The following is a 280,882-nucleotide window of genomic DNA, read 5'->3' as shown; positions in this document are numbered from 1 at the left end:
CATTAAAGTTTTATCATGAGATTGCAGCAATTCAATCACATCTTCAGCCTCTACTTCTAATTCTAGTTCTCTTGCTGTTTCTACCGCATCTGCAGTTACTTCCTCCACTCAAGTCTTGAACCCCCTCCAAGTCATCCATGAGCATTGGAATCAACTTCTTCCAAACTCCTGTTAATGTTGATATGTTGACCTCTTCCCATGAATCATGAATGTTCTTAATGGGCATGTAGAATGTTTTTTTCTTTCCAGAAGGTTTTTCAATTTGCTTTGTCCAGATCCATCAGAGGAACACTATCTATGGCATCTATAGCCTTACAAAATGTATTTCTGAAATAATAAGACCAGAAAGTAAAGTTACTCCTTGATCCATGATCAAAATGATGGCCCAGATCCTGCAGAATGGATGTTGTGTTAGCAGGCATGAGAGCCTTGTAATGTCTCCAAGAAGTCTTATTTAGACGATCCCCAATTCCTAAGGCTGAAGGAAAACTTTAAATCACAATTACCCTGAAACTCCTAAGAAAAAACTTGCATTTTTTTCTCTCTGTCCTTTGAAGTTTTAGAATTTTCCATATCTTTAGAATGTACACACCCCAGGAGATAACAGCCCACAGTTACCTGAGACTAAACTTGGCTAGCTCAATCAGTAAAGCCTAAGGTTAAAGAAAAAAAAGGGAAAAATGTTTCCTTTTACATACAAGCTGCTAGAGAAGCTCTCTCACCCCAAATCTAATTCATAGCCTCCTTATCTACAGCAAAGATAAATCTTAAAGTCTTCTCCACAAATATTAACAACAACAACAAGAACTTTTAAGTGGGTAACCTTAACTGTTCCATCTGCTAGAGGCACAATTATTAATAAACTAGTGAGTGTTGTATTCTACCTGATTCATGGCTGAAAATTTTAAAATGAAAGCTATAAGATCTCTGTGTCAGTCTCTATATATGTATGTACATTATATGTTTGATATTTTTCTATCTCCAGAGGGTATTAACAAAATTATTTTCTAAAAAGAGTTCTCTTTAGTGAACTTAAAGTAAGAGCGTATATAAATTATTTCTAAATATAATAGAAACTAATCCAAATGTTTTTCAAGTTAACATGCTATAAAATAATCTTTGGTATAAAAGCTTGTTTAAGTTTGTTGGTTTAATTAAAATAGGCATGTCTTCAGAGTTATCAGCACTGGATATAATGGAAACATACAACTTTTATTCTACCTGGGTTATTAATCAAATAAGCTCATGTTATCACTGTTATAAAATTTGTCAGCAAGAAAAGATTAACTTAAAATGACAGCCAACTGCTTTAATGTCTCATGAAATTTTCGTGAATAATCTAAATATGACTGTTAAGAACAAATGAATTATATAGGTGCTAATGAAATAAGGAATTTTAAGTGCAATAATTATGTTTTATGGTATGTGGACTTTAAAAGAGCTTCCCCAAATCTTTTGGTAACTTGAAACCTTAGAGTTTTGCTAAATGAAATTAAATGATGGAAAATTCATTGAATATCTAGATAAGATAAAACAGATATACAGATAAGACTAACCAGTTTTGTAATAGAGATAACATCAGCTTATTTGACCTATAAATGTAGAACAAGTCTGCGTGTCTGCATCCTATCCAGTGCTGACAACTCTGAGGACTTGTCCCTTTTAATCAAACCAACAATCTTAAATAAGCTTTCATTTACCAAAGACTAATTTTATCAGATTAACGTGAAAGACATTTGAGTAAGTTGCATTTAGAAATAATTTATGTAAGTGCTTACTTTAAGCCAATTAAATAGAGCTCTTAATTTTGGCCACACCATCCAGAGGTAAAATATCACACATATGTAACATACATGTAGACACACATACACAGAGACTCCACAGCTGTTGTTTTAAAATTACGCCATGAATCAGGTACAGAAATACAAAGCTCCCTAGTTATGAATCCCAATTGTGTTTTAAGCCTCTTTTACTAATATTTGTGGAGAAGACACTCAAGATGCTAAATTTTAGGCAAGGGTGCTCTTATGGCCGTTTTTCTGGCCTTTTTCCTTTTTTTTCTCTTCAGTCTTAGGAATCGGTGATGGGCTAGATAACAGTTCCCGGAGAGGTGAGGCAATAACCCTTTCTGAGATAAAGGAATGGGTGGAATCTGAACTGCCTTGAGAGCTGCTTTTCCAGTCTTACAAGGGTTTGTAAGTTGAGGACAGTTGTTCTACCTGTCCAACTGCAATCACCCTAGTTTGCTTTTTTCCCTCTGGGTGCTTAGTTTTATTTTAATTTAGGGAAGAAGGCCTAAAAAAATTCCTATCAGGCTCTGAATATCAGCTTCCAGTTTGGCCAAATTTCTGATCATAAGTTGCTAAATCATTTCAAATACTTTGTCAGGTTTCAGCTGGGGCAAACAGTAACTACCTGGCAGTTTTGAACAGTTCCAGTAATCTTTAACATAGCAGTCTCCCAGAAAATCTCACAGAGTCTCATTAACTCTAGGAGTAGATTATGGGGGTGTCTATAAAGTGTGGGAGATCAAAATTTGGCCACCCTGAAATATGTCTCTTTACCTTGATTATTTTCGCTGATGGACATTTGACCTCCCCCACTAACTGCCTAAAGGAATTTAACTCTAGGTATGGACAGATTGGCGGGGTCCTCGCTAAGCCCATTCTTAACAAAGTTCTGTTTACCAAATATTTACATTTGTAAAGATATCTCCCTCTGTGTAGTGGAAAGACAGGGGGATGACCTTATCTGTGAAAACTCTTATCAGGATGGAAGAAGAAGACTTAAATCTACATACTCTTTTCTTGATTACTATAATTCTGTCTCTTCACGGCCACATTCTCTAGGTGGCCCTGCTAGGAGTTGCCAGACAAACATTTACATTTATAAGGGAAATCTCCATTTGTAAAGGTATCTCCCTCTCTGTACTGGGAAGAGGGGGGATGACCTCATTTTTAGAAACTTATCAATGTGGAAAGGACGCCTTACATCTGCATAATAACCTTACTCTTGTTTACTGTGCTTACTGATAATATCCCGTAACTGACTCCCCCCACCCCCAACATCCTCCTTTCTCTTTAGCTGAAGATAGTATTTCAGATGAGAATCACTGCTATTGTGTTGAGAAACTCAGTTTCCGTGCTTTCTCCCATGTATACATGTTATTAAACTTGGTATTATTTTCTCCTGCTAACCTGTCTTGTTGATTATTTGGCCAGCCAGAAGAACCTTAAGGGAAAGGGCAGAGGGAGATTCTCCCTCTTTCCCCGACACTACCTAAACATCTCCATTTCCCATGAGCTCCTGTCAGTCTGCGAGAACAGAATAGATTGCGGAATAGCTGGTACAGGAGGCCTGCAGTCTGATTTGGCAGCTATAAAGCCTGGTCTTGTCACCTGACCAGGTGAGTCCAGATTTTTGATCCACCCATATATAGTCTGTGGCATTGGGCAGCCTAACCATGCGGATAGCTGCGATACCCCAAGTTGCACACGGGTGGCTCGTAGGCCATCCAGAGCACTTGGTGATTTGGCAAATGTTTATGCCAGAGGGAGTAGTGATAGAGTCACTTACAGTTCCCTTGAGAGTTCTGAAGATGCCACCTGCGGAATCAAACCACAGAGTTTGACTGCAATATTGTCTCGGTATGTCACCCAGGAAAGGTCCAGCACCATGTTTACTTTCAATGCAGAGGGAAAAACTTTCACCTATTGCTTGTACTTGGGCAAGGGACAGTCCTTGACCTTCCAAGTAGTCTTTCTGGGGCCCAAGTGACTCACCAGGAGAAGAAGCAGAGTGAAGTTTCCCTTGTTGCGGATACCATACTCTGTTATTCATCCATTTTCCGTACTTAGTCCACCAGGTGTTCATATCAGCAGGAACAAAGACTAGTTCAGGTTCTTTTGCACTATCTAGCTGTTGACATAACCAACAGTCAGATTGATTAGTTAGCGTGGCTAGGGCTTGGTAAACTGGCATAAGGGGGTGTTTGGTCTGTGCCCAACCTGTTGAAAAGGAGAGGGTTAGTAAAAGCAAGACACAGATCAGAAAAGAGCCCATAGCGGAGACTTAGAGAGGGGAAGAGGGACAGATAGAGACCAGCACTCTCCAGTCAGCTTTCTAATAAATGATTAAAAAATATATATATATATCCACTAATAGTTTGTGTGTGTGAGTGTGTATATATATAGGGAGTTTTGAAGCAAGGGGGAGGAAATGGGTCAAAGTAGGTTTTCTCGATCCGTGATCTTGGGAAAAGTTGTCTACTTCGTGATGTCGGCTGCTTCTGGGGCCTGGGTTTTGGCCCTCGAAATCCTTAGTTTAAGGTCACCTGTGGGGATTATCTCCCAGTTGTCTTGAGAGTGATGTTCTGGGTCTATTTTGGCGTAGCTCGCATGGATCCAGGAAGATTTTTCCTTTATTTTGATGGCAGTGCAGGTCATCAGTAAGACTTCATAAGGTCCTTCCCAGCGAGGTGATAGTGCGTGCTTTCTTCTAAAGACCTTGATGTACACCCAGTCTCCTGGTCGAGAGGGATGGCAAGGCTTGTCAGAAGGTGGGGGCCACGCCTCTTTCACCTGTTGACGATATGCTTCAAGTATACTAGTTAATTTTTGTATATAACAAGTCATAGCATCAAATTGTTCACTTAAGTTCCCATAATATTCATTTAATCCAGGAATTGAAGGTTTAGAGACGCCAGTAGGCATCGGACGTCCAAAAACTATTTCAAAAGGAGTCAGTCCATGCCTTCTATTTGGAGTATTTTGAATCTTCATAAGGGCCAAGGGCAGAGCTTCTGGCCATTTAAGTCCAGTTTCTTGACAGACTTTTCTTAGAGTTCTTTTTATATCTAGATTTTTATGTTCCACTTGCCCTGATGACTGTGGGTGATATGGGGTATGAAATTTTAATGAATACCCCAGAGTTTTTGCAAGCAAGTGGTTTATCTCTGCTGTAAAATGAGTTCCTTGGTCTGATTCAATCCATAAAGGAATGCCAAAGTGAGGAATAACTTCAGTTATTAATTTCTTTACCACTGTTGTGGCATCTGCATGTCTGGTCGGATAGCATTCAGTCCATCCACTAAACATGCAGACAATAACCAAACAGTGAGAGTAACCTAAAGCTGAAGGCAAGTCTATAAAATCCATTTGGAGTGCCGCAAAAGGCAGCGTGGGCCTGGGAGGACTTCCTGGATCACACTGATTTCTCCCAGAGACTTGGTAAGATTTGCAAGTTGTGCACTGGGAGGTGATTTGGTCAGAAATTTTATGGATGCCAGGGCAAAACCAATTGTCTTTTAGTTCCTTAACTATCCCCCCTTTGCACATATGTCCCATCTGGTGGGAGATAAGTGCAAGCCAAAAAGTCAAAAGAAAAGGAGCTACTGGAAGTCCATTTGGTCCAATGTATAATCCATCTGATAATTGTTTGGCACCCTTTTGTATCCAATTGTCTTTTTCAGATTGTGGGGCATTTGCCTGATAGTTAATAACATCAGTCAGGGATAAAGGCAGGTTTAAGAATTGGGTGGAAAACGGATAAGGGGGTCCATAGTGAGCTGCATGTTTAGCAGCTCTGTCAGCCCTGTCATTCCCTAAAGATGTGGCATCAGTCTCCTTAGTATGGGCTGAACAATGAACAATGGCAATTTTTGAAGGAAGGTGAATAGCTTGTAATAAGGCTGCAATTAAGTGTCCATTAGCAATAGGAGATCCTGCAGAAGTTAAGAATCCACGGGATTTCCAAATTGTGCCAACAGCATGGCAGACTCCAAAAGCATATTTGTGTAAACGAAAGAAAAACAAGGTTAATGGTTGGAGCAAATTGTAAACCAGTTTTTGAGTTCAGAGGACAGCCAGTGAAGAAGAATTTTAGATGTCAGCGTCAAAGTATCTTTTGCAGTTTAAAATGTCTCTGATGGTGTCGTCAGGTCATCTCTTACGTTTATATCAAGTTCATCAGCTTCAGTTTGTAAGGCTTCAGGAAAAAGGGCATGTTCAGTTCTCAGTGATTTCAAATGAAAATGATGGAAAAAATCAAAAACGTTAGTTTGGACATCTGTAGCCAGATATTTCAGGAGACTAGAAGAAATCAGGATCCAGTCCCGTCAACAGATATAAAACAAAAACCTCAAAAGACAACAAAACTAGGATCTAATATCCGCAAATTTATACTGAAATAGTTTTTACTGAAATATAATTTTTCTCTCTAAAATCACCCTCATTTTTATTAAGATAGCAAAATTAAAACTAGTTTGCAAAATAAGTCTAGTTCCAATAGAGTTGGCCCAATTATTTACATAAGTACAGCAAGAATAGCAATTCATCACATAGGCTCTTTTAAATCTGCTTTGCTGGAACTTTTTATAAGGAATCTCACATTGAACTTTAAAGGTCTCTCGAGGCCAGGAAAGCCAAGCCAAGGATTTTGTCATCAGACTTTGCCTGCAATACCTATAGATTTGGGTGAATTCCTCTATTCTGAGGTTTCCCCAAAATATTTCAAGGTTCCTTGTACCTGCCAGATAAGTGACATTCTTTACTTATCCTGGTAAGTGCTGCTTGGAACATAAGGTACCAGGCCAATATTTCCACGTGGCTTTATTCCATAAAGTCCAATCTTCATTCCTCAAAGGCTGTATGGTTATATTGCAAATATGATGTTCCAGTCACAACCTTGGTAATAGAACCAGTGTTTCCAATTGTGTCCTGTTATAAGGAGAACAGATTCTTATTGAACTTATGCAAATAACCATATTGCCATGAAAACAACAATACTCACTTACTAAGAGTTTCTAAATTCGAGGGATCAGGTAGAGAGAAAAAGGTAAATATTTCAATTTTGCTTACAAAAGTATCATTTATCAAATTGTTATGTCATAGCTAGCTCAGGAGAAAAGAGAAAAAGTTTTCCTTAAATCTGAAAAAACAAAACATTGAAAATTCAGCAATACTTCAAATGAAAAATCATAAAAATTATAATCATCCTTATCAGTTCATTCAGTCCTCTGTAATCCATTCTTGATCCCAATCTTTTTGTTAGCAGCTTCATGAAGTTATCAGTCTCTCCATCAGATTTCTGTAATTTCTTACCAAGTTCAGTTTTATGATCAGAAAGTTTGTCAGAAACCTGTATTCCAGTGTAAATATCAGAGTCCTTTCTATGAATTTTTCTGAAGTTGAAACATTTTGCAAAAGCATTAGAGCAAAGAAATAAGTCTGTAAACAACAAGACCTCAAAATGGCAATTGACAGAGAAATTTGGTTAATTTTGTGACATACGACACTTTAAAATAATAATAACCAGAATTATGACTGATAACCAGGACAGATCAGAATTTCAGTAATGTTATACAATTTTAAAACACCTATATCAATAACATTTGCCCACATAATAGCACCTAAGCAGGCTTATCATCACTGGTCTGACAATGCTTTCCATGTAATTGAACATATTGAATAAGCCTAATAAGTTTAGTATCTTTCCCCTTATAGGAAGAGAGCAAATTTCTTTGAGAAGTTCCAGGGCCCTTTGAAAATTCTCAAAGAAATAAAAGTTAAAAAAAAGACTTTAAGATATGAATTTTGGGGAGCTTGTCAAAAATATAAACAATCAAAGCAAACAGAGCATTAACAGTCCAAAAGCCTTAATAGAGAGACCTCAGTCTTTTGAACGTAGGAAATTATTTTAACAGTTTTTTTTTTTCTGTCTTTTAGGTAGACTTACTCAAAGGTAAAGAAAAATCTTTTGTAACCTCTTTATCAAGTTTAAGCAAATTATCCTTTTAAGAGACAGAAGACCAAATTTTAATTTTGCACCAGCTTATTTCTGCTGTTAAAACTCATTTACTTAATTAAATTCATTTCAATCTTAGCCAACTTGACTATGCATAAAACTCCTTTTCCAGAATTCCTCTTCCACAAACCTTCTATAACTTTCTTTTTACATTCAGAATTTGTCCCATGTCTTTCTTTTCCCTCCTAGTACTTGAGGACAAATTTATCTTTCTTAACCAAACAAAATATTTCCATTCTTTGTACCTTTATACATCTTACTTTCCCTGTACACAGACATGTTTTTCTTAATTTTTTTAGTAGCTTCAATCACATATATTAATTAGAAATTTTAACCCTTATAAACCTTAATTTGTAAGTAAAAACTAAGTAAACAATTATAAACTTTCTTTTACATTAGTATCTTGTGGCTTGGAAAATTTATAAACACTTCATAACTTCTAGAAACACATTACTTTATAGTACAATCTTTTAATAAAACACATGTTTACCAATAGACCCAAAATATCTTTTAGTTTTCCTGTAATGAAAAGCCAAAAGTAGACAAATGTACATTTAGCAATCAATGTCTAATATCTTATCTTATTTGGAAATGATGATACTCAGAGAATTTTTATCATAAAATTTAGCAAAACTCTCAAGTTTTAAGTCACCAAAAAGAGTTTGGAAGTTGTAACCACCATAACACATAATTATTGTTTAAAGTTCATCTAACATTCATCTTTTTCACAACTATTTAGTTACTTATTCCCAATAATTATTTAGATTGCCTACAAGACTTCATAAGACTTCAGATAAAATTAGCCATCATTTAAATTACTATTTTTATTAACCAGTTCTGTAATAGAAATAACATCAGTTTTTTTCTTACAAAATTTCATGTAAATTTCATCACCTCTTATACCTTTAAACATAATTATCATTAAGATTTTTATCAATAGGTCTTGGTCTTCTAATTTTGGACAAGGGAAGCACTCCCAGTCAGACATTTTAAAACATACTCAGGCAAAGTTAATGTAACCTCTTTATATAAAATTAGTTCAAACATTCCAACCTTTATAATCTTATCAACACTTACACTTTTACATGTTCTCAATTCAATTGTAACCTGAGTCAAGGTCTTAAAGCTAGTCAAATTTTTCCCTTCCTTTTTTTTGGCCTTTTTTCTTAGGTACCAATTAAACAATTATGTGAGAACTCTCAAAACATTTTTTTTCCCCCAATTTAGAAGTTTTTCCAATTCAAAGTATCCGTCGTCTGGCCATTGACGAGTAGGGTCTTCATTTGTATATTTATTCCAATAGTGACTCAATCCAATAAGCCTTTTTAAGGAAAGACCCGGAGGTAACTTTCCACGCTTAGAATAAATCTTCACCATGGACGCAAGAGGCGTCCCTGGTGGGGGCGCAGATGATGTAGCCCCCATGATCCACAGAATTCACTCCCAAAGATATTCAGAGAAAGTCAAGACCTTCGTTACACAGGCGGTAAGGATGGTGTAGTGAAAATGGTGTCTCCGGTCTCCCACAATAGTGTGGGACGCCTCCAGTCACAGACCCGCTAATCTGTGACACCGGGCAGGCAATACTGGAATGGGATTTTTCCAGCACTAACAAGCAACGAAGGTAAAGACGACAAAAGCCCTTATGGACTGGGCCTTTTATGACAAACTCCTCTGAGAGCTTGGCACAGCCGGACAAAGAGACAGTTCGGAACCCCAGTCTTCTTGACTGGCCACCAACGTGCACCCCGGCAAATGCACCTTCCGTATGGTGGAGACCAAGGAGAATATTTTCACTGGTCACAAAGCTAAGTTTTCTCAGGACACAGAATAAGACAGAAGGAAAAACCTCATCCGGTTTTTTTCTTATGTGCAAAATGACAGCTTTAGCCACGCCTTAGGTCTCTTGGAGCCAGAATAACACCTGGGGGGGAGGTGCCGCGGGGTTGGGGACTGTGTGCTTTACAGAGTACCTCGTCGTTGCACGGACATTTTCTTGCAGTTGGCGGGGGACCTGTGTCATCTACCCCGTTCCGTGATCCAACTTATCCTGTCACGGGAGTCTTCTGAAAGTGGCGAGCGCCCTAATGGCTCTTAACTGCTCGACCCGTGCCCACTTAAATTTGCGGCCTTTTTGGCTTCCAAGATGCCCTTGGCAATGACCTTCACTTCATGTGCATAATAACCCACAGCAAAGTTTGTAGACGCCGGTCTGGTGAGACCCGCAAACTCACCAGTCTGTGGGGCCGGCCCAGACAGCAGACTTATAGGGCCTATGCCTGCGTCCTACCCTATGGTATTTCCTTCTTATGACAAAAGACACAGACAAAAGAGAAAAACAGAGACTACCTCTGGGAGGAAAAAGGATCAAGATCAAAAACCAAGAGTACTCTACCAAATTTAAACCAAGAGTCACTAAAAGCCCAAGAAACTAGTTTCCCAAATATTTTCTCCTGCCAATCTAAATTTAGAAAGAGAAAAAATTCTCACCACTTCCTTCCACTGGACCCTGCAGATAGAGATTCCGGGAGGCTGACGTGGTAAGAAGTCTTACCTTTTGCCGGCTTTCATCAGGCGTTCCCGTATCTCATCATCTGCAGTAGTCCAGGGAGAAGGCAGGTCTTCCAGCCAGAGAAGGCAACTTGCCAGCCAGTGTGGATCCTGCCGACTACGCCAAAACTGTCGGGGAAAGAGGGAGAATCTCCCTCTGCCCTTTCCCTTAAGGTTCTTCTGGCTGGCCAAATAATCAACAAGACAGGTTAGCAGGAGAAAATAATACCAAGTTTAATAACATGTATACATGGGAGAAACTCAGAAATGAGCAACTCGTCCCTCTGTCTAAGCTGCTTGCTTAAGTATTGCAGCTAAAGGCGAAGGAACGTGTTGGGGGTGGGTAGTGCCCTGGGACTTCAGAGGGCAGAAGGACAATTCTTTTCAGGGTCATCTATTGATAATTTGGTCAGGGAGAGATAGAGTTTTTTGATAAAAGGTGCTTGGTGCCCCTCCCATTGTAACATCTATTTTACATTATCTTTATAGCCATCATGATAGAAGATCTGTTCCAGGAATGAGCCACCATGTCAGATTTTTTAGGCAGTTAGTGGGGGAGGTCAAATGTCCTTATTGTCTTCAGCTTGAAATAACCCGCATACCAGAGTGGTGCTTCCTGGGGCAGCTTGCCCTGAGCACCATCAAGGGAAAGGGCGGAGGGGGAGTCTCCCTCTTCCCTGACAAAAGTCATGGGTTTATTCCTTTAAGTACCTTTTATAACTTCATTTTTTATTAGCTTTTTGCAACAAAACTTTCAATAAGGTTATTTCGGAATTTTGAAGTCTTTGCTTTTTAAGTGCACTTTTTAAATGATCTTATCTAATCAGAATGTTCCTTCTAATGGCCAAAGTAATTCCCCTGAGGCTGGCAGGAGTTTAGTAGGACCCTTAGCCATGGATGGAGTGCAACTCACATTTCTGTCTGACTATCTCTGACTGCAAAATAGGGTACAACTGCATTTTGCCTGACCATATTTTGGGACCTCAACCTGAAGGTTATTAAGCCAAGCTCTCAGGACATGAAACAAGCTTGGTAAGATTTTAAATTATCCTGGGTTACCATGCCAGCCTTTCCAGCTATCTGCATTTCATTAAGTACTTGCAAGTTTCAGCAGGAAGCCAGCTGGTGTTCGGAGGGGAGGCTGCCCGTTCAGGAACTGGTCAGCTTTTAGAAGCTCAATTTCCTGTTTTTCTTTTAGTTTCATTTTACTATAAAGTCTGGACAATTTCTAGGGGCAGTGCTGTGGGTCAGAAGTGTGCTGCTTGTGAGTGTCACTCCCCAAAAAGGTTGTGTCTTGGCCCCTCCCACCAGCAGTCTAAAACTACTATGGGGGCTCAGAGCACTGCAAGAACAATTTGTTCAGACTTTGTGGACACAATTCTTTCCAGTTTAAAGTCAAATTAAAAAGGTCAGCCTGCCCCATTGACTCCAAATCCCCCCTAGGCTCCCCTGGCCTAGGAAATTCCCCCTAGGTTTTCCTTACCTAGGAATTCCTGCCCTAGGTTCCTCTTACTGAGGCTATGTCTTAAGGTTTGAAACAACTCATATAAACTCTGGACCATCAACTTAAAATAAGGAGGTCCAGGTTTCAGGAGAACTCATCAGCATTACCTGAAGAATGCAGTGGTCTGGGGAGGGGTGCTCAATGGGCCCCTATTGGTACTGAATGTCAGTTCAGTGTAGATTCCAGGTGGTCGCTGGTGGGTTTCTCTGAAATCCTGCTGACTACTCCAAAGAATGTTGACACAAATAATCTATAAACAATCTATAAATCAAAATTTGGGTGAGCTTATTATGAGCCAACCCTGAGGATGATATAGTCTGTGAGTGCCCCATTCCTTTGTGAAAGGACTCTTCCCAATTTATAGATTTAGAGATTGTTTATAGATTATTTGTATCGGCAGATTTCTCTACTTTTGGCTTCTTATTACAGAAAAACTAAAAGACGTTTGGGTCTATTAGTAAACACATCTTGTGCCACATTAAACAATTTATGCTATGAGAAAATGCATGTTTTCAGTAAAAGAAGGTATATGGAATGGAGATATTTTTGTTAAGAAAGTAAATTTGTCCTAAAGTAAAACTGGTTATGGGAAAGAAGAAAGGACAAATTCTCAATGTACGTAAGAAAGTTTGTGGAAGAGGAACCCTGAGAAAAGAGTCTTGTGCATGGTTAAGCTGGCTAAGATTGGAATGAATTTCATTAAGTAAATGAGTCTTAATAGCAAAAATAAGCTGGTGCGTAATGAGAATTTGGTTTTCTCTCTGCTTTTGTTATAAGGACAAGGTTTCTTGGGCTTTTAATCCATTCTTGATAAACAGATTATGAAAAGTTTTTCGTTACCTTTGAGTAATCTGCTCGAAAGGCACGGATTTTATGTTTTATCAAAATAATTTCGTGTGTTTTATGTTAAAAGCTGAATCTCTCCTATTACAGAGAGCTAAGGTTTTGCAGCTATGTAACCTTATATATGTCTTTGAAATCTTTTTGTCACTATAATTAAATAGGTAATTAAATATTGTTTCATAATGATCTGCGATCCTATTTAGGCAAGTATTTTAAGATCCTCTTTGATATTTTTGACAAACTTCCCCAAATCAGATTCTACATTAAATATTTTTTGACATCTAGCTAACATTGGGATTTTTCAGAGGATCCCTGAAACATTTCAAAAGATTGGTTTTCTCTCCTTATAAAAAGAGAGATTAATTGGGCTTATCTGATATTTTAAATTACATGGGAAGCATTGTCAAATAAGAAATAACATTAAGCCTTCTTATATTATGTCTTTGTAAGTATATGTTATAAGAGTTCCAGAAATTATATGAAATTTCTGGAAGTCTAACATGTCCTGGGATAAAATGCTGTCCGCCATCAAAATTGAGGCTCACATTAGATATCAGGAAAGCTCTTTAGCTGATTTTCATGTAAAGCCAGCAACAACAGGATCTCTAAAGACTGGCATAGGTGAAAGAAGTCCACTCTGCCTCTGCAAAGAATAGTTTCTCATTGCCAGACTTCTGCCATCCTGATGTCCTTATAACATAGTAACAGTCTGCTCCTGAAGCAGAGAAATCAAGGTGGGGAAACAATGGCTGTAAATTCAACAAGCAGTCAGGACTATGGGAAACCCAAGATGGCCACTGGGCTCTTCCCGGCTCTCTGCCAAATCCCACTTTTCAGTTTTTACTTTCCTTCACCTGCTATAGGAAAAACCATTCCTGTCCCCAGAGGCCTCAGATGTCCTCCCTCTGGTCCTTTGAGCAACTGCAGCTGGACTTCATTCAACTGCCACTTCCCATGGCTCATACATATATTCTTGTTATTGTATGTGTTTTCTGAATGGGTTAAAGCCTTTCCCTTGTCACAGAGCTAATGCCCTCACAATGGCAAAGAAACTGTCAGAACACGTGCTTCCCACTTGGGATGTACCTTCCACAATCTCCAGTGACCAAGGCACCCACTTCACTGGGCAAATCATATGAACCTTAATGAAAACTTTGCAAACTTCTTGGGATTATCACTGTCAGTATCACCTTCAATCATCAGGCAAAGTCAAGAAAACTAATGGAAAAACTGGATTCAAGCAGAACGAGTATTAATTACCTGAGACTACATGAACTGAGGAGGATGTTCTAATGTTTTGTTTTTCCAGATTTAAATCTTTTCTCTTAAGCTATCAACAATTTGGTAAGACATACCTTTGTGAACAAAGATGAAACGTTGACTTTTTCTCTCGACCCGATCCCTCCAGGATTCAGAAACTCTCAGTGAGTATTCTTATTTTCACTTGTATAAATAATCAGGCCAAGCTGTTAATATAAACAAATTAGTTTTACTGTGATTATCTTTGGCAAAATAAATAAATAAATAAAATAAAGGTAATTGTAGAAAGAAAAGTTCTGTTTGCACCTTTGTAGATATTAGATTCTAGTCTTGTTAATTGTCTTTGAGTTTTGTTATATACTGTGGACTGGACTCCCCTCACCTAGGTATTGCCTTCAGTCTTGCTGACTGTTCGCAGTGCCCTCTTTGGAAAACATAAACTGACTCCACATGAGACAGTCACCAGCAGATCAGTGTCTGTTGGTTCACAGCCTTCTGCTGGTCCCCTGTTGTCTTATGCGAGTCAGACCAGCTACTGTGAGTCTCTATTGTCTTATGCTCAAGCCCATCATCAACAAGTTAAAGACACTTTTCTGGATTCCAATTTAAAGGATTGTGTTGGTCACAGTCTAAAGCCTGGTGACTGGGTATTCTGGAAGCATCATCAGAGGAAGACAGCCCTTGAGCCCCTTTGGAAAGGACCTTACCAAGTGCTCCTGACCACTGACACTGCTACAAAGCTAGAAGACATTGCATACTATGTGCCCCCTTTTTGGGTACACCTTTGTGTGTGGATTACTATGGGGAACCTGGGCTTATGAATGTCTAGACAGCTGGCATATGGCAAGACAATGCCTTTTAGGATACCACAGTTTTCCGTTTCAAGTTCTTGTTAAAGAACAAACCCAACCACAATCTCATAGGTCTAGGTGAGAATTGGAGACCCCCTTTTTACACCCTATCTACTCTCCATTGATTACCATTGCCAAAGGCTTTGTCCCTTGGACTGACACTGTCCACGATGAGTTGTTGATAAAACAATATATCCCTGACTATAGCTACACTAGCAAATTCTACCTCTCGAGCCCTAGCTCAACAACAGTGATCCCTGGATTCCCTAGTGAGTGTTATATTAGATAATCAAATGGCATGTGATTATCTCCTTGCAGCACAGGGTGGCATCTGTGTCATAGCCAACACCTCCTGCTGTACCTGCATCAACTCTTCTGGTGAGGTTGAATTAGAATGTGGAAAAATGATAAAAAATAGCACAGGATGTCTCTGGTCCAATGTCTTTTAATGATACCCTCTGGTTCCCTATCGATGTTTTCAGCTGGCTTCCTTCAGGTATACGTGCTTGGATGAGATCAGGACTTCAAATATTGTTTATGATTATTGGAATTTTGCCCTGTGTACTTGTATTCAAACTCTTACGTTACTGCTCAGTCAGATCTGCTCCAGAGCTTCTACAAACACCAAGATTATGGTTGCTCAATGTATTGAAATGATAGATAAGGCTTATGAACCTTCAGGTAACCAAATGAAATTCCCAGACAAGGAAACTCCCTAAGTGTTATTTCCTGACTGCCTCATTGTTGCTCAAATGTGGCCTAACCCTTATGACACCAAGTCCTTAGAATAACTACTAGGGAAGAAAAATTCTCCCAGATGTGGGACATGAGTTTCTGGGACAGGTCCATTCCAGGGATATAGGACTAAACAAATCTATGGTTGATCAGTGACGCTTGATCAAAAGGGGAAAAATGTGAAATGTGAAATAAAATGGAGTCACTTATGTCTAAGGGCTTTAAAATGGAGCTGGGAAGCCATGAAGGAAATGGGTCTTATGCACGTCCTCCTCCAGGAGAACATGAACTTTTGATCTGAGTAATGCTGCAGGAAACTCGCAGCTCCTCACAGTGGTGGACTTTTGCCTCCCTCTAGCTAGCCTTAGCAATCAATTATTTTAGCCAAGATTAGTTTCCTGTCACCAACCCCAATTAACAGTCTTTGTAATGCAAACCTCCTCTCTGTGCCTTTAAAAGCTCCTGACTTTTACTCCCTAGTGGGACAGTATTTGGGTTTCTACCTGAATCTGTGCTCCCTGAATTGCAATTCTTTGATCCCAAAATAATCTCTGCCTCTCATTTTGGATCTTTATAAATTTTTAGGTTAACAAGGTGAAGGCATTACTCCCCCCACTCCTCTTAATCACTCAGTCTACATGCCACATGTGACCCAGATGTCCCTATGTCCTTCTGCCTCCTGGAGTTCCCTTTTCTGTTAGTATCCAAATGAAATTGCTCAAATCAGCTCACTCATTTCAGGTAGTCCAGGCCCTCCCCAGTTTCTGAGAGATTTTTTCTTTTTTTTGAGGGGTGGGGGGTGGGGCTAAAGAAGTCTCACATTTCTCCCAAGTCAGTCCTGATTGCTATCTTTTCCTCCACTTTTGTCTGTCTCCTGTAGCTTCCATCCTCTCTGTCCCCATGCTGTTGCCTCCCCCAGTCTGCTATTTTGCCCAATGCCAAATTTAGCCCAAACTCCACCATTCAAAACCCACCAGCATGTTGCCCTATATTACCTCTCCACAATTATCCTCATTACACCTCACCATGAACTGGTTTCCCAGCCTTTCCTTCATTTTGTCCTCCAGCCCTGTCAATGGCAGTCACGTCTGTCCCCACCTGCTCCAGCCCCCACCAGAGATGCACCCTCCCCCAATTCCTGTAGCCTCTCTGCCTGAGGCTGACTCTGGTTCCTTGTCCCCACCATGTTGGGCCTCCCTGGGAGAAGTCGCATATCTGGTTCTCCAAACACCACTCCCTGGAAGCCCCAGCTAGCTGCCCGACCCTTCTAACCCCCAGACCACACTCTCTGAAGTCTGCCAGTGCAAGGGGGGAGTGGGTAGCTGAAGAGTTGGTCCCATTGAATCCATGAGGGGAGGCGGTGTTGCTTAAACCCAGACCATTTGAACTGCCCATGAGAACCTTACCCCATGCCCCCATTGGCCTAGCCGTGGTAGGCAGGGTACAAAATCTACATTTTGCATCTCTGTTTTTCTAATTTTTACTTTATATTTATTGCTACATTAACATATAATTTATATTTGTAAATTATTATATATAATTTATATTTATGTATTTATATTCTCTATATTTAAATCCTTTTCGGTCCTGCCTTCTCTATGAGAATTCCAGCTCATTCAGGTTTTGCTTAGAAGAGCCAGGAGAAGCGGCTCTTTCCCTCTGTAGGGTAAACACACTCTCCCATGGACCAGCTGCAGGAATGGGCAGGGGGGTGTTGGGGGGGATAAACCGAGGGCCTCAGTCATCCTTCCAGGAACCTTGGAAATTCTGTGTGTCCTTTCACCAGGGCGTGTGTGTGGGGTAATTCTTTGTCCTCCTGCAATGACCACTTGTGGGGTCTCCTGCCCCCATCCTCTTCGAGCTGCCATATGCTCCCCCTAGACGGCCAGTCCAACCTGCATCTGTTGCCGCCTGGCTTCCGCCCACCCAGGAAAGCCAAACTCCTTGGTCCAGCCGTGGTCACGCCAGCCCAGCCCAGAGCCACCAGTGTCACCCTCTTCACCGCCGTCCACGTGCCCAGCTGAATCTCACAATTCTCCACCCTGCCCTCTCCACCCTTCCGTCTCTGCTGCTTGGAAACGTCGCGATACTTTCTTTAAGATCCACTCACAAGCCCTAAATCCCCCGGAAAGCAGAAGTACCCCCTCCCTCCTAGAGCTTCCCGGCCACTTCCTTGCGGGGACCCATCACGTGGTCCACACCACGTGCTCTTGCAGGAGTCCGGTTACACGTCTGCCCCTGACAGATCCGGGCTTAAAGCTTCTCCCCAGCCCAGGACACTGACCTCAGCGCCAGTAAGAGGCCGCTGACGGAACAGCCCGCACAGGCGTTTGCTCAGCTGACGTCGGCAAGACCTTTCACAGGGACCAGCCCTGTCCCTTCCACACCCTGCGCGGCTGGTGGTGAGACCGCACTTCACAGACGGACACGTGGGGCTCAGGCGGGGAGAGCTATGGCAGCGTGGCCTCCCCGCTCATCAGGGGCTCCCTCCTGCCCCGCGGCCGCCCCTCCACAGTCGCTCAGGCCGTCAGCCGCGCAGCCTCCCGCCGACGCCGCAGCAGACCTTCAGCCGCTGCACTGCCGCCATCACTTCCCGCCCAAAGTGAAGACCAATCAAGAGAGCGGTTTCTCTGCTCAAGGAAATGGCCCATAGCTATCGGGATCCGGGCGGGGGTCCCGCCGCCCGAAGCGGTCGGAGCCAGTCGCAGTCACGGGGGCAACGAGCCAATCAGGATGCGGCGGGCCGGCAGTCTGTCGTGTAGCGTTGGACCCAGAGGAGGTGGGAGCGCAGCGTGCAGCCTACCGGCGATCACAGATCGCCGTGGTTCGGCGGGCGGCGGGGCGGGGGCTGCTGGGGGCGGTGGAGGCGGTGGGGCGTGGAGGACAGGCCCGGGTGGTATCGGGGGGCACGGGTGGTGTTCTTGACGGCCAGCGCCGGGAACTGCGTGCTAACCAGGTGGTGTCCACACCTTGCGGGTCAGGGGTGGGCGCCCGGCACACTGCGCAGGTGTGGTCACCCTCTGCCCTCGCCCTTCCAGACTGTTCCTTCCCGAAGCAACACCAAGTGCTGCACTTGAACTCTCTCCTGTGTGTCTCTGCTATGCTGTGAGCTCAGGAGGACACTTAAAAATGGGCAATATTTATAAGGCCTTGAGGTAAGAATGATCAAAAACGGTATATGCAGAAAAATCTTGCTTCCTCCATTAGATACTTGTTTCCCCTCTGGTTGTTTATACGTATAATTTTTCTAAAAGCAAAACCAAGCAAACAGGAAAAGACATGCTTATATCCCCTCTTTCTTGCCCAAAAGTAGCAGACAGTACACACTCTTGCACCTGTTTTTTGATTGTAGGAAGAGTCCAGCTCCCTCCGTCTCAGCATACAAAGATCTGCATTGTCCTTTACCCTGCACAGTGTTCCAGAGTGTGGCTGTAGGTTGTTCAGCCTGTTCTGTACCGCTGGAGACTGGGATGTTTTCCGCTCTTTACACATAAAGCTGCAATGAGTGATGTGAGCGTGTGCCGTTTCTTGCTGGTGTAGGTGTGTAGGGGATGCCGGAAGTGGACGGCTGTGAGTCTGTAGATATTGTCAGATTCCCTTCCATCAGCAATATATGAGAATTCCTGTTTTCCCCCAGCAGGGTGGGCTTCTGCCTTTAATCTGTTCATTTTTGTATCCTCAGCTAATAGGTATCTACTGAGTAATTGTTGAATTAATACATTAAATGTTTACACATCAGTGGAACCCAGCCAACACCTGTGGCATTGTGCCTTCTAAAACAAGCAGTGCCCAAGAGACAGCCTTGTGTGGAGAGAGGCCAGAATGTCCCTGGGACAGGACTTTACATGGTCCAGGTCAAGGTTCACTTGTTCCCAGGTAGTGAGGCTGATGGCTAGTCATCTCAGCCTCAGTGTCCCCTCCTGACCACTGTGGTAGCTTCCAAGCTTTGTACAAAGTGTGTAACTGTATAATAACTCACACTAACCTCTGCATTGTCCTCTTGTAAAAGTTGGCTTTGAGCTTCTCTTACTGGTCATTGCACAGCATGAAATCAAGCTGCTCAAAAATAATTTTATTAGAGGTGAAGTATTCCAAGTGTAAAGGAAAAGTCTCTTCTATTACCTGACAGGTAAAAGGAAGCTTCCGGATTAGAAGAAATTTGTACATGTCATCATTTTTAGTAGCTGTTATTTTTAGCAAAGGCTTTGTCTTAAAAAAGAAAAATCCCATGATTAATACTTTCAGAAGAGCTATTCAGCTATTGTTTGTTGGTATAATAGGGTCTTCTCAAGTTGAAAGGCCTAAATGTGATTTTTTTTTTTTTTTTAGCAACATGGAAGTCATCAGTGACTTTTTTTTTATTGTGAAATTTTTGTTGTCCATTCTTGTTTATAAGTCACCATAAAAGTGCATCCCTCCACCCCTTGTGCCCACCCCCGACCCCCCTAGCCCCTGGTAACTGCCAACAGTTCTATCTCTGCGCGTGTTGGTTTATCTTACACATATGAGTGAAATCATGCCCTGTTTGTCTTTCTCTTTCTGGCTTATTTCACTTAACATAATACCCTCCAGGTCCATCCATGTTGTTGCAAATGGGATGATTTTGTCGTTCTTTATGGCTGAGTAGTATTCTATGGTATATATACCACATCTTCTTTATCCATTCATCAGTCAAGGAACACTTGGGTTGCTTCCATGTCTTGGCTACAGTGAATAATGCTGCGATGCACATAGGGGTGCATAAGCCTCTTTGGATTGTTGATTTCAGGTTCGTTGGGTAGATACCCAGTAGTGGGATAGCTGGATCATAAGGTATTTCTATTTTTAATTTTTTGACGAATCTCCATACTGTTTTCCATAGAGGCTGCACCAGTTTGCATTCCCACCAGCAGTGGATTAGGGTTCCCATTACTCCACAGCCTCTCCAACATTTGTTGCTTTTTGTCTTGGTGATTATAGCCGTTCTAACGGGTGTAAGGTAGTATCTTAGTGTGGTTTTGATTTGCATTTCCCTGATGTCTAGTGATGCTGAGCATCTTTTCATGTGCCTATTGGCCATCTGTATATCTCCTTTGGAGAAGTGTCTGTTCCTTTCCTCTGCCCATTTTTGGATCGGGTTGTTTGTTTTTTTGTTATTCAGTTGTGTGAGTTCTTTATATATTATAGAGATTAATCCCTTGTCAGATATATGGTTTGCAAATATTTTTTTCCCAGCTGGTGGGTTCCCTATTCATTTTGATCCTGGTTTCATTTGCCTTGTAGAAGCTCTTTAATCCGAGGAAGCCCCACTTGTTTATTTTTTCTTTTGTTTCCCTTGTCTGAGTAGACTTGGAATTCAAGAAGATCCGTTTATGGCTGACGGCGAGTAGTGTACTACCTATATTTTCCTCCAAGAGTGTTACAGTTTCAGGTCTCACCTTCAGGTCTTTGATCCATTTTGAGTTAATTTTTGTTTATGGCGAAAGAAGGTGGTCTACTTTCATTCTTTTGCAAGTGGCTGTCCAGTTTTCCCAGCACCATTTATTGAAGAGACTTTCCTTTCTCCACTGTATGTCCTTAGCTCCTTTGTCAAAGGTTAGCTGCCTATGGATATGAGGTTTTATTTCTGGACTTTCAATTCTGTTCCATTGATCTGCGTGTCTGTTTTTGTACCAGTACCATGCTGTTTTAATTGCTATCGCTTTGTAGTATGTTTTGAAGTCAAGGATTGTGATGCCTCCAGCTTTGTTCTTCTTTTTCAGGATTGCTTTAGCTATACGGGGTCTTTTGTTACCCCATATGAATGTTAGTATTCTTTGTTCTATTTCTGTGGAGAATGTCCTTGGGATTCTGATTGGGATTGCAATGAATCTGTAGATTGCTTTAGGTAGTATGGACATTTTAAGTATGTTTATTCTTCCAATCCAAGTGCATGGAATATTTTTCCATTTCTTTCTGTCATCATTGATTTCACTCAATAATATCTTATAGTTTTCATTGTATAGGTCTTTCGCTTCCTTGGTTAAATTTACTCCTAGGTATTTTATTCTTTTTGTTGCCATTGTAAGTGGGATTGTCTTCTTGAGTTCTCTTTCTGTTAGTTCGTCATTAGTGTATAGAAATGCAACTGATTTCTGTAAGTTGATTTTGTACCCTGCCACTTGGCTGTAGTTGCTGATTATTTCTAATAGTTTTCCAATGGATTCTTTAGGGTTTTCTATATATAAAATCATGTCAAATGCATACAGCGAGAGTTTCACTTCTTCGTTGCCTATTTGGATTCCTTTTATTCCTTTTTCTTGCCTAATTGCTCTGGCCAGAACCTTCAGTACTGTGTTGAATAAGAGTGGCGAGAGTGGGTACCCTTGTCTTGTCCCTGTTTTCAGAGGGATGGCTTTCACTTTTTCCCCACTGAGTATGATGCTGGCTGTGGGTTTGTCATATATGGCCTTTATTATGTTAAGGTACTTCCCTTCTATACCCATTTTGTTGAGAGTTTTTATCATAAATGGATGTTGGATCTTGTCAAAAGCCTTCTCTGCATCTATTGAGATGATCATATGGTCTTTATTCCTTGTTTTGTTAATGTGGTGTATCACATTGATTGATTTGCAGATGTTGAACCATCCCTGTGTCCCTGGTATAAATCCCACTTTATCATGGGGTATGATCTTTCTAATGTGTTGCTGTATTCTGTTTGCCAATATTTTGTTGAGGATTTTTGCATCTATGTTCATCAGGGATATTGGCCTGTAGTTTTCCTTCTTAGTATTGTCTTTGCCTGGCTTTGGTATCAGGGTGATGTTGGCAACATAGAATGTGTTGGGAAGTATTCCATCTTCCTCTATTTTTTAAAATAGTTTGAGAACATTAGATATTAAGTCTTCTTTGAATGTTTGGTAAAATTCTCCAGAGAAGCCATCTGGTCCTGGACTTTTATTTTGGGGGAAGTTTTGTTTTTGTTTTTTTTAAAGATTTTTATTTATTTATTTTTTTCCCCCCAAAGCCCCAGTAGATAGTTGTATGTCATAGTTGCACATCCTTCTAGTTGCTGTATGTGGGATGTGGCCTCAGCATGGTCGGAGAAGTGGTGCGTCAGTGCGCACCCAGGATCGGAACCCCGGGCCGCCAGCAGCAGAGCGTGTGCACTTAACCGCTAAGCCACGGAGCCGGCCCGGGGAGGTTTTTGACTGCTGTTTCAATCTCTTTACTTGTGATTGGTCTATTCAGGGTCTCTATTTCTTCTTGATTCAGTTTTGGGAGGTTGTATGAGTCTAGGAATTTATCCATTTCTTCTAGATTGTCTAATTTGTTGGCATATAGTTTTTCATAGTATTCTCTTATAATCTGTTGTATTTCTGTGGTATCTGTTGTAATTTCTCCTTTTTCTTTTCTAATTTTATTTATTTGAGCCTTCTTTCTTTTTTTCTCGGGGAGTCTGGCTAAGGGTTTGTCAATTTTGTTTGTCTTCTCAAAGAACCAGCTCTTTGTTTCCTTGATCCTTTCTACCGTGTTTTTAATTTCAATTTCATTTATTTCTGCTCTGATTTTTATTATTTCCCTCCTTATGCTGACTTTATGCTCTGTTTGTTCTTCTTTTTCTAATTCTGTTAGGCGTAGTTTGAAGTTGCTTATTTGAGCTTTTTCTTGTTGGATAAGGTGGGCCTATATTGCTATGAGTTTCCCTCTCAGGACTGCTTTTGCTGCATCCCATATGAGTTGGTACGGTGTATTTTCATTTTCATTTGTCTCCGGATAGTCTTTGATTTCCCCTTTAATTTCATCAATGATCCATTGGTTGTTTAGTAGCACGTTGTTGAGTCTCCACAGCTTTGTCACTTTCCCAGTTTTTTCCTTGTAGTTGATTTCTAACTTCATGGCATTATGGTCTGAAAAGGTGCTTGTTAAGATTTCAATCTTCTGGGCCGGCCCTGTGGCTTGGTGGTTAAGTGCGCGCGCTGCGATGCTGGTGGCCCGGGTTCGGATCCCGGGTGCGCATCGAGGCACCACTTCTCCGTCCATCCTGAGGCCGAGTCCCACATACAGCAACTAGAAGGATGTGCAGCTATGACATACAACTATCTACTGGAGCTTTGGGGGGGGGAAATAAAATTAACTGCTTTAAAAAAAAAAAAAAAGATTTCAATATTCTTAAATTTATATAAGCATGCCTTGTTTCCCAAAATATGGTCTATTCTTGAGAATGTTCCATGCGCACTTGAGAAGAATGTGTAATCTGCTGTGTTTGGGTGGAGTGCTCTGTATATGTCTGTTAAGTGCATCTCATCTAGTTTTTCATTTAGGTCCATTATTTCTTTATTTATTTTCTGTTTGGATGATCTGTCCATTGATGAGAGTGGGCTGTTAAGATCCCCTACTTTATTGTGTTGTTGTTAATAGCTCCTTTTAGGTTTGTTAATAGTTGCTTTACGTACCTTGGTGCTCCTGTATTGGGTGCTTATATATATTTTAAAGTGATATGTCTTCTTGGTGTAGTATCCCTTTTGTCATTCTATATCGCCCCTCTTTGTCTCTCATTACCCGTCTTATCTTGAAGTCAACTTTGTGTGATATAAGTATGGCAACATCTGCTTTCTTTTGTTTGTCATTAGCTTGGAGTATTGTCTTCTATCATTTCACTCTGAGCCTGTGTTGTCTTTAGAGCTGAGATGTGTTTCCTGGAGGCAACATATTGTTGGGTCTTGTTTTTTAATCCATCCCACCACTCTGTGTCTTTTGTTTGGAAAATTCATTCCATTTACATTTAGGGTAATTATTGATATAAGGGGGCTTGTTGTTGTTATTTTATCACTCTTTTTATGGTTCTTTTGCATGTCTTTTGTTTCTCGTCCCGTATGTTTTGGACTGCCAATTTAGTTTGGTAGTTCTGTATGGGGTTTCTCTTAGTTTTCTCTTTCTTTATCGTGTGTGATTCTGTTCTGATTATTTGGTTAGTAGTTACCATGAGGTTTGTATAAAAATCTCATGGATGTGAGAGTCCATTTTTTGATGGCCTCTTATTCCCTTAGACTAAGTCGATTCAATCTCTTTCCTCTTCCCCTTCTATGTTATTGCTGTCACATCTTATTCCTTCTTGTGTTGTGAGTTTGTGTTTAACATGATGAGGTTATATTTATGCTTGGTGCTTACCTTCCCTTGATCTTTGGTATTATATTTAAGTGTTTGCTAATCTGTTTTGATAGAGGACTGCAATTTTTCTGGTTTTGTCAACCTATTTTCCTCCTTGTTCAAAAGCTTGAATCCCCTTTCTCTTTTTTCCTCAGGCATGAGGGTTTTCTTGAGCACTTCTTGTGGTGGGGTCTTGTGGCAATGAACTCCCTTAGCTTTTGTTTATCTGAGATAGTTATTATTTCTCCATCACATCTGAAGGATATTTTTGCTGGATAGAGTATTCTTGGCTGAAAGTTTTTGTCCTTCAGAATTTTGAATATATCGTTCCACTCTCTCCTAGCCTGTAAAGTTTCTGTCGAGGAAGCAGCTGAAAGCCTGATAGGAAATCCTTTGTATGTTTTTGTTTGTTTTTGTTTTTGTTGTCTAACTAACTGCCCTTAATATCTTTTCTATGTCGTTGACTTTTGCCAGCTTTACTACTATATGCCTTGGAGAGGGTCTTTTCGTGTTGATATATTTAGGATATCTAGTTATTTCATTCACTGGTATTTCCAGCTCCTTGCCCAGGTTTGGGAAGTTCTCAGATATTCTTTCTTTCTTTTTTTTTTTTGTGAGGAGATCAGTCCTGTGCTAACATCTGCCAATCCTCCTCTTTTTTTATTTTTTATTTTTGGCTGAGGAAGACTGGCCCTGAGCTAACATCCGTGCCCATCTTCCTCCACTTTATATGGGATGCCGCCACAGCATGGCTTGCCAAGCAGCGCATTGGTTTGTGCCCAGGATCTGAACCAGTGAACCCCGGGCCGCCACAGCGGAGCACACGCACTTAACTGCTTGCACAACCAGGCCGGCCCCAGATATTATTTCTTGAACAAGTTTTCTGCTCCTTTTTCCTTCTCTTCTCCCTCTGGAATACCTATAACCCTTAATTTGGATTTCCTAATTGAGTCAGATATTTCTCAGAGAGTTTCTTTATTTCTTTTTAGTCTTAGTTCTCTTTCTTCCTCCATCTGAAGTATTTCTGCATTGCTGTCCTCAATATTGCTAATTCTTTCCTCCATATTGTCAGCTCTGATGCTTAAGGTTTCCAGATTTGTCTTTATCTCCTCTATTGTGTTTTTCATTTCTAAGATTTCTGATTGGTTTTTTTTTTATAGTTTCAATGTCTTTTGTGAAGAAACTCCTGATTTCATTGAATTGTCTGTCTGTGTTTTCTTGTATTTCATTAAGCTTTTTTATGATGGATGTTTTGAATTCCCTGTCAGTAAGGTTATAGATTTCTGTGCTTTCCAGGTTGACTTCTGGGTGCTTGTCATTTTCCTTTTGGTCTGGAGATTTAATATATTTTTGCATATTGCCTGTCGGTGTTGACTTACTTTTCCTCATAGTGAAAATATCTGTTCGCAGGTTCCTCTTGCTGCTGCTGGGTGGGGGTCAAGTGCTGTGTATTCTGGCCCTCCTCAATCCACAGGCACTCTCGCCAGTCCCTGGCTGATCTGAGGCATGGCTGAGTGGAGGCTGCTGGGGGGGAAGCTTGGGCACAGCTGGAGCTGGAGCACAGCTAGGCCGAAGCAGCTGGGGCTCGGGTGCAGGTGGGTTGAAGCAGCTGTAGCTGAAGTGCTGCTGGGCCAAAGAAGCTGGAACTGGAGGCACTGGGCCAAAGTTGCTGGCACCAAGTCAGCTGGAGCCTGCGCACAGGCCAAGCCAAAGCTGCTGGACCCGGGGGGGGGTCAACCCAAAGGAGTTGGAGGTGGGGCACGGTCCAGCTGAAGGAGCTGGGGCCATGGCACGGTGGAGCCAGGGAAGCTGGGGCCGTGGCTTGGTCTAGCTGGAGCAGCTGGGGCTGTGGCGAGGTCGGGCATTAGCTGCTGCTGCCTCTGGTGTGGGGGCACAGGCTCGCCCTGCTGCTGGTCGGGCCTGGGCACCTGGGGGCCACTGCCTGTGAGGGTGGGGCACAAAAGACCACATATTTTGAGATTCTATTTATATGACATGTCCAGAATAGGCAAATCTATGGACACAGGAAGATTAGTGGTTGCTTAAGACTGGGGCAAGGAGAGCGAATAGGGAGTGGCTGTTAATGGGTACAGGGTTTCTTTTGGAGGGGACAAAAATGTTCTAATATTAGATTGTCATGATGTTTGCACAACTCTGTGAATATACTAAAAATTTAACACTGAATTCACTTTTTAAAAATTTTTTTAATTAATTCTTTTTTCCCTGTGTAAGTAGATGCCTAGAATTCTTTATTTATTTATTTATTTTTGTGAGGAAGATCGGCCCTGAGCTAACATTTGCCAATCCTCCTCTTTTTGCTGAGGAAGACTGGCCCTGGGCTAACATCTGTGCCCATCTTCCTCCACTTTATATGGGACACCGCCACAGCATGGCTTGACAAGCGGTGCATCAGTGCACGCCCGGGATCCGAACCGGCAAACCCTGGGCCGCCGCAGAGGAGCGTGCGCACTTAACCACTTGCGCCACCGGGCTGGCCCCTGAATTCACTTTAAATGGATGAATTTTGTGGTATGTGAATTCTATTTCACTAAAGCTATTTTTTTAAATTATGAAATGTGTCAAATCCTGGGCTGTTTTACCTCTGAGGACATATTCTGAGAACTTCCTTGGACAGGAATCTGGGAGGGTTATTCTTACTTCATTCACCAAATGCCTGGGTCCCCCAGTGAGTTCTGGGATATAAAGAGGAACAAAAACAGACCCGACGTCTGACCGCCAGGAGTTTAGATTCAGAAAGATCAACGTGAACGTGAAACTTTGATAAACGCTCCCAAAATAGGTCCACTGGAGCAATAATAGGAAGACCTGACCCCACCACGGAGGTCAGGGAGCCTGTTTTTCCAGAAGACTGACTGCTCTGAGGTCTGAAGGCAGAGCAAGGCTCACTTCTCTGAGAGACGGGGGAATGTGTTTCAGGTAGAAGATGCAGCACAAGGAGGCCCAGGAGGGAGTGCGGGGAGAGGATGGGGTGGAGAGGGTGAGAGGAGCCTGGAGCGAGGCGAGGGGCAGAGAGGAGCTGGCTCACGCAGACCCTTAAAGCCCATGGTGACAGTTTGGTGTCCGTCCTCAGAGTGTCAGCAAGTCCTTAACAGTTTTATACGAGGGGGTAAATGTGATCTGACGTCACTTTGAGGAGGCCACTCTGCCCGTCCACTCCTTCCTGGGGCCTTCTGTGACCTGCGTGGGCACCAGCATCTCAGCTGCTCCATTACAAGCAGCAGACGATGTGCCCCAAGGAGCACCCAGGCAGCCAGAGCAGCAGCAGCAGGAGGCGGCCGTGGTGGAGGGGGGACACCTGCTTCTAATTTCCAGAAATTTTTATGTCTTTCTCATGAACACAAACAGCCTTTTGAATACTTTTGAGGATATTACTATATTTATTCTTGCGTCTCTTTCTGATTGCTCTATTAACTCTGTTTCTTCAGGTGTTAGTGCTTTTTACTGCATTTCTGCTTTCATGGTGAGTTTCCTCAAATGCAAGCTGACTCTCTGTCTCTGTGTGCCTGAAGCCCTCATTCATTGGTGGATGCGGTTTGCTGACAGAGACTATGGGGGAGAGGGCAGGTTCTAACAATGTTAGAAAGGTTGTGTTGGTAGTTTACAGCAGGGGTTCACCAGCTACCAGGGCACTTCCGGCCTCTCCAGCCCCAGAGCCCGGTGTCTGTTTCATCCTGAGAGCAGATGTCACTGTCGTCTGCTGCTCGGCCCAGTCAGAAACTGGCCAAGCCACTAGATGAGCATGTCCTGACGAGTCACCCAGTGATGGCCCCTGAGCCTCTCCTGGCTCCTTTATCCCCCGGGATGCACCCTCCACTTTTACAGGAGTTCTCTCCTGCACCCACCTTGGATAAGGTTCCCTCCAGACTCATTTCTCTGTAAAGGCGGCCCTGTCTGCTTTCCGCTTTCAGGACTTTCTCACAGTTTCTAGCGTCCTGACGGCACTCTCTCACTTTCCAGTGCACTGACAGTTTAGGAAAGTTCACTCTCTTTTCTTCAGCCATTCCAAGAGACGTTGATTGATGGGAGAGGCAGATGCCATAATAAACATAGTTTAAGTTTCCCTTAATGATGTAGAAAATGTTTACAATGCTGTGGATCTTCCAGATCACCACTCTGAAGACCAATTATAGAAAGTGGCATGCTCTGCAGGAAATCGGATGGCACCAAATAGAAAAAGTTCTGCTAAAAATAACAAATTCCACAGGAGCTATGCTGATGCTTTTGTACGGACAGGGTTTCTTTGCAACATTTGACTTTACTATTTTCCAGGATAAAACTGTTGACTCTATGTCAATACGCCGAGAACACAGGCTCACAATGGAGACCGTGTGTAGCTGCTTGAGCAGATCCAAATCATCTTTTGAGACAGACAAAAAAGCCTCTTTCTACCTGCATTAGCCACACACACGTTAGTCTTTTGTGTCATCAAGAATATAATTCAATCTCTTAAAATACATATGTATTAATAGAACAAATTTACCCTCTTCCCACATGGTACCTAAAGCATTTTGTCTTGTATTTTTAGCATAAATCAATGTCTGCATCCTAGGAGACTATGATTCGGGTAACCAGATAATTTATCATCCAAATGAGAACACTCTGAGAATAAAAGAAGGTGCTATTCATCATGACTCCTAGAAACCAAGCATAAACGGGGACCGTTTCAGAGAAACTGGGATGGATGGTCGCCCTGAACAAGACCCAGTGCCTTTCAACATCTGATGAAGAGTCTGCCGTGTGTGTTACACATTCATTCCTCCCAATCGCCTTTCCACCAGTGTGATTGGGAGATGAAGGAAGAGCAAATGTTTCTGTAAAGGGCCAGAGCAGGAAACGTGAAAATGTCCTTCCAGTTACAATCATACTGAATCTCATGAGGGGATATTTTATAATTGGAATTATCTACTTATTTACATAAAAGAATGTCAAATGGGAAATCTGTCACCATCTTTTTAGCCATATCTCAGGGTTGCAACATGGAGGCAGTTTTCTCATCTGTCATTCCTTTGTATCGTAGAAGAGTTTAGAGTTCTTGTGTATTATCTCATTGCATCCCTGACAGGAACTCATCAAGGCAAGTGTTATTACATTTCCAATTTACTGAACAGGGAAAACAATGTGTAGAGAAGTAGGGGCTTTTGTAATAATCCGATGGGAAAACATTATTGTGGTGTGTATTTTCATTTCTCTGATTTTTAAGTGCAAGTAAGCATTTTTTTCATGTCAATTTGTCCTTTGTGTTCTGTGAATTGTCTATGAATGTTCTTGCATATGTTTTTCTATTAGGATGTTGATTTTTCTTACACTTTTCTCTGATTTTTTTTATTTTTTATCAGAACAATAAATATATCTAATTTAAAAAGTCAAATAGTGCTCTCAGGATTGTGGGGAAACTAGCAGTGTCCTGCCCTATTCTTACTCTCTCAACTCCCTCTGGCTTCCTAGAGGTGATCCTTTCAATTCTTTTATCTGTTTCTTCTGATATTTATCTCCATATTTCTATACAATATTCTTTAATTTCTACTTCTTCGCTGATTATTTTAAATATTACATATGACTTCTTTTGACCGAACATAAGAAATCAGCCCTCATACAAAACACCCACCCGCCTCGCCCCACACACGAACCCTTCTCCCTTCTCCTAGTGCAGTTGGGAACGATTTCTGATTACGTTGATATTTAATGTTGATCTTATTATGACTTTGGAAACACTGTTCACTCATGGGCTATACAGTGTAGCACAATTATGTTTCCCTTCTGGTACAACATTTTGTTCTTCCAGGAGTGAGTAATTGGCCCACCTGCTCATTTGCTTCATTTTCTATGTCCTGTTACCGATTCTTCCCAAGCTCTCCGACAGGGCTGAAGGCTCCTCTCACTGGGTCGTCTACTGGTTCCATTTCTTTCCCCCTTTCGATCCTCCCTCCCAATCAGCCTACCTGGTCTTCAGGCCTGTTGCATGGCTGCCGCGCTGGGATTTCCGTCCGCCACCATCCTATGAATTCTCGTCGTCTCTCATCAGCTTCCTTGTTTCCCAGATTCTATATCTGTTTCTTGTTTTTTGCCCTCATTTCCTAATTTTAATGTTGCATGTCCTTCAGTAGCATCCTGAGAAAAGTGGACAAAAAGTAAAATTTTGAAACTTGGCATGTCTGAAAATGTCTTTATTTTACCCACACTATTGGTTAATCATTTAGCTAGATGGAGAATTTTGATCTGGAGAGCAATTTCCCTCAGAATCAGGAAGGCTGTGCTCCATTTTCTTCTAGCTTCCAGTGTGGCTGTTGATATGTTCAACGCCATGCTGTTTTCTCATTCTCTGTGTGCAAGCTGTTCTTTTCTCTCTGGAAGCTTTTAGAATCTTGCATTAGTCAGGGTATTGCCAGGACAAAAGAAGTAAATTTATATATTCTGTGTATAAAAGGAATTTAATAGAGAATTAGGGACTTCCATGAGTGTTTGGAAGACCTGAAGGAGAAGAGGTGATGGGAGCTGTCTCCAAAAATCAGAGTTCATGCTAAAGATCTCAACCTGAAGCACCGAGGTGGGTAGGTCTCAAAAGCTTACTGAGATTCTCAAGAATCTCTGAGAAGCTTCCAGCAGTCATCTCAGAATTCAGTGATGAAGAGGGTAGCGCTCCAGGAAGCCACTGTGAATCTCTTGTTTACCCACACACTTGTGACTGATTAACTTCCATCCACCAAATCTCATCCAACTTCCTCTCATGGGCATTCTCTAACCCAAAACCATACAGGAAAGGGAATTCTGGAAAACATAGTTCTCAGCTTAAATGAGGTGATGGTGCTGGGTTAACAACAGACAACCCAGCTCAGCATCCAAATGCCTCCTTTTCAACATTGAACTTCCAAGTAAAGGTGTTCAAACACTGTGCACCCACATTATATGATTCAATGCTCCTTCATACAACCAAACCCAAAAGAAGAAACCCAAAGTTCCACTTTATCCATCTCCAAATAAATGCCCCTTTATCTTCTGATTCACAATCCCCTCTTGCTATCCTATAACCAAATACTGAAATATAAAAATAACCACGATTTATACATTAATACTATTAGGTGGCATGGGAATGGGAGAGAGAAAAATAAAAATATTAGTTAATATATACAGATGTCCATCTCAAAGCAAGAGAGAAAATATCTTTAACCGCTACAGTGCTTGTTTCTGTGACTGGTCACAAGGCCATAAATGGTATTTATAATTCCCTTCTACCAGCGGTTCTATTGTCCCCAGCAAGCACCTCAACCAGTCATATTTTTTTTGTGTGGGGGTAGGGGAGTGGTTGTAGGGGAATCTGGTAGGGTGACCTAAATCTTTTTTCTTGAAGTTTCTGTGCCATAAACAGTCCTGCCTGTTCTGGGTTGCTATAGTTTCCTGTAAATTTTACCACAGAAAATGGGGTACTTGATAATCAAGACCAGTTGCCCCATCCAGTACAGTAATGCTCTTATTTGTCTGACAAAGCCACCACGTGGCAGTCTCAGCTTCCTGTTCACTGGAACCATTGTGTCCTTTCCCAGCTCTGGGAACCAAGACCTCCAAAACAACAGAACCCAAACAGAACAGAACTCGGATGGGAAGCCGAGACTTTGCTAGTAGATTATTAGATGTAACAGTGAGAGAAGCTACTCCCATTTCTACCCCTTGATTCCTGAAATCTTTGCATATCTTTGCCATGGAGAAACTTCACTCTAAATTAGTCACTGGTTCAGAGCACATCCTGTGTCTCACAGGACATTACAGCAGCTCCACAAAGCAATTTCACCCGGCTGGCACGATAACCGAATCTTCCAAAGCCCATTCCACCATTCTATCAGGCCAAGCTTTGGGATGATGGGGAACATAGACCAGTGAATTCCAAATAGAGGTATCGACAACATCATGCTTTCACGAGCCCATGGCCGATGCTTCATTTGCTGTAAAATGAGGTCCTTGTCAGAAGCAATGCTAGGAAGAATACCTTGTTCATAAAAAAGGCATTCTATAAGTCCAGGGATGATCATTTTGGCAGAAACATTATAGGCAGGGATGGGAAATCCATATCCAGGGAGAACAATCCATTTCTCTTGACAAGATGGAAATGGTCTAGTGTATTCAAACTGCCACCAAGTGGCCAGTTGGTTCCCCTAAACAACAGTGCCACATCGTGGGTTCAATGTTGGCCTCTGCTGTCAGCAGGTTGAGCACCCTGCAGGGGCCACCACCAGATCGTATTCAGTGAGCAGAAGCCCATGTTACTGAGCCTATGCACAACCTCCATCCCCACCGCCACGCAAAGGGTATTTTGGAAAACAAGGTTCCCACTCTCACGAAGAAGTGGGGATCATACCAAGTTGACAATAGGCAATCCAGCACAAATCTTCTCTTAGCCCCCCAGGGTGCTGAAAGGTCATTCTGCTGTGCTTCGGTCAGGACTTTTGGCATTCATTGTAAAGGGTACTCAGGGAGCCCTTTCATTTACAAAAATACATGTCCTCAAATTCTTGTGGAATTAAATTTTTTGTTGCTGTTTTTAAAAATTTCTTCTTTGTTTACCCTGTTCTCTCTGGCACTCCTAAGAGTGTCATGGACCTCCAGGTTTGATCCTCAAATTTTCTGATCTCTTCCCTCCCCATCTCTTCCTACCCCTGCCCCCATCTTTTTTGTTCCTTCTGGGATATTTCCTTGGCTTTATTATCCAACACTTCTATTTATCTATTTACTTATTTTGTCTTTTAAAAATCTTTTCATTGTGACATAATTATAGATTCACAGAAGGTTGCAAAGAAGTGTACTGAGAGGTCTCATGCACCCTTCCCCCAGCCTTCCCTGCTATTAACATCCCACACAACTATACAATAGCACAACCAAGAATCAACATTGGTACAATCCATAGTGCTTATTCAGATCTCACCAGTTATACATGCACTCATGTGTGTGTGTGTGTGTAGCTCTGTTCAATTTTATCACTTGGGTTGCCTTGCATAACCTCCACAATCAAGATACACAACTACCACCACTCAAAAGTCCCTCATGTTTCCACTTCATAGACACAACTGTCCCTCCTTCCCTATCCTTAATCCCTGGAAACCACCAATCTGTTGTCCATTTCTATAATTATTTCATGAATGTTATATAAATGTAATCATTCAGTATGCATCCTCCTAAGATTGTCTTTTTTCCACTCAGCATAATCTCCTTGAGGACTGTCAAGCTGTTGTGTGGATTAATAGTCCATCCATTCTTTTTTACTGCTGAGTAGTGTTCCTCGGCATAGAAATACTACAGTGGGTTTAACCATTCACTCAAAAGGACATTTTGGTAGTTTCTGGTTTGGGGCTGTTACAAAAAAAGCTACTATGAACATTTCTGTATTTATTCATTTGTCTTAGTTTCTGCTATATTAGTAATTTCCAAAAGCTCTTTCTTATTCTTTCATTGTTACTTTTCTATAGAACCTTCTTTACGTTTTATGGGTATAATATCTTCTCTTATCTTTGAAGATATTAATTACATTTAATTACAGTTGTAAAACAAATGTTTTCATCTATTCCTTGTATCCTCTGTGTTTCTGTTTGTTATTTCAGACTCTTTTTTTCATATGAACACGTTGCTCAAATAGCTAAAGAATCTTGGTTATGCATTCTGACTTAAAAGTGAGGCACTACAAAGTTTATTGGAGGAGCTTTTCAATGAGTAAGCTTTGCTGTAGAGGAATTGGGCAGTTTACCAGTCAGGAGAAATTAGCCCATGTTGTGGTAAAAAACAACCCCCAATTTCAGTGGCTTAGCACAATAAAGGTTTATTTCTCACTAATGTCGAGGTCCGATGTGGTCTCCATGGAAGTGGGAGAAAGAGCATGGGGGATTTTGTGAAGTCTGGGAAAAGAACTCATGCCACAGAGCCCCCTGGGGCTTGGTGCTGAGGGCTGGTGGGGGCAGCTGTCATGGTGATGTCAGGGTTAGCACTTGGGATCATGCCCATGTTTCTGTCAAGACACGGAAGATTCTACTGAAAGACAGCCGGTTTCCTTGCCACAGCTTCAGGTTTTTCAGAGCAGGCACCATTTCCAGATAAGTGTGAGTAAGTACAATAAGTTTTGAGTAGCCTAGCTTTGGCTCCCAGCCACCTACTCATTAACTTATCCTTACAAGTGAACAAACACCCAGGAATCACCAGGCATCTGAGGAATGTCTTCAACATGAGAAAGAGACATTGTGGTAAACAAGCAAAGAAATTGACCCTAGAGGGAATCTGGCTAATGCTGAAAACATCAATCTCTAATATCACCAACAAGATTGGTGAAGATTACAGATCATAACAAACTGTCAATGTGGTGCTGAGTAAGAGTGCAGTCAGAAGCCAAAAACGAGATTTTGAAAGTTAAGAAAATATGATTTTAAGTAGGAAAGTTGGAAGAAAAAGTTGAGTAAATATCCCAGAAAGAAAAAAAAAAGTACAAAGAGATGAAAAATGTAAACAGAAGAAGAGATATCGTGCTCAGTCCAGGAGGCACAATGTTTGACTGACAGGGATTCCTATTAGAATGGAAGAAATTTTCAGAGATGATGGGAAATGATTTCCCAGAGCTGAAATACTTAAATCTCCAGATTGAATGATCCCAAGGAGTGCTAGCACAATGAACAAAAAAGACATGAAGGTCAGCACGTCACTTTGAAACCTCAGAACCCAAGGACACACTCAGATCTACCTTCCAGAGAAGAAACACCAACTCACTTACAAAGCAACAAGCATCTGACTGGTATCAGGCTGGAGCACACCAGTGGCTGCTAAAACATACTGAACAGTCTTCAAATTCTGAGGAGAGGAGTGACGTCAGCATCATGGCAGAGTGAGCTTCCCCCACTGAACTCTCCCCCTCTAAGACACAACAAAAAGGACATTCGTATTCCAACAGACGCTATTCACACAACACAGGGGACGTCTGAGGCATCCAGGCAGCTGTACACCTGAGAACTGAGGTGCCGGAATCTCCAAAGTAAGTGGAAGGAGGTAAGAGGAGCTGCTTTCCTTCCCCAAGGACTGCGACCCAGAGACTGAGACCATGCGGCTCTCAGAGGAGGGGGAGGGGCGGCTCACTGCATGAAAAATGGCTCTCTCCAAGACCCCTCACAACCCAAGGGAATCCCCCTATGGAGGGAACAGAACTGCTGTGAGGGTAGTTTCAACAAGCTAGCCCCTCAGGAGAGCAGAGAGCCACAGCAAGGTGAGAAACCTCTGAGATCAGGGAGGCGAAAGTAAGTGCCCCTCCCCAACCCGGCCCGCCTGGCTAGTGCTTCAGCTCAGCAGCGTTTCAGCACAGGCTGGTCCCCAGAGGCAGCAGCCCCCAGGCGCCCAGCCCAACCAGCAGTGGGGCAAGCCTACACCCCCACACCAGAGGCAGCGGCAGGTTAGTCCCCACCACGCCACAGCCCCAGCTGCTCCAGCTGGACCAAGCCATGGCCCCAGCTTCCCTGGCTCCACCTGGCTACAGCCCCAGCTCTTTCAGCTGGAACGTGCCCCACCCCAGCTCCTTCAGCTTCACCGCCCCCTGGCTCCCCGGCTTCAGCTGCTTCAGCTTTGCCTGTGCTCAGGCTCCAGCTGACTTGGCGTCAGCAACTTTGGCCCAGCTGCACTCTAGTTCCAGCTTCTCTGGCCCAGCGCACTCCAGTTCCAGCTTCTCTGGCCCAGCGCACTCCAGTTCCAGCTTCTCTGGCCCAGCGCACTCCAGTTCCAGCTTCTCTGGCCCAGCGCACTCCAGTTCCAGCTTCTCTGGCCCAGCGCACTCCAGTTCCAGCTTCTCTGGCCCAGCGCACTCCAGTTCCAGCTTCTCTGGCCCAGCGCACTCCAGTTCCAGCTTCTTTGGCCCAGCAGCACTGCAGCTGCAGCTGCTTCAACCCACCCACACCCGAGCCCCACCTGCTTTGGCCTAGCTGTGCTCCAGCTCAAGCTGTTTTCATGCTTCGCCCCCAGCAGCCTCCACTCAACGACCCTGCAATTCAGCCAGGTGCCGACAAGAGTGTCCACAGATTGAGGTGGGCCAGAATACACATCCCTTGACCTCCACTCAGCGGCAGCAAGAGGAAACTGCAACCATATGTTTTCACTATGAGGAAAGGTAAACCAACACCGACAGGCACCATGCAGAAATATATTAAATCTCCAGACGAAAAGGAAGATGACAAGCACCCAGAAGTCAACCAGGAAAGCACAGAAATGTATAACCTTAACGACAGAGAATTCAAAATAACCATCATAAAAAAGCTTAATAAAATACAAGAAAACACAGACAGACAATTCAATGAAATCAGGAGATTCTTCACAAAAGAGATTGAAACTATAAAAAAAAAGACAATCAGAAATCTTAGAGATGAAAAACACAATAGAGGAGACAAAGACAAATCTGGAAGCCTTACGCACCAGAGCTGAAAATACGGAGGAAAGAATTAGCAATTTTTTTTTAATAATTTTATTTATTTATTTATTTTTTTCCCCCAAAGCCCCAGTAGATAGTTGTATGTCATAGCTGCACGTCCTTCTAGTTGCTGTATGTGGGTTGTGGCCTCAGCATAGCCAGAGAAGCAGTGAGTCGGTACACGCCCGGGATCCAAACCCGGGACGCCAGCAGTGGAGCATGTGCACTTAACCACTAAGCCATGGGGCCGGCCCTAGAATTAGCAATATTGAGGACAGCAATGGAGAAGCGCTACAGATGGAGGAGGAAAGAAAACTAAGACTAAAAAGAAATGAAGAAACTCTCCAAGGAATATTCGACTCAATTAGGAAATCCAACATAAGGATTATAGGTATTCCAGAGGGAGAAGAGAGGGAAAAAGGAACAGAGAACTTTTTTTTTTTTTTTTTACAATTTAGTGTTTTATTGTGTCTCAATAGAGAAACTTTGTTTTTATACAATTCAGTGGTTGTTACACTAAGATTTGAAAGTCAAAAAATCAATCTATTCTATTTTATAAGTAAGTTTTAGTTTTGAAGGTTGATATACATTTAAATTTTTTTTTAAATTTTTTGTTTATTGCAGTAACTTTGGTTTATAACATTGTAAAAATTTCAGGTGTACATCATTGTACTTCTATTTCTGCGTAGATTACATCGTGTTCACCACCAAAATACTAATTACAACCCATCACCACACACATAAGGAACAGAGAACTTGTTCAAAGAAATAAAATCTGACACTTCCCAAACCTGGGCAAGCAGCTGGAAATACCAGTGAATGAAATAAATAGATCTCGTAAATATATCAACACAAAAAGACCCTCTCCAAGGCATACAGTAGTAAAGCTGGCAAAAGTCAATGACAAAGAAAAAATATTAAGGGCAGCTAGACAAAAAAAAAAAATAATAACATACAAAGGATTTCCTATCAGGTTTACAGCCAATTTCTTCACAGAAACTTTACAGACTAGGAGAGAGTGAAACGATATGTTCAAAATTCTAAAGGACAAAAACATTCAGCCAAGAATACTCTATCCAGCAAAAATATCCTTCAGATATGACGGAGAAATAATAACTATCCCAGAGAAACAAAAGATAGGGGAGTTCATTGTCACAAGACCCCACTACAAGAAGTGCTCAAGAAAGCCCTCATCCCTGAGGAAAAAAAGAGAAAGGGGATTCAAAGTTTTGAACAAGGAGGAAAATAGGTTGACAAAACCAGAAAAATTGCAATCCTCTATCAAAATAGATTAGCAAACACTTAATTATAAAACCAAAGATCAAGGGAAGGTAAGCACCAAGCATAAATATAACCTCATTGTGTTAGACACGAACTCACAACACAAGAAGGAATAAGATGTGACAGCAATAACATAGAAGGGGAAGAGGAAAGAGATTGAATCGACTTAGTCTAAGGGAATAAGAGGCCATCAAAAAATGGACTCTCACATCCATGAGATTTTTTATACAAACAACATGGTAACCACTAACCAAATAATCAGAAGAGAATCACACACGATAAAGAAAGAGACAACTAAGAGAACCGCCATGCAGAACTACCAAACTAAATTTGTAGTCCAAAACACATGGGACGAGAAAGAAAAGAAACACAAAAGAACCGGAAAAAGAGCAATAAAATAACAACAACAAGCCCCCTTATATCAATAATTACCCTAAATGTAAATGGAATGAACCCTCCAATCAAAAGACACAGAGTGGTGGGATGGATTAAAAAACAAGACCCAACAATATGCTGCCTCCAGGAAACACATCTCAGCTCTAAAGACAAACACAGGCTCAGAGAGAAAGGATGGAAGACAATACTCCAAGCTAATGGCAAACAATAGAAAGCAGGTTTTGCCATACTTATATCAGACAAAGTTGACTTCAAGATAAAACAGGTAATGAGAGACAAAAAGAGGCATTATATAATGATAAAAAGGACACTCCATCAAGAAGACAAATCACTTTTAAATATATATGCACCCAATACAGGAGCACCAAGGTACATAAAGCAACTATTAACAAACCTAAAAGGAGATATTAACAACAACACAACAATAGTAGGGGATCTTAACACCCCACTCTCATCAATGGACAGATCATCCAGACAGAAAATAAATAAAGAAATAATGGACCTAAATGAAAAACTAGATGAGATGCACTTAACAGACATATACAGAGCACTCCATCCAAACACAGCAGATTACACATTCTTCTCAAGTGTGCATGGAACATTCTCAAGAATAGACCATATGTTGGGAAAGAAGGCATGTTTATATAAATTAAAGAAGATTTAAATCATAACAAGCATCTTTTCAGACCATAATGCCATGAAGTTAGAAATCAGCTACAAGGAAAAATACCAGGAAAGTGACAAAGCTGTGGAGACTCAACAATATGCTACTAAACCACCAATGGATCATTGATGAAATTAAAGGAGAAATCAAAGCATATCTGGAGACAAATGAAAATGAAAATACACTGTACCAACTCATATGGGATGCAGCAAAAGCAGTCCTGAGAGGGAAACTCATAGCAATATAGGCCCACCTTAACAAACAAGAAAAAGCCCAAATAAGCAACTTCAAACTACGCCTAACAGAATTAGAAAAAGAAGAACAAACAGAGCATAAAGTCAGCATAAGGAGGGAAATAATAAAAATCAGAGCAGAAATAAATGAAATTGAAATTTAAAAAACGGTAGAAAGGATCAACGAAACAAAGAGCTGGTTCTTTGAGAAGATAAAACAAAATTGACAAACCCTTAGCCAGACTCACCAAGAAAAAAAGAAAGAAGGCTCAAATAATTAAAATTAGAAATGAAAAAGGAGAAATTACAACAGATACCACAGAAATACAACAGATTATAAGAGAATACTATGAAAAACTATATGCCAACAAATTAGACAATCTAGAAGAAATGGATAAATTCCTAGACTCATACAACCTCCCAAAACTGAATCAAGAAGAAATAGAGACCCTGAATAGACCAAACACAAGTAAAGAGATTGAAAGAGTAATCAAACACCTCCCCAAAAATAAAAGTCCAGGACCAGATGGCTTCTCTGGAGAATTTTACCAAACATTCAAAGAAGACTTAATACCTATCCTTCTCAAACTACTTCAAAAATAGAGGAAGATGGAACACTTCCCAACACATTCTATGAGGCCAACATCACCCTGATACCAAAGCCAGGCAAAGACAACACTAAGAAGGAAAACTACAGGCCAATATCCCTGATGAAGATAGATGCAAAAATCCTCAACAAAATATTGGCAAACTGAATACAGCAACACATTAGAAAGATCATACCCCATGATCAAGTGGGATTTATACCAGTGACACAGGGATGGTTCAACATCTGCAAATCAATCAGTGTGATACACCACATTAACAAAACGAGGAATGAAAACCATATGATCATCTCAATAGATGCAGAGAAGGCTTTTGACAAGATCCAACATCCATTTATGATAAAAACTCTCAACAAAATGGGTATAGAAGGGAAGTACCTTAACATAATAAAGGCCATATATGACAAACCCACAGCCAGCATCATACTCAATGGGGAAAAACTGAAAGCCATCCCTCTGAAAACAGGGACAAGACAAGGGTGCCCACTCTTGTCACTCTTATTCAACACAGTACTGGAGGTTCTGGCCCGAGCAATTAGGCAAGAAAAAGGAATAAAAGGAATCTAAGTAGGCAACGAAGAAGTGAAACTCTTGCTGTTTGTGGATGACATGATCTTATATATAGAAAACGCTAAAGAAACCATTGGAAAACTATTAGAAATAATCAGCAACTACAGCCAAGTGGCAGGGTACAAAATCAACTTACAGAAATCAGTTGCATTTCTATACACTAATGACGAACTAACAGAAAGAGAATTCAAGAAGACAATCCCACTTACAATGGCAACAAAAAGAATAAAATATCTAGGAGTAAATTTAACCAAGGAAGTGAAAGACCTATACAATGAAAACTATAGGACATTATTGAGCTAAATCAATGATGACATAAAGAAATGGAAAAATATTCCATGCACTTGGATTGGAAGAATAAACATAGTTAAAATGTCCATACTACCTAAAGCAATCTACAGATTCAATGCAATCCCAATCAGAATCCCAAGGACATTCTTCACAGAAATAGAACAAAGAATACTATCATCCATATGGGGCTACAAAAGACCCCGTATAGCTAAAGCAATCCTGAAAAAGAGGAACAAGGCTGGAGGCATCACAATCCCTGACTTCAAAACATACTACAGGGCCGGCACCGTGGCTTAGCGGTTAGGTGCGTGCGCTCCGCTGCTGGCGACCCGGGTTCGGATCCCGGGATTGCACCGACACACCGCTTCTCCGGCCATGCTGAGGCTGAGTCCCACATACAGAAACTAGAAGGATGTGCAACTATGACATACAACTATCTACTGGGGCTTTGGGGGAAAAAATAAATAAATAAATAAATAAATAAGTAAATAAATAAGTAAATAAATGAATAAATAAAACATACTACAAAGCGATAGTAATTAAAACAGCATGGTACTGGTACAAAAACAGACACACAGATCAATGGAACAGAATTAAAAGTCTAGAAATAAAACCTCATATCCATGGGCAGCTAAACTTTGACAAAGGGGCTAAGGACATACAGTGGAGAAAGGAAAGTCTAATCAATAAATGGTGCTGGGAAAACTGGACAGCCACTTGCAAAAGAATGAAAGTAGACCATCTTCGTTCACCATACACAAAAATTAACTCAAAATGGATCAAAGACCGGAAGGTGAGACCTGAAACTATAAAACTCCTGGAGGAAAATATAGGTAGTACACTATTCGTCATCAGCCATAAAGGGATCTTCTTGAATTCCATGTCTACTCAGACAAAAGAAACAAAAGAAAAAATAAACAAGTGGGACTTCATCAGATTAAAGAGCTTCTACAAGGCAAATGAAACCAGGATCAAAACGAATAGGGAAACCACGAGCTGGGAAAAAATATTTGCAAACCGTATATCTGACAAGGGATTAATCTCCATAATATATAAAGAACTCACACAACTGAATAACAAAAAAACAAACAACCCAATCAAAAAATGGGCAGAGGAAATGAACAGACACTTCTCCAAAGGAGATATATAGATGGCCAATAGGCACATGAAAAGATGCTCAGCATCACTAGTCATCAGGGAAATGCAAATCAAAACCACACTAAGATATCACCTTACACCCATTAGAATGGCTATAATCACCAAGACAAAAAGCAACAAATGCTGGAGAGGCTGTGGAGAAATGGGAACCCCAATCCACTGCTGGTGGGAATGCAAATTGGTGCAATCTCTATGGAAAACAGTATGGAGATTCGTCAAAAAATTAAAAACAGAAATACCTTATGATCCAGCTATCCCACTACTGGGTATCTACCCAACGAACCTGAAATGAACAATCCAAAGAGGCTTATGCACCCCCATGCTCATCGCAGCATTATTCACTATAGCAAAGACATGGAAGCAACCCAAGTGTCCCTCGACTGATGAATAGATAAAGAAGAGGTGGTATATATATACCATGGAATACTACTCAGCCATAAAGAAAGACAAAATCATCCCATTTACAACAACATGGATGGAAGTAGAGGGTATTATGTTAAGTGAAATAAGCCAGAAAGAGAAAGACAAACAGTGCATGATTTCACTCATATGTGAAAGATAAACCAACACACACACAGATAGAACTGTTTGGTGGTTACCAGGGGCTAGGGGGGTGGGGAGTGGGCACAAGGGGTGGAGGGATGCACTTATATGGTGACTGATAAACAATAATGTACAACAAAATTTCACAATTTAAATAGATAGATAGATAGATAGACAGACAGATAATTCTGAGGGGAAAGTATTTTCAATCCAGACTTCCAAAAACCAGAGGAGATTGAGAGCAGACTACACATTTTTAGACACACAAGAGCTCAGAATATTGACTTGCTCACACACGCTTTCTTGAGAATTTAATTGAGGATGTGCTCCAGAAACATCACAGTGTAGTACAAGAAAGGAAAAACATAAGGGATCCAGAAAAGAGTAGATTTCTATCCAGGAAAGCAAGGAAAGAAGACCCCAAATGGCTACTGTATCTGGAGAGCAGTCAGTCCACATTGGAGTAGCAATGCAGAGAGCTGTAAGAGGGAGATGGCCAGGAAAATGGAGATTTGAGAGTTCTGACATTACCCTTGAGAAGTCACTTCAGGCGATGAGAACAGATAATACAAGTCCTGACAAGGCAACTGGAAACTCGAAGAAAACAAAAATATGAAATGTTTACTGACTTTAAACTTTCAGAATCAACATGTAGAGAAAGTACAACAAGGCTGGCCCCGTGGCTTAGCAGTTAAGTGCACGCACTCCACTGCTGGCGGCCCAGGTTTGTATCCTGGGCGCACACTGACGCACCGCTTCTCCGGCCATGCTGAGGCCGTGTCCCACATACAGCAACTAGAAGGATGTGCAGCTATGACATACAACTATCTACTGGGGCTTTGAGGGAAAAAAATAAATAAATAAAATTATTTAAAAAAAGAGAGAGAGAAAGTACAACATATTTCGTTTTTGTCACAGAATAGTATAAAATTATCAACCTTAATGATGAAAAGAAAAAAACAAATGTTAGAAGTTGTGACTTAGGATGGAGAAGAGTTGAAAAGGAAAGACAGAGGAACTAATATCATTACTTTAAATCTTCACTCTACAAAGTAAGGAGTCAATAGTCTATGAAACCAAAAATGAAGGTGTAAGATTACAAAAATAAATAATAGAGGAGATAAGAATAATAATAATAGGAGTGTATTAGAAGGTGAGGTTGGTGATAGGAGTGAGTTAAATCCTCATCTATCAGAACAGAAAGCCAGTGAAAGTGGTTCATTTTGATAAATCAAGAAATAGCAAAAACATATCATTGAAAGTAATTTAGGGCATTGACATTTAATGTGATTGTTGTATAGTTGTATTAATATCTACCATATTTGTGACTGTTTTCTATTCATGGTCCTTTGTTTCTTTTTTGTCTTCCACTGTTTTCCCTCCTTCTCTGGTTTTAAGCAAGCATTTATCTCCTTTCTTAGCACATCAATTATACCTTTTTTTCCTTTTTATTTTTAGTGGTTGCCCTTGAGTTTGCCATATATATTTACAATGAATCCAAATCCTCTTTCAAATAAGATGATACCACTTCATGGTAGTGCAAGTGCCTTATAACAGAATATTCCCAATTCCCCCTCCCTTATAATAGCTGTCATTCATTTCACTTATCAATAAGCTATAATTACCAAATGCATTGTTGCTATTATTATTTTGAACAAACTGTTATTTTTTAAATTAAGAAAAAGAAAAGATTTTATTTTATCTTCATTTATTCCTTCTCTAACACTCTTCCTTTCTTTATGTAGAGCTTAATTTCTGACCTATACCATTTTTCTTCTTTCTGAAGAATTTATTTTAACATTTCTTGCAGGTCTACTGGTGACAGAATCCCTCAGTTTTTGTTTGTTTAAGAAAGTCTTTATTATTTCTCCCTCACTTTTGAAGGAAAACTTAGCTGGATACAATACTCTAGGTTGGTGGCTTTTTTCTTTCAACACTATTTTTCTCCACTCTCATTGCATGCATGGTTTCTGAGGAGATGTCCAATGTAATTCTACCTTTGTTCCTCTATAGGTAAGGGGTTTTTTTCCTTTCTGGTTTCTTTCAAGATTTTCTCTTTGTCTCTAATTTTCTGAAGTTTGAATATGATATGCTTAGGAGTAGATTTTTTTTTTTTTTTTTTTTTTTTGGTGTTTATCCTGCCTTGTGTTCCCTGAGCTTCCTGGATTGGTGATTTGTTGTCTTTTTAATTTTATGAAATTATCAGTCATTATTGCTTTAATGTTTTTCTATTCCTTTCTCTTTCTTCTCCTTCTGGTATTCCCATTATGCACATGTTATACCTTTTGTAACAGTCAGCATTCTTGGATATTCTGTCCTGTCTTTTTCATTCATTTTTCTCTTCGCATTTCAGTTTTGGAACTTTCTATTGACATATCTTCAAGCTCACTAAATCTTTCCTTGGCCATGTCCAATCTACTGATGAGCCCATCAAAGGCATTTTTCACTCCTATTACAGTGTTTTTATTTCTCACATTTTCTTTTCATTCTTAGTTTCCATGTCTCTGCTTACCTTACCCTTCTGTTCTTGCATGTTGTCCACTTTTTCCATTAGAGCCCCTAACTTATTAATCATAGTCATTTTAAATTCCAATATCTCTGCCATATCTGAGTCTGGCTCTGATGCTTGCTCTGTTTCTTCAAATTATGATTTTGTCTTTTAGTATGCCTTGTAATTCTTTGTTGAAAGTTGGACATGATGCACTGGATAGAAGAAAATGAGGCAAAAGGCCTTCAGTGTGAAGTTTTATGCTTATCTAGCTAGGGTTTAGTCCATGTTTATTGTTTGCTATAGTCATAGGTGTCAGAGGCAAAGATGTCCTCTTTGTCTTCTCTGTTGTCTTTGGGTTTTCCTAGAGACTTCTTAAATAAGGTCTGACATGAGCAGTTCTTTCACTTGTATCCCCTGCTTTTATACAGGAGCCTTACTGATATGGGGGTGTGGTGTGGAGAGAGGGAGGGGCTAAATGGGGCTGAAATTGGATACTTCTCTTCCTCCAGGTCAGTTAGGCTCTGGTGAAATCCCAATCAGTTTAGCTCTTTTGGACCTCTTAGTTTCTACTGAGAGCAGGCCTTGTAAAGAAAAACAGAATTCTGTGGGCATATTTCAAAATGGCTACTTTCCCCTTCCTTCTGCCTGGAGCACAAGGGGATTCTTTTCCATTCTTCCCTGTGAAAATCTGGTAGGGCTCCTGGAGGTTAAACTCACAAAAATTTGCCAGCCTCTTAAGATTAGACCTCTCCGGATTTTCCCTCTCTCAGACTTGTCCACACTGAGCCACACCAGCAACTCCTTAATTATGGTTTAGAATTTCCTGCCCACTCTGCTGCTGGTTCCCGCACAGGCTCCTGCTCGAGGACTTTTGCTCCAGTAAGTTGTAATGCTCTGTGTCTACCTGTCTGCCTCTCCAATTTTGGGGGCAGCGGTTTGTCCTGTGATCTAATTCTTTGACAGATCTAAACAGAGTTATTGATTTTCAGTTTGTTCAGCTTTTTTCTTTTTGTGTGGATGGGAGTGATGACTTCCAAGTTCCTGACATGCCAGACCAGGAAACCAGAATTCCAGATATGTTTTTAGTTCTAGGATTTCCTTTTTTTTTTTTTAAATACTTTCCCAATCGTTTTTTAAATTCTCCATGATTTCAATCACTATAGCCATCTTTTTCTGTAGATTTTTAACATATTTATTATAAAGTACTTTTCTGTTAATTCTATTATCTAGAATTATTTGTGGATCTGTTTCTGTTGACTGAATCTGAATTTTTTTCTCTTGACTCCATCACATTTGTCTTTTTCTTTGTTTCGCTGGTATTTATTATTGTATATCAGATATTGTGGATGGTGGGTCATAGAGACTCTGCATTCTGTTAGCATTCCCTGAAGAGTGTTGAGTTTTGTTCTCTAGGCAGTTGAATCACTGGAAGATCACAGTGAACTTGTGGAGGCTGGGCTTTAAGTTTTGTTAGGACAGATATGTTTTGATTTTGCCCTTAGTCTTAGTGCAAATCCTTTATTTCTAAAATAGAGTCTTTATTCCCAAGCTGTGGCCCTTTCGAGTGGGGTTTAAATGGAAAACTGAGGCGTTTACCAAGCTCCTGTGACTGTCAGACTTCAAACTCAGTCTCTCCTGGAGGTGACAGCAAATGAATCTCTTCTTCAGCTCTTTTTTTTTTTTTTTTTTTTTATAATTTTATTTATTTATTTTTCCCCCCAAAGCCCCAGTAGATAGTTGTATGTCATAGCTGCACATCCTTCTAGCTGCCGTATGTGGGACGTGGCCTCAGCGTGGCCAGGGAAGCAGTGCGTCAGTGCGCACCCAGGATCCGAACCCGGGGTGCCAGCAGCAGAGCGCGCACACTTAACCGCTAAGCCACGGGGCGGCCCCTCTTCTTCAGCTCTTTCCACCTTCCAGCTCTGTCTTTCCCTGGGATCTTTGGAATCTTACCCACACATGGGCAGTTCAGGCCAGCCACGTATTCGAAGGGAGTTTATAGCTTCTGGCTCCTCACCTGCTGAGGCTACAAACTTCCCAGCATTACTCCTCTCAATTTTCCGCTCCAGTGGCCGTCCCAAATTCCATCCTCTGCCTTCTCAAGCCAATAAGCCCGTGGCTTCCTGTTTGAGGTCTAACTCACTAGAGAGAGCCCTCAGGGGAAGAGCTGCCCCCCTGGTTTCCACCTGCTTTTTCTTCTTCTCCAGCCTTCCGACAGCTGTTTCATAGATTTTGTCCACATTTCATAATGCACAATGGTTCTGCAATTATTAGAAGTGGACACTCTACCTTTTGATACTTGAAACTGTAATCCTATCATCTATTCAAAAAGTGAACTATTAAAACACAACAAGCGAACAAAATGAAATATAGGGCCTACGGTAAAGGCAGACGATTCCCTGAGGTCTAATTATGCCAGAGGATGCCTTTCAAGTCACTGTGCACTCACCCAGGCAGAACGTGGCCCAGGCCCCGCCCCCACGCGCACACCACGCCTCTCGGGCGTCCACGCCCCGCCCCCACCGCACGCCACACCCCCTGGGTCGCGCGTGTTTCCATGGCGACGCGGCGCCAGGCCACCCAGTGGGCTTGCCTCGGCGGCGGCGGCGACATGAGCGCGGCGCGGGTGTCGGCCGGGCAGCGGCCTCCCAGCTCGGGGGCTCTGGGCTCCCGGGGGGTGTCGCGCCCGCGCCCGCGCCCGCCCGTGGTCCTCCAGCACCCCGGGCAGCACGGCGCGCAGCTTGGGCTCAGCGAGGCGCAGAAGCGGGTCCTGGACCTGGAGAAGAGCCTGCAGTTCCTGCAGCAGCAGCACTCGGAGACGCTGGTCAAGCTCCACGAGGAGATCGAGTACCTGAAGCGGGAGAACAAGGGTGAGTCCGGGCGGCGGGGCCGGGGGCGGGCGCCCTCCGCGGTTGGGGCCCGAGAGACGCAGACCGGCCTCCCAGGTGCCCTGAACCCCGCCACGGCCCCCAGCCCCGACACAGCGCACGGGCTCTAGAACACGCAGGGTTTAGGGAACACAGGCAGCAAGCGCCACCCCGGGTCCTGCCACGGCGGGCTCGGGCTCCCTGCCCCAGGCCGAAGACCTGGCGGTGTCGTCGTGGGCAGTGCCTCCAGGCGGCCCGCCCATCTGGCGGGGGCGGGTCTGGTGCGTCACTTCCCAAGGTAACCCGGCCAGTGGTCTCCTCTCTAGGCAGGGTCAGGCTCGCCTCGTTTTAAAAAACTTTTTGTAGAAGTAAATCATATCCCCAAATGTACGAGTATACAGCTTGATGAATTTTCACAGACTGAACACACCCAGATCAAAGGCAGACATGCCGAACCCCGAGGGATCTCTTGGCCCTGTCCAGCCCCTCCTCGGACACCTGCGGCCTGTGCCCACACATGTCCTCAGGGCAGGGCCTTCCTAACTTTGCACCTCTCGTGGCTCCTCATTCCCGTGGGCCAGGCCTGAAGCAGAACCTGAGGCCTTCCACGATGGGCCCCTGCTTCTCCTTCCTGCCTCCCTTAGCCTTAGAGAGTGCTCCTCGGCACACACCTCTAAGCCTGCCTTCTTTCTCACTCCCCTCCTTTCCCCTGCTGCCTTTACTTGGAGTGCCAAGTATCTGATCACTGGGTGTCCATTATGTCAGGACCCTCCCCTCCCAGGCTTCTTGTGTCCCACCCTGGGCCGCCAACTGTTGCCAGCCCCTGTCCAGGGTGTCACTTGATTATTGCACTGACCACATCTGCTCATCCATGGCCAGGGGCTCCCCCCTTGGCAGGGGTGCCCTGGAGACGTCATGGATGGAGGGACGGACTTTGGGCGAGGCTCTCACACAGGGGCTCTGGCTCAGGGAACAGCCAGAGGCTTTCCCGGCCCTAGGGCACCCAAGGCAGGGTCCTGGGGCAGGTCCTGGCAGCCAAGGTCATGAGTGAGGTCTCTAGGGGCTCAGCAGGGAGGGAGTGGGCAGGGCAAGCCAAGACTCTTCTCTCAGAGTGGCTGCAGCTTCCAAAATGACCAGGAGCGTGTGCTTGCTTTCAGATCTCCATTACAAGCTAATAATGAATCAGAAGCCGCAGCAGAAAGGTAAGACTGAGGCCTTGGGGTGCCTGATGGGAAGTTACCCATGTCGGGAGCAGCCCCTCCAGACTGCTTGTGCTGACCTGGCTGCACTGGTCTGCTCACTAGCCCAGTGGGGAGGGGTCCTAGGGGACCTGGACAGACAGACACCACTGTCCCAGCCATGGTCTGGGTGAATTTGGGCACCCAAGCACAGCAGGTGCTGCGCTTGGGGAACTTAAGGCCTGAGGTCTGTGCAGTGTGGACAGTGGGCAGAGCAGCTGGGGTCGTGTGCTGCCCAGACCCTCCCCCTGCCTTCCCGGCTCACTCACCTGGTTGGTTCTTTCACTCGGACTGCTGCTGTGGCTGGCCTCAGGCTCCCTCTGACACGCCAGCGAGCTCAGTGCAGCCCCAGCCCTGTGCCTCTGATCTCTCACACCCTGGGACAGGTGGCTCTGGGCACACGCCTTCCGGGGATCCTCCCTGCCATCTCCACAGTGACCGTGGGAGCTGGGGGAAGGAAGCTGAGACGCGGAGACCTGCAGCCACCTGTCCGAGGCCCTTCCTCATCTGTGGCCCACTCCCCTTGCCTGTCCCCCATCCTGGCCTGGTTGTCTCGGACTCGCTCTCCCCCTTACTTTGGGGGCCAGATCTGTCATGGGGAGGTGGTCTGAGTGGTGAGTGGTGCCAGCCTGGAATGCCCTAGTCTGTGGGGTGCCCAGGGCTCTCCCTTCCTGGGAGACACACAGAGAATGGGTGGTGGGGCCTTCTCTGGCAGGACAGAGAAGCTGTAGTGAGCTGTTCTGGGCACGAAGCCAGCCGTTAGTAGTCTTAGTCCCACAGCACTGGGGATCCCCGACGGGACATTGGGAGAGGTTGTGCTCCCATTCGGGACCTGCTGCTTCTTTGGTCCTGAGCCCCTGCTATCTGGATGGCCTTCCCGGAAACCCCCTTTCCCGTGGCCTCTGTTCTGTCTGACACTGGCTGGGCCTGGGGCTGCCTCACCAGAGTGTGGGGAGGGCTCCACACGAATGCATGGCCTGGGGCCTGCAAGGACAGGAGGTGGGCATGGGTGGGCCGGCCCGTCGCCCACGGGGGATACACAGATGCTGCTGGAGAAGCTGGGATGGAAGGATCGTTGCTGCCATCTTGGCCTGACCCCTGTGCGTTCTCCCACAGGCAGCATCTCCAATTCCAGCTTTCAGTCCATCAAGTCCGTCTCAAATTCGACAGTGCCAGGTAAGCGTGCCAGCACCCTTCGTGTGCTCAGGGTCGAGGGAGGCGCAAGTGCCCGCTGGGGCTCCAGGCCTGAGCAGCCGGTGTGGGGCACTGACCAGGGAGCTGAAAGCCCCTAGTGGTCCTCTGTTGGGCAGACTTTGGGGAGCACCTTTGCCAGGCCCTGTGGACATGGGGGTTGAGGGGCAGCTGAAGGGAGCCAAGGAGGGCAGCCCCCAGATGTCATGAGCTAAAACCACCCAGAGGTGCTGAGGCAAGGTGGGACAGGACCATGGGCCAGCTGGTGGGAGGCTACAAAGTTGGGCGCGCCTGGCTGCAAAGGCGTGATGTCAACACGGGGCACAAGGTCCCCCAGCGGGCCCACCCTGGGGCAGGGTGGTAGGCAGTCAGGCTCTCTGAACAGAGCGGCCCCGAGAGCCCCCTGAACCTCCCTGAGTGGTCTTCCAGGGTGGAGGCAGTGCGCTGGCTGCCCAGCAGAAGCCCTGCTCACCGTGACCCCCAAAGCAGGCAGGACGCAGGTGGGATGGCCCTGCCTATGGAGCCTAGGCTTATGGCAGAGTGAGGGGAGCTGAGAGCCTCTTCTCCCCAGTCTGCCTCCCCAAGAGGCCAGGCATCCTCACCAGGAGCAGCTCCTGCCCTTTCTATGTAGGGCCCAGGTGGGCAATGGGCCTTCTCCTCAGAGAGTAAACCTGTGCAGGCTGCGTCCCAGAATCTCATTCAGTTTCATTTTGCGCAAAGTGGGGTTCAGAGTCAGGGAACAGGTTGCGGGGCCTCCATAAAAGCTGCCCCTCCCCCGGCTTTTATGGAGGCCTGGGAGGTGTGGGGCTGTCCCTGATTCAGTTACTTCAGGGAGCCAGCTTCCACCACTGTGACTGCTTGAGAGCATTCAGCAGGACCACCCACAGGCAGTATCCTCAGACCCTCACTCAGTTCTCCCAGCAGCTCTGAGGGAGGCTGTTAACATCTCCCCTTTACAAGGAGGAAGCTGAGGTGGGGGCAGGGGCTCCGTGGGCATACACAGCTGCTCCCCGAGGACCTGGGCAGCGGCTCTTGATGCCTGCAGTCACTGGCACTGTCTGGCTCTGACCTGCAGCCAACTCTCAAGGCAAGGCCAGGCCCCAGCCTGGTTCCTCCAAGAAGCAAGACGCGAAAGCCGACATTCCCCAGAAGATGGACCTGGAAGAGGAGCCCCCAGGCACCACCCTGCTTCACAACAGCAAGCTGGACAAAGCCCCCGGGGCACAAGGGCAGGCCAAGTAAGGCTCGCTGCACCCTGCGGCCCGAGATTACATTTAGTAGGTTCGCACCCTAGAACCAGCCGATTGCTTTGCCCTTCCACATGGGCCAGTCTCCAGCGTGAACCAAGCTCGCGAAAGCAGATGGCCTTAGGGCTCGTCAATCTGGTGGGCACTGCCTTCCCCTACCCCGCCCTAGGCATTCTGCAGGGTCCCTGAGCTGATCTGAGCCCACAACAGGGGCCAGCAGCAGCCCCTAAACCATTTTCTCAAGGAAGCAAGGTAATTTGGCCTCCAAATTAGGTTGCTTTTCACCAAGAAAACAGTGAATTGGGTTCCCAGGCTCCACCCTGGGAAACGTGCTTCGCCTTTCGAAGGCATGGAGCCAGCAGGCCAGAGCAGGACCAGGCTCTGGTGACACCCAAGTTTCTGGGACTTCCCTGGAAAGCAGCAGTGAGCTGGACTTTGCATCCGAAAAGGGAACCCCACATCCCCTGTGTAGTGCAGCTGGTGGGATAGGCTCTTGCTTCTCTGCACCATCCTTAGATTCCCTCTGGACTAGCCCCACCAGATGTGGGGTCAGCACCATGGGCAGCCAGGCAGCCTGAACCACATCTGACCCTCAGCGTACCTTGAGAGGCAAGAAAGGGACAGGCCCAGGTCAGAGCTGGCCCCAGAGACCCCCCCACCTGGTGCCTGGAGCACCCTGGTCAGCAGAAGGGAGCCAGGCCCCGAGAAGGCTGTGTAGACGCCCCACTTCCCCATACTGGCCTCACACTGGTGCGGGTGGTGCCCTGAGGAGAGATGGTGGGTGGCTAGACCAATCCTGGCAGGCCACCTCTGGGCTGCTGCAGTGACTGTTTCAGAGATGAGGAAGTGGAGACCTCTAATCCAGTGGCCACTTCAGTGGCGGGCAGCCAGCACAAGGGCAAGCAGGCGACAGGGGCACCCCCCACGACAAGCCTGCCTCCCTACCTGCGCAAGCCCACCACACTTCAGCAGTGCGAGGTGGTCATCCGCCAGCTGTGGAACGCCAATCTCCTGCAGGCGCAAGAGGTGAGGCTGGGGCAGTGGGCACGCACCAGTGCCTCTGTGGGCCCCGCCCACCACGCCTCTTCTCCCTGCCTTGCAGCTGCAGCACCTCAAGTCCCTCCTGGAAGGGAACCAGAGGCCTAAGGCTGCCCCCGAGGAGGCCGGGCCAAGTTCTCCCAAGTGCGTGCCCCTGCACAGTGTCCACCCTGTCACAGGCTAGGCAGGGCCTGCTCGTCTGGGGCTCACTGCTGACTCTTCCTTCACTAGGGACCAGGAGGCCCTTCACCTGGAGGCCATGCAGTTCCCCAAGGTCCCCACCAAGGGCATCTCTAAGAAATGGTGAGTCCCACTGGCATGGGGGATGGGGCGGCCGCCAAGCCCAGTGCCTGCAGGCCCAGGGCGCAGCAGAGCAGGCCCTGGCTCAGCGCCTTGACCGTGGCCCCACTCCCAGCCAAGTCTGCGCTCCAAGGCGCCTGTAGTGATCCCTCCTCTGCCCCCACCAGCCTGATTCTGAGCCCGCTGCTGGGGGGGGAGCGAGCCATCCTGCCCGCGCTGAAGCAGACGCTGAAGAGTAACTTCGCGGAGCGGCAGAAAAGGCTGCAGGTGGTGCAGAGCCGGCGGCTGCATCGCTCCGTGCTCTGAGCGCTGCGCTGCACCCTCTCGCAGCTAGGCCTCCCCAGGCCCGCGATCCACAGCTGGAGACGCTACACCCTCTCTACATAGCACTTCAAAAGAATTCTAACGCGTTTAAGCCAAGCTAATTCCAGATAAAACTCATGGCAGAGAAAGTACTTGGTTTCAGAACTGAGAAATTATTTTCTTGCTCAGTATTTTACTATTCTGCATTTACACAAAAACATTATGAAGTAAGTATTACCCTACCTATTGAAGACTGGAAATAAAGCTCGTTTCTCTCAGTTGTGAGTCTCATCCCTCAATGGCTATCTGGCATCGCTGTCCCGCCATGTGCCCTAGCTCTGCTCCCTGCCATGGGAAGGGCCTGCCTGGCGGTCACTCTGGCTTGTCCAGAGCCCAGTGGCTGCCCTGGAAGAGGACAAGCTCAGGTACAGCACACGTTCCCTTCTTGGAGTGCAGGGAGTGAACTAAAGGGGCACATGGTCAAGACGCCGACCTGCCTGCACACTGACAAACACAGCTGATGACCTGTCCTGCAGAGCCCGCCCTCCTCCGTGGAGGGCCCCACCTGGCGATGTCCCCACCCTGTGAGGGCCTCACACCACCCCCCTCAGTGGCTAGACAGCAGCTTCCTATGCCTCACGGGTGTGGTCAGCTTAGTGCTGACCCTCGCCGGGCAGGACAGTCATCCCAGCCCCACTGGCTGTTTCCTCAGTGCAAATCTCGGCCTCTTCCCACTCTGGGGAGCAAGAACTTTGCCGGAAACCTGGCAGTGAACCAGGATGAGGCACTGATACTGTCAGACAAGGGTGAACTAAAGTTTCAGTGTCCATGGACATCTCCAAGGTGGGGGACCTGGCTCAGCCCTGACAGCGTCCCTCACTGGACAGTGGGCCCTGGACTCGCGAGGGGGGACACAGTAACAAATTCACAACAAACACAGGAATAATAAATTTATTATAAGAACCACAGATGACACGGTAGTGCACATACAAAAGGGGGGACCTCTTGTCGCCAGAGAGCCAGCTGGCCAATGCCCTGTCAGGGAGGCTTCACTCTCTGGATTGGCTGAGGATGCCAGGTCCCGAGGACAGCACCCCGACCCAAAAGCAGGCCCAAGCACCCAACTAGTGGGCATGAGTCTAGGAAACGATCCACCCATATGCCCCCACTCCCCAGGTACCCCCACAGTGCTGAGCAGGCCCTCAGGGCTTGAAGGGAGAATGCCATGAGGTATGAGGCCCAGCCGGTGGCAAGAGACTCGCAGCCGCCCACAGGCCGGCCTTCCCTTTTGATACTGTCAGCGCCCCTGGGTCTGGGAGCTTCCCTACGGCGTGCCCCACATGCCAACGGTGGCAAGGTCTGAACGCAAAACCGTGATCAGAGAATTCTGTGTGTATTTTAGGGGTTTCCTATGTTCTCCATGTTCCCCTACAGAAACAGGTAGAAGTACTTTCTGGCACACACACAAGAGGCTCTAACAAGACCCTGAGTTCTCCCTCAAGCTGCTAAGGAAGGACATGGGCCCTGCAGAGGCTGCAGGGACAGCAGCAGCCCGAGGAATGCAGGGGCCGGGGATGTGTCCGACTCCCTGGAGGGAGTCCCACCCCCTCATTGACGCAGCCAGCTCTGCAGCCACCTGTGCCAACCCTGTACAAGTGTGGGAAAATGTTTGGCAGGTCCCCAAGGCAGAAGATAAAAGCAGGAAAGCTAATCTAAGCCCAGGCTCTCTAAGGAAGCCAACACCTAGAAACGTCCGACACAAGGTGTGTGTCCACTGCAGCCCCGACAAGGCTGCCGGCTGCCCCCACAGTCCCTGGCGGGCGGCCAGATGTGCAGTGGCGGTGGTGGCTAGGCAGCTGAGAGGCAGGCCTGGTGGATGCTCTGCGCCCAGGTGTTGAGCAGGGCCGTGACCGAGTGCTTGTCGGGGAGCTGCAGCAGCCTCGAGGTCATGCACCGGTGTACCGACTGCAGGAAGGGGTTGGCATCTGCAACACAGCAGCGGCCGTGAGCACTGTGCTCTCAGGCAGGACAGCTGGAGCCTGCCACAACCCGGGCCCACGCAAGCAACTCCCTGGGAAAGGGTTGCCCCCACAGGCACAGGACTGACGTCTGGGCACTCTACCCAGCCCCAGTCACCAGGGATGCCATCTCTCACACAGTAAGGTGGCCGGCAGGCTCTCTTCCTGGGCCCACCCATCAGTGGAGAACTGGAATGTGAATGGGCCTGGAGCCTAGGGCTTTCCCTCAGGGACAGCCTCAGGGTTCCAGTCCTGGCCTTCTGTGCACCAACTCTGAGCCTCAGGGGGACTGTCCCCAACAACGGGGCTCTCTCCGGGCCTCTGGCTTGGAGCCATGTCACCCAGATGGGTCCTCATGAGCACAAGCTCCCGTCTGTGCCCCCATGTCAGCCTTGCAGGGGCCCACCAGGGCTGCCAGGCCTACTTGCCCCTCACCCACTGAACCCAGCTGCTCTGGAGCTGCAGGTCAACAGGCAAAGGAACACAATGCGGGCAGAGACCCTTCTCTCTCCAAGGGACTGCTGGGCAACCCACTCTTGTCCACGAAGGGGGAGTTGAGGAGGGGGCCTTAGTGGGGTGGGAGGGGGCACATGGAGAAAAACCTGGTTGCCCAGAGCTGATCCCCGCCTGTCCTGGGCCTCCCCATGGCTGTCCTCTTGGCTCACCCACCGTACTGCCACTGCCGGTCAATCCACAGCGGGCTCTGGGCAGGGTAGTCGGCAGGCACGCTGAGCTCCAGCGGCGGCACGCTCGGGAGGTCTTTATCATCTGTAACACACGAGGCTGTGCCTGTGACCCGGCACGCCCCACCTTGCAGCCCTGCTCCTGAACAGGGCTCTTCACACCCCAGAAGATTCTAGTGAGGCTGGCTACAAAGCCTGGAGGTCACTCTGACTCAGGTTTCCACGTTTCCCCAGGGGCTCAGGCAAGCAGAGCCACATCTGGACAGGAAGGAGGGGCTTCCCTGGCACGTGCGGGCAAGGTGAGAATGTGTGAGCTCATGGCCCAGCCCTCAGGGCATGTCCTGGGCCACATGTGTGAGGATTGAGGAGGATGGCTCAGGCAGGCTCTGACCTGGGGACTGCGGGCCTGGGGCTGTGGTGTGAGCATGCACGTCCATGGGAGCCTGAGCACATCACGACCCATGGAGTGTGCGGTGCTAGGTTGGGCCTGTTCTGAGACACAGCCTGGAAGCTTTGTGCCCCCTGCATGGGCAGAGCCCTGGGGCTGCAGATCAGGGCTCGCTCTCCTGCACCAGCCCCACCAGCCCCAAGTACTCACCCAGCTTGCATATCAGGTGGACGGTGCCGTTGTTACTGCAGTGAGAAGGGTCCAAGTTCACTAGGAACTTAGGATCTAATCTGGCCACCTCCCCCTGGAGCACATTGGGGATGCTTTGCCTCTCATCCTCTTCAAACTTGCGCTTCCGGGTGCACACCACCGGGGCCCTGGAAGAGGCGGACATGGTGACCACCCCAGGCCAGGCTGTGGCCCATGGCCCACCAGCCACTGCCCACTGCAAGGCTGAACCCTGCGCTGTACGTACGTGATGGGTGGGCCGTGGATGGCCGTCATGGCTGGCACGAATGTGCGGTACAGGGAGTGGTTGAAGACGGGCGAGCGGATGTTGGCCAGGACAGCATCCAGGAGTGGCTGGCAGAGGTACTGCTGTTTGGTTGGCGGCACTGGGGGCGGTGGGGGCGTGGGCTGGGACAGGATGGGTGGGGTCAGCAGCCTACTCTTGGGGAGGCTCTCCAGACCCCAAGGTCCTCACTCTCACTTACAGTCAGACTTCCCGTGGCTTTCCCACAACCTCTGCCCACTGCAGACCAAGATGGCCAATTCTCCCACCCCGTCTCCTCAACCTCCCCTAGAGTTCCCTCCCTTGGGGCCTGGCCTTGTGCTGGGCGGGTGGAGGCAGGATGGCAGAGGCGGCATGCATAAAAACCAACAAGCCCAGGGGATGTAGGAAGCACCCACGGAGCAGCAGCCAGAGGGTGATTTCTCCCATGTTCCTATGCACGCTGTCCCACCTCACACCCCACTGCAGACGCGACCTGGAAGAAGACTCCTGGGCAGGGTCCTCAGGCTGAGTGGCGTGCCCCCTCTGCCCACCCCTGACTGTGACAGCTCCTCCCAGCCTGTGGTTCCAAGTTGCTGTGGGGTGAGCCCTAACCTCCCCAGAAATACCTGCAGCCCTTCAAACACCGCCAGGCCACGGTGCCCCACTCACCACTGCCATGTCATTCTTGAGTTTCTCCAGGGCGATCTCACATTTCTGCAGCGTTTTCAGCGGGCACCTGTGCGGAGAGGGGACTGGCTGACCCTCTGTGCTGGAGGCCAGGGGAGCTGGCAGCTCTCATGTGCTGATCCCAACCACTGACTATCTGGCCTCCCTTGGACAGAGCCAGCCCGGGGGCCTTGGCCACCGGAACCCTCCACAGGAACCTCAGTCAGAGTCTAAGGCAGGGTGGCCCAGCCTCCAGGAGTTGCCTGGACATAGTCAGCAGAACACAGTATCCATGTGATGGGTCAAGGGAAGGGACAGAAGCCTGGCCCCTGACCAGGCTAGGATGGCCTCAGTCTTGTCTAGGCCAGGCGCCTGCCCACCCTGGCCCTATAACTCCAATGAGGGATCAACCCAAGGGAGCCTGAAGGGCTGTCCAGCTCCAATAGGCCTGTTGTGCAGCGTCCAGCATTCTGCCCAGATAAGCAGAACAAAGAAGACCTTCTAGAAGAGGAGCACAGCCTGAGCCAAGGCCCTGGGGAGAGGGAAGTAACCCAAAGGCCAGTCGACATGAACAGCTCTGTGGCACTGGCCAAACTCTGGCACTCACAGCTGCCCTGTGGCTCATGGGCAAGGGAAGGGGCATGTGTGTGGTGTCGAGACCCTGGCGTTCCACTGCCTTCCAAGTGCTTCTAAAGGTACCGTCTTGGGGGCCGGCTCAGTGGGGCAGCGGTTCAGTGCGCACACTCCACTACAGCGGCCCGGGGTCCACAGGTTCAGATCCCGGGCACGCACTGCTTGTCAAGCCATACTGTGGCGGCATCCCATATAAAGTGGAGGAAGATGGGCACGGATGTTAGCCCAGGGCCAGTCTTCCTCAGCAAAAAGAGGAGGATTGGCATTGGATGTTAGCTCAGGGCTAATCTTCCTCACACACACACACACAAAAAGGCACCGTCTTGTTTCATTTTCACAGCCAACGCATGCGAGCCGCAGCTGACCCCTTTGCAGATAGGGTAACTGAGACACAGTCACTTGCCCCAAGGTCCCTGGCAAGTCAGGTGCAGGGCTGAAGGTCAGACTAAGACCCATCATGGCCAGCTGGATTAGTGCAAGCCCAGACCCAGCCAGCAGCCCATGACGCAGAGCTGTGACGACCACAGGATGGAAGTGTGAGGGGCCCAGCAGTGGCCCAGAGCAGGGCTGAGGCTGGTGCTGGCTGAGGTACAGGCTGGGGGCCTGAAGCCCAAGCAGATACACCTAAGCGGAGCCCTGGGGCCCCTTCTCTGGACTCCACATCGTCATCAAGAGTCTGTCCTGGGGGCCGGCCCGATAGCTTAGCGGTTGGGTACGCGCGCTCCGCTACTGGTAGCCCGGGTTCGGGTCCGGGTGCACACCGACGCACTGCTTGCCCGGCCATGCTGAGGTGGCGTCCCACACACAGCAACTAGAAGGATGTGAAACTATGACATACAACTATCTACTGGAGCTTTGGGGAGAAAAAGGGGAAAAAAAAGGAGGAGGATTGGCAATAGATGTTAGCCCAGGGCCAGTCTTCCTCAGCAAAAAGAGGAGAATTGGCATTTGATGTTAGCTCAGGGCTGATCTTCCTCACAAAAAAAAAAAAAAAAAAGTGCTGTCCTAGGCTGGGCCAACCAAGCCCCCAGGCACCCTCTGTGAGCTGTGGGCGCAGCACCAGCCTTCCTCCAGGGGTCTGGGGGCAAAGCTCACCGCTTGGAGGGGTCTGTCAGGATGTCCAGGAGGCTCTTCATCTTACTCAGGTCTTTTTTTCTGTCTGGGACAGAAGAAGGGACACTAAGACGCAGGCCTGGGCTACCTGTGGGCCTGCCCCAGCCCTGGCCCGGCCCCACCTTCGTTCTTGTCGATCTTGTTGATCATACGGCGCAAGGGCTCGATGTACTTGGAGAGCTGCTTCAACTTGTCCAGGTACTGCTGTTCCTCGGCCTGGCTGGAGCCTGCTGGGCTCATGACCGAGCTGGGGTTCACTGCAGGACACAGCCTGGTGAGCACAGCCCCAGCCCACAAAGGGCCAGCTCTCTGAAAACCCTAAAGGTGGGGTGCTCGGGCTCCACGGGGTTCCGGAGCTCACTCACCCTATTACAAGCCAAGGCCTTGCAAGGGTGAGGGGGAGACCCTCAGCACCTCAACTTGCAGGGCTGTCTGTGTGCAGGTCACACGATGGGCTCTGGGCCTTGGGCCATGCCCACGCAAGGCCTGACTTACCAGGGGTGTTTAAAGGTCCCGGGGAGGGGACGCTGAAGTTCTGTGGGGTGCGCGCCGTCACTGGACTCTGGGAGGGCTGCGGTGAGGGGCTGGGCAGGAAGCTACTGGGGGATGGGGCAGGGCCGGAGCTGCAGCAAAGTGAAAGGAAGCATGTCTGTGAGCCAGGGGCACTGGGCAGGCCCGCCCTGTGAGCCAGGCAGGGAGGGGCACCCCGGCCAGGCCTACCTGACATTGGAGTTGGGCTGCGAGCTGGGCTGGCCGGGCTGCGGGGACGGCTGGGGGGGAGGGGGCATCGACTGCGGGGTCTGCACCTGCTGGCTCGGCGACGGTGAGGACAGCATGGTGAGGCTGTTCTGGCTGACCTGGAAGTGGAGGGGGCTCAGCCTGCTCTCCTGCCACACACTCTCACTCCCCCTGCCCCTGTGCTTCCACTTGCCCAGGCTTGGAGTCCACCTGCATGCACAAGCCCCCCTCTCTCCCAGCCTCACCACACACCCTCGTCTTTCTCTGACACCCTGCCTCAGATACAAACACAGGCACCCGCTCCCCCACCCTGTGGGTATACACACAAGCACACAGTGGCCACAGCGCTGGCGGAAAGGCCAGGCTGGGCAACCCTTGCTCCCCAGTAGGGGAGACCCATGAAGACCACAGGTTTCTGGGCTGGGACAGAACACAGCCACGTCCCTGACCCATGGGTGTGGGAGCTGGTGGAGGGGAGGCCAGGGAAGGCCTGTGGCTTTGAATGGTGCCACCTAGCCACCCCTGGCCTATGACGCTCTCCTCCACGGGCCAGTGAGGACCTCGCTCTGTGACGGCTGGGACCGTCTTCCCACTTGCTTCCACGAGCCCCCTTAGACTCCCAGGCCACAGGCAGCCCCAGCTCTGACAGCACCAAGGACAAGCTCAGCTGCAGGGCAGTGGGGAAGACCGTGCTTTACGCTGTGACCCACCTGGACCTGCTTAATGGAAGCAAAGTGGCCCCTGTCAGCCCTTGCCAGTACATCTGGCCTGGGCTCCTCAGTCTGCAGCTGAGCAGCCCCCCACTGGACGGGCAGACCCTGCTGGGAGGGGTAAGCGGCTCAGCGTTATTCTCAGAGGCCGTTTCCTTGTCTGCAGAGCCAGGGCTCACCCTACTCCCTACAGTCCTCACCGGGGAGGACACAAATGGGGTCAACTGTACCCCTGCCATCACTAGGGACGATGCCATTTTCCGTGAACTGTGCAGGACGAAACCACACCACCTAAGACCATAGACAAAGATGCTTGAAGTAATCACTTCCTGTGGGAGAAGCACAAGATGGCAGTTCTGGGTGGTGAGGACAGCTGTGGGGAGGCGGCTGCCTGCCAGCCTTGGGTGCCCAGCCTCCTCCGGGATGAGAGCCGCCTCATCCAGTACCCAGTGATGGTGATATACAGGCCTGGCCCCTTGCTACACAGGGACCACCCCAAAGGCCCTGCCAGCTTCACAGCCCCCAAGGGTGGGTGGTGGCTTCTCCCACGTGCTAGTCAACCTCCTGCACACCAAGCATCCCCTCAGAGCCTCCTTCTTGGACCACGGCTCCCCCACCCCTGGACCGTCCAGTTCTGCAGAGCAGCTTCAGCCTTCTCCCAGCCTTCTCCCACTCTGGACACCAACGCCATCTGCGGTCAAGGCTTTACGCCGCCTCCCACACACGCCTCCACCACGGCGCTGGGAGTACTGGGTTAGGAGCACTCTGAGTGGGTTACTGCTTTCTCAGTCCTGGAGTGCAGGAACAGATCCCTCCTCACCCGCCCCACCCTGCCCTGCCCCACCCCATCCCACCGGCCCTGTGTCCACCCTCCTCCCAGTACCCCCTGGACCAGGCTCCCGGAGTGACCGTCATCCCCTCCTGCTCTTCCACTTCCTACCCTTCCCACTGAGTGTGTGGGCAGAGCTGCATGGGACGCTGGCACGGCAGGGGGCACGGGGGCCGTGTCACGATACTTCCAACACAGCTGGGTCAGAGAGGCACCAGACCCAAGCCGGAATGGGCTCTTCCTACCACTTGTGACCAGGCCCCCAGCTGGGGAGTAGAGGGGCAGGAGTGAGTGAGCTCAGGCCTCCAGCTGCTAGGCCTAGCGGACAATATGGTTCCAGGTGTTTCACGCTGATGTCAGCAAGGTCAGAAACAAGCGTGGGGTGGCTGAGTTTGCTGAGCTGAACCAAGGGCAGCAGCTTTCTCCTGGGCAGGACTCGCCTTCACGGTGCCTGGGTGCACCGAGTCCTGGGGCAGGCAGCACAGCCCCAGCACTGGAAAATCCACCCAGATGCCAGAAACTCTCAGGACTAGGAAAGTGAACAGGTCGCCTCGGAAAAGTCCATGCAGAGAACTACAGACGGTGCCAGGGAGGGGGAAGCAACGGCCCTGGGGCCCCACCCTGGGCCCGGCCTTTCAGGCATGGGAACCCTCCCTGTAGTGGTTTCCATCTAAAGCCCTGCCATCACCTCCCCTTGCCTTGACCCCTATCTGCTGCCACTCTCTGCCCTGTACCCCCTGGAGCTGCCTCTCGCCCTCCTCCTGCCCGGAGGTCAGTCCTCCTCACCTGGCCTCTCCCTGACCGCCCAGGCCCCACCTGCCCCAGGGAGGAGCCTCAGCCTCTGCTCGAGCAGCTGGCCCTTCTAGAAAGTGTTCAGCTCTTGTCTGCAGCCTAAAGCTGGTGCTTCTCTGAAGGGCATCACAGCTGTTACGAGGCCGCTGCAGCGGCCAGTTCACAGTTCACTTCCCACCTGAATGTCTGAGGCTGTATTTTCAAAGGCACCCTCAACATTCAGACCACGGGGAAACAGGGCGCACAAAAACAGTGCTGCTTTTGTGGTCCACAGGGCCCCTGAGCATGCACAGCTCCCCCAGGCACGAGACAGAGGGTCTCAGGCACGGCAAAGAGTGCCTGCCCAGGCTGGGGGCACAAGCCCAGGGCTCCTGCCTCCCTGTCGAGCCCACCTCTCATGTCCAGGCCTGGGCTCTGCCCCTCCGGCCATTGTAGCCACCACTTGCAAGGCTGCTAAAGGAAAGCCTTGGCCTCCGACATCCAATCCAGATCTCTTTGCATCTGACAACTCCTCTGGAGAGATGCACAATTCCAGCTGGCAGCAAACATATTCCCCCCACAGGCCTTCAGGATCCCCTCTTATGCTGCCAGTGCAGGGCAGCCCACGGCTCCCAGGCCTCCCCAATCCCAAGTCTCCACAGACACACCTGGGATGAGAAGCAGCCACCCAAAGGCCCATGTCAAGAAAGAACCAGCCTAGTGAGGCATCTAATGAGACAGCGACCCTGGTCTTCAGGTTTATGTCAGGTCTGGCTGGCCTCCAGGGCAGAGGAGAGCAGGACGACTGTGTTCCCTCGGTTATGTAAGGAGCCCTCTGAGGGGAGAATGGCTGCGCCGGCCCTGCATTTTTCACCTCTCTGAGCATGTTCTGCCAGAGGCACGGGCATGTCTGTCACAGCTGCCAGCAAAAGCCACAGGACACAAATGCTGTACCTCCCAGGGGAGGGAGCTTCTGAGTGCCTGCCACAAGCCCCACACACCCCATCATCTGCATATCACAGACAGGAAGTGGGAGCTCAGAGGGAAGTCACACCGCTGGCGGGGGAGTCCAGGCACCTCAGCACTATCTGCTCCCTACAGTAAGGACAAGCATCTGGAAAGGGACCCCCCACAGGACAGCCCAGGAGGCCTGCAGAGAGCAGGAACGGAAGGCGAGGTGGGCACAGAGAGCAAGCAGAGGGGAAGTGGCAGAGGGCAGGCAGGGTGACGAAGCCAGGCTGCTGGGCAGCAGGGCAGAAAGGCTGGTGTGGGGAGCCTCATGCTGTGAAGAAGCCTCAGGGGAGGCTGGTGGCACCATGGGCTCTAGCCCTCTCAGGACCACCTGCACCTGCTGGATATCCCTGGAACTGCCCTGTACTCCTGGCTCCCACACGTGACATGTCCCGAGGAGTCACTCTCCAGAGCAAAGCACAATATAGGTCCCACTGTGGTGCCACCTGCTCATACCCGACAGGAACCCCACATCACCCCTGGCCTCCCGTACTGGACACTGTGTCCAGCATGTGCCCAGCACAAAATCCTACTTGGTCACAGTTATCCATGAAGTGTCTCCACCACAAAACAAAGACGCAACCACGGAACACATCCCAGGGACAGGGGTCGCAGGAAAGGGTGAGACAAGAGGGCCCTGTATCAAGAAGAGCTGAAAGAGGAAGAGCTGACTTTATGTTCTGCCTGTTTTCTTGGACCCAATTTGTTGCCACAAGGAAAGAACAAAACCAGACAGGCACAGTGGATGTGAAGCACATCCACTGACGGCTGTGTGCAGGTGGCTGGGGGTGGAGAGCAGCCACAGGATGCACCACGTGGACACGCTGAGGTCCAGAGGTGCCGGCTACTAAGAGCTCTGGTGGGACACCTGTTGGGACAGCAGGGGTGGCTCCCGGCTGTGTTTCAATGATACATTCCTGGAATAAGCTATCTTTTCTCTGAAGGGATTGGACTAGAAAGACTCTGACACAAAGGCAGCTGCACACTGATTCTGAAACCAGCTCTGTGGCCAGCTGAACGTCCATGACGTGCCTTGCCCTGCAGGGGAAAGAGGGTTTGAACTCCAGGACTCTGCTGAGAGGACGAGGTGGGAAGACAGAAGCTGCAAAGGAGGCAGTGGTATCTCTTGCTTCAAGTGCTGCTGGGGGACCACACTCACCAGCACTGAGGGGCCACTATGAAGAGATCCCCTAAATGCTCAAAGTACGACCCGCTTCAGTGAGAATGAACAAGAGTCTACACACAAAGAACTTGGCTCACGGCCTGGCATAGATCACACACTCAAAATGTTGGGGGGTTTTATTGTTTTTATAAAAGTCAGCCTTACGTGCTGATGCCAAAGTCATTCCCCCACACCCAACAACCCAACCTGACTCTGTCAACCCAATGGACACTGAGCCAGAGGCTACAGGAAAGGAGAACAAGCAGTTCGAGGTCACAGAGCTGAGACTCCAAAGGGACTAGGGCAAGGAGACGCGCACTAGCGACACATGAGCAGGTCATGGGGCTGGAGGGTGGGGGGCGCCCGAGGCACCGACGGACTGAACCCTGAGCCAGGCACCGTGCTGAGGCCCCCATGCAGCCTCCAGGTCACCCTGTCCTCCTTGCCACCTTGGCGACACAGCCCACTTCCCCTGCCTCCTAGCTTCCGCTACTCTAGATAGCTCTGTCACAAGGCCTTTTTACCAGCAGATTCCAGCCACTTCCTCCTCACAACCCACCTATCAAAGGGGAGGTCAAACCAAACAACTCAAGTTGCAGTCTGACAAACTGTGTAAATGGTGCATTTGAGGTGAACCTGGGGGTCAGGAGGCAGAGAGGGTGAAAACTGAACATGCCCCAAATGGCAATGCCTCAGCCTCAGGAAGGCCCTCGTCATTCTCTCAGCAGTGTGTGTTGTGGGTTACCTGGCACGTGGCCTGGGGCAAGACAGACCGCAGCCACTCTGCACAGGCAGCCCCTCACGCGCGGCAAGCGCAGTGCCTGCACACCTGCTACTGTCTGCTAGGTTTACAGATGCATCTCCTTTACAACAGAAAATGAATTTTAAAGCTTTGGTAAATCTGAGGTTTTCATAGCAAACCCATTAAAATGGAAAGCCTGTAAGATTAGGGAACCTTATCACCATTTTCTTCTCAGACTCTTTAGAACAGTGCCTGGCCCACAAATGTACTTGATGACTATTTGTTAAACAAATGAATACACCATGGAAGAATTCCAAATTTCATATGATAATGGAGAACCAGGAATTCATATTCCTGAAAAAGCGTAACATACACAGAAGTCTTTACCTAGAATGAGTGTGTGTTGGGGTGTGTGGGAGTGTGTGTGTGTGTAGTAAATCTACACTCTACACAGTAAACTCGAAAACAGTACGGTCCAACAGAACTTTCCACCACGATGGACTAGACTGACTTGTTCTACAATCTGTGCTGTCCAGTAAGGCGGCCATTAGCTTCCCTACGAGGCTACTGGGCACTTGAATATAACTGAATTTCAACTGAATGTAATTTGAGGAACTGAATTTTTAGTTTTATTTAATTTTAATTAATTTAAATGTAAATAGCCACATATGGCTAGTGGTTATAATATCAGACAGCAAAGCCCTAGAAAGCAAAACTATCAGCTTAGCTTCTGTTTTATTTTACCATGAAATGACAGCAGCATAACTATCTAAAATGCTAAATTTTTTTTGTGTGTGTGAGGAAGATCAGCCCTGAGCTAACATCCATGTCAATCCTCCTCTTTTTTGCTGAGGAAGATTGGCCCTGGGCTAACATCCGTGCCCATCTTTCTCCACTTTATATGAGACGCCGCCACAGCATGGCTTGACAAGCGGTGTGTCGGTGCACACCCAGGATCCAAACCCCGGGCCACCGCAGCGGAGCACACGCACCTAACCACTACGCCACCAGGCCAGCCCCTAAAATGCTAAAATTTTTAAAAGAGACTTTGCTCCCATCTTCTCCAGAAACTGAAAACATTAGAACCATCCAAAATATTAAAATGAAAACATACTCAGCTATTTATTCATATCCCCTTGAGAAACACAAGCTGGATGTGGCCCCAGGTGAGCTCGGCGAGGCACTCTGAGCGCCAATGGGAAGGAAGTCACGGATGATTACGCTGTGCCTCACAAAGGTGCTCAGAGGACCCCAAGCTTCCTGGGTGCCGCCCCGTAAATACCTGTGCCGAGGGCTGTCCACCCAAAGAGATGGAGCTTGATGGGACGGCAGACACGGCGGTGGTGGGTGGGAACCGGGCTCTTACTTGCATCCCGCCTTGGGCCAAGGCTGCGGTGATCATCTTGAGGATAGAGGGACAACAGACAAGGTGATCGCAACAAAGAAACGCAGTGCATGGGCAGGTGGAGAGGGGTGAGCAGCCTCTGCGACAAGGAGCACCCACAGGTGAGGGGCGTTCGGGGGCTCGGGCAGCCTGGGAGGGGCAGAGGCTGGCCAACATGTTCAAGCCCATAGCCTCAAGGCCCGTCTAGGCACTGGAATCTAGAGGAGCTGCCAAGAATGCTGCCTCCAGACCTTTCTATTCTGTTGGCTGTACTCCTCCAACAAACCTCTGATCTGCTGACGGGCCCACTGAGCCCTCAGAGCTAGACCTCAAGGGCCAGGGATGGTGTTTCTGGGAGACCAGGCTCCTGGGACAGACTTCGAAAGAGTACACGCCACCAAAGCTGGCTACAAGGAGAAGCCGACCGCCGTTAAAACAGAAGCAGAGCCCAGGTAAGCCAGCTCATGGCACCTTTCCTTTCTCAGTAGCATACCACCTGAGGAAAACACGCCTGAGGGCCTGAACTCAAACCATCCTCCTCTCCTCCAGGCCTCTGAGTATCTACAGGGGAACTGGTTTTCTTTTATACCTAAGATCAGGGGGAGATGGGCAACGGAAACTTGGAACTCAGCCTGAGGCCTCACCCTCGTAAGGAGGTGCACCTCCCACAGGGACATGGGTCAGGTCTGTCCCTAAACATACAAGATGACCGCAGACGCCAGAATTCCAGCATTAGCTGGGATCCGCCTCCTGATCAACTTATACTTTTAGAAGCACAAAGGCAGCACTGTCATAGGTCAATGCCTGCTCACACTGACAGGAACCCGGTGGTCTCCTGTGACCCAGTCACCCTCACTCTGGGCTCTGAGTCAGGGGATGGAGCCCTAGTCTGGTCCCTGGAGAGCAGGGCCTGCGTGCTCCCACAACTATTAAGATGAAACCAAACTAAAACACGGCCAGATTCAGAAAGGAAGCAGGACTGATCCATGGAAAAATAAAACATCTCTCCCAGGAGGCTGTGAGCTGGTCCATGAGACTGGGGCAGTGCTGATGGCCACTTAGTCCACGTGGCGAGGTGTGCCAGGGACAGGGCTCCAAAGCAGGAGAAAGGCCTGAGGGAGACCTCTGGCATCACATGTGTGTCCCACACTAACGCCCATGGGTCGCATGCAGCAGAGCACTGCAAGCCAGGGGTCACACAAGCAGTAGCAGATGCCAAACTGAACCGCCCACAGCCATGGGAATGGGGCAGCCCTCACACAGGGCTGGGGAATGGACACTCCTGCAGCCACACCAACAAAAGGACTTCCCGGGGGTGGGAAGCGAAGAAGCCATTCTCATGGTGTCTGCCAAAACGCAAGCACGGTCCTGAAGAGCCCACCACGTCCCACGCCATCAGACACAAAGTGGGACGTTGGTGGGGGTGCAAGAGTGCTCAGAGTGTGCAGGCAGACGCAGAGATGTTGCAAGTTTGGCTCCCGGTCACCGCAATAAAGCAGATATCGCAATAAAGCAAGTTACACAAGTTTTCTGGTTTCCCAGCGCATATAAAAGTTATGTTTACACTATACTGAGTCTATTAAGTGTGCAACAGCAGGGCCGGCCCCGTGGCTTGGTGGTTAAGTGCATGCGCTCCGATGCTGGCGGCCCGGGTTCGGATCCCGGGTGCGCACCGAGGCACCACTTCTCTGTTCATCCTGGGGCCGAGTCCCACATACAGCAACTGGAAGGATGTGCAGCTATGACATACAACTATCTACTGGGGCTTTGGGGGGAAAAAATAAATAAATAAAATCTTTAAAAAAAAAAAAAAGTGTGCAACAGCATTATGTCTAAAAAAATAATGTACATATCTTAATCGAAAAGTACTTTATTACTAAAATGTGACACAGAGCCACGAAGTGAGCAAATGCTGTTGGAAAAATGGCACTGACAGACTTGCTCCACACAGGGTTGCCACAAACCGTCAATGTGTAAAAAACCCAACATCTGCAAAGTGCAATAAAATGAAGCACAATAAAAGGACATGTGCCTGTTCTCAGGGCTCCGGACAGGAAGTCTCGGGGAAACATGCCTCCTCCTGGAGGAGGCGCCCAGAGTGGGGCTGAAAGCAACTCTCTCCCGGGCTGAGCCGTCAGCCTGTGGCCAGGCGGGGTCACATAAACAGTGTACATTCATAACCAGCCCTGCACTACACTCAGAGGAACCCATCTGAGATCCCTCTGGCCGCTTGACAATGCTCCTTCCTGAGGGAGAAGGGTCTGGAAGTCAGTCAGGCGGTATGAGAGAGGTGCAAACATTTTTCAGCAAGAAACAAAAGTAATAAGGAACCAAAAGCTTAAATCTCATTTGCTGCTGACTGGTTTTCTTGCAACTGAGAACTCCTGAGAGGGGAAGCTCATTTTCTTTTAACCCCAAATTCTAATGAAAACACACCAATAGTGTTCAATGGATTAGATGAGCCAGGCAGTGAACAACCAGCAACTCATTCTCCCACTCTCCCGAGCGACTACATTCCTCTACCTCCCAACACACATCCACCAAGAAAGGAATTCAAGCTCCACCCCACAGGCTGCGGGCCAGGCTCCTCCTCAGTCACTGGGCAGGGGGGGCCCGGAAGGAGGAGAGGGGGTCTGCGCAGGGTGGGAGAGGCCCATTTGGAGATCGCCATACAGCAGCCATGTTATATGCATGCACAATGGGGAAGCGTGTGTTTGATAACAATTCTTTGTAACTTGAGAATTATAGTTAAGTTTCCATATACTAAAAGAATAGAATATTAAAAGACAAAAGCATAGGGACTGTTCAGAAATGGAGACGCATTCCATTCCGGTTTTATCTGCAGTCATAACGTTTAGGGGAGAAAGAGAAGTTTAGGGGAGAAAGAGAAGTTAGTACAGCTCTCCTGCTGTGTCCTAGTAAATCCCACTGTGGTGACAGTGACGTCACCTTTCTCATCTACATGAGTAACGTCAGATAAGAGAGCCAGGCGTATAAGATCCCAAACTCAACCCCAGGTTGAGAGCCCCAGCCACCCATCAGGCCCAGAGCACCGCTGAGCACTCGCCCAACAAGGTGCCTCTCACTCTTCTGCTCTGAGAGGGCAGACCTGAGACATGAGGCTTGAGGGCTGACCACTTGGGCCCCCCCATCCCACTACTTCTTTCACGGAACCGGCACCTGCGTGCAGAGCTCACACACGTGAAGGTGTGACACACGGCCACCGTGTCCTGACGTCAAATGCATGAATACCACACAGGAGTTCTAGCCTGCATCTCTGAACTCCTGGTAGATCACTGGCTGATATGATTCAAGGGCCTTAAAATGACCTAGTGACTTAATTTTGGGAACTGTTAGGAAACAACCCAGACCCTGGCCATGCATCAGGACACGGTAACAGCAAAAACTGGAAATAATCTCAGGGTCCAAGGGCAAGATGGTAATTACGGACAGCAGGATACATTCATAAGAGGAATACTACACAGCCACGTAAAATAATGTAGACCGAGGGTTTTTAATTACAGAAGAACGTTTTATTTCTATTGTAATGCAAATGGGAAAGAAGCCACAAATAAAATCCTATGTACAGTATGACCTTGACTACGTGAGACCTGGAAAGAAAAAAACTGTTTCTCCTGCACTGGAATGTTTCCCTTATTTATACTTCTCTCAACTTTCTGTCTTCTACAGTTACCACATACTTTTTTAAGTTTTTGAGTCAGAATATCTGTTGCCTTGTCCACTGTGCCAACCCAGGTTGCAAAGGAGGGCTGTGAATCCAGAGATTCGCCCCAGGAGGGCTTGTTGCACCCAGGGACCCCGTTGCTGCCAGAACAATGCAGCAAGGCCAGCTAACCAGCCTCTATGAACCTGCACTGCCTGCAGAGAGGCAGGACAAGCCCAGAGACAAGCCAGCAGACCGGAGGCAGAGGCCCTCGAGGCGCTGCACCTGGGCTGAGAGGCACCGCACAAACATGCACGGTGCTCTGCTGGGCTTCGAGAATGCTCCCTCTACCACCAGCACCTGGGAACCCCACCGCACGGCCAGCAGTGCAGGGCGAAGCCTCTCACCCGCTCTGCCCGAGGCTGGTCTCTGACAAGCGGGAGGGAGGTGAACATCACTCCTGAAAAACCTGAAGGTGTACTCCTCGTCAAACCAAACCCACCAGTGAATACTCAAGTGGTGACCCTCTTCATCCTCCCCAGCTACCAGAGTCCCACAATCTTCCCCGAGTCCCCTGTAAAGAAGAGTCCTGCCTGCCAGCAGCCCTCCATGCTCCGCTGAGGGGAAAGGTTACTGCAGAGGTGACTCAGCCCACAGCCAAGCTCCCATGCTCGCTGGCCTGGGACCTCCAGCAGAAGCAAAGGGCAGAGTAACCACTGGGAAGAAGAGTGCCACATACAGGCTCAGTGCGGGATACTGAACACACACAACCATGTCCTGCTTCTGGGAGGTGGTAAGACACCACAGGGGCTACAGAGAGTAGTTCCTTGAGTTAGAAGCTTACAAACACACCAGCAGAATGGGCCCGGACCATAGGAAGACATTAATTGTTCTATGGCTGCTCGCTTCCCAAACAGCAAGAAATGGGATGAAAAGAGAAGTTCTGCTTTAGGACGGCCATTGCAAAGTAAAGGATGCCAAGCCTCTCGCTTTCCTACTGGACTAGACCTGAGATGCGGAAGTTTCCATGAAGTGTGGTCCCAGGACAGGGGAGGGAGGCAGGGAAGGTCACGAAGTGGCAAGGGCAGGGGCTTCTGCAGGCTGGACGGTCACTATGTGCCACCACTGTCCCACCTCTGACCACGCACCACCTCCTTCTCTGCACGGGACACCAAGAGGAGGAAGCCCCAGGAGGCCTGAGGACAAGCCTGGGATACACAGTGGTGGTGGCAGAGATGGACTCCAACCTAGTCACACAGGACAGCCAGCCCCCTCCTCAGCTACAGACATGAGGTCTGTGGTATGTTTTGCACAAGACCACGTCTGGGCAAGCTAATGACCTGGGGAACTCTGGGCCCAGGTCACTTGGTGCAGTGACTACGGAGGCTGCTAGGCCGACTCAGTTAAATCCAAACACCTCAGGTGCCTCGGTAAGCACATTTCTCCTCAGGCAGCTTCCCGCAGACTTGAGCAACGCAGCTGGGACCAGGAAGGACCATTTCTGAGCTGTCCCCCACAGTGAAATGTCGTCTGACTCTAACGGAATACATCACATCCCAGAAGTGGCTGACATGTGGCACTGTGCACCAGACAGGGAGCTCAGTGGGCAATGAGCAGGGCAGGAGCGCAGCGGATGCCACTCAGCGCTGTGCAGCACCAGGGCGGGCAGGCCCCTGCTGTAGTCTTTCCAAGTCAACTAGCACATCTGTTCTGTCTAAAGCCAACACTCACTGCTCAGCCATTCCCAACACCGGCCGGAGAAAGGAAGAACCAAGGCCCCAGACTGGATGTTCCTCTCCTCGGCACCAGAACAAGGGCAGAGGGGGTCTACAGAGAAGTCACAAGGCCCGATCTCCAACCCCCAGACACTAACGACGATCTGGCCTCTACTAGGAAAGGCTGGACAAGGCCTACCCCAACCCACCAACATCCAGTTACGCACAGGTGGACATGGTGGGCCTCGGCCACAATTCTTAGCACAGAGGTGAGCACCAGGAGGTGGCCGGGCAAGGGGCTGCAGCACAAGCCCGCGCCAGCCACTGGAGCCAGGCACCCCCATTCTCATGCTCTTCCCAGTGTCTAGAGAGCTACTGTCTACCCCCCAACCAGGCCTGCACTCAAAGCTGAGGCAAGGATGAGACTGCAATGCTACCCTCTCCAATGCGTATTCTCAGGGAAGAAGGAAAGAGAGAAGATGAAGTACGTCAGAGGAGAGGTGGGAACAACACATGCACTATGCAGCTGGGAAACCCAGATATGACCTGGCCACCCCGAGGACCCCGAGGGCTCCGGAGAGCCCTTGTCTTGCAGAGTGCCTGGGGAGAGGAGCCCCGTGCTTTACCAACCCAGCCCCTGATCCAACCACAACCCTCACTATAGAGCGCCTGAAATCTAGCTCCACGCACAGGTGGACATGCACCTGCCGGAAGAAGCCCTCGGCTCTGAAGGCCCTCACCTGGACTCCAGAACCCACTATCTGGGAGGCCTGAGCTGGCGGGACCGCTGTCTGTTGCTGCACCTGGGGCTGCACCTGCTGCACCTGGGGCTGCACCTGCGGCTGCTGCACCACCATCGGAGCTCGGACCTGAGGAAGGGAGAATGCAGTTTGGAGCCACTCAGGGCAAAGAGCAGAGCACCCACTATTTCTGTGGGAGCTTTGAATCTCGAACCTTTCCTGAGAAGGGGGATGGGACCACCATAACTTCACTGGCTATGACGTCACCGTACTGGCCATCCCTCATCCCATGGCTCATCAGAAAGGTCCCAGGCCAGCCTGGCTCTGAGTCAGCACAGCCAAGACCCACCTTTCTTGACTCTGGGGAGAAGCACAGCCCTCCCACTGGGATGTCACTATACAGTATCACCACCAACCACTGATGCAAGCAAAGCAATGGCTCCCAAGGCCAAGTCCACAGCTCAGCCTGCTCGACCTCCGGGCCAAGCACATCGAGCTTACAAGAGCCCCACTTGGAGCCCCGACTCCTCGAAGGGAACCAGGGCCAGCCAGCCAGCAACGGGCTAACTCCCATGTGACAGGTGTGACCATACCTGCTCCTCACGACCTTCCCCAGCCTTCCAGCCCACCTCTGTGGGCTCCTGTTTACCCGCTACTTGGTTCAGCTATGGCCCCTGTCCCCACTCTACTCCATGAATCACAAATAAAAAAGGCCACGAAAACCAAGGAAGTGAGCCAAAAAAACATTAAAATGGCCCCTTGACACACCTACCCCTGACGTGGTGACAATATTCTGTCCTCTGTGTAAATGTCACTGACTAGATGTGCTTTGTACAGACATGCATAATAAGACTAAAAATAACAGTATTTTATATTAGTTCCCCCCTCCAAAATATGGAAATGGCAGGGATCTTTGCTCAGAACATAACTCCGAGCAGTTGGCAAACCACCGGGGACGTCCAATGGAGGCGGCATGCCCACCCACAGTGAGAATATGCGTGCTGCCGTCCATTTGATCATCTACAATCTTAAAATGCCCAGGGCCACCGCTGAAATCAGCCACACTGCTTGGAAGACAAACTGCTGCCCTAGCAACAGGGGCGCCCCTGCGCAGGGCGCAGCAGCTCTTAGAATGCATGCTCCCTCGCTGAGCCGGACATGGAGGCCGGGCTGTGTGGGGACAGGCTGCCCGAGTCCCTGTGCTTGAAGAAGAGGACGTGCTGTCTACAGTCAAGGAGCCCCAGAAACTGCCGCCGGCCACCGGCCACATGCAGCACCGTGAGAAGAGCTGCGGCCCACCACTAGCCACGGGTACTCACAAGTTTCAGCTGTGGTTGGGTGTAGAGCATCTGTCCAGGGAGGGCTGGAGCCTGTGACACCAAAGGCTGGGTCTGTGACTGTGGTGGGAGCTGTGATGGTTGGTTCTGAGCAACTGCCGGCTGCTGGGGCTGTGGCGGCGGCTGGTGGTGCTGTGCATGGTGCATCTGCTGCAGCTGCTGGGGCAGGGCCTGGGAGGGGGTAGGCTGTGGCTGCTGCATTGGTGGCTGCTGTATTGATGGCTGGGCCTGCAAAGCCTGCTGCTGCTGCTGCTGCTGCTGCTGCTGCTGCTGCTGCTGCAGCTGCAGCTGTGCCATCCGCTGTAGCTGCTGTTGCTGCTGCTGTATCTAGGGGCAGAACAAGCAGCACTTGGTCATCCCATTGACCTCTGGGTGCTGTGCCAGCCTTGCCTCCAGGAAGCTTGCCCAGGCTGCTCACTCGGGGCAAAGGGAACACCTCCCACAGAAGGACCCTGAGGACAGACCAACTGTGCTCCTGTGCCTTGGCCACCAGGTGCTGGTCCACTCCTAGGCTTGAGAGGTTGAAAGAAGGTTCAAGGGAACTATCTGAAGGGTTCAGAAGTAGCATTTAGGTGCAGCACCACAGAAGCCGAGATAAACACTCAGGTGACTGCAGTGCTCTGAAGCCTCTCCAGTGATGCTTGTTTGGTCCCTATAGTGGTCAAGAGTACGAGCCTCATGAAGATACCAATGTCTGCCTTTCAGGATGAGGAGGAAAAGTGAGACCAAAGATTCACTGTCAGCTCTGGGAGTTGGGGGGACCTCCAAAATCCAGGAGGGTGGCCACTGGGGAAAGGAGGCAGCAAGCCCAGGCCTGGAGGGGATGGGAAAGTGGAGAGGTCCCCTCAGGGCTTCCCTCCCTCAAACAAGAGCAGACCTGACGCACGTCTAGATGCTGACTGCAAACCATGAGAGGAAGGAAACGTCTTCTTACAAGCAGGACTTCTAATGTGACATTGTCATTTCCGTGCGGGACACTGCGGGGGTGTTGATTAGTGCTGTGTCCTACACCGCAACACTCAGAGACAAAACAGGAGGCATGCATGTACTCAAAAGAAACACACCCATGGGACCCATGGGATGGCTCAAGCAGTCCTGCATCTTGGAGTGTTCTTCTCACTTCAATTAACTCTTACAAGAATCACTTGCACCCAGAAACCTCCACTGATCCAGCCACCCCGCACACAGTAGGCCCACAGCCAGACATCCAAGCCTGATAGAGAGGCCCTCTTCGTGCAATCATAACACCCTCCTAATAAGTTAGGGCCTGTTTCTCCCTTCTGTTGCAGGCTCTGCGGGAAGCCCATGGAGGAGGAAGCAAGGGCACCAGGCATCAGGAGGCCCCTGCACCCAGCACTGTGGCTGGCACCTGTGCAGGGCTCAAGGGCCACAGGAGGGAGGCTGTGCGCAGGAACAAGGACACCTAGTACCTGCTGCTGGTTTTGATGATGCAATTTAATCAGGTGCTGCTGCTGCTGCTGCTGCTGCTGCTGCTGGAGCTGCTGCTGCTGTTGCACCACTGCCTGGAACTGCTGTTGCATGGCATTCTGCTGAGCCTGGAACTGCTGCTGTTGCTGCTGCTGCTGCAGAGCCACCTGCTGCTGTTGGAACTGCTGCTGCTGTTGCTGCAGTGCTACCTGCTGGAGCTGCAGCTGGGCTGGAGGCAAGACCCATGAGTCAGGCCCAGGCACACAGCAAGGGAAGCAACAAGCACAAGCCCATAGCCACCGCAGCTGTGCAGACAGGGAGGGCAGTAAGATAGTCCCGTGCCCTGACTGCCACTGGAATTGAACACTGCAGTTACTCAAGAGAGACAGATGTTATGAGAGCAGTATTTGTATCAACTATGGAACTTACTATTACGAAATACTCTAAAATAATAGAGAAAAGGGCTGACTAAGCCTTCTGGATGGCCAAGAGGCACAGCCTCTAACAACCACTAATCTGCTTTCTGTCTCTATGGAGTTGCCTGTTCTGGACATTTCATATCAATAGAATCTTTTCCATTGGTCTTTTGTGACTGGCTTCTCCCGCTTAGCATAAATATTTCCAAGGTTCACCCATGTTGTAGCACGTATCAGTATTTCACTTCTTTCTGTTGCTGAATAATATTTCATTATATGGATTTCCCATATTTTATTTATCTAATCATCAGCTGATGGACATTTGGGTTGTTTCCACTTTTTTGGTGATTGTGAATAATCCTGATATGAACAATCAATTACAAGATTTTCTCCAGTGCGGTTTCTTTTGGGTTGATGAAAATGTTCTAAAATTGATTGTGGTGATGGCTGTACAACTCTGAATATACTAAAAACCACTGAATATTGCACTTTAAATGGGTGAACTACAGGTATGTGAATTATATTTCAATAAAGCTCTTATTTAAAAAAAAGAAATAATACAGAGAGATCCTTTGTGCACTTTGCCCAGTTTCTCCCAATGGTACCATTTTGTAAACTTGTAACATAATAACACAACCAGGGCCGGCCCCGTGGCTTAGTGGTTAAGTGCGCGTGCTCCGCTGCTGGCGGCCAGGGTTCGGATCCCGGGCGTGCACCGACACACCGCTTCTCCGGCCATGCTGAGGCTGCGTCCCACATACAGCAACTAGAAGGATGTGCAACTATGACATACAACTATCTACTGGGGCTTTGGGGGAAAAACAAATAAATAAAATTAAAAAAAAAAAAAAAAAACAGGGCCGGCCCTGTGGCTTGGTGGTTGAGTGCGCGCGCTGCGATGCTGGTGGCCCGGGTTCGGATCCCGGGTGCGCATCGAGGCACCGCTTCTCCGTTCATCCTGGGGCCGAGTCCCACATACAGCAACTGGAAGGATGTGCAGCTATGACATACAACTATCCACTGTGGCTTTGGGGGGAAAAAATAAAATAAATAAAATCTTTAAAAAAAAAAAAAAAAAAAAAAAAAAAAAACAAAACACCACCAGAATGTGTGCTCATTTGCGTGGCTGGGTATATTAAGTTCTATACAATTTTCTCACCTAGGCAGATACAGTCACCACCACAGTCAAGATACTGAACAGCTCCACCACCACAGGGATCCCTGATGGTGCCACGCCCTTCAGCCACCCCAGCCCTCACCTCTGGCAACCACTAAGGTATCCTCCCTTTCCAACATTTTGTCATTTCAAAAATGTTATATAAGTAGGACCATACAGTATAATTGGCTTTTTCATTCAGCGTAATTCTCTGAAGATCACCCAGGCTGTAATGTATATCAGTAGCTCTCTCCTTTTTACTGCCAAGTAGTATTTCACAGTATAGATATCTCCCAGTTTGTTTAACCCTTCACACCATAAAGGACATCTGGGAGTGATCGCAGATTTGGGCTGCCAAGAACATTTGTGTACGGGGTTCTGTGTGAATGAAGCTTTCATTTCTCTGGGGTAGATGCCTAACAGTGAGATTGCTGAGTTGTATGTTTAGTTTTTAAAGAAGATGACCTATTTTACATTCCCACCAGCGATACATGAATGATCCAGTTTCTTCTCATCCTTGCCAGCACTTGGTGTTATTTTAGCCATTCTGACAGTGTAAGAATTTTTAAATTTCCCTTTTTGTTACAAACTTCTAGCTCTATTTGACAGTCCGAAAACATATGTATGGCAGTAATATTCTGAAAGACTTGAGGCTTGCTTTATGGTTTATTTTTATAAGCATATTTGTTCCATCCACATGCTTAGATGAAGTTATTACATTGTTCATATCTTCTCTTTATCATTTTTTTTGTCTGCTTAACTATCAATAGCTGAGAGAGGTAACTGCCCAATATATCTTCTATTTTCAAATCTTTTTGCATCTTCTACTTAGGTGTGTTTCTTGTGAGAATTATATAGCTGTATTGTTTTTTCTCTTAAATTCACTATCATGGTTCCTATCCATGCACATCTATAGAGTTTAGTCCATGCACATCTATTGTGATTACTTATATTTTTCAACTTATTTGTATTTGTCTTCTCTTTCCTAAGCTTCTTTTCCTCCTTTGTTTTTCAGCTTGACTGAGGTATAACTGGCAATTTTTTCTCCTTTTCTGAATTGTATGTTTGTTGGATGGTTGGGTTGAATTTTTTTTTTTTTTTTTTAAAGATTTTATTTATTTTATTTTTTTCCCCCCAAAGCCCCAGTGGATAGTTGTATGTCGTAGCTGCACATCCTTCTAGTTGCTGTATGCGGGACTCGGCCTCAGGATGAATGGAGAAGTGGTGCCTCGATGCGCACCCGGGATCCGAACCCAGGCCACCAGCATCGCAGCGCGCGCACTTAACCACCAAGCCACACGGCCGGCCCTGGGTTGAATTTTGTACGTTGTTTGGATTTTTGTTTGTTGTTTTTTTCTCATTCCATTTTTTCCTTTGGTTTGGAATTTACAAACTATTTCTGTTGTTTTAGCAATTACTTTTTCATTTTTTTTTTCTTTGCTGGGGAAGACCGGCTCTGAGCTAACATCTATTGCCAATCCTCCTTTTTTTTTTGCCCCCCAAAGCCCCAGTAGATAGTTGTATGTCATAGTTGCACATCCTTCTAGTTGCTGTATGTGGGATGCGGCCTCAGCATGGCCGGAGAAGCGGTGCGTCGGTGCGCGCCCGGGATCCGAACCCGGGCCGCCAGTAGCGGAGCGCGTGCACTTAATTGCTAAGCGACGGGGCCAGCCCTACTTTTTCAATTTTATCACACATATCTAACTTAACAAAGTATGAAGTTTATCCACATTTTAACCTTTTCCCCTTTCTAAGGACCTCAGAATCCTCTTTAATTATTATGTTTTTTTTGGTGAGGAAGATTAGCCCTGAGCTAACATTTGTTGCCAATCCTCCTCTTTTTCCTGAGGAAGACTGGCCCTGAGCTAACAGCTGTGCCCATCTCCCTCTATTTTATATGTGGGATGCCTGCCACAGCATGGCTTGATAAGCGGTGCACAGGTCTGTGCCCAAGATACGAACCTGCGAACCCTGGGCCGCCCAAGTGGAGTGCGCAAATTTAACCACTACGTCACTGGGCCAGCCCCTCTAATTATTTTTTAAAGTAGGTTTTACATGCACATGATAGACCTGATGTCCTTAGTATATTCCCCCTCCTGACTTCCATTTAGTTCAGTCCTGTTTATTTTCTTACGTCCACACAGCAGACTTACAATAAGAGGCAGGACAGAATAATGGCAAGGGGTACAGCCTCTGACCCAGACTGCCTGGACTCAAATCGCAACTCTGTCACTGCTCTTTGCCTCAGTTTCCTCAGCTATAGAAAAGAGACAATAAGAGTACCTACCCCACACACCGGACTAAGAATTAAATAATCTATGTTTTAAAAATCTATTTTAGGGCCAGCCCCGTGACATACAACTATCTACTGGGGCTTTGGGGGAAAAAAATAAATAAATAAAATTTAAAAAAAAGAAAAAAGATGATAACTTTGTTTTAAAAAAATAAAATAAATAAAATAATAATAATAATAAAATAAAAAATCTATTTTAGGGGCCAGCCCAGTGGTGCAGAGGTTAAGTGAGCGTGCTCTGCTTTGGCAGCCCGAGCGTTCGCAGGTTCAGATCCCAGGCGCGCACCAACACACTGCTTGTTAAGCCATGCTGTGGCAGCATCCCATATAAAGTAGAGGAAGATGGGCACGGATGTTGGCCCAGGGCCAATCTTCCTCAGCAAAAAAAAGAGGAGGATTGGCATCGGATGTTAGCTCCGGGCTGATCTTCCTCACAAAAAATAAAATAAAATAAAATAAAAATAAATAAAAAATCCATTTTAGGTAAAACATTCAAAATAGTGCCTGGAATGTAGCAGGTCCAGGTGGAGTAAGTTAGCTCTCAGCATCATTCTTTTACAGAGGTAATTTTTGTTTACACCAAGGATTCTCAACCTCATCCCTATTGATATCTTGGGCCAGACAATTCTATGTTGTTGGAGGCTGTCCTGTGCACCTAAGCTGTTTAGCAGCATCTCTGACCTCTATACCCACTAGATGCCAGTAGTACCTCCAGAGTTGTGATATCCAAAAAGGTCTCCAGACATTGCCAAATGACCCCAGGGTGCAAAATCGCTGAGAATCACGCTAGTTTAGATTTACACACATTTACTACCTTATCTGAAAAACATTTCTTCTCCCATTTCACACCTGGCATCTCAGAAGTAAGACGAAACAGTGAGCAAAGAGTATGCCCTTATAAAACCTTTTCGTGAAGGTCTCTTGGGCTTTGTTTATCTAAAAATGTCTCTGCTTCCCCCTAGTCCTTGGAAGAGTTTTGCTGGCACACAACTGTGATTGGCAACTCTATTCTCAGCACTCTAACAACCTCCTACTAACTTCTCAACTCCATCACTGAGTCTGCTGAGTCTACTATGTGCTCCTTTACAGAAACTGGCCGTTTCTAAGTATTCTTCTGGCCTTTGGTGTTCTGCTATTTCACAACATCAGGTTAAGGGGTGGATGTTATTTAACCTGCGTGGGTCCACTGGGCTTTTCTCAGCCATCATTTCACATACTGTTTTGCTTTCATTCTCTCCACTTGGTCCTCTTATTAGATATTAGTCAGACGTCCTGATTTTACCCTCCACATTTCCTACTCTCCTATTTCCCATGTTCTCTCCTCTGGGCTATGTTCTAGGTAATTTCTTCAAATGTATCTTCTGGTTCACAAATTCTTTCTTCAGCTGTATCTAATCTGCTATTTATTCATCCACACTTTCTTCTTTCAATAATTTTATTTCTTGTTTCTACAAGTTCTACTTGGTTCCTTTTCAAATCTGCTTGGTCACTCACTTCTCATAGCATCACATTGTTTGTTCATCATTTGGAATTCCATCCTCTATTTCTTTAAGCACACCAACCCATATCTAACAACTGTTGTGTGTGGTCCCTGGGCATCTCCACATCAGTTTATTGTTTCTCTTACTCCTCATCGTGTCTCTGCTTCCTTTCATGCCTGCTGACCTTTGAGTGCGTGCTCACTGCTCGACCTTAATCTGCAATTCCCACAAGCCTAAACTGGGAGCGTTCTCCTCCAATCTGTCCTTGCTTCTGGGGCAGCTAGGGATGACAAGACCCCAGGTTAAACCCTGCTAGAAAGAGATCCCAGGCTTGCTTTCCCCCATCTTGCAGCGGCCAAGGCACAGCAGGGCAAGGGCCGTACCTTCTGCCAGCCCAACAATCCAAAATGCAGCCTACCTAGGATCTAGTCATCCAGAAGGAAGAAGGTTCCTCAGCACCCAATCTGTCAAACTGCCAGAAATAGGACTTATTTTTAAAGTCGGCTTTATATACACATGATATAAAATTCACTACAGAACAAAAACGTAGAGTGAAAAGGAAGTCTTGCTTCCAACCCTGTCCCCAGCCTCCAGTCTCACCCACAGCCAGTAGTTTGTAGTCCCTATGACTAATGTGAGTCACCTGGAGACTATCACAGAGCACTCCAGATGGCCCTTTGGGAGCCCTGGCAAAACCTCTGACCAAGGGCCTGCCCTCTGAGGGCACTCACTGGATTAAGGCCTGAAACGGCCTCAATCACACAGTGGCATTTGGAGAAAGTGTCAGAAAGGGAAAGCAAATGCCCATCAGGCCACAACACCTATTTCAGGCAGACCAGGCAGGCAAGAGGTCAAAAGCAGGGACATAGGGTCTCTGACAGAGGCAGCAGCAGAACATGAAAGTAGAGAACCCACTTCAAACCTTCCCCTAGTGCCACACAGGAGACCAGGTCCCTCAGAAGCTGAAAACAGGATGTGGGCCAAGGTCAGATTGGGGAGGGTGTGGGCAGGACACCAAAGCTTCGCCACTGAACTTCTCACAAATAAGGTCTTAGGAGTGAGACTGCAAGACAAATCATGGGAACATTCTAAACTCATATATTTTAAAACTATCTTTTATTATAAAATATAAGTTTGTGATAAAAAGAAATTCAACCAGTACATCAGAGTATAACATAAAAAGGAGCCAGAGTTGGCACTTCTGAGCATCCTTCCATAAAATGCCCTGTGTGTGTGCCACGTGTGCTGATAAGACAAGAAGGGACACAGGAGCTCGAGATAAAGAACTAAGGGAAGTGTTAAGAGTCAGACGGCAAGACATCAGTAAGGAGAAGAGAATGAAGATCTGAGAAGGGGATGGCGGGGGATGGAAGGTTCCAGTGCAGGAGTGGTTGGGAATGAGGACGCTCAGGGTCTCTGAGAAGAAGAGCAAGGTGATGCTTGTACAGGAAATCCAACAAAGAATGGTGGTGCTTGGGTCAGCAGCCTGGGCTCGACCCCAGCTCTAGGCTGTGGCTGCCTCATGGGCAAAGCAGAGGCAGCGACACTGCCTTCTTCACAGGGTTACTGTGAGGGATGCATGACAAAACACATCAAAACACCACAACCTGTGCATGAGTGGTCACAGCAGCTTTATTTGTAACAGCCCAAAACTGGAAACAACCCAAACGTTCTTCAAGGGTGAACAGATAAGTAAACTCAGCCCACAGAACACTACTCAGCAATGAAGAGGAACGAATTACTGATACAACCTGGAGGATCTCAAGGGTATTATGCTGGGTGAAAAAAGCCAATCTCAAATAGCCAAACACTGTATGATTCCATTGATGTAACACTCGCGAAGTGACACAATTATAGTGACGGAGAACAGATCAGTGGTTGCCAGGGCTTAGGGTTGGAGGGAGGGTGTGATTAAGAGGTAATACAACAGCTTATTGGTGGTGATGGAACAGTTCTGCATGCTGACTGTGGTGAGGGTCATTTGATGCCACACATGATAAAATCTCATAGAACTATACACACAAGTGCATGCGCAAGAATGTGTATAAAAACTGGTGACACGTGAACAAAGTCTACCTGAGTTGACAGCATTGTCCCAATGTCGATTTCTCCGTAAGATATTATCATTGGGGAAGCTGGGTGAAGGGCACATGGGAACTCTGCTATTCTGAAACTTCCTGTGACTCAAACTATTTCAAAAATAAAAAGCTATATAAAGGGAAAAAAAGTACGGAGGCACTACAGTACTAAAGTACACCCCAAGTACTAAAGAAATGTTCACAAGAATCAAAGGTCCACCAAGACAGGTCCTGGAGAGAAGAGGGAGACCTGCACCGCAGCCCTGCTCCTGCTGGAGCAGCTGCATGGAAGGGACAAGAGGCTGTGTCCTGCAGGGTAGCACCAAGAGGGCAAGGTGCCTCCTTCAGGGAATGGAAGCCCGACATAAATGTGGCTCTGAGCCACAACCCAGGAGTGGCCAAGGGACAATGGGGACAGCTCCCGAGATCAGGGCAGTCCAGGGGGTAGAGGCACACTGAAAATACTGCTTCATGGCCGAGAACATCCTGAGACGTAACCGTTTCTATTTCAGCCACAAAACACAACCCCTTGGATGGAGTCCCAGGCCACTCCAATCCTCTTCCGAGTCCTCCACTTCTGTCAGGCATAGGAGGAGGGCCTCAGTGTCACTTAACCCTTCTGGTAGCCCAAAGAAGGCTTAGAACCTTTCTCTCCACACACAAAAAAGATAAAAAGACAGAGCTTCCTAGAGCTTCTCCATGCTTTTCTTCATAGCATCCTAAGCAAAGGAATAAAATGTGCATCACCTGCAAAGAAAGTAACAGGTTCTCTGAAGCATGGTACTCACTCTGTGGCGTTGCGGTAGACACAACAGCCATGCCATGGGGGGCCATCCCCGAGGTGCCAGGGGGCGGCTGCCCTGACAGGGGCATTGGCTGCCCCATGGCGCCAAGGCCACCCATCCCACCCAGGGACTGTCCTGGGCCCCGAGAAGGCATGCCGATTCCAGCTGCTCCAGCAGCAGGTCCTCCAGTCAGGCTCTGCAGTGCGTTCATAGGGTCTGTGGGAACACAAGGGCACAGTGTCTCAGGACTAGGCATGGCTCTGAAGGCTGTGAGGCCTCACAGAGCACAAAGCACTTCCGGGAGCACTTCCTTCCACCTCCAACCTCAATTCCCTCAAAGCCCTGAAAGGTGAGAGTCCAGAGTCCCAGGAGCCACCCAAACTCCAGCCCAACTGCCTGTCACACCCCAGGGACCATGAAACCAGGTGTGTCTGTCACTGCACCTGGACCGTGAGCCCTCCTGAACAGGGAGCACGTCCCACACCCTAGCCTGGCCTGTGCCAGGGTCCTAATACGGAGGGACAAACAAGCCTTGAGAGCAGGCGGCAGCCCAGCCCCTCCTGGCTGTACACTCCTCCTCCTGGGTGAGACACAGCTGGGAATTCCAAAGACAACAAAGGATGACGGGCTCTTCACAGTTAAGCAAGAGCCTGAGGGCCAGAGAATGGTGGGGCAGGGGGCAGGGTTGGGGGAAGGGCACAGATGTTCTCCCAGGGAGGTTACAAGTTTCCTTGCACACCAGAAGCCCATCTCTGCTAAGTCTGTGCAGGACCCCCACTGGGGGGCAGTTCTCAGGACAAATCCCTGCATCCAAGGCCACCATACCAGAACAAGCTAAGGCACACGGGAGGGGTCCACAGAGCACCAAGCGACACTCGCCAGTGGTGGAGGACTCAGCTCAGTGAGCAATGCTGTGACCTGGGACAAGGAGCTCAAGGCTCTTGTGTCACAACAGCACAGACTCATAGCAAACGGCTACCTGCAGACAGGTGTGGCCCAACCAGTGCCCCTTGACACAGAACTGGGTGCCCAAAGACCCTACACTCCAATGCCAAGAACCCAGACATTCTCCCAGCCACACGCTCGTGATCCCTCCTGGCCCTAGGATGGCCGACAATCTCTATACACGCGGAGAGACCCTGCAGGAGACAGGGCCCACACAGGCAGGTGCAGCCAGGTCAGTTCTGCTGCTGTCGGTAAGACAAACAGCATGCCAGGCCAGCTTCCTTCCTGACAGGTCAGAGTTTAGCTGGCCATCTTGGATCTGCTAAACCTCTTCACTGGCAACTCAGTCAGCGAGACCAGGGCTAAATCAACAGGATTCCCATGTGGTAAAGCCTTGAAATTAAAACATAAAACATAATGATAATTCTTAATTTACAAAAAAACTCTGTAACTTAAGAAAGTGAATTCACAACTATTCTCTAAGAAATATTACTATGGGTTATTATACTGAATGTACCATAATAGTTCTCTCCCAGAGAGCTCAAAATCTTAGATAATGTCTCAATAATTGTGTGAGTTTTTATCATCTTTTTGCTGGGCAAAAGCAGTATTTGAGTGAAACGGGATGGGGCAGTATCGTCTGACTTCACAGTCTGCCAGGAAGAGGAAGGATGGAGGAGGGGTCAGGCGCAGCTCCACAGTTCTCGTGGCCAGCCAGAGTTCTTCTTTCTGTGAACTTTCTCCTCTAGCTTAACTCATGCACACACAGCATCCACAATTTCATTTTTGCCACCCTAAATCCAAGGTTGGGAAAAACTTTAATTCAAAAAGGAAAAACTCTTACCACTGACAGAAGCTTGAGATTTCTTGTTATCTATTAAAAAAAAAGTAAACAAAGTTTTATATAACCACATATTTTCAAGGTAAGTCAGTTTTGTAGGCATTTGCCCAGAGATCATTTGCTAAAACTGAGTTGAACCTGCCTAGAAACTAAACAAAACATACCTTAGAGCTTCAGAGAGACAGAGACAGAGACAGAGAGAGAGAGAGAGAGAGAGAGACAGACAGACAGAGAGAGAGAGAGAGAGAGAGAGAGAGAGAGAGAGAGTGTGTGTGTGTGTGTGTGTGTGTGTGTGTGTGTGTGTGTGTGTGTGTGTGTGTGTGTGTGTCCCACTCCTGGCAGCACTGGAGAAGAGACTGCAGAACTGACCCATGGTCAAATTGGGGCCTCGGAGAATGACCCCCAGGCGGAGGCTTGCTCTGGGCCTACTCTGGCTCTCCTCCCTTCCCAGGTCCAGGGTCTCAGCTCGGGCCCTGAGCAGCCAACAAGAGAGCTCGAGGAATCCACGATGGGACCAGACTGGTGCTGAGAACTCCATGACACCCCCTTTACGGCCCACTCTGGTGAGGCAGCATCTCCATTTTCTAGATGAGGAAACTGAGTCTGTCCAAGGCCGGCTAGAAGCCAGATCTAGCTGGCATCAGCACCATATGGGGAACTGCCACAACACTTCCACCCTCTCCCAATGAGCCTGTGAGACAGTTGTGGACGCCCCGGGCCCACAGGGCTGTGTGCATTGCCATGTCAGGGCCACCTCCCCAACAGGCCAGCCCAGTCCTGACAAGCAGAGCCTCTTGCCAGGACAAACCAGGGCATCTCATCCCGGCTGCTCATTCCCTGGCTCCTTGTTCCAACTCCTCTTGTTCTAAACACCACCGGACCTTCCCAAACATAACAAAGAAAGTGAAATCAAGTGAAATTCATCTTGCTGGCCATTCTGGCAAAAAGTTAGTGTGGAAAGAAGCAAAACTTACTGGCCAAACAGGGGCTCTGGGGTTCCCAATGTCTCCCTTTGTCTGAGATTCCTGACACTGAAGCTGTAGCTGCCTCTACAACCAGGGGGGAGCAGCGACTGGACTTGCCAAGTGCACGCTCCAAGGACAGGCTGTGTCAAGAGGAGCCCATCTTGTGTGATCACACAACTGCAGGCAGGCAGGTAGGACGTGCTGTTGGCTGAAACTCCAGAGTGCCCGGCCAGCCCAGTTTCCTTTAGAGACTGTGGCCATCCAGGAACACTCAGTGTCTACATGCTCATGCAAAACACACACAAGACCACAAAGACTCCTGACATCAGAATGCAATGGCACACTCACTTCTGAAGAGCCACGGCTGCTGCTGGGCCTGGCTGAAAGGACCACAGCAGGACCCTGGGATTCAGAGGAGGTGGAATGCAGCAGGGGCTGGGCGACACTCACCAGGGCAGGGAGCTAGAGGCAAGCTGGCCTCAGAAGCTTCCAGCCTGACAGGAACACACATTTAGGTCAGACCTCCATGAGTCAATTAAACTATGAGGGAAGGAAGTTTCTGTTCTAGGGTAAACTCTGCTTATTTAAGAACTGCCTAGAGATAAAAGCAACAGCCCTTTGAAAAAGACTAAATGGACAAGTAAATAGCAGTCCAGTTTAGAATACTTTGAGGCTAACATTTCCATTATGTCCGAATCAGCATTTTTGAGGCTGAGGCTCTGGGAGGATGGAAAGTATGGAATCAAATGCAAAGCAGCGAAGAACTTCCCAGAAAGCAGGTGCTTTCACACAGACATTCTCACCCAGGCACTGCAGCCAAGAAAGCCTCCACTGCTGTGCCAACAGGGCCCGCCTCTCACAGCAATCATAACCACCCAGAAATGTAAAATTTTACTTACGAATGTCTCGAAAATGGATAATGAGCCTGGCCACAAGAGAAAGGTATTCGTCCTAAAAGCAAAAACAGGAAGCAGTTTAATCTCGGATGAAGTGAAGCCATGTGATGCCCCTTCTCGCCCCCCTCACTGCCCTGCCACCAAGCTGAGGGTTCTTCCCGAAAGGCTGCCGGGCTGAGGCCCACTCACACAAGAGGCTCTGCCCAGCTGGGCCTCCTCTGGAATCCATCTCTCAGAGAAAAGCTGTCAGTGCTCAGCTACAGCAGACCAACAAAAGGCACAAAGGAACAAAAAACCAAGAAGGATACCAAGAGACCTCAAACTGCTGCTCCTTCCACTCCGCTGCAAACACTCAGCTGAGAGGGCTGCGCGCCAGCTCAGGCACCCCTCTCCCCAGAGAGGCCAGGAGCCGGCCTGAGGTCACGAGGCATGTCAGCAGTAGATGCGGGTGTGCCGCTTTCGTCTCTGCACCATTTGTATCACAGTACTTTCGCTTCTAATACCCAGCCTGCTGCTTTCTCACTGCTGACGTCGGACTTGCACGCAAATCTGGACGTGCACCCCTGGCTGTGCTTTTCGGAGATCTGTGTTATCTGAACTTACTGTCCAGGAGGGAGAGGGTGAAGCGCCACTCAAGGGTGGCAGGTGAAGGCCACGGCCAAGGGCCCTCTTTGTTCCGGCTGCTATGTTTCTGGAACAGCCCAGTAGAGTCTGCCTTTCCCCAACTGTCCTCTTTGCAACCACGGACACTCGTTCCCAGGTGTTCCAGGGAAATCTCTAGGGTGAGTTTGTCCTGTGGTCAACGAAGGGATGTCTGAGTTAAAATCTTATTTCGGGGAAGCTGTACCATCCTTCTCCTCCTTGAAATGCCCATCCTTCCAGCAAGGCAGCCCCAAAAGGGCAAAGACTTCACTCTCTGCCTTGCTCACATGACCCTCCTCCTAAGTCACTCGACACTGAGTCCACTAGACAGCAGACTGACAAGACAATACCCACACAGCCCAGGACCCAGCCACAGCACCTGTGGTGGTACTATTCCGGGGCACATGTCTGTAAGCTCAGGGACAAAGAGTGAACCTACTGTCAGAAGAACACCTCTGGGGGAAAGGGAAATAAAATGAAAGTGGTCTCAGATGAATGTAAAAATATAAGCACACTTTCTAAATCTGTATTATCCCTCATCTATCTCCAAACTTCACCCCACTACTTTTTTTAGCCAGGAGAATCAGCAGAGGAAAACATGAGGGGAAAAGACAAAGCTGGGTGATGAGCACATGCAAAGAGGGCAGGTGCAGAAAGAGGGACAGTGAGGCGCTGCTGGAGCAAAGGGACACTTAGGAGGTGTCATCAACACTCTCAATTTCAGACTGCCCCCACCACTTTCTGGTGGGAAAGACAATGTGCTGAGAGTAAAGGGGGTCCCCCGTCAGGGTTCCTGCGCATGGATACCCTGCCGAGGCTGGTCCTTGAGGGACAGTAGCGTGGTGAGTGGGGAGTGGGGAAGGTGGGGAGGCTAAAGGAAGCTCAGGAGACGAGGTGGCCAAGTACAAGGAGATGAGAACTGGGAGCCTGCCAGTTCAATGTCTGATGTCTCAGTAAGGCCTTCGTTGGGCCATCTTTTAGGTCAGCACTACCTTAAAAGAATTGTTGAGTTTTCTCCACTTCCATAAAAGGTAAAACAAGAGGAAGCAGGTTTAAAAAGCAACCAGGGGCCAGCCCAGTGGCATAGTGGTTAAGTTCACGCACTCCACTTCTTCGGCAGCCCGGGGTTCTCAGGTTCGGATCCCAGGCACGGACCTACGCACTACTTATCAAGCTGTGCTGTGGTGGGCATCCCACATATAAAGTAGAGGAAGATGGGCACGGATGTTAGCCCAGGGCCAATCCTCCTCAGCAAAAAGAGGAGGATTGGCAACAGATGTTAGCTCAAGGCTAATCTTCCTCACAGAAAAAAAAAAAAAAGCAACCAGAGACTTTTACTCAGACACAAGATACATAAACGGGGCTCAGTGGCATGTCCCCAAAGCCTTTTGCACAGAGCTGGGACAGAGCCAGGTGGGCAGATGTCACCATGATGCAGTCCCAGCACTACTCCCTGGCCCAGAGAGGGATGGCCAGCTCGGTCTGCTCCCAGCTGAGGCTGCCCCGTTGCCTGGAAAGTGGAGGCTCTCGGGACTGGACCAGCATGAGGAGGCCTGAAGGGAAAAAGGGAAGGTGGGATGTGACCACCTGACAGGAGAAACAGGCACAGGAAGCAGTCACATTGCTGCCAAGGGGTTTTCTTGTAGGTTAAACACATCTCCGAAATCCTTGCAAAGGCCAGGTCACCCAGGAACCATCGGGGGCTGAGTGCTGCAGGTCTGCCACAGGCACTCCTTTCCATAGGAGACCCCAGGATCTGAAAATGCACCTCTGATCTCCCCCAGGGTGGGGCTGTTTTATGTCCCTGGCTCCTAAGTCTCTGTCTGCAGAATGCTGGCGTCCTGACTGATCTCCCCAGCTGTGAGAATTCCCAGCCACCATCCAGACAAATACATTATGGTATCCCCTTCTGCTCCAAGGCACCCCACCTCTCCAGGACTGCTCTAAATAAAGGGCTAAAGAGCGTGTAACCTCCTTTATCTTCACTCGGTCTTTACCATCAGTCTTTACCATCACCCAACTCAACATCTAAAATTTAAATGTCCAGGCTGCACACGAGGCTGGGTAGTATCAAACCACACACACAACAGCAGCTAACACTCTGGCACTTACAAGGTGCCAGGTATAGCTCTAAACACTTTACACATATTAATGTATTTAATTCTTTCAACCACCCAATGAGGTAGGTACTACTAACACGCATTGTTTGCAGATCAGAAGCTAGAAATGTGGGGAAAAAATATATAGTTTAAACTCTTGCTTGACCTGTACAAGCCTTGCATGAGGGCCCAACAAGAAGGGTGAAGTACGCCTCCCCACATGCAAGTGGAGTGAGCAGAAGGAGGAGGGACGGACACATGCTCCATATAAAATACCACATGCCACACACACTACACACACTACCTTTTGTATAAGACACGGGGAATCTGAATACAAATATTTGCTTATAACTGCAAGAAGAAACGCCGGAAGGATAAACCAAAATCAGAAATCAACAGTCACCCCCAGAGGCATCAGGAATTGGGCTGGAAATGAGATTTCCCACCTTGTTATATGGTTTTCACACTGGAAATGTATAAATCTTTTACCAAATTGAAGATAAAACCAAATCAAAAGTATAATTCCTAAAAACTCAAAATAAATCAAAACATACGAGCTGATATCAAGTTCGTGTCAGAACCATACAGAGAAAAGAATTCCTTTTGAGTGATCATTTTAAAAAACAAAAAGCAAAACAAAACAAAAAAACTGTATGTCCTTAGCAGAAGGGATATATTTTAAGAACAAACAGAGCTGCAAAGAAATCTTAAACTTCATTCCACATTTTGTTATTTGTTACTAATGTTAATGGTAATATTAATCTGTTTATTCTTTTTTTTTTTAATTTTTTGTTTATTGCAGTAACATTTAATCTGTTTATTCTGAAAGTATTTTAGAGTAAAGCAAATAAGTAATTATGCTAATGATATTAAAAGCCAAGATATTCATAGTAGGAGAAAAGATATATGTTTAAAATGAAAGTAAACTGCCGTAAGGTTAAATTTGAATTGGAAGTATCAGTGTGAAATTGCGGGGTTTTTGAGGTTGTTGTTGTTGTTGTTGTTGTCGTTTTGTGAGGAAGATCAGCCCTGAGCTAACATCCATGCCAATCCTCCTCTTTTTGCTGAGGAAGACCAGCCCTGAGCTAACATCCTCCTCCTTTTTTTTTCTCTTTTTCTCCCCAAAACCCCAGTAGATAGTTGTATGTCATAGTTGCACATCCTTCTAGTTGCTGTATGTGGGACGCGGCCTCAGCATGGCCGGACAAGCGGTGCGTCGGTGTGCGCCCGGGATCCGAACCCGCGCCGCCAGTAGTGGAGCGTGCACACCCAACTGCTAAGCCATAGGGCCGGCCCCGAGGTTGTTGTTGTTATTTCAAAAATGTATTACTGGCGCTGGACCGGTGGTATAGCAGTTAAGTTCACATGTTCCGCTTCAGTGGCCCGGGGTTCACCGGTTCGGATCCCGGGTGCAGACCTACTCACTGCTCATCAAGCCACACTGAGGCAGCATCCCACATAGAAGAGCTACAACTCTACAACTAGGATACACAACTACGCACTGGGGCTTTGGGGAGAAAAAAGAAAAAGAGGAAGACTGGCAACAGATGTTAGCGCAGGACCAATCTTCCTCAAAAAAAAAAATGTATTACTTAACTCTGTTCACAAAAAGGTGCAGGAGCCATGAGCTGCCCAGTGCCCACAGTGCACACCCTAAATGCCACTTCACCCTCAAAAGAGAACCAAGGCTCCTTAGAGGAACAGCCGATTCCAGGCCAAAATGCAAGCAAGCAACAAAAGACTAAAGAGGTCGTGATAAGGGGCCCCAAGAGGGACAGGAGGGTGCTTGGGGGCTGCCACTGGGTGAGGGTGGGACCAACTAAGCATCAAAATGAACAACGGCAATGGATTGAAACACTGTATGCAGAACCCAAGCTCATAACACTACTAACAGGAAGAGAATGCATCCTCGGCCCCACCCCAAGCCCCAAAGGCCGCCCGTGGGGGTAAGGACAGCAACTCCTTGCAATGGAAAGGAACAATGGACAGGAAAGCATTCCTGGTGGCCCTCAACAGGCTATGTTTCAAGCAGCCAAGGAGCCCTGGTTGATGAAAGAAAACCCTTCTTTGCAGAAAAATTCCATCTAATAAATGTGGAAGAAAAGCCAGAATTAAGGACAATTACCATTTTGCACTGCCCATCGGATGGTAAGTAGACGGGGAGCTTTATAAGAGAAGAGTCAGGCTGTCACTTTCCCAACTGCTGACCAGCTGTGGCCTTGTGGGAAAATCGAAACACGCAGAAATACAAATATAAGGCACCACTTCAGACGTATTCTTGCTAACAAGACTGCTGCACCCTCTGCTCTTTCAATCTAATACTCAGTTCACAAGAAATAAGGGGCAGGCAGGAACAAGTCAGGCAATAGGTAATGCTGTTGGTAGAAATATGGATGTTAAAGACTGCCGCTTAGGACTCAGAAAGGGAGTGAGGAAGCTGATAAAGAAAGCTCATATCAGGGCCGGCCCCGTGGCTTAGCGGTTAAGTGCGCACGCTCCGCAACTGGCGGCCCGGGTTCGGATTCCAGGCTCACACTGATGCACCGCTTCTCCGGCCATGCTGAGGCCGCGTCCCACAAACAGCCACTAGACGGATGTGCAACTATGACATACAACTATCTACTGGGGCTTTGGGGAAAAAAAACGGAGGAGGACTGGCAACTGATGTTAGCTCAGAGCCGGTCTTCCTCAGCAAAAAGAGGTGGATTAGCACGGATGTTAGCTCAGGGCTGATCTCCCTCACAAAAAAAAAAAAAAAAAGAAAGCTAGCTCATATCATCTTGGAGAATACATACATCATCAAAAACAGAATGCTGGTAGAAAAACGAATGTTAAAGGTGTTTCTCGTGAGGGCTTGGAGGAAATGAGGAACATGTTACAGGAAACTAGAGCAAAGAGAATCCTTGTTATATAGTGGCAGAAAGTTTAGCTGAACCGTATTCTAGTTATGTGGAAGGCAGAACTTATAAGCAATGAATTTGAATATTTGGCTGAGTAGATTTCCAAGCAAAGTTTTGAAGGTCTGGCCAGGTTTCTTCTTGCTGTTTATAGAAAAATGTGAGAGGAAAGACATAAATTAAGGGCAGAATTGTTAAGCTAAAAGAAACGTGGACTGGATGCTTTGGGAAATTCCCAGGCTATTCAGATTGCAAAAAAATGCTAAAATTAGGAGATTCACTGTTAGGAAAGTGTGCTCTGGAGAGAAGGCCACGGGTGTGGCTGGACAAATTTTGCTAGTGCCAAAGAGATTAGGCATGTGATTCATGAAGCCCCTCAACCATCTCACGGAAGCCATGAATAGGGATGAAATTATCCAAGAAAGATCTGTGGAGAAACCTCTTGTCTAATGGTGTGAATCCTGTCATATACACAGGAGACCCACAAGGTTCTTGAGTATTATATCAGCAAAAACGTTGCCAGCTTGGACTGAAAGGGACACAGACCAGATGAAATCAAAGAAATGTGTCAGACTCCCAAGATTCTACAGGCAGGCAACAGGCTGACAAAATTGCTCAGCTGCAAACATGTGCTACTCTTCAAGAAAAGGAAAGATGACCACAAGGGTAGAGCCTTGGGACAAGAGGCCAAAGCCAGGGGCCTAGAGACTAGAGCCTTCAAGTCTGTGGTAATTTGTTACAGGAACTACAGGAAACTAATACCTTGTCTCTATAGATTTGCCTATTCTGGGCATTTTATACAAATTCAATCATACAATATATGGTCCCTTGTGACTGTTTTATTACACTTAGAAAGATGTTTTCAAGGTTCATCCATGCTGTAGCATGTATTAGTACTTCATTCCTTTATATGGCCAAATAATATTCCATTGTATAGATATACCACATTTTGTTTATCCATTCATCAACTGATAAACATTTGGGTTGTTTCCACTTTTTGGCTATTATGAATAACGCTATCAATATTTGTGTACAAGTTTCCGTGGACACATGGTTATAAGGTAACTCTCCATTTAATTTTTTTGTGTGTGTGTGAGGAAGATCAGCCCTGAGCTAACATCCATGCCAATCCTTTTTGCTGAGGAAGACCGGCTCTGAGCTAACATCTATTGCCAATCCTCCTCCTTTTTTTTTTCCCCAAAGCCCCAGTAGATAGTTGTATGTCATAGTTGCACATCCTTCTAGTTGCTGTATGTGGGACGCGGCCTCAGCATGGCCGGAGAAGCGGTGTGTTGGTGCGCGCCCGGGATCCAAACCCGGGCCGCCCGTAGCAGAGCGCATGCACTTAACCGGCTAAGCCACGGGGCTGGCCCTCCATTTAATTTTTTGAGGAATTATCACACTGTTTTCCACAGTGGCTGCACCATTTTACATTCCTTCCAGCAATGTATGAGGTTCCAATTTCTCCACATCTTCACCAACACTTGTCTTTTTTTACTATAGCCATCATGAGTGTGAAGTGGTATCTCATTGTGGTTTTGATTCACATTTCCCTAAGGACTAGTGATGTTGAGCATCTTTTCATGTACTTATTGGCCATCTGCATATCTTCTTTGGAGAAATGTCTATTCAAGTCCTTAGCGCATTTCTGAATTTGGTTTTGTTGTTGTTGTTGTTATTGTTGAGTTGTAGGAGTTCTTTATATCCTCTGGATACCAGTCCCTTATCAGAATAATGATTTGCAAATATTTTCTCCCATTCCATGGGTTGTCTTTTCACTCTCTTGATAGTGCCCTTTGATACACAATAGTTTTTGATTTTGATGAAGTCAAATTAATCTATGTTTTCTTTTGTTGCTTGTGCTTTTGGTGTCACATGTAAGAAACCATCGCCTAACCCAAGGTCACAAATATTTACACTATGTTTCTTCTAAGAGTTTTATAAGTTTTAGCTCTTAAATTTAGGTCTTTGATCTATTCTGAGTTAATTTTTGTATATGGTGTGAAAATGGGATCCAACTTCAGTAATTTATATGTGGTAATCCAGTTGTCCCAGCACCATTTGTTCAAAAGACTATTCTTTCCTACTGAAATCTTCTGGCACCCATGTCAAAAAAATCAATTAACAATAAATATGGGTGCTTATTTCCAGACTCTCAATTCTACCCCATTGATCTACATGTTTATCCTTATGCTAGCATGACATGGTCTTGATTACTGTGGCTTTGTAGTACATTTTACAATCTAGAAGTTTGAGTCTTCCAACCTTGTTCTTTTCAAGATTGTTTTGGCTATTCTGGGCCCCCTGAATTTCTAGGATCAGTCTGTGAGTCTCTGCAAAGTCTGTTTGAAAGTTTTCCTCATATATTGAAAAATACATCAAATTCCAGAACAGGCACTCCAGAGTCAGTATTCTCAGCAATATGGGACCTTTGATAAGGTGATTCACATATTTTAACATTTTATTTTTATACATTATAAAACATTTTAGACATACAAAAAATGAATAATAAAACAAATGCCAGTAGGCTCCTCACCCAGTTTAGATTAAAAAATATGAAAGAAAGCAAGCTAGTTCCCCATGCTACCACTGACTTGCCCTATACCTCGGTTTCTTCACAGGTAAACTAGAGAAAATGTCACAAGGACTAGACAAAGCATTTGTAAAGTACTTCTCTCAGCGCAATACATACTATGGAAAATATAGCTACTGAAAACCAATCAGAATTCACAATTAGGCTTCTGAACAAGCACGTTTACTAAGGATGGCACAGGAGGGGTCCTGACTGTCACAAATTTAGACAGAATGGAGCGAAGAAGGACTGCCTACTGGACCTTCATCACAAACCAGCAGCACCCGGGGCTCTTTAGTAGATCTCAGCAGTTCTTAATAAAACAGTAGTCTTTCATGTGTTCACATTTTTTAATGTATACAATCATGCTCTTCTCAGCTCTAAGACTCAGCGCTTCTAATGCCCAAACTCTTGGGTACTCCAATAATTGCCTCTGATTAAACAAGGATAGTGGAAGATGCATTCAGATTCAGTCAAAAGCCCAAACCTGGGCTTGTGAGGTCCCTGAAAAAAGGCTGAAGGTAGGAAAGTACCTCCTTTCATCAGATGTATGCAGGCACCCTCCTCCTCCCTTGCTGAGAGCACAGCCGGGCCTGACCGTATTTCCCAGGCTTGTGGTCATCCTCATTTATTCCAGCTGGTTGGCTGTTCAGCTCAGGTCCTCCCCATTGATTAGTCCCAAGGCGGCTTCCCATTTCTGGTGCTCTCAGCCTCCCTCGTCCCTGAGTTTCACCCTGGCCCCCAGTGGGGATTCAGTTCTGCACTCGTCATTTCTACACTGTAAATCAGAGATATGTACTACTTTAGCATATCACTATATTAAGTGCAAAAGAGTCGGTGTGCATTTAACATGTAAGTTTAGTTTAATGCGGGCCGGCCCCGTGGCTTAGCGGTTAAGTGCACGTGCTCCGCTACTGGCGGCCCAGGTTCGGATCCTGGGCGCGCACCGACACACCGCTTCTCCGGCCGTGCTGAGGCCGCGTCCCACGTACAGCAACTAGAAGGATGTGCAACTGTGACATACAACTATCTACTGGGGCTTTGGGGGAAAAAAAGGAGGAGGATTGGCAATAGATGTTAGCTCAGAGCCGGTCTTCCTCAGCAAAAAGAGGAGGATTAGCATGGATGTTAGCTCAGGGCTGATCTTCCTCACAAAAACTCATAATAATAATAATAATAATTTAATGACAAACAAGTAATAAGCAAATGTTCAGAAATGCACCTTTTGTAGTAAGCATCTCTACGCACTGCCGCCGTAGGTGCCCACACAGGGGTCCCAGAACCCCTGACTGTGTTATCATCCAGCAGATGCCAAATCTTCCCAAACCTTTAGAAGGCTGGTTCGAGTGTGTGGAGTTGCCAGTATTACAATCACTCACCACTCCCAGGCACAGTTATTTTTGCTTCTACAGAGAGTAGTCCCACCTGTAGGAATTAAGGTGTTGTGGCATTAAAGTGGATGTGTGGGTATCTTCTGCTTTGATAGACGGGAGAAAGTAAGAGAAGTAGCTAAGAGTGTGGGGTCTGACACCAGACCCCACCAGAGTTCCCATTCCAGCTCTACCTCCACCTGGCTGCGTGACCTCCTAGGCAAGTTAACTAGCATCCGTGTGCCTAGACCTCCCTGTCTGCAAACTGGGGAGGGTGGTACTGTGCCTGCTTGATTAGGGCTGCTGGGGGGGTCAAATGAGCTCACACAGGTGAAGCACACAGAACAGGGCCTTGCAAGGGTACATCACTTTAGAAGGAACAAATGAGGTCTGGCCATTAGACCTGGAGCCAGCCAATGACAGCATGGAGAAGGCTTTAACTTGGGGTGCTAACACCCACACTGGAAGCATAAAGCCCACACCAGGCAATTTGGTGAATTCTTTTCAGACAAGAATACTGAAGGTTTTCCTTGTCCTGGGGCACACACTGGGCAACCTGAGGTGTCCATCAGTCCCCCAGTTTCCTTCAGAGTGGATACCTCTGGACCTACCAGCTTGCCAGGATTCCAAGGGAAGGTCAGCCCCTTCTCTATGGCCTCCTCCACCTCCAGCCCCTCCTGGAGTCTAGAAACAGAAATCATTCTTCCCCATCCTTTTCCTTGCTCTACAGTCCCACCTTTTAAATTCTCTCACAGTCATTCTAATGGGGTCTTGGGCAGGAGGGACAGGTAACAAGTATGCCCAAGCTGCCATGTGACCTGGAGAGTCCTCCCAGAGTCCCATCTGTGAGGAAGGGCCTCGCCACACTAACTGGTATGCAGCTCCACGTGGAGCTTCAGCAGTAGTAAAAAGCTGGACATAGACAACTATGCACAAGCAGTAAGTCTGTCTCTGTAAAAATGACAGAGGAAATTTCCAACACCTCTCTCATAAATACTTCTCTTCCAAATAGTGAGGGCCTCCTCTTGGGATTTAGAACCAGCTTGATCAAAGGAAATGGGACTGAAATTGTTAAGGTGCAGTATACGGGCTACAGTAAGGCAGAGGCTAAGACAAGGAAGGGGCTGCTGTGCTGCCAGATGCCCCCTTCAGGACAGAAGGCTTATTCCCTAGCTGCTGGGAGGATCTCTGTGGTAGCCAATCTGCAAGATGGCCACCAACAATCACTGGCCTCTCTGTACACGGAAGTTGCTACTTGCATCAAAAGGTGGAGGCAATTCCTCCTCCTCTGAATCTGCACTGGCCTTAGGACTTGCTATATCTCAGTGATGTTCTAAGACTTCTGAGAACTGATAGCTTCCCCTTCCTCTTCCTTGAAAGCCAGCTGCCATGCTGTGAGGAAGTCCAGGCTATGTTGTTGGAGACCCCAAGTGGAGGCCATGTCGGGAAAATCAATGCGCAGACACGTGAGTGAAGCCTTTATGGACCTTCCAGCCCAGCAGAGCTGCCAGCTGAATGCAGCTGCACGAGAGGGCACAAGTAAGACCAGCAGAATGACCAGGTGAGCAACACCAATTGCCCCAATTCTGACCCACAGAATCAGGAGAAATAATAACTCATTGCTTTAGGCCATTAAGTCTTGGGGTAAGCTCCTTAACGAAGCAATAGATAACTAACAACACTGAACCAACAAGCTTTGCATTTCAAAAGCTGAAATAATTCAATAAGCCCTCATCAAAATTCTTTTAATTATAAGAAAACACTAACAAAAACAATAAAAATATCTCATCCCCCCAAATATTTGCAAATTATATATATAATAAGAGATTTGTATCCAAAATACATCAAGAACTCTTACAATCTAACAATAAAAAGACCAACCCCCCAATTTTAAAATGGGCAAAGGATCTGAATAAACATTTCTCCAAAGAAAATATACAAATGACTGATAAGCACATGAAAAGATGCTCAAAATCATTAGTCATCAGGGAAATGCATATCAAAACCACAATGAGACACTACTTCACACTCATTATGATGGCTAAAATAAAAAAGACAAACAATAACCAATATTGATGAGGAATGGAGAAACTGGAACCTTAGATACTCCTAATGGGAATGTAAAATGGTGCAGCTGCTTTGGAAAACAGTCTGGCAGTTCCTCAAAAGGTTAAACATAGAGTTACCATACTCAGCAATTCCACTCCTAGGTCTACTATACCTAAGAAATGAAAAACGTATGTCCACAGGGAAGTTTGGACACAAATGTTCCTAACAGCATTATTACAATAGCCAAAAAGTGGAAATAATCCAAATGTCCATCAACTGATGAATGGATAAATAAAATATGATATATGCATACAATGGAATATTATTTGGCCATAAAAAGGAATAAAGTACATGCTACAACATGGTTCATGGATGAACCTTGAAAATATACTAAATGAAAGCCAGTCACAAAAACATACATTGTATGATTGCATTTCTATGAAAAGTTCAGAATAGGTAAATCCATAGCAACAGAAGCAGATAAATGATTGCATAGGGCTGAGGGAAAATGGGGAGTGATGGCTATTGAGTATAGAGTTTTAGAAAATGTTCTAAAATTAGATTGTGGTGATGGCTGCATAACTCTGAATATCCTAAAGACCACTGAGTTGTACATTTTAAATGGGCGAATTATATAGTATATGAATTAGCTCTCAATAAAGTTGTTATAAAAAGAAAAAGAAAATGCTTGTCCTACGTTCCTATGTGTTCATGGCGCAGAGCCCACCCTGCCTCAGTACGTGTGCTTATGGAGCTCCTCCTTGCACTTACATGTATTCACAAACAAACACTCATGTGCTCTGACCTCTAAGACCAGACTGTACAGATGGTTTCCGGTTTGGAAACTGCTCTCTCCAGCCAGTGATCTCTACCTTTCCATTTCAAAAAACGTTCACCTCATCTAAACACTCAGACCATGTTCAAATTTTCCCAATGGACCCCCATACGTCTTGACAGTTGGTTTATCGAAACTGGTATCCAATCGAGGGCCATAAATAGCATCCTCTTTTAACTCTTGACACACGAGTATGTCCTAGAGCTCCAACACCGCACTTGGGCACAAGGTACTCAGACCAGACCCAACGCAGCAGTTGGTATGTTCAGGATCTGCGAGGCACAGCAGGGCAGGTGTCATGCAGAATGACAGCCCCAGGCATCAGCCCCACCTCGCATGAGCTGTAAACTTAGACAAGCCACTTGGCGTTTTTGTGCCTGTTCTGCTTCATTTCTTTTTTTTTTTTTCCCCAAAGCCCCAGTAGATAGTTGTATGTCACAGCTGCACATCCCTCTAGTTGCTGTATGTGGGAGGCGGCCTCAGCATGGCCGGAGAAGCGTTGCGCCGGTGCGCGCCCGGGATCCGAACCCGGGCCGCCAGCAACGGAGCGCGCACACTTAACCACTAAGCCACGGGGCAGGCCCATGTTCTGCTTCATTTCTACCAAAATAGCTCTGCACCAGCGAGAGCGCAGGGATGAAAGGAGGTGGTCATATGAATCCCATGATGTGGCACCAAGTTCAGGGCGAGAGCTCACACAGAGGAAATCCTCCCCAACTACTCCACCTGTGACGGTCCTATGCCTGGGTCCTCACTCAAGGCCTCAACCTCCATGAGCAGCACCTTCATGACCTAACAAAAGGGGACAGGAACCCTTCCAGGCCCACGTGTCAGGGCCCTGTGGGGCTTTAGGTAAGGATCCTCTGGGAGGGCTGAGGCTCGGGACAGAGCCAGTTGTTATTCAGAGCACTCTTGTCCCTTCTACAGGAGCAGCTAGGGCCTGAGTGAGTGCCCTACAGGATTCATGGGTGCTGACTACAAAAGGAGGGTGGAGGCAGTAAGGTCTGGGGTCGGAGGCTGGGCTTGCATCTTGAGTGTGCACCTAGTACCTTCCCTGTACCTGTACCATCGACGCAAGAGAAGACCCACAGAGTGCTGCAGGCAACGCCGACAGTGCCCATGATCAATGGGTGAGCAGCCACCCAATCCCTACTCTCCAGGCAGAAGGCTTCCAGAGTCTGCACTGCACCCCTCGCCTTCCTGAGCCTCTCTGCTGGGGGCTCCACCCACCAGGGCCTTACCCGGGTCTTGGCCTTCAGGAACACATGGCTCTCCATATCCTTGCTGGATTTACTGTGGGCCACACCAGCTTTTCTCATAGCATCCTCGCTGAAATAGAAAAGGAGAAGAGATGTTGACACACACTGATGAGTCTGCTCCTACAGGGTTCCTGGCCAGCAGGGCCTGCACAGCAACTGCCCCTAGGTGGACGGGGTGCTGGCCCCCAGCACACCAGCCTGGCTGAGGTCCAGGAGAGGCGTGAAGGGAGGGGCCCTCAGCAAAGTGAGGCAAGTCAGCTGAGCAAGGGAGTAAGAGGGCAGGGGCACAAGAAGGAAGGAACAGGAAAGGCAGTCACCATAAAGCGAAGCAGCCATCCCAGCTCAAGGGGGCAGAGCAGCCAGGCCTGCGGATCGTTCACAACGAGCACAAAATCGAGTGTACATCAGACGGCTGGGTGGCCAACCAGCGTCTATTTCCTGCCCTCTGAGTGGCCTGGGTCCCCACCCGACACAGGCAGTAGGACCCTAGCTCCAGACTACTCCTCTGTAAAATGGAGGAGCCATGGGAAGTCGCCCCTCAGTCCCTCCCAAGGAAAAGGTCCCTGTGTAGGATGTGCAGGTTCTCCAAGTGGAACCAAGGAGACAAGCCCCAACTTCAACAACTTCTAGCTAGGCACATGAGGAGACAGACCATACAAACGTGGAAAACATCTTAAAAAACACATTTGCAGGCCAGCCCTGGTGGCCCAGTGGTTAAGGTCAGTGCGCTTTGCTTCAGCGGCCCTGGTTCGGTTCCTGGGCACGGACCTACACCACTCACCTGTCAGTGGCCGTGCTGTAATGGGTCACATAAAAAAGAGGAAGATTGGCAGCAGATGTTAGCTCAGGACAAATCTTCCTCAGCCAAAAAAAAAAACCACATTTGCCAACACATGTACACTAAGAGACGGAATCCTATCACAGGTCTTCATTATGCTGATGCTCTGCTGGGACAGAGCCGAGCACATTGAGCTCCTTTCGAATGGTAGCACACACACCCCCACACACACACAAAGATACGAACACGTGTGCATTTGTTAGAAAGGAAGGGGCACCTCAGGCTCAGGTCCCGAGGCCTGGCCCATCTGCTCACAGCCTGCCTTCTTCCCCATAGGATATGCCCTCCCTGCCTGTCTTCCCAGTGCTGGGCGTGCTGATAAACAAATGAACAAGCATGTCAGGACTCTGCTGCCTCACTCCGAGTGAATTAAACAAGCCCAGTCCAGCTGGTGCTTGAGAGCTTTCTGACCACTCCAAACAAATAAATAAACCCCAGGGTATTGAAAGAGTGTGCACATGGGCTACAGGATCACGTTTGTAATCCTTAAAGAAGTCCCAGAGGGGCCGGCCTGGTGGCGTAGCGGTTAAGTGCGCGCACTCTGCTTTGGCGGCCTGGGGTTCATGGGTTCGGATCCTGGGCGCGCACCAACGCACTGCTTGTTAAGCCATGCTGTGGCGGCGTCCCATATAAAGTAGAGGAAGATGGGCACAGATGTTAGCCCCAGGCCAATCTTCCTCAAGAAAAAAGGGGAGGATTGGCATCGGATGTTAGCTCAGGGCTAGTCCTCCTCACAAAAAAAAAGAAAAAGGAAAAGAAACAAATCCCAGAAAGCAAGCTAAGAGACAAACAAATCTGTATTAATGCATAAAGAAAAATAAAATTAACTGAGCCACCACACTGCTAAATAACTCATTCAAAATGTGAATTCAGAGTCCCTACCCCCATCTACTTCCTCAAGCCTGCAGCAGGGTGAGGAGATAGCAACAGGCTCCTCCTGGCAAGGAATCCAGAGTGGAGCAGACACACGCTTGAGGGGAAACGTGACCAAGGCTACAAGAGAGAGGCAAGAGGAATGATGCAGGAGGACAACTCAAGATCCAACTCGTGGGGAAACAAAGCTGGCAGGCCAGGACCTGGTACGCACGTGCTGAGGCCGGCATGGGACAGGTGCTCCACACATGGAGATGGAGAGACATCACCTGGTAGGCTCTAAGTCACTGAGCATTTCAATAAGAGAAGCAACTGAGTAGGCCAGTTTTCAGAAAGGTGCCTCACCTGTGCCCCCCAAGACTGCACTTGTTCCCCTTCCCACCTTCCGACAGCAGTGTGTGGCAAACTCTGTCACAGAGAGACTTGCCCAGGGCTGAGGACCACAGAGCTGCAGACCAACAGGGCAACCCAGAGGAGAACAGCGGACATGCACGGGGACACTTACCAGCCAGCAGATCAGCCTGGAGGCTAGCTTGGGGAGAGTGGGGAGGCCATGGGTAGAAAGCGCAGCCAGGAGCCAGGGTGTGAAGTGCAGAGAGGAAGAAAGGGATGCTGAGGGCTCTGAGAGTAGGACTCAGTTACACAAACGGGCCCTGTGCCCGAGAGCAGCAATCTCTGAGGCTAAGCCAGGCTCCTGGCTGGCTAAAAGCAAGTCCTCCCGAGCTGCTGGCCAGCCATTTTTCATAGGGTTGGCAGACTCGCAGGCCCCACACAGACACTGTGCATCTTGACCCAAGCAAAGACACCTGGCACATCCACAGAGACAAGACACAGATACCGGCTTGGTGCGATCGCTTTGAGGTGGGAGACCTCACCAGGCCCCGAAGGCAGCAGATGCCAGGGGATCTGCTGGAGGAGGAGCTCTGTCCCATCCTGGTCAGGGCAACATCACAGATGACATGGACAGTGTGAGCACTGACTGTTAGTGACTCAAGAGCCTGAGGAGCATCGACAACACACGTGGCCAGAAACAGGCATATCCTGACAAGCTAGAACACACACCTTAACAACAGGAAACAGAACTGGAATACATGTCCAGGTTTGCCCGTGAGCTATGAAGGGGCTGAGCAGGTAGAGAGCTGAGGAGAAAGGCCACTCCTCGGCTAGGAGCCAGGGCTCTGTGAGGCAGCACTGTGCCCATGTCACGCACCTGTCCCCTCCACTGCTGCATGAAGCGCCTGCCCAAATAGGCCTGCATGTTTAATGGGTGAAGAATAAAGAGGTACCGCGAGCACTGTTCTCAGCTCTGCAAATCATGTGTTTAAAAATGTTTTTGCTCCTGTTTCTAGTCTGCACATCATACTCCATAAAAGAGAAGATACAGCAAAAAAGAAACCAGGCAGTTCTCTCTGTTAGTATCCTACATTTTCCCCCAAAGAGGGGGCCTGTCCTTTCCTTTTTGGCTGTGTCAGCATTTTGTCAGAGGCACCCATCTGTTATCTGGTTTCTGACTGTACGTCACACCACATTTCATGCCTGTGCTTAGGTGTGGTGTCCCTCCTTCCGTATTCGGGGACCAATGTGTCCACCGCATGAGGCTGTCTTTGGGACCCAGTCCCACACTGGGAATGGCCCCCACACAGTGTAGGACTGGCTGCTCATCAAAGCCCCTGTGGTCTCCCTGATTTGGGCTTTGCTGCTGTCCCCAGAATGCCTGCCCGAGTAGTGGGACCTGAATAGCCACTCCTCTGCCTCCATCTCCAGAAAACAAATCCCTTCCAGTGATGGTCATCAAACAAAGACAAACTAGCATACAAGGAGACAGCCCCAAACATGGAGCAGAGGTTTCGGCCTCAGAGAAACAACTGAGAAGAACCAACACGTCACAGTGAGCTTTGTCCCCACATAAGCAAGCCTGGAGGTCTGGGCTAGGAAGACGAGGGCCAACCCAGCCGGGAGAGGTCAGGGAGCAAAACTGTTGTCGGCTCACATGGGTGGACACTAAATGGCCGCCAACAAATCTGAGGCTGCCAGCGTAGTGTTAGCACCGTCACAAAAGGAGCCTATCTGGTGGCCGCTGCCTGGCGTGACCAGCCCTCTGAGTAGATGGAGGACTGACACTGGCTCAGAGCACACAGCCCCTTGCTGTGACCTGGGCTCCACAAGCTCCCTCAGTCTAGCTGCCACCTGGTCCCCACAGCTATGCCTGTCTGCCCAGTCAGGGTTCAAGTGGTATCTGGTTTACACTGGAGCCTCTCAGGGGAGGACCTGATCCATCACACAGGCCCTGGGAGCTCCCCACCAGGGGGTTGGAGGAAGCCCTTACTGGGCAGACCCCGCCTGAGCAGCCAGTGGTGACATACGAAGAAAACACCCTGCAACCTTAGCTATGTGCCCACCAATCACCCAGACAAGAAACCTGGGAACCCCCCTTCACTTCCTGATTCCGACTTCCATTCTCTAAAGTTCAAATCCTCACCCCATTTCTCATCACACCTGTGGCAATCCCTTCCAATAGGTTTCTGTCTCCAGGTCCCATTCCCACCCCCACCATCTTTGCCATCTCCTCAAGCCACATGACTGCCAGTGGGTGTGGGAAGTGGCCTGGGCTGCGGCCCTGTGTGCTTCAAGGGCCTCACTCCTTACCAGCGAGGCAGATAGCCCATCCAGCTGAGAAGCCCACTCCTTCATCTGCTCTGCTCACTCTCTCTGGGCCTCGCTGCCTAGCACGCTGCTCAACCTTCCTACCAGCCATGTCTGCTGGGCCCTCTGACCACCCAGGCACCCCCACTCTCTGCCTCATGGAAACCCCATGGTCACTTTGACCACACCCACAGCACCTCCTGTGGGAACTGCTGGCTTCCTGTCTGTCGGCCCCACTGCCCTATGAACATCTTGAGACCAGAGACTGTGGCATGCACCTCTGTATGCAGCAGGCAGTAATCAGCATTGGACAAAAAAACTGGCTATTTGTAACACAAGGAGTGCTAACATCATGCGTTTTTTTCTTTTTTTTTGCTGAGGAAGATTCACCTTGAGCTAACATCTGCGATCAATCCCCCTCTCTTTTTACTTGAGGAATATTCACCCTGAGCTAACATGCGTGCCAATCTTCCTCTATTTTGTGTGTGGGCTGCCGCCACAGCATGGCTGATGAGTGGTGTAGGTCTGCGCCCAGGATCCAAACCCACGAACCCAGGCCGCCGAAGTGGAGAGTATGAACTTAACCACTGCACCACGGGGCAGCCCCCAACACCATGCATTTTGATGGGACATAATGTGCAGAACTGAGAATCGGTATGGCAGGCACAGGGGAAACCAAACCTCAAACAAACACGTCCAAGCGGCAGAGGCCAGGGAGACAGAGAAAGGCATGTACCAGGGCAGGTGGAAGTGCTGGGCAGCTGGACTTGCAGGAAGCAGACAGAGGAGGAAAGGCCTGGGCTCTGGAATCGCACGGACCAGAGCTCAAATTCCGACCTGGCCACTTGCCAGATCTGGGTCTTGGGAGAGGTACTCCATCCCCCAAGCATGTCCTCTTCATAAAAGACCACTCTGAAAGGGCTGTGGCACAGAAGTGCCACCTTCTGAGATGCATGGAAGGGTCACGGTGTGAGAACAGGCTCAGCCTTGGCACCACCTGCTCTTCCTTATCTCCGCCCTGTCCCCAAATTGGGAAACTCAATTTGTCAACTGGAGTCCAGTTCTAGTCCTTGTAATATGAATCAGGATGAAGCCAGAAAACTGGCAAACTGTGGGTCCTTGGGAAGCTACACGTGGACGTAAGCTCGAAGTGTGCTAATGCCCCAGTCTGTCCCGCATCACTCCTCCCCCAAGCCAGCGACCCTGGATAAGGCACCATCTTGCAGCATCCACATGTCCTCACCTGCAGAGGGAGGATAGGGTCAGTGCCCACGTTATGGGGCTGTTCTGAGGATTACAGGAGTTAACATCATCAGACACTTGGCACACAGGAAGCACTAGTGTGTGTTAAAAAGAAATCAGTCAGAGAACAGTCTGCCTAACTGTGCAGTAAGACTGCATCCCAAAATTCTTCCAATGTGCGATGACATTCGTGTCACCCCCTTCCTAGCAGATGACAGCAGTGAGCACATGTGGCTCCATTCAGGCACAGCTGTTCTCCCACTAGAACTGTGAGCCACCTGGAAGTGTGCCCCCTTGGTGCCCAGCTCCACAGCCCTATTTGGCTGCACATTTCTCAGGCAGGGCCTTCACACAGCTGTGCTGATGAGAAGCACGAAGCAGCCTCCCCTGCCCTCCGGCTGCCTGATGCTCCATTCCAAAGGGCCCTGGTTCACACCAAGGGTCCTCTCACCTCTCCTGACACCATTCTCTTCAACACTGCCCCTGGCACTTCCAAGCCCCCTTCCCCAGGTCCAACTTCTTTTCCCATTGCTGAATGAATGCTTGAATTCCCAGGAGGATGTGCTCCTCTGGTCTCCTGCTGCTGTCTAAAGCAGAAAGGTTCTTTCCTCTGTGCGTCACAGACTCACCCTCCCGATCTCAGGTGGACAGGATGCCTTCCACCCATCCATGTGAGAGACTTTCATTCTGCCCAGAGGAAACTTCTCCTGACTTGAGAACCACGACACTCGTCAAACAACTGACCTCTCGTGGGGCAGGAGTTTTTGCCAGCCTTGCCCTATTCTTCAAGAGAAGCTTCCTGGCGAACTGCTGCCTGTGTGTGCAAACAGTCTGTTCACCCACCTGGAACAGGACCATGCAGCTCACTTGTGTGACCCTTCACCCTGTGTGTGTAAAAACCCAAATCATAAAAGTACCAGAAGACAACAGGAGAACAGTTATACAATATCGGGATGAGGAAGGCTTTCCTAAGCACATCACCAAAAGTAGACACCATAAAGGGAAAAAGATTTTGCCAGATTAAAAAACATTTCTACCACATTTCCACCAGCCATCTACCAGAGAGAGAGGAAAAGGTACCCCCGATACTCTCAAGCCCAGCCCTGACGCTCAAGAGGCGAGACTCTGGCAGCCCTGCTTCTCTGTGGGGGTGCTGAGGGCAGTGTGCACCCACCCTCACCCGAAGCCTGTACAACGGCCCTGCGTGCTTGAGGGCAAGCTCCTAGCATTTGTGGCACAGCCCAGAGGTGCTCTATGTTTCATAAAGCACAGCTCTGGCCAGCACAAGAGACAGCTGTCCCACCCTCCCTCAACGCCAGCTGGGCCCACACATCGCACATGGATAAGGCCGCCCCTGAAGCTTCTGCCCTGCCCCAGTGCGAAGGAATCCAGTGAGCCCGCCTCCAGAAGGGCCAGTAAGTGAAGACAGACCAGAAGGAAAGCAAATCCCTAAACTGGCCCTGAGAGGGAAACCCAACTTTGACTGATTCTCATTACATCTATGGGTTTCGTATTTTCAATTCAGGAAGAACCTATTTTTCACTCTGTAATTTTGGTTTGTTCCCCAAAAATATTACACTATCTTAGGTGCCAAATTTTTTAAAACTTAGGAATTTATTTGGAGAAGAGGATGATAAGGAATCAGTCAGAATGAAAAACACACAGGTTCCAAATGTACTCTTCCGGCCCTCTGAAGAGAGGAAACCTCTGTTTGCAGAAGAACAAAGCCAGATGACGGTCAGGCACTGACTTCAATTGAGCTAACTTACGTCACAATCCGAATAAACATGTTCCCTGCAACAGTTCATTTTAAAAATAAAATTAAATGAGATAGGAACCTCCAAGTTGAAATGAGGGACTGAACCTGCACATCTGATTTTGTTCCATACCAAAACCTCACTAAAACCATAGAAAAAAGGGATTTTGTTTTTCTCTAACACAAACTCACAAAGACAGGAAGAATAGGAGTGATGGCCCCAACAATAGCATTTTACAAGCTGGAAAGTTGGGGGTCAGCCCAGGGGCGCAGTGGTTAAGTTCACGCACTCTGCTTCAGTGGCCCAGGGTTTGAGGGTTCGGATCCCCGGCACGGACTTAAAAACGTTCATCAAGCCATGCTGTGGTGGCGTCCGATATACAAAATAGAGGAAGACTAGTACAGATGTTAGCTGAGGGACAATCCTCCTCAAGCAAAAAGAGGAAGATTGGCAACGGATGTTAGCTCAGGACCAATATTCCTCACCAAAAATAAAATAAAATAAAAAGAGAAGCTGGAAAGCTGATGGCCAGGTGGTAGACACAGCAAGCCGACCAAGAAAGTGGAGTCCTAAGTAAGTGACAGTGAGGAGGGCTGAGAGCCAACCTGGTGACAGCCCCAGAACTTTGCAAGGCTCAGGACAGGGCACATCAGGTGCTCAGGAACCCTGGGTGAATGGAAGGATTCCTGGGTGAAAGCCATGCCCACATCCCCTCCCCAACTTCACACTGCTGGGTAACCACCTCCACACCAGGAGGCAACCAGAAATTGATTCTCTGGAAAAACACAGAATGGAGAGTCATTGGAAAGGGAAGTCAACCCACCCAGTTGAGAAGGCATGGGGAAGATAATGAAAGAAGCAGACTGCGTGGCCCTCCAAGTGACTGGATCCACACTAACTGCTGAGACTCGGCCACCTGCCCACCTGCCTACCTGCGGCCTCCTGCAGCATGGAGCCCAGGCCTTCACCCTGCAGCCCAGCGTCCGGAAGACCACACTCTGGAGGAAAGACTCAGAGAACCTGAAGCCACGTGAGCCTCCAGTGAACCTTCCAGTGGACAAGCCTTGTGCTCAGAGCGTCCACCTGCCTTTGCAGTGCCCCTCTCTGAGTGCACAGCCAACCAAGGGCTCCCAGACACTCTAACATGGTAGACAGAGACCCTACAAGAAAAGTCATTTGGAGCTATGAGAAACTCAGCAGCAAGAAGAAAATGTCAAGAAACCATCTTTATTATCCAGAGATAAGACACTGCATCCGGGGGCCGACCCCATGGCATAGCAGTTAAGTGCATGCACACCAACGCACTGCTTGTCAGGCCATGCTGTGGCGGCATTCCATATAAAGTGGAGGAAGATGGGCACAGATGTTAGCCCAGGGCCAGTCTTCCTCAGCAAAAAAAGAGGCGGATTGGCAAGGATGTTAGCTCAGGGCTGATCTTCCTTGCAAAGAAAGGAAAAGAAAAAAGACACTGCATCCATTTAACAAGAATAAGATGCTATAAAATGGGAAAAGACACATTACCAAAAAAAAAAAAAAAAAGAATTCTTAGAAATAAAAGCACTAGCAGTAAAAGGTCAGAGATAAAATAATTAAGGAAATCTCCCAGAGAAGAGAGCTAACAGACAAAGAGATGGATAACAACAGATAAAAAATAAAAAAAACAAGAGGGCCAAAGGGCCAACATTCAAACACTGGGGAGAGTGAGCACAGGTAGTGGAAGGAATGAGACGTCCCGTGAAATGACTTGAAGGAACCTCCCCTGAAGCACAGGACGTGAGTTTTGGGATCAAGGAAAGGCACTGCAAAGCTCACTGAGAGGAGAAGCACTAGGCTATCACAACAGCAGCATCGGAGAAAAAAAGCAGTGGGACATGCTTCCCAATCCTTGAGGAAGTATTTCCAACCCAGAAGTCTATATGCATCCAAATTGACATGGCCTCCAGAAACTGAACTCCCATGAGCACTTTTTCTGGAAGTACTATTATGAGGGAGTGAATCAAAAAGAACAAAACACAGGATACAGGAAACAAGAGACCCAACACCGGATGAGAGATAAGTGCACGGAGGGCTGTCCCCACCATGCCTCCGGCCACTACCTGTGAGGGCTCCAGAGGGAGGTCCAGGGAAAAGGCTGGAACTGACAGCATGGCAGCACTGAGCACAGGAATAACTGTACCAGAGAGGTGACTGGAAGATATGGGAGGAGTTAGCCACAGATATATAGAAAGCTAGGCACATTTTTAAGAAGGCAATTTTTTCTAACGGGAAAAAAACAATCACAGTATGCCACTGTGCTCAGCTGTGAATATAATTTGTGTAGCCATGAAACGTAAGCATTCACTACCAATTTACCCAGAAGGTAACACACTGGCAGAATGAAGGAGCCCCAGAGAACAGCTGTGTCAAGGGAGCCATAGAGATAGTCAACAGATAATGCATAAAACTCATAAACATGATGACTCGAGAGGGCAGCACGTACACAGTACTCAGAATCACGGGCATATGCCAGAAAAAGAGCGAAGAGTCACAGGGCCGACGCGGTAAGTAGGGAACCACCACAGTTTCTCCTAAGTCTTTTATCATTCCTTGACTTTTAAAATTTATGTGCATATATTTAGTGTGATAAAATCAAAAATACATAATTAAAAGTTAAATCACAAAATGCACCTACAGAGTGTGCCACAAATTCTACCACGGAGAAATACTCAATGAACATCAGCTATTATTAAGAAAGGTCTCCTTGACCTTTCTAAACCTTTCTGACTCAGTTAACATGGAGACAAGAAGCTCCCGCTTCATCAGCAATTTTGACCCCAAGTGTCTCAAAAAGGCTACCACATTCTGTAGATCTCCCAGTGGCCCCTGGGTCAGAGTATAGCCAGAGAGGCACTCAGCAAAGCAGTCTCCCCCCACCTCCCCCAAACTCCCCACACACCTGAGAGGTGCCTCACCACACCTACAGCCAGAAAACCCCCTCCCTGTCCTCCACCTGCACAGGGCTGTTCAGTCGAGTCTTCTGACGATCACTACGTCCTCAGAAAGCTACAGAGCAGCATCCTACGCCTCCCCAGGTCTTCTCTGGGTTCTGCGTAGAGGTTTACTGCCTCAGTGCCCCAGGTGGTTTCACAGGAGGCAGGAAATGATAATACACCAATCGTTTAGCCACCAACAGTAAGCAAAGCAAATACCTGCCCTCCACAGGGAGGCTTCTCAAACTTACAGGTAGCTGGAAGCATGTTTGCCAAACTACATCCCAGACTGCAACTTCTTTGTTAGCACACTTCTGCATTCTGGTTCTTTGACTTTTTAAAGAAACATAAAAGTGTTTTTTGTTTTGTTTTTTTGGTGAGGAAGATTACCCCTGAGCTAAAATCTGTTGCCAATCCTCCTCTTTTTGCTGAGGAAGATTGGCCCTGGGTTAACATCCGTGCCCATCTTCCTCTACTTTATATGTGCGACGCCTGCCACAGTATAGCTTGAAAAGCAGTGCGCAGGTCTGCGCCCGGGATCTGAACCCACGAACCCCAGGTTGCCGAAGCAGAGCACGTGAACTTAACCACTATGCCACTGGGCCGGCCCTAAAAGTGTTTTTTAACAAGATAAAAATATGTATTTCAGAATTTAACCATCCACCTACATGTAGAAAAGGGTATTAAAATTTTTTAATAATACAAACACAAGAAACTTTCTCTTCACATTCCTCTTGGTTTGTTTAAGCTCTCCAATTTCTGCTCTCAAGATTTCTTAATTTCCAATGAACTAGATCAATGAAAGAACTACACCTAAAGAAAATATCGCTGCCCTTAAAAGAGCATGTAGTTATTTGAGCTAGTTCAGAAGACTACAGGAGCTTGATCATTTACTCAAATCTGGTGGTTTGGCCTTAAGAGAACCAGGAGAGCTGGAGGGGCCTCTTGATCCCTGTCCATGCACTAGCCTCAGGGTTCCAGGCCTGGGACCACTCCGGCTCCCCCAGTTACAGCCCCTAGCACATCCCACTCACCACCAGGCAACCATGTGGTAAGGATGCTCTCTACCAACCCAAGAATTTATTAAAATGCTTATCTCACATGATTTTGTGGTATTTGGGGATGGGAGGGAAACCCCATCTTTTAGAAAGCTGTACTCAAGTAATGGCAGTGGAAATCATATGGTGTCAGGGATGTGATTTAAAATAGTCCAGGGAGGGATGGGTGAAACATTGGCTAACTCTGCTAACTCTGGAGGTACCTGGGAGACCATTTCTCTATTATCTCTACTTTTGTGAATGTTTGGAAAAATCCATAATGGAACTTTCAACAAGATAGTAAATAAAATGCTCATGTGAAGCATACAGGATGACTGTGCAGAGGAGCCTTACTCCCAAGAGTGCTCCCCAGTGAGGCTACCCAGGCCATCACATGCAGTGTGACCATGCACTCCGAGTCACCCCAGCTGCAGGATCCCCCTTGGCCTGGAAGAGCTTGGGCCTCTAGAAGGCAGTAACCAATAAAAGTCTTAAAAAATCTGCTCCCACAACCAGAGGTCAGTCCAGTCCTTTGCCATCCCAACAAAGCCTGACTATGTGGAAGAGTCCCATTGGCTGGCCAACTTGCTGCATGTGGTCCATGCCTCTCATGAACCCGGGATGCGGGCACACAGGTCCCAGCCAGGAGACGAACACAACCTAAGCCATGAGTAAGCCATAACTCAAACTGAACTTAGAGCCTAATTCCACTTAAAAATACAGATATGTAGGGCCGGCCCCATGGCTTAGAGGTTAAGTGCACGCGCTCCGCTACTGGCGGCCCAGGTTCGGATCCCAGGCGCGCACCAACGCACCGCTTCTCCGGCCATGCTGAGGCCGCATCTCGCATACAGCAACTAGAAGGATGTGCATTTATGACATACAACTATCTAGTGGGGCTTTGGGGAAAAAAAAAAAAAAAAGGAGGAGGATTGGCAATAGATGTTAGCTCAGAGCCAGTCTTCCTCAGCAAAAAGAGGAGGATTAGCACGGATGTTAGCTCAGGGCTGATCTTCCTCATAAAAAAAAAAAAAAAAACATACAAATATGTAGGGGGCGGCCAAGTGGCGCAGCCATCAAGTGTGCGCACTCCTCCTTGGCAGCCCGAGGTTTGCAGGTTCGGATCCAGGGCACGCACCGAGGCACCACTTGTCAGGCCACGCTGTGGTGGCGGCCCACATAAAGTGGAGGAAGATCAGCACGGATGTTAGCTCAGGGCCAGTCTTCCTCAGCAAAAAGAGGAGGATTGGCATCAGATGTTAGCTCAGGGCTGATCTTCCTCACAAAAAAAAATAAATAAATATGTATATATATCTCTATATACACATAATATATATATCTCTATACATAATATATATTTTTTTTAAATTTTTAAAATACAAATAAAGTTATACGCACAGAGAAACAGAATTGGAGTAAATACATCAAAACGTCAGTAACAGCCATCTCTGGGCAGAGAGATTATGGAAAACACCTTCCTGTTTTGAAATCCCCTACAATGTTATCTAGAAGGGAATGAAGTACTGCACCCACAAGTCCTGAACACATTGACCAAAACAGGAGGTGGAGACAGGCCTGAGCTGCTGGGACTGGCTTTCTTGTGTCCACATCCTCTCATCCCAGTCTTTCTCCACATCTGCTCTGCCCACCATGGTCCTCTGCTCCATCTCCTCTGCCACCCCCACTCAAAGACGAGGACAGCCCACCCACGTCCCTCATGCAGCTGACTACTCTTCCAGGGTTGCTCCCTGCATCTCCCATTGGCTGCTAGATTTTTCTCCTTGGAAGGGTTGACACACCCACACACTCTGCACAGCATCATCTTGCACATCATCACCTTGCACCCCACCTCTAAGCATAGAATCAGGGCTCATCTCCCTCTGGGATGCACACCCATGTCTCTCTCCTCCCTTCCTCCTGCATGTACTCCATACACATACACACACACACAGTCACCAGGGGTTCTTGTTATAAAGGCAGATTCCTTGACAATGCCAGTGGAACTTTCCTACATGGCTGATGTGAATGTAAATTCATACCACCTGGGAAAACTGTTTGGCAGAATGTGCTGCAGCTGAAGGCCACACCCCTCAACTCAGCCCTGGGTGCACAGCCCAGACAGCATATATCCACCAGATGACCCAAAATATCCCCTAGTGCTGTCTTCACATAGCCAACAACTGGAACTAACCCCAACGTCCATCAAGCATAGCACAGAAAAGTAATCTGGGGTGGAGTCATGCAATGGAATAACACATGGCATAAATAAGAACTGCTACCCATGAAGATGAATTTCACGGACATGATGCTGAATGAAAGAAGCCAGACACAAGATTGCATTGAACGTGATTCCAACGACAAGAAGTTCAAGAACAAATATGTCCGTGGCCAGGGAAATCCGAAGAGTGGGGTAGGGTCTGCACTGGCTGAAGCTCAGGGAGGAGCCTGCTGGGTGCTGGGCCTGTTCAAGATGCAGGTCTGGGTAGTGACTATGGGGGCATTGACACGTGTGAACATTCATCCTGTGTGGTTTGTGTCCTTGTGTTGTTCGCTGTAGGAGGTCTGTTAACCTCAATACAAAGCAACAGTATGTGAGACAAGCGAGAGCCCCTGAGCCCTGGCCCCAGCACCCTGCCCCTGCCCCTGCCCCATACTTAGGTTTGGACTTGAATAGCCTCTTGCGTGCATTCCGACTACAGAACAGCTGGCAGGAATCCTGCAGCATTTTCACAAGCGTGAATCTTTCTTAGCATGAATCAAAGCAGACTGGTGGTGTTTAAAGGGCTCAGGGTGATCAATCAGGGCTTCTCAGGGCAAATCCGGCATTCTTTCTACTTTATAACAGGGGCTCCATCCCACACACAGAAGCCAGATCACTTCCTCAAACGCCACCTCTGATGAGGACTGAAAGGAAGGTGGAAAGAGGGGAAAGCAGAACAGAAGGACAGTGGGGACAGGGAAGATCCATTCCTTAACCAACAAGCACTGCCTCCCCAGAGCCTGCACAGGAAGGAGCTGGGGGTACACAGGCTGCGGACAGCAGGAGCCCTAGAGGCGGGGGGCCTTTCTGGTCTGGGCCCTTGGCCTGGATGCTCCTTACCCACCTTGCCGTCCCTCTCTCGGACTGGACACTAGTGGCTCAGCTCAAAGGCTGACCTGCAGCCAGGTCACATCTCACCACTGTTCCTTACCCGCCCCCACCCCTCTGGCAGATTCCCAGGCAGACAGCTAAGAGAAGCCTATGGGGCCAAAGGCTAAGAGGGAACAGGGTCTAGAAGGAAGATGGAGCAAGACAGCACTCATCAGCTATTCATCAAGCATGAATACTAGGGGCCAGCCCAGTGGCGTAGTGGTTAAGTTCGCGTGCTCCACTTCGGTGGCCCAGGGTTCCCAGGTTCAGATCCCGGGCATGGACCGTCACAACGCTTGTCAAGCATGAATACCAAGAAGATGTGCATAAGAGAGAGAATCGGTGAATCTGAGGGATGGGTATGCCCGAGCACTCTGTACTATCCTTGCAACTCTCCGTATATTTGAAACATTCTCAAAATAAAAAGCTCAAAGTAAGGAGAACTGGGACTTCAAGAGGTTAAACGTCTTCTCCAAGGACTCACTGTCCTAAGTACCAGTTAATCCACCTCAAGATACTTAACTGGTTCAATCACAGACCTTTATAAACAGGCCCCACCTAGGCTGGCAAGCAATTCGTCATTACACTGGAGGGGAGCATCTCCCTTATGGGGTGGTGGTTTCAAGATGATTACGCATTGGCTCCTAGTATATCCTCCCTTTGTTCTTCGGGATTGGGTACTCATTTACTTATCTGTTAAACAGAACCATTTAGTAACAGCCTGGATTCCCTTTTGCCGTTATATAAATGTCTCAATTAAAAAAAAAGAAAAGCTAAGAATGAGAAGCAGTTCAGTGTTTAGGTAGCACTAACAGACAAAGCCCTGGTAGACCATGAGAAGAGACACCACACCAGCACTGCTTTCTACAACCCTACGTGCAATTATTATGCACCTCTTGTCTAAGCCAAGGCACCATGCTAGGAGCTCAATGAGACGCGGAGGTATAAGACCAGATCCTACACTCAAGGAATTTATAATACAGCTGGCAAGACAAAAAATAATGAATGTAAAAATAGCAAAAAAAGAGTTCATCTGTTCAGTTCATCCAAGATGCACCCAATGAGGGCTCCACAAACACAAGAGGAAGTAGGAACAGCCATGGGCTGAGCCGTCAGGGGTCATGAGAAAGGGATGAGGCCGAGGCCAAATCTCCAACATGGAAGAGAAAGAACGAGAGCGAGAGCCAGGCATAAGGGTGACCAGAGGGCTTGGCGTGGAGCAGAGAGGGTCTGGCTGGGGCTCTCATACCAGCACAGAGGGAGGGTCAGCTGGAAGGACAGTTTCAGATTAAAAGGAGAATGCTTCTGTGAAAATTAATGAAGGAAACCTCAACTAAAATTGAAATTGGGAAGGCCTACAGAGGGAGCTATTATGCCCTACCACTCATCGTCAGTTACCCCAATCAGCAAGAGACCCTACCTTGCATTTCCAACAGGAAGTTGCCTACTACTTTACTACCCCCAGCAACAGGAAGGAAGACTTTCTTCTTGCCCAGCAACAAGCACAGCTAATGGAAAACATCACAGCTCAGCCAATGAGAAGCTGCTGCCACCCTGAACTCTTACCCTCCTCCAATGAACTTTCATTCAGAACAGCCCATCTCAACTCCCCTTTTTTCTCTATAAAAGCAAGCTCTCTTCTTTTGTTCTCTGGATTTGCCTATGGTCCACCATCGCTTGCATTTCCTGAATTGCAATTCCTCTGGCTATTCCCAAATAAACTCATTTTGCTGGTAAGACAACTGGCTATTTTATTTTCAAGTTGACACTTCTTAGCAGTGATGGAAAGGATAGAATCATCTTAAGAAGGTTGTGCTGGTACTCAAGGCCCAGTCGAGAGAGGACGCCCACCCTGAAGGCAGAGCACATCATGACTTTCCATTTTATGGTAGCTATCTGTGACTATGGCTCACCTCCTTCTCACCTGTCCCACTCCCAACATGATGTGGAGATGAGCATACTCATCACAACCAGGCTTTGAGCACTCCCCTGCTTATAGCCTTGGAGGAATTCCTAAGGAAACAGACGTGCTAAGGTTACGGATAGGGGCTGGCCCCATGGTGTAGTGGTTAAGTTCATGTGTTCCGCTTCAGCAGCCCAGGGTTTGCGGGTTCAGATCCTGGGCGCAGACCTACTCATCACTCATCAAGCCATGCTGAAGTGGCGTCCCACTGAAACTGGCAAACAGCCATTGATGATTAAGTAGCTAGGAACTAAAGCCTTTTTTTCCTTTTTGCAATTACTGATTGTAGCCTTTAGTTGTTTCCCCGCCCACAGTTAACTGTGCTGCTTAGGCAATATGCTATCTGACTCCCACTAGGTTCCTATAGATAACATCCCCCTAGAGCCGGGGTAATGGGTGTTTGAGCTGTTTTTCAGAAATTAGAACCCCTTGTCCACTTCAGGCCAGTTGAGACCACCAACCCATCAACTGGGCCCATGCAGATATCCAATAAGTGACATTTCGACGTCAAGAGGATAAAAACTCCACCCTCAGGTCATGCCAACACTGCCATTTTGTGAACATGTGTCCTATGAAGAGGCATGGAGTCTGACTACGCTTGTGCAGATCATCAATTACCTCACCTCTCCTCACCTCCAAGCACCTATCTCCATATTTCAGACCACATTGCCCCCTGCCCCATAAATACCCCTGATCCCCTATTTTTGGGGAAGCAGATTTGAGACTTGTTCTCCCGTTTTCCTCACTTGGCTGCCTTGTGATTAAACCCTCTCTCTCTGCAATCTCGTCGTCTCAGTGTTTGGCCTTCTAGTCAGCGGGCAAAAACGAACCTGGTTCTGTAAAACCATATAAAAGAGCTACAATTCTACAACTATGATACAAAACTATGTACTGGGGCTCTGGGGAGAAAAAAGAAAAAGAGGAAGATTGGCAACAGATGTTAGTGCAGGGCCAATCTCCCAAAAGAAAAAAAAATGTTACAGATAAACAGTATTGCCAAACAGTCTTCCAGAAAAATGGCCTAATTTATGTGCCCCCAGCAGTAGCTTGTGAGGATGCCGGTTTGCCTGTGTCTTCACGTGTGTGGTGTTACGACTTTCTCCAACTCCGAAGTGAAAGACAGTCAGCCTAGCCCACTATCACCACAGAGCCTGAACGGGGCCATGGTGGTGCTCAGGAATCCTGCACACCACAGCACTCCTAGTGAGGCAAGAATCAACTTTGATGCACAAATGCTTGTGGTGTTCCTGCCATGAAGGATTCAGACCAGGGGGAAAGGAGCATCCAAACAATTCAAATGCAAACCGGTAACAGAGAGTGTGTGAAGAGTAGGGGGGCAGCTGGAGGCCCAGTGTCCTGGGAGGGTGAGTGGGATGGGACTGCAGTGCTCAGCCAAAGGAAGGATGGGTCTCTCAGGCAGGGGAACAAATGGGATGCAGAACAGCAAGTGCAAGAAAAAGCTGAGCTCCTGTGAGGATCCATGGGCAGCCCAGCATGATGGGGTGGGCAGGCAGGCACAGACCCTGGAGGAGGGATCCAGGCTCAGAGTTGAATCTACAGGCAGTGGAGAGCCACTCAAACATTCTGAGTATCAAAATAATTGGGGGCAGGGGGGTGGAGTCCATGAAGCAAGAGTTGAAAACTTGAAGCTGAGTGGTGGGTATATGGTCAAGGAACTTTTAAACTATACTACTTAGTTTTATGATTTAAAATTTCCATTTTGAATTTTTTAAAATTCATTAGAATTCCTTTAAAAATGTACCCTCTGGGTATGCAGCCAACATTATGGCCCTGAGGAATGCTTTAAAGGGGGCAGGTACCCCCTTGCCTTTAGTGACAGTGGGAGAGAGAGAACCACGTGGTCACAGTCCTTCCTACCTTAGAATGCCCAACATGGGTCCTGGACTAGCCACAGCCCCCTCATCAGGAACGGCAGTAACAGGTGGAAGATTTCTGGTCAGGAAGGGACATAAGGGCTGCAGTTGTGGTAGGTGGGTGGGGTCGCCTACAAAAGGGAGCTGGTGGGGCTCGGGGACTGGCTGCAGCCTGTGCGGAGGCCAAAGATCAGCACCGGCTTGCCATGCTGTGCCAACGGTGCTGTGCCAAACAGTGGCAGAAGGGCCAGCCACTACTTGTGGCCCAGTGACCCACGGCGAGTTGCTAAAATTGCCAACAGGATGCCTGCCACCAGCAGACTCCTCTTATCGGCTCTTCCAATGCACCTGGCTTGGGTTAACTTTCAGCTGCTATCTCCCCACTACCCGAAAAAAGGCATGACCTCTCTTCCAAAGATTACAAGGGGGTTTGCCTCTCCTGTCCTGCTCCAGCTCCACAAGCATTCATTTGTAACAAGCAGAGTGTAACTATAAGCAGCAGTGGCCTCTCTTCTATGCATCAGCTTCTTCATCTTAAAAATGGGAGTAACAAGTGCATCTACTGGCAGGGCAGGCATGAAGACGCAATGAGCTAACACATGTCAACTCCTGCAAGAGGGCTCGGCACAGCACACCCACTACACGTCAGCTGCTGTTGTTGCTGCTCTGGAGAAAGCCCCGGACCCCTGAGCAACTAGATGACTGAGGGCTCACATCTCCTCGGGTCACTGTCACTCCTGGTCTAGAGCAGTACAGCCAAGGGTCAGGACTCTTAAATCAGTGTCTCAACAATCACTTCCTGGTTGCCATCAGGGGCACTGGGGCTTGGAGGTGATCAGACAGGGCTCCTGGCTTCAGGGAGTGGTCATTCTAGCGGTGGGTTCTACACAGAAACCAGCCCAGTCATTTACACAAAAACCAGGCTTGAAGAAAGCAGCAGGGCTCAGCAGCTTCCCCACTGGAAAACAAGGGCCAGAATTGCACCAGGAGAGCACAGGGCTGTTGGGAGGCCTGAGTGGGATAAGCCACAGAAAAGGCTTCTGCCTGTGGAAGGGACTACAACCCACAGGCAGGACCTGGACGTGCAAGTTTCAGGGCACTCCCCATCCTTCTGAAGGCCTCTCTAGACCCTTGGAAGTTGCTGTTTGGTTGTTTGTTTTCTGTTCCTTCTGTTTTTTTGCTTTATTTTGTTTCTTGCTAAACAGCACTCAATTTTCTCCTTACAGTCTAGGCTGAAATATCTGCATCTCCTAGGTCCCCGAAGTAGAGTCACATCTCCCTTGGGGGCTTCACCAGAAGAGGTGGCTAACCTGTCTGCCTCGACTCCACTCCATGCTCCCTGAGCCCCTCCTGCCACTTAACTAGAACCCTGATATGGGGCTGCCCTCCCCCTCAGGGTCTCCTCCCCTCTGCAATCTGTTCAGCCCAACAGACATTTATTTATTCCACACTTATATGTGCAATCTGCTGTACTGAGGCGGGGGAGGCATAAAAGTCTCAAGAATAAGATGGAAGAAAAATCTAAAAGAATTGGGAAGAAATAATTGATGAAGTCCTTTCATTCATTCACTGCTTACCTACTCTATGTCAGGCACAGTGCTGGTCACTACTTACACACCCTTGTTCTCTGGGAGCCTACAAACCATATACGTGCTCAACACTATCCCAACAATCCCACAAGGAAGGCCCAAGGCCCACAAAGGCTGGCTTGGGAGCTCTAAGGGGAGCTTCTCCCATGGTCCTGCAGGGAGAGTGGATGTTCAACGAAGAGCTGATCTGAACCCACCAACAGTTTTACAACTACCCTCCTTTAAGTGTCATCAATTCCCCTAACGAGGCTCAGGGGTTTCACTTTCACCATCCAAGGCTCCTACTCCTGCAAGGGCCCAGGGAGGAGGCGTCAAGGGGCTCACCACTGAGTCCTGAGCCCTCTGCTAGGGTTTGAGCAGAGGTCTCTTCATTTTCCCTGCCACCATCCCTGTGAGACAGACTGGACTCCTACCATTTCATAGATGAGGGAGATGATCCAGAAAGGTTAAGTATCCAAGGTCACTCAGCTACCAAGTGGAGAAAAGGGGCGGGGGGGGGGGGGGCTCATTCAGATCTACACAATGCACTCTGGCGCAGGTAAAGGAGGCCACTGTCATATGATAGGGTGGTGCACATGGCCCCCAGGAAAATACTTATTCTTGCACTCTTCAACAAGTGTTTTATATGCCAGGTGCCATGCTTCATAGGACTGGTGTCCTATGGGAAACTAAAAGGGGCTGAGAGCCAACATATCAGAGGGGTGAACCACTTTAGGCAGGTGGACAGGGAAGGATCCTGAGAATTTGATATTTAAGCAGACACCTAAACAATGAGAAGCAGCTGGTCATGAATATAGTGGGGGGGGAAGTCTACCTATTACTGAATACTTAAATACTTGATAATAAATTGTTTAAAGAGAGAGAAAAAGAAAGAACTTGGAATGTTTAAGAAGATGAAAGACCAGAGAGGCTGGAACAGGATGGGGGTTATGAGAAGAGGTGGCTGGGCCAGGCCACAGTGAGGGCTGGGAGGGTAGGACATCCGGGAAGTCACCAACAGGTTTTCAGCAGTGCAGGATGGGCCCAGATCAGGTAGAGACATTGGAGGGCTCTTCTAACCAGCCCCAACTCAAAATTGCTTTTTTGCAGTGGGAGCCTTTCGCGGTGGGAGCCTTTCGCAGTGGGAGCCGGGAGACTAGTTTCTTTAGCCCGTGCTCTGAGGCACTGTTCTCTTGATAGATATCCAAGAGCCAGGCAGAGACAGTGAACCTGCTCTCTGATGCTTTCCCTTCCGCTCAAACTTCCACTGCTTCGCTATGCTTTCTTTATGCCCTCATTCAACTATGAATTACTTGGGTTCAAAACATTTCCCAAGATGGCCAGCTTTAAACAACAGCATAAACCCCAGGGGAAGTTAGAATTGACAATACATCAAGTATCCTAACCCAAATCCTCTTTTTTAACTCTGTGAACACAATAAATCAAGGCACCAAGAATCACAACGTTCAAAGTGAACCGCGGAGAGAAAACAGACAAATCTGAGAACTGAGAACACCCACATCATGTTAGGAAGACAGTCTTTGAAACAGCTCATCCCAGTGTTGGTAGGCCAAAGGGCTCCCCAAAGATGTCCATGCCCTAATCCCGGGAACCCATGAATATGCTGTGAATACGGCAGAAGGGACTTTCCAGATGTAATTAAGGTTACAGACTTTAAAATAGGGACATCATCCTGGATTATCCGAGTGGGCCCAATCTAACCTGATCCTTTAGTAGACAATTTTCTCTGGCTGAAGTCAGAGATATGCAGCAGAAAAACCCGCCCTTGCTGGAGGGGGCCACAGAGAAACTGAGACAGAATGCAGTCAGCCTCCAGGAACAAAGACTGACTCCTGGCTAACAGCCAGTAAGTATTGAGGACACTTCAGTCCTACAACTGCATGGAACTGAATTTGGTTGACAACCTGAATGAGCTCGAAAGCAAATTCTACTCCAGAGCCTCCAGGAAGAAATGCACCCCTGCCAACATCTTGATTTCAGCCCTGTAAGACTCTAAGCAGAAGGCTCAGCTGAGCGGCCTAGACTTCCAACTAGAGAAACCGTCAGATAATAAATTTGTGTTGTTTTCAGATGCTACATTTGTGGTAATTTGTTATGGCAGCAATAGAAAACTAATACACAAGCAGCAATCTGGCAAAAAAGAACCCAGTTTCCCTGGAAGCCGAAGGAAGCGGAACTATGAAGTATCCAGCCAGTCCTCACAGCCAGAGACTCTTTAGTCAGACTCCTGGCCCTCTGACACTCCCCCACCCTCCCCATTTCCTTTGATAGGAACTCATTCCTCCTGCTGTTAAATTCTGGGCTTCTCCAAAGAGGAATCTTTGCCCCAGGGGCTTTTCTTGCAGGAGTCCTGAAGTGGGCTATCCCTCAAGTTTTCATCTATAGACAACTCCAGTGCATCAAAAAACCAACGTTCACTGATTCTGCAATATCCACAGAATTGTCCCCAGACTTCCACAGCAGTGCCCAGAGCCACTCACTCTACAGTTCCCACTCCTTCCACTGTACTAAGAGGTTTCCAGGCTTTCTGGCCCACCTCCTTCCTTCCACACTGCTGCACCCCACCCCCTCCATCCAGTTAGTCATCAAGGACTGTCTATGCTCGCTCTCCCCTTTCTGTGGAATAGTCTTCCTCTTTCAGTTTCTAACACTGTCTACCACAGGCCTTTATAATCTCTTACCTGACTAGGTCATTCCACAACCATTTTATGGAGCAATGTGACAGGCAGTGATCTAACAGTGGGAATACAGGGATGAAAAATGACAGATACCCAGACCCCAAGTGCTCAAAACTCTCATAATGGCCTAACTGGCCTCTCTCCTCTGTTCTTGATTCATCTCCAGGGACTCGGGGAGATCTTCCCAACTCCAGCATTTCACCATCTCAAGGCAGGCCACACGCCAAATACAGGCTCAACTCCTTGCACAGCACTCCTACCACTAATGTGTCAGCACCTGCTCACCTTCATTCTATTATCATCTCCTGAACCTTCTTACTCCTCAAACTCCAGAACTCTCAGCCAACAGCAATATCCTCTGTGCAGTGAGCGCTCACACCTCCCCACTCCCACCTCCCCACTCCACAGCTCGAAATGATGGCCCTTCACATTCCTACTTGTCTTTTTCTGTGTGTGTGAGGAAGACCAGCCCTGAGCTAATATCCGATGCCAATCCTCCCCCTTTTTGCTAAGGAAGACTGGCCCTGGGCTAACATCCGTGCCCATCTTCCTATACTTTATATGGGACGCCACCACAGCATGGCTTGACAAGCAGTGCATCGATGCGCGCCCTGGATCCAAACCTGCGAACCCTGGGCCGCCAAAGGGGAGCGCACGCACTTAACCGCTGCGCCACCAGGCCGGCCCCTGCTTGTCTGTTTAGGACTGAATTTATTTGTCCCTCACTCCACAAGGCTGCTCCGCTCTGTTCAAGCAAACTGTCAATTATTCCTAGAAGAAAGAATGCACTATAGCTGTTCCTTTAAGATAGCGGGTTCCCTGAGGGCAGAGGCTGTCTCAGGCAAATCTTGGGCTAGCACAGCAAGCCAGAAAGCTCAGTAAAAGGCTGCTAAACAAAACAAGCAGTCAGGGCCGCCCCGTGGCTTGGTGGTTAAGTGCACACGCTCCGATGCTGGTGGCCTGGGTTCGGATCCCGGGCGCGCACTGAGGCACCACTTCTCCGTCCATCCTGAGGCCGAGTCCCACATACAGCAACTAGAAGGATGTGCAGCTATGACATACAACTATCTACTGGGGCTTTGGGGGGGGAAAATAAATAAATAAAATCTTAAAAAAAAAAAAAAAAAAGAAACAAGCAGTCGGTGGTGAGGAGCTGGAGTTCCGCTAGGTGAAGCCTAGGGCGCACTAGCAACCCCTGCATTGACGGGTTCAACAGCTGAGATTGTGGGGAGGAGGCACTAACCCCAGCTCTTCACTCCCTCCTCCCAACCGACGGTCGCTTCCTGACAGCCTCTTCCTGCCACCCTTCGGCGAAGTCCACAGTCCGTTGAGGGGGAGGGGGCTGTCAGCCGTAGATTCTCCGTCCCCACCGCCCACGGCCCAAGCATCTAGCCTCCCAACCTCATCTTCCATCCACCCTCCTCCAATCTCTCTCTCACCCTGATGCGCTTTTCTCAAAGAGGAACCGCAAAGCACCCAGACCTGTTAAAGCCACTATGGGCTGCCCCTTTCCTTTTTCGTATACAGTGTGATTCAAAGCAGGGGAAAGTCTGCATCCAAAACACACAAATGACGAACGGGACAGCTCAGGACGATGACTCATAAGCCAGGGCCTCGGTTTGCAGGGTTCGGCCCCAGGAAAGCGAACAAGCAGTCTGTGTCGGCCGAGAACGGAGGGGACAGCCGGGGTAGGGCCGCGCTCTCCGGCTCACGCGGGTCCCCGGCGCCTTCGGCCTCCGGCGCCCTCGAGTCCCCCGAGTCCGGCGCCCTAGGGCTCCCGCGGGTTGGGCCTGGGCCTCGCCCGCCGCGCAAGGGAGGGCTGAGGGGGGAGGTTCGCAGATCCCGCCCGCCGCCCCGGCCCCTACTTACATTTGACTGACCAACTTCTGCCGGAAGGCGGCGCTCCGCCAGTCGGTCTCCTGCCCTGAAACATCCATACCGTTTCCTCTACTCCCACCTCCCGCGTCCCGCTCGCCCGCCGCCGCCGCCTCAACCGCAGCGCCAGGCCCAAACCCGGAAGCCGTCGGCGGAGCCTCGGCCGCGCCGGAAGCGAAGCGGGAATTGTGGGAAATGGAGTCGCGCGCGCGGACCTGTGGGAAATGGAGTTCCTCAGCCGCGTTCGAGGCCTTCCCTGCGCCCCCAGTGTTCCCCAAGCAACACGCCCCTCTGCCAGCGGGGCTGTCACGAGAGGCGGGGACCCCAGAGGCCCCGGCCTGACAAGACCGGGTGCGAGGGAGCCGTGGCTGCATAGTGCTCCTGATCTGCCGGCGCTTGGCCGCCTGCGTTTCCTGCGACTCTACTGTGTGCTGGCCTCACCAAGTCCAGAAGATTCGCACCCGTTGGGGATGTTGCGCCAAGCTGCCAGCTGTCTATAGGGGATACTATGGAGAGACTGTTTATTTATCAAATATTTATCAGCACCTACTGTGTGCCAGATACTATGCCAACATGATCCGGCTCTGCTTTCCGGGGACTGCCTTCCAACGCCACATCCAAAGAGTGACCAGATGGACTTTCATCACTTCTCTCCGTTAGACTTTTGGAATCTCACGTCCCACCAATGGATGTATTTTGTAGGGGTTGGGGATGTGAGGAACCTAAACCACATTAATAATTTTTAGACATAGGCTTTCCTATTTGGCCTGACAGCCGTGTCCCGTTCTTGGAGAACACAGTCTAGATCCTCACTGGAGGCCAGAAGGCACACAAACTTAAAACTCTGTACCTAGGGTGACCAGCTTGTCCTGATTTGCCCAGAACTCTCCCAGTTTTAGCTCTGAAAGTCCTGCATCTTGGCACCTCCCTCAGTCCCAGGCCAACGGAAATAGTTCATCACCCTATCTGTATCCCTCTTAAACATTTTTAAAAATTGAGATATAATTCATGTACCACATAGTTCGCCCTTTTTAAGTGTATGATTCAGTGTTTTTTAGTATATTCACCTATTCATAAGGTTGTGCAACCATCACCACTCTCTTGAACATTTTTAAGTTGACATCTAAATATTTCTCTGTAGGGCCGGCTCCGTGGCTTAGCGGTTAAGTGCGCGCGCTCTGATGCTGGCGGCCCGGGTTCGTCCAACGCGAGACCGAGTCCCACGTACAGCAACTAGAAGGATGTGAACCTATGACATACAACTATCTACTGGGGCTTTGGGGGGAAAAAAATGAATAAATAAAATCTTTAAAAAACAAAAAAAATAATAAATAAATAAATAAATAAATATTTCTCTGTGAATCATTGGAAAGGTGTGACTGCAATGTATCCTATACTGTATATCGACGATTTGTTATTTAGATCTTTGCCCCTGCAGATTCCATTCATTGATTTATGGAAAACATTGGTCTCATAACCTCAATGGCAAAGCCAGTCCTCACTGTGAAACCCTCCAGCAAAGACTCCCTGGGGCTTTTGGAAGAAAAGTGTGGACATCACGTCCAACTCAAGTGAGAATGTTAATAAGGCCCCAGGGCAACTCTCCCCCTTCTGCACTTTGATTCTAGGAAGGCCAATAGAGCAAAAGACACATAGATTCACAGATAGACAGACAGAGGCCCAGAGCCTTGCCAAGAGTTTGTCATCAGGATAAAATTAAGGGCTACCAACTTTGGTGTTTGTTCCAGAGCTCTATTTCTACTTATTCCTTTGTTTGGGGCCCAGAGGTGGTGACGCCCAGGACAGTGGTTCTTGGTTATGTTGACTTGAAAAGCCTCAAAAAGAGTTTATTCCGGAAACAGCCAAATGAATTGCAATTCCGGATGTGCATACTATGGCAAACCATACGCAAATCCAACAAAGAAGGGGAGCTCCCTTATAGAGAAAAAGAGGGAGTAGGGAGGGGCTGTTCTAAATGAAAGTCCATTGGGGGAAAGTAACAGTTCAGGGCAGCAACAGCTTCTCACTGGCTGAGCTGTGGAATTTCTCGTTGGCTGGGCCATTGCCCCATGGAGAGAGAAATTGTTACCACATCAGGTCCGTTTTTGCCCGCCAATCACAGAAAGCCAATCACTGAGACGACCAGATTGCAGAGAAAGAGGGTTTAATCACAAGGCAGCCAAGTGAGGAAAAAGGCAGAACAAGTCTCAAATCTGCCTCCCCGAAAATAGGGACTCAGGGGTATTCATGGGGAAGGGGGCAAGGTGGTCTGAAATGATTGGAGGTGAGGAGAGATGAGGTAATCCATGATCTGTGCAAGTGTAGTCAGACTTCACGTCTCTTTGTAGGACACATGTTCACAGAATGGCGGCATTAGCGTGCCCTGAGTGTGGAGTTCTAACCTCTTGCTGTCAAAAGGGCCCAGTTGATGGGTTGGTGGTCTCAATCCGGCCTTAAGTGGACAAGGGGTTCAGTTCCTGAAAAAATAGCTCAAACACCCATTACCATGGTGACCCCGACTCCAGGGGGATGTTACCTATAGGAACCTAGTGGGAGTCAGATAGCATATTACCTAAACAGCACAGTTAACAATGGGTAAGTTTTTTTTGTTTTGTTTTGTTTTTGTTTTTTTGTGAGGAGATCAGCCCTGTGCTAACATCCACCAATCCTCCTCTCTTTTTGCTGAGGAAGACTGGCCCTGGGCTAACATCCGTGCCCATCTTCCTCCACTTTATATGGGACGCTGCCACAGCATGGCTTGCCAAGCAGTGCTTTGGTGCGTGCCCAGGATCCAAACCGGCGAACCCCAGGCCACCGCAGCGGAGCGCATGCCCTTAACCACTTGCGCCACTGTGCAGACCTATCAACAATGGGTAAGTTTAGGGCCGGCCCCATGGCTTAGAGGTTAAGTGCGTGCGCTCCGCTGCTGGCGGCCCGGGTTCGGATCCCGGGCGCACACCGAGGAACCGCTTCTCTGGCCATGCTGAGGCCGTGTCCCACATATAGCAACCAGAAGGATGTGCAACCATGACATACAACTATCTACTGGGGCTTTGGGGGAAAAATAAATAAATAAATAAATAAATAAACAATGGGTAAGTTTATCATGCAGATTTAAGTCCTCATCTTCTGTTCTGATAAGTTTCTAGGTAAGGCTATCCGCCTCACCTTCCTGGTGCAGGGAAGAAGATACCTTTACAAATGGAGAGTTTCTTTACAAATGTAAATGTGTCTCATAAAGGGTAACTAGAACTAAGAATGTTAGGTGCCCGGGGATATCTACAGTAATGGCCTTTTCTAGGGGCAGGCCTCCCATCCCAAACTCTTTTGGTCAGTTAGTGAGGGTGGGGGTCAAAATGTCATTCAGGCAGAGACATATTTTGAGTTGGCAAATTCCAATCCCCCATAGTTACTAGCTGCTTAATCATCAACGGCTGTTTGCCGGTTTCAAAATCTTCCTTCAGTAGTAAAATAGTTTTACTTCCTGTCCAAGATGGAAGCCTACCTCTGTTCCTGTTTGGTGTAATTGATGATGTGTGATACGGCATGAGAGCTCCCCCTACAGGCCTTCCTGATCCAATTTAGTTAAGGTTCCTTTTATTAATTTCCATAGTTAGAATCTGGATAGGTGATGGACCAGGGAAGGAGAGGTGGAGACAGTCACAGACCTCCTGGCCTCAAGGAGAGAGGGAGGCCACAGGATGGTCAATCCTGAAATGGACCTGCACTCTCTTGACACCTGCAGACCTCCCGAGGGTCCCCAGTCTAAAAGCAGGTAGATTAGACACTGAGGAGGAAATAATGAAGCAAGCTGAAGTTGTGCAGAGGCCTGACCTGTGTCCCACACCTCTTGAGGGTGTTTAAGTCTCCATCCTGCTGTCACCGACTAACTGCCTTGAGTAACTCAAAGGAGGTTTTGGAAACACTTAACTGTTTCTCCAAATTTTTTTTAGTTATGTAAGAGATGCAACCACCAACTGCCCTGAACCAGTCCAAACTCCACCGCAAGAGTGATGCCTGTGCAGATGGGCCAAGACGTGCCTAAGAGATTACCTTTGCTTCATTTTAATGTTAAACTCTCCACTGCAGGAGGAGCTTATGCCTTATTACCATAACATGCGATGTATGTGGAAGCATGTTTTCAAACTATGCCTGCGCGAGCAAATACCCACCTCTCCCTTTTGAATATTCATTCCTCATCTAAAATAAAAGGCCCAGGGCCAGCCCGGTGGCGCAAGCAGTTAAGTGCACGCACTCTGTTGCGGCGGCCGGGGGTTCACCGGTTAGTATCCAGGTGCGCACGGACGCAATGCTTGGCAAGCCATGCTGTGGCGGCGTCCCATATAAAGTGGAGGAAGATGGGCACGGATGTTAGCCCAGGGCCAGTCTTCCTCAAGAAAAAAAAGAAAAAAAGAGGAGGATTGGCAGATGTTAGCACAGGGCTGATCTCCTCACACAAAAAAAATAAAATAAAAGGCCCCTGCTTTCCCTTGCTCTAGGAGCCACAGCTTTGGCAGTAATTCCCCAAGGTCTCCTTATTTGCCACAAATAAATTGTACTTTGTGTGACAACTACTTCTGGTGAAGGCTTTGATTTCAACTCAGCAAGAAGCAAACCCACTTTGGTTTGGTAACACTGCTGGTTCCTGCAGGCTACCATGCCATGCCTGGATCCTGTCAGGGGTCACATGCTTCATGGATACCACCCTGGGCCCTGCAGGAGGTGGGAGCTGGAAGCTTCCCAGGTGGATGAGACTCCTCCCTTGAGAGCCTTACACATGCTTTTCCAGCCTGTGGCTTTCTCTCTCCAGCCCCCTTCTTGTTCAGGTGCTCAGTCCATGGAAAGTGCTGACCTGACCCTCCTTCCATCCTAGCAACTGCCAGATGTAACCCCTGTACTGTGTTTGGCCTGGAGCCTGCAATCACTTATGAGTGTGGAGGTAGGGACAGTTATTGCTTCTAAAAACAATACATGGTAGAAACTTTAGAAAGGACTGAACATCATGAATCTCATCATCCAGAGGCAGCGTTGTTCATATTTTGGTAAATTTTCCTTCTCTCTCTCTCTGTTAGTTTAAGACATATAACAAGTCATGATGTAGGTGCCATTTTGGATCCTGTGCTGTAAACCTAACATTATAGCATAAGCATTTTCCCAAGTATTAACAACTCTTTATTAACTGGAATTTTAATTATAATTTAGATTATACAACTACATCATGGGTAAATCTATATACAACCAACTGTAACAGGTGTAAAATACAATTTTGATAGCAATATATGTCAATCTATGAAATCTATCACTACTCATTCATTCCCCTGTTCTTGGACATTTAGGTCATCGATGTTTTTTTCCCTGTTATAGATAAGTTGTGACAAACATCTTTGTACACAGATCTCTGTTAGTGTTTCAGAGGATTTCCTCAGCCCAGGTCCTAGAAATGGGTCCTGGGTCCCAGAGACATACATTTGAAGGCTCTTATGTTTTATATAATTTCACACATTATATATATTAAAAGATAACTTTAAAAAATTGGTAAAATAATTTTCATACAGATATTAACTCATTAATGAGAAAGCTGGTACATCTTACCAGTTTTTTAGCATTCAGGAATATTAAATGAATATGCAAATGAAAACAAAACTGGCCTCTCCCACAGTAGAGGAGGAAAATCAGTCGACTCTTAACCTGCCAGAGTTTGCCTGTCTATGGACAAGAATTATTTTACATTACTATTAACTACAATGTACAAAGTTGCAAACTAGCTCAAGGGCAAGGAAAGACCAGAATCTGATAGCCCAGAAGGTTGTGTTCTAGACAATGCATAGTTCTCCCTTGAAGCAGGAATTTTTCCTTAAGTGAATGTCACACAATTTTTATAGTTTTTTACCTTTTTGCCAAGAAGGTAGCACTTTACACAGCCACCAGAGGTTGTCACATTATAAACTGCAAAATCCAGCCTGGGCAAGGGTACAGGACAAAGGACCTAGTTTCTTCAACAAGAAGAAAAATACAAGATGGAGAGGGAAACCAAAGATTAAAAGGGACTTTAGAGGCATCCCAACCATCTGGAAAGCAGGGTACTCGTTTGGATCCTGATTCAAATAAACTTCAAAAAGCAACAGAGAAGTACATGTGTAGGATAATTGGGAAATGTGCTCACTTGACTATTTGGTGAGATTAAGAAATTATTGTTGATTTTGTATGTGTGAGAATGGAATTGTGCAGGAGGAGGAGGTCAAAGGCAGGATATTTATATTTATAAGGTTTTCAGGATGGGTCTTTCAATAGACTAGGGTTGGGCAGAGCTCCTGATATAATAGTTCAAGAGTGATGGACACAGTTGGCTGAGGGTTTGGAAGCAGCCCTGAAAAGTAAACAAGCCTTGAAGGCACCTAATTGAGCCATCTATTGCTCTGAGATGGGATTATTCCCTCTGATATTGGCTAGTTGAGTAGCCTATTTTTCAGACAAATGGATTCTCAGGAAGTTCCTGAAAGAAACAATACAGTTATTTGCAACTTCATCATCCTAGAATAAAGTCCTGTTCACACAACAAGAAGTTATCTTTTTTTTGGTGAAGAAGATTCACTCTGAGCTAACATCTGTTGCCAAGCTTCCTCGTTTTTTGCTTGAGGAAGATTAGCCCTGAGCTAACATCTCTGCCAATCTTCCTCTATTTTGTATGTGGGTTGCCGCCACAGCATGGCTTGATGAGTGGTGTAGGTCCATGCCCTGGATCTGAACCTGTGAACCCTGGGCCACCAAAGTGGAGCACACTGGACTTAATCACTATGCCATGGGGCCGGCCCCCCAAGAAGTCATCTTGATGGAAATAGTGAGCTGAAGGCTGTGGATAGCTTCAGCCCTCAAAGCTCTGGTTGTTTTTTGCATAAGTGGTATGATATGTTTCTTTCCACAACTCATCCTTGTCACTTAATAAGAGTTATTGCTATATCACAGCCCCTAGATCACCTGCTGCAGGTCATTCCACAGTACCAATGCACCATGGTCCATTTACGGACATTTGCTTTGGTTCTACTTTTTCACAATTGAAAATATGCTGCAATAAATATCCTCCGCTATGCTGTCTTGCTTCCATCTGGGGGTATTTCTCCAATATAGATACCCAGAAGTAGAATTGTTGGTTTGCAGAGAGGCATTTTACATTTTAAATGTTAATAGCTACAGCCAATTGTTCTCTGTATTAGTTATCTAATGCTGCTGCATAACAAATTACACCACAGCCAAGCAGCTGAAAACAAAAATAATAAACATTTATTATCTTTCACAGTTCTTGAGGGTTCAGGAGAGGTTGAGCCAAGTTCTGGCTCAGTCTCTCTTGACGTTTCAGGCAGATATCAGACTTCAAAGGACCACAGTCATTTGAAGGCCTGGCTGGTGCTGGAGGATCTGCTTCCAAGGCAGCTCATAGCTGGCAAGTTGGTGCTGGTTTTGACAGAGGGAGGTCTCAGTTCCAGGAGGCCTCTGCTCAGGACTGCAAGAGTGTCCTTATGACATGGCAGCTCACTTCCTGCAGACTGAGCAAGACAGAAGCTACAATGCCTTTGATGACCTGGCCTTGAATATCACATGATTTCACTTCTGCCTCATTCTATTCCTTAGAAGCCAGGTCACTAAGTCCAGCCCACATTCCCGGAGAGGGAGGTTGGACTTTACCTTTCGAGGGGAGGAGAGTCAAAGAATTTGCTGACATATTTTAAAACCACTATACTCTCCAAATTGACTGGTCCAATTTACATTCCCTTCAGCAATGTATGTACATTCCCACCCTCACCAACCAATGCTTGATATCATCCTGGTTTTTTTGTTTTTGTTTTTGTTTTTTTGTGTGAGGAGGCCCTAAGCTAACATCTGCTATTTCTCCTCTTTTTGCTGAGGAAGACTGGCCCTGGGCTAACATCTGTCCCCATCTTCCTCCACTTTATATGGGACACTGCCACAGCATGGCTTACCGGCAAACCCCGGGCCTGCCACAGCGGAGTGCGCGCACTTAACCGCTTGCACCACCAGGCCAGCCCCGATATCATCCTGTTTTATATTTTCCCAAGTTGATGTTGAAAAAGACTCTCTCCTTGACCAAACTTTAGTCAGGCTCCTGTGAGACCTCTTCTCAACCAGGCCTTGACTTTGGTCCCTGTCCTGTCTCTGGCTTGCCTAGCCCATTCTTAGCAAAGAATTCTGCTAAGTCAGTTTAGGGAGAATCCCCCCTCCCTTGATATCTCTTTTTTTTTTTTTTTTTTTTGAGGAAGATCAGCCCTGAGCTAACATCCATGTTAATCCTCCTCTTTTTGCTGAGGAAGACCGGCTCTGAGCTAACATCTATTGCCAATCCTCTTCCTTTTTTTTCCCCGAAGCCCCAGTAGATAGTTGTATGTCATAGTTGCACATTCTTCTAGTTGCTGTATGTGCAACGTGTTCTCAGCATGGCTGGAGAAGCGGTGCGTCGGTGTGTGCCCGTGATCCGAACCCAGGCCACCAGTAGCGGAGAGCGTGCACTTAACCGCTAAGCCACGGGGCCGGCCCCTTGATATCTGATCAAGTTCCTCATCCCCCACCTTTGATAATCCTGTTAGGCCCATTTAGCAGGAATCTCCCTACTCTTGAGGTCTCATTTTAGTAATTTTCCATCCACTGACCCCTTCCTCTGCTCCGTGGTCATAAATCCCCAGCAGTCTTTGCTGTATTCAGAGTTGAGCCCAATCTCTCTCCCCTATTCCCATAGTCTTCCTGAATGGTCTTCCTTACTGTTTTAACAAGTGTCAGAATAATTTTTTCTTTAACAATGTGTGAAAATGTGGTATATTATTTGCATTTCCTGATTATTAATGGGAGTAAACTCTACTTCCTTCATTTATTCCACTGGACTTCCTCTTCTGTGAATTTCATGTAAATATCCTTTACCATTTTTCTGGCTGGTTGTCTTTCTAATTATTGACTTCTAGAAGTTCCTTATATGTTCTAGATGATAATCTTTTGTCTGCATATATGTTGCAAATATATTCGCTGATAAATTTTGTCATTTGCATTTCTTTTACTTTCACTGATCTTGATGACTCTCAGGTATTAAGTGATTTGTTCATTCTTTTTTTTTTTTGTGAGGAAGATCAGCCCTGAGCTAACATCCATGCTAATCCTCCTCTTTTTGCTGAGGAAGACTGGCCCTGAGCTAACATCCGTGCCCATCTTCCTCCACTTTATGTGGAACGCTGTCACAGCGTGGCCTGACAAGTGGTGCATCCGTGCGTGCCCTGGATCCGAATCCCGGCCCCCAGCGGTGGAGCACGTGTACATAACCACTATGCCACAGGGCCGGCCCCCTGTTCTTCTGAGTGTTATCTAATCATGTCCATTTCCATTTAACTATTGGGATTTTAATATCCTTTCTTATTGTTTTGTATGAATTCTTTATACACTAAAACTATTTACCACTTGCTATCAATTTTGTTGCAAAAGTTTCCTCACTTGTTGTTTGTTTAGGAAGGCTGTGGTCAAATTGTTTTGCAGATTAGTTTGCTTATCTTTTCCTCTGAGATATCTTCCATTGGGTTGAGGGTTCGAAAGTCTTCCATTATCTACACCAGTCCTTTAACCAGTGTCTTTGCTTCTCATTTCTCTCTACTCCAGTTCCCTCACTCATATTCACTTAGCACCTATAGCGTGCCAGCCCTGTTCTAGGGAATACAGCCATGAAGGAGCAGATGGGAATGGAGGATCTCCTAGGAGGCAAACATATCCATGGGAGGACACCAGATTATCCTGCACACCACAGCTTCTGAGCTCTCCTCTTATCTTGCCACTCTCCTCCTCTAGAACTTTCCAGTGGGGGAACCACTGACTTGATCTGGGTGTATTTTGAGATGATGGTCCCTCTTTCTCATAGAAGGCTGGAGAATGTCCTTTCCCCTCAGTCCTGGCCAGGACCCTGCCTTGCTTCTGGCCTCCTCCCCCTCACTCATCCTCACCCTCTCCACCCCAGCTCCTCCCTCCTACCCTGAAGGTGCTCTCCTTCAGTCTCTCCCTTCAAGCTGTGGTCCCGTCTGTCCTCACCTCAGTGGGCAGGCCCATCCCTGCAGTCTTTTTTTTCTGTGTGAGGAAGATCAGCTCTGAGCTAACATCCGTGCCAATCCTCCTCTTTTTGCTGAGGAAGACTGGCCCTGGGCTAACATCTGTGCCCATCTTCCTTCACTTTATATGGGACACCGCCACAGTGTGGCCTGACAAACGGTGCTTTGGCGTGTGCTCGGGATCTGAACCCAGGCCGCCAGCAGCGGAGCGCACGCATTTAACTGCTATGCCATGGGGCTGGTCCCCCCTGCAGTCTTCCTGTCCTCACCTCCCTTCACACCTCAGTCACTGCGGGCCAGCTCCTGCCATGCTCCTGCCCCTTGGAAGAAAGGGCCCCTGTGACACACCAAAGGCCTCCCTGCTGCAGATCCAGAGGATTTGCCTCTTCCCCACTCTGGGGCCACCCTCATACCCAGCCCTGTTGGGCCTTTGAGGTTATTCCTCCCCCATCCCCTCTGTGGGTTCCCACTCTCCGAGTGCCCCCTGGAACACCAATGTGCCTTGTGTCTGCCCTCAGCCCACTCTCCTATTCCCCATACTTGTTCTGGGTCAGTGCATCACCTCCAGCTGAAGTGCATAATATGCTCATGACCTCACCTCCAGCCTGACTCTGCCAGAAAGGCCCTCAGAGGACACCTACAGCCTCCTCTAAAGGTGGGCCTTGTCTTTCCCCAAACCTGCTCTTGCTCCAGCCTCCTTGTGACCCATTGTCCCCTGCCATCTCTTCGGCTCACCCTTCCTCACACATGACTCAACCTTACTGTGGAACCTGCCTCCTTCCCAGGCTTCCAGCCAGCACCATCGTCGGTCCTCACTCTCTGCCTGCCTGAGGCCACAGCCTCACTGCTGTCCCCTTGCTCACCCTCCTCCCACTCCCCCGTCCAGCCTCTGCAACACAAGTTGGCATCTGCCCATCCTGGCTGAAGGCTGCCCTCAGGGCCACGTGCACCTCTAGAGGGCAAGAGTTTGGTCTCCAACTTTCCTTTCAGGCTCAGAAACTCCTGGTGGCCTCCTGACCACTCATTTCACTGGATCTCACCTCCATGCCTTTGCTGACACTGTCTCCTTCCTGAATGCTTTTCCTGCTCTCCAAAAGTCCTCATCTGTTACACAGCTGGGGGGTCACCTCTTCCAGAAAGCCTTCCCAGAAGCCTACTGACATTGGGAATCTCTGCTCCTGGAGGCTGGTTCTACTCTCCTGGCCCTTGTCTGGACCCTCAGGCAGCTCTCTGGGCTCAGCCAGGACAGTGCTTCTCTTTCATTTATTTTCTTCCTCTTCTACATTCCCTTCCACCTTTCTTTTTAACCACGAGCCAACCCTAGCCATATCCTCCCCCCACAGCTATCCCCACCCTCCACAGGCCCTCTCAAAGCCCTGACCCCCTCCATCACGATCACGGGGCTCTGCTAGCTCTAACCTCTGGACACAGCCCTTACAGATGCCCCTCGGAGGATTGGATCCCCTTAGAGGATGAACACCAAGAGCCTCCTGGTGGACTGCCGGGACCAGGCCTTTGGGCTAGGAATTGGATTTACTCCAGAATCTCACAGTAAACAGGAAAACACCGTTCATACTGGCTGTGTTTATCTCTTCTCCCCAAAACCCAGCAGAGGGCAGGGGACCAGCAGAGGCACAGACAATTTGTGGGACCACGAGGGAGGGAGGGAGGGAATGAGTAAATGAAGGAGGGAATAAGGGAGGGAGGGAGTGAAAGAGAGAGGGAATGAATGAGAGAATGACTGAGAGAAGGGATGAAGCGGGAGGGAATGAATGAGGGAGGGAGGGAGGGAAGTAGAGAGGGAATGAATGTGTGAGCGAGAGTGAGTGAAGGAGGGAATGAGGAAGGGACTGAGGGAAGGAAGAAGGAAATAGATTTACAGGGCGCGACCCTCGCCAAAAGGCATTCCTTCACTTAGTCACTCATTCATTCGTTCAGCCCCGGCAGGTGCCAGGAGCTGTGCCAGGTGCGGAAACGCACCACCACCCGGACAACGACGGCCTTTCTCCGCTGAACCAAGGCGGGAGCCACCCCCACGGAAGGCGGTAACGTGCGGCGTCCCTCCTCCCCAGCCCGGCTCAGCGCCCCCCGCCCAGTGCCCCCCGGCCTCCGTCCACGCCCACCTGGCGCCTGCGCGGCGCGGCCACGTGATGCGCCGAGGCCCCGCCCCGCGCCCGCGCGCCCCGCCCCCGCCTCCCGCGAGTGCGGCCTCGGGTTGCTGCGGCTCCAGGTGAGCTGCGAGGCGCGGGCCGGGCAGGGCGGCAGGGAGCTCAAGCGGCGGGCGGGGGCGGCCGCGGCGCCCCGGCGAGCAGCGCGGGGGTCGCGGGGGCGGGCGCAGGCCGGAGGCGCGGGGGCGGCGGCCGGAGGCGAGCCCGGGGCCTGACGTGGCGGGCGGGACCCCCGGGCGCGGCCAGGCTGGCATCTGGCGCTCGCCGAGGTCCCTAGCCTCCGCGCCGCTGCGGGCCCCGCCGGTCTCCTGGCCCCCGAGCCGGCCCTGTCGCCCGCGGTGTGTCCGAGCGCGGCCTGCCTGCCGCGACCACCGGCGCTGCGCGGCGGGTCCTGCAACAGGATGGCGGGGCGGGGCTGCTGCCACCTGGCGTGACCTTGGACCTCGGCCTGCGAGCCTCAGTTTCCTCAGCCGCGCGCCCGGGCCGAGGGAGCGCAGCCTCGGCAGCTCGCGCGGTTTCCTGAGAGAAGACGGAGGTCGCGCCGTGAGCGCAAAATCTCTGGGTCCCCAAGCCTCGACCGCCACTTATGACTGTTTCCAGTCCTGGGCAGGCGGGAGCCGCGGGGCCGCCACCACCTCTGCCCCTGGCCCCTCCCGGCGCCCCTCTCGTGCCGGGCCCCTGTCGGGCCGGGCCTGGGCCGCAGGTTCGCCGCGCCAAGATGCTCCGACTCTCCTTTCTGGGAGACTCATTCCAGAGTGCCTCCGAGTGGGCACCCGTGTGAAGGCTCCCCTCTTTGGAAGTTAGGACCCACTCCCGCCCCTCCTCTTCCCGAGCTGCCCCCTTTTCCTTTGTTGCAGACCTTGCTTCATGCTGCCAAGGATTGGGGTTCGTTGAGAGTAGACACTGTTTTGGGGCCTTAGAGTGGACCAAGGGTGCATATTCAGTAAATGGTGTTGAGTTGAAAATGTTCAAAAATGCTTTTGACTCCATGAGTTCATAAAAATTAATATTATCTCCTCAGTTTGTACCTACTTGAGACATAAAACTTCCTTCCTGCTCCCCTCAAGCTTTGAACAGCATGGTGTGGAGGGGCCTTGTTTGTGATGACAAGAACCGGGAATGTTATGGGTCCATAGGGAAGTAAATCGAGGGAAGGGCTTCATGATAGAGTAACCCCTGTAAAATGAGTAAGAGGGTGAAGGTGTCACGGAGTGAGCTCCTAAGAACATTTTTTGTTTCAGAAAAACAGGCATGGGAAAGGAATCACAAAGTATGTGCTGCGTTCGACTTAGTGTTTTATTTTTTGAAATTTGTCAATGACTGAAATGTAGTTACGCTGTGAAATGCTGCTTTTCGTCTAAGTCAGCAAAGATTAAAAAGAAACACTATTGGTGAGCTAGACAGTGGTTGGAATCAGGTTCTCATACTTTGCTGGTGAGAGAATAAATTGATAAAAACTCTGTTGAGGGCGATTTGGCAATATCTGTTAAAATGACAAATATACATTAAAATTAAAATGATCCAGCAGTTCTGTATCTAGGAAATTTTCCTCAGATAACTGCTGCTTTTATGACACATCTAGATGATTTTCAGTGCAAAACTATTGGCAATAGCAAACAATTGGAGGAAACCCAGATGTCTCTCTGAAAAGGATTGGTTAAATAAAATAGGGTTTCCATACAATGGACTGTGGGAGGGATATGAAATTATCATATGCAAAAGCTAATAAAAGAGGGGAAATGTAGATTTACAGATTTGCCTGTGAATCCATAGCTGCCACCCTGAAGGACATATGTGAAAGTAGAATACTAGTAGTTTCCTCTGGGAGAGGATCTGGTTGGGGCATAAGTGGGAAGGAAATTTAAGTTTCTTAATATACCTTTCTGTGCCTTTTGAATTTGAATCATGTGAATGTATTACATATTCAGAAGTAAGTTTTAGAATTTTATTATTAAATATTTCACATTGACAAAAAGGTACAGAAAATAACATACCACCTTCTCTTATCAGATCCTAATGTTTTGTCTTACTTGATTTGTGTGTGTGTGTGTGTGTGTGTGTGTGTGTGTGTGTGTGTGAGAGAGAAAGATTAGCCCTGAGCTAACATCCGTTGCCAATGCTCCTCATTTTGCTGAGGAAAATTGGCCCTGGGCTAACATCTGTGCCCATCTTCCTCTACTTTATATGGGGGGCTTGCCACAGCATGGCTTGACAAGTGGTGCGTTGGACAAGTTGTGCCAAAGCAGAGCGTGTGAACTTAACTGCTATGCCACGGGGCCAGCCCCTTGATTTTTTTTTTTTTAAAGAAATAAAACATTCCATTTTTCCTTCCTGGAGATAATCATGACCCTGAATTCCTATAATGTGTCTATACTATTTTATACATAACACCTGTCTATAAGCAATATTGGACAGTATTGTGTATTTTCAAGCTTTTTGTAAACGAAATTGTACCATATAGTTGGCCTTTGGTATCTTCGGGTTCTGCATCTGCAGATTCAGCCAACCTCAGATCAAAAGGCCTATGGTGGTTGTGTCTGTACTGAACATCTACAGACTTTTTTCTTGTCATTATTCCCTAAGCAATACAGTATAACAACTATTTACGTAGCATTTTATTCTGTTAGGTATTATAAGTAATCTAGAGATGATTTAAAGTGTACGGGATGGTGTGCATAGGTTATATGCAAATACTATGCCATTTTATATAAGAGACTTGAGCGTCCACAGATTTTGGTGTCTGCAGGAGGTCCTGGAACCAATACCTCATGGATGCTGAGGGACGTCTATGTATTCTGCAATGTGCTTTTCTTTCTCTGCATGGCTTTGAGATTTCTCCACGTTGATGACTGTGGGTTGAGTTCTAGTTTGCTCATTTCAGCGGTTGTCTAGTGTTGTGTCTAACCACTGTGCTGCAACACCCATTCCCTTGAGGATGGACATTCTGGTCACAGCCAGTGCTTGCTTTATGAACAAGGCTGTGATGTGTGGTCTTGAATGTGTTGCACTCGGAGCTGTGCTCCTTCAGAGTAGAGAATTGGTTCATTTTTCTTCACACCTCCCTCAGCACCTAGCTTAGTTCCTTAAATTGTGCTTGATGAATGTGCTTTGTCTGCCCAAGGAAGTGGTCTTCTCATTGCATTGTACTCTGTACTCACAGTAGGTGTAGCTGCTGTCCATCCCTTCCCAAGAGGACAGAGAGGCTGCTTTGCTCACAGCCGGTGGGGACCCACCAGGGGGCCTGATGTCTGTTGGGGCAGTCGGTCCTCACAGCCACCCCCAGAGAAGGAGGCCCTCTTGACTCCATGATTGTCCTGGTGGCTAGGAGGAAGCTCAGGCTTGGAGATGTGAGCTAAGTACCCAGAGTCGGGTGGTTGGCAAGTGGTGCAACCAGCCATGGGGCGTTGAGGTGTGAGTGAGATAAAGCCCCAGCCCTCAAGGAGACAAAATCTCCTTGAGGTAGGTAGATAGGATAGCTTTAGTGGTGGACCACACCTGTCGTGTTCTTGACACAGTGATAGAAGTGATTGAGCTAGACCTTGACTGATACAGGGTTATAAGAGACAGGAAGGCCTGGATGGGAGTCTGAAGGTGTTCAGAGGATGACAGGTGGCTCTTTTGGTCTAAGGGCTACTGACAGGCTACAGGGGAAGGAGCGTTTTGTGCCTGATCACGAAGAACCCCAAGCAGGAGGCAGTATGGAGCCAGCACTTGACAGGTGGCACACTCTGGGGCATTTGGGGAGGATGGGGCAGGAGGTAGGAAACCAGTTGGGGTGCCATTGCTGCGGTCTCACCCAGAGTGGTGGCCGTGGAGGAATAATGGGATGACTGTCTTGAGATGGGAGAGGAGAAGGAATCTGAACTAGAGGGTCTGATAGGACACGAGGGATAGAAAGGAAAAGAGATCATTGAGACCATGAGGTTTCTGATCTGGAAATGGTAGCTGTACCAGTAGCAGAACTGGATCAGTTGGGAGGGTTGCTGGCTGTATTAGGCATCGAGCTGGAGGAATGCAGGGTAGGCTCTTGGGAAAGAGGGGTGGGCTGGGGCGGGGTGTGTTGGTGAGGGGAAGAGGTCAGAAAATGGGGCATTGTCGTAGGGCAGAGTTTCCAGACGTGAGAGGTGATCAGCAGGGGGATACGCCTTGGCTCTGGCCGTTTCTGCACAAGCCAGTCCAGGGTGGAGAGGAAGGAGAGCGTGGGTGGGCAGAGGCCAACTGAGGGGGCCAGCACAGAGGAGAGTTGAGCGTGTTGGATGCGAAGCAGTGGAGGGTCAAGAGGAAGCAGGTCCTGGTGAAGGAGGAGGAGGTAGTTGGGGGTAGTGCTGCTGAGCCCCAGTAATGAGGAAAGAGGCCTCTTGGTTTTGGCAAGTTTTAAAGATTTTATTTATGTATTTATTTTTTCCCCCCAAAGCCCCAGTAGATAGTTGTATGTCATAGCTGCACATCCTTCTAGTTGCTGTATGTGGGATGTGGCCTCAGCATGGCCGGAGAAGCGGTGCGTCGGTGCACGCCTGGGATCCAAACCCGGGCCGCCAGCAGCGGAGCGCGCGCACTTGACCGCTAAGCCACGGGGCCGGCCCCTGGCAAGTTTTATAGTAGAATATATTTTTCATTTTCTCTTTTAAAGATACAGTAGGGAATTGGAGAAGAAGTAAATTTGGGAAGGGGATAGTGGAGTAACCAGAGGTGGGGAAGGCAAATGTTCATGGTTGTGTGGCAGGTGGCCCCCGGGACCCCACCTGCTAGCTGGCTGTGCTGTGGCCTGCAGAGTGCGAAGCCTGGCCACACTGTGTGGTGCAGGACTGGCCATCCCCTGACTTGGAGCAGCTGACTGTGCTTGGTCAATTCTGGCTGGTTCGGAGTGCACAGCCAAAGTGTTTGCAGTAGGTTTGTTTTACTGATTGGGTTTCTTAAGCTCCTATTCAAATCAGGGTTTTTTTTTTTTGTAGTATACTGACTCGATTATTAGAAGGTAACCTTGAATTTAAAACACGATGCAGATGATCTCGAATCTGCACTAGGTCTAGTCAAAGTTACTGTGCTTGACTCTCAGAATCTTGGTAAAAGAAGGTAGGCTCTGGGCCCTCCCCTGGGTCTCCTGACCATCACTCAGGCCTGTTGTCGTTTCTGTGCACCCATTCCTCTGTGGGGGAATGCAGTTTTGTTCCTTTTTTTTTTTTTTGTGAGGAAGATCAGCCCTGAGCTAACATCTGTTGCCAATCCTCCTCTTCTTGCTGAGGAAGATTGGCCCTGAGCCAACATCCGTTCCCATCTTCCTCTACTTTATATGTGGGATGCCTGCCACAGTGTGGCTTGACAAGCGGTGTGTTGGTGTGCACCTGGGATCCGAACCTGTGAACCCCTGCAGCGGGAGCGTGTGCACTTAACTGCTGCGCCACCAGGCCAGCCCTGGGGGAACCCAGTTTTGTTCTTAGTGGGTGAGAGGAGGAGCCCTTGAGCACCTGGTCGGTGCTGGTGCTTTATGTTCATCGTGTACTAATTTTAGCTTTCCCTGATGAGCTGGGGACATCTGTTTCGCTTTTTTCAGTTGAGAAACCTGAGACTCAAGTTGGTCTGCAGTGAGTCCATGGTGGGGCAGGGGCTCCAACCCAGGTCGATCTGTCTCCAGAACCTTTTTGTTTCACAGTGATGCTGAAGGACATACAATGGGGTGAAGACTCTTGGTGATGAAGGGACATAGGTCATCAGGGAGAAGGCCCCAAGTTTGGACGAGTGGTGGGAGGGGAGAGGGAATTAAGGGGTTTGAGATTACAGAGAAAGCACAGGGAAGCTGGAGCGCAGTGAGCAGAGGTGCCACTGGGAGCAGAGCTGGCCGGTCATGCACAGTGTGGTGTTGCCTCCCTGATGTGGTGTTGCTTCCCTGGCTCATTCCCGCCCCCTCTGTGTTGCCAGCTGACGGCCGCAGTGGTGAGGTCTGGTGTGGTCAGAATGGCAGAGGAGCAGGAGTTCACCCAGCCGTGCAAGTTGCCTGCGCAGCCCTCACACCCACACTGTGTCAACAACACCTACCGGAGCGCGCAGCACTCCCAGGCCCTGCTCCGGGGGCTGCTGGCTCTCCGGGACAGCGGCATCCTCTTTGACGTCGTCCTGGTGGTGGAGGGGAGACACATCGAGGCCCATCGCATCTTGCTGGCCGCGTCCTGCGATTACTTCAGGTGAGTTACGTACACCTGTTCTCGTAAGTAAAATAACACAAGTAATCCTGGCTCCACTAGGGAAACATGCTAGCCAGCCAGAAGCTGCCAGGTCTCCTCCTTGAGCTTCTCCCACCGCTCGTTTGGCAATTTGTTCAACAGGAAGAGAGACAGACGAGGTCTTAGGGTTTGTTTTGTTTGTTTTTCTTTCAGCCTTCCCGTCTCTAGGTCACATTATCTTTTTTCTTTTCTTTTTAAGATGATATACTTGGCTTTACTTGTAATATTGCACTTTATAAAATGAATTTTCTGCTATAAGTACAACATCTTGGTATAAAACATTTCATTTTGAAAAATTTCAAATTTGTGGAAAAGTTGAAAGAATAGTATTATGAACACCTGCATACCGATTGTTAACATTTTGCTACATTTGCTGTCTCTCTCTTTATACACACACACATCTTTTCTGTGTGTGTGAGGAAGAGTGTCCCTGAGCTAACATCTGTGCCAGTCTTCCTCTATTTTGTATGTGTGATGCCGCCACAGCATGGCTTGATGAGCAGTGTGTAGGTCCAGGCCTGGGATCCGACCCCGGGAACCCCGGGAACCCCGGACTGCTGAAGTGGAGCGTGCAAACTTAACTACTGTGCTACCGGGCTGGCCCCACACGTATCTTTTTTTAATACATAATAACACTTTATGCCTTAGTCTTTTACATACACACACACCCCCACCCCCACCTCCCAGTGTTCTTGTAATGCAACCTGGAGGCCCACACGAGCCCTGGTCACTTCTCAGGACCTCTGGTCCCTGTGGGTCTGAAGCTGAGGTCAGGTGAGTATGCTATACACATCATCCATGCAGCTATGCTGTGTGCAGTCACCCCTTTTGTGCCCCTTCCCTGGCCATCCACCTTCTGCTGACACCTTCTCATCCCTTGGGTCTCTGCCTCTGACCCTCCCTGTGGGTTCTGTGGTCCCTCTGGGGTTTATCATGGCCTCCTACATGACCCTATCCCAGCACTTGGCACATTGGGAGGAATTGGTGCCACTGCCCCCATTTCACACAGGCGAGATGAGGCTCAGAGTGAGGGCCCCACCCGCAGCCATCAGCCAGGGTGGCACGAGACTCGCAGCCTGAGTTGTTCCATTCCATTTCTGATTCTATTTAATTTTTTTGTCAAGTCTCAGTTGTAGTTCTCATTTTTTGGTTTTAGGAACTAGCGAGCAAAATATTAGTATATTATTTAAGTGCCTCCTGTTCTCCAGAAGGAGTTTATGGAAAGCATGACCCACTGATGCCTTGGAGCAGACATGTCCGGGGACAGCAGCGTCCCTTCAGTTCATGGGTGGTGGGGGTCTAGCCGAGGTCTTTACTAAGCTTCAAGGTAACTTACAGGATGGTGGGTAGGATGGGGTTGCTGAGAACCACCTGCAGGGAGGACTTGGGGCCTTCCTGGCAGAGGGACAGCCAGCTTAGGGCCTATGTGGGAGGGGCCAACAGGGAGCTCTGGAATCAGTGGGGCCTCTTTGATGCACCCTCGAGCCCCTTCAGGCCAGAGCTCCTCTCTCCATGCAGCCCATCCTGACCGTCAGTGTCATACCACGCTTCCGAAAGGACAGTTATGGATGCTGCCTTTCCCTAAGTGATCGAAACCTGTGGCTTTCCACACCCTCCAGGAGCGATTCCTATCCCTTTCCACAGCCATCCTCAGGTGGACCTCTCATGGGAGTACCTCCCCTCTCAGGTGTGGTCACTGTGCATGTTGATACCCCCTTCCATTGGGAGTAGGGGTGGGTGGGGAGTGACAACAACATTAGGACAACCCAGACTCATTTCAGATGGAGGCACACACATACACAGACGCATGAAATGGATCATTCCCAAACTTTCCCATGTTTATTTTATTATTATTCCTTTCAGTTATTTGATTTAGGTTAAAATGGTAAAGGATCACTTTTTCCCCAGTAAGACTGGTGAACATGAGAAAAGTTTATACTGTCTGATGTGAACAAGGATAGAGAGAAGGGCTTTGGAGGGTGGGTTGGCCTGTAGCCTGGGCCCTGCAGTGGATGTTTGGATGTCTGTCCTGTGGGATGTCATGGCAGGTACTGAGTGACGTGGTGCAGGGGGTGCTGACGATGACCCTTCTGTTCTTCGAGGGTGTCCACTGCAACAGGTTATAAGCTGGTGGATTGGTTCCTGATGAGGGAGAGGGTGAGCACCAGGCATTAGGGAGTGGGAAGGTGCAGGACAGTGTGTAACATGAGCCCACTTTGAAGGTCTGGAAGGATGTACGCTGACCTCTCGGAGTTGAGCAAGGGAGATGGGAACTGAAGGCTGACTTTCACCCGTTACTGCAGTGTTTGAGTTATTTTATGAAGAACAGGAAGCACTTTTGCGATGTTAAGTTTTAAGCCACGCATGATACTCTTCACTGCTGGCGGACCTGCCCCAGTGTGTGGTGACTCAGGGTTGAGAATCGCTGCCCCTAAGCTGGGTGTGTTCACTGGTCCCCTGGCACCACGAACTCTGGGAGGTTCCCCTGTCCCAGTCTCCTCTCCCACTGTTTGTCCACCTGTCCTCCTTTGGGGAGCCCTGAGCCAGGTCGACTGTTGTCCTGTTGTGCTCCACGGCTTTCTTGCCTCTGTGCTTTTGCTGTTACTCTCAGCAGTGCTGCCCTTCTCTGCCTTTCCTGCCCTGCAGAGCGTTGTCTTCCTTCCAGGCCCAGCTGAGGTGCCTCCTCCTCTGGGGATCCTTCCCTAGTTGTCTCTCACCTTTTCCCAGCCTCTGGCTCTCAGGCCCAGACCCACCCCACAGAAGGCTGCTGACCCCTTGCACCCCCCCCCCCCCCAGCAGGAAACCTTCTTTGGTATGCACTCTATGCATGGTTTAGGAATTGACTGGTTACACTGCATCTTAGGTCTTCTTTTTTGGCTTGTGTTAATAACTTCCCACTGCACATCTCTTTTGGCTCCTGTGACCCTGTGCTCGCTTGCTTGCCCTGTATACTTCTCTTGGGCTGGTTCCTGGGCTTCTCCCCGACAGCTGCGTGTGAGAGAGACCCAAGGGCTCTGTCCTGTATATGGCCTCCCTGAGTCATCACATCCCTTCCTTAGTTTTATTTATTTATTTATTTATTTGTGAGGAAGATAGCCCTGAGCTAACATCCATGCCAATTCTCTTTTTGCTGAGGAAGACTGGCCCTAAGCTAACATCCATTGCCAATCCTCCTCCTTTTTTTTCCTCCCATTTTTCTCCCCAAAGCCCTAGTAGATAGTTGTATGTCGTAGTTGCACATCCTTCTAGTTACTGTATGTGGGACGCCGCCTCAGCATGGCCGGACAAGCGGTGCATTGGTGCGCGGCCGGGATCCAAACCCGGGCCGCCAGTAGTGGAGCATGTGCACTTAACCACTAAGCCACGGGGCCGGCCCCCTAATTATATTTTTATCCTACTTAGTGTGCATTTTTATACATTTTGCTTTGGAAACATTAAGGTGTTTGGATATGAGGTACTGAGCTAGACCCCATGGGGGATGTGACATCTTATATGGCATGGGTACAGGTTTCTGCAGTTGAAACTGTCTGAATTCTGAAACACACTTGACCTCAAGGGTTTGGAAGAGGGATTGGCGGCCTAAACAAGCCCACACAGGAAATGTTCCCCCACCTTACATCAGAGACAGCTCACTAGCACCTTGTGACGTCCGGTTGTGACATCCTGGCAGTATAGGTGGTCCTTGTTCTGTGCAGTGTTCTGTGGTGTGCGTGCCCTCCACTTATTTGGTTGGTCTCCTACTGCTGGGTACTTGGTGCACATTTTTGTTTTTTCGAGGAAGATTGGCCCTGTGCTAACATCTGTTGCCAATCTTCTTCTTTTTTTTTCTTTTTTCTCCCCAAACCCCCAGGACATAGTTGTGTATCATAGTTGTAAAGTTGTAGCTCTTCTATGTGGGACGCTGCCTCAGCATGGCTTGATGAGCAGTGAGTAGGTCCATGCCCAGGATCTGAACCAGTGAACCCTGGGCTGCTGAAGCGGAACGTGTGAATTTAACTGCTACGCCTCCAGGCCGGCCCCTCTTTTTTTTTTCAATTGTGATTTTAAAAAACACATAGCACAGGGGCCGGCCCAGTGGTGCAGGCTTTGGTGGCCCCGGGGTTCATCAGTTCGGATCCCGGACGCACACCGACGCGCCGCTTGTCAAGCCACACTGTGGTGGCGTCCCATATAAAGTACAGGAAGATGCGCGCGGATGTTAGCCCAGGGCCAATCTTCCTCAGCAAAAAAAGGAGGATTGGCATCAGATGTTGGCTCAGGGCTGGTCTTCCTCACAGGAAAAAGAAAAAAAACAGACACATAGCATAAAATTTGCCATCTTAATCATTTTTAAGTGTTTAGCTCAGTAGTGTTCATCCAATCTCCAGAACATTCTTATCTTGCAAAACTGAAACTCTGTACCCGTTAAACAACAGCTCTCCATTCCCTTCTCCCCCTAGCCCCTGGTAACCACCATTCTACTTTCTGTTTCTGTGATTTGACTACTCTAGGGACCTTTTATAAGTGGAATCATATATTTGTTGTTTTGTGACTGGCTTCTTTCACTTAGCATAATGTATACCTTCAAGGTTCATCCATGTTGTAGCAGGTTTCAGAATTTCTTTTCTTTTTAAGGCTGAACAATATTCTGTTGTATGGATATACCGCATTTTATTTATCCATTCGTCTGTCGCCGGACAGTCGGGTTGTTTCTGCCTCTTGGCTATTGTGAATAGTGCTGCTACGAGCATGGATGTATGAATATCTCTTCGAGACTCTGCTTTCAGTTCTTTTGGATATATACCCAGAAGTGGAATTGCTGGATCATATGGTGATTCTATATTTAATTTTTGAGGAACCACCATACTGTTTTCCACAGCAGCTGCACCATTTTACATTCCCACTGACAGTGCACAAGGGTTCCCATTTCTCCATATCCTCGCCAACACTTGTTATTTTGTTTTTTTGGTGGTGGCCATCCTAATGGGTATGAGGTGTGAACATCTTTTAAAATTTTTTTCTCCTTTTAAGTTTTTATTTTGACATAATTTCAGAGTTACAGAAACAGTAAGACTATGGTAAAGAATTAAACACCCATTTTTGGTTAAAAACAGCAAAAACAAAAAAGGAGTAGATATATATATATATATTTTTGGCCTTTTTTTTCCACTCCCTCTTATTTTGAAAGACATCAATCATATGGAAAAGTTGAAGGATAGACATAGTGAGCACCTGTGCCCTTTGCCTGGGTTCATCAGGGATTGACACTTTGCCATATGCACTTCAGAGTAAGTTGCAGATATGACAGTTTTTCTCACAATACTTCAGTGTGCTTCTAAGAATAAGGACCTTCTCTAACACATCTATGATATCATTATAAATCTGAGAAAATTTACGGTCGTTCTATAAGTTCATCTGGTATTGAGTCCATATTTACATTTTCATAATTATTTCCAAAACGTCTTACATCTCCTCCCTCCCTGCTCCATTCAGGATCCAGTCAAGGTCCACGCATTGCATGTATCCTTTCTTAAGATGGTAAAGTCTGTCTGAGTCAATCCAAGTGCCCACACCCTGCTCGAGGGGTCAGTGCTCCAGTGTTGCCGTCCCCACTGTGGCTGATGTGGTCCTGGAGGTCTTGGGCATGCAATAGCACAGTTCTGGAAAGTCCCAGAGAGCTGGCCAGACCACTCCAAAGAGTGAGTCAAAGTACTGAGAAACATGGGACAGCATGCCGAGGTGCTGCGTGTGGAGTAATATGTCTAGGAGTAAACATAACATATATGTGCCAGGTCTGTGGGGAGGTGACCTGCAAGACCTCCAAAGAGATCCCGAGGCTGGCTTGGCCGACAAGCACACCATGTCCATTACAGAGATGCTGGCTCTCTCTACATCAATCTAGATGTTTAACATGTTCCCAATGAAAATACCAAGAGAGTTTCCTGGGGGGAGTTGCACACACTGATTCTAAAGTCCAGATTTAAAAAAGCAAGCAATGGCCAGGGAAGTGTTGAAAACAAAGGTAATGAAAGGAGACTGGCCTTACCCTATGTTAATACATATTACGAAGCTGCAGTAATTGAAACTGTGCTTCTGGTGCATGGAGATGGATAGATGATTGGAAAAGGATATAGGGAGTTTGGACACAGACACCACCCCATCAGGACCTTTCTGTGTGATGAAGATGACATCACAAGTGGGGGAAGGTGATAGCAGGGTTACCATCTGGAAAACCAGAAAGTGGGACCCTTGCTTCACACCTTGTACCAAAATAAATTTCAGGTGGAGCAACAATTTTAACAGTTTAGCAGTTTCTTTTTTTTTTTTTTAATTTTTATTTATTTATTTTTTTTCCCCCAAAGCCCCAGTAGATAGTTGTATGTCATAGCTGCACATCCTTCTAGTTGCTGTATGTGGGACGTGGCCTCAGCATGGCCGGAGAAGCAGTGTGTCGGTGCGCGCCCGGGATCCGAACCCCGGGCCGCCAGCAGCAGAGCGCGCGCACTTAACCACTAAGCCGTGGGGCCGGCCCTGGAGCAACAATTTTAAATGTGAAAGATTAAACCAAAAAACTAGAGGAAAACATGGGGGAGTGTTTTTCAATGTAATTTCAGAAAGAGAAAGCCTTTCTGTTTGACGCAAAGCTCACAGGCAAAAAAGAAAATGATAAATTTGCATTCAAAACAGAGAAACTTCTGCATGGCAAAAAGCATCATAAAATCAAAAGATTTGAGGTAGAAAAAAGAAATTCAGCTCATCCAAAAAGGGCAGAGTTCTTCAAATTGACAAGGCAGAGAGTCTAATAGAAATTAGGCAAAGTGTGTGAACTAGTCAGAAAAGAAAATAGAAGTGACTGTTAAACATTTGACAAGATTATCTGTCCCATTTGTTACAGGGTTTCTCCCTTACAAGGTTGATAGCATGGGGCAATACTATTGAAGTGCAAATCTATATAAACTTTTTGTCCCAGCAGTTCCTTTCGTAGGAATTAATCCTGGCAGCACATAAGCAAAATGTCGTAGGGGTAAGGCCATCCATTCATTGGGTGAAATGATGGGGGATTAGAAGTAACCCAAGTGTACCCCAGCAGGAGCAGGTAAATCAGTTATGATAGCCTTTCAGGGAGAGCGTCAGCCCTGTGTGTACCAATCAGGAGCTATTTCCAAGGTGTATTGTTAAGTCAAAGCATGATGCGGAATATAAGGTTCATGAACTGCCCCTGGGGATAGCGCTGCCCTGGGGAGGGGGACTGGTGGCTGGGAGCAGAGAAGCGAGGGAAACAGACTTTAACCCTTTTACATATTTTGTCTTCTACCCAGTATATGTGTCACCTAGTCAAAAAATAAACAAAATGTGGGGGCCAGTGCCGTGGCTTAGCGGTTAAGTGCACACGCTCCGCTACTGGCGGCCCGGGTTCGGATCCTGGGCGCGCACCAACGCACCGCTCCTCCAGCCATGCTGAGGTGGCATCCCACATACAGCAACTAGCAGGATGTGCAACTATGACATGCAACTATCTACTGGGGCTTTGGGGAAAAAAAGGAGGAGGATTGGCAATAGATATTAGCTCAGAGCCGGTCTACCTCAGCAAAAGGAGGATGATTAGCATGGATGTTAGCTCAGGGCTGATCTTCCTCACACACACACACAAAAAAATGTAAAGATGGTTATTCTATCATCTCCATGTTGCTGACTGTCATATTTTAGCCCTGATGCCTCTCTTGACCACTGCCTCTCCACTCTGCACACCTAATTAATGTCTCCACTGGGATGCCTCAGGGGTGCCTCACACTGATGGTGCCACAGTGGGACTTTGCTGCCCTCTTTGACCCTGTTTATCCCAAGTCCCCGTCCACCCTGCTGCTGCACCATGACCACAGCCGAGGGCCCTGACTCCTCCCCTGCTTTCCTAGATCCAGTCCATCAGCATGTTTTCTCCACTTGGCCCCAGGGTAGTCTCAACTATAGCTCTCCAGCCACATGGCACTCCCCAGGCCTGCAGAAACCTTCCTGCCTCTTCTCTAGCCTCTCTGCTCTGGCCAGTAAGCACTGAGTCTGAAAAGTCAGTCAGCTCACACCACTCTCCTGAATAAAATTCCCCAACAGCGCCTCGTTATGCTTGGATTTCAATCCGGACTCTACCCTGCCCTGGGGGTAGAAGGACCTGGCCCTGTCTCACCTCCCCGTTCACTTCCTCCTCGCCCTGGCTGCCCTGCGGGCACAAGTTCATGCTTGCCCTGGGACTTGGGTTCCTGTTTCCTCCACCTGGAACACCGTCCACTAGCTGGTGAGGTGCTGCTCAGCCTCATCTCAGTTCCTCACAGTGGGTCCTCTCTGCCCCTCATCGCTCTCTACCTGCTCCGCTTTTCCAGCTGGCACTCCTAGATCAGATGCCCTATTGCACTCCTTCCTGGCATTTCCACAATCTGAAATACCTCACTTTTTAATTTTTTGTCATCGTCCTTAGCATTAAACTCTGCGTACGTGGGAATCTTGCTGCTTTACTTCACTGTTGCTCCTTCCGCTCTTTGAATGGTATCTGGCCTTTAGTAGGCGCTCAGTAAATATATGTTGAATGGAATGATTTCTTTCTTGTTTCCATTCATTCATTCATAACATGCTCTGGGCTGCTGCTGTGATCCAGGAAGCCTGCTAGTGGATGCAACAGCAATCAAGCCAGACATGACTCCTGCCTTCAGGGGGCTCATGTGCAACTCCCTGGGGCACATGAAATGGAGACAGGGCAGTTCCTAGGATGGCTGCCCAAACGTGATTGGGAGCTCGTGGGTGCCTTCTGTGAGATGACTCAGTGCTCAGAGCGAGCCAGCATCCCATCCCACAGTGCTGCCAGGTCAGCCCGCTCCCCGCTCCCCGCTCCCGATGCTCTTGCTCTTTGCGGCCTGGGCTGGCCTCCTGACTGGTGTAACTTCACTCTCTCATGTTTTCACTTTGCAGAGGAATGTTTGCTGGGGGATTGAAGGAGATGGAGCAGGAAGAGGTCCTGATCCATGGTGTGTCCTACAATGCCATGTGCCAAATCCTGCATTTCATATACACCTCCGAGCTGGAGCTCAGCCTGAGCAATGTCCAGGAGACGCTGGTCGCTGCCTGCCAGCTTCAGGTGAGGCTCTCCTCATTTGAGCAGGGCAGATTCATACCCGGGTGGAGTTTCCCCAGGTGCCTACCGGGCAGTGGCACGAGGATGGGTCAGGCAGGTGAGGACACCAGGCAGTGAAGGAGAGCACGGGCGGAGCGGAGGCTCTCGGGTGGTGTGTGGCTTAGCCAGCCCTGGCGGCTGAAGCAGAGCTGCTCTGAAGGCCTCCTGGCCCAGGCTCCTGCTCTGCCTTTGCCCTCTGCTCTTTTGCTGGTTCTTTCCCCTCTACCTGGGTCTCCCTGCTGCTGAAAAGATTCTGCATGTAAATGAGTGGCTGACCCTAGGCCGAGTGTGTCATGTCCTGTGTGTGGGGGCATCTGGCAAAGCTGAACTTCCCCCAGCATCGCCTAGACCTTTTCTGCCCTCCTCTCCACTTGGCCTTGTCGATGTCTTTGAAACTGCTTTCCTTTTTGTCACTGAACTTTGAATACTTGTTTTTCTACGGAATTCAAAAAGTTTCCTGAGGCTTAGATAGTGTAACTTACTTTTTAGAAGACTGTTAACTCTCGGCGGTGTTGGTACAGTCAACACGGGGCTGGGACTGCGCATGGCCTTTGCTCTCAGGAGCTGTCCATTAGGCGGCCAGATCTGGGTCAAGAGACATCTCTTCCCACATTTCCTGAAAGTGAAATGAAATGCCATGCTGAAGCTGAGTTTGTTATCCTGACCTTTTTTCAAGTCAGAGCACGTTTGGGGCAATCAGGAAAAACTCAAGTCATAGGAAAACCAATACTTTCAGAGGGTCTGGAGGCCCCACCCTGTGTGGCAGGGCCTTGGCAGCTCCCTGTGCCCTGTGACTCAGAGTGGCAGGTGGGAGGCCTCGATCCTTGCTTGTTGGGTTGGTTTGAGTGAGGCTCGCCTTGCCATACCTGATTGGTAGGTGGAGTTGAGCTAAGGCAGCCTATAGGACTAAGGAATTTCCCCTCCTTTTATTCAGGGATCTCTTCTGTCCCCGCTCTCCTTGTCGTTGTTGCTTTGGGACCCCTCATCTAGTTCTTGCAACAGTTAACTCCTGTATTCAGCTGCCTCCAGAACCTTTCCACCCAGAGGGCTCACCAGCAGCGTCCGTCTCCTGCACACCACACACTCCCTCCCCATTCCCCTGGTTGTGTTTCCTACAAGCATTCTGCCAGCGCCCTGGGTGCAGAGCCTCTGTGTCTCCTTGAGCCCTTCCATCTTTGTTCCCTGTGTCCAAGTTTGGACAAGTCGTCCTTGTAAATATTACCCGTAGCTATCTCTGTTCTCTGTTTCCGGGTCTTCACCTTTACCTGGCTTCTGTCTCTCCGTTTTTCCCTCCCAGCTAGTCCCTGCCTTATTCTCTTCCCGGCATCCATCACGCACATCGACACCAAACCATCTTCTCAAACACCACTTTCCCTCTCCCATCTGTCAGCCCAGAGACCTGCTGTAGCCCGCCATCGCTCACGGCAGAGGTTTGGCCAGTGCTCCGAAGCCATTGCCAGGGGCAGCACGGGAGGGGGAGGCTGCACTTCACCTCGAGCAACCCAGCTTTGTTTTGTTTTATTTTTAACAAATGAGCTTCTATGCAACGTTGTTTTTAAAGCAAGTTTTACTTGGCATAACAGTTTCAAGTCCATAGGCCCACCAGTGGCCTATGTTCATGTAGCCAGTGACTGTTGGTGGCTTGCCCCCATGTGCTATGCCCTGTATGAGCTCAGGTTCAGACTCTTTGTGGTGTCCTCAGGGACCAGGGTCTGAATCCCAGCAAGACCGTTCCCACTGGGTCACCCCCAGCAAACGAGTTCCCATCCCTGAGCCTCTTGTGGGGCTCCTGCACGGGGTGGGCCTGGTGGGATTCCTCTGTGGGAGTCCGCCTGGCAGAGGGCCCGCTGCTCTGATGAGGATGGGAAGGGGAGGGTAACACAGTCCTTGTGCCAGGAGGCTTGGGTTCTTCAGGAGCTGCTTCTCAGGCCCACTGAGGGCTGTTTGCTCTCCCCTTGTACCCAGACCCTGGTCTGCAGTGTCCTGGCCCACGACAAGTCAGAAGTAGTATTTTAGGGAGACGAAGCAAAGCAGAAGTGCCTGCTGAGGAGAAAACAGGTGATCAGTGAAGACTGTCGGGACCTCACAGAGCCCTGTGGGGGCATCTGTCGGGGGCAGACAGGCACGTGGCACTTTGCAGGTTTCCATTCAGCCCTTAGCATATCACCTGGCAAGCACTAAATGTCTTTTGAATCAGAAAAAATAAAAAGGTTTTAAACATATTTAATAAGCTTCAAATGCCAGCAGAATTACTCTGTGTGCACTAGTTAATTTGTTGATGATCCTGGATAAGTGAGGTATTCCCATTTTTAGAGAAATTTGAAATCCTGTTTACCTGAAGAATTGAGCAGTACCTGGGCAGCTTTCCCTAGAGCCCCTCCCTCTGTGTCCTTTCATTCTGCCTTGCTTTGGTTACCTGATCACGGGGTGCTCTTTAACCTTGTGGCCCAACTGTCAGTTCCCACCTAAGCGCCTTCTCTCTCTTGCCTGCCTTCCAACCCACCAGTCTTCTGTGCGGCTGGGAAAGGGAAGGTGCAGGCCACCTGGGAGCCTCCTCGCTAACTGGAGTCCCGTAGGCCTCCGCCCAAGCAGGATGGTGTCCAGCTTTTCAAGAACTCTGAATCAGGTTCCCAGGACGGGTGCTGGGGGAGTGTCTGGGAACGCGCTACTGGCGGCTCACAGTGTGTGGGCAGTTCCGGGCCCTGCTCCTGGGGCAGAGGGTGTCTTCCCTGGACCTGCAGCTTTGGCTGGGCCTCCAGTTGTGGGGGTTGTGGCAAGAGAACAGAGCTGGGTGTCTTCTAGAGGGCCCACGGAGGGGCCTCCGAACCAGGGATAGCTGACATTTGTGCTGCTTTCTGCTCCTCTGGATATCCAGTACTTTGATCTGAAAGGCAACTGACATATATCAGGGGTCCATGCTGTGCCAGGTAGTTCCTGTGCACTATCTCATTGTCATTTGTTCCTCCCCACTTTAACTATCCCTGTTTTATGGATGAGGAAACTGAGGCTCAGAGAGGTAAAGAACATGCCACAGACCACTTCCGAGCCAGGATTTAAACCCAGTCAGTCTGCAGTGAGGCCCAGTTGTCTCTAGTTTGTTGTGGGAGAGCGGCCACGCCAGCCTCCAAATCAGGAAAGGGTGGGGTCTCTTGGGGGGGCTGAGGGGAAACTACACCTGACAGCTGCATAAGCCCCGTTGTCTGCCATCATGCTGTCTCCCACGCCCAGACACCGTCCCCAGGCTTGAATGGGTTTTGTTCTCTTCACAGATCCCAGAAATCATCCATTTCTGCTGTGATTTCCTTATGTCCTGGGTGGATGAGGAGAATATCCTTGACGTCTACCGGCTGGCGGAGCTATTTGACTTGAGCCATCTGACTGAGCAGCTGGACACCTACATCCTCAAAAACTTTGTGGCCTTCTCACGGACTGACAAGTACCGCCAGCTTCCCCTGGAGAAGGTGTACTCCCTCCTCAGCAGCAACCGCTTGGAGGTCTCCTGCGAGACGGAGGTGTACGAGGGCGCCCTGCTCTACCATTACACGCTGGAGCAGGTGCAGGCCGACCAGATCTCGCTGCACGAGCCCCCCAAGCTCCTAGAGACGGTGCGGTTTCCCCTGATGGAAGCCGAGGTCCTCCAGCGGCTGCATGACAAGCTGGACCCCAGCCCACTGAGAGACATGGTGGCCAGCGCCCTCATGTACCACCGGAACGAGAGCCTGCAACCCAGCCTGCAGAGCCCGCAGACGGAGCTGCGGTCGGACTTCCAGTGCGTTGTGGGCTTCGGGGGCATTCACTCCACACCGTCCACTGTCCTCAGCGACCAGGCCAAGTACCTGAACCCCCTGCTAGGAGAGTGGAAGCACTTCACCGCCTCCCTGGCCCCCCGCATGTCCAACCAGGGCATCGCGGTGCTCAACAACTTCGTATATCTGATTGGAGGGGACAATAACGTCCAAGGGTTCCGTGCCGAGTCCCGATGCTGGAGGTAGGAAAGGGCCCTTGGTTGTACCTTGGTCTTGCGCGTGACACTGTGGCGCAGGAGTCTTGGGCTCGGAGGGCTGATTAGGGAGTGGGTTCTGCAAGAGTACGTCACTACGTGCCACAGCAGTCAGCCTTTCAAATCCGTCTTGCTGCTTGTTGGGGTACACATGTTTTGTAGAATAAAGTCCAGGTTAATTTGGCCAATATGGATGGCAGTAAGATAAGGAAAAGGGGGACCTGGAATGCTTTCTTTCATTCTTGTCCCCTTCTCCTTGTCAGAAACCCACTCACCCTGGGTCACACCTGCTGTCTTGTGAATGAGGGGTTGGGTTGTGACTGCATTTGGCTGAGCACAGGAGAGGGGAGCCCCTGGCGGGAAGGGCTGTCGGGCCTTGGAAGGGACCTAGGAGCTGGGAGCACTGCACAGGATGCTCCTTCCATCCTGCCCTCTTGAGCTTTGACACGTCTCATCCGAACTTCCCTTCACCTATCTGTTTTGCTCTTCTCCTAACCACAAGCCCGTGGTGGAGGATGGCTTCCTGTTGCTGCCACTCCTCTGAGTGCACAGTCCTCAGCCCAGGGGAGCAGGAAAGGCTGACAGGCATTGCTGAGCCCCATGCCAAATTTTCTCCTGGCCCTGTCGTCAGCTGTGTGCTGGGCACAAGGTTCCTGAAGGAGGCAGTTTTTCCAGAGGGGGTTTTGTGGACTGCCATGGTCTGTAGGACTCAGGCCGTGATCCCTCAAATCCATGGCTTTGGGCAGAGCAGGGCAAGTAGGGCAGATCCCCACGGCCTCAGCTACCATCAGGTTTCCAGGGCCCCCTCCACTGTACTTTGGTTTGATTTCTTGGGATTAGGTGCCTGTGGGAAGTTTTGGCCCCCTGCAAAAGCTGAAAGATGGCACTGCAAAGAGAGAGATTGCTAACTGCTTCCGGTAGCTGTGAGCTAGCTGCTGACTGAGTTCATGTTCATGTTTCCGTCGTCGGGGATGGGGGTGGGGTCTGGTCTGGCCGTGCCCCTCAGAAGCAAGCATGGTGACCTGAGCATGGTGACTGTGACCAAGGAGGAGACGGCCATTCCTCAGCCACCTCTGCTCTCCTGGCCCCAGGAAGTGATCACCTTTGTTAAACTGATAAGATCCAAAGCTTGGCAGCGAATTGTGGTTAAACAGGAGGACGGGCTGCGTTCAGAAAGGAGGAAACAGTATCTTCATTTTCTCCCTAACCAAATGCCATCCCTAGTGGATGTGGCAGCACCAGCTTCAAGCCTTCCTCCAGGTAAGTCTTGAAGCTTTTATTTTAGGGGGCTCAGCTTCCCAGTTGGAGGGCCAAGGCCAGACCTCCTGGCTGAGAGCAACCCACAGACTTGCAAAGCAGACCTCTCCAGAGTGTTGTGGTCTCAGGCGGTAAGCACAAGGTGGGTGGGGCAGCTACGTGCCCTCAGGGAGGCCTCAGGGCTTTCCTGCAGAGCTGTCCCTGGGGGGTTGGGGGGGTGGGCAGAGGGGTTGCTGCTGCCTGCCCCTGTAGTGTGTCCGGTTACGCGTCATGGATGTCAGTTTGTCAGTTTCACTCGAGAGTGGTCTAAAAGTCCTTTTCGTGAACATATGCTGTAAGACCCATGCTGAACTCTGGAAAATGCTATTATCAGCCCCTGTGATTGGTAACCACAGCCTCAAACTCCAGTCAAGACGTTGGATCACTGGCATGTGGGGTTGGTGAGACGTCCCTGGTGGGAGCAGGCATCACTGAGGGGCTAGGGTGCAGAATGTCTGTCCCAGGGGGCGAGGAGGGCCCCGGGTCTGTCATCTCTACAGAGTGAAAGTTTCGTTAATCTCCCCTGGGGAATGGCCTGAGTTTGGTTCTCTCCCTTTTCCCCCCTCATAGTTCGCCAGCCTGAGAACCTACAGGCTCTCAGAATCTAAGAAAGCTAGATTTTGCAGTAAATTAGGGTTTACATTTTGAGGTGTTAGGGACTTTACCAGGTTATATCTTAAAGAATTGGTACAGAAACTGCGTATAAAAGGTTACCTCTCTCGGAGCAAATTGTATTTACCTCCAAGATACCACTGTTTCTTTTTTCTTTCTTTGATTGCATCTATATTATCCACATTGCTTTTGCATCTTCTCCACAGCTACAGCCCTGTGAGCTACTGAATACCGACCGCACCCTTACCTGGTAGCAGCTGCTTCCATGTTGCCCCTGGTCCTGACCCTACTTAGGGTAATCACTGTTTTTTTTCCTTAGGCATTTCCATGACTATTAATATTTTAAACTATATTTCAAAAAATTTTTTAAACTGTAGTGGACTTTTTTAATAGTCATGGAATGCTTAAGTCATGATAATATAGACGATGAATAGTCTACTAAATTTAACAAGGACTCTAGAAAACATTTGTACCAATTCTAGATTTCACTTTTGAGTTTGCGGTGGGATGATCCAAAATTGGCATTAGGGCCAGCCCCAGTGTCCTGGTGGTTAAGTTTGGCATGCTCCACTTCAGTGGCCCAGGTTCGGTTCCCAGCGTGGACCTACACCACTCATCTGTCAGTCGCCATGCTGTGGTGGCGGCTTACATACAAAAAAAAAAAAAAAAAAAAAATTTTAAAATCGGCATTAGGGCTGGCCCCGTGGCTTGGCGGTTAAGTGTGCACACTCCGCAGCTGGCGTCCCGGGTTCAGATCCCGGGTGCGCACCAACGCACCGCTTCTTCGGCCATGCTGAGGCCGCGTCCCACATACAGCAACTAGAAGGATGTGCAACTATGACATACAACTATCTACTGGGGCTTTGGGGGAGAAAAAGGAGGAGGATTGACAATGGATGTTAGCTCGGAGCCGGTCTTCCTCAGCAAAAAGAGGAGGATTAGCATGGATGTTAGCTCAGGGCTGATCTTCCTCATACACGCACACACAAAAAAATCAGTGTTAAAGTGACTAAAACTGTATATATGCAGTTATAAAGCTTGTTTTTATTTGAAACAAATATTACTTGATTTATTCTGACCAAGTGGAAGATTAATCCAATAAAGAGGAAAATGTGAGATACAGGACACAGTGAGGACATAAGAAATCAGTGAAACTGTGGTTATGTCTAAATTATGATGTACTGTGTCTGTATATGTGTGTGCGCGCGCGCGTGTGTGTGTTTCCTTAAATCTGAAACCACAAATCCAAATGAACTCAGGCTGGGAACCTGTGAGGGCAGGACACCAGAAGGAAGTAAGTGGAAGCATCTGGAGAGTTTTGTCTCATTCTGGTGGAAGATGCTGAATTGGGCTTGATTGAAAATAGGGGAGAAGAGACATACATGAATGAGTGTCGTGCACAGGAAGGGCGGTGGAAGGCACCATCTCAGCCAGTTGACGGGGCTTCTGTGAATACTGCGCCCTGGACTGGCCTGGCTGCCTGTCCCCAGCCAGACCTTCACCTGGCTCAGCCCCCCCGTCATTCAGGGCTCAAACACCACCTTCTAAAGAGGCCCTTCCTGGTCTCCGTAGAGAGCTCTGCCCTCCCCAGCCCCTGCTGCCTAGTAGATCACGCTCTCCTTACTCCCTTTTTTTATGGAGCACTTGTGTACTTTGTTCTCTGTAGCGTGTTTGCCATGCTACAGTGGAAAGCAGGGCCCTCGTCTCTGGATTCCCAGCACTGAGCACCATGCCTGATCCACGTTGGGTGACCAGTGAATATTAGTAGAGTGAATGAATGATTTCGCTGTTGGTAATCTGACTCCTTTGTTCAGTGGAGCAGACAGTGCATGCTCTGCCCTGAGCCAGCTGCTGAGCTGAGGTCTAGGAACACAGCCATGAGCCTCGGTCCTTCACGAACTCCTCGCAGGTTAACAAGGACCTTTTAATGTGTGTCATCCTTTATGATCCTTCATGATAGCTTTTCTAGGCAGGCAATGTCACCCACTGGACACGTGCAAAAACTGAGTGAGTGATGCCCAGATACACCCAGCTAGACGGGTAGAGCCAGCATTCAGACCTGGATCTGTGTGACCCAGGTACATGTTCTTTCTCTCCTCTTTGCCTGACTCTTGGGGCATCCTGTCTCCTATGATTCCTAGCTGGCAGGGTGAGGCTGGCCAAATGGCGCAGCAGAAAGGAGAGGCTACAGAGCACGTCTAACTTGTGCTTTGGGGCAAAGGATGAAACCGATCTCTTCACTGACCAGCATACAGCACAGGCCAAAGAACACTTTATTCACTCTCTTCTGAGCCAGTGGAAGTTCAGCTTATCCTCTTTGGAGTTGGTCTTACTATGGAGAAGTAAAAACACTTATCTGAAAAAGCCTGCGACTATGCATGGGCTGTTGAGCAAGGAGGCTCCAGAAGCAGGCGCTCAGATGCTGATTCCTGGGTGGATGCCCAGGGTAAAGGGCCAGATGCAGGTCAGGGAAAGAGTGAGCTTTGGGCCTCTGGCTCATGGGGTCCTGGCCCCCTCGAGGTTCTGTGGGTATCTGTATTCATCCAAACAGCATACCTGCTTGGGTGCCCAGCAGAGTGCCAGGCCTGGGGCATGGAGAGAGGGAAGAGGCAGTGGGAGGCCCCCAGGAAGTGGGGCAAGCCTGGGGCAGGGCTGATGCTGGAAAAGTGGGCACGGACTTGGGCTGCTAAGGGCCTCAGCTGCCTAGCTAAGGCGGAAGGATTTTGGTGTGTGAGCAGAGGCTTTGCTGGTGAGGATGGGATCAGATAGACAGAGGGAGCGTAGGGTTCCATTTAGGACAGGTGAGCAGCCAGCTGGAGATGGCTAGGAGGTGTTTGCAGTGTGAGTTTGAAGTCCAGGAGAAAACAATGGGTGATAGTTGGGCGTTCTGGGGCGGCTGAGATCACCTGAGTTGAGAATGCAAAGCCCTCTGAGGGCAGAAGAGGGGCAGGGGGCCTCAGAGGGGTTGTGGGAGGGGGCAGCTCCACGCAAGAGTGCAGAATGAAGCTGCTGCTTGGGGACTAGACTTTTTTACCAAGGGTGATGGGTAAAGAAGGAGAAGGCAAGGCTGTGCCTTGGGCACAGCTGCATCTCCTGTGAAAGAGCCATGAAGGGGGCCTAGTGTCAGGAGAGCAAGCTTCTGAGCTTCCATAACAGTGCTGGTATGGCTCTGGGGCTCAGCAGAGGTCCCCTTCCCTCCCTTCCCTGCGCCTGCTCTCCCGGGCAGCCCCTCAGCCCAGCGGCCCTCCTCCAGCCTCGTGGATGCCAGCCCAGCATCTTTCCTCCTGTGAGAGTACCTGGAAGCCCACAGGACCCCTCCCTCACGGTGCCCACAGTCCAGTGTGGGAGATAGCGCTCCCAATCCTCCAGCTGGGGAGGTCGGGGAAGCTGTAGGAATGGCAACAGGACAGTTAAGAGAGGCACATGAAGTGATGAAGGGGTGGGCTGTGTCTGGCAGACCATGCGAGGGAGTGTTGGAGTTGGTTGGAGGCCCGGAGGCTGTTGTGCCAGTCCAGTTGAGAGGCCATAATTGGGGGCATTCCTGGATGAGGGTGGGGCTGTGGGGACCAGGAGGTGAGACAAGTGAGGTGGAGGTGGCTGTAGGAACAGCCATTGGGCAGCCTGGTGTGGACAGTCAGGTGGACTAGAAACCACCCAAGAGGTTCCACCTGGAAGGGACTGGCATCAGAGCAGAAATCCAGGAGGCTCCTGGCCACGCTTTCTGGGCTGTGTGCTGGGGATACACCTTGCTCAGGTGTGTATCAGCTTGCTGATGTGGCTATGGGTGGGCATGTACCGGTGTGTGGGCAGCCAGGAGAGGGTTCAGGGTACACGGGCAGAGCAAGAGGTGCAGGCCTGCTGGGCAGGCTCTGTCGCCGTCAGTGATGTGTTGTCTTCGTGTCCCCTCAAAAGGTACGACCCGAGGCACAACCGCTGGTTCCAGATCCAGTCCCTGCAGCAGGAGCATGCCGACCTGTGTGTGTGTGTTGTGGGCGGGTACATCTACGCGGTGGCTGGCCGTGACTACCACAATGACCTGAATGCTGTGGAGCGCTACGACCCCACCACCAACTCCTGGGCCTACGTGGCCCCCCTTAAGAGGGAGGTAAGGAAGTCCTCCAAGAGGGGCCTTCTCCTGCCTGCTTTCCTTCCCCAGGGTGTGCAAAGTGAGAGGGAAGCCAGGCCAGGGAACCAGGCCCAGCACGCGGAGTCTGCATCCCTCCAAAGACTCTGCACGGAGATAGGGGTGGGGGACCCCTGAGGTTCACCAGCCACCTAGGGAGAGCCTCCTCAAGCATCCAGATCAGACCCCATTCCCCAGAATTTCACCCCTGTCTTGGTCTCACCACCTTGGCCCCAGGAAGCTGCTTTAACCCTGCAGTTCAAATGTAGACAGAATCCTCCTCCTTGTTTGCCCTTCAGCACGGCTGAGATGAGCTGGGATATGTCCAAAGATGATGTTAAACAGGAGGGACACTGAGAGAGATGAAGCCTCAGACTTCTCCCCCACAGGCCTCCTGGAGGGTGGGGTCTTCGAGAAGTCAAAAACACTTTAGAAGTTGTATTTTTCATGCTTTTTAAAAAAATCCTGTGTATCCTGGCACAATACTTTGCTTTGTTACAGTGTTTAAAATGTGGGAAAAGGTGATGCTTTAGGGAGGTGCCTTTTATCTTATAAGATAAGATAAGATAAAAGGGGTCCTGGGACCCTGGCCCCTGAATCAGACACGAAATCCCAGGGCGAGGAAGAGGCCTTGCTGATCCCTCACATCCCGGGTCCCACCCTCTGAGAGCAGGGTCTGCGCCCTTCTAGCACCGGCATTGCCATTTGTGGAGCACATGCTACAGGCCAGGACACCTTTGGGGATCCCCGAGCACCCCAGAGGCAGAGATTGGTGTGAGGGACGTGCATAGGGCTCTGCCGCACTAGTTCTGGGACACTGGCAAGAGTTCCTGCCTTTGTGAACCTCTTTCCACACCTCCCCCCTTTATCTCCCACCTTTCCCCCAAGTTCCCCAGGGCCTTAGACTTTGACCTCTGGGGGCTGGGGTTCTTCCTGATGGGTCTACAGCGCACGCAGCCTCCAAGGTCAGGGATTCCCACCATGGTTCCTCCCAGGCAGGGAAAGCTGGCTTGCTCCTTCCTCCTCAGCTTCTTTGGGGAAGGGAGCCCCTCTGGAGGGTTACTCCCTACCCCTGTCCTCGAGAGAGGAGCAGATTTTGCATGGGAAAGATCAGGGAGTCCTTGAGACCTGATAGACGAGGACAGTCTCCTGAATTCCCTTCCAGTTCCAGGAGGCACAGAAGGGAGTGAGTGGGAGTGAGTGGGTGGCCTCCTGGGTGGGTGGGGGTGGGCTGGAGGGGTCCTTTGTCTGAAGCCAGCCTGGGAAGCCGCAGTTCTCCAGTGTGGCCACAGAGGGGCAGCCTTGGCCTTCAACCAGCTTCTCTCTGACTTCAGTGTCCTTCCTTCATACGTTCATTCATTCAGCAACTATTTATTAAGCGCCTACCATATACCAAGTACTGGGGATCCAGTGGTGATAAAAAATGACAACAGCCCCCCCCATGATGTTTACAGCCTAGGGGGAGAGACCATTCTAACCACTAAACAAATCAGTGAAGTAGTTCCCAGTTGTGATAAGTGTGGTGGAAGAAATTGAGAGGGTTGAGCTTAACAGTGCTCAGGGAAGGGGGAGGACAGCACGTCTCTTGGTCTGACAGGATGAATCTAGATAGACGACTTGGGAAGGCCCATCTGGGGAGATGTCAGTTAGACCAAGGTCTAAAGGAAGATGGGCAGCCATTTGGAGAGGGAGGAAGGGCCTTCCAGGCCAAGAGGGGGGCTTCACAGTTTATTCTGAGAAAGAGGGCAAGCATGGTGCGTTCTTGTGAAGAGAGGAGGGTTTGGAGGGGCAGGACCAAGGAGAGCAGTTCCGGGGCTGTTGGGTGGTCCAGGCAGAAGCAGGGGTGGCTTGTGTGAGGGTGGAGGCTGTGAAGAAGGAGGGAGATTGGCAGATTGGAGACGTAGTTTAGAGGTAAACTGACCAGACTTGCTGATGGACCACGTGTTAGGGAATGAAAGGGGATGGATCGTGGAAGACCCCCAGGCTCCAGATGTGAGCACCTGGGTGGATGGCTAGGCCACTCATCAAGAGGACAGATGGGTTCCGAAATGAAAAAGAAGGAAAAGTTCCATCTAGAATGTGATAAATGTGAGATGCCTGGGGACATCCAATTGGAAATGTCAGTTTGATATTAAAAGTCAAGCTCAGGGGAGGGGTCAGCCTAGAAGTAGAAACGTGGAGAATTCATCAGCACACAGTGGTGTGCTGGCTCTGGGAATGGCTGTGATCAGCGCAGAGGAGCAGGGACAATGCGAGGGTAGTGGAGGAGCAGCCGGGGAGGTAGATGGAAAACCTGCCAGAGTGCGGGAGGTTTTCTCCCGTGAGCAGAGGGGCCCCACAGGTTCTGGAGAAGGTCGGTATGCAGCCGTTGTAGGAAGTCTTTTGGGTATCTGCAGGGACTGTGGAGGGAGCAGGCCTATTGCCAGCTCAGAACCCACGCTCAGACATAGTGAATGACCAGGAGTAAAGGCTGTCATGTGGCCTCATCCATTTGTTACGTTCTGCCACCTGTTTCTCAGGGACCTCCATAATGGAGAGTCCCACCAGTGTGGTATCATTAAGAACTGGTTACTGACATGTCCCCAGTGAGCTGTGCGCTCCCTGCCCCAGCAGTAGGCGAAGTCCTCTGGTCATAGGCTCTTCTCCACGTGGCCCAAAGCTGAGCATTGCCTTCCTGTGCTTCCAGAGAAGAGGAAAGAAATCCCTGCAGGGAACCCTTTCTCTGCTCACTTAAAAACCTCCCCAGAGAACTTGTACATCCCGGAAGATAGAGTAGTTGTATTCTTTCCAATTCTACCTGCTAAGTACAACCCCAAACTCTGGACATTATATGTAAAACAAACTTAAGAAGACTCAGAAAGGTTGAGAGAAGAAGGCAGACCAGCTAGGGATCTCAGGCCTGAGGAACAACACCATACGGAAATGTGTTCCCTGGGTTTTGTTTTTACCTCGTGTGTCTCACTCTTGGGACTAAAGAGGCTGAGAGCTGGAAGCACCAAAGAGAAACAAACTTCCACAGATGTTTAAAAGTTGAAATCATACATTGTGTTCTTTGACCAAATTGGATTCAAACTAGAAATCACCAGCAGAAACTTAACAGGAAAATCTCCAAACTGTTGGAAACTAAACACATTTCTAAATAATCCATGGATCAAAGGAGAATAATAAAAATACCTTGAGTGAAAATGAAAAGACAGCATGTCAAAATTTGTGGCACCCAGCTAAAGTACTGCTGAGGGGGAAACCTCTTGCACTAAAAGCCTACATTAGAGAAGAAAAAAATCTCAAATCAGTAATCTGAACTTCTACCTCAAGAACTTAGACAAAGAAAAAGACGAAATAAACCCAAAGTAAGCAGAAGAAAAGAAATAATAAATATAAGAATAGAAATGAAGTTAAAAGCAGAAAAACAATAGAGAAAATCATTGAAACAAAGAACTAGTTCTTGCACAAGATCAGTAAAATTGACAAACCTCTAGCAAGACTGACGAAGAAAGAGAAGACACAATTTAGGATATAAAGAATGAAACAAGCCATTACTGTAAACCCTGCAGACGTGGAAAGGATGATAAGGGAATACTATGAACAACTCTACATTTGATATCTTAGATGAAATGGATCAATTCCTCAAAAAAACACAGCCTACCACAACTCACTCAGAACTAAATAGATCGGGGCCAGCCTGGTGGTGTAGTGGTTAAGTTCGTGCGTTCTGCTTCTGCGGCCCGGGGTTCACTGGTTCAGATCCTGGATGCGGACCTACTCACCGCTCAGCAAGCCTTGCTGAGGCAGCTTCCCGTATAGAAGAGCTACAACTCTACAACTATGATACACAACTATGTACTGGAGCTTTGGGGAGAAAAAAGGAAAAAAAAAGAGGAAGAATGGCAACAGATGTTAGTGCCGGGCCAATCTTCCTTAAAAAAAAAAAAAAAACTAAATAGATAATTTGAATAGTCCTGTATCTGTTAAGGAAATTGAACTTCCCAAAAAGAAATGTCCAGGCCTAGATAGTTACACTGGAAAATTCTACCAGACAAAGAGAAGTTAACACCAATTCTGCCTGATTTTTTCCTCAGAAAATGGAAGAAGGAATACCTCTCAGTTCTACCTATGAAGTTAATATTACCCTGATACCAAAACCAAAGACAGTATCCAAAAAAAAGATTTCTCCTAAATATGCATTGAATATTCTTAACTAAATATTAGCAAATAGAATTAACCCTTCTTCCCCGGCGAAATTCATGATCAAATGGGGTTAAATACAGAGACGGGAGGCTGGTTTTGTATTTGAAGTTCAATCAGTGTAATTTACCATATTAAAAATCACATGAGGGGCCAGCCCAGTGGCATAGTGGTTAAGTTTGGCGCTCCACTTCGGCAGCCCGGGGTTTGCAGGTTTGGATCCTGGGCGCGGACCTATGCACTGCTTATCAATCCATGCTGTGGCAGGCTTCCACATATAAAATAGAGGAAGATGGGCACAGATGTTAGCCCAGGGCCAGTCTTCCTCAGCAAAAAGAGGAGGATTGGCATCAGATGTTAGCCCAGGCTAATCTTCCTCTCACAAAAAAAAAACCCAAAATCACATGATCATATCAGTCAGTGCAGAAAAATGATTTGACAATATTTTGCATTCATTCACAATCAAACTCTCAAAAAATAAGAATAGAGATAAATTTCCTCAGCTCGGTAAAGAACATCTACAAAAATCCTACCGCTATCGTTATACTTAATGATGAAAGACTGAATTGAATGCTTACTCCCAAGATGGGGAGCAGTGCACGGATGTCTGCTCTCGCCACTCTTGTTCATCATAGTCCTCCAGGGTCAGGCCAGTAAATAAGGCAAGAAAAGAAAATAAAGGCATGTAAATTGAAAAAGAAGAAATAAAACTGACCCTATAGATGACAAAATTGTCAAAAATCTAAAGGAATCTACCAAAAATAAAAATATCCTAGCACTAATAAGTGAGTTCAGCAAGATTGCAGGATATAAGATAAACATACAAAAATCGATTGTATTTTGTGTGCTAGCAATGAGCACAACACATGGACACTGAAATTAAAAATACAATACTGTTTACAATTGCTCAAAAAAATGTAATGCTTAGGTATAAATCTAACAAAACATTTATAGGATTTATATCCTGAAAATTATAAGATGCTGATGAAAGAAATAAAAATATATAAATAAATAGAGAAACATACCATATTTATGGATTGGAAGACTCAAATAATAAAGATATCAATTCTTCCCAAATTGATATACAGTAGTTAATTCAATTCCTATCAAAATCTCAGTAAGAGTTTTTGTAGATATAGATGAGATTATTCTGAAATTTATGTGGAAAAGCAAAGGATCTAGAATACCTCAAACAATTTTGAAAAAGAATAAAATGGGAGGAATTCATCTACCCAATTTCAAGACAAGTAGCTACAGTAATCACGACTAGTATTGGTGGAGGGAAAGACACATAGATCATTGGACCAGAGTGGAGAACTCAGAAGGAGACCCACACAAATACACCCAACTGATTTTTGACAAAGGTGCAAAAGCAATTGAATGGAGAAAAGATAACCTTCCGACAAATGATACTGGAGCAATTGGACATGCATAGGCAAAATATGAACATCAACCCAAGTCTCCCACCTTATACAAAAATTAACTCAAAATTGTTTATGGACATAAATGTAAAATGTAAAACTATAGAGCAGTTAGGGAAAAAAGGTAGAAGAAAATCTTTGGGATCTAGGGCTAGGCAGCGAATACTTAGACTTGACCCCCAAAGCACAAGCCATAAAAAGAAAAATTAATGAATTGGACTTCATCAAAATGACAAATTTTTGCTCTGCAAAAGACCACGTTGAAAGGATGAAAAGACAAGCTGCAGAGTAGGAGGAAATAGTTGCAAACATATCTGACAAAGGACTAATATCTAACATATATAAAGAACTCTCAAAACTCATCAGTAAAACACACACACAAATAGACCCTTTAGAAGGTAAAAGACTTGAGGAGACATTTCACTGAGGATGATGTCCAGGTGGTAGACAAGCACATGAGGTGTTCAACATCATTAGCCATTAGGGAAATGCATATTAAAGCCACAGTGAGAAAACCACCTATCAGAATGGCTAAAATAAAAAATAGTTACAACACCAAATCCTGATGAGGATGCAGAGAAATGATGGCTCATACATTGCTGGAGGGAATGTAAATGGTACAGCCATGCCGGGAAAGTGTTTGGCAGTGTCTTTAAAAAGTTCTCTTCCAACTATCATGCCACCCAGCAGTTGCCATCCTGGGCATTTATCCCAGAGAAACGAAAACTCTGTACACAAATATTTATAGCAGCTTTATTGGTGAGAGCCGGAAACTGGAAACAAATCAGTTGTCCTTCAGTGGGTGAATGGGTAAACAAACTGTGGCAGATACACAGTGTGGAATACTACTTAGCAATAAAAAGGAATGAGCAATGGATACATCCAAGAACCTGGATGAACCTGGATTAGCGTAGAAGGCTAGTCTCAAAAGCTTACATTCTGCATGATTCCATTTATATAACACTCTTGAAATGACAAAATTATAGAAAAGGAGAACATGTTAGTGGTTGCCGGGGATTAAGGAGGGGTTCGGGGCAGGAGAGAAGTGGGTGTGACGATAAATGGGCACCATGAGGGATTCGCATGGAAATAGACATCTCCTGTGTCTTGACTGTGTCAGCGTCAGCATCCTGGTTGTGATGTTGTACTACAGTTATACAAGCCCTTAACCACTGCGGACTCGGGGTGAAGGGTACCTGGGGTCTGTATTACTTCTTACGACTACCTGTGAATCTTCACTTACCTCAAGATGAAAACTTTAATTAAAAAAAAAAAAGCCTCCCCAGATCCCCACCGCTAATGGGAAAAGACCCAAACCCTGGGTGTTGTCCTGCCCACTGCTCTATCCCCTGCCCTCCACCCTGTCCACCTCTCCAGCACTTGCTGTGCCACCACACGGCCCAGTAACACAAGCCCTGGAGCCTCCACACCCCTTGGGGCTCCTCTCCCCAAAAACCCACAGTGCCCTGCCTTGGAGCTCATGGGCACAGCGTGGAGGGCCTTCCACGGGGCGAGTTTGAGTGAGTGGCTATGAGAAAGGAGGTCCTGGAGGCAGTAGGACCCTGCATGAGGGGTGCATGTGGTGGGGCTGGCTGGGCAGTGAGGAGATTCTTGTGGCGGGGTAGGAGAGGGTGCAGTAGAAAGCACGCGTAAGGTTGAGGACCAAAATCAAAAGCAGGGTGGTGTGTTTTCTTCCCCAACACGTAACCATCGCTGAGGTGGCATTGTTCTTTGTGTTTGATCTTGCATCTCACTTTTTTCCTCACCATATCGTTAGATCCATTTGTAAACAAACAGATTTTGAAAGTAGGATCAGCAGGCCTGGAGGATTGACTGGCCATTGGGAGTGGGGGAGAAGTGGAGGCAACTGAGAGTGGGTCAGTGGTTCCCAGGAATGCTGACCCTTCTCCCGTGACTCTGAAAATGATGCTTTGGTTTTGAGTTCCCTCATTCAGATGTCTCCTTTAGGGGCAAGGGAAAGACAAAGATTCCGTTCTTCTTCTCATAGAAGGTCAGAGTCATGTCTGGGTGGGCAAACTCATCCGCCACTGGGAAGAGGTCAGGGGTGGTTGACCAGGACAGTATGTCCAGCGAGAATGCAGGGAGCGTTCTTGTCAGAATGTGAGGAGGAAGTCACCGAAGCCATGAGGTGTGGGGCAGCTGTGGGGTCCGAGCGGCTTCATGATGGCTCCTGGCTGCCCTTCCTCACTGCCCTCTTGTCCCTTCCCCACCCCCGGTTCTTTTGGCGGCCCGCACAGGTGTATGCTCACGCAGGCGCCACGCTGGAGGGGAAGATGTACATTACCTGCGGCCGCAGAGGGGAGGACTACCTGAAGGAGACGCACTGCTATGACCCGGGCAGCAACACGTGGCACACTCTGGCCGATGGGCCCGTGCAGCGGGCCTGGCATGGCATGGCCACCCTCCTGGACAAGCTGTACGTGATCGGAGGCAGCAACAATGATGCTGGCTACAGGAGGGATGTGCACCAGGTGAGCGGGCAAGGGCTGCTCCACACACACTCGTTGGTGTTCCCATCCCTTTCAGTTGTTACTGATGAAAAAGTAATTGCAGTGTGTTTTTTTTGTTGTTGTTGTTGAGGAAGATTCGCCCTGAGCTAACATCTGTGCCAATCTTCCTCTTTTTGCTTGAGGAAGATTGTCCCTGAGCTAACATCTGTGTCAGTCTTCCTCTACTTTGTATGTGGGTTGCCGCCACAACATGGCTGACGAGTGGTATACATCCTCATCCGGGGTCTGAACCCGCTAACCCAGGCCACCGAAGCAGAGCATGCTAAACTTAACCACTACACCACGGGGCCGGCCCCTTTTTTTTCTTTTAATAGACTTTATTTTTTTTATTTTATTTTATTTTATTTTATTTTTTTTAAAGATTTTATTTATTTATTTTTTTCCCTCCAAAGCCCCAGTAGATTGTTGTACGTCATAGTTGCACATCCTTCTAGTTGCTGTATGTGGGACGCGGCCTCAGCATGGCCAGAGAAGCGGTGCGTCGGTGCGCGCCCGGGATCCGAACCCAGGCCGCCAGCAGCGGAGCGCGCGCACTTAACCGCTAAGCCACGGGGCCGGCCCATATTTTATTTTTTTTTAAAGAGTTCTTTATGTTTTTTTGTGAGGAAGATCAGCCCTGAGCTGACATCCATGCCAATCCTCCTCTTTTTGCTGAGGAAGACCAGCTCTGAGCTAACATCTATTGCCAATCCTCCTCCTTTTTTTTTTCTTTTTTCTTTCCCCAAAGCCCCAGTAGATGGTTGTATGTCATAGTTGCACATCCTTCTAGTTGCTGTATGTGGGACGGGGCCTCAACATGGCCAGACAAGTGGTGCGTCGGTGTGCGCCTAGGATCCGAACCCGGGCCGCCAGTAGCAGAGCGCGTGCGCTTAACTGCTAAGCCACGGGGCTGGCCCTAATAGACTTTATTTTTTAGAGCAATTTTAGGTTCACAGCAAAATTGAGCAGAAAGTACAGAGTTCTCAGATCTCCCCTGCCCTCACACCCACACAGCCTTCCCCATTATCAGCGTCCCCACCAGAGTGGAATAGTTGTTACCTTGATGAGCCTACACTGACACACCACCATCACCCACAGGCCATAGTTACAGTAGGATCACTCTTGGTGTACATTTTATGGTTTGAACAAATGACATGTGTCCACTATTATACTTTCATACAGAATGGTGTTACTTGTTTTTATTATCATTAAAAACTTTAATCATGGGGGCTGGCCCAGTGGCGTAGCGGTTGGGTGCGTGCAGGTTCGCAGGTTCGGATCCCTGGTGCGCACCAACGCACCACTTGTCAAGCCATGCTGTGGCAGCATCCCATGTAAAACAGAGGAAGATGGGCACGGATATTAGCCCAGGGCCAATCTTCCTCAGCATAAAGAGGAGGATTGGCATCGGATGTTAGCTCAGGGCTGATCTTCCTCACACACAAAAAAAACAAAACTTTAATTATGAAGTTAATATAACCACATTGCAGAACTTTCAAAAAATGGAGAAGGGTGAGGGAAAAGACTCGTAATCCAGCCCTGTGCCACTAGTTTTTAGTCCTTCTACCTGTGCATTGTTTCCACCTAATTGTAGCGAAAGAGCGTCCCATTCTGCTTCTGGCTGAAGTTTGTCGTGGGTATTGGGTATTTTCCAATTTAATACTCAATCTTCATAGCCACCCCCTACCCCACCTGTGGCTGTGTAGAAGTCTGTCAAACTGGTGCATCATTTGGGTTGGTCTAACTATTCCAAATAACATTACAAGTAATACTTGCTTTATAGAGCTTTTCAGGTATTTTGCATTATTTCCTTTGGTTAGAGCAGTGGTTCTCAAAGTGGTTCTCTCTCCACACACTAGCAGCATCCACATCACATTAGAACTCATTAGAAATGCAGATTCTCAAGCCCCACCCCAGACCCACAGAATTGGAAGCTCTGGGGTTGGGGCTCAGCAGTCTGTGTTTTAATAGGTGAGAATCACTGGGCTCTTGTGTATTAGTTTCCTATTGCTGTCTTGACAAATCATCACAAATTGAGCAACCTAAAACGACCTAAGTGTATTCTTATAGTGTATTCTGTAGGTCGTATGTCCAACATGGGTCTCACTAGGCTAAAATCCAGATGTCATAAGGGCATCTTTCCTTTATAGAAGCCCTAGGGGAGGATCCGTGTCCTTGCTCACTCAGGTTGGTGGAATTCAGTTCCTTGTGGTTGTAGGACTCAGGTCCCCAGTTCCTTGCTGGTTGTCAGCTACAGGCCCTTCTCGGCTTCTAGAGGCCTCCACGTTCTCTGGCAGGAGGCTGCTTCATCTTCAAAGCCTGCAACAGGAGGTTGTCCTTCTCACTTCATATCTCTCTGTCAAACCTTCCCTTCTGCTTTCAAGGCTTGTCCAATTAGATGGGTCCACCTGGAAAATCCAAGATAACCTCCTCATCTTGATGTCTGTACCCTAATCACGTCTGCAAAGTCTCTCTCTCTTTTTTTATTTTTATTGAGGTAACGTTGGTTTATAACATTGTATAGGTTTCAGGTGTACAACATTATAATTCAGCATCTGTATGCACTACCATGTGCTCACCATCAAAAGTGTAGTTTCCATCCATCACCATATAATTGACCCTTTTTACCCTTTTTGCCCTCCCCCCATGCAAAGTCCCTTTTGCCATGTAAAGTAACACGAGTTCCAGAGATTAGGGCATGGACTTCTTTGGAGGGCTGTTATTCTGCCTACCACTGCTGGAGAACCAATGGCGATTATTAAGTCAAAAAGATAAAATTCGTATGGCTCTTAATACATATTGCCAAATTGCTTTCCTGCTGTGTCAGACAAATGCACAGCAGTACAGCTTCATGACATCTTCACTCCCACTGGGTTTTGTTTTTCTTCCCCCAATGGCTGCTAGTTAACAGTTGACAATTCTTCCCTGACATTTTATTTTGCACTTCTTGGATTACTAGTAGATTGAACATTTTTCCATATATTTGTTTACTATTTGGGGTAATTTTGAAGACAAGAGAACACTGGCGGTCGTCATTGGTCAGGAAGCAACTGTTTCCAGTTTTGTCTGCGCCTTTCCCCTGGTGTTGGATGCTGTGGGGGAGATAAAGATGGTTCTCTGGGGTCTGTGTCCTCAGTCAGCTTCAGTCTTGTGGCCTAGCCAAGAGTGCTGCCCTGCCCAGCTGGCTTGGGGTGGGCTCGCAGCCCCGTCCCAGCAGGTGTCTGGCTTTACTCTGGCCTTGGCTTTGCAGGTGGCCTGCTACAGGTGCACGTCCGGGCAGTGGTCATCTGTCTGCCCGCTCCCAGCGGGGCACGGGGAGCCCGGCATCGCTGTACTGGACAACAGGATCTACGTGCTGGGCGGCCGGTCGCACAACCGTGGCAGCCGCACGGGCTACGTGCATATCTATGACATGGAGAAGGACTGCTGGGAGGAGGGGCCCCAGCTGGACAACTCCATCTCGGGCCTGGCGGCCTGCGTGCTCACCCTGCCCCGCTCCCTGCTCCTCGAGCCGCCCCGTGGGTCGCCTGACCGCAGCCAGGCCGACCCGGACTTCGCCTCAGAGGTGATGAGTGTGTCTGACTGGGAGGAGTTCGACAATTCCAGCGAGGACTAGGGCTCCAGGAGCCCGGTGTCAGAGGGGAAGGGTGGCGGGAGCTCTGAGGGCAGCAGGGCCCCTAGGCGGCCCAGGCCAGAGCACTTTACCCCAGGGCGTCGGCCACCCTTCCTCCTGGCATTGCCGACTTGCTGGCTCCTGCCACCTTTCCTTCACACTGGCCCGTCGGCTGGTATTTGCGGGCTCTGCAGATCTGTGGCTGTGGATTACCCAGCAGTGGGAAATGCTTGTGAAGAGCCCTGGTCCTCTGAAGTTGACCAGGCCCACTCCTCTGCTTGGACGGGGTGTGCCATCACCAGCTGTCTTGGCCTCCCTGGTTCTGGTCCCTGCTGGGCTAAGAAGGCACCCTTTTCCAGAGGGACCTGGGGACTGGTGCCTGGGTGAGGGGGCTGTGGCACATTGCGTCCCCTTCTGTGGGTAGGGAGGAGGCAAAGTGAGTCCCTCAGCCGGCCCAGCAGCCAAGGGCTTCAGTGCTGGAGCGTTTCCAAGAGCTGGTGAGGAAGCAGAGATACATCAAGTTGCCTGAGACTGGTTCTAGCGATAAACAGATCCCCTACAGCCAGGCTTTTCTGACCCTGTGTTGTTAATAAATGAAATAAATCATCTTACAAAAGGTGTGAATTGTTTTCCTGTGGCCACAGCCTTACTTCCTCACAGGGCCTGTCCCAGGCTGCAGCACCAGGAAGCAGGGGTTTCTGGGGTCACAGCTGCTGGGGGCCCAGGCTCTGGGGTGGTAGTCAAGGCCAGAGCTGCTGAATGGCTGTGGGAGGCCGAGAGTCTGCCTCGGCAGGAAGAGCACCGTACCCCCCAGCTGGAAAGGTGTCACTGGGAAACCTGGAAACCTGCCCCTTTCTGGTGACAGGTGGTCCCGGGCTTGCTTGAGCACCTTCTCCAGTGAGGAGCTCTTCTCTGAACTTGGGTCCAGTTCCAGTTAGCAGTTTCCCCGCCCCAAGTAAATCCCCAGACTGTGGTTCAGGAGACCAACTCCCAGCATGTGAGGAGGGAGGCCGATCAACACAGAGGACCCCTACCTCCCCACCTCTTGGATCTGGGGGCGGGGGCTGCATTTCCTGCAGGTTTGCCAAGTGAGTTCTTAGCACATGGTCTCAAGGGCCACACTGGTACAGCGGATGGGACCCTTGGGGCGCCCAACGGACGGGCTGGGGCTCCTGCAGCTGAGCTTCCACTGGAACGCCTGCCTCCTGCTGCCACAGGTTCTGCACCTGCCAACTCTGCTGCAGGCCTCCCGGCCTGACATCACCCCACAGCGACCTGTGACTTCCTAAGGCTCTGTCCTTTCTCGGACAGCTGGGCAGAGCAGGGGACAACTGGGTCTTGTCTGTGTCTCCCAGTGCCTTACCCAGAGCCTGCAGAGGCCGGCACCCTGTCATGGAAGGGAGGGGAGCAGAGGGGCAGTGTGTGCTACTTGATGGGAGGAAGGGGGTGGGGAGAGAGGCAGGCAATTGGTTGCTCTGGGCTTTCCTTTCTGGATACCCTAAGGATTTTGGGGTGTGGGGGTGAGGCCAGTGGGAGTCACTGTCTGCTCCTCAGGGCTGTGTGACCTTCCTCCCTGTCTCTTGGGGCTTGGGTACCCCTGAGGAAACATGCTCTCACTCCCTAACCCCACTGTGACATCATGCACTTACACTTCAGGGTGGCAAGCCCAGTGTTGACCCTGGTGGGTAACTTCTAATGGGACAGGATGGCCACTTTCTCCAGTGTCATCTCCCCTGCTCCCGAGGGTAAGGTGTTAGAACATGGGCTCGGTGTAGGGACCTAGCACTTCCTGTTTCTCCCACCACCTTACGGGCCAGGACAACAGTTCCTGCAAACCCTAGAGGTTTCTGGGAAGGAGAAGTGCCAGAAATGCGCTCCCCCCGTTTCCAATGTGCTGTCTCCCCACCCAGAGCTACCAAGGTGCAGCCACAGCTACGCAAGAGACCTACTCAAGAGTCTGTGTTGGAGGCGGGAAGGGTCTGTGAGGCCCCCCCCAGAGCATGGGGTTGGAGTAGACATGAGCCCTGGAAGGGGTCCTGAGAGCTGGGCGGCAGCCTGGCCCTGCCACTGTCCATCCTCCAGGCCCAGCCTAGTGTTTACCCACCACCAGCAGCCTACCACCTGCCCCTGGGCCTAGGCAGCCCGGGCTTGCCAGCTTGGCAGGCTCTCAGGCCCTGCATTCATGCCTCCACTTGGCTCATTGCTCATCCTTTTTGGTGTGCGGAATCCTCACTCTTCAAGTCAGCCTCCTCTGGGAAGCCATCCTGGCTAGGACTAGTTGGCCCGGGCTCCGGGCTCCCATGGTTTGCCTGCATGGTTGTCAGTCATCTGTGGGCGCCCGTGAACCCACAGCTTCCTCATCCTGGTACTCACCTGGCACCAGGCCAGGCACGGGACAATTCATTCCCTCCAGCTGCACTTCCCCATAGGGGTGTGGCGGTGGCTGAGACCACGGGCCCTGCCCGTGACACCTGAATTCGGTATCACCTGTGAGGTGGCTGCAGTGGGACACATGCAGGGGGCTGTGGATCTGAGTAAGATGAGGCTGGGGACGGTCCTTGTGCTGAGGGCAGTGGGGGGCAGCCAGATGTGAGATTAGAAAGACCACTCTGGGTGGTACACAGGTGGGGGTGGGTAGAGTCTTGAGCCATTTAGGAGGTCCTGGTGATCGGTGCAGGGGCAGGTATTCTCCAGGTGGTTCCCTTCACAGAGGTGGGAATTGGGAGGGTCAGCTCTAGGGGAAGGGGAAAGAAGGTGATGGGGTTTGAGGTGCCTGTTCTTGAACTTAGTCCAGCTGGGGTGAGTGTCCCCTCCATCCCTGGGGTCTATGCTTCTAAAGCCGGGGAGCTGGGCTGCCACAAGCTGCAGGGCAGATACTGCAGCCACATAGACTTTTGCTGGCCTCTGTTGGTGACAGCCAGTGGGAGCAGCACTGGGAGGGCACTGCTGAGGTCAGGGCTGTGCCCAGGTGGAGCTGCCCAGAAGTGGTTGGCCTTTTTACTTGTCCCTGAGAAGTGTTTGCACTTGTGACCACACGGATGTGACTTCCCCTTCCAGCTCACTCAACTGTTGGCCCGCCCCTCCCCTGCCTGCGCTAGCATGGCTGAGCGGGGGGCCCTAACCTCCAAAGCCCCCCGCCCTCCTCTTCCCCACCCTCCACCAGCCTGCCCTGGACAGGTCTCTGGCCCAGCGAGCCTGGTGATGCCCACAGCCTTGGGCCTTTCAGTGGCCCTTGTTCCAAGCCCACTCCTCCAGCCGCACCCTCGTATAACTGAGGAAGAATATGGCCTCTCCCTCCTTCTCAGGGAGCGTCCATGCAGCCTGTTCCCCTAGGAGAAGGCAGGTGCCCTCTCCCTGCTCAGGCCCTCTGGCCAACTCTCCAATCCCCAGAAGACAAGCTTATCTTTTCTGGGATTTGGCTGCCCCCCTTTTTGTTCCATTCCCAGGCCTGCGACCTTCCTATTCCCTCGGCCCTGGGTTGGGTCTGCCACCTGCCCCAGCTTCGGGCACCCCTCTGCTCCGCAGGCCCAGAGTTTTCTCTTCCTCCCTGTCCCCCTAGGCCCTGTCCCTCTCAATCTCCTTCCCCACAGGCCCTGCTTCCCCTGCTCTCCTCTGTGCTGTACTCCACCCCTCCTGATGCAGGAGCTCCCTTATCTCCAGCCCTGACTGTACCTTCTGGACCTTTCTCTCCGGTGATCCAACAGCCTTCTCAAGCAGAATTCCTCTCCCAGGCTCCCCAGCGCCTTTTCATCCCTTGACAAACAAGATTATTGCTGGGTCTCCCGTCCTGAAGCTCTCTGGCCGCCTCCCTCTGCCTTTACCTCCACATTCTTCCGGAGCCCATGGCTGGGCCGTTCTACCTCCCCGGCGTCTCTCCAGTCCGTCCCTATGGAGACCCCCTTCGCCCAGGCCTCCGGTCCTGACCGAGTCTACCCACAAGCCTCAAGCATCCCGCTCCGGCCGTCCCCTGCAGGCTTTGATTGCGCCGAGTGCGCGGGAGGAGCTGACTGCACAACCGTGCACTACAAGCGCTTCGCAGCGGTGAGCAGGAGTGCGGCCTCGACCTGGGCCGTCTGCGGGCCGCCCTCCCCCGGCCGGTTCCGAGGCGCTGGGGGTGAGGGGGTCCTTGGTGCGTCACGCCGTTGTCCCCCATCCGCCTTCCCGACCCGGGCCCGTCCGCACAGTGAGCGCGCAGAGGCGGCTTCTCCGGTGGGTGTCTGGGGAAGGGAGGAAAAGGCGCGGGGACCGGGGATTCCTCGGGCGGGCCCCGTAGCCCGTCCCTCCTCCAACTCTCGGCTGTTCTCCAAGTTCGCTCCCAAGTTTGCGAGCGGCCGCGTGGGGGCGGGGGCTGCGCGGAGGGGTGGCGGCACGGCCGGAGGGTGGGGTCTGGCGCGCGGGGCGGGCGCTGCCGCCTGGCCGGCCGCGGCTGGCCCGGGATCAGGGAGCCGATGTGGAATTTCCTGCCCGGCCCGGCGCCCCTCCTGCCGCCCCCCGCCCGGCCGCGCACTCCGCTTCCGGCCGCTCTCGCTGCGGCCGCACCCGCGCCCGCGCCCGCCCCGCGCCCGCCCCGCGCCTGCCCCGCTCCGCATGGAGGGCGCAGGGCCCTGGGGGGCCGGGCCGGCGCGCCGCCGGGGAGCCGAGGGGCCGCCGCCGCCGCCGCCGCTGCTGCTGCTGCTGCTCTGGCTGCTGCCCGGCCCCGCGGCGCCCCAGGAGCTGAACCCGCGCGGCCGCAACGTGTGCCGCGCGCCCGGGTAGGAGCCCGGCCTGGCTTGGGGAGGGGGCGGCGGGGGGACGCTCGGGGCCGGGGGGGTGCGTCTAGCGTCGGTGAGGTGCGCCCGAGACCTCCCTACGCCAAACGCGCGGGCCCCTTCGGCCGCCCTCGCAGACGCCGGCTCCGCTCCAGGCCGAGCCTGGGCGCCGGGCCACGACGGTGCATCCAAAGATACCTCGGACGAGAAGTCTGCTGAGGAGAGAACGGGGTGCAGTGGGCGCCCCGAGGGCTGACACGCGGTGTCCGAGATTTCAGACCTAGTAAAGGGGACCCTTGGGCCGGGTTGTGAAGGCCATAAGGAGAAGTCCGAGAGGGAATTCCAAGCAGATGGAATGGCATGTGCAAACGCCCCGGCAGGAGTGTGGCTGGAGTCAGGATAGAGGGAGGGTGAGGGTCGAGGGAAGATGGAACGGCGCTGCTGAGAGGAGGGAGCCGGGGAGGTCTTGAGGAAGGTGAGACTCGGAAGGACAGATTTGAGTCTTAGAAAGAGTGGGCGCGGGTGGGAGGAAGATGGTGATGGAGGTGGGCACCAAGGAGCCTGTGCTCAGAGTGGACCAGAAGCGGGAATCGAAAGGACAATGACGTGCACCGGGATCAGAAGGATGTGGAATTCGCGGGTGGGGATACTGGGTGCGCGGAGGGGCCGCACAGAGGTGGGGCGCCACGAGGAGAGAGCTGGGGAACCTAGTGGGGGACAAGCAGGGGACAGGCCCTGCCGGAGGGCAGCGGGCCCAGGACCTTGCGCGGAGGGTGAAGAGCAGAGGACAGGACGCCCGGAGTGGGCGCAGGGGTGGGAGGACCTGATCTGCTCGTCGGAGGTGACGGCGAAATCAAGGGCATCTCCGTGCAGGGGCAAGGAGCCGGCTGTGGGCGCGCCTTGGGGCTGTGGGGGGGCGCCGCGCGGGTAGGAAGCTGGAGAGGCGGCCGCGGGGCTCTGGGCTGGGTCCCGTTGGGGCGCCCTGGGCCGCAGGGCCGGGGGAGGCCGCGTCCGGGGGCACGGCGGTCGTTGCAGGCAAGGGGCTGAGGGGGCCGCGCGGGGTTTCCGAGCTCGGATCCCGAGGCGCGCAGACCCCTCCCCGCTTCAAGCCCCGCCTCCGGGGCGGGGGCCGGCCTGGCCCGCCATCTGCTTCTCATCGACGCCGCCACCGCCGCCTCCCGGGCCTCCCCGGCCCCAAGAATGCAGCGGCGGTGGCGGGCGGGGCGTGCCTGGAGAGGGGGAGGGCGCACTCGCTGCCCAGCCCTGTCTGTCCGCCTCAGCCCTCCTTCCCCATGGGGGTCCGTGCTGGGGGATCCGGTGGCAGGCTGGTGCTGTCGGGAGCCTGCTCCCATTTCCCTCGCCCGGAGATCTCCCCATGAGGCGGCCTATTACACTAGCCAAGAGCCCGGGTTTGGGTTACAGATCCTGGAACCACCTCTCTCCACCTATGTGGACCCAAGCAAGCTGCTTAACCTCTCTGGACCTGTCTCCCCCTGTCAAACAGGGTTGGTGGTGCTCCCGACCTCATGGAGTGGAGGGGGATGACTGCAATCATGTATGGAGCTGGTTAACAGGAAGGTCAGCTACTGTGGGCACTACTCACTCCAGGTCTGGGCCATCTCTTTTATCTCCCCAAGGCCAGGCCTGGCAAGGCTCCCTCAGGTGGCTCCCTTCCCCGGGAGGCAGGAGGACTAGACTGCTGTGTGTCCAGCCTGCGGCTGGTGCAGTGATACAGCAGCAGACACAAACGCCCCTGCCCCCAAGGTGGAGGGGACTTAGAGCAAGTCCTCTGACGTCCAGCAAGTGCTGGGGAGGAGGTGTTGAGTTGGGGAGTGCTGTTTCCCTTCAGGTGATCCGGGGAGCAGAGGCCCACAGGAGAGGAGGTGGAGCCCTGGGGTGTCCCAGCCAAGGCCCTGAGTGCAAAGGGCCTTGATGGACATGGGGGCTGGGCAGAGCCAGGGGGCGGGGGAGGAGGGTAGAGGCCAGAGAGTAAGGGTGGACAGGCCACAGGGGGTCTGTCCACACTTGTGAGGACTTGAGCTTTTTGCCTGAGGGCCGTGGGAACCCCTGGTGGCTTTGCACAGAGGACAGGTGGGATCTGACCAGGGTTGGCTGCCAGGTGGCAGATGAACTGGCAGATGAACTGAAGTGGCAGATGAACTGGGGGGTAGGAGGGCAGAAAGCAGGGTCAGTTAACTGGGGGTAGGAGGGCAGAAAGCAGGGTCAGTTAGGAGAAGCCAGAGAGAGCGAGGGTGGCTCTCACAAGGCTGGGGCAGGGCAGGGAACACGTGGCCCATCCCATCCTTGATCCAGTTTGGAATGTGGAGCCGGCGTGTTTCTTTTTTTCTTTTTGTGAGGAAGATCGGTCCTGAGCTAACATCTGCCAACCTTCCTCTTTTTTGCTGAGGAAGACTGGCCCTGGGCTAACATCCATGCCCATCTTCCTCTACTTTATATGGGATGCCGCCACAGCATGGCTTGACAAGTGGTGTGTCCCTGCGCTCCCGGGATCCGAACCGGCGAACCCCCGCAGCAGAGTGCACGCACTTAACCGCTTGCGCCACCAGGCTGGCCCCAGAGCCAGCATGTTTCTGATGGATCTGGTATGCGCTGTGAGAGCAGAATACAGGCTGCCTCCAGGGTTTCAGCCTCCCAGCCTGGAAGGACAAGGCTTACCTGAGGTGGGGAAGACTCAAGGTCGGGGGAGGCTAGGAGTTCAGTTTTGAGCGGGGAGGGCCCCGCTGGAGAGCTCCACAGCATTGTCCGTGTCTTGATGGGACCCAGAGAGCTTCCTGAAGGAGCTAGTGTGGACAGAGGAGAGGAAAAGAGAGACCCAAGGAGAGGATCAGAAACCAGTGGAGGGATGTCCAGGGGGGCAGGAGGGGAGCCAGGCAGGTATGGGGTCCCAGGTAGTATGGGGGCAGAGTAGCCTCCTGGCAGGATTGGGGAGAGAATGGGGCCGGACATTGGCACAGTAAACAAGCAGTGTTCTCTGGGAGCTTTGCTGCAGTGGCGTGGGCAGGTTCAAGATCACGGTTTAAATCATGGCAGCTTTGTTTGCAATAACAGTGAACCATAGAGGGGGCAGCCTGCAGGACGGCCTGCTTGCTGAGGGGCCTGGGCCCAGCCCGTGGCCTGGCACCACAGGGTCTTGCCAACTTAGAGCTGGAGTGCAGGGAGTGGCCTCCGCACCAGGCCGTCTTTCTCCTCATCTCACTTTTGTATGATCTCAGGAGAAGGGGCTTGCCACCTCAGCCCGGCCTTGTCTGCCAGCCCTTTCCAGAAGGAAAGGTGGCTGTCCCACAGGGTCGTCCTCCTATTCTTGGTGATCCCTCATGTGTTCCGTCCTGCTGAGAGATGTTAGTTCTGCTAGGGTGGGGCCAGGGTGCCGGCCATGCTGGAGGAACCAGGTGAACTCAGAGGCTTCCTGGAGCCTGCTCAGCATGGGCTGGTGAGCAGACTACAGCCTTGGCTGAGCTCTTAGTTCATGCTAAACGCTTCACACGACTTCATTCTCTTAATCCTTCTGCCAAACCCATGGGCCCCATTCAACAGATAAGGAGACTGAAGCCCAGAGAGGTTAAGTTCCATGCCCAGCTCACATAGCAAGTGGCAGACCCAGGCATCAAATCTAGCTTAGTGTGGCCCTAAAACCAGGCTCTTAACCACAGAACCATTGGCCAGGGCGGAATGTGGTCAGTGCTTCCAAGGCCATCCCAGCAGGCCATCTGGCAAAGCTGCCTGCAGGAGGGACACCTGCAGAGGCTCTCTACCCACGGACCTGGGTTCAGAAAAGGCAGGAGGGTGATGGGCCAGCAGACCTGGGTCTACCTGCAGACCGGCATCTAGGAGCCCTGGGCAGGGCTGGGTGGGTGGAGACAGTGGAGGGGGGACAGGAAAAGCTAGGCCTGCTTTGTGTTGCTGTGTCTGCTTTCCAGTTTTATTTGTGGAAAATAAGCTGGGCCCATTGCCTGCAGTTTGGGATTTTATGGGTCGTGTTCCACAGGTCCCACATCTTTGGCCTGAGGGAGAAGCAAGCCCTTTCGGTGGGGTGGGGCACTGGGGAATGGTTGGGGGGCATCTTCTGAGGGGCATGAAGTGAGGCAGCTGCAGCCTTTCCCTTCCCAGCCATTCCCACTCCACCAAGGTCCTCAGGCCCCCTCCCAGCCTCCTCCCACCGCCACATCCAGGTTCTAGGTTCAAATCCTTCTAAAGAAGCACACTCTTTTTCTCTAAAGTGTGAATGGCTGCTATGTGCCTTTAGGATTTGGGTGAAGTTCTCTTAGGTCTGATGGGATCCCAGGAAACTGCAGCTTGAGTGTCTGTTCCTTCTCAGCCTCCTCTGTCCCACAATGTGGGCACACCCCAGCTCAGCCCTCATGCACCCTCTCCAGTGGTTATGGCTTCACATGGGCAGGGCCTCCAAACCTTTGTGCCCACACATCCCATGAGCCCAGGGTTTTGGAGGCTGCACCACCCCGATATGCGACAGTTATAAATTATTTACCTCCTACTGAGGTAACATTGTTCACCTTTTAAAGCTAAATAAAGTTAAGTAAGATTTTATAAAAGTATAAATAGATGCTCTAATATCTCCTTCCTCCACCTCCTGTCTTGCCCCGGTGCTCTGGAGCCCTCACAGTCTTTCCTTACTCTCATGGAGGACTCCCCAGATGTGCCCTGCCCCTCCAGGAGACCCCTCCACCCAGTCGACACCTCACTGTGGCCTCACCCACCTCACTGAGAGGCTGCCCATCTGCCTTGGTGCTTACCCACAACTGGGCATCCAGGTGTGTCCGTCTGGCCCAGCCAGTCCTGGAGCTGTCCAGGTCATGTCACATCTAGATCACTGACACCCATCTGGCCCGGCCCCTACCCCCAGGGATGCCCTAGACCTCCATGCTTGAGCAGGTCCTGGAGGCCCAGGGACCTCTCCCCAGCCCCCCACCTCACTGCTGCCCATCCTGGGACGTGTGGGGTCTCTTCTCAGTGTCTAGTGGATGGGGAAGAAGGGCACAGAGGAGTTAGCGGGATGGGAAGGGGTGGCTAGACCCCTTGTAGAGGGGACTGAGAAATTCTTGGAGGTTAGATCTGTTGGTGGTCTGCCCTCTGTCGCTTCCCAGTGTCCGCTCCCCAAGGGCTGGCATTTGTGTCTTTCTCATTCACTGGGTATCTCCTGAACCTACCACAGTACCCAGTACAGAGTGGGCCCTCGGTAACCACCTCCTGAGGGCAGGGCGGAGGTTGCTGGGGAGCCCCAGTGAGGGCGGGGATTGGGGCTCAGGCTCAGGCGCCCTCTCTCTGCCTGCAGCTCCCAGGAGCCCACGTGCTGCACCGGCTGGAGGCAGCAGGGGGACGAGTGTGGGATCGGTGAGTGAGGCATCCTGGGGGCCTGGGCGGGGGCACCCAGGGGAAGGATGGGGGGCGCTGGACGCGTAGTAGCTCGAGCTCCTCTCGTCCGCAGCGGTGTGCGAAGGCAACTCCACGTGCTCGGAGAACGAGGTGTGCGTGCGGCCGGGCGAGTGCCGCTGCCGCCATGGCTACTTCGGTGCCAACTGCGACACCAGTGAGCGCGCATTCAGGCGGGCGCTGGGCAGTGGAGTGGGAGCCTAGAGAGATGGGCGGGGCCTGTGAGTGGGGCGGGGTTTGACCCGGGAACAGGATCCAGCTTGGGGGCGAGTCCCCAGAGGCGGGGGGTGAGACGCGGGCAGGTTCAGAGTGGGTCTGTGCTCCCTCGCGAGCGCCCGGGCTTCCCACTCTCTCCGCTCGCTCCTGCAGAGTGCCCGCGCCAGTTCTGGGGCCCCGACTGCAAGGAGCTGTGTATCTGCCACCCACACGGGCAGTGTGAGGATGTGACGGGCCAGTGTACGTGTCACGCGCGGCGCTGGGGCGCACGCTGCGAGCATGCGTGCCAGTGCCAGCACGGCGTGTGCCACCCGCGGAGCGGCGCGTGTCGCTGCGAACCTGGCTGGTGGGGCGCGCAGTGCGCCAGCGCGTGCTACTGCAGCGCCACGTCGCGCTGTGACCCACAGACGGGCGCATGCCTGTGCCACGCAGGCTGGTGGGGCCGCAGCTGCAATAATCAGTGCGCCTGCAACACGTCGCCGTGTGAGCAACAGAGCGGCCGCTGTCAGTGCCGTGAGCGCACGTTCGGCGCGCGCTGCGAGCGCTACTGTCAGTGCTTCCGCGGCCGCTGCCACCCTGTGGACGGCACGTGCGCCTGCGAGCCGGGCTACCGCGGCAAGTACTGCCGGGAGCCGTGCCCTGCCGGCTTCTACGGCCTGGGCTGCCGCCGCAGGTAAGCGCGGGCCCCCAGCCGGCGAGGAGGGAGGAAGAGGGGCGGGCCCCCGAAGGGGGCGGGGGTGAGGCGGCGCCGGGCCCCGCCTAGCTTCCCGCCCCTTCCCCAGATGCGGCCAGTGCAAGGGCCAGCAGCCCTGCACGGTGGCCGAGGGCCGCTGCCTGACGTGCGAGCCAGGCTGGAACGGCACCAAGTGCGACCAGCCGTGCGCCACCGGCTTCTACGGCGAGGGCTGCGGTCACCGCTGCCCGCCATGCCGCGACGGGCATGCCTGTAACCACGTCACCGGCAAGTGCACGCGCTGCAACGCGGGCTGGATTGGCGACCGGTGAGCAGCCCAGGCCCGAGTCAGCCCCAGACACGCAGCCCCCCAGCCCTGCCTCCGCCCAGATGCCTCCCGCGGAGGGCACTATGGGCTTTGGGTTCGTTTGCCCCCATTTCCGCGGATGCCCCTTCCCCGCGTTTCTAGGTGCGAGACCAAGTGCAGCAATGGCACTTACGGCGAGGACTGCGCATTCGTGTGCGCCGACTGCGGTAGCGGCCACTGCGACTTCCAGTCGGGGCGTTGCCTGTGCAGCCCCGGCGTCCACGGACCCCAGTGAGTGCCCGGGGACCCAAAGGGGTTGGGGGGTACGTACCCGACACAGGGCTTCCGCTAGACCCCAGGTGCTGCTGGCTAGGGCGTGACAACAGGCTCTTTGGGGCAGTTTCCTGCCCTGATGTGGAGCCGGGGCTCGGAGCGGGACCTGGCGACCCGTTCAGCCTGTGGTCAGTGGGCTCCTGAGGACTGCAAGGCTGAGGAGACCCCGAGCTGGTGTAGAGCGACCAGGGACCTCCACTTAGAGCCAAGGGCCTGGTCTGGTAACCCCTCTTCCCACTCACACGGAACTCAGCCCCAGAAATGGCACTGCCACCGGGTGGCCATGGATCCTGTCCCCTAGACCCCTTCCCGTGCACACATTCATTTCCAAGACATTGATCGCCCAGCCTGTGCCAGAAAGGGTGTGTGTGTGTGGGGGGGTGTTGGTTGCATCAGTCCTTAGAGAAGGGAGCTAGAGAAGCGGCTCCAGGACCGCCGCTGGCTGGCCACGGGGGCGAGGGTGGGAGGCGTCACCGAGGGCCACTGTGGCCCTCCCTGACTCCGCGACCCCGTAGCTGTAACCTGACGTGCCCGCCCGGGCTCCATGGCGTGGACTGTGCCCAGGCCTGCAGCTGCCACGAGGACTCGTGCGACCCTGTCACTGGTGCCTGCCGCCTGGGTGAGTGGGTGGGGGAGGCGTCCCTTTGGAGGCGGGGGTGGGGGTGCTTGCACCCGCGCTGACCCGGTGTCCCCCACAGAGACCAACCAGCGCAAGGGCGTGATGGGCGCGGGCGCGCTGCTTGCCCTGCTCCTCGGCCTGCTGCTCTCGCTGCTCGGCTGCTGCTGTGCTTGCCGCGGCAAGGACCCCGCGCGCCGGTGAGCCCCGACGCCGTCCCGCTCCCTACTGGGTTCAGACAGCAGCCTGTGTAGGGCGCCGCCCGCCCTGCCCCTGGCTCAGGCCCAGGCCCCGCCGCTGGGGCGCGGCCCTGCCTATCTTTAGCTCAGGCCTTGCCCTCCAGTGTTTTGGCTCTCGTCATGATCGGAACGCCCTCTCCAGGCCCCGCCCCGTCCCCGCCCCCTCATTCAGGCCCCGCCCCCTCAGGAAGCTCAAGTTTGGGAGGAAGAAGGCGCCCCAGCGACTGTGCGGGCGCTTCAGCCGCATCAGCATGAAGCTGCCCCGGATCCCGCTCCGCAGGCAGAAGCTGCCCAAGGTCGTAGGTAAGGATGCCAGCACGGGGTCTCTGGTGGAACACCTCCCTACGCAGGAGGCTCCTGGGGAATTGGTGGGAAGGGATCGGTGTAGGAAATGCGGGGCCTCGAATGTTGATATGGGTGGGCGTGGGGAGGTGCGACCAGAGGGAAGGAAAGGGGGGCTGCGGACTCGGGCGAGCCCGGGGAGGAAGGCAGGAGTCCTGGGTGTGCGGGCAGGTGTGGGGCGTGTATGGGAGGCGTGGGGTCCTGTCCCGGTGAATGTGAGTGATGGTATCTGGCTGTGGTGGGGGTGTGTGGACATCCAGGTCGGGCAGGCCCCCCACAGTCTGTTGGAGTACACTCTAAGTCCTGGTGGGGGCTGCAGGTGAACGCAGGGCATTTGTGCGTGGGAATACTCTGCCACAAGAAGACCCACCCCCTGCCGGGATCCCCGGCAGTGCCCTGAAGGTGGTCCGTCAGCCTCCCCACCCTACCGCAGGACTCCGGGTGGGGGGGGGGGGAGGTGCTGCTTCTCTCTGTCTACGCTGACCACTTGTTTCAGAAGATGAGGGGGAGGGGAAGACTCAGTCTCCTGGGAGGTAAACATTGAGACAGTTGAGAAAGGGCCTTGGCCCACTCAGCAGAGTGGAATCTGGACACAGGTGTAGGGGCTGGACCCTACATCTCATCTGTGAAAGGGCAACAGACCAGCCAGCCTCTGGGATTCCCCCCATTGTGGGGTCTCCAGCCGTGCAGGCCAGGCCTGGGGGTGCAGCCTGCTGCAATGGGCTGAGCCAAAGTGCAACCTTGCCACTGCACATATGGGCTGAAAAAATGCTCCAAGGCTCCCCGGGTCCCATGAGGCAGGGTCTGAAGCATGGCTTGGAGGCCCTGATGGCAGGTCCCAGCTAGATATTCTCTGGCCCTGTCTCTTTTCCAATACTTCAGCCCAACCTTTTTCAGTTCCCTGGCTTGCACGAGGTAGCCTTGCATCTTTGAGTATGCTATTCCCTCTTCTCTCTCTTTTCTCGGGTCACTGCTACCCGTCCTCTGGTCCTGGCCTAGTGTCACTCAGCCTGTTGAATTGCCTGTCCCATCCACAGTCTTAGGGTAGGGTTGGTGTTGGACACTCCATTTGTGGCAGGAGGGCTAGGGATGACACAGGTTGGGGCAGGGCGGGGCCCCTGGCAGCTGTGCCTCCCTTCTTCCCCAGTCGCCCATCACGACCTGGATAACACACTCAACTGCAGCTTCCTGGAGCCACCCTCGGGGCTGGAGCAGCCCTCGCCATCATGGTCCTCCCGGGCCTCGTTCTCCTCCTTTGACACCACTGATGAAGGCCCCGTGTACTGTGTACCCCATGAGGGTGAGTACCGCTCTGCTTGCACCTGGCTCCAGCCCAGTGAAATGTTCCAGCTTATAAGACCTATGTACTCTGGGGGACAGGCAGTATAGAGAGGAAGGGCATGGTGATGCTGTTAACAGGTTGGACATACAGCAGAGGCTGCAGAGTGGGGTTCTGTGTTGCCTGGCACCCAGCTGCGGTGGGATCTGGGGAGGTCGGTGGCTCTCCTGTCTCTCGCCACAGCCCAGGTTCACTTCTAGGAGAGACCAGGCAGAGAGAAGGTTCTGGGCCTGAGTAAGAGGTGGCAGAGGGGATAGGAGTGGGGGAGGGGGTCTGTAAAATATGGGGGCATACCTTCCCTTAAAGCCTTGGCCCACACACATCAGGAAGGAGCCTGATGGGCTGGGATTCTGGCCTCTCTCCTCCTCTGACCATCCCCCTAGGTGACCTTGGGCAGGTAACTAACCTCTGAGCCTTAGAAGCCTTATCTCCTAAAGAAGGATAATAATCTCCTTGGAGGTGTTCTGGGGTCAGATTTGATGATGGTGGCCCCCGAGGCTGGGGATGTGGTGGGGGAGGGGTGCGAGATGAGGCCGAGGTCGGGGCTCAGCTATGGAACTGCCCCTCAGCCCCTAGCACTCAGCCGCACGCTCTGGGGCTCTGAACTGTTTGTGGTTAGCGCTGTGTGGTTAATGCGCCGGGTATATCTGGATGGCAGGGCGACTGAGCACCAGCCTGGCCGGGAGGAGAGGGAAGAGAAGGAGGGGGGAAGGGAAGGCACGGGTTTGCCCCTGGATGCTGGACGGCCAGAGCTCTTTCCAGAGTTGGTGACCGCCCCGCTCTTCCCTTGTCAGAGGCGGCAACCGAGAGACGGGACTCGGAGGCCCCTGCCTCCCCTGCTGAGGCACTGGCGCCCTCGCCCGCGCCGGCGTCGGCGTCGGCTGAGGAGCTGACGCCCCTCCCTGCGTCCTCCGACAGCGAGCGGTCGGCGTCGAGCGTGGAGGGGCCTGGCGGGGCGCTGTATGCGCGCGTGGCCCGGCCGGCCCGGGCCCGGGGCGAGGCTGGAGGCCTGTCGCTTTCGCCATCGCCTGAGCGCAGGAAGCCGCCACCACCCGACCCCGCCACCAAGCCCAAGGTGTCTTGGATCCACGGAAAGCACGGCGCCGCCGCCGCTGCCCGTGCGCCCTCGCCGCCACCTCCAGGTCTCGAGGCCGCGCCCAGCCCCAGCAAGAGGAAACGGACGCCCAGCGACACGTCGGCGCGGCCGGAGGAGCCCGGCAGCCCCCGGGCCCGAGACCTAATGCCACGGCCCCCGGGGCTTGCCGAGGGGCCAGCCGTCGCCGTACCCTCGCCGCCCCGGGCTCGGGCGCGAGGCCGCGGCCCTGGCCTCCCAGAGCCCACGGACGCTGGCGGTGCCCCGCGCAGCGCCCCCGAAGCCGCCTCCCTGCTGGCCGCGGAGCTGCGGGACAAGACTCGCAGCCTGGGCCGCGCCGAGGGGCCCCCGGGCGCGCAGAGTCCCCGAGAGAAGCCGGCGCCGCCGCAGAAGGCCAAGCGCTCGGTGCTGCCCGCGTCACCAGCCCGCGCGCCCCTCGCGTCCGAGGCCCCGGGGCCCGAGAAGGCGGCGGCCGGCGCGCCCGTGCCGGACACCCCCCGGAAGAAGACCCCCATCCAGAAGCCCCCGCGCAAGAAGAGCCGGGAAGCGGCGGGCGAGCTGGGCAGGGCGGGCGCGCCCACCCTGTAGCAGGCGGCGACCCCGCGGTGCCCGCAGCTTCCCCCGGCTTAGCAGCGCTGCTTGCCACCCCGCGTCCCGCGCCCGCCCGGCGTCTCCCGCGGCGGCCTCCCGGGGCCCGAGGCCAGGAGCGGCCTGGCGGAGGCTGCGTCTCCGTGGCTCAGGCTCCAGCGGCGGCTCCTTGATTGGAGCTCGGCGCTTCGGCGGGAAGGCGCCATCCCCTTGGTCGAGGCCTGACAGGCGCTTAGCTGGCGACTCCCTTCCCACTGACCGAGTTACGGAGGGCTCCGACCAGCCCAGCTCTCAAAGGCCGAGGACGGGAGGGTTCTGCCACGTGACCATCTCTTACCCGCCAAGAGTGCACTTGGCTGGGGCTGCCTTCTCATTGGCTGAGACCAGAGGCACTTCTGCCCCGGCTGCCTCTCATTGGCCAGGGCCTGGCGCCTCTGGCTGGAGGCTCTTTTCCTTGGTAGCCCGAGGCTACTTCTACTGGCCTCACTCCGGGGCATCCGGTTGACCGGAGCCTGGGGAGGAGGGCTGGTCTCTGCTCCTCAGGGGGCTCAGCGCTCCCGGGTTCCGCCCATCCGCTCCCTTCCCCTCCCTGCGCCCCCAGCCCCAGCCTCCCTGCGCCCTGGCCCCTCAGCTGTCGAGCTGGTTTTGATGGCCTCCCACCGCCTCACACGCCGTGAGAATCCAAGGGGCGACTCCAGTGGCCTGAGGAGACATATTTATAGCCCCCGGCAGGGCTGCTCCCACCCCATCCGGGTGCCCCAGGGTCGGCTCCTCCCGGCAGGGGCTTGGCCAAAGCTTTCTTAATAAAGTGCCTTCTTTCGTCCTGTGCTCTGACTGCTTCTTATCTGCTGGGCCTCAAACAAGGATGCCCTTCCCAAGAAATTGCATGTGACCTCTTCCAGCCTGCACTCACGCCCCAGGACCCTCGGCCTGAGTGGAGCCTGGGAGCCCAGGTGTGGGTCTCCGGGGACCCTGGAAGTGGGTTGTGTCCATCTGCCCATCATTCATTTGTTTATCAAGTTTATTGGGCACCCACCTTGGCCCACCCCTTCCTGGGTGTCCACCAGTGGCCGCCTGGATGAAGAATGGGCTGGAACAAGGGTGGAGTGCCTTGGCTACAAGGAGCCAGTGCGTGGGGCTGCTTCTGACCTGTGCTTTCCCCAGTAGCCACTGCTCTTACACTTGGGGGCTCTGAGCTGTTTAGTGTGGCTGGGGCGGGTCAGAAGCTGGGGCCAGGGGGCAGTGGGCCACAGGCACAGCCTCCAGCTGGGCCTCATCTGGCACAAACAAGGCGGTCTGGCAGTGCACAGAGCCCCGCTATCCGCCTCAATGGGTTCCTTGTCCTATGCCGGAAACTCACCCGCCCACCCCGCCTGTCCACGGGAGGGAGAGGAAGGGGAGCGTGCCTGGCCCACAGTCCTGGCTGGCCTTGCAGGCAGCACCCTGCTGCCTGGCCTCAGCCAGCGCCCCTTCTGGCCTCGCCTTCTATCCGTGACCATTTGTCCCCCCGGGGTCTTCACTGCTTCATGCCCTTGGGCAGGCCTCTCACACGACCTTCCTGAGCTACAGAGCCTTATCTTTCTGTTGTGCCCACTGTCCTCCATCCTCCCATCTCCCTGTCTCTGCCTGGAGGGCCTCTTTTCCATCTTTTGATGCCCAGCTCTTTCCATCAGAAGATTCTGCCAAGATTCTCCAATCATTTCCCCACCTCCACCCTGCAGCCCCCAACACAGCATCAGGCTGACCAATGCTGGCAGCTCAGGGATCTCAGCTGGCAAGTGTGTCACCCTCTGGCTGGATACCACATTGAGGTCAACTTCGGTGACCCGTACAGGGGCTCAGCCACCTAAGTGGAGATGGCGTCACGCCACAGGCAGCACATCTGGCGTGGGCTGCATGGGCATAGTCCCTGCATCGGGCCTGGTCAGACAGCACGTGGAATGTAGGCTCCCTGTCTCCGGGGCACGCTGCTGCCTTCAGGCCAGCTGGGCACTGTCCCAGCTGTCGCCCTGCGGCTGGCTAGCCTCTGATCCATTCGGGCACCAGGCCCTGCTGGCTGCTGGAGTTGAGAACACAGGCTTAAAGTCAGCCAGGAGGGGCAGATGCCCAGCTGAGCCCAGCAAGCGCAGGGCAGTGACTGAGGATGGTGGCGGAGGGCAGTGCAGTGGTTCAGCCCACAGTCTTGCTGTGCCCCTCCCCACAGCACCACCACATTCCACACTGCTGCTCCCTGACCCCCCCAACACCTGGCTCTAGCTCTTCTCCCCCCCAGCTTGGATCAGCATAGTGTGGGGAGACCAGAGTGGTCACATTGACTGGGCCTTTCCCGTGGCCCCTCCTCCCCCTGCCCTGGGAGCCTCACATTCGCCTAAGACTCTGACCTTCAGGATCCCCTCTGTGTGGGTGCCTCAGGGAGCAGGGGCGCTTTCCGAACTTCTGGCAGCCAGGCTGAGAAGCCTCCTAGGATGATCTGCCTGGGGAGGCAGCTGCTGGGACCCTTCCACAAGCCCCCTGCCTCATACCCGCTCCCTCCCCACCCCCTCAGGCCTGCAGCAGTGCCAGCTCCCAGTGCAGGCGCCACAAAAGGGAACCGAGGCTGCTGGAACCTCCGTTGCCATGGGGACGGGGACCACAGGACCCACATCTGGTAGCGATTGAGGAGGAAAAATTATGAGTCGTGGAAAACGCAAATATTTTCTGTAGCACAGAGCACAAAGGAGCGGGAGGAATGTGGGACTAGAGAAGGCCTGAACCCGGCCAGGTTTCAAATGGGGGACAGCACACATCACACAGAAAGACAGCTACACACACACACAACCACACACACACAGAAACGCTGAGAGAATCACCCTACAACACACACTCCATTAGACCTACAGAAACGTGGAGAGACTCACCCACGACAACATGCACACCACCAGATGCACAGAAACACCGAGACAGACACACACGCTCAACACGGACCCACGCACACAACCAGACCCAAGAGACACTCAGCTGCCAGGACACACACAGTCTACTAGACAGAAACAAACACTCCCTCCCCAACACAAACACACAGTTCACCACCCACAGAAACACACCTGTGACACCACATGTATGCACCAAAAGAACCATAGAAACACCGAGAGAGACACACGCATTGCAGCAAACAGACATGTTCAGTCAGCCCACAGGAACATAGGGAAGCACAATTACCCGCAAGACACACCAGATCCAGCCGACGCACAGAAACAGAAAAAAACAGACTCATTACCAGCAGACACAAGAAAACCGAGACAGACACTCGCTGCAACGCACACACCCATGCACCAGGGGCCACAAAGGACCCACAAAACAGACACAACCCTGTATGGGAACAAAAACATACACCACCAACTTACAGCTAGAGAGACACAGACCCTGCAACACACACACACACCGCTGGAACCCCAGAAGCACTGAGAGGCCCTCACTGTGTGTCACATACACCCTCCACCAGAGACCCCCAGATGGATCCACACTGAGACACATACACACATGCCACCAGACAAACAGAAATTCGGTGACACACAACCTGCCACCCACACACACACTCCACCAGATCCACAGAAACATTGAGACACATACCTTACAAACACACACACATCATCCGACACACAGAAACACAGAGACAGACACACCAAGAAACACACACATCCCACAGCAAACAAATACAGGGACTGAGAGAGCCTGCAACAGCCACGCATAGCCCAGCAGACCTGACTACATGCTGCGGCCGGCCCTCACTCTAAAAGACACACACACACATCCCCCCCACACACACACTCCACTAGAAACACAGATACGAGTCCTGAACGCACCCTGCACGTGCAGGTACATGGAGCACCGAGGCAGACACACAGAGTGGACACTCACAAGCCACCGAACATGCAGAAGCACTGAGTCAGACAGCCAATATGGAAATCTGTGTGAGCCTGGTGCTCTGGAACAGCACGGTGGGCGAGAACGCCGATTCTGTGTGCTGAGAATCGGCTGACCTGAAAGGACCGCTCTGCCCACACTTAGGCCGAGACCCCCTCCTTGCTCATTACCCCCTTGTTTACCAAGCCCTGCCTTTCCTTGCAGACGTTCCTCACGAGCGAACTTTCTTCTTATTGCTGTAGCCTGAATACAATCATCTCCCTAACTGTGGGCTGCATTTCCCCCAACGGTTCAGATGCCCCGATTTGGCGTGGATTGAACATTGCCTTCAGATCCCCATTCACTCCCTCCAGGTAATGGGCCTCTTGGAGCCCTTGGGTGCCACTCCTGACTGGCAGTTGGGGGCGCCACGGGGCGTCCTACTCTGGTCCTGTGCTCTGGGCTCCTGTCCCTTGGTAGCATGGTAAGAACTTGATTACTTATTTTTTTTAGTTGAAGCATAATTGACATATAGCATTATATTAGTTTCAGGTGTACAACATAATGATTCAATATTTGTATATATAGCAAAATGATCACCACTATAAGTGTAGTTAACATCCGTCACCACACAGTTACAGAAAAATTTTTTTCCTCATGATGAGAACTTTTAAGATCTACTCCTTTAGCGACTTTCAGATATACAATAGAGTACTATTAACTATAGTCATCATGTTGTGCATTACCTACCTCCCCAGAACTCATCTATTTTATAACTGGAAGTTTGTAACTTTTGACCACTTCCACCCATTTTGCCACCATCCCCACCCTCCGCCCACCTCGGGCAATCACCAGTCTGTTTTCTGTATCTATAAGCTTGGTTTGTTTTTGTTTGTTTTGTTTTTTTAATTCCACATATTAGTAAGATCATACAGTGTTTGTCTTTCTCTGTCTGACTTATTTCTCTTAGCATAATGCTCTCAAGCTCTGTCCATGTTGTTGAAAATGGCAAGATTTAATTCTTTTTTGTGGCTGATTAGTGTTCCATAGTATATATATAGCACAACTTATCTTTTTTTTTTTTTTTTGTGAGGAACATCAGCCCTGAGCTAACATCCATGCTAATCATCCTCCTTTTGCTGAGGTAGACCGGCTCTGAGCTAACATCTATTGCCAATCCTCCTCCTTTTTTTCCCCCAAAGCCCCAGTAGATAGTTGTATGTCATAGCTGCACATCCTTCTAGTATGTGGGACGCGGCCTCAGCATGGCCGGAGAAGCGGTGCATTGGTGTGCGCCCAGGATCCAAACCTGGGCTGCCAGTAGCGGAGCGCGCACACTTAACCACTAAGCCACAGGGCCGGCCCGATAGCACAATTTCTTTATCCAATCATCCATCAGTGGACACCTAGGTTGCTTCCATATCTCGGCTATTGTAAATAATGCTGCAATGAACATGAGGGTACATACATCTTTCAAATTAGTGTTTTTCTTTTCTTTGGATAAATACCCAGAAGTGGAATTGCTGGATCATATGGTACTTGTATTCTTAATTTTTTGAGGACCCTCCTCAAGGTTTTCCATGAGGAGGTTTTCCATAGTGGCTGCTGATTTTGTTTCTTTTTGAGGACTTGATTTCTGGTGCCTGGTTCTTTTGGTTTCCTGACTGATCTTGTCTCTGTTGGGTGAGTGACAACAGAATATGTGGTTTGTTAGTCTTTTCTATTTGTGTGTCCATTTATCTGTTTTGAGCTTAAATCGAGAGTTTGTACCTGCTGGGAAGATGGCTTGGAGATGTGACCAATAGATGGAAAGACTCGTGCTGTCTTGAAAGTTTTCTTAGGATCAGTTGGAGAGGCTATGATATGAACAGGTAAGTGAGCAGGTGCTTGTGACATACCCAACAGTTGGTACGCTGTGGCGAGGCTCACCTCTATGCTTGGCAATGCCTCCTGAGAGGGCAGGGTTACAGGGTAGGGTTAGGAGAGCAGAGGTCTGGGAGCAGACAGCAAGAGTGGAAAGACAGCAAGAGTGGAAAGACATCTGCAGAGGTCAGGGCCACATGGAGGAGGAGGGCTAGTGGGAGAGTAAGAGGGAGTCTGGGTGGAGGAAACATCTGATGGGGGTACCGTGGGGCAGGGACCGTGGATGATTGCACCTGGGGTCGTCATCAGCAACAGTCCATCTTCAGGTGAGGGCAATGTCAGATGAGTCCAGCTGCAGGCTGAGGGCACCTGCTTTTGTCAAGAAGTTGGTCAGTTTCACAATTGCTAATATGTGGAAACAACCCAAACGTCCACTGATGGATGAGTGGATAAGCAAACTGTGGTATATCCACACAATAGAATACTATTCAGCCTTAAAAAGGAAGGAAATTCTGACAAACACTACAACGTGGATGAACCTTGAGGACACTGTTAAGTGAAATAAGCCACTCACAAAAGGACAGATACTGTGTGAGTCCACTTTTTTTTTTTGGTGAGGAAGATTCTCCCTGAGCTAACATCTGTGCCAGTCTTCCTCTATGTTGTAAGTGGGACACTGCCACAGCATGGCTTGACAAGCAGTGTGTAGGTCTACGCCTGGGATCCGAACCCATGAACCCCAGGCTGCCGAAGCAGAGCACGAGAACTTAACCACTACACCACCAGGCTGGCCCTGTGATTCCAGTTTTATGAGGGACCTAGAATCGTTAAATTTATAGAAACAGAAAGTAGAATGGTGGTTACCAGGGGCTGGGGGTAGGGGTGAATGAAAGGTTATTGTTTAATGGGGACAAAGTTTCAGTTTTACAAGATGAAAAGAGTTATGGGGATGAGTGGTGGTGACGGCTGCACAAAACGTGAATGTATTTAATACCACTGAACTGTACACTTAAAAATGGTTACAATGGTAAATTTTATGTTGTGTGTATTTTAACACAACTACAACACGAAGAAGTTGATTAGAGGGAGGTCAAGGGCCTCACTGAGTTTTTAATGACCTTGGGCCAAATATTGGACCTGGAGGCAGCCATTGGCCTGCGAGTCATGGAAGTGTATTTCTGTAGTCAGGTGCACTATGAGGGGCGCAGCGGGCAGTAGAGGAGCCACTGATGAGGATACAGGCATCCCAAAGGCACCCGTTACATACACCCCCACCTGAGACAGTCCAGTGGCTTTTTTCTTTGTTGTGGGGAAGATTAGCCCTGAGCTAACACCCGATGCCAATCCTCCTCTTTTTGCTGAGGAAGATCGGCCCTGGGCTAATATCTGTGCCCATCTCGCTCTACTTTATATGGGATGCCGCCACAGTGTGGCTTGACAAGGAGTGCGTCGGTGTGCACCTGGGATCCGAACAGGCGAACCCCGGGCCGCCGAAGTGGAGCACGCGCACTTAACTGCTGCGCCACCAGGCCAGACCTCCAGTGGCTTTTTGTTCCACCTCAAATTAAATTTGTAATGTTAACCTATTTGTGAAAGTGACTATTCAGGTATTAGCAAAAAAAACAATTGTTGTGCCTGAGAGTATGATTAACCTGGCTCAGCTGATTCGATTTAATCGTAATTTCTTACAATCATGGAACTTTTAGTCAGTCAGGAATTCAAGGGTGCTGGGAATAATATTGAATCAGGCGTTCCAGCTCTGAGACCTTCTGAGCCCAGGTCTCAGCTAAGTGGTAGGATGTGGTTTAGTAGGAAGACGAAGCACAAACTCGAGTCCTCCAGTTTTCATTATACCGTGACAGACTATGGTTCAGATTTTCTTGGCCAATTTTTTCAGATGTTTTTCCTTTCCACCTTGATCTACCTAAAACAAAAGACTTTATTTTCTTAGAGTAGGTTTAGGTTCACAGCAAAATTGAGCAGAAGGTACAGAGAATGCCCATATCCTCCTGCCAACCCCCCCAACAATCTCCCCCACTATCGACATCCCCCACCAAGTGGGACATTTATTAAATTGATGAACCTACACTGACACATCATTATCACCTAAAGTCCATAGTTTTGTGTGTGTACGTGTGAGAGGAAGATTAGCCCTGAGATAACATCTGTTGCCAATCCTCCTCTTTTTGCTGAGGAAGACTGGGCCTGGGCTAACATCCGTGCCCATCTCCCTCTACTTTATATGGGACGCCGCCACAGCATGGCTTGATAAGTGGTGATTCAGACCTGTGAACCCCGGGCCGCCAAAGCAGAGCATGCAAACATAACTACTACACCACCGGGCTGGCCCTAAAGTCCATAGTTTACATTAGGTTCACTCTTGGTGTTGCACATTCCAGGGGTTTGGACAAATGTATAATGACCTATATCCACCATCACAGTATCATAGAGAGGAGTTTCACTGCCCTAAAATCCTCTGTGCTCCACCTACTCATCCCCCCCCCCCCCAACCCTTGGCAACCACGGACCTTGTCTCCATAGTTTTGCCTTTCTTAGGATGTCATATAGTTGGAATCATACCGTATGAAGCCTTTTCAGATTGGCTTCTTTCACGTAGTGATATGAATTTACGGTTCCTCCATGTCTTGTCATGGCTTGATAGCTCCTTTCTTTTTAGCACTGAATATCATTCCATTGTCTGAATGTCCCACAGTTTGTTCATTCACCTCCTGAAGGACATCTGGGTTGCTTCCAGTGGCTTTTTATTAATGGTCTGACATGCATTTTGAGAGGTGAGCCGTGAGCACAGGGGCATTCATTAAAGAGACCTAACGGAGGGCGTTCTGAGTACACTGCTGCCTTCTGTGTGGTGGACTCCTAGTGAATTCAGAAAAGCGGTTAGCGCCTCCAAAATGTAAAACATTTCAAAATGCAAAACGTTTCACTCATGAGGTGGAAATGGAACAATGGTGCCATCTAGTGGTTGGTTGTGGCAGCAGCGTGAAGAGCCGGAATAAATACAGCCCATCAGCGGCCCCGGGTGGGGCTGGCCCAATGGGATGCAGCGTCCCAGGCCCAGGTTATTCCCAGAAGTGGGCATAGCCAGGTGAGAAAAGTCAGAAGGTCAAGTAACAGCATTTTCATGATGTGCCACCTGAGGCACTGGACACACGTTGATTAACATGGGTTAAGTGTGGACCAGTTATGTGTAAGAATTTCACTGGAGCGCAGGGCCCTGAATCTTATGTGGGACGATAGCCCATCTGCCCTCCATGCTCAGTGTAAAAGCGTCCGCTGAGTCTCCTCTCAAGGTCCTGCCGGCACAAGTGTGTGCCTCCTCGTGACAATCAAGTAACGGAGCGTCGTGTCTTTTCAAAGTGAATGTGGTTGGCCATAAGAAGGAAGGAAATTCTGACACAGGCTGCAAGATGGATGAACCTGGAAGATATTATGCTAAGTGAAATAAGCCGGATACAAAAGGGGCAAATTCATAGAGACAGAAAGTAGAATAGAAGATACCAGGGGCTGGGGCGGTGGGGAGAAGGGGTTAGTGTTTAATGGGCACAGAGTTTTAGTTTTGAAAAATGAAAACATTCTGGAACCAGATAGTGGTGATGGTTGCACAACAATGTGAATGTACTTAGTGCCGCTGAATTTTACACTTAAAAACGGTACATAGGGCCTGCCCCGTGGCTTAGCGGTTAAGTGTGCGCGCTCCGCTGCTGGCGGCCCGGGGTTTGGATCCCGGGCGCGCACCGACGCACCGCTTCTCCGGCCATGCTGAGGCTGAGTCCCACATACAGCAACTAGAAGGATGTGCAGCTATGACATACAACTATCTACTGGGGCTTTGGGGGAAAAAAATAAATAAATAAAATTAAAAAAAAAAAAACGGTACATATGGTAAATTTTATGCCACGAGTATTTTATCACAATTTAAATATATATACATGTATGTATATATATATTTTGTTAGTGCCCTCGTGTGGATTCCGACTCCTAGTGACCCTGTGTACAGCAGAGCAGAACCCTGCCTGGTCTTCTTGTGCCATCCTCTCATCTTCCAGCACTATATCAGACAGCGCTCCACTGCTATTCACGAGGTTTTCATGACCAATTTTTTCAGAAGTGAGAGGCCACCACAGTGTGATAACTGACAGGCAGGTGATGTGGTTCCCTGATGGGGAAACGAACCCTGTTCCCACTGGTGAGAGCACTGAATCTTAACCCCTAGACCACCAGGCTGGTACTATCTATCTATCTATCTATCTATCTATCTATCTATCTATCTATCAATTCAAATAGAGGCTGAGAAGCTGTTGGGAGAGGGCTGTATAGAATATATTAGCCAAATTACCACAACAGAGTACTGGCCAGTGGAAGACTGAATGGCCAGCATCATTTCAGTTGTGTGAGGGAGAGGACCATAATGGAGACTGCGTTGAGATTGTGGCAATCTACCATGAGGTGCCGTTTGTCCTTTCCGGGTTGAGAAACAGGCCAAATTGGACTGTTAAACGTTGAAAGACTGGGGATAATCACCCCTTCTCTTTTTTTTTTTTTTTTAAAGATTTTATTTATTTATTTTTTCCCCCCAAAGCCCCAGTAGACAGTCGCATGTCATAGCTGCACATCCTTCTAGTTGCTGCCTGTGGGACTCGGCCTCAGGATGGACGGAGAAGTGGTGCCTCGGTGCACGCCCGGGATCCGAACCCGGGCCACCAGCATCGGAGCGCGCGCACTTAACCACCAAGCCACGGGGCCGGCCAATCACCCCTTCTCTTAATACATCCCTGAAGGCCCTGCTTTAATGTCTATTGGGCTGTATTAACAATTTTAATGGCTCGGTAAGTCCTCAGGGTCCAATTTTGGAAGGCCAACAGTAAGGGACAAAGTTTTGATTTAATTTCAATTAGAGCATCCATTCTAATAGTGAGAAATCCCAGAGGAGAAGGAGCGAGAACTAGTGGACTGTCGGGCAAAGCCACGGTGCCTACCATCAGGGGAAGGCGGGCTTGTTAGTCTGCGATCTTATGTGAGGTAACGCCCAGGAGAATATCAGAAATTCCGCCCTTAAATTTAATGCGGTCTCTGGGGAACCAGTATCAGTTAAGGCCATAGAAGGTTGCTTAGTGTGTGTGGACCAATGGACCACTATGTTTGTCTAGGACAATTGTTCCAGGTGGTGGCCAGGGCCGGGGGCATGCCGGGTCCCTAAAGGTCTGGAGTGGTTTCCTGAGTTCAGGGGATACAGTGGGGGTCCTGCATCTTGAGGGTCTGGGTTTGGGAGAGAGGATGCATGCCCTGTGGAATTTGTTTTTGAAGAGGCTGGAGCTCCCAGGATCTTGCCTGAAGTCTGATTATTGGGGAAACTCAGGTTGCCAATGTGCCAATAGCAGGTGGGGGGTAGCCCTGGAAATTCTGAAGTGGGGGCTTTCCTCGGTAGGAGGGTTGGGCGCTTTAGGATGAGAAGACCGGGTCTTGGGGCACTCCTCAATAATTCCAGGCCACCTAGGGCCTTGTTAAGAGTGGTCGCTGACTCAGCAAAGGGAGCTGTGCAGCCTTGGAATCGGTAGGCTCTCCTCTGAGAAACAACTGCCAGGCGTCAGTGTTGAGACCCTTTCTTCTTGAGCATCTTTGGGGTTGGTCCCCATTCTATTTCATCTGCCATACTTTTCCGTCACCACTCCCAACTCTAAGCCATGGACCCAAAGGAGGAGCAGCATGCTGCAGCCCAGGGGCCAAATCTATCTGCCTGCGTGTTTTCATAAAGAAAGGTTGACTGGAGCGCACGCACAGAGATGTCTGCTCAGGGCCTGTTAGGGCTTCCAGTCCTTGGCATGCTCAGCAAAGTAATACACCCATTGAACCACGCCAGGTTGCTTTAATAATTGGCACCCATCCCCTAAAGTACCCATTGGATGAGGGCACACGCATGAATGTCTGCAGGCGTAGGGTGGGCCATTTTTCAAACCACGATGGCCCAAGGGAGCAAGGGAAGGCCGGGGTCATGTCATAAATGCTGGGTGGACGAGGTGTGTCCGTTCCTGTGAGTCTAGTGGATCCTGTATAATGAATTATTAGTTTGGGGGTCATGAGATATGCTGGTCAATAAGGGCATCTCAGCAGTGTTTAAAGTTAATTCAGAGCCAGTATCATGCAGGCGCAAAAACCAGGCAGTGCCTCTTTCATGGTCTAAATTCATAATTGTTTATTAAATTTTGAAATTCTGATGGAGCCAAATCACAGACCTCTGTTTCAGTGTCTCTTTCCCCCCTTATAGAATTGTGTCTGTGTGTGTGTGGTTTTAGGCTACACCTCAGAGATATCCTCTATAGGTCCTTTAGTGTATCCTTTAGTATATCCTACATCCTGTGGGATGTACTCATGGTTGTGGGCTGCCTCCTCCAAGGAGTCTACATCGTCAGTCTTAGCACCCTACCCCACCCCACCCCCGCCCCGGGAGAGTCCAGGCCTAAGTGGCAGTGGAGACACACTGCAGCATAATAGCTCAGTGCCGGTACATTTTGCCATGATCCCCATCGAGTTAGAGTGTTTTCAGGCCCTTCAAGAAGACTCAGGGTAAAACATTCAGGCCAACTTTTTTAAACAGAATTTATTTTTTAGAGCAGTTTTCGGTTCGCAGCAAAATTGAGCAGAAAGTAGAGATTCCCCTATTCTTCCCTGCCCCAACATGCACAGCCTCCCCCACTATCAACATCCCCACCAGAGCGGGACATTTGTACAATCAATGAACCTACACTGACACGTCACTATCATCCACAGTCCAGAGTTTACCTTAGGTTCACTCCTGCTGTTGTACGTTCCGTGGGTGATGACGTGTGTCCACCACTATAATATCATACAGAGTAGTCTCACTGTTCGAAAAATCCTCTGTCCTCTGTCTATTCATCCCTCCCTCCCCGTTAACCCCTGGGAACCACTGATCTTTATTCTGTTTCCATAGTTTTGCCTTTCTTAGGATGTCATGTAGTTGGAATCACACAGTATGTAGCCTTTTCAGATTGGCTTCTTTCACTTAGTAATATGCATTTATGGTTCCTCCATGTCTTTTCATGGCTCGATAGCTCATTTCTTTTTAATGCCGAATAATTCCGTTGGCTGGATGGATCACAGTTTATTTATCCATTCACCTACTGAAGGGCAATCTTGGTTGCTCCCAAGTTTTGGCAATTATGAATAAAGCTGCTGTAAACACCCAGGCAGAGGTGTTTGTGTGGACCTAAGTTTTCAGCTCCTTTGGGTAAATACCAAGGAGCAGAATTGTTGGATTGTACATGAATGGATTGATTATATTCAGTTTTGTAAGAAACTGCCAAATTGTCTTCCAAAGTGGTTGAACCATTTGGAATGAGCGTTCCTGTTGCTCCACATCCTCACCAGCATTTGGTGTTGCCAGTGTTCCGGATTGTGCCCGTTCTAGCAGATGTGTGTGTAGTGGTGTCTCGTTGTTTTAATTTGTATTTCCCTGATGACATGACTGGAACATCTTTTCATATGCTTATTTGCCATTCATATATTTTCTTTGGTCTGTTAATGTCTTTGGCCCATTTTTAAATTGGATTGTTTGTTTTCTTATTGTTGAGTTTTAAGAGTTTATTATATATTTGGAACAACAGCCCTCTATCAGATGTGTCTTTTGCAAATATTTCCTCCCAGTCAGTGGCTTGTCTTCTTTTTTCTTTTTTTTTTTTTTAATTTTATTTATTTATTTATTTTCCCCCCAAAGCCCCAGTAGATAGTTGTATGTCATAGTTGCACATCCTTCTAGTTGCTGTATGTGGGATGCGGCCTCAGCATGGCCAGAGAAGCGGTGCGTCGGTGTGCGCCCGGGATCCAAACCCGGGCTGCCAGCAGCGGAGCACACGCACTTAACCGCTAAGCCACGGGGCCGGCCCAGTGGCTTGTCTTCTCATTCTCTTGACAATGTCTTTCGCAGAGCAGAAATTTTTAATTTTAATGAAGTCCAGCTGATCAACACTTTCTTTCATGGATTGGGGGACTTTGGTGTATTTAAAAAGGCATTGCCAGACCCAAGGTCACCCAGATTTTCTCCTATGTTATCTTCTTGGAGTTTTATAGTTTTAGTCTTACATTTAGCTCTAAAATCCACTTTGAGTTAATTTTTGTGAAGGGTGTAAGTTCTGTGTCTAGATTCTTTTTGTTTTTTTGCATGTGGAGATCCAGTTGTTCCAGCACCATTTGTCAAAAAGACCATCTTTGCTCCGTTGTATTCCTTCTGTTCCTTTGTCAAAGATCATTTGACCATATTTATGTGGGTCTATTTCTGGGCTCTCTGTTCTGTTCCATTGATCTATTTGTCTCTTCTCTTGCCAATACCACACCGTCTTGATTATTGTCGCTTTACAGGATGTCATGAAGCACGACAGTGTCAGTCCTCTGACTTTGTTGTTCTTCAGTGTTGTGTTGGCTGTTCTGGGGTCTTTGCCTCTCCACAGAAGCTTTAGAATCAATTTGTCAATATCCACTAAATAACTTGCTAAGATTTTGGTTGGGATTGTGTTGAATCTATAGATCAAGTTGGGCAGAACTGACATCTTGACAATATTGAATCTTCCTATCCTTGAACACGGAATATCTCTCCATGTATTTAGTTCTTCTTTAATCTCTTTCGTCAAGAGTTTTATAGTTTTCCTCATACAGATCTTTTATGTATTTTGTTAGATTGATAGCAACTATTTCATTTTTTTTGGCACTAGTCTCAGAGGTTCTTCAGGCTGGTCCCCTGTTACGTCCTGATCGACATGCTTACTGGAAACATTACTTCTTGCTTCCCCTGCAGAATTCTAAGTCTAAATCTAAGATGACAGCCCCCAAGAGGTTATTGGTTTCATGCCCCTGAACGTCCTCTCTCTTATGCTCATTTAGTCCTCTGCCCCAGACCTCTCCTTTTATTTTGACTTGCACCCTCTGCATTTGGGGCCTAAATAAAACCTTCGGGTCCCTAAACAGTTTGCACCAATATTGCTCCCATATACCCAGCGTGTCCATTCTCGCCAATTGTCCTTATTCTGCTGACCAGGTCAGGGGTCACTGGTGCTACGTTAGGGGCCAAAAGGCCAGACAACAGAATAAAATCATTGATGCCAACCAGGAAGTGTCAAAAATAACATCCAAGTAAGATTAAAATTGCTGCGGCCATTGAAGCTCTAAAAGAGAGTCAGTGCTTTCTGGCGGCCACGGTGGCTTACGCTCGTCCAGCTTCGGACTATCTACTGACCATCCCAGGGGCGTTTGCTCCCTTAGGGGCACCTCTTGCTTCATGTGGAAAAGCGACGTGGGCAAAGCTGCTCACTGTGCTGGCAGATGAGACAGCATTGAAGGTTATTAATAACGTCACTCAAGTATTTGAGCAAATGCCCAGAGCACCCGCTGACATTTCTCCTGGCTGTCCCTGGGGCCTGGCTGAGTGCATTTGTAAACTCTTTCAAGGCCTTCTCATTCTCACTGTAGTTTTCAGCATAAGCTTATGGCTCTTAATATTTATATTTAAACAAATTCAGCCTCAATAAATGAGAAACGGCACATTTCAGTCATTGATGAGATGTCAGTCTACTGTTTGTTTTTTCCAGCACTACCAGGCAATGCTCTCAATTCTGATACTATCTATCTGGAAAGAGTGTCAGATCTCACTGGGTAAGGGGTCAGTCCTACAAGTGTCCCCCACCCCCACTTCAGATGCCAATCCCAAGTCCAGGTTGTCACCTGTGCTTCTGACCAACTGGCTACAAATTGGGGATTCCAACAATCTCCTCCTTGGGTTTGATTAATTTGCTAGAGCAGCTCACAGAACTCAGGAAAACAGTTTACTTGTTAGATTTCCACTATATTATAAAAGGATGTAACTCAGGCTCAGCCAGATGGAAGAGATGCATAGGACAAGGTATGTGGGGAGGGACATGGAACTTCCATATTCTCTGAGCGCACCACTCTCCCAGCATCTCCATCTCCACGTGTTCACCAACCCGAAAGCCCTCCAAATGCATTCTTTTGGGTTGTTATGGAGGTTTCATTACAGAAGCATGATTGATTAAATCATTGGCCATTGGCGATTGAACTCAATCTACAGCCCCTCTCCCTTCCCTGGAATTGGGGTGGAACTGAAAGTTCCAACCCTCTACTCCTGGTTGGTTTCCCTGGCAACCAGCCCCCATCCTTAGGTGACCTAGGGTCTTTCCAAAAGTCACCTCATTAACGTAACAAAAGACACCTTTATAGTTCTCATCACTTAGGAAATTCTGAGGGTTTTAGGAGATCTGTGCCAGGAACAGGATGAAGACCAAATATATATTCCTTATTAATTATAAATCACAATATCACAATCAGGGATGACTTGAAATTATTCCATTTCTGATGTTTGACCCCTGAAAGTGGTCAAGGCCCACCTTCCTTTCTGGCCCACATCAGGGCCAGCTGATAAAAAAGCCCTCCCGCTCCCTCCTGTGGATCCTGTGGAACTGCAAATCCAGCGACCCCCAAGACCCCCAGCTCTCACTTGGGAGCTTGCCCTAGTCCCATCCCCAGGCCAGCACGAAGGCCTGACGGACACTCAGCAGGAGCTGCTTGTGTCCACCCACTCTCCCCACGAGTTCCTTGTGTGACTAACAAGCTTTCTTTTAAATATTCCTGTTGTGTGGAATGGCATCGGCCTCGACCTCCAACCTATTAACTGGAGGTGAGTCCATTACATTTTTGTGGGGTGACCACAAAATAATTGCCTCGCAGTTGGGATGGTCCAGGTTGGGACCAACACCTTCCAAGATCTTTCTTCTGGAGCTCTTGGTCACGGAGTGCCAACCCCTTCTTGTGGCGTGTTGTTCCCCCGCTGCCTGGCTGAGTTTGCCCCGTGTGCTGCATGAGCTGTGCGCCGCTTGCCGGTCCCACGGAGCCTGTTATAGATTTATGACCTGAGTCGCATTTGAGGGAAGAGTACAAGATTGGGGTCCCCCTGATCAGATGTACTGGGGGGGTCTCAGTTTCAGCATAAGGGGTCAGGGTCTCTTACTCTGGGAGTGTTGGTTGTGTGTTTGAACCAGGCAGTGACCCCCATTCTATAGGGCGCTCAGGGGAAAACTAATACCCCATGCAGTAGGGGACCGTTTGGGTAGCCAGTGTGAGGAGCAGCCATCACCAGGTGACGTGCTGAGGACCACACTCCTAAGAGCAGATGGTTCACTGGGACCCTCCCAGGCCCAAATGCCTTTCAGCTGCCGTCGCCATGCCTCTGCTCTGTTGAGATCCTGATTCTCAGCATAACAGGTGAAAATGTGCAGTGTCATGTGGCACAAACACTTAGGACAAATGGCCCCAAATATTGTATGCTGGGCCCACCTAAAGGGCCAGAGGACACCTGGGCAGGAAAGGATCAGCTCAGCAGCCCTGGGTTGCTCAAACCCAGCACATTTCAGAGACAGGCCTGTCTTCAGATCACCTCTGAGCCCTTGGACTGCTCTGCAGTACCAGCGCGGTGTGTGCCTGAGCCTTCGGGCTATGTGTGCCAGTCTGCCCAGAGAAGTTAATCCTAAGAATGTGAGTTTTTGTGAACACATGTGTTTGCTCTGGGATGGGAGGGGAAAGTGGGGGCTGGAGTCCAAGAGGAGGGGTCAGTCACGTGGGTGCTACAGCCCTTGACTGACCCCCAGTAAAAACCCTGGACACTAAAGCTTGGTGAGCTTCCCTGGTCATGTTGTCACACGTTGCTGGGAGAACTAAGCGTGTCCCCATGCGACTACACTGGGAGGAGACACCTGGGAGCATGCACCTGGTCTCTCCTGGACATTGCCCTGGGCGCCTTTTTCCTTTGTGGACTTGGATCTGATCCTTTCACTGTAATAAACCATAACTGTTTCTGAGGTCTGTGAGACCTTCTAGTGGATCAGCAGGCCTGAGGGTGGTCTCGAGAACCCTGACACAACACGTAACCCAATGAGGACAATTGTAAAATGGAACGGCAGTGCCTATGGGTGCTCTCAGTGCTGCTGCCGATAACGTGATAAAGGGTGTCCGTGCTCCCCGCTTCCGCCTGGCACCACTAAAGCCAGTAAGGTTTTCATGATCATCATGGGATATGCTGCATAGGACGCTGACTGGACTTGCTGCAGGAGGATGCATCCTACCACGAGCAGCTGGAGAGGACACCCTGAGCACACCCCATAACCACCCCCAAAAATGACTCTACAAGGGGAAGAAATGGAAACGGAAACAGACATCTTTGATTTGACTCAATTGGAAATTTAACATTTTACCAAAAGAATTTCCACAATTAGAAAATGGAAAGGGTGCTGGCTGGCTTTTGTGCCTGAACGATGCTGGCTCTGAATTAGCTAACTTCTGCTGAGGTGTGCAGGCTGACCCGCATGTTTGTGGTCCTCGAATTAATAATTACAGGGCCTGCTGGATTTACGGAAACAGATGTGCAATTTCCAGCACTCACAGGCATGACGCCATCCTTTTCCTGCGCCAGCAGGTGCTCATGGCATGAAAAATAGCCACCCTAATTCTAACCCTAACTCCTACCCTAAACCTAACCCTAAGCTCTAAACACCCTAACCCTCACCCTAATTCCTGACCCCTCAACCCAACTCGAACCCCAACCCTAATTGGGGTCTCTCGTAACCTTGCCCTGACCCTGACCCTGACTAGCACACAGACACTTTGTCCTCTGGACTAGGCAAGGTGCCACTGGTACCAGGAAGGCCGACTCTGCCCTCTGCCGCTTGGGGGAAGCCAGTGGGAGAAGCAGGCCCTGCTGTTCTCCCCTCACCCTGCAGCCTGTCTGTGGTTCCCTCTGGCACAACCTACCTGGAAGCCAACCAGCAAGGAAGGCGGTTTGCAGCCAAGCCCCAGGACCGTGAGGTGGGCCTGGCTGGGACACTGGGTGCTCTCCAGGCCTCTCCCCCCTGCTTGTCAGTCACAGCTTTGGTCAGGACGGGAGGAAGCATCATTCTGGAGTAGGGCCATAGGAAGAGTTATGGACCCTATATTTTATCGTTCAAAGTAGAAATTGCTTATTGTACTGATTACAAAAGTAATCAAATTACAAGTGTCTTGTCATCTTAGTAATTCAGAAGATTAAAAGTCAGTCCTGGGCCGGCCCTGTGGCTTAGAGGTTAAGTATGTGCGCTCCGCTACTGGCGGCCCGGGGTTCAGATCTCGGGTGCGCACCAACGCACCGCTTCTCGGGCCATGCTGAGGCCGCGTCCCACATACAGCAACTAGAAGGATGTGCAGCTATGACATACAACAATCTGCTGGGGCTTTGGGGAAAAAAAAAGAGGAGGATTGGCAATAGATGTTAGCTCAGGGCCGGTCTCAGCAAAAAGAGGGTTGGCATGGATGTTAGCTCAGGGCTGATCTTCCTCACACAAAAAATATTAATTAATTAAAATAAATAAATAAATAAAAGTCAGTCCTAACCCATCATCTAGAAATCGATAGCATCTGGTGCATTTCCTGGCAGACACCCCACATACTGGGGGATCTTCCATGGGTTCCGTCCCAGCCACCATACCATCTTTTGGGGGAGGCTCCCCTCTCCCATCTCATTTATGTTTTTTGAGTGAGCAGAACCACCTCAGTGGAGCCCAGCCACCGTGAGGTTGAGTTTGGGGCGACTGTTCATGCTGGGTGCAGGAGGAAGCCCCGGTCGCAGGTGGTCCATTTCTAGGCAAAACCAGAGTGAAATCTTGGGCTCACTGTTGGACAGTTCTGCTTGTTACACCCAAAGCTCCAGAAAAGTGAGTCCACAAGTAGTAAACGTTAACGCAGCCTTGCTAAATGGGGTTTATTCCAATAACATGAAGATAAATTAATGTTAGAAAATCTTTTTATAAATCCAATTATATCTCCATAACAAGGAAGGAAGCCTATATAATTATTTTTGAGGTATGCCAAGAAGATGTTTGGTAAAATTCAGCATCCAGTCTTGATTTTTCTAAGTCTTAGCAAACTAGGCCTGTAAAGATAGTTCATTAACGTGATAAACGATCAGTCATAGTCAGGGGTCAGCATTTCACCTAATAGTGAAACAGGAGATCTGCTCCCTTCAAGTCCGAATAAAGACCCAGACGCTGTGCCAGTGAGGAGTGAAACAACCGTGAGAACGATGAGTGGAACGCTGCTGTTTATTTTTCTTACATAACGAGAACTCAGGGAGTTGAATGTTGGTGGCTGAAACAGCCGCTGAAAAATTTCATCCAAGGCCTAGGATCCTTCTATTTTTCCAACCCACTTGGTGTGGCTTTTGTCCTCAATTGTCTCATGGTTGCGAGATGGCTACACCTCCAGGCAGTGCATCCAAGTTCCAGGCAGGAAGGAGAAGGGGCGGAGGAAGGAACAGTTCTATCAGAAAAGCAAAGACTTTCCTAAAATCTCTAGCAGACTTCTCCTTGAGCCTCAGCAGTCACAGCTGGGCCGTGTGGCCACCCCGCTGCAACGGAGCATTAGAGGGCAGCATATTTTGAGGGGGACACACATTGGTCCCTGACCTCACCGCGTCTACCACAGATGACCAAAGCTACCAACACAGAGTGCTGCTCTGGAAGGGCTAGCCAACGTGGGTTTTAAAGAGAAATGAAATAAAAGGCTATCCATATGAAAAGGAGAGGCAAGCTTTTTATTTCCAAGTGATATAGGTATATACCTAGAAAACACAATAAACTGATAAACTGTTAGAGGCTGTCTTAGAATAACTCAGTAAAGTTGCTAGGTATAAAATAAATATACAAAAAGATACATACAATCAACAGTTGTTCTATATATCTTATAACAGAAAGACCTGATTTACAAACCCCACAAAATTAGAATGAATTTAAGAATAAATTTAAGAACATATATGAGGAAAACTATACAACTTTTCTGATGGTTAGAGGTAGATCTGAATAAACAGTTATCTACTACATTCTTTGATGTGAAGACTTAATATTGCATAGAACTCTATTAAATTCTTCACAAACTAGTCAATTCTAATCAAAATCCCCGAGATATGCAGGGGCATGAAGAGGCTGAGTTCTGAGAAAATAATCCTGGGTTACCTGGAAGAATAGATGAAAAAAATAAATGTTTAAAAACCTACTAAAAATGTAGTCTTGGTCCTACCATATATTAAAGTAAATTATGAAGCTACAAAGGGAAAAGACAGGTCTACGTAACAGTGAGGAATACAATTCAAGAATGATGCAGGGATCCTGAATTTTATATCCCAACTAGAGGGATCTAAGAGTTAAATGTAACATATGGAACCAAAATACAACTCAAGACGGGCTTTTTTTTTTTTTTTTAATAATTTTATTTTTTTCCCCAAAGCCCCAGTAGATAGTTGTATGTCATAGTTGCACATCCTTCTAGTTGCTGTACGTGGGACGTGGCCTCAGCATGGCCGGAGAAGTGGCGCGTCGGTGCACGCCCGGGATCTGAACCCAGGCCACCAGCAGCGGAGCGCGCGAACTTAACTGCTAAGCCACGGGGCGGGCCAAGGTAGGGGCTTTCTAAGGGCCAAGGAAAAATACAAAGAAAAAATTGAATAGACTTAATTACACAGAATTTGAAAACCTTTGTTCATTTCATTAAAAATACGGTAACACATAGAAAATGTATGCCAAGGTGATACATATGTGTGTGTATGTGTGTGTTTGTGTGTATATGTATGTGTACGTGTATATGTATATACGTGTGTGTGTGTGTGTGTATGTAACAAGACTCAATGGAATAGTGGACAAAAGACAGGGACAATTCATACGAAGGGAAAAAAGGTAAAAAAATACCAACAAATGACATTCTTAATCTGTGAAAACGGCAAGTACAGAAAGCGAGGAGCCGCTGCTGAGTGCTGGCAGGGGTGCAGTAAGGGCCACTCGCAGGGCCGTGGGGAGAGCGGGAACGAGGAGCGCAGTGCTGGGGTCAATCTGGAAACACCAACAGCTTCGACAAGCTCATGGCCTCTGCCCGCTCACTCCGCTTCTCAGAATTTACTCTGAGGAAATAATCACAGACGGGCACACAGGTTTATGTTCCAGAGTCATTTATAGGTACAGATAATCCTGATGTTCAACAATAAAGGAACAGGTAAATCATGATACAATTATAAGATATGATGTAGCCATAATAATATCTCTGAAAAATATTTTATAACATGGAAAATGCTCATCATAAAATGTTAAATGCAAAAGGATAAAAATGACATGCAGAGTATGAATCCAGTTTTGTTTTAAGAGAAAAAGCATATGTGTATATGCACAGAAAAAACCAGAAGGAAATCTATCTCCAGGTCACGACCCATGAACTGATACCGAGGGTCATCTTTTTTTTTTTTTTGTGAGGAAGATCGGCCCCGAGCTAACATCTGCCAATCCTCCTCTTTTTGCTGAGGAAGACTGGCCCTGGGCTAACATCCATGCCCATCTTCCTCCACTTTATATGGGACGCCGCCACAGCATGGCCTAACAAGCGGTGCGTTGGTGTGCGCCCGGGATCCGAACCGGCGAACCCCAGGCCGCCACAGCGGAGCGCGCGCACTTAACTGCTTGCACCACCAGGCCGGCCCCCAGACGGTCATCTTATTCTTACAATTTTCTGATTTTTTTTTTCGAATTTGTTCAATATATGCATATTATTCGTATAATCATAAAAAGTTTATACGTAAATAAAAGAAAAACATCAAGACTCCAATAGAAAGAGGGGCAAAGGGTATATTCAAATAATTTTCAAGAAGAAAGACCAGTAATAAAAACCCATCCAACGGTCACCCTCATCAGTTCTCAGAGGCGCGTGGGGAAGCACCCTTAGCCAGGGGCAGCACTGCAGGGCGGATAGCAGGCAAGTCGGGCCCACGGAGAAGTTTCCATTTGAATTTCTTTCCAAATCAGAAGAAAAATAAATATGATAACAAAGACTAAAGCCTAGATTATATTTGTCTTTTACCAACACAGTTGTAAAATAGAACTTTTCCTATTTGTCACAGAGGAAGAGCCCACGACTGTCACAATGTGGCCCTGGGGACCACATCAAGCCAGGCCGGCTCGTGGACACTCTGAAGGGAAGCAGTGGAGCTGCAGGTCCCAGGGTCATTACTGTCGTCACCGTGCCCTGAACAAAGAATGTGTGGGCACCCGGCTCTGACCAGCGCCTGTCTCTGGGAGATGGACGTGTGCAGAATGCTCCCACCTGACCAGAGTTGCCACTTGGTTTCTTCATAATGAAACAGTGTTACTCTGTTATCACATGACCAACAATACACTCAAATGATTCCTAAGCTGCTCATTTCCTTCATCTTAAAACTTTCACTTCTAGAAATCTAACAAAACACTAAAGAAGTATAATGCAGGGGCCAGCCCCGTGGCCTAGTGGTCAAGTTCAGCATGCTCCACTTCAGCAACCCGTGTTCGGTTCCCAGGCACAGACCTACACCACTTGTCGGCGGCCATGCTGTGGTGGTGACCCACATACAAAATAGAAAGACTGGCAACAATTGTTAGCTCAGGGCGAATCTTCCTCAGCATAAAAAAAAAAAAAAGAAAGAAAGAAATATAATGCAAAAAGATGCTCTATGAAGAATGATTTATAATAGTGAAAACATAACTTCAGTATATTCTAACAAAAGAATATCTAATGGAATACTATGCCTCCATGTAGAATTATAAAGAATTTGGAGTTACTTGGGAAAAAATTCTGCTACAAAGCTAAGTGGAAAAAAAAGATAAAAATGATATATATGCTATGTTTAAAGTAATGTAAAAATGCAATCTGAAAAAAGCAGAAGGTAATGTATTGAAGTGAAAAATGCAGTTTTATTAAGAATTATGGGCATATTCTTTTCTTAATTCCACATTTTCTGAAATGTGGTATTTTGCCTCCATAATTTAAAAAAGTATACTAAAAGCATTTCATAAACTATAGCACTGTATACAAATGTAAAGTGTTATCACTGAGAAGGCAGCTTGTACTTGCTCAGAACTGTGTAGCAGTAACATTGATCCCAGAGGAACAGGTCTTCCTATCTCTGCAGAGAGCGTGGGGTGGGTCCCTGGGGAGCGCTCCTCCTGTGGAGCTGAGCTGCTGAGCTGAGCTCGATGGTGCATGGAGAGGCCCACGAGGCAGCCTCACTGGCCCAGGGGGAAGGCACATTTCTAGATACATCCATCCCGACGTGGACCCATCTTCCCAGGACACACTGGGCACCCGAGTGGTCCCAACATCCCCCCACACACTGGACGGCCAGGCACGATGCTGGCACATCAGGACTGGCTACTCTGATGCTGGCCTCTGCTTTGGTGGCGGCTGCGCTGCCACTAACAAAGGACTCTGCAGTAGGGCTACTTCAGTGACGCAAGCCCAGGAAACGCGCCTTCTCCCCAAACACCCACCATCCAAAATTATTCTCCCCTCCTGGAACAGAATAATGTTCACTTGGAAGTAATACTGTTCATAATTCTTCTGGGTTTTTTAAATTATTATTATTCTAAACACCACACGTTACAGAGGAAATGCCTCCTGAAAATCAAGCCAGGAGGCTGTCTGAAGACACAACAATCGACAGAGCTTCTTCTTATCTGCAGGAAAGATCTAGTCCCTTGTCACTGACTCCCAAACCCATCAAGGAAAACAGGATGAGGGGCATCCTCAAATGACCCTCAGCTCTCTTGGCTTACAGCGTCTCCTTGCCTAAGGAGGTGACAGCCTCTGAGAGGTGTCCCAGAAGGTATCTGCACACAGGCCAGAGGGCAAGTTGCAGGTATCTGGAGGGAGGAGCAGTCTGCACATATGAGCCACTGCACTTCCCCCACTCACCCTGGGGAGAGGCAACGGTGGCTACTGTGATGGCGAGTGTGCCAGGTCAATTTCCAGGCTTGCTGCCCAGGGGGCAATTACTGCTGGCCGAGGGCTGAACCACACACAGGAGCTCTGCCACGTCCAGCGCATCTATGGGCTCCCTGCCACTCACGCCTGTGCCCCCCGTGCACAGCAAGCTGCTGGGCATGAAGTACGTGCTCAGCAAGTGCTTGTTGAACTGGAGGGCGAAGGGCTTCTCCTCGCTGTGCGCTCTCTGGTGCTCGGTGAGGTGGGCACTCCACGTGAACACTTCACCACGCTCATTACACTTAAACGACTTCTCCCCAGAATGGATTTTCTGATGCTTAATGAGACAGTGGTTTTGGCTGAAGGCTTTGCCGCACTCGCTGCATTTGTAGGGCTTCTCTCCAGTGTGGATCCGCTGATGCACGATGAGGGACGAGTGGCAGCTGAAGGCCTTCCAGCATCTGCTGCAGTCAAAGGGCTTCTCCCCAGTGTGGATCCTCTGGTGCACAATGAGGTAGGAGTGGGAGCTGAAGGCCTTCCCACATTCGTTGCACTTGAAGGGCTTCTCCCCACTGTGGATCCTCTGGTGCACGACGAGGTAGGAGTGGCAGCTGAAGCCCTTCCCACAGTCGCTGCACTTGAAGGGCTTCTCTCCCGTGTGGATCCTCTGATGGAGGGTGAGGCGTGAGCGGTTATTGAAGGCCTTCTCACAGTCGCTGCATTTAAACGGCTTGTCTCCTTTGTGGATTTTCTCATGCACAGTCAGGGACGAATGGCAAGTGAAGGCCTTCCCGCACTCATCACACTTATAAGGCTTCTCTCCCGTGTGGATTCTGTGATGCCGCGTCAGGTGTGTCCTCTGGTTGAAGGCCTTCCCGCATTCGCCGCACTTGTAGGGCTTCTCCCCAGTGTGGACCCTCAGGTGCATGTTAAGCAGCGAGCTGCAGCTGAAGGCCTTCTCGCAGGCATTGCACTTGTAGGGCCTCTCACCTGTGTGAATCCTGTGATGCACATTCAGTGAGGAGTGACAGCTGAAGGCTTTCCCACACTCCCCACAAAAGAATGGTTTCTCCCCAGTGTGGATCCTCTGGTGCTCGATGAGGTTGGTGCTCCATGTGAAGGCCTTGCCACACTCGTTACACTTGTAGGCTTTTCCCCGTGTGTGCCAGCGCTGATGCAGGGTGAGGGATGAGCTCTGATGGAAGGCTTTCCCACATTCGCCGCACACAAAAAGACCCTCCCCGGTACCAGCGCCCCGCTGCCTGTTCACAGGTGGATGCTTTCTGTGTTCACTGGACTTGCAAGAGTTTCTCCCTGTGCACATTCTCTGGTGCTGGGTTACGGCCTTGCTGCACTGGAAATTGTCAATGTGTCTGTCAGGAGAGTCTGCTTCTACAGGAATGCTCTGCTGGGCAAAGAGGGTGCACCTGAGGCGAAAAGCCTTCTCAGACGCCTCACGTCCCTGCCAGCACTCCTCCGTGAAAATGTCCCCACAGCTGGCAGGCGCTCGCCTCCAGAGCACAGCCTCACCTCCCGACAAAGCAGCTGCTGGGCCCTCCCAGGCCCACCCATCACCCAGACCGGGGCTGTGGAGACTGGACCCCGCCAGCTGCTCCCTGATGGGTTCCTGAGAAGGCTCTTCTTTGTGAATGCCCTGCTGTTGAGACGACTCTTCCGTCTCAGGCCTGGGCTCCCATTCTGTAAGGAATGGAAAAGGCAATTTTCTGTAAGCAGGCACTGGAACTCAGATTTGAGATCTGACCTGGAGACGTAGATAAGCACAGAAGAGAGAGCAGAGAACAACAGAGCTAGAGAGCTCCAAGGCAGAGAGCCACGGGGAGCGCACCCAGGGTGAGACAGGGCAAGCAAGCCAGCGAGAAGGAAGGAAGGGCAGGAAGGGGGACAGGAGCCACCAGAGAAGCCAAGGGAATTCTGAAAAGAGCCAGGAGCTGGGAAAGGAGTAGAGCAAATTGGTCCTGGTGGGCAGAGACGATTCCCTCACGGAGACATCAACTGAGCGACTGTGTGTGTCAGAATTGGGTAAGTGCTGGGTGTGAACACGGGGTAAATACAAGTCCAAAAACAATAATTAAACTTAAATTTTCCCTGGTGCTGGAAGGGGAAAAGAACTCCCCCACCTCTCTTCAGCATTTCTTTTAGAACACTTGAAATTGTAAATGCGTTCTTGGTCCCTGAGATGTATATACGTCTCTTTAAAAGCTAAATAAGCCTCTCGCAAGCTTCGTTCCACGTCTTCCTTGGAGCCACCTCTGTGAAATGGGGAAGACAGTGTCCCGTGTCCCTGTCTTTCTCGGTCCCCAGGCTGACTCTGCCCTCTTCTCAGGGAGCGAAGCCCTGACCCCAGTTCCACAAACACTCCCCACCCCGACCCTCCCTCATTTCTCTTGGCGCCATCTAACAATCGCCATTTGTTGAATGTTTCCATACACGTAGATATAACTTCTGTCTCCCACCAACAGAAGGCAGACGTCTTTGCCTGTTTTGTTCCCTGCTGTATTCCCAGCGCAAAGTTGGTGCTTAATGTATGTGGTGAAGGAAGGAAGGGAAGGTTCTAGAAAGGGCACTAAGCAGGCGCATATGGAGCCGGGGCAGTTGACTGTGGAAGGAAAGCAGGGCTGTGATGGGAGGGTCACAGAGGGTGGTGGGGAGGGGCGTCAGATGGCAGGGCTCTACATCCTTCCACTGTGTCCCCTGCTCACCTGGACAAGCCCCTCCAGGGACTTCTTTGGGTACCCGCCATGGCTCCTCGCCTCGTTCCAGGTGGGAGATCACGTCTGGCTTGCAGACCGGAGGCCCTGCTCGTGGGGAGAAAATGGTGTGGCTGTGTGTGCTGCAGCTCTCCAGAACTGGCCAACAAGACAGAACAGCCCCAGGAACAGCACTGGCCAGCACTGAAAGGTGTGTGCCATCCCTGGGGACGGGGATCTCAGACTCAGAACTCAAACTGAGGCATGTACTCTGAGGACCCCACAGGTACTGACACCCCCCTCCGTCTCCCCTGGAAAGCTCCAGGGCAGGCTGGGCTTCCAGGACCCCCTCCCTCTCCTCTGGGCCCCAACCTGGGACCAGCCACACCTCCAGACAAGGATGATGGTGACACGGCAGAGGCCTGCCACAAGGGTGTGGGGGCAGAAACCACAACCCCAGCATCCTGCTGAGCCCAGCACTAGGGCTGGTGCTGAAGGGGGGCTTGGTAATACCTATGGCATGGCAGAATGACCAGACTGCAGACTCTGAGCCTTGGGGAGCCAGCTTACCCAGGGCGAGAAGGTTCTGGTAGTTCTCCAGCATCACATCCCGGTAGAGGGCCCTCTGAGGGAAGTCCAGCTGGCCCCACTCCTCCTGGGTGAAGTCCACGGCCACATCCTTGAAAGTCACCTGGAACAACATGCACGTTCTCACTCACCCAGGACAGGAGTGATCCTAATTGTGTTCATGGTTCCCAGGGAGCCACGAGTTGACTGAGGACCTCACAGGATCTCTCGAGCATGGAAGGTTGTGCCGTAGACGCCGTCTGCCATACAGCCCCGACCTACGCACCACAACTGAGCTGGGAATCACCATGCGGACCCCAGCCTTCTGGACCAGGAGGGCCCAGCTAACTGGGCAGCCCAGATATGAGCACTGTGGCAGGCATGGAGGCTGCTGTAATAAGTTCTGGGTAACATGCTATGCTGCCCGGGGTCAAGTATGTCAAACTTACAGAACTTGAAAGAACTCAGAAACCCTACTCAAATCTCACCACTGCAAAAGGACCCAACCCCAGGCAGGAAGCCATTATTACACCCTAAAGAAGGAAACCCTGTACTTATCAGCAAGTTCTGTCACCAAGGGAGCCGCTCCATGTCCTTTCTACCTGCCCCCAACTCCTTCCTGCCGGCCCCCCTGCTCCCCTACCTTCCCTGGGCCCACGTCCCAGTCCATCCCACCTGTGACCTGCTCCCGCCCTCCCCCAATGCCAGTCACTGATTGTGGCGTAACCCCTGCCACCCACTCAGTCACTCCAGTTCCAAGTAGCATGAAAGCCCCAAATGACTCTCGAGCCTCAGGCTCTTCTGCTGGCTGGCCAGGGCACCTCACCCGCTCTGGAGCCTCCAGGCCGCCGCCCCCGACGGTCTCCATACTCAGCATGCTCCAGCCCTACTCTGGATCCCCACTTGCCAGCAAATAAGCTCTCAGGGCCTGTCAGGGCTCAGCCCTCAGGTGGCAAGGTGAGGAGGCTGTTTTCCAAGCAGCTGCTGACTAACTGTTCTCTCTTCAAAGACGCCGGTGCCATGGGAGTCTGGCTTGAACTCTAGAGCGGGCGTTAAGTTAGACATAAGAATGAAGAATAGGGCCGGTCCCGTGGCTTAGTGGTTAAGTGCATGCGCTCCGCTGCTGGCGGCCCGGGTTCGGATCCCGAGCGCGCACCGACGCACCACTTCTCCGGCCATGCTGGGGCCGCATCCCACATACAGCAACTAGAAGGATGTGCAGCTATGACATACAACTATCTACTGGGGCTTTGGGGGGGAAAATAAATAAATAAATAAATAAATAAAATCTTTAAAAAAAAAAAAAAAGAATGAAGAATAAACCAAGGGAGAGAGGCCTGGTTTCCACCTCGTAAGCATTCGCCGGGGAGTGACTAGTGTGGGGCCAAGCTCCCAGAGGCCACCAGGTTTCTCCGGAAGCCCTGGATCCACATCAACGCCCAGAGTTAGGCAGGGGGTGCAGACCGTCAAGCTTTGAGGTTAGGCCTCCTGCCTACCAGGAGCCTACCAGGCGGTCAGGAAAAGTGGGGACCCGCTCTGGGGTCACCGGAGCTTTGACTTTTTTTTTTTTTTTTTTTAATTTTTTATTTATTTATTTTTCCCCCAAAGCCCCAGGCGATAGTTGTATGTCATAGTTGCACATTCTTCTAGTTGCTGTATGTGGGACGCGGCCTCAGCATGGCTGGAGAAGCAGTGTGTCTGTGCGCGCCCAGGATCCAAACCCAGGCAGCCTGCATCGGAGCGCAGGCACTTAACCGCTAAGCCACGGGGCCGGCCCTGACTTTTAGTTTTAAAAGTGGTTTATATTTTTAGACAGTTATCAATACTGCTGCAGACTGAACTGTGTCCCCCAGAAATTCATATGTTGAAACCCTCAGCTGCAACATGACAGCATTTGGAGATAGGTTCCTTTGGAGGTAACGAGAGGTTACCTGGGGTCATAAGGGTGGTCATAAGCCCTAATCTGACAGGACTGGTGTTCTTCTGAGACGAGGACAACAGAGATCTCTCTCCCCACTGCACCCACTGAGGAAAGGCCATGTGAGGACATGGGGAAAGGTGGCCGTCTGCAAGCCAGGAAGAGATCCCTCAGCAGAAATCGACCCTGCTGGCACCCTGATCTTGGACTTCCAGCTTCCAGAACTGTGAAAAAATAATTTTCTGTTGTTTAATACCCCAGTCTGTGGTATTTGTTATGGCAGCCCTGAGCTGACTAAGACAAATGTCAACATAAAACAGTAAAAAAGATGAAACCACTTTTCATACCGTACATAAAACCAACTCCAGTTGGAGCAAGGGTCTAAATGTGAAGACTTATGGGAGACAATTCTGTAAATTCCTGGGCGGCAGAGACTGTCAGTGCGACAGGAAACCCAGAAACCATGAGGAGAAGACTGATATTTGCTCCATGAAAGTTTTCTTGCAGTGGAACACTGAAAAATCACTAAGAAAGAGAAAAATGGGCATAGAATATAAGCAGACAATTCACAGAAGACTTGCAAATGGCTGATAAGCACATGAGCAGATGCTCAATCTCACTAGACATCCAGAAATGAAAAATACAACAGCAAGAGACCATTTCACACACTGCAGAGGCAAAACGTTTACAGTCTGAAAATACCAAGCATGGGCTGGTCCACGGGGAAATGGGATGGTCTCATCCCATTCAGCAGGTGTCAGGAATATCTGCTTTGGAAAGCAATTCTACCATCTCTAGTAGAGAGCATGTGTTTCCTGTGCCTCGTCCACTTCGAGATTCCCACCCAGCCCAGAGTGACTGAGAACACACTAGAAACAAACTGAACGCCCATTAGTAGGGATGAATATACAACCGAACATTGTGCAGCAGTGAAAACAAACAGGCTGGACTAACCTGCCCCTGCGGGGAGCTCTCAAGAACACAGCAGCAGGAACAAAAGCAGATTGAGGGACTCATGCCCAGTGTGATATCCTTCACAGAACCATCTAGAAACACACACAGTACCGTGTGGAGTTTATGAATACTCAGATGCACATCTAGCTCCACTATCCAGCAGATGGGCATAGGCTCTGAGCCCAACGGCCTGGGTGGGCTCCCCACTCTTGCTCTTACCGCTCTGTGAGTGGGGGTAACTCAGTTCCCTTGTCTGTAAAATGAGACGCTCATGTGTCACTGCATGGCGGTGACGATCCAGTGAGTCACGGTCACACGTGAGGCACCAGCAGTGTCTGCTGTGCCCCATTCTATGATATTGCCATGGACTGGGGAGGGCGGGAGAGAAGGAGACGGGGGAGGATGAAAAAAGCACTTTGCCTTTACCCTCAATGCTTTGTCTTTTTTAAATGATCTGAAGTAAATATGGCAAAATTTGAGCATTTGTTAAGTTTTTAAAGTAGGTAGATAGAAGGTTGTTATTACTCTCTGTTTTAAATGTTTCAAAATTTTAAAAACAAGAGAAAGCCATTCAAGGAGGAAGAAATGCAAATTTCCAATGGAGTTATAAAAAAATTAATGATTTTTGCCAGGAAAATGCAAATCAAAACAAAAATAAGATAATACTTTTCACCTGTCAGAGTAGCACGAATTAAAACTTGGTACCCGACCATGAGGAAGCACTTGTGGCGGGAGTAGGAAGGCTCTACCCTTTTGGGTATTTACACCAAAGAAACAGGAGTTCCTGCACACAAGGAAGCAAATGCAAGGTTGGGTGTTATAGCACCACACTTACCCAAACCCACCAACCACCACGGCTGAGCACGGTTGACTCAGTTAGAGGACAGGCATACAGGCAGACCACGCAGAACAAGGCGGCTTTCCAAGGAATGCATTGCATATTATGCTAAGTGAAGGAAGCCAGACAGAGAAGGCCACGTACTGTATGATCCCATTTGTATGAAATGCAAATATGGAGACACAAAGTAGATGGGTGGTTGCTGAGGGCTGGAAGGGAGGGGGATGGGGAGGGACTAATGTGTATGGGGTTTCTTTTTGGGGTGATGAAAATGTTCTAAAATTAATCGTGGTGATGGTTGCACCACTTTGTGAATATACTAAAAGCACTGAACTGTATACTTGAAAAGGGTGGATTTTATGGTATATGAATTACATCTCAATAAAACAAGGGACGCACTAGAATGTGTACGGTATGATTCCACTTTGTTTAAGCCTATGTCTATGTATGTTCGAGTTTGCTTATGTGAACAAGGAGAGCGATGTGGAAGAATAAATATCAGAACTGAGAATACTGGTTGTCTCAGGGAAATGAGATTGTACTCATTTGAGATCGTACGGGTAAAGGAGGAGATTATTAACAGACTGCGTTGTATAACTTGTTAAAAGCAAAACTGGTTTTGTAAATTTAAAAAACAAATTATTTTACAATGAAGAAGGAAAATCAAAGCAGAACAAAGATTAGCTTTACCATTTTGGTAAAGCCACCCAGCTTCCGTGAGCCTCAGTTTCTCCAGCTACAGAATGGAATGGGAACGATGGGACCCCCCATGGTTGAGGAGAGAATGAAACGGGGTAAGCGTATGCCAGTCTTGGATACCAAGGAAAGGGCCCAGTGTCTGTCAGCCCCCGCATGGCCATCTCCCACCCCTCTGGCTGGGCACACCAAGAGGTCGGAGACCCAGCCCCTGGCCCTATGAGAAGAAACCAGCAGTTCAGCTGCATACAGAGTCATAACAGGGATGACTACCATCTGAGGCATTAGAGGAGAGGCAGACCACAGCAGGGTGGGCGGGGGCACGGAACGGGGGGGTGTCCGGCCTTGGCAGTAGGAGGAACTGAGGTTGGAGAGGAGGGAGGGGTGGAGGCCATTCTGATACATCATGCATGGGGAGCTCTGGCCTTGTGGCAGGCCTCAGTGGACGAGGGGCACCAGAGCAGCGGGAGGCGCTGCTGTGGTCAGAGTATGAAGACGTCTACCCCAAGGTCATGGTGTTTGTATCTTGCAGCAGGTAAGACAGACAGCAGGCAGGAGGGAGGGACATGAAGAGGTTCTGAGCGTGGGCTGGAGGAGTGAGGACGCAGCATGGTAAAAACTCGGTTTCCTGTTCTGCTTCCAGCCACAAAGAGATAACAGGGACCAGATTTGCCCTCTTACCTCAAAGAACTAGTAAACTGGGCAAAATGTATGAAACAATGGTCAATTTCCAGATATTGGACAAGGGACAGCTCAGATCAGAGACCCCTGAGAGAAGGGAAACAAAGTGAGCCTTACAACCACCTCACCTTTCTACCTGGACGCAATTTCCAGACCGCAGCGCAGGGAGCAGGCACCCAGACAGCCTGTGGTCTGAGGAGTTGAAGAGACAGAGAACAGAGTTTGGGGAGACCAAGGAGACTAAAATTTGCAGGGCAACACGCCAGAGCAGAGGGAGCTGCACAGACTTAGAACTCTGGATCCACTTGACACTGACTGAGGGGCGTGTGCCTGGGAGGAAACGATCTCAAACCAGGGAAAGAAACACCAAATGGAAGTAGGCAAAACAATCATTAAAACTCACATGGGGCTGAGAATAGTTTGTGTTCTGACTGGCCAGAGTGGAACGTCCTTCTGCTGTGTGAGGCACTAAGGAAAGTCCCCAGAAGGGTATTGCCTCATTGATGAGGCAAAATTAGCCTGAGACTAAAGGCTAATCTGGACCAACCTTAACAAAACATAAAAGCAAGCCTGGAAAGGATCCAACTGACACTAAGTAATTTCACTGCATCCCAGAACAAATCTCAGAAATATTTAAGAAATTCCAAAAAATCCAACACTCAACAAAGTAAAATTCACTTCAGCATCCAACCAAGTAACTAAACGGGAAAATAAGTTAATAAAATCAGAGGAAATAAGAGTATACTAAAATAGTATTTGTTTACTTCAAAAGAAGGCATTAAGAGGGGCCGGCCCTGTGGCTTAGTGGTTAAGGGTGCGCACTCTGCTGCTGGCGGCCCGGGTTCGGATCCCGGGCACGCACCGACGCACCGCTTCTCCGGCCATGCTGAGGCCGCGTCCCACATACAGCAACTAGAAGGATGTGTAACTATGACATACAACTATCTACTGGGGCTTTGGGGGAAAAAAATAAATAAATAAATAAAATTGTAAAAAAAAAAAAAAGAAGGCATTAAGAGAGAAACAGAAACAAAAAAGACACAAGACATATAGAAACCAAATAGCAAAATGCCAGATGTAAATCCAGCCATATCAATAATTATATTAAATGTGAATGGTCAAACTCCAATTAAAAATTAGAGATTGTCAAACTGAACAAAAAAAAGTAAGACAACTATATGCCAGCTACAGAAACCCACCTTAAAAACAAAGACAAAGACAGATTAAAAGTGAAAGAATCGGAAAAGATATACCCTGCAAACACTAATCAAAAGAAAGCTGACATGGATATATTAACACCAGACAAAGATTTCAAAGCAAGGAATATCATCAGAGATAAAGAGAGACATTATATAATGTAAGAGCTTACAATAATCTTAAATATAGATGCACCTACTAACAGAGCTTCAAAATACATAAAGCAAAAACCTGATAAAACTGAAAAGAGAAATAAACAAATTCACAATTACATTTGGTGATTTCAACAATAATCTCTCTCAATAACTGATAAAACATGTAAGCAGAAGATCTGTAAGGATATATCATTCAACTTGGCTTAATTGACATTTACAGAACACTCTATCCAACAAAAGCAGAATACACATTCCTTCCAAGGGCACACAGAACATTTACCAAGATAAACCACATTCTGGCCAATAAAATAAGTCTTAATAAATTTGAAAGAACTCAAATCATACAAAGTTCCTTCTCTGACTACAATAGAATTAAACTAGAAATCCATAATAGAAAGATATCTGAAAAATCCCCCAAATATTTGGAAATTAAACAACACACTCCTAAGTAACACATGGTTGAAGAAGAAATCACAAAGGAAATTAGAAACTATTCTGAATTGAATAAAAATGAAAATACGACACAAAATTTATGGGATGTAGCTAAGGCAGTGCTTAGAGAAAAATTTATAGCATTGAATGCTATAAGGTGAAAGAAGAAAAGAGCTAAATAAATATCTAAGTAAACCAAAGAAACCAAAGTAAAGGAAGGAAATAATAAGTGTCAGAAATCAACAAAACAGAAAATAGAAAAGCAATAGAGAAAAATCAATGAAACCGAAAGATGGCTCTTTGAAAAGATCAATAAAATCGATAATTAAACATATATTTATTGTCTGACTCAGCAATTACACTTAGATTTATTCAAGAGAAATAAAAAACATGTCTATACTTGTAGTCAAACATTTACAGTAGGTTTATCTGTAATAGTCAAAACGTGGAAACAACCTAAATGTCCATCAGCTGGTAAACAGATAAACAAATTGTGGAATATCTCTACAATGGTGTTATGGGTTGAATTGTGTCCCCTCTAAATTCATATGCTGAAGCCCTAACCACTGGTACCTCAGAATGTGACTGTATTTGGTGAGAGGGTCTTTAAAGAGGTGATTAAGGTAAAACGAGGTCATTAGGGTGAGCCCCAATCAAATAGGACTGGTGTCCTTATAAGAAGAGGAAATTTGGAACCAGACATGTACAGAGGGGAGACCATGTGAGGACACAGGGAGAAGACGGCCATCAACAAGCCACAGAGAGAGGCCTCAGAAGAAACCAACCCTGCTGACACCTTGATCTTGGACTTCCAGTCTCTAGAACTGTGAGACAATATACTTCTGTGTTTAAAGCACCTAGTCTGTGGCACTTGGCCATGGCAGCCTTTGTAAACTAAGACAAACAGAATATTACTCAGCAAGAAAAAGGAAAAAACTGATTCACCTAATGACACGGATGAACTCAAAAGCATTATGCTAAGAGAAATAAGTCAGAAACAAAAGACTACATGCTATATAATTCTGAAGGAAATTCTTAAAAAAGGCAAAATTACAGTGGTTGCTAAAGGGTAGGGGGAGAGGACTGACTGCAAAGGGGCATGAGGGAACTTTTTGGGTGATGGAAATGTTCTATATCATTATTGTGGTGCTGGTCACACAACTGTGTCCACTTGCCAGAACTCATCAAATCCTATAGTTAAAATTGGAGAACCTTATCGAATATAAATTATACCTCAATAAACCTGATCCAAAAAAAACCACTGAACTTCAGGGAGACGAGAAGATGGGTCTAAGGACATGTGTTGAGAACACGCCCATAACTGAGGCACATGGTGACGAAGCATAATGGTGGCAGCACTGGTAGAGGGAAGGAGAAAAACAGCAGAAATAAAGCTCCAGAGACATCAGAATGTGGCGCTGGTGAGAGGGGCTGTCAGAGGCTACGTGGCTTCAGTGTGGGCATGTTAATGGGCAAGAGCAGGTTGGATCCGAGCCTTGCACAGGCCCTTTGGGGGGTATTCCCAAGCCACTGGTTAAAGCCCACGTCTGGTGTCTTCATTCTGCAGAACAGGAAACAAAACGCTCAGGGGGCATGTGTGGGAATCAAAGGCAGACGTGGTAATGAAACTACCAGAGAAGTCAGAATAGACCTGGGGGATGTCCCAGGAGAGCAGAGCCTTTGACCATGAGTGTGAGTGAAACCGCTGGAGAGAAGAGTGCTCAGGAGAGTGGGACCAGTTACTCAAAGATCTAAGAAGCTGATGTCTTAGGAATAACAGCTCTGCACAGGAAAGGTACCACCTCTTTGAGGTAGGCACTCACACATGCGTGCACACACACGTGTATGTGCACACTTTTTGCTGAACCATTTGGAGATAAGTTGCAGACATCACGATATCTCATCCTACGTTCTTCAGCTTGTATCTCCCAAGGACATTCTCCTACATAATCGCACTGCCATCATCATACCCAAGAAATTCAATACTGATACAATATTATCTAAGATACAATCAACTTTCAAATTTCCTCAATTGTCCCAAATTGCTTGGATGGAATTTTTTGGATCTATGACCCATCAAGGATCATGCATTGCATTTGATTGCCATGTCTCTTGAGAGTTTTATAGAACTACAGAGCATTCTAAAACATTACGGAAGCTAGGCACATCTCATGATACGTGTTTTACAGCTATTTCTACTTTTCTGTAATCAGACCTCTTTCAAGTAAAGGTTACACAGAATCACAAAATGCTAAAAAAGTCAAAGGACCCTCAACCCTCCAGACCTTCTCACTACCCCACACTCTCCTTATCAACTGTACCCTTCTAAATACTATGATGGGTGGGAGTGTTTTAGGTGGTAGAATAAAATGAGGAGCAAAACGCAAAGTCTGTAAAAGGAGCGATTTGGGCCCGGCTCAGCTGCAGAAGTGGTCTCAGGGCCAATTCCTTGATGAGCCCTCAGATCCGCTAAATCTCCAGGTTTTTCCATGAAGACCCCACGTTAAGGGCCTGGTACAAAGGAAAAGCACACAGGGACGAACCCCCTACCAACACTGTGACGCCAAACTGCAACCCAGCCCTTCCTTCAGCCGTTCCACATCCGCTACCTGATTCCATCCCAGTAAAACCTCCCAAACAAGGACCAACCGCCACAAACATCCCCTGGGTCTGCACGTGGAGATGAACAAAGTGATCTCTTGTGAGCTGTCACCTACTTGAGGGCTTTCCACTAAAACCAGTCCTCAGAGCTCCTGGTACAGTGCTGGGCATAGAGCTCCTGGGCAACTGACCCACCCCATTGGACTGATTCAGGCCGGAAGGGACATTCATCTTGACAGCACACGTGGGGCGCGACCTGGACTCTTCAACTTAAGCTCTTCCCACACCCAGAGGACAGGAGAGCAGGCCCCCGGGGTGGGGGTGTGTGGATTGTCTGGATGACTGAAGATCCTGGGCAGGGGAAGGAAGGTGCCAACCCTCTTCATAAAAAAGGACATGTTCAGAAGGAAGAAAAGACAGCCACTCACCTCAGACTTGGCTTCCAGGAGACCCTGCCCCAATTTATCCTCTGGATTCTCTCTGAGGGTAAGAGCAGGGTCCTGAGAGGACAAAGCTGGGAAGGAGAAATGAGTCAAGGAGGGCTCGTCTGCCCATAGCCACCAGCTGAGCCAAAGCCCACCCCACAACCGGCGTGGGGAAGAATCAGCGAGGAGCCAGGAACAGCCCCGCAGGTGGGGTCTGCAGCGAGCCCCAGTATTCTGGCACATTCTGATACAGCGTTAGGGGTTAATTCTGCTACTCCGTGTCTCAGACACTCCAATTAAGGAGGAAAAACACTGCCATTCCCTTCCTCTTATCAGCATGCCTGAGACAGTGGGAACAAATGGTTGGGCACGGGGAAGAGGCAGGAGGCCTGATTCTGCTGGGTGCTTCGGGGAAACTAGCCTGATCTCTCTGTCAGTTTCCAGTGCAAATCCACAGCCCCACTGACTAAAAGAGCCAACGGTACCTGTCTCCCGGGGCTTCGGGGCAGGGGTCTCCATGGCGCCCCTCGGCAGCGTCCCCCCGAGGTGTGGGCAGCTCTGCAGACTCCCGGGCCCCAGGCCAGGCCCAGAGGAGCGGGTCCTGCTCCTGGGGCTCAGGGACAGCGGCCTGCAGGGGACCCCCGTGGGGTCACACTCGCGGAGCCCCCTACGGTCGGGGTCAGGCCGGCTGGGCCAGCGCCCCGCGCCCCAGGCTGCGCTCACGCCCCATCACCCGCGTCCCGCGCAGCCGTCCCACACTCCGCCCGGGGCACCGCGCACGGGGCCAGGGCAGGCCTCGGGCTTAGCCGTCCGGAGCAGGCGGGCGCGGAGCGTTGCCGACCGACAGACCGACCGAGCCAGCGGACCAGACTCTCACAAAAGAACAGCGACCACCACAAAGGAGCAGCTCGGCGGCTGCCGCGGGAAAGTGCGCCTGCGCGGACCGGATGCGAACCACAACTCCCGGGAGACTTCGCGCTGTGCTGGTGGCGGACTCCATTTCCCAGAAGGCATCTGGGGCCCTGGGGCTGCTCTGTTGACCCGACCCGGATGAGCATGTAGCACAGCCTCCTGGGAAGTGTGGTTCTGGGGACAGGAGGACTGCTCTCTGCTCCGTGCTGCGGCAGTATCTCGAAGTGTAAGAGTGTGTGTCTCCAGGTGGAGTCAGGTGGGCTCTGGCCCATATCCAACTTTGCAGGAAAGGCTCAGGCCTCTGGCCCTAGGGACGCTAGGAGTGGTGGGCCGGCACCTGGGACCCCCGCAGAGGGAGAGCACCACCCCAGCTCTCAGGAAGGACCCAGGAGCTTGGGAAGGAAGGTCTGGATGGTGGCCCAGCCTTGACACAGCGCTCTAACATTAACACAGTGACAATGCCAACAGCAGCCAATATTTATTGAGCACTGACCACATACCAGGCATGTTTCCAAGGGCTTGACATGTATATTCTGGCAGAATGGTCACAATAGCTCGGTGAGGTTTGGTAACTATTACCCTCATTTTAAAGAGGAATCTGGGGCACAAAGAGGTAGAGTGACTTGTTCCAGGTCACACAGCCAGAAGGAGGTGGAGCCAGGCTTTGAAGCTCGGCAGAGTAACTCCAGAACTGAAGTTTATTACCAGATTTCTGCTTGACTCTCATTTGACTCCTTGGTGGCCAGACTCCCTTGCTGAGTGCAGGACCAGTGTTCAATAGTAGCCCCAGGGCAGGAGCCTGAGAGGGTGTGGGACTTGGTGCACCTGAGCTTTCCAAGTCCAGTTGTGAATTTGTGAGTGTGGTGACATGTGGCTGTTGCCTTACAGGGCTGGTGAGTGTGTGAGTCTCTGTGTATATGTGAATCTGTATGTATTTGTGTCTCAACAGGTCTAACAGGTCTAGGTCAGTTTGTCTGAGTGCACACAACCACCTTACGTTCATTTCTGACTTTGTGTGGCTCTTGCCTTACGTGTCTCATCTGTGTTTGTGTGGGTGTGCCTCTGAGAAAGTGTACGCAGGCACCTATGCACAGGTGAGTCTGTGGGCCTGTATGTGGCTGCTGCCTTACAGTTCTGGATGTGACTGGATATGGGCATGTGTGCAGGCTTTGTAACATGGGAGTGTAACTTGTATGCACCCGCGTGCTTCCTTGTGAGTCTGGTGTGATTCTGTGTGTTGACATATATCTGTTGACTTATAGGTCTGGTCTGAGTCTGTATAGATATGTGTTTGTGTGTATGTATGTGTGTCTCACCATAGTCACACAGATCTGAATGAATGACTGTGTGTATTTGTTCTTGTACCCCTCTGTATGTTCTTTTTTGTGACTGTTGTTGATGGTTCAAAGGATCATCTATATCTGATTGCCTGGGTGTGTTCTGTGTGACAGTGTGTGTATGTCTTGTACAGGTGAATCTGTAGACCTGTATGTGTGTGGATGTTCTCTCACAATTCTGACTTGTGTCCAGGTGGGTATGCACCTCTATAAGTTTGTGAGACTGTGGGTCTCACAGGTCCAGTAGTGACTGTGTGTGTGCTGTATATATGCCTCTGTATTTCAGTCTGTATGTCACACTCTGAGTGTGCGTGTACCCACAGGGCTCATCTGTGTGTGCATCTTTGTGTATCTGTGCCTCTGTATATATGTATGTCACTGTGGTCTCACGGATCTAGGTGTGTGACTATGTAAATCAATACGATCCCAGGGGTTTTATTGAGTGCTCTGTCCACCCACGTCTCTGCCCACCAGCCCTGGAAAGTAGCAAGACAGTTGCTACAGGGATGTGTCCAGCCTAAAATGAGGAAGTGGATGGGCAGGTGCTGTTACTCCCTTACACTGACTAGAATTCTGGACCTGTGAAAGGCATTTATTCAAGAATACTTAGCGTAAGATTCTCACTTAGATAAAGAGAGGTCCCAGATCACTTTCTGACCCTTGAGTTCCCCATCCATATTAAATCCTGAGGGCTGATTAGCAGGGCTATGTGAAGTTCCAAAAAAATATGAGTATATATGCCATTTTAAAATGGTAGATTTAAAAATGGGAGATTTTAAAGACCAAAACACATAGTAATGTCTTATTATGTTGCTTATTACATTAAATGTTTGGTGTTACAACCTAAATACCTGTTTCAGTAACGGCAAAGTAGCTTGTGTCAGACTATCCCTCTTGCCAGTGACAATTATAAGCTTGCACAGAGGAACAGATCTCAAGCAGAAAGCAATAGTCTTAACAGGCTGACAATTCAGAGGTCAGAGTTTGGGGCTTCCAGACGGTTCTAAATTGAGAGAGAAAATCCAGGAAGAGAGACTGCCAAATAGGGGCAAGCCTCAAAATCTGCGTAAACATTTCCTTGAAATCCTTGAGTGATTCCTAAACGGCACAAGACTCCAAGGACCCAGGGGAAAGGTCAACTGGAAGGCTGACAGCGCAGTGCAGATTTCAGCAGAGGCTTGTGTTCAACTCTCACCCGGGGACTTATGACATACCTGGAGCTTTCCACTGGAACCCCAGACGGTAAGGACTGCAGCCCCAAATTAAAGGCTATCCCCAAGGCCTAAGGGCAAAACTAAAATAGACTACCTTAAAAAGCCTAAAACCAAGCTTCCACAGGATCAAGGTGAGTAATTTAACTGCCTACATCAATGAAATACTGAATATCTTTAGAAGAAGATAACAGAATACAGAACCACTTCAAATCATCATCCACAATGGCCAATTCAAAAGAAAAAATTACTAGACATGCAAAAAAGCAGAAAAGTATGACCCATAATCGAGACAAAAAAGTCTACATAAGGAAACCCATAGATGACTCAGATGATGGAATTAGTGAAGTGTTTAACTATTAGTTAACTGAGTTAATAATTATAATAACTATAGTTAACTATTTATAATAGTTATAATATAGTTATAGTTAACTATAGTTAAATATAGTTAACTATAGTTAACTATAGTTAACGATTATAAATATGTTAAAGAATTTACAAGAAAAGATAGGCAAAACAAATGAATGGATGGGGAATCACAGCAGAGAAACAGATCCTTAAAAAAAAACCAGATTGAAAAATTCATTGATAAAAACAGGTCAGTAGAAATTATCCAAACCAAAACATAGAGAAAAAAGAATGAAGTGGGACTAGAAAGAAAGAAGTCACCTGAGATTTGTGGGATACTATTATGTGGTCTAACACAGTGGCTCTCCAACTTTTTGGTCTTAGGAGCCCTTTACATGCTTAAAATTGAGTACCCCAAAAGGCTTTTGCTTACGTGAGTTATATCTATATTTACTGCATTTAAAATTAAAACTGAGGGGGCCGGCTCCATGGCATAGCAGTTAAGTGTACTCTCTGCTGCTGGCGGCCTGGGTTCGGATCCCGGGCACACACCGACTCACCACTTGTCAGGCCATGTTGTGGCAGCGTCCCATATAAAGTGGAGGAAGATAGGCACAGATGTTAGCCCAGGGCCAGTCTTCCTCAGCAAAAAGAGGAGGATTGGCATGGATGTTAGCTCAGGGCTGATCTTCCTCACAAAAAAGAAAAAAACAAACAAAAAAATTAACACTGAGGAGTTTTAGAAATATTTATTAATTCATTAAGATAACAATATGCCCAATACATGTTGTATTAGTTTCCTAGGGCTGATGTAATAAAGTAACACAAACTGAATGGTTTAAACAATAGAAACTTATTGTCTGATAGTTCTAGAGGCTGGAAGTCAGATTAAGGTGTCAGCAGGGCTGGTTCCTTCTGAGGATTATGAGGAAGAGTCTGTTCCGTGACTCTCCCACAGCTTCTGATGGTTTACTAGCAATCTTGGTCAGTTCTTCGCCAATCCCTGCTTCATCTTCACGTGGCATTCTTCCTGCGTGTGTGTCTCTCTAAATTTCCCCTTTTTATAAGGACACAGTAATATTGGATTACGGATCACCCTAATGACGTCATTTTAATTTGATTACCTCTGTAAAGATTCTATCTCCAAGTAAGGTCACATTTTCACATACTAGGCATTAAGACTTCAACATAAGAATTGGGGGGGGGCACACAACCCATAACACATGTTAACATAAATAACATTGTTTTTAACAGAATAGAAACCCTACATTTTCAAAAGAAAAGAAAAGTAATGAAAAGAATGGCACTATTTTACAATATTTGCAAATCTCTTTAATGTAATAGAAGACAGCTGGATTCTCATATCTGCTTCAACTTTCAATCTGTTGTGATATCACACATCATATAGATTCTGGAAAACTACGTTGGACACTCATGAGAGTATTCTTATGAAAATATATATTTTTTATCCTGTGGACCTCCTAAAAGGGTCTTGAAGAATCCCAAAGGTCCGTACACCACACTTTACTTTGAAAATCACTGATCTAATGTACATGTAACTGGAGTCCTGGAAAGAGAGGAAAGAATGGAGAAGAATAATTATCTGAAGAGATAGCAGCCATATTTTTTCCCCAAAATTGAGGAAAGATATCAACCCCAAAATCCAAGAAACTCAGTGAACCCCAGAAAGGGTAAACACAAAGAAGATCATACCTCATCAAACTAATGAAAACAAAAGATGAAAAGGAACAATAACAACGACAAAAAGACACATTCCATTCAGGGTAACAATAAAAAGAATTATGACTAATTTCTCATCAGAAACAACGGCAGCCAGAAGACAACTAAATGAAGTCTTCAAAGTGCTGTAAGAAAAAAACCCTGTCAACTAAGAATCACGTTCAGCAAAAATTATTATTTAAAAATAAAAGGCAAAATATATAGGGATATTTCAGAAAATCAAAACCTGTGAGAATTCATTAAAAGCAATAAGAGAAATGCCAAAGGAAGTTCTTTTGGCTGGAGGAAAAAGATCTCAGATAAAAGTCTGGATCTTCAGGAAGGAATGGAGATTACGAAAAGGGTAAATTTGTGAGCACGTGCAAAATACTATTTTTCTTTTAAAAAAATCTATAAATTGTTTAAGGCAAAAATATAATAAAATATTGTAGGGCTTCTAACATATGCAGAAATAAAATCAATGACAACAATAGCATAAAAGGAAGTAAACCGAATTTTACTGTAATACAACTTTTTTTTTTTTTGGTGAGGAAGATCAGCCCTGAGCTAACACCCATGCTGATCCTCCTCTTTTTGCTGAGGAAGACCGGCTCTGAGCTAACATCCATCGCCAATCCTCCTCCTTTTTTTCCCCCCCAAAGCCCCAGTAGATAGTTGTATGTCATAGCTGCACATCCTTCTAGTTGCTGTATGTGGGACGCGGCCTCAGCATGGCCGGAGAAGCGGTGCGTCGGTGCGCGCCCGGGATCCGAACCTGGGCCACCAGTAGCGGAGTGCACGCACTTAACCACTAAGCCACGGGGCCAGCCTATAACTTAATTTTCTTTAAAGTAATATAATATTAATTTAAGGTATATTGTGATAAACTAAAAATGCATATTATAATGCAACTGCTGAAAAATATAGAAGAGGCATAGTTAAAAAGCCAACAGATGAGATAAAATAGAATACTAAAAATTACTTGATTAATCCAAAAGAAGGTATAAAAGGTGAAGCAAAGGGAACAAAGGAGATAAGGGACAAAGAGGTAACAAATAGCGAGATAGTAGACGTAAAGCCGACCACTCCGATAATCACATTCAAGTTAGTGGACTAAACACACTATCTGAAGGCAGAGACTATTTGACTGCATTAAAAAGGAAAACAAGAGACAACTATGTACGCTTCACAACAGATGCCCTCTAAATAGAAAGGCACAGAGACATGGGAAGGAGAAGGATGAAAAACAGATATCTTGTGAGAAACACTTGTCACAAGAAAGCTGGAGCAGCTGTTAATATCAGACAAAGAGTACTACCAGATATTAAGAAGGACATTTAATGATAAAAGACCCACTGCCTCCTGAGGACACAGTAATCCTAAATGTTTATACAGTATACTTAATAATACAGCTCCAAAATACATTACATAAAAATTGACATAAGTAAAAGAAGAAATAGACAAGTCTGTGAACGTTTGGAGGAGACTTGAACAATTCTCTCTCAACAATTGATAGAACTAGCAGACCAAAAACATAAGAATACAGAAGAGTTAAATAATACTGTTGATCAACTTGACCTAATTGACATGTATAGAGCACCATACCAAACAACTGCAGAATACACATTCTTTTCAAGTTTTATATTATATAATATCACATTATATTATATTATATATTATATGTAAGACATCAAGATGGATAATCTAATACATTATACTCATGCTGGCCTGTTAAACAAGTTTAATAATCTCAAAAGGATTTAGATCATACAGAATATGTTCTCAGACCACAATGGAATTAAATTAGAAATCAAAGCAAAAAATATAACTAAAGTATCCCCAAATATTTGGAAATTAAATACCCTTATAAATAATCATATGTCAAAGAAGAAATCATAAGGGAAATCAGAAAATATTTTTAAGTGAATGATAAAAATACATTTCAAAATCAAATTTCAAAATTTAGATGCTGCTAAAACAGTGCTTAGAGGAAAATTTATAGCTTAAATTCATATATTTGAAAAGAAAAAAGGTAAAAACCATAATTTAAGCTGCTAACTAAAAATAACAAAAATTAAACCCAAAGAAAGTAAAAGAAAAAATTTAAGAATTGAAATCAATGAAATAGAAAACAGATGAATAATGAAAATCAACAAAGCCAAAAGTTGAATATCTGAAAAGATGAATATAATTGATAAGCCCCTGTAAAACTGATCAAGAAAGAGAGAGGGCCGGCCCCGTGGCTTATGGGTTAAGTGTGCACGCTCTGCTACTGGCGGCCCGGGGTTCGGATCCCGGGCACGCACCGAGGCACCACTTCTCCGGCCATGCTGAGGCCGCGTCCCACATACAGCAACTAGAAGGACGTGCAGCTATGACATACAACTATCTACTGGGGCTTTGGGGAAAATAAATAAATAAATAAATAAAATTATAAAAAAAAAAAAGAAAGAGAGAAAATACAAATTACCAATATAAAGAGTAAAAGGAGAGATCCCTCTAAATACTTCTGTCATTAAAAGGATAATAAGAGAGTATTATTAGCAAAGTCAACAAAGTGCCAACTATTTGACAACTTAGATAAAATGCATAATTCCTTGAAAAATTAATTTACCAAGATTGACACAAGAAGAAAAAAAAATCTGAATAGCCCTATAACTGAAAAAGAAAGGGAAGGGAAAGGGAGGGGAGGGGAGGGGAGGGAAGGGGAGGGAAAGAAAGACAGAAAGAAAGAAAGAAAGAAGCCCAAGAATTTAAAACTTTCTTAAAATTAAAATTTCAGACAGGTGCCGTAGCAGTTAAGTTCACACGCTCCGCTTCTGTGGCCTGGGGTTCGCCAGTTCAGATCCTGGGTGCGGACCTATGCGTTGCTCATCAAGCCATGCTGAGGCAGCGTCCCACATAGAGCAACTAGAAGCATGTACAACTATGACACAAAAGTATCCACTGGGGCTTTGGGGAGAAAAAAGTTGGAAGATTGGCAACAGACGTTAGCTCAGGGACAATCTTCCTCAAAAAATAAATAAATAAATAAAATAAAATTTCAGGCTCAGGTAGTGAATTCCACTAAACATTTAAGGAAGAAATAATGCCAATTTTACACAAAATATTCTATAAAATAAAAGGGGAGGGAACACTTTCTAGCTATTTTTCAGAGGCGTAAATAATCCTAATGCCAAAACCTGTCAAGGATATTACAATGAAAGAAAATTAGAGAACACAGATAGAAGAACACAGATGCAAAAGTCTTAAACAAAATATTAGCAAATCCAATCCAGCAATACTTAAAAAAGGATAATATATCATGACCAAGTGAACTTTATCCAAGGAATGCAAAGTTGGTTTAATATTTGAAAATCAATCAATTTAATTAGCCTAATTAACAGAATGATTTAAAATGTCCTCAGCAGATCCTAGAAAAACATTTGATAAAATAACACATTTTTCTAATGAACAGAAATCGACAAGCTCATTCTAAAATTTTAATAGAAAAGCAAAGGACCAAGAATAGTTGGGATAATTTGGAAGAAAAATAAAGCTGAAGGAGTTACACTATCTGATTGGAAGACTTAATATAAAGCTGCAGCAATTAGGACAGTGTGGTATTTGCGTAAGATAGACAAATAGATAAAAGAACAAAATAGAAAGCCTAGACAAGACCCACACATATAGAGTTAATTAATATACCACAAAGGTGCTGATGGACTGTGATGGTGACAGGAAAGTCTAGTCAACAAATCATGTTGGAAAAACCAGATAATCGTATGAGAAAAATAAAAAAGAACTTTGACTCCCCTACCTCACAACCACACAAAAATTAATTTGAGATGGATCAGAGACCTTAATTATATTAAGGTTCTATCTTTTATAAAGATAGAACCATAAAGCACCATTTTGTCCTGAATAAAAAAGAATATCTTTACAACCTTGGACTAGACAAAGATTTCTTAGGCAGTACACAAAGGGCACCAACCATAAAAGGAAAAACTAATGAGGACTTCATCAGACACAAAACTTATGCTCATTAAAATATCGTATTAAAAAAACTAAAACACTGAGTGTTGGCAAGGATCCGAGCTCATTCTCTCTTTCCTGGATGTTTGTGGCATGGCCAAGTGTTATGAGAGGTTCGGGGATTTGATCGGAGACGTAAAAGACACTTTCCACTCCAAACAAATGGACTGAAGGTATATTTTATTATATAGAGGATAGTAAAGGCGACAGTCTGCAAACAGATCCAAATAGGTCAAATATTAAGAGGGAAAAAACATCAGCCCGACTGGAAAGGGAAAACACCCACATCGGCTGAAGAGAAATGACACAAATCAACCGGAAAGAGAAACACCAGGTTGACCGAAAAGAGAACACATCAAATCACTTACTACACATCAAATCAATTACTTCACATCAAATCAGTTACTCACAACATCCACGCCCCACTGCCAGGAGAGCCCTGTCAATCGACGCGGCTGGGCAAGGATCACTCGTCCTGGGCAAGGCGTCCCTTCCACAGGTGGAACTCTCACTAGGGCTCAGTTTCCAGCAGTTTTTATACCATCAGTAATTTTCAGAGTAAGCAATTACAGAGTTTGCAGAGCAAGCATTTAGTGTTTCCATGCACAAATGGTTATCAGTGGCGTACGTGCACTGAGCCCCCTGGCTAACGTCCCAGCCCAGTAGTTGTGTACGTGCATTGTTCTCTTTGGTTATCGTCTCAGCCCGGCACAGATGGCCAGTCCATCCCGTGCTACGACGCTCCAAGAGCCTTGAAATGTTACAACTTGCAACTCTCTCCGTGGGAGAAAGGCCAGTTCCCGGGAAAAGGCCAGTTCCCACCACGCAGAAAGCAGCTTTTATATTTCTTTTTGTGCTGGTGGCTGTAGGTCAATGGAGCGGCCAAACATGGATGTACTCATGTCAAGACACCAAGGCAGACCCCTCTCAGCTAGAACTTTGGCCATGGTGGGTATAGACATCTATCCCCGGGTTATGCTCTTGAATAATGAGAATGTGGGGGACTGTGCACATATAAGGTCCCATTTATTTTCTTGTAGTAAGGTATTCCTCTACTAAACATGTTATATCTGCAGTGTGCATGCTACTGATATGTGTCCATGAGCTCCTTGTACCTCACTTGGCACCCAGCTTGAGGCCCACAACACTCAACCTGGTCTCATCACAGATAGAGGGTGACGGAGGCCAGAAGGTGGGACAGGCTGGCTGGGTTTATAGAACAGAAAGCACCCACTGCCCAGAAGGCCAAACCCATGCTATTAACCCCACAGGTGTGCACTTGGGCCCTCTGAGCTGAGCAGCCCAGTGCTCTGCCCAACTCCTATGGACGCTGGGTTCTGTCAGGCCAGGTGCACTCTGAGAGCTGGAGCTGGTGTCACAAGCTGTACGCGCCTTGCTGACGCCCACAGATGCATGCTGCATTGGGCTGGGCCTCGGGGAAACCCACCTCCTCAGCCTCCTGACCTGCGTGCAGGGCACAGAAAATGCAGAGGTGAGGCACAGTAGTTTCCACGCTGGCTCAGTTATCAGCCCAGTGGCTAACTGGGAGCCCCACAGAAAAAGGCAAGAGGAACTCCGTCAACAGAGTTCAAAAACCACAGACACCTGGGTGAGAGGAACGTGATGGCCACTTTCTGGGTAACAAGGCAGCCAGTCAATGCACAGCTCTCCATTACTTTACTCCCAATCAAAACCAATTTGCACACTTTGTTTTACATAACCATTTACCTAAAGTATTTTCTTCACCTCAAATCCTTTTCCATTGTTGTCCATATACAAAACTCAGTAAAAATAGTTACACTTCAACCAAAGGTGTTTAGGGTTTTTTTATTGTTAATTCATAAGTGATTATGTGAAAAAGTTGGTGTAATGAGGATCTGCTACTAGTAATGCAAGTGTGCTTAGAATACTACCTAGCTGTAACCTGCACTTTTTAATGCGAATCTGATTAACATTAGAAGACAGAAAATCTTTCTCTGCCAAACCTGGTTTCTAATGCCCTGTGTATTGTAAGAACTAAAATTTCACGTGCTGCCTGGACATCTTTGAGCCTCACAGGACCCTCAAGGCCTAACTGTGAATTCCCCTGCTCTTGACAGATATGCCCCCCACCCAACAGGAAAAGCTGTAATCCAGGTAGTTTCCCTATCAGCTGGACCAGCATTCCATCCAGTCCTTAATCTAATGGTTCTCACCTAACCCTGCTAGCCCATGAATTATTCAAACAAGACAATCACATCTTCCCATGGGAACCAGGGGGCACCTCACCCTCTTGCTGCTACAAAGCCTGCCTCCCACAACCCCTAGTGGTTTACTCTGCTCCCTGGTGCAACCCACGAGTGATTTTGCATGGTGTCCTTCCCTGGGGTTGGAGCATATGTGACAAATAAACTTCTTTCAATCATCTGGCCAGTGCTGGGTGTCATGTCCTTGGGCAACAGGACAACACGATGTCTCTGGCATCTAGACTTAGACAAAAACTTTGTGAAATAACAGCCTGTCCACTGCTGTACTGTGTGACTCTGGGCAGGTCACATCACCTCTCTGAGACTCAGTTTCCTTGTGTGCAGGACGGGAACTGACACTACAGGGGACTGTGGGGTTTCAGGAGCTAATCCATGTGAAGAACCTGGCACATGCTGAGTGCTGGATGAGTCACAGCTGTTGGAGTTAATATTGTCAGCATGATGTCCACGAGCCTGGTAAACACTCCTGTTTCCACTCACTTTCTGGAAAGTGAGAAGGACTGGCCAGATGGCCTCTGTCTCGTCCACACCAGGACTCTCGGAATCAGAGGTGGGGGCTGTGTTGGTGGGTGCAGAGCAGCCCCCAGCAGAGGAGAAGGAAACTGACAAAGTGTCACCACGACGTTTGGAAGAGAGGGTTGTAAAGGGGGGACAAAGGCTGGCAGAGAAGCCAGGAAGGTGACCCGCATGTGTGGTGTCCCAGCAGGGGAGGGCAGACGAGGTCCCCTCACCAGGACCAGGGCTCCCCAGTGCCCAGGCCCGAGTGCTAACAGAGGAGGAGGCCCCTCCTCCCCCAGGCCTCCCCGGGTGCTGGGTCTCCAGGCCCTGTGGGCTCAGAGGCACATCTTCCATGTTCTGCTCCGTCTCCTCTGTGTCAGCTAAGGGCACGGCCTCCACTGTCCCCAAGTCCCCAGTGCGCAGGATGCCAGGGCAGTGGAGGGCTCTGTGCCAGAGCACAGCCAGGCATCCTCTACAGCCCTGGGCCACACGTCAGGTCAGCAGCAGGGCCCACGTCCCTCTGACACCAGGACCTCGGGTTTCTGGCTCTGCAGGATTACTAGTCTCATGTGGAGACAGAGGCTCAGAGAGGCACAGTGACTGCCCAGGGTCACACAGCCAGTGCGAGTCTCCTAGGACCAGCAATAAGTCTGGCAAGGACATCTCCTGCTGTCCGTCATCACTGCCACCATCTGACACTCACAATCCTTCTTTTTCTACTATTCTGTCTCCTCGGGTCAAAGAATCCAATCCCTAAGGCTTTCAGACCACACATTTAGTGAGATAGTAATTCTTTCATTGTCAAACAATCCTACTTCTTACTTCTTGGAAGTTACCTAATTCTAGAGTTCGATATTTGCTGTACTCCTCCTTCAGTTATATACGCGAAGCATTTTGTGGTCACCAGAAATCGTGTGATTTTTCACTGTGGTGACAACACTTAACACAGCTTGCCCCTCGTAGCAAACACTGAAGTGCACGCCGTGCCCTGTGAACTACAGCGCAGTGCTGTGGGCAGCTCTCTAGATCGTTCATCTCACGCAACGCACCCTTCTGCTGCTGACCAGCGACTCCCCGGCCTCCTCGGCCCCCGGCACCCACCGTTCTACTCTCTGTTTCTGTGAGCTGGACATTTTTCTTCTTCTTCCTTTTTTTGTGTCCTTTTTCAGCTTTACTGGGGTAGAATTGACGATATAACTTACAAGCTGATGATCTGATACACTGTGTGCGGACTCCCCCCATCAAGTTAATTAACACATCCAGCACCTCACATATTATGATTTCTCTTTTTGGTGAGAACACTGAAGTTCTCCTCTCTTAGCAAATTTCAGTTACACAAGGCAGTGTTATCACCGAGAGTGGGTTTAACCATGTTAGAGCCCTCAGCTAAGTGGAATCACGCAGTACTCGTCCCTCTGTGACTGGCGTATTTCACTTAGCACCATCTAGCAATCCCACTTGTGGGTGCACATCCAAAAGAATCGAAACCAGGATCTCACAGAGATCTCTTAGCTCCCGTGCTGACTGCAGCGTTACTCACAACAGCCAAGACACGGAAACCACTCAGTGTCCATCGACAGGTGAACGGATAAAGAAAATGTGGGAGGGGCCGGCCCTGTGGCGTAGTGGTTGAGTTCAGGGCGCTCCAGTTTGGCAGCCTAGGTTCACATGTTCAGATCCCAGGCCTGGACCTACACCACTCGTCAGTCATTCTGTGGTGGCAACCCACATACAAAGTGGAAGAAGACTGACACAGATGTTAGCTCAGGGCAAATCTTCCTCAGCAAAAAAAAAAAAGAAAGAAAGAAAATGTGGGCTATCCATACCATGGAATATTATTTGGCCTGAAAAGAGAAGGATATCTTGCCATAAGCGACAACATGAATACATTTATTTTAAAGTGACGGGAGACTTCTGGTTGGGCCAAGATGGAGGGAGCCCCACACAACCTCTCTCTCTCTCAGATGACAAATGAAACTCTGCACACAGGACAAAAACCATGTCCTTGACAACTCTAAGCATTAAACAACTCCAGCCAGACAGGGACGGGAATCCCACACTGAAGAACAACCTGTGACGGGGTGATCGTGGGGGGCTGTTCCCTCCTCCGTCTCCCAGCGCACCCAGGGCAGGTGAAGCCCAGCAGCCCTGACACTGAAAACTCTGGGATCAACCCCTTATTCCTAACCCGGCTACTGGGAAAGGGGGGCCTTGTGTGTCCAGGAGTGAGGGGTCACCCCCATTTGTTCTGTTTTTCTCTCCCCAGTTACAGAGTCTCCCCTGCAGCCTCAGCGCTGGCAGAGGCACCCAAGCCCTGAGAACTTCCCTGTGTCTCTGGACAAGGGAGCAGGTCAAGAGACCCCGGGGGTCTGAAGAGTGTGGTGGAACCCCCGTTCTTTTCTTCTTTCTTTTCTCTGCTGTTTCACCGGAAAGGTCGACCGAGTCCTGTGGATCTGCATGACGTCACAGGGTGAAAACACTCTGAGGAACACGTCAGAGGAGCCATGAAGCCTGAGAACGTGGGAGAACCCTGAAGAGGAGAGAGCTAGAGAAGGGGCTATTTCAGTCTGTGGATGAACCAACATAGTCCTGGGCTCCCCCTGAGCCACAGGCACAGAACAGACCCAAAGAGGCAGAGCAGAGGCCTGGAAACTGAAATCCATATAACCCCACTCTCCCCCAGATTAACCCCTGAGCGGGACCTCAGCGTGTGCACACAGACGGCACAGTGACGTCACCACAACTGCCCTGAGATGGGACAGCGGCCGACAGGAGGCAAGTACAACACGCAGCTCGACCTCCACTGCATCGATGCTTCATCAGCCGACAGAGAAAGGACATGGAAGCATCTGCAGAGGATTCTAACAGGAACCAGTCTCACCACATAAGAAGCAAACCGTCCAGGACACCATCCAAAATCACACAACAAAACACGCAAAGAAGTAGGAAAATCTGACCAATTCTCAAGGGAAAAGACACCCAACAGACCCAGCCCTGAAATACCCCACATGCAGGAACGAGCAGACAGAGCCTCCAGTATAACGACACTCAGTGAGGGAAAGGGAGAAACTCTGGGAACTAATGGACAGAAACACCTTCTCAGCAGAGACAAAAACTACGAAAAAGAAGCAAATGGAAATTTTAGAAGGTAACATACAATATTCAAAATCAAAAATTCACTGGATGGGCTCAATAATGGAGGAAATGGAGGAGAATGGAGGAAACAGGAAAGAGAAAACTTATAGATCAATAGAAACGGCAAATCTAAAGAAGAAAGAGAATAAATGATTGAACGAAAATTACAAGACCCTCGGAGATGTGTGGAACAATATGGAAAGTTCTAACTTGTGAGCCAGGTGAGTGTCTGAGGGAAAAGTGGAAGAGGTCGGTGCAGAAGGAAATATATGAGGAAAAGAATGGTGGAAAATTCACAGATTTATGACACACAGACCTAAGCACAGAACGCCTCACCCTGACACAGAATCAGCCTCATAAAAAAGCCAAGAGGAAGAAAAGTCTTGCAAGCAGTCAGGGAAAACGACGTGTCACATGTGAGAGAACCAGTTTGAGGGGCCGTGATTACTCCTCAGAAAACACAGAGGCAGGAGAGACGGAGTCGCGTCTCTGAAGCGCTGAAGGAGAAGGTCAACCCAGGACACGACGGGGAGCAAAGACGGCCTTCAGGGTCAAAAGCCCAACAAAACCAAACCCAAAACTCAGGCTGACGGAGCTGAGAGAAAACGAGGCGACTCCTCACCAGACGACGGGCCACAGACTCTCTGTGAGAGGAGCTCCCGCAGGCCGAGGCGAAGCCGGGGCGCCAGGGACGGGGAAGAGCGACAGACGTGGTGGTCTCCGGGTAAGGCGGAGGCCTCTTTTTCTCCTCTGCAATTCTTGATACACGTATGACTTTGAATGCGAGAAGGACACCGCAGTGTGAGAGGGTGACATATAAAGGTGGCCCATATGACAACTGTGACAGCGTGGGAGGTGAAGAATCCACATGGCCATAGGGCCTCTACGTTTTATTTCACTGTAAAATGTTCTGTCTAGTTAGACTGTGAAACAATTCATACACGCGGTGTTATTCCCAGGACAACTAACATCATACAAACTCACTCAAGAAAAACTGGAAAACCTCAGTAGTCCCATAGGAGGAACTTTGAATAAGGCAGCGAGAACATTCACACACAGGCTCCTGTGAGGACGTAAGTTGTGATTCCTCTGGGTTCACTGCCTAGGAGGGGGTCTGTTGGGTCATATGTTAAGTATGTCCCGCCCCAGGTCCTCGTGCGTCCTCTGCACGCGCGACCTTCCCTCCGGAATCTTCGCGCACATCCATTCTTCCCCCACATTCCAAAGCTGCATCCTAGCAACAGGCCACACAGTGCCCACTCGGCCTCTGGTGGAGTTGGGACCTGACGGAGAAAGCTCGGAGCCCCGCTCTCTGTTGGGGGACAGACCTCACCCACGCGCACTATGGGCGGTTCCCAGGGCAGGCTGTGCCCCCCACCCCCACCCCGGGCACCCGGGGGCCAGCACCCGCCAAGAGGGCTCGGCCGCCTCCAGCCCCCTCACCACGTCCACCGACTTCCCTTGGCTGGCCGGGGTCACCAGCTGTCCACACCCCGCCATCCACTCGCAGGCCGCCCTACAGGAATCCAGTGACTCCACACTCGCGATTTCTCATCACAACTCCCAGACGATGGGCCGTGATCCGGAAGACCCTGTGCTCCTTTCTGGGGGTCCTCACCTCCATCTGCAGGCCTGGCCATCAGAGGAAGGCCCTACTATCCGGTCACACCTCCGAGATGTCCTGCAGCTCGGCATCTGCTGTGGGCAAAGTCACGCTCAGTGTGGTCCAGGAGCAGGGAGTCACCCCGATGCCTCCCACAACACGCAGGTGTTCCCAGGACTCCTGCAGGGAGAAGATGGGAGACAGCGGGGGAGAGACGGCCAAGCAGGAGGAAGAACCCCGTCACAGAGAGGCAGGACGGTCAGGAAAGGGGCTCTGACAACCCTGGGGGCATCGTCTGCATTCAGGCCCCTGGGGGTCCAGGGAGGCCTCTGTTCCTTCGTGCCCAGGCCTGGGCCTCTGCAGAGAAACCTCCACACCACAAGGTCAGAAGATAGAGGCGTCCAGGAATCCCAGACCTCGTGTATGCGCTCCTGTCTGAAACGAAACGCCATCACCAGCTCACACAGCCCCAGTGAGGGGTCCCGCCAGGGCAGAGGAGGAGGGGTGCGGCCACATCCCACAGCTGGCTGCCCCAGAGGTCAGCGAAGACGGTGAGCGAGGAGGGCCCTGGGGCTCCCTCTGCAGCCTCCGTGCTTTCCCAGAGGAAGACCCAGCCTGGAAAGGACGCAGAGGCAACAAGAGGGCAGACACGAACCCAGAGGAACTGCTCACCCACATCTGACAGTTCCAGGCCCCGAAAACGAAAGATTCCTCTCCTGCCACACAGGCAAGGGGACCCTCTGAGGCTGCCACCACCCGCCGACGTGGGTTTCCGAGTCACCGTGGAAGACCTAGACTAGGAGGAGGAGGCAGCATTCCGGGCCATCAACAGTGCACGGCAGGGTGACACTGAGGCCATCTGGGACTGTGGGACCACAGAGCCTTCCTGTCCTGTCCCCGTGCCTGCTGCAGGGACTGCCCTTCCACAGCTGTCCCTCCAGCCCCCAGCATGGCTCCACAGCAGGAGAAACGGAGGAAGACCCAAGATCCCCTGGCCTCCTCCCCAGTATCAGGCAGGGCTGACCTGTCACCTAGGCCCCCAAACCCCTCCCTCCCTGCAGCTCCCAGCACCTCCAGAGTGGAGTCCCCCTCCCCCATGGGAACAGACCCTCCTGTCTCCCCCTCACAGTGCCCCTCCCTCCACCGGCCTGCCAATCACTTCTGCTGTCAGTTCCAGCCCCTCAACCAGCACATCTGCAGGCCTGGCTCCCCAGCCAGCTTCTGACACTGAGGTCACCCCCATGGACACCACTCCACCTCTGCAGCCTCTCCTCTTGGGGTCTCCCCCTGGCTCCGGTGGGAACATCCTCCCAACTGCCCAGGCCCTTCTGATTCCCCCAGTGACAGCATGGCCTCAGTCACCACCAGCCTGTCTGCACTGAGGCTCTGCGGCCCCACCCCAACTCTCAACCTTCCCATGAACCTTGGAGCCACTGCCCAGCCCACATCTGGGGCCCCTTCTGGGCAGCAGCACGGAGCCACCACCTCACACAGCTCTCTCCAGGATGGAACACTGGCAGCTCCAGCCCCAGCCTGGGCCCCAACCTCTGCTCCAGGCTGGCCAGCCTTGGGCAGGACCACACGGGGAGCTGTTGGCAGTTGACTACCCACACCTTCTACCTGGGGCACCCATACCAGCACCTGGCCAGCCTTTGCTGCCACCCCAGCTGTGGTCCCCTCTGGCACCGCCCATGTCTCTGGCTTTGGAGCTGCCACCTACATGCCCAGCGCCCTGACCAATGCTGTGACCAATGCTGGGCCCAGCACCAGGCAGCAACAATCAACATCTGGCAGCACAAGCCGAGCGCCCTTCAGGCTGTGGGTCTCCGTAGCACATAAGGGCTTTGGGAGCAGGAAGGCTGTCTCAGATCTGATTTCTGCCTTTGCAGCACTCAGCATCACAACACAGACAGGTGGGGCCCTGAGCGCCACACACAGTTATGGGGGAGCTCGGGCCTGAACACCTGGGCCCCCCTCCCCAGAGCGCCCCCATGGTGACCACAGGACCCAGCATTAGGAAGAACCCTGGGTTTGGAGGCACTTCTGCCCCTTCCTTAAGTCTCATCCCCAGGGGCCCGCCCAGGAAGAGACGCCTTACTTCCAGCTGAGGCCCCAGCACCATGGCCAGCAAGGTGCCTTTAGGGGCGTGTCCGTCCCCACCTCCACTCCGAGCAGCCCCACCTCTGCCGGGCACAGCAGAAACAGCCTTGCCGTTTGGGCCCCTTCATCCCCTGTTCCAGTGTCAGAGTCCTCAGGACAGTAGACGGGGCACTTGGCCAGTTTCCTTCCAGTCCTGGAGCAGCGGGGACACCCCCTGCCACCTAGACTGTTCCCTTCTCCCCGTCTGTCTCCCAGAACCCTCGTGTCTTCCCCACAACTTAGAATAAAGCCTTGTTCCGGTTCCTTCACATACGTCTCCTGTGTCTGTCTCTGGAGATCAGTGTGGAAGAGCCCTGACCATGTGAGTGGTGGTGACATAGGAGGCCAGACCTAACTGTTCACAGGTTCCTGCGGCCCAGCTAATGGCTGTGGAGAGAACACAACCTGACGGCTACAAGGACTGACACCTAAATATGAAAGGCATGCTCTGAGTTGAAACGATGCAGCCCAGGATAAAAGGGTCCCAGGGGAGGGACAGACAGGGAGACTCATCCTTGCCGGTGGAATTGCTGCTCCCCCCCAACCTCTGACCTGGAGCAGGCTGGTCATCCCTAGTGGACACCAGGAGTCCACACTCTACAGGTTTAGTCTTTTCTAATGGAGCAGTTTATTTTTGGACTATTTGCTTTTAAAGTCCTAGGCGAATCACCTACACACACGTCTCACCTGGAGAGTCTGGGCCTGGCATCCAAGTTTCTGGGCCTGAACAAATGGGAGCTTTAATTCTCGGATGGGACACAGCCCTGAGCAATTTGTGACATCTTGTTTTAAAAAAGCAGGACTCCCTGAAGACATCTCTTCCCTTTTCCAAAAGGAGGAATGAAAGGGAAGGTTTTACAAAGGAAATAAGGTAAAATTACTTCATTTTAATTGTAAAGATTAGGAGAGATGCAGTTTGTGGTCCACTATGTATGGAGCTTAGAGATCATCGTTCCTGTTGTCACAACAAGAGAAAAGCTGAACAAACTGAAATTCAACAACTCTTCTTAAACCCATCAGAGAATGAGGTCACAGGACAAACTCTCACCACCAGCAGTGGAGAGCCAGGTACACACAGAGTCACAGCACGAGGGAGCAGGAGCCTCTGCGGGAGCCGGGATCTGGGGAGCAAAACTGAAACGTAAGGAGTGAACTTCTGGAGGCTCAGTGTGGACCAGCCGAGAGTTAAAATCCCCAGGGGACCAGACTTATGGGGGCCTCCACACTTGCATGAGCTTTCCCTCCAGCGGCCCCACCACAGTCTCGGGGTGAAGATCAAAGAAAACTCCTTCATGCCTCCAGCAGGGAGAGAAGAAAAGCAACCATCCTGAAACACACCCAGCGCAGCCTGTGGTCCACAAGAAAGCCTTCCCTCCAGGGAAACGGTTTTACCAGAGCCACCACCTTGGCTTCTACCAGAGCTTCACTGGCCTGGGGGAAAAGGAATACCCTAACCTAGTCCCTCTAGCTTTCCATGGGGAGGAAGGGAAATACCCAGCTCCAGCTCCCTCCAGCATTCTCTCACCTAACGGGAAAAAAAATCTGAGAAGCGCTTGTAAAGGTCAAATCCCAGAGACACAGGCTCGAGAGAAGCCTGAGATTAATCAGAGGACTACAGAGCACTCCCCCTTCCCCTCCTCCTTCCCACTGCATTAACAGGGCTCCTGGATCAAAACGGGATTTCAACGGAAAGAGCTTCAAGTCTCAGATCTGATTGAAGAAGAAGTATCAAGGGAAACCCAAAGGGAACAGGGAGGACAAAACAAACAACAAAAACCCTACAAAGTACAAAGGGCCCAGAGGAAGCAGCACTAAAGAGAGTTCTGGATCCTCCACGTCCTCACGGCACCCGCTGTGGACAACTCCCACTGCAGACATTCTGTGAACACATGGCAGGAACACACTGGGTTCTCAAATTGCATTTCACTGAAGACTCATGAGGGTGAACACATTCCCATTTGAGTTTTAGCAACGGAATCCCTTTCTGGGAAGTGTCCGTTCAGGTCTGTTGTCCATTTTCTCCTGTTTTCTTTGTAGATACGAGTCCTCTGTTGGACATGTGGACTGCAGAAAGCCTCCTCCACTTTGTGGCTTATCTTTTATGCTCTTTCTGGTGTCTACTGATGAACAGATGTTCTTCACTTCAAAGGAGTCAATCTTTTCCTCCAGGGTCAGCACGTTGTCCCCTGGTCGCGTCACCTCTGCCCACCCCAAAGTCAGGAAACCCTCTCCTTTGTTTTCTTCTCAACGTTTATTATTCTACCTCGCACAATTGGATCCACAATAAATCTGGGATTGATTTTTGGATATGATTTTGCAGTTGGGTTAAAGATTTCCATACAAAAAGTTGACCCAGCATCATTTCTTGGAAAGGATGGTCAAACCTGTTTTTGGGTTAATTTCCAGGAGTCGGGTATTTTAGCTGCAGTCATCGCAAGTGCTTGTTGTACAACCTGCAGCAGCTCATTCGTTTCTTCAGCATTAACTGGGGCCCTGCTGCATGCCAAGCTCGGTGCGAGGTGCTGGGACCTGGGGGCACTGCTCTCAAGGTTCCCAGGGGAGAGGACACACAAGAAACCACCACAGAATGGTCTCTCTCATCACCTCTGTATCTCCCAGCCTCGTCCAGAGCCCAGCACATAGTAGGAGCCTAATAAATAGCAACTGCCTTTGGCTATCTTATATTATTTAGGACAGAGGATCCCTCCCTCATCGATGTGGTAAATAGGAGGTGATCAGAACACTGAGTTTACTAAAAAAATGATTCATTAGAGAAGCCAGAGAATTACCTTCAAAGAAATACCTGTCTTCATTTTCCAGAAAAAAGATCCCTTCTCTAATTTTTAGAAAATAACTCAAGAATGCACAAAACGTCATTTCTCTGTATGGTACAACTTATGACTACTATGTTGCCCTAAGTTACCAATTTTGAATGCTTTAGAATTTTTATACAATGTAAATGTTGATATATTACTTATAGTTGATTATCTAAACCCACAGCGTTCAAGAAACTTATTCTGTACCTTTACAGAAGGTATTTTAGGCTTTGCAGGCTTATTACGGACTGAATTGTGTTCCTCCAAATCCATATGTTGAAGCCTGCTACGGGCTGAATGTTTGTGTCCCACCCAAAGTTTGTATGTTGAAATCCTGTCCTCCGACGTGATGGTACCAGGAAGTGGGGCCTTTGGGAGGCGGTTAGGTCATGAAGACAGAGCCCTCACGAATAGGGTTACTGCCTTCATAAAAGATGCCCCAGAGAGTCCTTGTCCCTTCCACCACACGAGGACACAGCAGGAAGACAATGTCTATGAACCTGGAAGAGGGCTCTCACCAGACACTGAATCTGCCAGCACCTTTTCTTGAACTTTCCAGCCTCCAGAACTGGGAGAAATAAATTTCTGCTGTTTATAAGCCACCCAGTGAATGGTATACCTGTTATGGCAGCCTGAACAGGTTAAAACAAAGCCCTAAACCCCAATGTGACTGTGTTTGAAGATAGGGCCTTTAAAGAGATAATTAAGATAATACTTGAGGCCATAAGGATGGGGCCCAAATCCAACAGAACTGGTGTCCATATAAGAAGAGGAAGAGATACCAGAAGGCACACACAGAGGAAATGCCATGTGAGGGCACAGTGAGAAGGTGGCCATCTACACACCAAGGAGAGAGGCCTCAGGAGAAACCAAACCTACCAGCACACTGATCTTGGAATTGCAGCTTCTAGAACTGTGAGAAAGTATATTTCTGTTGTTGAAGCCACCTAGTCTGCAGTATTTTGTTATAGCAGCCTAGTAATCTAACACAAGGCTGTACAGTTTCTGTCACAACTATTCAACTCTGCCTTTGTAGAGTGAAAGCAGTCATAGACAATATATAAACAAAGGGATGTGACCATGTTCCAATAAAACTTTACTTACAAAAACAGGTATAGGCTGGATTTGGTGCATGGGCCATAGTTTGCTGACCCCTGATCTACAGTATTTAAAGCTATGTCTATATAAAGTAGGGCATCAGATTTGAAGTGTGAGCCTCACCTTCTCATACATAACTTGATATATATAGATCATATAAATGATCTAGAATCATTTATAGATTCAACAGACATTATTTCTACACGTTTTCCAGAAACTCAACATGATGTATAAGAATATTTAACTTTCATGTATGACTCCATGGTTTTAAAAATGTTATTTATAAGATTCCCCCCAGTGTTTTAAAATTTTTAATGAGATAATATTACAGTAAAACATTTCACATACCTTTTACTTTCTTAGTTTTCTTTATGATGAGTATATTAACTATTACTGAATACATGACATGTAAAATATTTTCCACAATTACATTATAGGGTTTTTCTCTTTTATTAATTTATTGATGTTGAGGAATGCCTGTGTTTATGCTGAAATATTTCCCACCTTAAATACATTTATTGAATTTCTCTCCAGTCTGAATTTCTTTGTAATTGGCACATTATAAAGGTTTCTTTCTCTTATGAATCCCTTGATGTTGAGCAAGGTATGCATTTACAGTGAAGGCCTTTCCAGATTCCTTACATTGATAAGGTTTTTCTCCAGTATGCATCCTCTGGTGTTGAGTCAGATATGCACTCTGACCAAAGGTTTTCCCACACTCATTACACTTGTAGGGTTTCTCTTCAGAATGAGTTCTCTGATGTTGATTAAGGCGTGTACTTCTGCTGAAAGACTTGTGACATTTTTTGCATTTATAAGGTTTCTCTCCAGTATGAATTCTCTGGTGTTGAGTAAGGTGTGTATTCCATCGAAAAGCTTTCCCACACTCATTACATTCAAAGGGTTTTTCTCCAGTATGGATCCTCTTATGTTGAATTAGGGATGACCTGTAACTATAGGCTTTGCCACACTGAATATATTTGTAGGATTTCTCTCCAGTATGTGTTCTCAGATGTAAAGTAGGCTGGATGCTCTGGGTAAAGGCTTTCCCACATTCTTTGCATTCAAATGGTTTTTCTCCAGTATGAATCCTCTTGTGTTGCATTAGGGGTGAGCTATGACTATAGGTTTTACCACATTCGGTACATTCATAAGGTTTCTCTCCCGAATGAGTTCTTAGATGTAGAGTAAGTTGAATGCTCTGAATAAAGGCCTTGCCACACTGATTACATTCATAGGGTTTCTCCCCAGTATGAGTTTTCTGGTGCAGAGTTACATGTGACCTTTGGCTAAAGGCCCTCCCGCACTGACTACATTCATAAGGTCTCTCTCCTGTGTGGATCCTCTGATGTTGTGTGAGGCACGTACTTTGGCTGAAGGCTTTCTCACACTCACGATACTCATAGCGTTTTTCTCCAGTATGAGTTCTCTGCTGTAGAACAATAGACGAGTCCCAGTTGAATGACTTCCCACATATATTACACTCATATGGTCTCTCTCCTACATGACACCTTTCATGTTGTACAAGGTGTGTTCCCCTGCTGAAAGATTTCCCACAATTCTACATTTGAAGGGTTTTTCCCTAGCACCAAACTTCTGATACCTAATAACGTATGAATTAACTCCAGTATGAGTACTCTGGTGTTGAGTGAGATCCGAACCACAGCTAAAGCATTTCCCACATTTATCACATTTGTATGGTTTTTCACTCATGTAGATCCTCTGATGATTACTTAGATCTAGGTTATGTGAAAAGCTACTGTCATCACTGTCATCTTTATCCATTATTTTCCCTGAAGTTATTTTGTTTTGAGTAACAAAGTTTGATTGCTGTCTAAACTCTCCCTCAAATCCATTATCTTTATGAATGTTCTCCTGAGTCAGGCTCTTCTTATGGGTAAATGCCATTTGCCCTAGAGGGCTCTTTAAACAGCCAAGAGATTCTGGGCCTTCTCTGGTGGAGTAACAGATTCCATTATTTTTACCTTTGTTGATTATCACATCCTGGGAAAATTCTTTAGAAATTACTTGCTTCAGATTTGACTCTTCAGTTCCAGATCTGATCTCTTGGTCTGAAAGAAATAAAAAGTGGAGGATATTTGACCATTTAGAGAGACGGAAAGCATGAGCTAGTCAAAGCCACATATAATATGTTTCTATTACTTTTATTCTTTGATTTCCCAAACAGAGATATTGGGCTTTGGCTGATTTGAAATATGTGATGTAAGCCAAGAGCCACTATGCACAGCAGCAAGAAAGAAGTGGCCATGGACACATAAGTGGTTATAGGAGTGCTGATAAGTGAGGCAAATGAGGACTGCCTTTCTGGAATGACTGAAGGGTGAAAACTAGGACCTTGAGAATGCACAAGGAGTGGTGATGAGGGGAATCACTAGGATAAGAACTAGTGGAGGAAAAGCAGATCAGGGTATTACCTGGAGTCACCATGTGCCTAGGTCATTGGGAAATGTCACCACTAATCTCTCAGCCTCCAACCTCTTTTCCCTGTTTGCCCATTTTGTAAGCTGCCACAGTTAACATCTCTGAAACACCAATTCACCAGGTCTGTAAGGATGGTCCCATTCCACCCATTCTCCTGCTGCTATCAGAGGCAACCTATAGCCACTGTTGAGTCGATGAGGGGGTCACTGACTTATGAGGAGATAAGCAGAAACGGCACATGCAGAATCCACCCTAGGCGAGGGGGCATGAGAGGACAAGGAACAGAGGAGCTGAGTGAACTGGAAAGTCATTATGTGAAGTCTTGCTGAGGCTGAATGCAGCAGGGAATCACTGTGGGTTCTGGCAGGTGGTGGCCGTGGTTACGAAGATGTTCCTAGTAGACCTGCCTAACAGCAACACTGAAAGTGGATTAAGAGAAGACAGAAGGAATGGAGAAATCCCAGCCACTGCCCATGATGGCACAGGTTGACAAAGGGGGTGGCAGTGTATGGATGATTCAATCAGAACCAGGAGACAGGGGCTGCAGAGGATGAGGGACAGGAGGGGTCAGGTGACTAAAGGGTTTCTGTGCTGAATTTGAAAGGACAGCTGTGGGTCCACGTGGAGATAGCCGAGGGGAGGGCAGGGCTGCAGTGCAGGGAGGACAGAGGTGCCAGGTGCAGACAGCGAGCTTTCAGTATGGGCGGCCATCGGGTCTGGTCCTTCTGCAAGCGTGTGAGAATGAACAGAGAAGAGCAAAGGGTGACAGGGACAGGAGATGGAGGAAGGCAAATGCATGAGGTGTGGTGTCAGGAAACCAAGGAGGAGAGGGCAGGAGGAGGGAAGAGGTGCAAGAACTTCTGGAAACGGGGATAGAAAGCCTCTCTGGACCCGACTAGACAAAAGGTGTGCACCGTGGGGAGCCTGGGGAGAGAGGCTGGTGGCTGCGGGAACTGTGGTAACTGAGGGAATGAGGAAAGAAAGGGAGGCGAAAGCGGCATGACTGTCCACTGAGGGGATTTTCTCAAGAGGGCAGAATGCCTGGCAGTGCGGGGAAGGGAGTGCCCCTGAGAGGAGGAAGAAGAAAGTGCAGGTGGGGAGGGGCCCAGGCACACGCAGGAGAGGAGCAGAGTGGCAGGAGGTGGCTCCTGCGCAGGGACTGTTCCGATGCAGCCCTGATTTCCCCTGGTGAAGGCTCTGTGGCAGCGCTTCTAGAAACCATCAGCTTGCTGGCCAGCCTTGTGCGTGAGCTCCCAGAACTCCTTCCCGCCTGTTCACCTGGAGAGGGGTCCCTAGGGATGGCCCTCCATACCATCCAAGGCAATCCACCTTGCTCCAATTGGGAGATCACATCAGGCTTTGAATCCTGGCGCCCTGCTTGGGAAAGACAAGAGGTGTAGGTGTTGGGGCCGGTGACAGGGGTGAGCCCAGAGCCCTGCCTCCATTCCCCTGCCTTCAGGACCTTTGCAGCATGAATGACGGGGCAGGAGTGGGGGGCAGCCTCAGGCTCCCACTCCTGATCACACAAAGGACAAGCAGCAGAAACAGAAATACCCCGAGTCCATGTCCTCTGAACATCAAAGTGTGAATCCGAAGGTCAGAGGCCTCAGGCTTCGGGATTCACGGTTTGGATAGAGAAGAGAAAGTGACTCCTCGTTCTCCAACCCCTACAGGCAGGGAAGGTTCACACCAGGCCCCAAAGATTGGTAGGCAAAATGCCTTTGCAAGTCCAAAACCTCTTTCCGAGTGTCTGTTGCATCTTTCAAAATCATGCATGTTTTCATTGTAATCTATAAGATTCTGTGTTTAATTAATGTAAAAATAATCACTTGCCAATTAAATTAATTAATGTCTTCTCTCTTCCCATCAGCTAAGCAGACAATCTGGGAAGATGGCACCTTCGTCCCTCATCCCTCCCAGGGTGCTGCCTGGTGCTGCCCCCCAGGCCAGTGTGGACGGTGGTCCTGGGACTGCCCTTACCCAGGGACGCCAGGCTCCTGTAGTTCTCCAGCATCACTTCCCAGTACAACGCCTTCTGCGTGGGGCCCAGATGCTCCCCTCCTCCTGGGTGAACTCCACGGCCACGTCCTGGAACGTCACTGGGTCCTGAGGCATTACACACGACAGTGCTTGGCAGCGGGAATGCCACGCATGGCACATCACCGAGTGCGGCCAAGGCTGTCCCTGCAGGCAGAGGAAGGTATATGCAGAGAAACCAGTAACCTATATCTTGCTGAACACAAAACACTAGTGGCAGTCTCGTTTAAGCAAGAACAAGACACCAATGCTGAGTCTGCTATTCTGATATTCTCTCGCAAGTTCTAGTAAATGCAGTAAGGCATTCCAGCAGAGTAATGACAGCTACAGGCCCAACTGTGAGGATCTCAGGGACATGATGTCAAGGCGGAAAAGCGAATTGTAGAGTGAAACATGGAGTACGCATTTATTCAGTCTTACAGACTGAATTGTGTCCCCTCGAAAGTCGTATGTTGAAGCCCTAAACCCCACTGTGACAGTATTTGGCAACAGGGTCTTTAAGGCGGTAATTAAGGTTAAATGAGGTCATAAGGATGGAGCCCTAATCCAATAGGACTGGTGTCCATATTAGGAGAGAAAGAGACACCTGGAGTGCATGCACACAGGGGAAAGGCCAGGTGAGGACACAGCAAGAAGGGGGTTGTTGACAAGCCAGGAGAGAGGCCTCTCCAGAAACCAACCCTGACAGCACCTTGATCTTGGACTTCTAGCCTCCAAAACTGTGAGAAAATAAATTTCTATTGTTTAAGCCACCCAGTCTATGGTGTTTTGTTATGGCAGCCTTGGCAAGTTAATACATTCAGAGTTCAAACATGTAAATTAGAACAATATATGGTTTAGGGATATGTGTGGTAAAACCATAAAGAAAAACATTCCTACAAATTTCAGGATAAAGGTTATATTCCAAGGAGAAGGGACAGGGATGTTTTTTAAAATGAACAGATGGATAAGGAAGAAATATGAATATTAAATTATTTGGAACAGGAGAAAAAGAGTTGCTGGAAGGAAGGTTGGTGAGGGCTCAGCAAACAAGAGGGAACTAGGTGCTGGGGTTGTGCAGTGAATGATGTCAAGGTACAGCTTACTTGTGGCTCAGTCTTCCTTCTTATTCTTTCCACCAATATGGCACCACCCTCTCCTGGCCCCTCCTGCTCAGACCCGGGGCCTCCCCATCTTTCTCCTCCTCAAATGACTAGGGTCCACAGACCTCTGTCCTGGGCTCTCCTGGATCCCCTTTTCTTCCCTTCCTCGGTGTCTCCCTGGGCTCATCCACTCCCAGGACCTCAGGACCATCTTCCTGCCCCCAACTCCCAATGTTGGCTTCTAGGTATGAATCCTTGAGTTGTCAGGACAGAGTGAGAGGCGAAGAAGAAGAAGTCACTGGAGAAGCCAGGGCAATAGCACCATCTCCGTCACTCGGGGACATGCTCTCCTCCACAAAGGTGGAGACACCCTGAGACAGAGACCCTACAAGTGGCAGTGCCCACCTCACCAGGAATGGAGCCTCTTCACCAAAGATCCACTGATATCGCCCAGAGCCAAGGGCAGCAGAGGTCAGAGGGACAGACAAGTGGTGCTGGCTGAGTCGCAACATTGCAGGGCATCCTCACCAAAGCCCTGAGAGGACAGAGAAAGCCTCAGAGATCCAGCCAGGTGAGCAGCTGACTCAGTGCCACAGTCACCGAAGCAGATGCTCACGTAGTCCAAAACCACAAGGGGGCAAACGGACAAAAGTGGCTGATCCAACAGCTGAGAATATGTCCCCCCAGGCCAGTCAGACAAGGGCTGAGTAAATACCATGCTCTCCCTCGTCTGTTTTAGTTCACCCACAAGTATAAACCGAAACGTAGTTCCAGCAAGGAGAAATGAACTCACCTAAACACCTAAGGTTTCAAAATTGTTTCACAGGTAACCAACTTGAGATTTTTTAAGGATATCATTTTTAATTTGTAATAAAATTTTACAATTTGAATTTTCAAAAGTAAAATGCTCTAGGCACCTATTAATAAAGATTTACAATAGTTTTAATTAGTAAGAATACAGTCAGGAAAGGATAAGTATGCAATGTAAATATTACAAAAAATCAACTGTTCTTCAAACAAAATTCCTACCTATGTGGGCAGCAGGCTTCAGATGTTAACAAATTGATTAAAGATTTAAATGGAGACTTATAGAGACGCTTGGTTTAGCTGTAAATTGATTCTTTGCTTCTGGCTAAATATAAGTTAAACGTGATGAGAAATTGAGGATCTTTATGACTGGAGAATTAATTTATCCAGACCCTACTGGGAAGAGCTTCTCTCAGCTAGAGGTTACGTTCATGGTAATTCCTTTTGGAAATTTAGTTTCTAAAATAGAAGGTCATTTTTTGTTTGTTTGTTTTTTGAGGAAGACTGGCCCTGTGCTAACATCTGTTGCCAATCTTCCTCTTTTTTTTCTTTTTTCTCTCCAAAGCCCCAGTACATAGTTATGTATCACAGTTGTAGAGTTGTAGCTCTTCTATGTAGGACACCATCGTTGATGAGTGGCGAGTAGGTCCGCACCCAGGATCCGAACCTGTGAACCCCAGGCCACCAAGCGGAACGCGTGAACTCAACCACTACGCCACCGGCCTGGCCCCCAAAATAGAAAGTCATTTTTAAAGGTACAGTTGATAATCTATGTAGAGAACTCAGAATGGGCTGTTTCATTTAAGCATTGATGATTAAAGGACTGAATTCAAGGCTTTTAGTGTATTATATATACTAAGGACAGAGGGTACACTCTTAATCAGGTACTTGAACAAAAAAGTAAAGTCTTTTTTTTTTTTTCTTTTGTGAGGAAGATCAGCCCTGAGCTAACATCCATGCCAATCCTCCTCTCTTTGCTGAGGAAGACCAGCTCTGAGCTAACATCTATTGCCAATCCTCCTCCTTTTTGTTTTTCCCCAAAGCCCCAGTAGATAGTTGTATGTCATAGTTGCACATCCTTCTAGTTGCTGTATGTGGGACGCGGCCTCAGCATGGCCGGAAAAGCGGTGCGTCAGTGCGCGCCCGGGATCCGAACCTGGGCCGCCCGTAGCGGAGCGAGCGCACTTAACCACTAAGCCACGGGGCCGGCCCCAAAAGTAAAGTCTTTATAAAAAAGACAAAGGGAGGCTGACTGATATTACATATTTGTGCACTGATTTTTCCTTCAGAAGAAATGGAATGAAAACAGAAGCTTTTAGTAACTGGATAATGGAATGAAAACTATTTTGTTGAATACATATTTTTCCAAATACTTGATTATGAGCTTATCTGGAGAATATTAACCATGGCTACCAAGAATAAGATATTAATGCAAAAAAAAAAAAAAAAAAAGATTTAGGGGCCAGCCCAGTGGCATAGTGGTTAAGTTTGCGTGCTCCGCTTTGGTGGCCTGGGGTTCACAGGTTCAGACCCTGGGTGTGGACCTAAGCACCGCTCATCAAGCCACGCTATGGCGGCATCCCACATATAAAAGAGGGAGATGGGCACAGATGTTAGCTCAGGGCTAATCTTCCTCAGCAAAAAGAGGAAGATTGGCAATGGATGTTAGCTGAGGGCCAATCTTCTTCACCAAAAAAAAAAAAAAAAAGGATTTAAATGGAAACCCAAGACATTTTTTATAAAGAAGCCAAATGAGGGGAACTTTCCCAATTAGACACTGGTTCAAAACCAAGGTCATTAAAACAACACCATATTCATGAAACCAGGCAGCCCACATGACACGTAAACAGACAAACACATGGGCTTTTTAGGCCAGCAAGGGGAGATGGACCACTCAAAAATGGTATCGGACAACAGGCTAATCACTTGGAAAAATAAAAAGAAGATACTCAGCTTGATCACTCTTAAGGACTAAATGTGTTCATTTTTAAAGCCATAATAGTCAGAGAAGGAACTATAGGCTTTTGAAAAGAATAACCTTGGGGAAGGCTGACATCAAGGGAGAGTCCATTCTGAAAACAATAAGCATACTTGAAAACAAAGAAATCTAGATTTTCTGTATGACCTAAACAAATCTGAAAGACAACCAACTGGAAAAAGGAATTTGTAAGGTACATCATTTTCAAAGGATTGATAATCTTCCAAGTAAAAAATTCTTACAAATCAAGGCCGGCTCCATGGCCTAGTGGTTAAGTTTGGCATGCTCCACTTCGGTGGCCCTAGTTTGGTTCCTGGGCGCAGACCTACACCACTCATCAGCGGCCATGCTGTGGCGGCGACCCACGTACAAAACAGAGGAAGATGGGCACAGATGTTAGCACAGGGTGAATCCTCCTCAACCAAAAAGAACAAGATTGGCAACAGATGTTAGCTCATGGCAAACATTCCTCAGAAAAAAAAAAAAATTCTTATACATCAACAAGAATAAAACAAGAAAGAGAAAATGGACATAAGATATGAGTAAGTAATTCACAGAAGAAATTCAAATGGCTAATAAATATATGAAAAAATGTTCAACCACACTAATGAAAACTTGAAATGTAAATTAAAGGAGTAACATTTTTTACCTGTTGAATTGGCAAAGGTTAAAAAGTTTGCTAGACTTCAGTTTCCAGTAATTGACTGAATGAATATCATCTATCTTCCTTCCTTCCTTCCTTCTTCCCTCCCTCCCTCCCTCCCTCCCTTCCTTTCTTCCCTTGTATGCTCTTTCCCCATTCTCATTGCCCTTCCTCTTTCAATGAGCAACAATTCATTCAAAGTGTATCTATTCATTCTTATGTGTTATATGGAGATATATATACATTTGGTGAGAAAGATTGGCCATGAGCTAATATCTGTTGCCAATCTTCCTCTGTTTTGTATGTGGGATGCCGCCACAGCATGGCTTGATGAGCAGTGTGTAGGTCTGCATCTGGGATCCGAACCAGCAAACCTCAGGCCGCCAAAGTGGAGCACATGAACTTAACCACTATGCCACCAGCCCAGCCCCAAAATGCAAGTCTTTTAGGAAAAAAACTACAAAACTTTACTGACACATGAGAAGACTGATTAGTAAAAGGGTATATATTCATCATAAATTTATTATAAAATTAATCAAAACGCAAAATAAAATTTTTTACCTTGCTATAAAAATGATACTAAAGTTCACCTGGGAGAAAAATCAGGCAAAAGGAACTTTACAAATCTACCATTATTAAATTACCTTTGCCTCAGTTCAAAACTTTGCTTCAGTTTGAAAACAAATAATGGAACAGAATAGATAACCCCAAAACCAGGTTCTTATATATTTAATAATTGTCATAAAGGTGATATTACAAATATCTGAAGGACAAATTATTCAATTAACAGTGCTGAAATCATTATGTGATTAGCCACACATTGGATAACCTAGGTGAAATGGACAAACTTCTAGAAACACACAATCTACCAAAACTGACTCAAGAAGAAATAGAAAATCTGAACAAGTAAGAAGATTGAATCAGTAACAAAAAATCTCCTAAGAAAGAAAAGTGCAGGACCAGATGGCTTCACTGGTGAATTCTACCAAACACTTAAGACTTAACACCAACCCTTCTTAAACTCTTCCAAAAAACTGAAGAGGAGAAACACTTCCTAACTCATTCTATGCGGCCAGCAGTACCCTGAAACTGAAACTAGACAAAGAAACTACAAGAAAAGTACAGACCAAGATCTCTTACGAATAAAAATGCAAAAACCTTCAAGAAAATACTAGCAAATTGAATTCAGCAGAATATTACAAGGATTATACACCATGACCAAGTGAGATTCATCCCAGGAATACAAGGGTGGCTCAACATACAAAAATCATTCAATGTAATATACCATATTAATGGAACGAAGGAAGAAAACTACATGACTATTTCAACTGATGCAGAAAAAGGATTTGACAAAATCTAATACCTTTTCATGATATAAACATTCAATAAACTAGGAATAGAAGGAAACTTCCTCAACATGATAAAGGCCATATATGAAAAACCCACAGCTAACATCATATTCAATGCTCGTACCAATGAACAATAAGAAAAAGAAATTGAGAAAACAATTCCATTTACAATTGCATCGAAAAGAATAAAATACTTATGAATAAATTTAACCAAAGAGATGCAAGAAGTTTGCTGAAAACTACAAAACATTGCCGAAAGAAATTAAAGGCGGCCAAAAAAATGGAAAAACATTCAGTGTTCATGGATTGGAAGACTTATTAACATTGTTAAGATGTCAATACTACCAAAAGCGATACACAGATTGAATGCAATCCCTATCAAAATCCCAATGATGTGTTTTGCAAAAATGGAAAAACCTATCCTAAAATTCATATGGAATTTCAAGGGAACCAGAACAGCTAAAACAATCTTGAAAAAGAAGAACCAAGTTGGAGGACTCACTTCCTGATTTCAAAACTTACTGCAGAGTTACGGCAATGAAAACAGTGTGATACAGGCATAGGGATAGACATGATGACCAATGAAATAGAATTGAGAGCCCAGAAATAAGCCCTCCCCTCTGGCCAATTGATTTTTGAAAAGGGTGTCAAGACTGTTCAATGGGGAAAGAACAGTCTCAATAGATAGCAGGAAAAACTGGATATCTACATGCAAAAGAATGAAGTTGGACCCTTACCTTATATCACATACAAAAATGAACACAAAATGGGTGAAAGACATAAATTTAAGAGCTAAAATGATAAAACTCAGAAGAAAACATAAGGGCAAATATTCACGACTTTGGATTTGGCAATGGTTTCTTAAACATAAGACCAGAAGCACAGGCAACAAAATTAAAAAATAAATAAATTCTACTTCATCAAAATTTTAAAGTTTTGTGCATCAAAGGACACTATCAGTAGAGTGAAAAGAAAATCCATAGAATGGGAGAGAATATTTGAAAATCATATATAATAAGTGTTTAATATCCAGAATATATAAAGAACTCCTAGAACTCAACAACCACCAAAAAAAAAGTTTAAAAACGAGCAATGGACTTGCATACACACTTCTCCAATGAATATATAGAAACGTCCAACAAAACATGAAAAGATGGTCAACATGATTTGTTATTAGGGAAATGCAAATCAAAAGCATAACGAGGTATCACTTCACCCCTACCAAGATGGTTATAATAAAAGTAATGGAAAATAACAAGTGTTGACAAGGATGTGGAAAAATCAGAACACTTGTGCATTGCTGGTGGGAAGGTAAAACAGTACAGTCGCTGTAGAAAACAGCTGGCAGTTCCTCAAAAAGTTAAACATAGAATTATCACACAACCCAGCACTGCCACTCCTAGATATATACCTGAAAGAATGGAAAACAGGGACTCAGACAGACACTTGTACACCAATGTTCATAACAGCATTGTTCACATTAGCTAAAAAGTAGAAACAACCCAAGTGTCCATTAATAGATGAATGGATAAAGAAAATGTGATATATGCATATAATGGAATATTATTCAGCATTAACAAAGAATTTAGTTCTGATATATACTACAACATATACCATATGTTAATAACAGGGAGTTATTTTTTTAATTGGTACAGAGTTTATGTTTGGGGTGATAACTGGGTATAGTTAGTGGTAATGGTTGTGTAATATTGTGAATACAATTAATGTCACTGGATTGTATACTAAAAAATGGTTAAAATGGCAAATTTTATGTTACGCATATTTTACCACAATAAAAAAAAGCAAAGTGATACCCTGTGTACATAGCATTCTGTCACTTGGGTGCAAAAGAAGGGAACAAAGGCTATAATTCAGTGGTTGTCTATGTACAGATTGTCTCCAAAGGATGCGCCAGAGATGAGGTGGAGGGGAAAACTGGGTGACCAGGGCAGAACTTGCTGTTGACTATTTTGTATATCTGAATTCTGAATTTTGTACATGTGTTACTTAGTCACAAATTTAATTACTTAAAAAAAGAATTCACAGAAGTACGTTTTAAATAAACATTACGAGCCCAATAAGTAAATGTGAGCAGTCAATTCATGAGACACCACAAATGCCCTACCCAACTCACACCTGTACAGAAAGCACGATTCTCGGCGTCACCTGTCCTCAGCCATGTCCTCTTCTCCAGGAAGAGCTGCAGGAAGAGAGAGGGCACATGAGCACCTGCTCTGTGGGGCTCAGAACTGTCCAGAGAGGACCACCCACCCCTCCCACAGCACCCCAACAGGGGCCCCCAGGACATGGCCACTTGCGCACCCGGGGCTGTGTACTGTGAAGGAAGAAAGGCGCTTTTTCCTTGGGTTTCTTGTCTTTTCTGATCTCTGTGAGGCATTTACAGTGTAGACCACTTCTCTCTTAGAACCTACTCCCCCAACAAAGAAAATTCCAGGCCCAGATGGTTTCAATGATAAATGAATGCTATCAAACATTTAAAGGCAAAATACTTACACAAACTGTATCAGAAAGTCAAAAAGAAGTGAATGCTCCCTAATTCATTTTATGAGGTCAACATAACCTTGCTACCAAAACTTGACAAATCGTTACAAGAAAAGATAATTAAAGACCAATATCATGAACATAGACACAAAAATCCTCATCACACATTAGCAAACCAAACGTATGTTTGTAAATATGTACGTGTGTGTGTATTTATATCTCCCAGAAATAAAATGTTGTGTCAACATTAGAAGATTTATGTAATTAATTACATTATAATCATATTAATAGAATAAAGGAGAAAAGTTATAATATCTTAATAGATGAAAGTGAAGAAGTGAATTAAGCAAAGTCATAGGATGTGAGAGTCTCCTTATTTCCTACTAACCTTAATACTCCAACTCCATGCCACAGTTAGCAATTCTTCATACTACACTTTCTCTGTTCATATTACTGTGCAGTTTCTGTCTCCGGGTTGGATCCTTACTGATACAGCTCAGAGAAAAAAATTACTCTAGATCTCTACTTCACTACATAACAAAAAACTGACTTGGATTATATTGTAGACCTAAACAGAAGAACTAAAACTACAAAATTTCTAGAAGAAGATATAGGAGGAAATCATTGTGACCTTGTGGTAGGGAAAGATTTCTTTTTTTTTCCCCCCCAAAGCCCCAGTAGATAGTTGTATGTCATAGCTGCACATCCCTCTAGTTGCTGTATGTGGGACTTGGACTCAGCATGGCCGGAGAACCGGTGCGTCTGTGCGCGCCCGGGATCTGAACCCGGGCTGCCAGTAGGGGAGCGCGCGCGCTTAACTGCTAAGCCACAGGGCCAGCCCCAAAAGATTTCTTAAGTAGGACACAAAAATCACTAACTATAAAAAAGTTGACAAGTTGGACTTTACCAAAATTTAAAATTTCTGCTCTATAAAAGATATCAAGAAGAGGAAAAGGCAAGCGTGTAGGAAAGGGGGTTCTGCAGGCCTGGGCCCACACACGCTGCACATTCCCAAGACAGGCCTTTTTTCAGGACTGGGCCTTGAATAGCTTCTGGGAACTGAACTTCTAGAATGTTCTGTCGGATAAGAGCGTTTTTGCAAGCCTGAGGCCTTGAGCCATGCTGTGCCAGACTGTCCGGATAGTTTGCACTGACAATGTGACTCATAGTGAACACCTGCTTCCCACCTGGGGGTCAGGCACGCGGCACCGACTGACCGCCAATGAAAACGTGGGATGCCGAAGCGCGGGCAGGTTTCCCTGGTTGGCAACACTCCACACATGTTGTCATAAATCATTGGGGGAATTAGGTACATCCTTTGCAATCCCCTGAGGGGCCACGTGGGAGCTTATGCCTGGTGTCCTCCAGACTTTGTCCCACGCACCTTCCCTGTGCTGATTTTACTCTGAGTCCCTTTGGTGTAAGAAGCACTAACCATGAGTATAACAACTTCTGAGTCCTGTGAGATCCTTCCAGTGAAACACTGAGCCTGGGACAGCATGCCACAGACTGCAAGGAAACAGTCACTCTATATACGTGATAATGCAGACATAATACATGTAGACATACGAATATAACACACATAGAACAGATATGTGATAAAGGTCTTGTATCCAGAATATAGAAAGAATTCTCAAAGCTCGAAAATAAGAAAACAAACAACCCAATAACAAATGGGCAAGAGAGTTAAATAAACCTTCATAAAAGGAGCTATAAAAATGACAATAAGCATATGAAAAGATGTTCACCATCATTAGTCATCAGAAAAATCCAAATGAAAAACACAAGGAGATACCGACAAGTGCTGGCAAAGATCTGGAGCAAATGTAACTCTTGCACATTGTTGGTAGGAAAGTAAAATGCATCAGCCACTTTGGAAGTTTCAGAGCTTCTTATCAAGTTAAACATACGCCTACTCTACCACCCAGCAGCTATTCCATTACTAGGTGTTTATCCAAGAGAAGTGAAAATATACGTCCACAGAAAGGCTTGTACATAAATGACTATAGCAGCTGTACTCATAAAAGCTAAAAACCAGAAGCAACTCAAATGCCAATCAACAGGTGAATGAATAAACAAATTGTGATGTGTTTATACAAGGAATACCACACAGCAAACAAAATGAATGAGCTGCTCATACACACAATATGGATGAATCTCAGAGATAATTAAGTTGAATCAAAAAAAAAAAAGCCAGACACAAAAGAGTACATATATTATGGTTCAATTTTCACGAAGTTCTAAAGCAAGTTCTATGATGAAAGAAATAAGATCAGAATCATATTGCTTGGTGTGAGGAACACTAGGAATTGGCTATTGGGAGACATGAGGAACTTTCTGGAGCGTTAAAAATGTTCTCTGTCTTCAAGATACAACATCCATTTATGACAAAAACTCTTAACAAAATGGGTATAGAAGGAAAGTACCTCAACATAATAAAGGCTATCTATGACAAACCCACAGCCAACATTGTACTCAACAGGGAAAGGCTGAAAGCCATTCCTCTGAGAACAGGAATGAGACAAGGCTGCCCACTCTCACCGCTCTTATTCAACTTAGTACTGGAGGTTTTGGCCAGAGCAATTAGGCAAGAAAAAGGAATAAAAGGAATCCAAATAGGCAACGAAGAAGTGAAACTCTCATTATTTGCAGATGACATGACTTTATATATAGAAAACCCTAAAGAATCCATTGGAAAACTATTAGAAATAATCAACAACTACAGCAAAGTCACAGGGTACAAAATCAATCTACAGGGGCCGGCCCCATGGCTTAGTGGTTAAGTGCGCGTGCTCCGCTGTTGGCGGCCCGGGTTTGGATCCCGGGTGCGCACCGACGCACCGCTTCTCCGGCCATGCTGAGGCCGCGTCCCACATACAGCAGCTGGAAGGATGTGCAACTACGACATACAACCATCTACTGGGGCTTTGGGGGGAAAATAAATAAATAAAATCTTAAAAAAAAAAAATCAATCTACAAAAATCAGTTGCATTTCTGTATGCTAATAATGAACTAACATAAAGAGCTCAAAAAGATAATACCATTCACAATTGCATCAAAAAGAATAAAATATCTAGGAATAAATCTTAGCAAGGACGTGAAAGATCTATACAATGAAAACTACAAGACATTATTGAAAGAAATTGATGATGACATAAAGAAAAGGAAAGACATCTCATGCCTTGGATGGATTGGAAGAATAAACATAGTTAAAATGTCTACATTACCTAAAGCAATCTACAGATTCAATGCAATCCCAATCAGAATCTCAATGACATTCTTCACGGAAATAGAAAAAAGAATACTAAAACTCATATAGGGCAACAAAAGACCCCAAATAACTAAAGCAACCCTAAGAAAAAAGAACAAAGCTGGAGGCATCACAATCCCTGACTTCAAAACATACTACAAAGCAACAGTAATCAAAACAGCATGGTACTGGTACAAAAACAGACACACAGATCAATGGAACAGAACTGAAAGCCCAGAAATAAAACGACACATATACGGACAGCTAATTTTCGACAAAGAAGATAAGAACATACCATGGAGAAAGGAAATTCTCTTCAATAAATGGAGTTGGGAAAACTGGACAGCCACACACAAAAGAATGAAAGTGTACCACCTGCTATCACCATTCATAAAAATTAACTCAAAATGGATCAAAGACCTGAAGGTGAGACCTGAAACTATAAAACTCATAGAAGAAAATATAGGCAACACACTGTACAACATTGGTCATAAAGGAATCTTTTCGGATGTCATGCCTACTCAGACTAGGGAAACTAAAGAAAAAATAAGCAAGTGGGACTTTATCAGACTAAAGAGTTTCTACAAGACAAATGAAACCAGAATCAAAATGAACAGACAACCCACCAGCTGGAAGAAAATATTTGCAAAACGTATATCTGACAAGGGGTTAATCTCCATAATATATAAAGAACTCACACAACTGAACGACAAAAAAACAAACATCAAAAAATGAGCAGAGGAAATGAACAGACACTTCTCCAAAGAAGATATACAGATGGCCAATAAGCATATGAAAAGGTATTCAACATCACTAATCATCAGGGAAATGCAAATCAAAACAACACTAAGATATCACCTCACACCCATTAGAATGGCTATAATCACCAAGACAAAAAACAACAAATGTTGGAGAGGCTGTGGAGAAACAGGAACCCTCATACACAGCTGGTGGGAATGCAAACTGGTGCAGCCTCTATGGAAAATGGTATGGAGATTCCTCAAAAAATTAAAAATAGAAATACCTTATGATCCAGCTATCCCACTACTGGGTATCTACCCAACGAACCTGAAATCAACAATCCAAAGAGGCTTATGCACCCCTATGTTCATCGCAGCATTATTCACTATAGCCAAGAAGTGGAAGCAACCCAAGTGTCCCTCAACTCCATGACTGGATCAAGAAGATGTGGTATATATATACAATGGAATACTACTCAGCCATAAAAAAAGACAAAATTGTCCCATCTGCAACAATATGGATGGACCTGGAGGGTATTATGTTACGTGAGATATGCCAGAAAGAGAAAGACAAACAGGGCATGATTTCACTCATATGTGGAATATAAACCAACACATGGACAGAGAAAACTGTATTGTGGTTACCAGGGACAATGGGGGTGGGGGTGGGCACAAGGGGTGAAGGGAGACACGTATATGGTGATGGACAAACAAAAATATACAACCAAAAATTTCACAATGTTATAAACTATTAAAACATCAATAAAAAAAATGTTCTCTGTCTTGATTGGGGTGGTAGTTACACAGATTTATACATCTGTCAAAACCCACCAAACTGTACACTCCAAATTAGAACTTTATTGTCTCTAAATTACACATCAATAAAGCTGATTAAAAAGAAACTAGGTCCTCCCTGTCTCCCATGACCCAGTGTCTTTGGTTCTCCTCCAGTCTCCAGGCCTCACTGCCTCTGTCCCCTGTGCCTCCTCCTCTTGCCCTGCCCCACCGCCGCCCTCACACTTTGCCCTAAAAGAACCTCACCAGAGCCTGCAGCCTTACCACTCCCTGAGACGCTGGTAACTCCCAAATCCTTCCTCCATCCTCCACCCCGCCCTGGTGCTCTGACCCTCAACTGCCCTGGTCTTCTCCCTCTGGATGTCACCCAGGCCAACGTCTGATTCATTACACTTCACCCATATCATCCACTTGTCCCATCTTGGGACACAGTACCTCTATCTGTCAAGCTGCTCAGGCCAGAAATGGGAGGTCCCAAGGTCGGGCTTTCAGCCTCACCTCCACACTCTGATACCAAATCCTACAGACTCATCACTCCAAATCCCTCTTACTCATCTCCTGCCCCACTGCCCGAGTTCAAGTCTGAGTATCCCTTTGCCCGAACTACCACAGTGACCTCCTTCCTGGCTCTCCTGCCACTAACCCAGACCTCCTGTAACCAACCTATTTCTACAATGATGCCAGACTGATCTTTCTGAGACTCATTCATTTGTTTCATTCAACAAATGTAAATGGAGAACCTACTCTGCGCCAGCCACTGTTTTAGGCACTGGGAATACAGCAGTGAATAAGCCAACAACAATCTCTGCCCTCGTGGGGCTTACATTCTAGTCAGGGAGGCGGCAACACACAAGACAAACAAGTAAAAGCACAGGTTAGACGGTGTGGGAGCCAATCCCAAGGCTCTGGGCCTTCTGTGGTATGTGCCCTTGTGTTGCCCCTTCCCACAGGGAAAAGGCTGACCTGTGTAACCAGCTGCAGAAATAATGGCGTGCTTCTGGGGCTACATCACGAAAGACATTGTGGCATTTGCCCTGCTTTCTCTCAGCTCACTCACTCTGGGGGAAGCCAGCCACCACGCTGTGAGGGTGCTCAAGAAGTCCTGTGGAGAGTCCATGAGTGAGCAACTGAGGCCTCCTGCCAACAGCCAGCCCTGACTCGACACCCACAGGACGGCTTCATCTTGGAAGCAGATTCCACAGCCCCAGTCAAGTCTTTGGACGTCTGCAGCCCTGGCCCACAGTCTGACTGCACCCTCACGAGAGACTCAAGCTAGAAGCACACAACCAAGCTGCTCATGAATCCCTGACCCACAAAAGCAGTGTGAGAGAATACATGCCTGTTGTTGCTTTAAGTCCCTAAGCTTTGGGGTAATTTATTATGCAGGAATAGATAATTAATACAGATGGTGAAGAGACAAGGAGAAAAATAAAGCAGGGAGGGGAGATAAGGAGTACGGGGCAGGGGCTACAATTTGAGAGACGATGTCCAGAAAAAGCTTCCTTACGAGGAAAAGAGCGAGGAAGCCAGCCGCATGGATATCTGGGAGAAACGCATTCCCAGCAGAGGGACTAGCACCTGGAACATGCCTAGTTCCAGATACAGCAGGGGCCAGTGAAGCCAGTGCAGAGTGAGGGAGGGAGAGGAGACGAAGTTGGAACTCACAATCGGGGACTAAATGACACTGGACCTCATAGGCCATGCATGGTGAGACCTTGGCTTCCACTCTGGGAATGGGAGTCCGTGGAGGATTAACAGCAGGCAGGGGACATGGTCTGGCCCACTCTGTACCAGGATCATCCAGGTGCTGTGTGGAGAACAGGTTGGAGGTGGCACAAGTAGAAGCAGGGAGACCAGGTAGGGGTTATTCCAACAATCCAGGGAGGGATAATGTTGAGCACTGGAGAACCTGAGAAGAGTCAGAATCTGGATATACTGCAAAGGGAGAGCTAGTAGGGTTTGAGAGAATCAAACGTGGGATGTGAGAAAAAAGCAGAGCCAAGAAGTACTCCCAGATTTTTGGACTGAGCAGCTGGAACAAAGGAATTATCATTTGCTGAGATGGGAAAGAGTGCAGAGGAAGGAGGTCTGCAGAGAGAGCAGAAGTCACTTTAGACATTTAAGTTCAAAGAGTCTTAGATATCCAAGTGGAAATGCCAGGTGTGCAGCTGGGTATGTGAATCTGAAGTTCAGAGCAGAGATCTGGGCAGGAGATAAAAATTTAGGAGTCATCAGCTCATGGATGGCAGTTAACGCCACAAGACCGGATGACATTTCCCAAGAGTGAGTGCAGCTAGAGAAGGTGGGGGGAGGTGTCTGAAGAACAAGCCCTAGGGCCCTCCAGTCTTGAGAAGAGGGGGAGAGGTTCTTCATCTTAGGAGATGATGGACCAGTGATGGAGACTGACACAGTGACCAGGGAAGCCTGTCAAAACCCCAGCACCTCAGCTCAGGAAAGGAGACCCATCAGGGCATGAAAGGGGCCCTGTGACTCACTGTTCTGTGGGCTCCCACGGTCTTTGCAACCTTTTTTTTTTTTTTTTGCTTATGAAGAGTTGCCCTGAGCTAACATCTGTTACCAATTTTCCTCTATTTTCTATGTGAGCCGCTGACACAGCATGGTCATTGACAGACAAGTGGCGTACGTCTACGCCCAGGAACCAAACCTGGGCCGCTGAAGCAGAGCACACCGAACTTAACCACTAGGCCACCGGAGCTTCAACTTATGTTCTCGTTAACACCTTAATTATTATTTTACTGATGTTCTTTAAATAGTTTTTTAAATTGCGGTAAAAATTGATAACAAAATTTGCCTTCTTAACCATTTCTAAGTGTACAGTTTAGTAGTGTTAAGCATATTGACATTGTTGCACCAGAACTTTTTCACCTTGCAAAACTGAAACTCTGTCCCCATTACATAACAACTGCCCAGTCCCTCCTCCTCCCAGCCCCTGGCAACGACCATTCTACTTTCTGTTTCTATGAATTTGACTCTAGAGCCCACATATAAGTGGAATCATATGGTATTTGTCATTTTGAGACTGCCTTATTTCACTGAGCATAATGTCCTCAAGGTTCATCCATGTTGTAGCTTGTGTCAGAATTTCCTTCCTTTTTAAGGTGGAATACAACATTCCATTGTATGAATATACCATATTTTATTAATCCATTCATTTATCGATGGACACTTCCACCTCTTGGCTATTGTGAATAGTGCTGCTATAAACATGGGTGTGCAAATATCTCTTGGGACTCTGCTTTCAATTCTTTTGGATATACACCTAGAGATCATGTGGTAACTCTATTTCTAATTTTTTGAGAAAATTAAACAGTCCATACTGTTTTCTGTGATGACTGCACCATTTTACAATCCCGCGAATAGTGCACAAAGGTTCTATTTCTCTGCATCCTCGCCAACATCTGTTATATTCTGTTTTTTGAGAGTAGCCATACTAATGGGTGTGAGGTGACCTTTAAATGATTTTGATTGTGAAATATACATACAGGACAGTCCAAGAACCTTACAAGGAACAGAGAATTGGAAATAGAACATTCATGGAATTCTTGATACAGGTCAAGAAATAAACATTACTGGTGTCCCAGAAGCACCCCCTGCCCTGTCCTGGTAAACCTTTTCTCTTACAATCTCTCTCCTTCACCTCGCCACACTCCCCAGCTAATGACTCTTCTGGCTTTTACAGTAATAATTTCCTTGCTTACCTTTACAGTTCTATCACATCTTTGCACCCCTAAACAACAGAGCTTATTTTATTTTGCCAGTTTTTGAACTCTTTATTAACAAAATAATTCTGCATGTATTCGTGTGTGTTACTCTTCTGTTTAACACTGTGTAGGTAAAATTCATCAAAACTGTTCGTGCAGCTCTCATTTCTGGGTTTTCTGTATAGAATTTCACAGCAGGAAAATTCACCCTCAGCCTCTTGAAATACAAATCCACAGACACAGAGCGACGCTGTACCTGTCTCCCGGGGCTTCGGGGCAGGGGTCTCCATGGCGCCCCTCGGCAGCGTCCCCCCGAGGCGTGGGCAGCTCTGCAGACTCCCGGGCCCCAGGCCAGGCCCAGAGGAGCGGGTCCTGCCCCTGGGGCTCAGGGGACAGCGGCCTGCAGGGGACCCCCGTGGGGTCACACTCGCGGAGCCCCCTACGGTTGGGGTCAGGCCAGCTCGGCCAGCGCCCCGCGCCCCAGGCTGCGCTCACGCCCCATCACCCGCGTCCCGCGCAGCCGTCCCACACTCCGCCCGGGGCACCGCGCGCGGGGCCAGGGCAGGCCTCGGGCTTAGCCGCCCGGAGCAGGCGGGCGCGGAGCGTGGCCGGCAGACAGGCCCCGGGGCGGACCGACAGAACAACCGAGCCAGCTGACGAGCCTCTCACAAAAACACAGCGACCACCACAAACGAGCAGCTCGGCGGCAGCCGCGGGAAAGTGCGCCTGCGCGGACCGAACGCCAACTATAACTCCCGGGAGCCTTTGCGCCGCACTGGTGGCGGACTCCATTTCCCAGAGGGCGTGTGGGGCCCCGGCCACGACCCGACCCGGAGGAGCGTGTAGCACAGTGTTCTGGGAAGTGTGGGTCCGGGGCCAGCAACCTTGCGCTGTGGCCGCGGTCGGCCCAGTCCCCGCTGTTTGTTGAGGAAACATCTAGAAGTGTAAGTGTGTGTTGTGTGTGTGTGTGTGTGCGCCCATGGCGGGGTGCTGGGGCGCTGCATGTGTGTCTCATTGCGGGGGTATCGGGAGGACGGTGCCCAGGAACGTGGAACTGTCCTGTCAGTTCGTTCACGTCTCCAGGGGAAGTGGAGTAGGCTCCAGCTCACATCCGTCTTTGCAGGAATGACTCAGGGACCTCGGCCTAAGAACAGTAGAGGTGGTGGGCAAGCCTTCAAGGGGTTTCCCAGGGGCCCTGCCCTTGCTGCCCTTTCTGGAACGAGGCACCTGGGAGGAGGAGGTAGAACCCCAGCCCTGCTCTCAGACCGGGGGCCCCTGACCCGGGTCCACCCTCAGGAGCTGCGGAAGGAGGTTATGGGTGGTGGCCCCGCCTTGACATAGTTGACAGGCTCTAACACTGCCACCCTCCCTGACTTGGACCCCAGACTCAGCTTTGGCCACAAGCTTACCCAGCCGGCCTCCAGTTTGTCCCCTATAAATCTTATCGCCTAGTGTTCACACCCTTCTGTAGTGCCTCCCACACTGAATAAGGCTGACTTGTGTAATGAAAAGGAACATTGTGGAAATGCTGGTGTGTGAATCATAGAGCTAGGTCATAAAATACATCGATTGCAGCTTCAGCCTTGCTCTCTTGGATCACTCACTCTGGGGCAGCCAACACCACATCCTAATGACACTTGAGCAATCTGTGGAGAGGTCTATGTGGAAAGAAACCAAGGCCTCCTGCCTCCAGCCTGCACCAATTTGCCACCCACAAGAGGGATTGATCTTGGAAGTGCATCCTCCAGCCCTTGGTGACATCTTGCAACCTTATGAGAGACCTTGAGCCAGAACAACCCAGGACAGCTAGACGTGGTGTACAATAATAAAAATTTATTGTTGTTTTAAGTCACTGATTTAAGAGTAACCTGTTGTACAGGAAAAGATAACAAATACAGATAAAAGTAGTATATATAATTAATGCAGCTAACTAATTCCAGTATTTGTAATAGGATGCTGTGAAAACAAAAACTGAAATGTGGGAGAAGCTTGGGAACCAGCAAAGAGCAGAAGCCAGAAGGACTTTGAGAAGAGTGGTAATGAAAGCATAAATGCCTTTGAAGGATCTATTAGAAGAAGTCTGATGGTCTTTGAGGAGGCTTTGGATGAGAGCTTGAAGGAAAAGGAGGAAAATGTTTTTGGAAATTGGAGAGAAGTAAATCCTTATTACAGTGGCAGTAAGTTTAGCAACACTGTCACCTGCAATAACATGGAAAGCAGAAAATGTACCTAATGAACTGGGTGATCTAGCTGAGGAGATTTCCAGCCAGAGTGTTGAAGGTGCTTCCTGGTTTCTTACTGCTTATAGTAAAATAGGAGAGGAAAGAAATCCACTATTAAACAAAAAGGAGCCATGAATTGCTGATTTTGAAAATTCCCAGCCTCTCCAGATGGCAAATAATGCTGAAATTAAAAAATGGTCTACAGGCAAAGATTAAATCTAGATCACAGTTAAGAAAACATGGCAAAAAGATGAAGTTTCATGAAAAGATGCTCAAGATCATTAGCCATCAGGGAAATGTACAAAAAACACAATGAGATACCACGTCACACCCCCTAGAATGGCTATAATAAGAGAGAGAGATAATAGCAAATGTTATGAAGGAAGTGGAAAAATTGGAACTCTCATACACTGCTGGTGGGAATGTAAAATGGTGCAGCTGCTTTGGAGAACAGTCTGGCAGTTCCTCAAAAGGTTAAAAATAGAGTTACCATATGACCCAACAATTCCACTCCTAGGAATATACCCAAGATAAATGAAAACATATGTCTGGGCCGGCCCCGTGGCTTAGAGGTTAAGTGTGCATGCTCCGCTACTGGCGGCCCGGGTTCGGATCCCAGGCGTGCACGGACGCACAGCTTCTCCGGCCATGCTGAGGCCACGTCCCACATACAGCAACTAGAAGGATGTGCAACTATGACATACCACTATTTACCGGGGCTTTGGGGAAAAAAAGGAGGAGGATTGGCAATAGATGTTAGCTCAGAGCCAGTCTTCCTCAGCAAAAAGAGGAGGATTAGCATGGATGTTAGCTCAGGGCTGATCTTCCTCACAAAAAAAATAAATTAATTAAAACATATGTCCACACAAAAACTTGTACATGAATGTTCATAGCAGTATTATTCATAATAGCCAAAAAGTGGAAACAACTCAAATGTCCATCAAATGATGAATGGGTAAATATAAGGTGGGATGTCCATACAGTGGAATATTATTCACTGATAAAAAGAAATAAATATTGATACATGCTACATCATGGATGGATCTTGATAACATTATGCTAAGTGAAAGAAGCCAGTCACAAAAGACAACATACTGTATGATTCCATGTATATAAAATATACAGAGTAAACAAATCTATAGAGACAGGAAGTAGATTAGTGGTTACCTAGGGCTGGGGGCCTGGGGAAAATAGAGAGTGACTGCTACTGGTTGTGGGGTTTTTTTGAGGGGTGATGAAAATATTCTAAAATTGCCTGTGGTGATGGTTACACAACTCTGAATATACTAAAACCCACTAAATTGTACACTTTAAATGGGTAAATTGTATGGTATGTAAGTTATATCTCAAAGCTTTTAAATTTTTAAAAAGATGAAATTGTAAAATTATTTGTTAAGATCTCAGAAAGATCTAAGGGTGATGCCACAGAGAGCTATTCAAACCAAAGAGCTTCCTAGAAGCTTAAGTATGTTGTTCCTTGGACAGCTCAGCATAAGCCCAAAGTAAAGAAGGGCTTATTTCAAAGATATTTGTCGCTGTGGATTTTGTCTAATGAAGTGAACCCCAGTAATAGTCACAGGAGACCCACACTTTTTTAAGAGAATTGTATTGGCAGAGAGAATTTTTAAGAGAATTGTATTGGCAATTGTATTGGGACAGAGACAGTACAAAAGGAAAAGAGGCCTTTGGACCATCAGATTTCTATGGAACGTGAAGCAAGCTGAGAAAACAAAAACTATGCAGTTGTAAACACAAGAACTTTTCATGGGAAAGGAAAGATAACTCACAGGGCTGAGCCAAAAGCCATGATGAATTATTCCCAGACTTTGAGGCCTAATCAAAGAATTTCCAACCTATACACTGCTGGATTTCATAATTACTAAGGACCAGTGATTCCTGTGTGCCTTCCCCCATTGTGAACAAGAGTGTCTAGACAGTTATCCTATGCCTGTCTCACCATGTATGTTGGGTGTATAGTGGGGGGGAGGGCAGTTGTGAGTTCAAATGTCTTCAGAGCAAGAGGAACTGCCTTCAAGGAAATGTACTTAAGAAACTACACCCCAGCCTCTTCCACACCTGGACCTGACACAGATGACAAGATTATGGAGTTTGAGCAGATGCTGTAATAGCAAGAGACTTTGAGGGCCTTAGGAAAGGATGAGTGTATTTTGCATGTGGGAGAGATGTGAATCATTGGAAGCTGGAGGTGGACTGTGGGAGTCAACCTCCAAGTAGCCCCCAATGACTCTTGCTTCCTGGTGCTCATGCCCTTGTATAGTCCCCTCCCACACTGAATAGAGCTGACTTGTGTAACCAATAGGATATAGCAGAGATTACACTGTGTGAATCTTTTTTTTTTTTTTGTGAGGGAGATTGGCCCTGGGCTAACATCGGTTGCCAACCTTCTTCTTTTTGCTTGAGGAATATTGTCCCTGAGCTGACATCTGTGCCAGTCTCCTCTATTTTGTATGTGGGATGCTACCACAGCATGGCTTGATGAGCAGTGTGTAGGTCCACACCCGGGATCCAAACCTGCAAACCCTGGGCTGCAGAAGCAGAGCACACGAACTTAACCACTGTGCCACTGGGCTGGCCCCTACACTGTGTGAATTTTGAAGCTAGGTCATAAAAGGCATTACAGCTCTGCATTGCTCTCTTATATTATTCACTCAGAAAAGCCAGCTGCCACGTCATGAGAACACTCAAGCAGACCTATGGAGAGGTCCACACAGTGAAGAACTGAGGCCTTCTGCTGACAGCCTGCATGGACTTGCCAACCATATAAGTGAGCCATCTTGGAAGTGTCTTCCAGCCCCAGTCAAGCCTTCAGATGACTGTAGCCCTGGCAGACATCTTGACTGAGACCCCAAGCTAGAACCATCCACGTAGGACATTCCCAAATTCCTGATTCACAGAAATTGTGTGAAATAATAACTGTTTGTTATTGTTTCAAGTCACTAACTTTGGAGTTATTTGTTACACAGCAATAGATAATTAATACTCCTACTATATGCAGGACCAATGTTAATCAGAAGCAACTGACTAGATGGTAGATATATGTCTGGCTATATGTCTGTTTGAAAATGGAGGGGCTGGCCCGATGGTGCAGTAGTTAAGTTCGCAGGTTCTGCTTTGGCAGCCCAGGGTTCGCCGGTTTGGATCCTGGGCACAGACCTACTCACCACTCATCAAGCCATGCTGAGGTGGCATCCCATATAGAAGAGCTACAACTCTACAACTATGATACACAACTATGTACTGGGGCTTTGGGGAGCAAAAGAAAAAAGAGGAAGATTGGCAACAGATGTTAGCTCAGGGCCAATTTTCCTCAAAAAGAAAATTAAAGTGTGCCTCTGTGTATGCACTTGCGAATATGTGCATGACTGGGTTTTCCAGGAGGACTCTGTGTGTGGCTGCTGGGTTGCGCGTCTAGTCTGTGTGTCTTCGTATATTTGTGCTCTGTGTGTGTTTGTGTGCCACTGTGGCTCTCACAGACCTACACGACTGATTGTGTGTGCTTGCTCTGGCCTCACAGTTCTCATCTGTGCTCTGACTGTCTGGGTGCGTGTGCTTCTGTGTGACAGTGTAACCATGTCCCTATTTACAGGACAGAGTGTGGGTAGTGTGCTGGCTGCTATCTCACAGTCCATTCTGTTTGGGGGGGTGTGGCTGTGTGTGTATGCATCTGTGTACAAGTGACACTGTGCCTATAGGTCTGGTCCCTATGTGACATTGCCTGTGCCTCTACCCATGACTGCTCTGTCATGGTCTGTACACACATGCACCTGAGTGTTTGTTATCTGAGTGGCTCTTGTCTCACAGCTCTGGTTTGTGTCTCCCTGTGTGTGTATGTGTGTGTGTGGTGTGTGTGTGCACCTGGTGGGTGAGTGTGGAGAGTTCAGGTTGTGTAACCTCTGAGTGAGATGGACAAGGCTCCAGGGGCACCTGCCAAGTCCTGACTGTTGACCTACCCTTTGCTTCCATCCTCATGGATGAGAGTAGGCCCATTTCTCTTTGCCTGGGACCACCCAGAGCTGGAGGGAAGGGGCCCTCAGGAAGCCCCAGCTCCTGCACTTTGCCCCTGGGCCTTTCTTCTGACAGCAGGGGGTGGGGGCAAGCTACGAGGGGAGGGGTCCGCAGAGGTGCATGACTCCCCGGTCCTTCTCATCCAGGGTAGAGATGTGGCCACCATGAGGGTCTGTAGCACGTGTGTTTAGGAGTCCTGGGAGGGTGAGACATCTGCTTGGCTTTTGCTGGGAACCACCAGGGTGAGGCATGGATGCTCTGGTCACAGAAATCAGGGCAAGGGTGGGGGCATAGTGGGCCCAGACTGGGTGGCTGCTCCCTCCCAGGCTGTGCTTGGCAGGAACTCAAAGCCAGTGTGGCAGGCACTGAGGAGATGTCCAGCTGGAAGGAGGGAGCTGATGGCCTGTGCCATTCGGAAGCAGGAGGGCCTGTGTCATCAAGAGACCTTAGGCTAAGACCCTCGTTATGCTGACCGAGAATAAGTGAAGTTCAGTGAGTGTCAGAAGCACACTTTTGCTCTTCTTCCCCAAGTCCCTCAAGCATCAGGGCCAGGCATGATGCTAGGGGCAGCTGGGTCTCCAGGCAGAGTTTCGTCTCCTGCTTTTCCATGAGTCCTCTGGACCTGCTGTGAGCAGGAAGATGTCTGACTACTCTAGGGTAAGCGCCCGGTGAGAAAGCTCCTCCCTGGGCTCAGGGATCCGCCTTTACTCCCCTTCCACCAGGAGCAACAACAACAAAAAAGAACAGAACGCTCAGTAAGGTTCAGTTACCTCAGACGCACAGAAGAGAGCCAAAAAGGTGATTGCTATTTTCTTGGGTATAAGCCAGCCAACAATGCCTATTTTTATTTCTCCCTGATCACAAATCTGCCCACCCATCCTGATGACTGACATGTGTCAGAGGCCTGCCCTACCTACACCTGGAGAAAACCCCCCTTGCCTGACCGTGGCTCTGGGGGCCAGAGTGGACCCCTGACCAAAGGCAGCCAAGCCCAATTCCCAAGCCAAATCCCAGGGGTTGAGAATTCTGATGGGAGAAACCAGTGTGCCGAGCTGGCCTGAGGGTCCTAGAGGGCAGTGGGGCCAGGAGTCATTATGGGGCTCCTGCAAGGAGGACACATGTAGGAGGAGGACCCATACAGCCTCAGAGAAAGCCAGGCAGCACAGCCCCATTCCTGCAGGCCCCATTCTCAGCTCCAGCCCCCAGGCACATGGCTCCACTTCCTGCCTCCAAATTCAGTGAGCTCCTCTTGAACCCCCACAGTAAACTGTGTCTGTCTTGAACTAGCTTGAGACCTGCAGACCTCTGTGGGAGATCATCTGGAAGACAGCCACCAACAATTCCTCCATCCCTGTTTGTGCAGGCCACACCTCCCTGCAGGAGCGCATCTTGGTTATCTACCGCTGCCTAAC

The 280,882-nt window shown here is 48.6% G+C and overlaps 6 protein-coding genes across 16 annotated transcripts; 3 read left to right on the top strand and 3 right to left on the bottom strand.

Moving 5' to 3' along the window:
• The first annotated feature begins 47,930 nt into the window (after positions 1-47,930).
• On the top strand, positions 47,931-53,781 carry LOC101398835 (coiled-coil domain-containing protein 74B-like). Its single transcript, XM_087423764.1, is given in 8 exon segments — positions 47,931-48,189; positions 49,344-49,388; positions 50,541-50,600; positions 51,691-51,853; positions 52,699-52,906; positions 52,908-53,044; positions 53,132-53,203; positions 53,368-53,781. Coding segments are annotated over 8 exon segments (1,083 nt in total). The 3' UTR covers positions 53,507-53,781.
• Positions 53,782-54,438: 657 nt separating this feature from the next.
• Positions 54,439-125,922, bottom strand: MED15 (mediator complex subunit 15). Of its 6 annotated transcripts, none has more exons than XM_087423761.1 (18): positions 125,770-125,922; positions 101,290-101,377; positions 87,588-87,639; positions 85,727-85,756; positions 83,941-84,153; positions 75,731-75,957; positions 74,283-74,627; positions 72,964-73,092; positions 66,743-66,862; positions 60,218-60,354; positions 59,993-60,120; positions 59,620-59,754; positions 59,480-59,543; positions 57,755-57,821; positions 57,068-57,228; positions 56,803-56,969; positions 56,187-56,310; positions 54,439-55,488 (listed from the first exon to the last, which is right to left on the bottom strand). In XM_087423761.1, exons 1-18 carry the CDS (start codon positions 125,835-125,837, stop codon positions 54,978-54,980), a joined length of 2,766 nt encoding a protein of 921 aa, XP_087279887.1. In that variant the 5' UTR covers positions 125,838-125,922; the 3' UTR covers positions 54,439-54,977. The 6 variants fall into 6 exon arrangements, with proteins under 6 accessions (XP_087279887.1, XP_014652206.2, XP_087279888.1 ...); XM_014796720.2 differs by having other exon boundaries at positions 56,187-56,289; XM_087423763.1 differs by having other exon boundaries at positions 55,207-55,488; positions 56,191-56,310.
• Positions 125,923-138,056: 12,134 nt separating this feature from the next.
• KLHL22 (kelch like family member 22) lies at positions 138,057-175,782 on the top strand. 3 transcript variants are annotated; one of them, XM_087423759.1, is made up of 7 exons: positions 138,057-138,093; positions 143,948-144,210; positions 153,184-153,349; positions 156,655-157,373; positions 163,206-163,398; positions 171,281-171,514; positions 174,783-175,782. In XM_087423759.1, the coding sequence occupies exons 2-7, from the start codon at positions 143,984-143,986 to the stop codon at positions 175,146-175,148; spliced, it is 1,905 nt and encodes a 634-aa protein (XP_087279885.1). In that variant the 5' UTR covers positions 138,057-138,093; positions 143,948-143,983; the 3' UTR covers positions 175,149-175,782. The 3 variants fall into 3 exon arrangements, with proteins under 3 accessions (XP_087279885.1, XP_087279886.1, XP_004442416.2); XM_087423760.1 differs by lacking the exon at positions 138,057-138,093 and adding an exon at positions 142,171-142,917; XM_004442359.3 differs by lacking the exon at positions 138,057-138,093 and having other exon boundaries at positions 143,783-144,210.
• A 3,853-nt stretch (positions 175,783-179,635) lies between these two features.
• Positions 179,636-191,875, top strand: SCARF2 (scavenger receptor class F member 2). 4 transcript variants are annotated; one of them, XM_087423757.1, is made up of 11 exons: positions 179,636-179,896; positions 185,205-185,263; positions 185,358-185,459; positions 185,672-186,191; positions 186,301-186,519; positions 186,661-186,789; positions 187,347-187,450; positions 187,530-187,647; positions 187,859-187,989; positions 189,176-189,328; positions 190,162-191,875. In XM_087423757.1, the coding sequence occupies exons 1-11, from the start codon at positions 179,733-179,735 to the stop codon at positions 191,046-191,048; spliced, it is 2,586 nt and encodes an 861-aa protein (XP_087279883.1). In that variant the 5' UTR covers positions 179,636-179,732; the 3' UTR covers positions 191,049-191,875. The 4 variants fall into 4 exon arrangements, with proteins under 4 accessions (XP_087279883.1, XP_087279882.1, XP_087279884.1 ...); XM_087423756.1 differs by having other exon boundaries at positions 187,829-187,989; XM_087423755.1 differs by having other exon boundaries at positions 179,718-179,896; positions 187,874-187,989.
• Positions 191,876-210,606: 18,731 nt separating this feature from the next.
• ZNF74 (zinc finger protein 74) lies at positions 210,607-229,713 on the bottom strand. The gene is made up of 5 exons (XM_014796738.2): positions 229,285-229,713; positions 228,803-228,888; positions 218,906-219,026; positions 218,348-218,443; positions 210,607-217,325 (listed from the first exon to the last, which is right to left on the bottom strand). The coding sequence occupies exons 1-5, from the start codon at positions 229,316-229,318 to the stop codon at positions 215,665-215,667; spliced, it is 1,998 nt and encodes a 665-aa protein (XP_014652224.2). The 5' UTR covers positions 229,319-229,713; the 3' UTR covers positions 210,607-215,664.
• A 3,636-nt stretch (positions 229,714-233,349) lies between these two features.
• Positions 233,350-273,912, bottom strand: LOC101407923 (zinc finger protein 69 homolog). The gene is made up of 5 exons (XM_087423754.1): positions 273,479-273,912; positions 256,298-256,501; positions 255,596-255,694; positions 253,861-253,947; positions 233,350-233,664 (listed from the first exon to the last, which is right to left on the bottom strand). Exons 1-5 carry the CDS (start codon positions 273,510-273,512, stop codon positions 233,654-233,656), a joined length of 435 nt encoding a protein of 144 aa, XP_087279880.1. The 5' UTR covers positions 273,513-273,912; the 3' UTR covers positions 233,350-233,653.
• Positions 273,913-280,882: the final 6,970 nt, after the last annotated feature.

The sequence above is a fragment of the Ceratotherium simum genome, chromosome 35 (genome assembly GCF_057802395.1).
Source record: "Ceratotherium simum simum isolate JZ-2026a chromosome 35, ASM5780239v1, whole genome shotgun sequence".
NCBI lineage: Eukaryota > Metazoa > Chordata > Mammalia > Perissodactyla > Rhinocerotidae > Ceratotherium > Ceratotherium simum.
Note: the sequence above shows the minus strand (reverse complement) of the source record. Positions and strands in the feature narration are given on the sequence as shown.

Excerpts from the sequence above, each read along its gene's own strand:
- SCARF2 (XM_087423756.1), top strand. The coding sequence starts at position 179,733 with ATGGAGGGCGCAGGGCCCTGGGGGGCCGGGCCGGCGCGCCGCCGGGGA. Across the intron at positions 179,897-185,204 it reads AACGTGTGCCGCGCGCCCGG|CTCCCAGGAGCCCACGTGCT; the intron begins GTAGGAGCCCGG and ends CTCTGCCTGCAG. Across the intron at positions 189,329-190,161 it reads GTACTGTGTACCCCATGAGG|AGGCGGCAACCGAGAGACGG; the intron begins GTGAGTACCGCT and ends TTCCCTTGTCAG.
- ZNF74 (XM_014796738.2), bottom strand. The coding sequence starts at position 229,318 with ATGGAGACCCCTGCCCCGAAGCCCCGGGAGACAG. Across the intron at positions 228,889-229,284 it reads CCCGAAGCCCCGGGAGACAG|CTTTGTCCTCTCAGGACCCT; the intron begins GTACCGTTGGCT and ends TCTCCTTCCCAG. Across the intron at positions 217,326-218,347 it reads CCCTGGAGGGGCTTGTCCAG|AATGGGAGCCCAGGCCTGAG; the intron begins GTGAGCAGGGGA and ends CATTCCTTACAG.
- LOC101407923 (XM_087423754.1), bottom strand. The coding sequence starts at position 273,512 with ATGGAGACCCCTGCCCCGAAGCCCCGGGAGACAG. Across the intron at positions 255,695-256,297 it reads CAGGAGCCTGGCGTCCCTGG|CAGGGCGCCAGGATTCAAAG; the intron begins GTAAGGGCAGTC and ends GTCTTTCCCAAG. Across the intron at positions 253,948-255,595 it reads CCCTAGGGACCCCTCTCCAG|ACCAAGAGATCAGATCTGGA; the intron begins GTGAACAGGCGG and ends TATTTCTTTCAG.
- MED15 (XM_087423761.1), bottom strand. The coding sequence starts at position 125,837 with ATGGATGTTTCAGGGCAGGAGACCGACTGGCGGAGCGCCGCCTTCCGG. Across the intron at positions 84,154-85,726 it reads ATCTCAAGCTTCTGTCAGTG|ACCCTATGAACGCACTGCAG; the intron begins GTAAGAGTTTTT and ends GTGTTCCCACAG. Across the intron at positions 75,958-83,940 it reads GTCTACCGCAACGCCACAGA|CCCAGCTGCAGCTCCAGCAG; the intron begins GTGAGTACCATG and ends TCTTGCCTCCAG.
- KLHL22 (XM_004442359.3), top strand. The coding sequence starts at position 143,900 with ATGTGGTGTTGCTTCCCTGGCTCATTCCCGCCCCCTCTGTGTTGCCAG. Across the intron at positions 157,374-163,205 it reads GCCGAGTCCCGATGCTGGAG|GTACGACCCGAGGCACAACC; the intron begins GTAGGAAAGGGC and ends TCCCCTCAAAAG. Across the intron at positions 171,515-174,782 it reads ACAGGAGGGATGTGCACCAG|GTGGCCTGCTACAGGTGCAC; the intron begins GTGAGCGGGCAA and ends TTGGCTTTGCAG.